General features: G+C 52.0%; 10 protein-coding genes across 25 annotated transcripts; 7 read left to right on the plus strand and 3 right to left on the minus strand.

Moving 5' to 3' along the window:
• The first annotated feature begins 5874 nt into the window (after positions 1-5874).
• LOC143409430 (fatty acid desaturase 6) lies at positions 5875-21561 on the plus strand. Its single transcript, XM_076869682.2, has 6 exons — positions 5875-6065; positions 6765-6931; positions 15943-16123; positions 16636-16823; positions 17746-17925; positions 18537-21561. Exons 1-6 carry the CDS (start codon positions 5903-5905, stop codon positions 18684-18686), a joined length of 1029 nt encoding a protein of 342 aa, XP_076725797.1. The 5' UTR covers positions 5875-5902; the 3' UTR covers positions 18687-21561.
• Positions 21562-23550: 1989 nt separating this feature from the next.
• On the plus strand, positions 23551-32063 carry Fdxr (ferredoxin reductase). Of its 2 annotated transcripts, none has more exons than XM_076869508.1 (12): positions 23551-23673; positions 24403-24503; positions 27718-27813; positions 28007-28129; positions 28311-28424; positions 28742-28843; positions 29827-29934; positions 30151-30235; positions 30351-30547; positions 30598-30706; positions 31342-31512; positions 31631-32063. In XM_076869508.1, exons 1-12 carry the CDS (start codon positions 23595-23597, stop codon positions 31759-31761), a joined length of 1416 nt encoding a protein of 471 aa, XP_076725623.1. In that variant the 5' UTR covers positions 23551-23594; the 3' UTR covers positions 31762-32063. The 2 variants fall into 2 exon arrangements, with proteins under 2 accessions (XP_076725623.1, XP_076725622.1); XM_076869507.2 differs by having other exon boundaries at positions 30627-30798.
• Positions 32064-39011: 6948 nt separating this feature from the next.
• On the plus strand, positions 39012-49575 carry Grin2c (glutamate ionotropic receptor NMDA type subunit 2C). Of its 3 annotated transcripts, XM_076870214.2 has the most exons (13): positions 39012-39410; positions 41333-41931; positions 42503-42617; positions 43456-43667; positions 43795-43960; positions 44202-44355; positions 45329-45454; positions 45578-45807; positions 46189-46349; positions 46856-47043; positions 47866-48098; positions 48445-49008; positions 49090-49575. In XM_076870214.2, the coding sequence occupies exons 1-13, from the start codon at positions 39012-39014 to the stop codon at positions 49573-49575; spliced, it is 3633 nt and encodes a 1210-aa protein (XP_076726329.2). The 3 variants fall into 3 exon arrangements, with proteins under 3 accessions (XP_076726329.2, XP_076726325.2, XP_076726328.2); XM_076870210.2 differs by having other exon boundaries at positions 46838-47043; positions 48445-49575; XM_076870213.2 differs by having other exon boundaries at positions 48445-49575.
• Positions 49576-52080: 2505 nt separating this feature from the next.
• On the minus strand, positions 52081-103453 carry Slc38a12 (solute carrier family 38 member 12). Of its 5 annotated transcripts, none has more exons than XM_076869834.2 (10): positions 103370-103453; positions 102567-102681; positions 96185-96306; positions 94803-94884; positions 94285-94381; positions 93406-93486; positions 89833-89932; positions 89350-89458; positions 69855-69948; positions 52081-55858 (listed from the first exon to the last, which is right to left on the minus strand). In XM_076869834.2, exons 2-10 carry the CDS (start codon positions 102609-102611, stop codon positions 55098-55100), a joined length of 1491 nt encoding a protein of 496 aa, XP_076725949.1. In that variant the 5' UTR covers positions 102612-102681; positions 103370-103453; the 3' UTR covers positions 52081-55097. The 5 variants fall into 5 exon arrangements, with proteins under 5 accessions (XP_076725949.1, XP_076725950.1, XP_076725948.1 ...); XM_076869835.2 differs by having other exon boundaries at positions 89350-89455; positions 103350-103438; XM_076869833.2 differs by having other exon boundaries at positions 103350-103438.
• Positions 103454-103608: 155 nt separating this feature from the next.
• On the plus strand, positions 103609-107441 carry Nat9 (N-acetyltransferase 9). Of its 6 annotated transcripts, none has more exons than XM_076870110.2 (7): positions 103609-103736; positions 104262-104347; positions 105169-105278; positions 105821-105964; positions 106479-106538; positions 106719-106813; positions 106905-107441. In XM_076870110.2, exons 2-7 carry the CDS (start codon positions 104271-104273, stop codon positions 107037-107039), a joined length of 621 nt encoding a protein of 206 aa, XP_076726225.1. In that variant the 5' UTR covers positions 103609-103736; positions 104262-104270; the 3' UTR covers positions 107040-107441. The 6 variants fall into 6 exon arrangements, with proteins under 6 accessions (XP_076726225.1, XP_076726227.1, XP_076726230.1 ...); XM_076870112.2 differs by having other exon boundaries at positions 103609-103709; XM_076870111.2 differs by having other exon boundaries at positions 103717-103800.
• A 2268-nt stretch (positions 107442-109709) lies between these two features.
• On the minus strand, positions 109710-126124 carry Nherf1 (NHERF family PDZ scaffold protein 1). The gene is made up of 6 exons (XM_076869711.2): positions 125470-126124; positions 115079-115240; positions 114288-114441; positions 111917-111957; positions 110810-110899; positions 109710-110580 (listed from the first exon to the last, which is right to left on the minus strand). The coding sequence occupies exons 1-6, from the start codon at positions 125908-125910 to the stop codon at positions 110392-110394; spliced, it is 1077 nt and encodes a 358-aa protein (XP_076725826.1). The 5' UTR covers positions 125911-126124; the 3' UTR covers positions 109710-110391.
• A 2404-nt stretch (positions 126125-128528) lies between these two features.
• Positions 128529-182034, minus strand: Rab37 (RAB37, member RAS oncogene family). Of its 4 annotated transcripts, XM_076869567.2 has the most exons (10): positions 181963-182034; positions 140727-140837; positions 132226-132336; positions 131242-131283; positions 130681-130747; positions 130536-130588; positions 129649-129714; positions 128993-129049; positions 128840-128916; positions 128529-128634 (listed from the first exon to the last, which is right to left on the minus strand). In XM_076869567.2, the coding sequence occupies exons 1-10, from the start codon at positions 182032-182034 to the stop codon at positions 128529-128531; spliced, it is 762 nt and encodes a 253-aa protein (XP_076725682.1). The 4 variants fall into 4 exon arrangements, with proteins under 4 accessions (XP_076725682.1, XP_076725685.1, XP_076725683.1 ...); XM_076869570.2 differs by lacking the exon at positions 132226-132336; XM_076869568.1 differs by lacking the exons at positions 140727-140837; positions 181963-182034 and adding an exon at positions 134778-134870.
• Cd300lf (CD300 molecule like family member f) lies at positions 157608-164152 on the plus strand. The gene is made up of 6 exons (XM_076870370.2): positions 157608-157968; positions 159153-159273; positions 161734-161846; positions 162984-163006; positions 163330-163479; positions 163928-164152. The coding sequence occupies exons 1-6, from the start codon at positions 157608-157610 to the stop codon at positions 164069-164071; spliced, it is 912 nt and encodes a 303-aa protein (XP_076726485.2). The 3' UTR covers positions 164072-164152.
• Positions 182035-216812: 34778 nt separating the features above from the next.
• On the plus strand, positions 216813-225583 carry LOC143409919 (CMRF35-like molecule 2). Its single transcript, XM_076870501.2, has 4 exons — positions 216813-216883; positions 223799-224146; positions 224586-224691; positions 225409-225583. Exons 1-4 carry the CDS (start codon positions 216844-216846, stop codon positions 225581-225583), a joined length of 669 nt encoding a protein of 222 aa, XP_076726616.2. The 5' UTR covers positions 216813-216843.
• A 9144-nt stretch (positions 225584-234727) lies between these two features.
• Positions 234728-254348, plus strand: LOC143409920 (CMRF35-like molecule 5). The gene is given in 5 exon segments (XM_077110558.1): positions 234728-234767; positions 240470-240925; positions 249664-250005; positions 250982-251066; positions 254207-254348. Coding segments are annotated over 5 exon segments (1065 nt in total).
• The last annotated feature ends 23896 nt before the right edge of the window (positions 254349-278244 follow it).

Below are 278244 nucleotides of genomic sequence, written 5' to 3' on the forward strand. Positions count from 1 at the left end.
AGGGCAGGCCCTGTCCATGGGTCCGAGGTGAGTGAGCAGTCACTGGTGCACTAGAGGAGTGGAGATGAAGCTAGAACTTGGAGGCTTTCCAAGGCCAAGCTGAATACTACAGTCTGAGGTCTAAAAAGTGTTTTCTTCTTCTTTTTTTTTAATATTTATTTTTTGGTTAGACACAATACCTTTATTTTGTTTATTTATTTATTTATTTATTTTTTTTTTTTTGTGTTTTTTTTTTAGTTTTTTTTTTGTTTATTTATTTTCACATGGTGTTGAGGATCAAACCTAGGGCCTCGCGCACGCTAGGCAAGCGCTCTACTGCTGAACCGCAACCCCAGCCCTAAAATGTGTTTTCTTTGCAGTGATAGGGGGTGGGCCCCAGGGCCTAACACATGCTAGGCAAGTGCTCTACCACTGAGCAGCACCCCAGCCTAAATGACCTTATGTTTGTCAAAAGTAGTAACCATCACAGCCTTTGGAGTGGGCTCCAATGGGGTGTGTGTGTGCACGTAGCAATCTATTGGTATATATGTGTAAATAATAAAATTCCTATTGACATTCCTCTTATGCCTTTAAGTGCTTGTTTTCTGGTGTATATGATACTACTGAGGCTCAGAGAGATTAAGTAACTCATCCAAGGTCCACAGCTAGTAAGGGTGCCTGACTCCAAAGCCCAGCCATGCTCTTCACATGCAGAGTCCTGTGCAGACAGGTAGGGGTTGGATGGGGACAGAGACAGGCCTAAGGAGGGGCCTTGGAGGAGTAGATGCCTGGCTGCTCTGGAAGGCTCTGTTGTAGCCCATTGTGAGCAGAGGTGGAGAAGCCCGCCCCAGCCTGCTCCCCTGCATCTCGGGGCCTGTCATGAGGAGCCAAACAGACAGAGTAGATCAGTCCTGGCCTGTGGCCAGCCACCCAAAGGCTCTTAGCTGGTCTTGGGCAATTCATCCTTACCTCTGTGAGCAGAAAGGGTAGGACAGGGGGCTGAGAGGTCAGAGTGGGGTGACAGAGTGGGAGGGGGACAAGGTGTCACCCAGACTCTGATGACAGGTGGCAGCTGGCAGGGGTAAACTGGCTTCTCTGCCATCTACACAACTCAGCTGCCAACCCCTGTGGCCTAGGGAACCCAGGTGTCTCACTTTCCCGTGCTTCTTTGCGCTGTGTTCACAATTTATGCCTGTGATTCATACTACTAAAAGAACTTTATTTTTCTAATTTTATTTTTCAGAAATAAAATTGTAGCCAGGTACTGAGGCGCATGTGTGACATCCCAGAGACTAAAGAAATTGAATTAGGAGGATCACAAGTTCAAGGCCAGTGTGGGCAACTTGGCCAGACCCTCTCTTAAACAAACTAAAAAAGGACTTGGGTGGGGGTGGCTCAGTGGCAGAAGGCTCCTGGGTTCAAGATTGTAGGCAGCGGGTGTAGCTTCATGGTAGAGAGTTGTCCGGCATGCGCAAGGCCCTATTATTGTGTTTCTATCCCAAACATAATAACAACAACAACAGCAGCAGCAAAAATTGTAATTAAAATATGCCTACAGAAAGATGCATCCCAGGGGCTGGGGATATGGCTCAAGTAGTAGCGCGCTCGCCTGGCTGGGTTCTATCCTCGGCACCACATAAAAATAAAATTAAGATATTGTGTCCACCTAAAGCTAAAAAATAAATATTAAAAAAAAAAGAAAAATGCAACCATAAGTAGAGTTTGGTGACTTTTTACAAACCAACACATCCAAGTGTAACTAGAACTCAGAACAAGGAACAAGATATTTGCCATCCCCCTCCTTTCCTTTTCTAGTCACTACCCTTAATCGGCAGCAGGCACCTGACTTCCAGGTCATTAGAATTAGTCATTAGTCACTAATTAGTTTTGCCTGGTTGTTGGTGAGGCGTGAAGCCAGGACCTTGCGCATGGTAGTCACGTGCTCTACCCTAAGGGGCACCCCAGTCCCTGCTGGGTCTGGTTTTGAACTTCATGTAAGTGGAACCATCCAGCCTGTGCTCTTCTGTGCCAGGTTCGCCTTGCTGCACGCTAGGTTTGGGCCGCGTAGTTTTCTGGGGCGTGCACACACTGTGTTTTATTTATCTGTTCTACTGACGGTGGACGTTTGAGTTGTTCCCAGTTTTTGCCTGTCCGGGGACAGCTGCTTTGAAACGGTTGTGTTTCTCTTTCTGTTTGAGTACATACCTCAGGTACACTTGCGTTCACCTCCAAAAAAGCTCTCTCTGTTTTAAAAGAAAACCTTCCTTGCTATTTGTTTTTGCTTAATCAGCTTTATTGAGGTGTAGTTAGATATAATGAAATGCACCCATTTTAACTGTACCCCTGGCAACCACTGATGTGGTTTCTATCCTTGTGCATTCGTTTGGCCTATTCCTGAGCTTCCTATGAAGGGACTGTAGGGTAAGTGGGCTCTCTGTCTGGCATCTCTCCTTGGCACCTACCATGCCATCTGCATCCTGGCCTGTAGTTATTGCTCCTTTTTATGGTTCACATTATGCGAATGCATCATGGCTCATTTATTCATTTCCCCGTGGACAGATGTTTAGAGTGTTTCCAGCTTGGCTGTAATAAACAATGCCGTGACGGTCACGCCATCATTCCTGTACCAGACCTGGTGTTGGGCATGTGTATTCACTGCTCCTGGGCAAATACCTGGGAGTGATTGCCGGGTCATAAGGTAGGTGTATAGTCAACTTTATAAGAAATGGTCAGACTGTTTTCCAAAACCTTGGGCCACTTCAACCTCTCATCAGCAATGGATGAGAGGCCAGCTGCTTCCCAGCCACGCCAGCACTTAATTTTGCCATTTATTTCAGTTTAGCCATCCCAGTGGGTCTGAAGGGCTAGCTAGCTTATGGAAGCTTGTGTGTGTGTATGTGGCATGAGCGCCAGGGATTGAACCCAGGGGCGCTTAACCACTGAAGCATATCCCCAGCCCTTTTTTGCATTTTATTTTTTTTTATATTTATATTTTAGGGGTAGATGGACACAACACAATGCCTTTATTTTTATGTGGTGCTGAGGATCGAACCCGGGTCTCGCCCATGCTAGGCGAGCGCTCTACCGCTGAGCCACAATCCCAGCCCCTTTTTTTGTATTTTATTTAGAGACAGGGTCTCACTGAGTTGCTTAGGGCCTCGCTGAGTTGCTGAGGCTGGCTCTGAACTCTCAATCCTCCTGCCTCAGCCTCCTGAGTCGCTGGGATTATAAGTGTGTGCCACTGTGTCCGGCCTTATTGGGGCTTTAATTTGCATTTGCATGTTTTCCTGTGCTTCTTGGCCATCTGAGCCTTTTCTCTGGGGAATGGTCTGTTCAAGCCTTCCTTATTTTATGTCCCCATCATACGTTTCATAGCCGCTGCCTCTTCCATCTACAACCTCAGCATCTTTTCATTTTTCATTTTTTGCCTTCCTCATTCCAGGGACTTCTCGGTTGTGCCAGACAAACCTTCCTAAACACCACAGTACACACATCACTCCCTTGCTCTAAGACCTGCTCAGCTCCCCAAGTCTTCAGGGCCAGCCCCACTTCCCCATCTGCCATTCAAAGCAACTCCAGCCCCTGGCCTCAGCCTGTCTCTGCCGCCTTCCTTCCGTTGCCTTTTCTACTGATCAATAGAATATCTTGTCCGCTTCTTTCTCCCCCAGGGTTAAGTCTGCTCTAAATCAAGTCTGCTTCTCTGCAGGGAGGCTGCCTGTGAGCCCCACCCCACGGGGCTTCCTGGTTCCTCTGAGCATCTCTCCTGCTCTGCTGCTGGTTGGCACTCACTCTTTCTCCTTCTTCTTTTTCTTCAGTATTGGGCAAGTGTTCTATCACTAAGCTACAGCTCTGGCTCTTATTTTATTTTGCCACAGGGTTTTGCTAAGTTGTCCAGGCTGGCATCGAATCTAAGATCCTCCTGCCTCGGCCTCCCTGGTAGCTGGGATTACAGACCTGTGCCACCGTGTCCTTTCTTTATTTATTAAAAAAAATAGTATTAGTTGGACAGCATGCCTTTATTTTATTTGTTTATTTTTATGGGGTGCTAAGGATTGAACCCTCACATGTGCGATGCAAGTGCTCTGCTACAGAGCTACAGCCCCAGCCCCTATTTGTTTACTTTTTTCTGGTGCAGGGATGGAAACTTTGCCCCCTCACAGTACAAGCTAGATGTCCAGGGAGCAGCGGGCCTGGAGAGGGGCCTGTTGGTACCAGGAAGTTCCTCATACACATGATAAAAGTGTGGGCTTCTCCTTATAAATGTGTGGCATCAATGTTGTATATGAACATGCTTATAAAATCATACACATCTCCTCAAAAATTCTAGCATGTTGTGGGGGGAGAAATTCAAAGGTGGGGTGGGATAGGGAAGGAGAAGGGGGGCTTTCCCCCTGTCTAAGAACCTTTGATGTGCACCAAAGATTATTGGATTTGAAGGAGATGTCTTGGATTTGAGCTCTAGGTCTATCCTTTTGTAACTGGGTGTCAGGAGATCAGTTCGTGGACTAGGGAGGATGAATTAAGTTAAAAAATAAATGGGGAGAGGTCATCCTTCCAGAACTGTGGGGAATAGGCAAGATCTTCCCATGTGAAAGTCAAGGGCAAACCCTAAGGAGCCCATGTTTGCATTCAGAATCGGTTTACTTAGGAGCCCTTGGAATACCCACCTGGTGAAGAAACCTTGCCTTGTAGGAGGAGCTGGAGGAAGAAGCCAGGGTAGGAAGCAAAATCACCTCCCCTGCTCCCTCTCCCTCCCTCACAGTCCCCTCTTCCCAATGGCCTCCTGCTGAACACGCTGCTGTCCTCTCCCGCCAGACTTTATTTTTAAAAAGGCTTCAATATTAAACTGGGGGAAAAGTGTAACAAAGAAGAAAAATGCAGAGGACTCGGAGACGTACAGAGGGAAGTCTGTAGAAGTCAGAGGCTTATCCGCTGAAGACCCAGGTCGGCTCCAGCTCTGCCAGGCGCTGGCTGGCCCTGGCCCGATGGGAAGGGCTAGGACAGGTGATTTCAAGTCTCAGGGGCATTGTGGAGGTCCTGGGTTCAGATCTGGGCACCTCCAGGTGAGTCTAAGTGCCCCAGAATCCCAGCGGGTCTGTCCACCCACCCGGGAACTGACCTTTGTTTTTTTTTTTTTTTTTTTTTATTGGAATTGACCTTTGAATAGGTTTTCTTTATAGCTATTCATCCCCTCTCCCAACACATGACCAGCCTGGACAGTCAACTTTCCATGGGTCACCTCTACCAAAGCCACATTCAGAGGGGACCCCACTCCCTATCCTGGGAGGAGGGAGTCCTTGTACTTTCTACTTCACAAATTCATAAATATTTATGCGCTAATCACTGTTCCAGCTTCTGGAGATGCCGCTGGAGCCAAAGCGCAGGCAAGGAAAGCCCTCTGGCATCAAGCGTCCCCTGTTGGCAGACGCAGGAAGGAAGACAAAGACCCCTGTCCTGTGGGGGTGGGGTGGGCTGTTAAGTGCGATTAAGAGAAATCTTCCAGTTCTGGGCACCAAACACCAAGAAAGGGAGCGAGTTGAGATCGGTGATCAGGAAAGGCATTCGGGAGTCTCCACTGAGGTCTCTGCCCTCCCCCAGCCCTGCCCCCTCTACCCCAGGCTGGTTCTCGCTGCAGGGTCGCCTCCCCAGCTGGAGCATCACCTGGGCTCCTCCCGAGGCAGTTCTGGTGCAGCGCGCGGGGAGGGCGCACCGGCCGGGCCAGGCCGGGTCTCCATTACGCGCGCCAGGAGGCGCTGGAGTACCCACACTCCGACCCTGGGGACTGTGGGTGTCCCCGGTTCCGCGGGTGACTCCGCCCCAGCCCGCCCCCGCCCGCGCTCCCGCCACGCCTGTGCTGCAGCGCACACGCCCAAGTCCTCCCGTCCTCCCCCAGCGTCCCCGACCTGGCGCGCCCAGGGAGCCCATGGAGCTGGCGCGCGGCGCGTCCAACGGGGATGGCGGGGCCGAAGCGCTGCTGGGTGAGCTGGAGGGGCTGGTGCAGGACGTGGTGAGGACCAGTTCCTGGTGGGAGCGCCATGGCGTGGACTGTGCCATCCTCGCACTCAGCCTCCTCGCCTTGCCAGCCGGTGAGGGACACGGAGTCAGGGACCGAGGGACCGGGACGGGCTGCGGGTGGGGGTAGGTTGCGGCGGAGGGTGGTTGTGCTTGCAGGCGGTGCTGCAGCTGGCCTGCAGTGGGGAGGGGAAGTCGGACCTGTGCCGGGGACCCTAGGCTGAAGGGTCACACCTTAAGCCACAAAGTTGGCTTAGAGCGTCCTGTCCTGTGACTCCAGAGGAACTGGACTCAGAGATGGGAGAAAGTCTGATAGCTTGAAGTTGGTGGAGGGGAAAGTGGAGAGGAGTCAGGGAGGGGTGGGGAGGGAAGAGGTGGCCATGCAAAAGGGAAGAATGTTCTACGGGGGACATCAGGGAATGGGTGAGAGGAGTGGGGAGAGGGCCTGGAGGTTTCCCTGGAGCTCTCATGGCCTGGAACTCTGTGACACCTGACCCCCATCTCCGCTCTGTCTGAGGGCTCAGCAGGGAAACCTCAGCAGATTAGGACCCCTGAAGTTTCCTTGGCAAGACCCTGGGGCTCTATTTCATTCCAAATCCTGTAGGGAGAGCCAGTCCATCCCCCTCAGGTCATGGAAGGTCCTGCCTCACTCCTGCCCATGGCAGCCCCAGGGCTGGGCCCCCTGTGGCCAGGGATTCTGGGGTGGAGTACTTAGGCCCAGCTCTTCAGGAACTGGAGAAAGACCCTGTTCCCTTGTCCCCTCCTCTGTGCAGGGTTCCTGTGCCTGTCCTCTGAGAATGTCCTGGTCTTTGCCATTGGCATCATCATCTTGGGTGTGTGCCACTCCACGCTCACTGTCAAGGGCAGCCACCTGGCCACTCATGGTGCCCTCACCAAGTCCAAACGCTGGAGCAAGATCTGGTTGCTCTTCTTTGTAGAGGTGAGCCTTGGACAGGGGAGGGCTGCTGTCACCAGGCAAGCAGTCTCACTTGGTGCGAGCATGCAGATGTGTACAGGCATGTATGGGTGTGTGTGTGTGTGCACAATCATGCACAGGTTTCCAAGCCCTCAAAAGGGAGTTTGCACCTGGTGGGTAGAGAACTGTGTGATGCACATCTGAGTGTCTAGCTATGACCGTGAACTTGGCCTGGGCACCTTTCTTTCTCCTGAGGATGTCCACTCACCTCTCTGCAGCACCAGGCCACGTATGACCAGAGCTTCTTCCTCCTATGAGGACACCTGTGGCTGGCAAGTCCTGTTTTGTGACTGTCTTGGCCCATGGCTGCAATCACTGGGTTTGAGCCTCTGGGTTTTGCAATCAGAGTTTAAAAATGTGACCCACACAGAAGGGGCAGGGGCAGGTCTGGTGTTAGAGTTCCAGTTTGTGGAACTAGATTGTGCCCTTCTGACTCCTGGCCAAGGCTGAGCCATCCTGAGAGGCTCCCTGCTCCTCCAAGTCTCCAATGGACCCTCCTCTTTCCTGACTCTTGCTCCCCTGTCTTCCATCTCCCCACTGTTCTGCCTTCTTACCTGGAGGCCAGCCCAGGAAGGCAAAGGTGGACAGACTGTTCTCTCACAACGGGGCTTCCAGCAGCCTCTCCAGAGCCTCTCCCAAGCTTGTTCTGTCTTTGCTTCCAGGGGGACCCTCCCCTAACCACTCAGGTCCTTTATGAATAAATCAGGAAGCTCGTAACAGAAGGAGTCCTTTTCTGGCAGGGACTGGTTGCCATGACCTTTAACTCAATCATTAACTTTTTATAAAGTCATGTAATATTATAAAACTTTATATGACACACACATAGATCTTCTAATTTCACCCACTGAGTGGAGGGGACATTTCTCACCTGGCTTTCTCCATCCCTTGTTTTTTCCCCTCCTCTTCCCACCAGCACATTTTCTGAAAGGCTGAGGTCAAGAGGAATCCACAGGTTCCCCATCCTCAAGGTCAATTTCAAAATGTTTCCCTTTCCATGGACCCCTGGATGTGGTCTCAGCCAGACTCAAGGCAAGACTGGACCCTGGGGTCTGGCTCAGAGCCTCACTGAGTTTGTAACCTGCCAAAGGAGGCAGGGGCAATGTTGGCTGTGTTGCGACATGGCAGTGTCACAGTGCTGGGACCCAAGGGGTAGGATTGGCTATTTTGAGTTTTCAAAGCTGCACTGAGTGCTAGGAACCTGGAGGCGGTTGAGGGTGAGCAGTTTTTGTGGTCTGTGGACTGGCGCAGACAGCAAGGGACTTATTGTACAGATTTGGCCTCAGGGTTCTCACACTTGGGTGAGTAGCTGAGTGACCGGGAGGTCCAGGCGAGTTGGAGAAGCCCCAGTGACCCTGATATGCACTAAAACATGAGAACTCCTGACCCTGACTTCCCAGGGCCTGGGCTGTCATATGAGTAAAGCCAGGAGCCAAGGACACTGTCCCACTGGAGAGCTGTGTAGGAGCCAGGCAGCCCCGGGGCTGGGTTCTGCTTGCTGTCCACCGTCTTGTCCCCAGGAGCTCCAGACCAGTCGCATCATCTTTGCCTTTTGTCTGTTCAGGCCTGACTGAGCTCTTGGCAGGACTTCCATCAATATTTGTGGACCATGACCATGCAATTCACTTGGGGGCATGGTCCCTGGAAAAGCTGATTAACAGAAGGTCATGCCCTGGAGGGTCACAGCCTGTGTCCCCTCAAGGCTGGAGAGGGAAGGCTTGGCTACCCACTCAGCGTGGGGCACTGGCTGATTTGCCGTGATGGACCACCAGGGAAGGCACAGTGACTTGCACTCAGGCTCTCAAGTCATGGGGATGAGGTGGAGTCAGTAATGGAGATTTTCGGACCCCAGGGTGTGGCTCTGGATACCCTCTGGGGAAGGTCCAGTCCCTGTGCAGGGGAGGGGATGGATCAGACCCTCTAGCTGACATGGTGAGGCCACAGCAGTCCTCAGAAAGGTTGCTGGTCTTATGGCCAGGCAGAGGGCCAGGGTTAGGGGCACATCCTTTGCAGCCTCGAGCCTTGGTTGGAATCCCAGCCCCGCTGGGCTGCCCTGAGCTTGGGTAAGTTAATTTGGTCCAGCAGCCAGTGTTAGTTCCTCCTGGAGTCAGCTGGAGGGAAGGCCTGGCCTCCTTCCTGAAGCAGGCAGGTGGCTGCAGAGAGCCCACCCAGGCCTCGACTAGGGCCGGGTCCTGACCTGTCTCTCCCCCTGGCAGGGAGAGGTGATCAGCTGCAAGGGAAGGGGAGGAGTTTGTTCCACTCCTTGTTTTGGTTTTGCTCACTGGCTGGTTGCAGGGCTCCCAGCCATGTTGGGGACTGGGTTGCATAGCATAGAGGACAAGCTCTGGAGGTCTGGGACCTCAGAGGATACCCGGGACCTTTCCTGGATCCCTGACTGTCACTTCTCCTGCATACCCATGTCTCTTCCCTGTCATCCTTTTACTGATGGGGCCTGTGTTCTTCCCGGACTTGGACCTTCCGGAGGCTCCATGACTGTAGGGAATCCAGTTCTTGGCCCAGGTTCCTTCCAGGGTCCTGCACATTCTGCCACCTCAGGCATCCGCCAAGCACCACTGGCTTTGCTGAGCACCAGCTTTTGCCTCAGGATTGACCACTCCTAACCCGGGTGGAACCAGGACCTCTATGACCCAGTGGATCGGGGGAGGGGGGAGCAGGCTGGAGGAATGGGGGCTTCTACTCCAATTCCCATGCCAGGTGAGTTCCCCCAGAAGACCCCTCTCTGGCTCACCTGGGAAAATTCCTCATCCCTCCTAGTAGCATAGCCCATTCTCCAGCCCTGGCCTCACCCAGCACAGCACCTGGCTCTCCCTGCCCTGGGTTATGCCACTGGGACTGCCAGAGAGGGTGCCACACTCAGTTGGTCGTCAGAGGGTGGGGGCAAGGTGGGGTGAGCAGGCTGCCAGGCTTCAGTCCAAAGGACTGGATTAACTCCTGAAACCAGAGGGTTTTAGGGACTCTCCTACAAGTTGTTCAATAATCCAGGATGCTCCCCTGAGTGGGAGGGAACAGGCCCTACCAGTTACTAGGATCTTTATTGTGCTTCAGCTTCAAAACCTCCTTGTAAAGTTGGCTTTGTGCTAGGGGCGGAGTCACAGCTGGTCCACAGGGAGCCCTGCACAGCAGACTGTGCCCTGCAGGGAGGAGTGTCACACAGGAGAATGCCTGTCACCGTCTGCAGGTCCCTTGTGATGGTGAGAACAGCTGAGAACTCCCAGCCTAGACATGGTCTCCATCCAAGCCCCAAGGACTCCTGTATGAGAAGGAGCAGCTGGGCTATTTTTTCCTGGTGCTGGAGATGGAACCTCCGTCTCACACATGCTGGGCACTCACTCTGCCACTGAGCCACACCCCAGCCTCCACTATGACTTCTTATTTTTTTATTTTTTAAAATTTACTTGGTGGGGGGCTGGGGCTATAGCTTAGTGGCAGAGCACTTGCCTAGCATGTGTGAGGCACTGGGTTCAATCCTCAGCACCACATAAAAATGAAAAAAATAAATAAATAAATAAAGGCATTCTGTCCATCTACAACAAAAAATTTTAAAAAATTAAAAATTAAAAAAAATTTAGAGGGCCAACACGGATCTTCAGTACAAAATACAATTTTTATATAAACTTTTTATTTTAAAAATTATTATAGAGTTGTTTCCCCCCAGGGTTATATTTACATAAGTGTCATTTGATGGTGAAACCGAGGAAGCTGTCATTGGTACAGTGTGTGTGGGTGTGTGTGTGTGTGTTAGTTCTAGGCCATTTTATCACATGTAGCTTCTCAAAATGCACTCTTAACGACCTTGGCGTGGCTTCCTTAAGAAGCCTGAGGCCCAGCACGGTGATGCACACCTATGATCCCAGTAACTCAGGAGGCAGAGGCTGGAGGATCAAAAGTTGGAGGCCAACCTCAGCACTTAGTGAGGCTCTGTCTCAAAATAAAAAGTAAAAATGTTTGGAACATATCTCAGTGGTAAAGAGCCCCTGGGTTCAATTCCCAGTTACAAACAAAACAAAAAAAAAAAAAAAAAAAAGAAGAAGAAGAAGAACAAGTCTGAGACAGGAGGCTGGGGGAGACAGACAGCAGGGCTCTGGAGCAGCTGCAGCAGCCTGCGATGGCACACTGGATCTGAGGAGTGTCCATCCCCGGCCATGCTCTGCTAGGTGCCAGGGACCAAGGTGAGAAAGACCTCCAGTTCCCTAAGTGCTAAACCCAGTGAGAACCCCGATGATACAGCTGACACTCGCTCGCTGCTTGCTGTGTTCTTGTCTGAATCATCTCATTTAACAGTCATGCCTTTCCAAGAAGTCAGAGCTTTTCGCACCCTTACTTTGGACGTTAGGGGACACTTACCTGGGATGGTAAGTCCCTTGCTCAGGGCTGCACAGCTGATGTGTGGTGCGGCTGACATTCAAGCAGGAGGAGCAGCAGATTGTGTTGAAGGTGCCAGGGGGTGCTGGGAGGACCCTCTGCTCTGGGGGGAGCGTGACAGGGATGCTGGGCAACATCTGGAGATGCTTCTGACAGTCATGACCGAGTGTGTGGACGTGTGTGAGCATAAGAGTGTGTGCCACTGAGATCCAGTGGGCCGAGGCCGGGGATGCTTGTAAACATCATACAAAGCAAGGACAGGCCCACAAGAAAACATGGCCCAGCCCCAAGTGTCAGAGGCGCAGAAGCTCGGAACCCTAGGGAATTTCCCCGAAGAGACACCGGCCGGCCTCAGAAGCCAGATGGAGATTTCAGACAAAGCCGATACAGGGACCAGGGGATGGGTATGAGAAATAGCACAGGCTTGAGGGACCCACAGAAATCTGGGGTCACTAGAATCTAATGGGGATCCTGGAGAAAGGAGGTCAAGGAGGCCCACGTGCCAGGCAGAGGATCTGGGACTTTGTCCTGTGACCAAAGCCAGTTGTCTCCATTAGTAGTTTAAAAACTGATTTAATTGATTTGTGAATAGCTAACATGATTCTAGAATTGTAAAGGTACAGAGATAAGTCTTCCTCTCACATTCCATGGCTGCCCCATTTTCCTCTTGGGAAATGATGGGAGATGGAAGTTGCCAGTCTTTTTGTGACCTCTAGTATTTCCCTCTTTATTTATTTATTTGTTTGTTTGTTTGTACTTGAGATTGAACCCACTGATGCTCTACCTCTGAGCTACATCCCAGCCCCCCGCCCTTCTGCAGTACTGAAGATTGAACCCAGGGGTACTCTACCATTGAGGCACATCCCAGCCCCTAAGTTGCTGAGGCTGGCCTTAAACTTGTGATCTTCTTTCCTCAGCCTCCCTAGTGACTGGGATTACAGATATGTGCCACAGTGACTGACCTCTAGGTTTTATTTGTTAAGCAAATAGTACCTTACAGAATTTAAAAACATAATTATAAAATTATGGCACAATGAAAGCTGGGTTGTGACTGTCACTGTACTGGGTTCGAGGCAGATGAGGCAGTGAGGGCTGGAGGGTGTTGGTACAGGCCAGCAGAGAGCTGAGGAGGAACGGCAAGGTGAGGCTGGGGTGCAGGAGCAGGTGCAGGAGGAGGTGCAGGAGGGGGTGCAGGAGGAGTTGCAGGAGGGGATGCAGGAGCAGGTGCAGGAGGAGGTGCAGGAGGGGGTGCAGGAGGAGGTGCAGGAGCAGGTGCAGGAGGGGGTGCAGGAGCCAGTTGCTTGGCTGGGATGGGGGAGGAGGAAGGTGGAGGAGGAGGAGGAAGAGTCAAGGGTGAGGCCAGGTTTCCAGCAGTGAGCCACTCCTGAGATGGACTCAGACATGAAGGGCAGATGGTGGGCACTGACTTGATGGTCAGCATGAGTCTTTCAGACATAGGCAGGATGAGAGAGGGGTGGTGGGACGTTGCAGGGGTAGCTTGCCTCAGACTGGAGGGGCTCTGGGCTGTGGTCTGTCCAGCTCCCATTCTTCCCTGCAGACCCTCTTGCTGATTCCCAGGGAAATAGCAGCTCCTTCTCAGGTGGCTTCAGAGGGGTAGGGGCCTCTGGGAGTCTGTGGGCCTCAGCAATGGGTTTATCAGGTCAAATACAGGATGCTAGGATAAATTTGAATTTGGGGTAAGTAACCAATATTTTTTGTACATGTGTATCCCAAATGTCACACACATGGGTGTTTATCCGAAGTTCAGATTCACATTTTCAATTGCTGCATGTGACAGCCCTATTTAGTGAAATACAGGTCCCCTAGCATGAGTCCTCAGGGTAGCTCCCCAGCAGGATTGACATGCATAGTCATGCCCCTCCTGGAAGGACAGGATCAGTGGTGAGGGCCACGGAGGAGAGCCCCTTGAGTACTTGTCCTGACGGCCCTGGGCTTGCTATGGCTGGAATGAGCCCATCAGGGTTCTCTCCCCTTCCAGGCCTTGACCCTGGTGATCCCAGGTCTAGCATGGTGCACAGCACTGGTCAGGGATGAGGATGCTTAAGGGAACAAACAACTGTACGAAAGGTAAATAAATGAGAGTTTTGGTGCCCCCTAAGTTTAGCTGAAGATTTCAAGAGGAATTAAACTGACATCAGCCCTCTGAACATTCTGGCCTTTCAGAGCCTGCATGCTTCAGAGGGGAGCTCTTAAATCTTCCTAGGGACAAAGAGGGTGGTGGTTGATATCAAGAAGCAGCACCAGTTGGGTGTGGTGACCACACCTGAAATTCTAGCAACTCAGAAGGCTGAGGCAGGAGGACCACAAATTTGAGGACAGCCTCAGCAACTTGGTGAGACCCTGTCTCAAAATAAAAAAATAAAGAGGGCTGGGGATGTGGCTCAGTGATACAGTGGACTTGGGTTCAATCCCCAAGACTTAAAAAGCAGGGTTGGGGTTGTGGCTCAGTGGTAGCGAGGTGCTGGGCTTGATCCTCAATACCACATAAAAATAAATAAATAAAATAAAGGTATTGTGTCCAACTACAACTAAAATTTTTTTAAAAATTATTTAAAAAAAAGTGGAAGCACCAAACTTGACGCTTCTGGAACTTTCTTGGGTCTGGATGTGGAATCCTCTTGGGCAAGACATTTAAATGACCTTTTCTAGCATGAAAACAGCTCATTTTCCAACTAACTCAGCAGGATGTAGTTGTTTGCCCATGCCCCCAGTGAATGGCAGACAGATTGAGGTGCATGGTGTCCATCTTCCCCAGCTACCCCAGCTCACCCTTTTCTCTCCCTCTCAGGAGGAAGCATCTGAATTGGAGCGAGAAGTCCACTGTTATAGAAATAGCCTCAAAGCTGTTTTTATTCACATCAAAAGGCAAAATCATTCACCAGCTCTGAAGTGTGTGCTGAGTCACAAATCACATGTCATGCACCTCGCTGTCACCTGTCTCCCCTGCATCTGCAGGCCTGGGCATGTGGCTGAGGGCCCTGAGGGTGGCATTCTCAAGATGCTCAGTCTGGATCAGGCTCCAGGCAATGCCACTCAAAGTGTGGTCAGCTACTGTTCTACTGGGAGAAGGGGAGCTGGTGCCAGGAAGAAGATCAACTGTCACCAGAAAGACAGCTGAGTGCAGCTGACCTTTCCTGACCAAGGAACTTAAACCAGCTGTGCGACCCCCATGGGTGAGGCCTAGGAGTAGCCAGGCCCCACTGAGACCAGCGGGACTGAAAGACACTGTTACTTGAGTGACTGCCTGCCCTCTGCAGCCTCCTGCAGAATCTGTCCTTGGTGAGGTTACAGAAGCAGAGAGGCAAACCTGCCCCTGGTGCATTGTGTCACCTGAGAGCAAGGTGCCCATCCTGTTGCTGTGGACTCCCTCACCCTTGGGGTCGTCTCCTTCACAGGGACCCAACAGGTATTGCTGGTTTGACCTTATCTGCCTGTGTCTTCTGTAAAACTGCATACGTGCCCCTCGGTGTCCTTTAGATAGGGCTTCTGACTACGTGTAGGCTTCTGTTTCGTTCCAGATGAAAGGCTGCTAATTTTCCTTATCTTTCTCCGGCTTCTGCCTCTGCTGCCTGGACCCAGAGCCAGGCTTTGGGTTGATTGCGGTGAGCACCTCATCTCCAGAGCAGCTTATCTTGGTTGAAACTGGACTTCAGGGTCCAAATCCCTTCTCTGCCACCTTAGCTGTATGACTTGGGGTTGTGTGGCCTCTTTCTACCTCAGTTTTCTTGTGTGTGTTGTGGGGAAGAGTGCAGCTGACCTAGGTTAGGAGTATGTGAAGTACAGAACACTGAGCAATGTGTTCAGTTGTCTGTCTTTGACCAGCCCACACAGTGGTATTGGGAAACCCTTCCCGTTCTCCTGGAAACAGGCAGGCAGTGTCTTCAATAAAATTAGCAAAATCTTCTGGTCGGGATAAAATATTGGAAGAGGCGTATATCTGCATACTCATTTGCATATATCTACATAAGAAACACCACCACTAGCACCTCTTTTGCATTTAGAAAGACTGTTGGAGCTGGAGTTGGAGCACTCTCCCCGTGGTTGAATCCCATCCAGAACCCACACCAGAGAAGTCACCTCTAGGGAGAAGCTAACTCAGCCTCCACTTGAGGCACCCCACCCCACATTGTGCTGCTCAGGAGGTGCCTCCTTTGACCCCACGCCACTCCTACACCTCTATCCTTGCTGCTGTGGGCTCAGAATGTAAAGTGGTGTCACAAAGGAGCAGGTGGCTGCGAGATAAACCCAGGCAAGAGAATTGCCATGGCTGCCCACTTTGCCCACCTCTGAGACTCTGGAGGTTGTCTGGGTGGTAGTCACAGCAGAGTGGCCATCTAGAAGCCTGACCTCTCTGTCCCCAGATTCTTTACAGAGCCACATCAAGAGGATGATGTCGTTTTGGGTCACCTGTACCTGAGAGTTGATGATCCAGGCTAATCAGCTCGGGGTGCAGAGAGGAAGGCCCTGGAATTACAGGGTTTGAGGAGGGTAGGGTGTTCTCGAGGCTCCCCCAGGTCTCACCCCACTCAGCCGCGCCTAACACACATTGGTGTGCTCTCTGGCTCCTCCCCTAGGTGTGCACGGCCTTCACTGCGGAGTTCGGGAAGTTCAGCCACGTCAACATGCACCACGGCTACACCAACGTGGTGGGTCTGGGGGACTCCAGCACGTGGAAGCTGCCTTGCCTCAACCGCTATGTCTACATGTTCCTCGCGCCCTTCCTCATCCCCATCATCACCCCGCTGGTGGCTCTTGGTGAGTACCTGATGGCCTGGGTCCAGGTGCCGAGCAGAGGCCTGTCCCACTTCCTTCCTTTCCCTCCTGGCTTGGTGGAAGCCAGAAGCCTTGGGTTCAGACCTTTTGGTCTCTGCTAGACTTTCTGAGCCAGACAACCGGAGAGCAGGTCACCAGTCCAACTCTAGCTCTGCCACCTACTGGCTGGTGAACTTGCGCAGATAACCTGACTTCTCTGAGCCTCGGGTTCCTCAAGGATGGTGTGAAAGCATAATGAGGCCACAGACAGAGCTTTGTAGATGCACACTGATCATCGTAATAGTTGGCATCACGGGAGCAACACCACGGGGTAGAAGGAGCGGGGGGATGGGTGGCCTTACATTGGTCATGTTGCTTAGTGGCTCCCTTCCTCATCCAAACAATGGGTGAACACTCAGGCCACCCTCCACCCTCACTCCCTTGGCCACCAGGAAGCCAGCTGGTGAGGACTCCAAACCTCGCCTGCCCTCATTCCCTGTCTTGCCCTCTGGCAGATCGGCTGCGGAAGGTGGAGCTGCGGATAGCTCTTCGGACACTGGGTCTGATTTCCCTGGGCCTTTACTCTCAGTACTGGCTGCTCCTGAATGTGTCCGGCTTCAGGAGCCCCAGCTCGGCCCTGGCCTGCATGCTGCTCACCAGGGCCCTGCTGGCCCACCCCTTCCTCCACGTCAACATCTTCCAGGTGAGGCCTCCCCCCGCCCCCGGCACTGGGGAGTTATGGGGAGCACTCTCCAGGAAGGTGACTCAGGCTGGGAGAGGGAGGGCACAGGAGGAAGCAGCCCCCTTCTGGGGTCCCCTCTCGGTGGCTTGAGTTTTAGGTGAAGAGTTTGCTTGCCCTCAGCCAGCTGCCCTGCCTCATCTGCAGGTGGATTTCCATGTGAGGTGAAGCGAGGGTCCCTGTCAATGCCACGAGGCAGGCAGAGGAAGGAACTGGAGATGGGGGTCTTGATGGGAGGCCGGGGGCTCCGCATTCAGTTCTGTTGCATTTCCACTGGGATGTCTCCCTGCATCCCCATCAGTGGAGACCCCAGGTTGGAGTTCCCTGTACACTCACCTGGCACTCAGTACAACTGCCATCAATTACTTAATCCCATAACTGTGTCCCGTCTGCTTGTCCTTCTCAAATGGAAGTTTCTGCTCCCCTCCAAGTTCCCTAGACCCAGGACCATGCCTGAAAAAGGAGGTACCTGCACATACTCAGTGAAGGAAAAAGCACAAGAGGATGCACAGACTTGAACTTGAACAATGAGTGGGGTTTTGACTGGTGAAGAGAACAGGGAAGGTCTCTCGAGGACGAGGTGAAGGCACGGTGCCATGTGGGCAGTCTCAGGCATTCAAGTACCAAGGGTGCAGAGGTCCCAAGCCAGGCCTCCCGTTGTCCAGATGGGAGGAGGCCCAGAGACGGGAGAGACTCAGCTCAGGGCCCAGACTGGGTTGGCATCAGAGCGGAGCCGGAGCCCCACCCCCTCCTGCCTCCACCAGGTCCTTCTGGGTTAGGACTTGAGGGGCAGAGCACACTGGGCCTCTGAGTGCTTGGTGAGGACACCTGAGGCAAGGGGGAGGTCCAGGCCCCACCCCAGGACATGACCATATGTCTCTCACAGCACATAGGGCTGCCCATGTTCTCCCGGGACAAGAAGCCCCAACGGATCCACATGATGACCCTGGGGGTTCTCAACCTGCCCCGGCTGCCGGTGTTGGACTGGGCGTTTGGCCACTCGCTCATCAGTTGCCATGTAGAACACCACCTGTTCCCCAAGCTCTCTGACAACATGTGTCTGAAGGTAGACAAGGGCTGGTCTGGAGGGGCTGGGAGGACATGCCTGGCTGGTGGTGGGCAGTGGTAACCTCTAGAGTTCAGCTGAACTCTGGGTTCCCCAACTGGCCTGGTCAGAAGTCACCCAGGAGGGGCAGCCCAACTGACAAGCAGCAACGTGGGTTGTAGGTCAGAGACACCTGGGTTTCTTACCAGCAATGGGACTCCGGACAAGTTAATTGAGCCTCAGCTTCCCCATCTGTAAAATGGGATGAAACTGCTTACTAAAGGATTTGGGGATGGACTGAAGAAACAGACCTGAAATACTTGACACCAAGCAGGTGCTTGGCAAAGGAAGCCATGCTTTTCATTTCCCTGTGCCAAGAGGGGCTGTTGCGTGGTTGGGACCTCGAGGGAAGATTTGGGGGAGAAATCCTCCTTCCCTTGCCTGCGAGTAGAGTTGAGGGAGGCAGGAGTTTTCCAACACCTCAGCCCTCAGCCAACGCCCCTGCCCTCCCTGCCCTGAGCACTCTGGACAAGGCAGATGGGAGCTGGGGCTAGGAAGAGGAGACAGCTCCTGAGATGGACAGGCTGTGGCAGTCCCTGCTCACAGCCCCTCCTCCTGCCATCTTCCAACAGGTGAAGCCTGTGGTGTCCCGGTTCCTCCACGAGAAGCAGCTGCCATATCAAGAAGACTCATACTTGGGTCGCTTCCGGCTGTTCCTCAACCGCTACGAGGAGCTCATGGTGCAGGCCCCGCTGATCACTGAGGTGGTGGGGCTGCAGTGAGGGCTGGGCTCCCCTCCCCGGCCCAGCCCTGGTGCTCCTGCTGCTGCTGGTTCTCCGTTGGTGTGCAGTGGTGGGTGGTGGGCGTGGAGCATGGAGGCTTGGGTGGGCAGTGAGACAGGGCAGCTGATGGGTGTCCTGTGTCCTGGGGGTTGCTTGCCCTGTTTGCTTTTTGGGGATTGGAGGGGTCTCTGGGTGAAAGGAATCTTGGTAACTAGGCATCCTGGGCCTGGCTCCATCTCAGGATCTTCCCCTGCTCCATTTGAGCCTGGCAGGGCAGCAATGCCAAGGGTGAGGTGGAATCCTGTGCCCAAGGCCAACCGGGAGAGGGAAGGGGCGGAGAGCAAAGGTCAACCCCTCAGCTGGGGCCTCCTTGACACTGAGAGAGTGGCACACTTGCTTGACTGCTGCTTCTTCCTCTGCTCTTCAAGGCTCTGGCCCAGGGCCCCCTCCCCAGGGAACATGGGGCAGGGTCACTTTTGGCAGACTCCCTAGTTTCTCAGCCAGAGAAGCCTGTTCAAGTCACAGTTCCCAAGGCCCACAGTGTCACTGAGATGAAAGTGAGTATATTTTGTAGGGAAAGCTCTCAGGATAAGAGAGGGGAGAAAGTCCCTCAGGGACACAGCTGGGGGAAGAGTATAAATAGATTTGATCATGACCTTGGCTAGCCCTGGAAATCTGCTTTGTTCCATGATGTTTAGAAGCACGGGCCTGGGAGAGAGAATTACTGGGAGGTAGCTGAGTCTGGAGGGGGTTATGGGAACCAGTTTGAAGGACAGGTGGCCTTAGAGGAGACAGAAGGAAGAGGGTGGGGTGAGACAGAGGAGCTTGAGGTCAAGGGCTGGGCTTGCAGTGAAAAGGTGGTCGGCAGCCTGGGGTGAGGTGGGAACATAAGGAAACTGCTGGTGCCAGACGTGGGAAGAGGCCAAATATGGGGACCCAATAAGATTCAGCCAGAAGTGGGCAGAATTGAGGGAGGCTGGGAGCTGCCCCAGTTGGGGGCTGGACTGAGAAGTTCTAAGAAAGTGCCCAAATGGAAGCTGAGGGAGAGCTAGAGGAGGCCAGATGTGCGACATGAGACCACAGCAGTTCATTTATGCAGAATTTCCCACTATTGACATTTTACCTGGATAATTCTTCTTGGCTGTCCTGTGAATTGTAGAACATTTAGTGGTGCCCTTGGCTTCTATCTACGAGATGCTGGGATTCCAATCATGACAATCAAAAATGTTTTCAAGCTGGGCACAGCGGCACATGCCTGTAATCCCAGTGACTTGGGAGACTGAGGCAGGACTGCAGGTTCAAAGCCAGCCTCAGCAACTTGGTGAGGCCCTGATCAACTTAGACGCTATCTCTAAAAATTAAAAAGGGCTGGGGATGTGACTCAGTGGTTAAGTGCCCTGGGTTCAATCCCTGGTACGTACACACATGTACACATTTCCAAATGTGGTCAAATGTCCCTGGCCTATTGGAGAGCACATCTCCAGTCTCTGGTGTGGACTCTGGCACCTCTGCCATGTAGCTGCTTGGTATCCCTCTAACTCTTGCAGGCCTTCTCCTCTAGCTGTGGCCCTTGGTGCCCCCATAGCTCCTCCTCTCCTCCAGCTATGGCTCTCATGAGTTCCCAAGCTACTCCTTCCTGGGACTCTTTGGGGGCCTGGCCCAGCAGTCTCAGCTGATGCTCACCCCAGGGTGCTTCTCTGGTCCCTTAACCTTGCTCACACCTCTTTATTTCTTCATTAAACTCTCTTCAATCACCCCTTTTGAACGGGCCATCTGTTCCCTGCTGGAAGGCTCACTGACAGAGCAGAGTTTTGGATCCAAACAGTCCTCCTGGATCGAGGCAGGCTTGGCAGCTGCCCCAACCTACTGCTTTGCTATATGATGTTGCTTCTCTTTTGAAATGCATTAGCCACACAGAAATGGTCTAGGACAGTGATTCATCAAACAGCCAATTCTCCATATGGAAGATGCACTGTCAGGAAAAAGGCCCCACTCTCATACTCCAGGGTAATGATTAAAACCGTCCAAATACATAACCAATGACTCGGTGTCATTGATCTGGGCCTGAATGGGATATGGGCAGCAAGCAGCTGGATGTATCATGGGCACCTTAGAAATAAGTCATTTGATTTCTTTGAAGCTTGATTTTCTGTTACTCTGAGGATGTGAGCTGGGAATGATTGTTACTTGAGAAGTGCAGAGAGGTGACAGGAGTGAAATGAAGTGCTTCTAGGGTTTTGCAAATACCTAGGTATGTGGGAAGTGACAATATTGATGATAATAACATTTATTTTACATGTAGCAGATGTTTTTAACTGATGTCATCTAATTTTAATCTTCAAAAGTTGGTACAATTTTTTCCTCATATTACAGATGGTGGGGAAAAAAAGACAGGGAGCATAAACTTCTTGATGTTATAAAGCTAATGAGTGGCAAAAGAAAGATGTGAACTCTGTGTTCATGCTCTCAACTGCTAGACATACTGCCTCTGACGGGCAGGGAACCTTATAGAGTTTTCTGGGTGACTGATTCTGCATTTCCACCTTGTTCTCCTGTGTGAATGGATAATCAATGGTTTTATCAGTAAGACAAATGCTTTATGAATGTGCATTGGGTGGTAGGCCCTGTTTGAAACTTCAGGGATAGGAGTAAATGAGATTAGGCTGCCCATCCTCATGGAACTTATAGTCTAGTGAAGAGATTATCAAATTCTTTCCATAAAGGGCTAGATAATAAATATTTGGGGGTTTGTGGACTATGTGATCCCTGTCACAGCTACTCAAATGTTCCATTAAAGCACAAAAACAGCTAGAGACAATATGTAAAAATATGAAAATGGCTTTATTCTAATAAACTTTATTTATAAACACTGAAACTTGAATTTGTGTAATTTTCCTATATCACAAAATATTTTAAAAGGTTTTTAAACCATTAAAAAGCAAAAACCCTACTTTGTGTACAACCAGAGGTATGAAAAATTGTGTTCTATATGTGTAATATGAATTGCAATGCATTCTGCTGTCATATATAACAAATTAAAATTTTGAAAAAATGAAAAAAAAGCTTCAATTGTCATAAACAACAACAAAAAAGCAAAAACCAATGTCATGGATCATACAAAACAACCCTCTGGGCAGCACTTGGCTTGCAAGCCACAATAAGCATACTCACCAACTAGTGGGATAGCCATAAAACACAATGACAGAGCAGAATAGTATTTACTTCTCAGGAGGGAGGGGGAGTGACAAGTTGGGAAGAGGGGACTCCTAGGATACCTGCCATGCTCTATTTCTCAATCTAGGGAGTGGTTACATGTTTACACCTCATGATTCAAGCTGTACATTCTAATTTGTGAACTTTTCTGTATGTTATACTTCAGTTAAAATGATTAAAAATGGCAAGCAGGGTAGTGTTAAAAATTACAGGAGGACATTGTTTTGGACTAAATATTAAAATATGTATTATTTATCCTGATTGCTGAATTTTTTGGTGCCCCCTTAAATTCTGCACCTGAGGCAGGTAGCTCACCCTGGTCCTTGGGCTAATGGACAAAAGCAGGAAGGAGGTAGAGTGACACAGCTGGGCCTTCAGGGAAACTGAGACAGCACAAAGGCCCCTCTTCAAACTGCCATAGAGTCAGAAAGATTTTAAATATGTCACTCAGAGTAAGAGGCATGAGTTTATCAGAGGGGATGGGAAAAGGTAAAAGGGGACACCCTCAAGGGAGAGAATGGGTCCTTTCCAAGAGGAAAGGAATTAAGCTTCTCCCGCCTTCCAATTTTATTGGGATCCCAGGGGAGTTTCCAGAAAGTTCTGCCCAGGTCCAACTCTTGCCTTTTGACTGACAGCAGGATGACATCAGGCTTTCAAGTCCCCACGCCTTAACAACTCTAGGTCCCTTTGGCCCATACTGACCAGTTTTAATTGGAACCTGTTCTTAAAAGATTTTATGGTTAGGGGAATTTTCCGTCTCTTCCCTTGTTCTGGGATCTAGTCTGTAAGAGTCACAAAAGTCCCTTCAGTGATACTTGTGCTCTTCTTATCAGCATTTCACGCCTGCGATCATCCTGTCAACTTAAGCCAGGCAGAGCTACAGGTGAATTGCTTTTTAGAAAACAAAGCTTACGGGGTCAGCAGATGGGCCCAGTTTACATTCTTTTGGGGAGTGGGGTGGAGCCCCTAACCTCCTGTTCTCCGCTCGCATCCCTGGGACAAACAACTCCCCCTGCCTCCCCCGACCCCCGTTTCCTCACCTATAATGGGGAAGGAAGAGGGGCGGGACAAGCTCTCAGGGTCTAATATTCTTCCTCGCCCGACCTGGACAGCACCCGGGGTTGAAGCGAAAGTAGCCGAAATTCAGGGCGGGAGCCTGCTTCCCGGCACTTCCCGACTCTGCGTCCCTCCAATGGGCGGGGAGGAGAGCTTAGAGCTGGAGTCCTGATTGGCTGAGGCTGACAAAACAGGAGGACGCGCTTCAGTAAGGCAGATGCGCGTTGCGTCATCAGTGAGCGACGAGGACCTTTAAGTGAAATAAACTCCTTTCTAATTGGCTCCCTCTTTCCAGAGAGACTGGAACAGCGGTGGGGGATTCGCTGTCCTCCAACTCTAGGCTTCCGGTATTTGGAGGGAGGGTGAAGATTGGGGAGAAACATCTGAAGTCTCTCGCGGGCCTGAAGTCCTGAGGGGCGGGACTTTGGCCGTAGTGGGTGGACCCTGGGGAAGGTCTCTCGTGGGAATTCTTTTGGGGAGTGGGTGGAGCCGCAACGCTGTGCTTTCCCAGAGTGTGAGGCGGGGCCAGTCGTGTGGGCGGGATCAGAAGTCGGACAGGGCGGGGTCAGGGGCGGAGTCAAGGGGGCGGGGCCAAGCCGACGCTGAGCGCGGGGCAGTCACAGGGAGCGGGTCCCAGCCATGGCTCCGCGCTGCTGGCGCTGGTGGCACTGGTTGGGGTGGCCACGAGTCCGATCACCTTCCGCTAGTAACTCCACGAGTAGGTGCAGGGCACTTTAGGCTGGATGGGAACCCGGGAGGCCTGGGAGCGCGAAGTGTAGGGGTCGCCGCTGAGCTGGGCTGAGCTGGAGAGGGGAGAGACTTAAGGAGTCCATTCATAGAGAAGTGAGGGGTGGTGTCGGGCAAATGGGGGCCTGCGTGGCGACATGTGAAGCCTCACGGATGTGACGGGGGTTAGCAAAGATTGAAAGGAGAGACCATGAGGTCCACGTGTGTGAGACGGGGTTGACACAGAGGTCTGTGTGGAGACAGGGAAATTTGAGGTGAAACAGGGTCTGTAGGAGCAATATCGAGTTCTAAGGAGAGAGGGGAGTTAAAAGAAGCAAGAGAGAGGGCTTGTGGGGAGCTCCCCACGGGTGGGCGGGGTTGGGATGTTATGGAGTCAGTGGGAAGATGTGGGATAATAGCTGATTGGGTAGGGAACTCTGTAAGAAAAATGAAAAAGTTCTGGGCAGGGAAGCTTCAGGGGCCATGAGGATTGTGGACAGGACATAGGTTCATGGGCAAGGTGTGGGTATCTGGATAAAGACACAGCCTTTGGGGATTCAGATGAAGTGAGGAACCCTGTAAATGCCAAAGCTTTGAAAAAAAGGAGAAGGAAGGTTCAGGGAAGGGTGAAGCTCTGCAAGATGCATCTCCTGACAGACTCAACTGAAGTTGGTTTGGGATTAGAGTGTTTGATTTGACCTTGCTCCCCTTCTCTGCCCAGACTCAGGCTTCTACCGGCATTTCTCTGCACAGAAGAATCCCCAGATCTGTGTGGTGGGCAGTGGTCCAGCTGGCTTCTACACGGCCCAACACCTGCTAAAGGTAAGCCACTTCTTCAGGCTTCATCCCTGTAATTCATTCACCTGTCGCTCCATCCCAAGGGCAAGCTCTACCCCTTTTTGGGTTTGCCTGATGAGGAAGAGGCTCCCAGCCCACCTAGGATGTATATTTTTACTTGTTTTCTTACCTAGAGCTGGGGAGTCCCACCTAGGTCCTCAACTATGAGAGAAGTGTGTTTTCCCTATGGTTGGTTGTCAGTGGCTGATGGGCAGCTGTGCTTCCTTGGCCGAGCACTCTAAGGAGCTTATGCAGCCCTCCAGATTGGCTGTCTTCTCCTCATCTTTTCTCTTCCTTGTCTCCAGTCTGTCTCTGACAGCCTGCATTTCCAGGCACCTTCTTCTCCCAGCTTTCTGTAATTTTGTCCAATTTGCTGTGCCCTCCTCACCCACAGCTCCAGTCCTCCTGCTGCCTGGCTCCTCCCCCCACTACAGGCCAAGGTCTCAAGGCTTTCAGTATCGGCCAAGGCTACCAGATACACTAGAGCAGGGGGAGACCTAGGTTAACTGAGATGAGTCAGTAGCCTAGGTTTGGAGGAACTTGGAGTGTCTGTGGAGAGACAGAAGGAAGGATGAATATATTATATACAATGCATATTAAGAAAGATAGGGTGGCTTTGGGATTAGATAGGGTGGCCCACTGTCCTGATTTGCCTGGGACAAGGGATTTTCACTGCTGAAACTAGGAAAGGTCTCATGGAGACCAGGATGAACTGGTCACTGTTGAAGTGGCCTACACATGCTTCCCAAGCAACATGGGTGACAGAGCAAGTTAAGTGATACAAGCAGAGTGAGCCAGGCCAGGTGGGTCAACAAGAAGCTCTTTCCTACCAGGTGTGGTGGCACATGCCCATAGTTCCAGCAACTTAGGCTGAGTCAGGAGGATCCAAGTTTGAGGCCAATGTGGACAACTTAGTGGGATCCTGTTTCAAAATAAAATTGAAGAAAAAAGTGAGGGGCAGGGGATATAGCTCAGTGATAGGTGTATGGTGCATTTGAGTTGCACTGAAGGCCACTGGCTATGGGAAGGGCCTCTGGTGTGTGAGGAGTCAGCCTGGAATGCAAGGCCATGGGTGCAGGAGGACAGCCTGGGCTCTGGGATGGAGGCCAGGGGGCTCATACCATCTGGGGGACCACAGAGCCCCTCCCATTTTTTGTGGTACTGGGTATCAAACCTGGGCCTCTGCAGGCTGGGCAAGCACTCCTACTAACTATACCCCCGGCCCAGAACATCATTTTAAATTTCAGTTGTACTTGCTGTTTGCAGGGTAGACATAGGTAGGACTGGGATAATGAAAAGGGATCAGAAAGAGATGAGCAAAGAGACCCAGGGGCTAGCTCTGGGTGGATGGGGTGAAAGGAAGCATAGGAGCAGAAGGGGAGACACTTGGGACAACAGTATGGTTTTATCTCAATGACTTCAGGATGTCTGCAGTGGGTAAGACAGCCTAGGGTCTCAGGTTTAGAGCTTGGAGAGAGGTCTGGGCAGAAGAGGGAGAGGGAGAAGGAAAGAGAGAGATCCATAATTTGAGATCAGGAAGGAGTCAGTAAAACTGCCCCAGAACTTGGGGAAAGGAGGGTCTCAGACCAGAAGCACCTCCAAAAGTGTCCTTGTTAGAGGGAGAATAGAGGAAAGGGGAACCAAGAAGAAGCAGCCAGAGGGATGGGGGGAACTATGAGGGTAAGGGAGGGGGTTTCCTGGAGGATGGGGTTGGCCAGGTGAGATAAGGGGTGTTATGAAGGTGACCTTGGAGAGAGCCTTCTTACCCAAACAAAGAAAAGCACAGAAGATAAAGACAGCTGGGTTGTGTCATGTCAGGACTTGACTGCCAGGCTGAGCAGTTTGAACTGTTCCATGGCAACAGGCAGCAAAGGAAGGTTTTGGAGCAAAAGACAGGTAACAACAGTGGTAGTGATAGTAATGATAGTTTACGTTGATTGAATGCCCTTGTCGGGCCAGCCTTGGCCAAGAGCTTCAGGACTTACTCATTTTACCTTGAGCCTGACACAGAAGGGATGTTCTATTGTACAGAGAAATTAGAAAACTTTCTCTGTGGCACAGAGCCAGTTAGTGGTGGCCATGGCTGTGGGCAGGCAGTGGAGTGGAGGAAAGAGGGGATTTCGCAAAGCTGAGGCACTGAGGGCAGGAGCTCCTAGGCCTTTCATTCCGTTGAATCAGGAGGTACTACAGGAAGTGTCTATGTGGGAGTGCAAGCCAGGGTGTCTTCCATAGGAGCCCCATTGCTGTACCCCAGATGATTTGTGGCCAAGATGTCTCACCATCTTGACCTCCTGATGCTTCTCAGTTTAGAGGAAGAACCTGAGACCTAGGAGGTCCTGGGACTTGCCAGGCTCATGCTGCCCAGTCCCAGCTTATCTGCCCAGTCCCAGCTCTGTGCCATCCCTATAGCCCCTCAGGATGCCACAGGAGGACAGGCAATGTGGAACTTCTGTTAGAATGAAACTGTTTTCTAAGACTGGAAATAAGTTCATTTCTACCTCCTTCTCCCCTGCCCATGCCCCTGCTATATCCCCATTTCCTATCTTGTTGGTCCCTGTTCCAATGGGATGACATTGGAGACTAGAGCTAAGGGTAGGTATGAACTTAAAAGGGTGGTTGGGTAGTGTGGCACATACCTCTAATCTCAGCTTCTTGGGAAGCTAAGGCAGAAGGATCACAGATTTGAGGACCTGTCTCAAAATATAAAAAGGGCTGAGGATGTAGCTCAGTGGTGAAGCTGCCCCTGGGTTCAACCCCTAAAACCATTTAAAAAAAAAAAATAAAGATTTTCAAAAGGTGATTCTGAAGTCATGAGACCTGCTGAGTATTTCTAGAAGTATCAGAGGGTCGGAGGGCAAGGCTGATCTGACTTGAGTAGGTGATGCTCCTCTGATACTAAACTCCATGGAGGGGAAGTTTCAGCTCTCCTTATTTTGCCACATTTCTCACAATATCATGGCTGGCTATCCTTCCTGAGGTCTGACCTCAGCCTGTCTTGCTGCTCGTTCTGCCCCATACCCTTTGTTGGGCTCTCTGGGCAGAAGAGGAGACAAGGGGCACTCTTTCTTCTCATAGATAGTCAAAGCCTCTTTGTGTTTTCTGCTCTCTGAGCTGAGCTCTCCTGCTCTGTCTGGGGAAGGGAGGGCCCAAGGGGTCCCTGCTTTTCCCTCCACCCTCCCAAATGTGCCTTCTCTCCCAGCACCACACCCAGGCCCATGTGGACATCTATGAGAAGCAGCTTGTGCCCTTCGGCCTAGTGCGGTTTGGTGTGGCACCTGACCATCCCGAGGTGAAGGTGGGTCTCTCTGAGTATTGAGGGTGGTGTTTGGAGACACTAGTCCAGACAAGGAGGTCAAGGAGGCTCCCTGGCTGGATAGAATGACCCTAGGCCCCCTGTGATGGTTCAACCCAGGCAGGCGTGAGGGTGACACTGGGTCCCTGGAGCTGCCTCAACCTCTAATCCCTCCCTCTTGGGGGCTTACTGGCAGAATGTCATCAACACCTTCACCCAGACTGCCCGATCGGATCGCTGTGCCTTCAGGGGAAATGTGGTGGTGGGCAAAGATGTGACAGTGCCTGAGCTGCAGGGTGCCTACCACGCGGTGGTGCTGGTGAGTGTGAGGGTCCTGGCGGGGAGACTGTGGCTGGAGGATGGTAGCTGAGGCACGATGGGGCAGGGCTGAGGCCAGGATGGAAGCTCCTGAAGGGATCCCTGGGGACCAGGTGGGGCTGCCTGGCCCTGTGGTGCTGGTGCTGAGGGCTCTGGGCCTTGGGCCTGTGATCTTTCCTCAGAGTTATGGGGCAGAGGACCACCAGAGACTGGAGATTCCCGGTGAGGAGCTGCCTGGTGTCTGCTCGGCCAGGGCCTTTGTGGGCTGGTACAATGGGCTTCCTGAGAACCGGGAGGTGAGTTTGGGGAGTACTCCTGCTGCCGCTTCCTCCCCAGCCCTTGCAGGGCCAGGGAAGCCCTCAGAGGCCAGAGCTGGGGGAAGAGGCAGTGAGGAGTGAGATGAGGAGGTGGGAGAGATGGACTGACAGGCATGGCAGGTCAGCCATGGAGGGACTCTGGGCAGATTTGGGGACAGCTGGGGGAGAAGGGGCCCCACCTGATGCTCAAGTAGGATGGACTTTCAGAGCTGGAACTGGGCATGAGGTGTCTGCAAATGAGATTAGCCTGACTAGAGCTAAGGCTAGGGGCACACTATAAGACCTTTTTCCTGCAGCTGGCACCAGATCTGAGCTGTGACACAGCCGTGATCCTGGGGCAGGGGAATGTGGCTCTGGATGTAGCCCGGATCCTGCTGACCCCACATGAGCACCTGGAGGTGAGTGGTAGGTCAGCTGCTGCAGGTGAAGGCACACTGAGGGGAGGGTACCCTGCTTGCAGGGATGAGGCCTCCTCCCTGAAGCCCAGCTCAGCACCTGTTTCCTCAGGTGCCCAGCCAGGCAGAGGCCTCTGGAAGGCAGCCCTGTGAGCTTCATCTTGTATCATTTCCCCTTCACCTTCAGCATCTCTGGTTCAAGGGCTTTTTTTCCTTTTTTTAAGCTTAAGTGTGCAATAGGACCTTTGCACACACTGTCCCTCTTGCTTGGAAGATTCTGGCTCATCTCCTGTCAATTGTGAAAGTTCATTGGCTTAGTTATTCCTGCCACCAGGAAGCCTTCCAGGATCTCCATGAATAGGTCCACTTCCTCTGTAATATCTTTTTCTCACAGATCAGTCTACTTTTTTTTTTTTTTTTTTTGGTACTGGGGATTGAATCCAGGGGCACTTAACCACTGAGCCCTTTTATTTTAAGACAGGGCCTTGCTAAGTGGCTTAGGGCCTTGCTAAGTTGCTGAGGCTGGCTTTGAACTCGTAATCCTCCTGCCTCATCCTCCTAAGCCACTGGGACTACAGGTGTGTGCCACTGTGCCTGGCAGATCAGTCTACTTCTGTTTCACGTATAGCATATTGTCAGCACTGCAGTTTCACACTCATTGATGAGATTTGATGAATATTTCTCTCTTCACCAAATAAGAAGCTCTGTGAAGGCCAGAACCATGTCTGTTTTGTTCACATAGACTGACCTTGCCTAGTGCTGGGCACATGGTAAACTCTCAGTACTTGGTCCTTGAGAGTCAGGGTTTGCTGCTAGTTGGAGCCATCTGCAGAGTTTGCAGTAGTGCTTCATCTGACCACCAGGGGGGAGCAGTGGTTCAGTTTTGGGCTGCCAGCTTTCTGCTCAGAGTTTAGGACATGACCAAATGGAGAGTCCCCTTCTCCAGGTTGGTGCCCAATGATTTCAAGGACCTCCTTTTGTGCTAGAAAACAGACATCACAGAAGCTGCCCTGGGAGTGCTGAGGCAGAGTCAGGTGAAGACTGTGTGGATAGTGGGCCGGCGTGGACCCCTGCAAGTGGCCTTTACCATTAAGGTACAGGGGTCAGATGAGGAGGGGCCAGGGTCCCAGATAGAGGATCTTCCCTTGGGGGATGGGGTGGCTCAGCCCCTGGGAGTGCTGCTGCCTGGGATAGAACAGGGCCCCCAGGGCCATGTGCTTTCCCCCCTCCTGGACTGGACTTGGGTGGGCTCAGGAGTGGACATGCTCAGGGCCTGACCTCCTCTCCACTCCCCACTCCCCACCTTCAAGGAGCTTCGAGAGATGATTCATTTGCCAGGAACCTGGCCCATTTTGGATCCTGCGGATTTCTTGGGCCTCCAGGACAGAATCAAGGGTGAGGGGCCCTGGCCTGGCCCCCGGCTCACAAGGGAGGGATGGCTTAGGTCAAAGAAGGCTTGCGGGAGGACTCAGGGGGTGGGACAATCCTAAATGTTCTGCATTGCTGACAGAGGTTCCCCGTCCGAGGAAGCGGCTGATGGAACTGCTGCTTCAAACTGCCACAGAGAAGCCCGGGGCGGGGGCTGCCCGCCAGGCATTGGCCACCCGTGCCTGGGGCCTCCGCTTTTTCCGAAGCCCCCAGCAGGTGCTGCCCTCTCCAGATGGGCGACGGGCAGCAGGCATCCGCCTAGCGGTAACCAGACTGGAGGTGAGTCTCACGCTACCAAGGACCCCTCCATTCTAGGCCTGCCCATCCAGCCTGCTGTTGCTTGCACTCTCCCCAACAGGGTGTCGGTGAGGCCACCCAGGCAGTGCCCACAGGAGACACGGAGGACCTCCCTTGCGGGCTGGTACTCAGCAGCGTTGGGTATAAGAGCCGCCCCATTGACCCCAGTGTGCCTTTTGACTCCAAACTTGGGATCATCCCCAATGTAGAGGGCCGGGTTGTGGGTGTGCCAGGTGAGAGGGTATGGGAAGACTGGGTACCTAATTATGGTGGGGAGCTGGAAGGCCAAAGTCCCCAGGGCCACTCATTCATCTAGTGACACACTATGAGAACCTGCTCTGAGGCAGACCCTGTCCCAGGATCCAGCCCACCCTGGCCCTAGAAGGAGTTCCCAAGCACTAGCACATGTTGTCATTATGTCCTTCAGTAAACCTTCACCAAGGCCTGTTCTGGGCTGGGCCTGTGCTCAGTGCTAGGGTTAGAGATGAGCGCCCCCATCCTCAGCTTCCAGTCTAAATACCCATGTGCATTCATCCAGTAACATTTACTAAAGGCCTCTGGACTGGGGGTGGACAGGCCCTAGGGATGAGGGGGTAGCATGGCAAAAACAGGTTGAAAAGAATTCAAGGTGGTAGACTAGTGGTCATAATGGGCCCAGCTGGTGGGTCTTCTGGGGGACTTGGTCGTATATCTGTGTGTGCACATGCATATAGGTTGGGACACAGGCTTGTCCAGCAGTGTCCAGCCATGTCCCCTTCCTTTGTTGCCCCATTCAGGCCTCTACTGCAGTGGCTGGGTGAAGAGGGGACCCACAGGTGTCATTACCACTACTATGACGGACAGCTTCCTCACTAGCCAGATGCTGCTGCAGGACCTGAAGGCCGGGCTGCTGCCCTCAGGCCCCAGGCCAGGCTTCGCAGCCATCCAAGCCCTGCTGAGCAGCCGAGGTCTGGGCCCCAATGCTGAGATTTGGGGAGTGGGAGGATGGCTTCTCTTTGGGCTTCTCTTTCTGGGAGGAGGGTCCTCTGGAGGGGATAATATTGACTTATCTTTCCTCTACTTCAGGTGTCCGACCAGTCTCTTTCTCAGATTGGGAAAAGCTGGATGCTGAGGAGGTTTCCCGGGGACAGGGTGCTGGGAAGCCTCGGGAGAAGTTGGTGGATCCTCATGAGATGCTGAGGCTTCTGGGGCACTGAGCCTGGATCCCAGTCCCTATCAGGAAAAGGAAGAGCACTGTGCAGGGAGGAGGGGCATGAGTCAGTCTGAGCCAGACTCTTCCCCAGCTATAGCACCACCTGCCCGGGCTTGGGGGCTTGGCTGGCCCTTTTCCAGGGGTCTCTGAGTACCGCCTCCTATGAAGTTGTCCTTGCCAGTGTGGGTTTAGGAGGTAACCTAGTGTTAGGTGGGGTGCAGGCCCATCCCACCTCCTCCCACCTCTCTGCTGCTGGATTTTGGGGGGCTACTTGATCAGGAACATGATGGAAATAAAGCAGTTACAACCAAGGGCCATGGTTGATGGGACTATTTCTTTAAGAGACTGGGGTACGGTTCTGGCTGCAGCCTGCTTGTGGTCACCAGGTGACACTGGGGAAGCAGCTCCCTGGTCAGGGACCTCTTAGGCTGGGTTTGGTGGTCAGGCCTGGCATGCCTGTGTGCTCCCCTCTGATCTTGGTTCCACTACTGTGGTCTTCCCTATTATTCCCACGTTTTGGTCATCCCTGGCCAGTGCCAGGTCTACCCTGCCCTGCTGGCCCTGCTCCCTGGTGCCTTCCCTGGTTAGCCCCAGGACAACTGAGATACTGAGATGAGGAAAAGGGTGGGAGTGGGAATTGGGCAGCGACTTGCTCCAGGTCCCTCCCACTGGCCCAGCAGGTCTGGCCTGGATCCCTAGTCTCTCGGCAGGCTCTCTGTGCCTTCCGGCCTCTGTCCGTTTCCAGCCAGATCCACGATTCTTTTTAAAAATAGTTCCTGGATTATTTCAATTTACAGTGTTTTATGGCAGCTCCAAGATGTTGGCCTCACTTTATAAACTGAGGGGCCCTCGAAATTAACTGGCCCAAGGTCACACAGCTAGCGAACTGAGGGCTAAACCCAGGGCTCAGGGCAAGCTGGTGTTTTCTCCATAGCCGCACTTGCCTCTGGATATCGGGTCTGGGGACATAGTCCCAAAGAGGGGAGAGAGGACCTGGGCACCCGGCGGGCCGGCAGGGAGGGGCCTGGAGGGGCCCGGAGGGGCGCGGGCGGCGGGCCGGGGCGGGGCGGAGGCGGCGGGTGGCGGCGAGCGCTCCGCCACAGTCGGCTGGCGAGCCCTGGGAGCCGGAGGCGCAGCCCAGTCCGGGACGGACCCCGGCGCCCAGAGGGTCTTGGGCTGGGCGCGGGGGCCGGCGGGACTCACCTGCCAGGCCGCGCTGCGGGCACTGGTCCCGCCGCACCGGGCTCAGGCGCCCGCCGAGCTAGCAGCGAGCGCGCCAACGCGCGGGGGCCGTGGCGCCAGGACAGGCACCGCGCGGGAGGCGGTCGGCGCGGGCTCTGGGCGCGGGCGCAGCGCCCCTTCCCCCGGTGAGTGGCTGCCAGGGGCGCGGCGAGCCGGGGGCGCCAACTTCGCCGCCAACTTGGGGCTGGACTCCGGCGCCGCGCGGGCAAGGACGGCGGAGACAGACGCGGGACACCCACGGAGAGTCCGACAGCGCAGGGAGCCAGGGAGGGGCCACCGGGGGACAGGGACCCTCGGGATCGGGGCCTGGGGTTTGGACCCTGGCGGGCGGGCGGCGAAAAGGCGAGGAAGACAGGCCGAGGAGACGGCGGACGCCAGGGAAGGACGCGGGCCAAGCTCCCAAGACGTTCGTCCCCGGGGTCTCCGAGCCCTCCTCCCCTTCTCCTAGCGTCGCGGTACCGGCGGGCAGTGAGTGGTGTGGGGATATGTCAGTCTGGGCTGCAGAGTCCTCCAACTGTTGCTGCTGGAAGCCTCTGGGGCGAGGAGTCGGGTGGGGGCCGGGACCTGGGGCTGAGACGGGGTTCGACTAGAGTGAGGGGGCTGGAGAGGGCGAAAGGGGCTGTGGCGGCTTCGGGAGCCCATTCCTCTGGTTTCCCCATGTCTATGGGGCATCTACCTTCCATTGTGGGACCCTTAACCCCCTGTGATCCCCCTAGGCCCTCCCCTCTCAGCTCTCCCTCTTCTCTGCCCTCAGAGAATCAGAGTGGGCTTCTGATGTGGTGGCACCTTCCAAAAACCAACCCTGATCCCTGGAGGACACAGGCTAGGAGGACTCAAAAAGAGCGGTGGCATAAGAGGGGTCTGGAGAGCCTGAGCCGGGCTGCCTGAGCCCTGGCCGCAGCACCAGCCCACGTTGTTCCCCGGGGGATTGCTCTCAACCAGGATCCCCGACGGCTGGGAGGGGAAGTCTGAGCTTCCTGATGCCAAAGGCGGTGGGTACCTAAGCCTAGGATGGCAAGGCCAGGACCTGTGAAGGCACCGGCAGGCACCTTGCAGTCTGAAAATTCCCAGAGGTGTGGGAATTTTGAAGGGTACTTCAAAGGTCCTGATGGGTGAGTGGGCCAGAGGACCCCTGGGCCTGATGCTCAATCCATTTGTCCATCGGGTACCCTGCCCTGCTAGCCCAAGGAGACTTAGCACTCAGTCCCCCAGCCCTTGGATGGAGGCCTCATCCTCCATCCTGACCCTGGCCATGGGAAAATCAAGGAAAGGAGCTTATTTGAAGAGGGTGCCATCGTACTGGCTCTATTTCTGAACCGGTCCAGTTCCTAAATGTACCAGTGGCTCTAAACCTGTTTCTAAATTCGGAAGAGTAGGAATGTGAAAGGGACAGGTAGGCAGTAAACCGGACTCCTGTGTTCGCTCCGGCCCCAGGGCGTCCTGGGCTGGGACCTGGCCCACAGCGCCGTCTCCAGGTCTGCTCGCCACCCCCATCGTGGGGCTTGAGGTGGAGACCCAGCCCGGGGCACTGGGCTGGGGACCCTAAGGGCCAGGGACACCCACAAGGGGTAGGGGAGAGGCAGGGGGCGCCGAGTGCGTGGTGCCCAGTTTGGCCGCCAGGAGGCGTGGCGCGGGTCCCCGCTCCGGGAGTCACCGCCGGCGCCGCCGCATCGCGAGTGTCCTTGAGCCGCGGGTGACAGTGGCTCTCGCCGCTTGCGCCCCCTCCTCCCGCAGGGGCAGCCTGATGCCACGTTTCCTATGAATTATTTATCGCCGGCCTAAAAATACCCCGAACTTCACAGCCCGAGTGTAAGATTCCTGCCGAGGGGAGGGGGCGGGGTGCCCCCGGGGGCAGAGCGGGATCAGCCGGGAGGGGGCAGTTAGTCTTGGAGCAGCCAGAACTAGGTGCCCCAACAGTGGGGGCAAGATGGAGGGCCAGGCTCTCTCCTGGCGTCTGGGTTCAGATTTGAGCCAGGCAGAAGCGAGCCAGGGAGGGAGGGAGGGAAACCCGACGGCAACGGAGGGGCTTCCCCGCAAGGGCATTGGGTCCAGTGGGCAGGGCCTCTGTACTGGGAGGAATGAGCACCGCGGATGGGTGGGGCCACCTCCTGGGGCCAGAGCTCCAGGCCTTTGAGAGGGGGAAGCCTTCAGTGTCCGCTGTGTGAGTGTGAGTACGTGAGGGTGTGTGGTGTGTGGGTGTGAGGGTGTGTGGGGGTGTGGGGGTGTGGGCGTGCGTGTGCACATCCTTTTCGGAGAGCCTGTACGAGGTATGGGGAGCCAGGAGAAGGGCAGGGATCTAGCATGTGGAAGCCTCAGGTAGGTCCCAGAGGACTACCTTTGCCACCCTCTGCCCAGGGTTTTTAGGATACAGTGTTCAGCAAACATTAGTGGCCCTTAAGGAAAGGGGTGAGACCCAGAGTGGGTGGGCAGAGAGTCCCTGGGACAAGCCTCTGTCCTCCAGGAGCCCTCAGTCTACCTGCCATTGCAGAGGCCAAGCTCAGAGATCCCAATCTGGAGAGGACCCAAAGGTTGTGTCTTCTCCCTCTAGGTCCAGCGCCTGATGGATCAAGGAAGGCAGGCACTGGCAGGAGCAAGATTTGAGTTGGGCTCTGAAAGACAGTGGAGTTTTGTCAGGAAGAAGACACTCCTGCCCAGGGAAGAGCAGGAACCAGGGCCTGGAGATGAGAACAGTGTGGGCTGTGGCCACTGGGCTGGCAGAGTTGAGGGGTCCATGAGGGGGAAGACAGTAGGTTGGGGTCAGGGTGTGGGGGACACTGTGCCTGAGACTAAGCTGTTTGGACTTCATTTGTGGGCACCGGGAGACAGTTGTCCTACTTGAGGAGGCACACAGGGGCCAGAGGAGAGTTTTGGCAGCCCAGTGGCACAGGCAGGTGGGTGGGAGGGAGGTGGAGAGGGGAGGTGGGAGGCTGGGGGAGGAGTGGCTGGGCTAGTGGTGGCATGCCACTGGGCATGGCGGCCACCTGGTGAGGAGACTGGAGCCCAAGCCTGCTTGAATCTGTCTGCCCGTTGCTTTGTGGGGCGCAGAGAGTTGCCTGACGCCAGCTGTCCCTCATTTGAGACCCTCTGGCTAGAGGCACAACCTCCTTCCACTTCTCCTCTTCTCTGTTCCCCCCAGGAGGACATCTTGGAGAGGGGTTCTGGGGGCAGTGCCCCTTTAGGGTTAGGAGAGGACCTGAACCCTTTCTATAGATCACACTGTCTGAGAGAAATAAATAGGAGCACCGGTGTCATTTTAAAGTTTCTTATAGCCATATTTTCAAAAGTAAAAAAAAAGACAGGTGAAATTAATTTTAATAGTGTATTTTGTTTAATTCAATATATCCAAATGTTATTTCAACATGTAATCAATGTAAGACCATCAATGAGGTGGCTTTCAATTTTATGCTCTCTCCATACGCAGTGTGTATTTCACACTGACAACGTGCTGGGTTTGGATGAGAAACATTTCAGTACTCTACAGTTGCCTGGGGCTGGGGATACCTTATTGGCCAGCACAAATTGAGGACTGAGAGCTCATTGTTGGGAGGTGGAAGTGGCAGGAGGGTTGAGGCTTCCTGAAAGCAGGCTACCTGTAGGGACTAGAGGTGTGGGCAGAGATGAGCACACTGGCCTTGTTAAGAAACAGAGAGCATGACAGCACGTGTGTGTGTGTGTGTGTGTGTGTGTGTGTGTGTGTGGTGCTGGGGATGGAACCCAGGACCTTACCCATGCTAGGCAAGTGCTCCACCACTGAGGGCTGACAGTGCCCTTTGCTGTCATGATTTTGCAATCCCAGATTGGTGTTAGCTTCAGCTACTACTAAGAATGTAAGATCCCATCCCAGACTCAAACAGGTCTCCAGACTGACATTTTCGTTAGTGCACCAGGAAACTGTACACATGGGAGATTTCAAGGGCACCAACATGAACCCAGTTTCCCTCCCGTGTCCCAAGTCATATCTTCCTAGCCTGAAATTCTACCACGAGGTGTTTTAGCTTAAAGCTCTGACTGTCGTTAAACTACATCTCCCTGGGGAATGATAATGCTTTGAGCTATTATCAGTCCCTTTTACCTTCATGTGCATGAGCTCGGGATCCGAAGCTAAGAGAAGGTCTTGCTGGGGAGGCAGAACTTGGGGAGAGAAGGGAGGGCAGGGTATGGTGGGAAGGAAGGAAGTTTAGAAAAAAAGAGGCTGGAGGGGCTAACAGCAGACCTGCTTGCTGGTTCTCCAGGTTGGACTCGGAGTTCCTGGAGGGCAGGGTCCACGTCTTACCCATATTGAAATTCTACCACTCAGTGTGGAGCACTGTGCCCGTGTCACATTTCTGAACTAAGAGTCCCTTTGTGGTCTCCATTGGAGTGATCTGGTTGGCAACCCTGAAGAAAAGGGGTTTCCAGAATGTTCCTCCGTGGTCCTTGCACTTCTCCTCCTCCTGTCTCCTTTAGAGAGAGCTGGAGGCCCAGGTCAGCCCTTGTGTCGATGCTGGGTGAGAAACTAGACTCTGGACAAAAGGAAGAGAGAAACTTGGTGGTGGGCAAGCAGCAGGTGGCCCTGGAGGACAGCTGGCGTCTGTGCCGCCGTGTCCTCAAGCCCCATTCTGAAGGAAATCTGACTTTCAAACGTGGTTTCTGGGGTTTTGTAGCAGCTTTTTTTTTTTTTTTAAGCTGCATTTTTGTTACAAAGATGTGCAAATTCTGTACGGGCACCTACCCTTCAGCACCCTCGGTTCAGAAGTTGTTAGTGCAGGAGAGGAGGAGTGGTCACAGCGGGGCCTGGTAGGCAGGGGAAGGGGGAGCTCTGTCACAGGCCCCCTGGGATTCACATGACTCTCCACAGCTTGGCTCTTGGTCCTGATCCCAATGACTATGGGCAGCTGGCGAGTGTGCCAGGCCCTTGGGCTAGGTGAAGAAGGCCCTGCATGCACACCCGTGATGCACTGGGAAGCAATTTGTGTGTAAGATGCCTTGGGGTCTCAGGTGCCCCTGCCCTGAACACTCAGTGCCACCACACTCATTCTGGGGACAGCTGCTCCCAACTGAACCCACGGTGGGAAGGGTAGTGATGATGTCTGATGTCCAGGAGGAGGGCTCCAGGTAGAGTCACACAGGGGAGGGCCCCGGGGCTGGCTCCAAGGAAGCAGAACTCTGAGCAGCTGCAGCGTCGTGGTAAGGGACAGATGGAAGATCCAGTTTGGGCTTCAGGGAGGACGGGAGTGGGACATGGGGGTGTCACAGGGCTGCCTGCCTTCACCCAGTTGAGGGGCTGTCATCTAAAGGATATGATTGCTAACGATAGCCCATAGTGTATTATCACATGTAAGCCCTCACTGCTGTGATTAGCTCAGGCAAGAAAACATGGCTCAGAGAGGCTAAGTGACTATATCAAGATCACACAGCTAGTAAATGGCAGAAGTGGGACTTGAACACTTCTGATTCAGATCCATGCTCTGAACATCAGACTAGCATTTTCAGTGCATCTTGCTAGGGCAGAGCCCCAATGGCTGGGCTTTAGAAGGCCTATAGGGGGCTGGAACGCCAGGCCCACCCTCATCGCCCCTGGGCTCTCCCTGATCAGAGGTTGTCAGGGAAGTGGTGGAGGTGAAGTTGCTGGCAGAGCCAAGCCCCGGGCAGCTGGAAGGGGGAGCTCCGTCAGAGGCCTCTTGGGACTCATATTACTCTCTGCAGCTTGGCTCTTGGTCCCACTCCAAAATGACCATGAGTAGCAGGGACTCCTTTCTTACCAGGGGTGTTGTTCAATGGTAGGATGGAGGGTGACAAGCCCCTGTCCTGGCTCTTGTCCCAGCCCTGTCCCTCTGGGGATGCTCAGCTAACTGCTGTCTCTTTCTCTGTGTCTGTCTTTGTCTGTCTGTCTGTACCTCTCTTTATGGAGGGAGGTGTGCCCCTCTTCTCTTTCCTTTTTGGATGCGTCCTCTGACCCTCACATCGTGTCTGTCTGTCCATCTGCCTCTCTCTGTGCATGTCCTGGTCTCTCCACAGGACCCTCTGGTGGACATGGGTGGGGCCCTGGGGCCAGCCCTGCTGCTCACCTCGCTCCTTGGTGCCTGGGCAGGGTCCGGCTTGGGGCAGGGCCAGCAGGCTATGACAGTGGCCGTGGTGTTTGGCAGCTCAGAGCCGCCGCAGGCCCAGGCCCGTATCCGCCTCACCCCCCAGAACTTCTTGGACCTGCCTCTGGAGATACAGCCGCTCACCGTGGGAGTCAACAGCACCAACCCCAGCAGCCTTCTCACCCAGATCTGTGGGCTCCTGGGTGCTGCCCGGGTCCACGGCATCGTCTTTGAGGACAATGTGGGTACCGAGGCAGTGGCCCAGCTCCTGGACTTCGTCTCCTCCCAGACTCACGCGCCCATCCTCAGCATCAGCGGGGGCTCCACTGTGGTCCTCACCCCCAAGGTGCTGTCTGATCTCTTGTGCCTTCCTCCCTTCCAGCATGGGACTGGGGACCAGGGCTGAATCTGGAGTGGGAAGGGGTAAAGTCCTGGAGGCCAGGACTGGATGGGGTTGGCAAGGAGGTGACTGAGGGAGTCGGGAGACTCTGGAAGGGTAGTCCACGTTCCAGAGGATCAACTTTCTGGGCTGCTGTCCCATTTGTGTCTGGATGAGGGTGGGCAGTGGCTGCCCTGTCTGGTCGGCTGCCTGCCTCTCAGCCCTCCCCTGTCTGGCTCCAGATGGGGGCGGCAGGGATCTGACGAAGTGCCCCACTGGGCAATTGAAGTTACCCTCGGGGATAGCATTCCAGGGACAAGTCACTGTCCAGGTCAATGTCCTCACAAATGCGCTGTCGCTGTCCTCGCAGTTTCCTGGGGAGAACATGTAAGCACACATGCATCTGCAGTCTCTACCAGGGACAGTGTCCTGGAGAAAAAACATGGGATATTGTGAGGGAAGGGATGCTCAGGAGGCCCCTGTTTGAACAGTCTTGGCCAGGGAAGGTCCCTTAAAAAGTGATGTCCACACTGAGACCTGGAGGCTGAGGGGAGTTGGTCGCAGGAGCAGAGGTGAAGCTCAGAGCTTTGGAGGAGCCGAGAGAAGCCTGGAGGAAGAGGGGTCCAGGTCACAGGGGCTGGCATTTGGCCCACTGTATTGGGCCGCCAAAGGTACTGAGGGAAGAGGCTGATCTGATTTGCCTTCGTTTTATATTATGGAGAATTTTGAGTATACACATGAGTCTAATGAATCCCCATTTACCTCTCACCCACCTTGGCCAGCCCACCCCAGACTCTCTCCCAACCACTCTCTCTCTTCTGGGTTAAAGTGAAGCAAAGCCCAGACATCTTATGATTCCATCTATAAGCATTTTGGTTTGTATCTCTAGCAGATAACGGCTCTAAAAAAATAAAACTGCCATACATTATCATGTCTAAAAATTAATAAAAGTTCCTTAACATCACCAAATATCCAGCCAGTGTTCACACCTCCCCATTGTCTCATAAATGTCATAAATGTTTATTTTTAAGTCAGTCTGCTTGAATCAGAAGCCAAATTGGGTTCACACATGGGGATTGGTGGATATGGCTTCTAAATCTCAACCTCTAGGCTCCTCCTTCATCTCTCCCTCTCCCTTTTAACTGCAAGTCTGGGGGGAAAAACTGGATTGCTTGGCCTGTAGTTCCCCGTTTGTTTTTTAAAAATATTGGCACTGTGGCAGTGTGCTGACATCTCCGAGGGCCTACAGTGCCCAGGAGAGAGACTACCTGTTAGGAGGGCGCCAGCCTCCAGGGCCTTGGGCTTTCCCCATGGCAGAGGCAGGGGGGAGTAGGAACCTTTTCGCCGCCGGCGCTCCCGGGAGGACGGTGCTGTCCCAGTTATCTCTGGTCCCGGGCAGCAGCTCTCCGGATGGTGGTTCTCAGCCCTCACAGTGCTTGCAAAAAACCACAGATGCCCAGCGTCTCACCTTTGAGATTCGGATTCAGTTGTTCTGGGGCAGCGCTTCTCACAAGAGCGGGCTCGAGAAAAACCCGAAGAGCGTGTTAAACATACAGATTCCAGGCGTCGTCCCCAGAGATTCTGATCCAGTCGGAGTGGGGTGCGGCCCGAGAATCTGCATTTCTAACAAGCTCCCAGGTGGTGCTGACGCTGCCGGTGTGTGGTCCAGCCTGGTCAGGTGGGGGCCTAGGCATGCGTGTTTCACAAAGCTCCCCAGTTGACCCAGGGGACAGAGGGGTTAGGAGCCACTTGGAGCTTGAGGGAGGGAGGGAGGGAGCCGCTGTGCGCAGGAGCCGCTGGAGGGGCCAGAGTGGGTGGGGAAAGGGGCGCGAGGCGGGGCTCAGCCCACCCCGCCCCGGCTCAGGCCCCGCCCCCGCCCCGCCCCCCAGGAGCCGGGCTCCGCCTTCCTGCAGCTGGGCGTGTCGCTGGAGCAGCAGCTCCAGGTGCTCTTCAAGGTGCTGGAGGAGTACGACTGGAGCGCGTTCGCTGTCATCACCAGCCTGCACCCCGGCCACGCGCTCTTCCTCGAGGGCGTGCGCGCCGTCGCCGACGCCAGCTACCTGAGCTGGCGGCTGCTCGAGGTGCTCACGCTGGAGCTGGGCCCCGGAGGGCCACGCGCGCGCACCCAGCGCCTGCTGCGCCAGCTCGACGCGCCGGTGCTGGTGGCATACTGTTCGCGCGAGGAGGCAGAGGTGCTCTTTGCCGAGGCGGCGCAGGCCGGCCTGGTGGGGCCCGGCCACGTGTGGCTGGTGCCCAACCTGGCACTGGGCAGCACCGACGCGCCCCCTGCTGCCTTCCCTGTGGGCCTCATCAGCGTGGTCACCGAGAGCTGGCGCCTCAGCCTGCGCCAGAAGGTCCGCGACGGCGTTGCCATCCTGGCCCTGGGTGCCCACAGCTACTTGCGCCATCACGGCGCCCTGCCCGCACCTGCTGGGGACTGTCGCAGCCACCCTGGACCTGTCAGCCCTGCCCGGGAAGCCTTCTACAGGTGGGCACCTGCCCAGGCATGGGGGTGAGGGGTGGGGCACTTCAGGGGAACCTGGGTGGCAGTGAGCTTGGGCTCACTGGTTCTATCTCCCATAACTGTGTGCCCTAGGGCCAAGTTACCAAGCTTCTCTGGGTCCTCAACTGAGAAAACAGCAGGACGAGGTGTTACAGGAAAATGGAACAGTGCAGAGCAAGCAGAGCAGTGTGGCACACGTCTGCCATTTCCTCTGCTGGGGAGGCCCCCATACAAGGCTCAGGGGAGGCTGGCAAGTTTGGGGTCAGCCTGGGCAACCTAGTGAGACCCTGTCTTCAAAATTAAAAAAAAAAATTAAAAAAGGACTGGGGATGCAGTTCAGTAGTAAAACACCCTTTGGTTTGTTCAACCCCAAATACTAAAGAAAACAACCCGCCCAAACAAACAAGCAACCCCCCCAAACCACACACAAAACAATCACACAACAAGTCTAAATGTCTTCTATTGGGTGGTGAAACAGGAATGGGACGGTGGATGGGTTGGGCAGAGCCATAGGCTTGGGGGATGGGGGCAGCCTGACGCCTCTCCCCTGTTACAGGCACTTACTGAATGTCACCTGGGAGGGCCGAGACTTCTCCTTCAGCCCTGGTGGGTACCTGGTCCAGCCCACCATGGTTGTGATTGCCCTGAACCGGCACCGCCTCTGGGAGATGGTGAGAAGGGGGTGAGCCCAGGGACCCTTGGTCTTTTCTCATCTTGAGAGCCCAGCCCCGGTCAAGCCCACAGCTGAGCAAAGTCTCTTCTGTCCTTCCATAGCCCCTCATCCTTCTGTCTCAGCTGGGGCCTCCTACCCTAGGAAACCTTCCAGGTTCCCCTGACCCTGCTCTGGGCTCCATGACATGCTACAAAGCGTATCAAGCACTTTTATCACACAGTCCTGCCCCAGGGGATTGACCCACGTGTGTGCCCGCCAGACAGATGTGGAAACAAATAGAATACAGAGTCGTCCGTGCTGAGTAGAGCCATGTGCAAACCAGGATGGCAGTGGACAGGAGGAGCAGGACTCTAGTTCTGCCTTCGAAGGAGGAAACTAGGGAATACAGGACCCAGAGGTGGGCCGCAGAGGGTTGGGCAGAAGCCCACCAGGAGGGGTCTAGCCTGGTACAGGCAGAAGGGCGTTTTAAAGTGATATGACTGAGGAAGTAGGATGGGGTGGTGGGATATGTGTGAAGGTCCTGGAGTGTCAGCTGAGGAGGAGAAGGGGACTGAGCATTGTGAGGCAGGGGCACAGGGCCTGAGGAGGGTGCCTGGGTGGCAGCAGCACAGGGACCAGGGTTGGGGGCTGGGGAGCCAGCCTCTGTCCCATGCTTGACCCCTGGCTCTGTGTCTCCTGTTCTCCAAATGCCTCTGCCCCAGCCCTGCCTCTGTCTGCCCCAAATGCCCCTAGAAAAGGGTCATTCTTGGCCCTGGGAGGCTGCACTCGGATGGGCACCTAGAGGGTGAGGGTAGTGGGGCTGAAGGTCCTGGACTGAGGCTGGTGGTCCTCCGCAGGTGGGGCGCTGGGATCATGGAGTCCTCTACATGAAGTACCCCGTATGGCCTCGCTATAGTGCCTCCCTGCAGCCTGTGGTGGACAGCCGGCACCTGACAGTGGCCACCCTGGAAGAGCGACCCTTTGTCATTGTGGAGAGCCCTGACCCTGGCACCGGGGGCTGCGTACCCAACACTGTGCCCTGCCGCAGGCAAAGCAACCACACCTTCAGGTCTGGTGTGAGCTGGGTGCCGACACCGGAGGGTCAGCGGTTGCGTGCCTTATGCCTGGGTGTGGGGAGGGTCTGCAGCCCAGGGGGGGTGCTGACTCCTGGTGGTTTCTTGCGGTGGCGGTTGCAGCAGCGGTGACACAGCCCCATACACCAAGCTCTGCTGCAAGGGCTTCTGCATCGATATCCTCAAGAAGCTAGCCAAGGTGGTCAAGTTCTCCTACGACCTGTACCTGGTGACCAATGGCAAGCACGGCAAGAGGGTGCGCGGCGTGTGGAACGGCATGATTGGGGAGGTAGGCTGGCCCCAGCCCCACCCTGGGCCCACCCACCTACATACAGCCAGGCTCCATGCAGCTCTCAGCCACCTCCGGTTGTCACAATAATGTGTGTGGCCATCACTGAAGGCTGAGCCCTGGGGACCCCAGGTGGGAACACAGGAGTCCACTGGTGGGGGCGCTAAGGGGTACCAGGCGGGGACTGGGGAGCCTGCTCCAGCTCTCGGAAGCCCCTTCTTCAGTCCCCTCGTGGCCCCAGGTGTACTACAAGCGAGCAGACATGGCCATCGGCTCCCTCACCATCAATGAGGAGCGCTCCGAGATCGTGGACTTCTCCGTGCCCTTCGTGGAGACGGGCATCAGCGTGATGGTGGCTCGCAGCAATGGCACCGTCTCCCCCTCGGCCTTCCTGGGTGAGGCTCGGGCGGGCAGGGGTGGCTCTGGGGCAGAAGGGCCCATGGGGTGGGTGTCATGGGTGAGACGAGGCATTTGGGGTAGGAGCACAGCTTCCTTGGGCAGCTGGAAGGGACGTCAATGCTGAGGTGGGGGGAGGGAGAAGGGGTAGACGATGTGCCACTGTGAGGGACAGGGAACCATGGCCTCGGGGCAGTGGGAAGAGATGCTAACTTCTCACTGGGAGGCACCCCTTTGTGCCAGGTCCCACTAGGTGCCCAGGATACAGCCCTGGTTCTGGCCTTCCCGAGTGTCCAGTTAGGAGTCAGGTGGGACTGGCAGCGCTAAGTGGCATAGAGAACTGTGAGGACAGGCAGGATGCTGAGGAGGGCTGAGAGCTGTCCCGAGGAGGAGGAGTGAGGTCCCAGCTCACTCCTAAGCAGGAGTGAAGTCCCAGCTCTGCCCTTCCTGCTGGGTGGACTTAGGGAAGTCACTGAACCTCTCTGAGTGGGTTCCTTAGCCATAGGGAGAAAAAAATCTGACTTCCTAGAGGTGTCTTCATGGCAAAAGAGCAGGTACTCTTGGTGGTAACGACTGCTTTTCAAGGAGGCGTAGACCTGGGTCCTTCTCTCCAGTGCCCTGAGCTTGGTTTCCATGTCAGTAGAATGAGGATTGGGAATTGGCCTTGGAGACTCTGATTCCAGGTAGAAAGACCAGGTCATTCCTGCCGGGCCAGGCAGGGGACGTGAGGCCAAAGGAAGGCTCCCGGGGGTGGTCGATGTGTGCTTGTAGGGACAGAGGGAAGGGAGAGACTGACCTCCCTTGGGGGTCTCTCCTGGGGCTCTGCTGCTCAGAGTCAGGGTTAGAGGTCACCTTGGCTCCATCCGCAGGGATGGTGGGCCCCTGCTTTGACCAGATGGACCCACCCATCTCCACCGGGTGGGGGCTGAGGGAGGCAGTTCTGAGGTCTGGGTCGCCTTCCTCTGTCTGCAGAGCCCTACAGCCCCGCAGTGTGGGTGATGATGTTCGTCATGTGTCTCACCGTGGTGGCCCTCACTGTCTTCCTGTTCGAGTACTTCAGCCCCGTCAGCTACAGCCAGAACCTCAGCAAGGGCAAGAGTAAGCTGTCTGTTGCCTGGGCCTGGGCAAAGGGGTGGGCAGTGATGGGGTCCAGGCTGGGGCTGAAACCGAAGCCCTTTGGTGGTGGGCAAGAAGAGTCTCAGCATCCACCCTCCTCCCCAGAGCCCGGGGGCCCATCCTTCACCATCGGCAAGTCTGTGTGGCTGCTGTGGGCCCTGGTGTTCAACAACTCGGTGCCCATCGAGAACCCCCGCGGCACCACCAGCAAGATCATGGTCCTGGTGTGGGCCTTCTTCGCCGTCATCTTCCTCGCCAGCTACACTGCAAACCTGGCCGCCTTCATGATCCAGGAGCAGTACATCGACACTGTGTCAGGCCTCAGTGACAAAAAGGTTCTGGGGCCACGGCCAGTGGAGGTGGTGGTGGGGACACCAAGGGTGGGGACAGGCCTTGGGAGGGTGGATATAGGATGATCAGAGTGTGGGGAATTTGAACTGGAGGCCAGAGAAGGACGATGTGGGGTAGTGAGGGGGTGGAAATGGGCAGTGACCACTCAAGTCCACTGGTTGAGTGGCTTTGGGTAAGTCTCACCCCATCTTGGATCTCAGATTCTCCATTTGTAAAATACACGCAGCCTGGACTGTGTCTCAGGTCCTTCTGCTCTGACTATGCAAGTCCAGCTATGCAGCTGAGCTCTGGGGCTGACATTTGGGGCTCTGGTGTCTGGGACGTTGGATGAAGTGGTAGAGATGGCTGCTGTCCTTCACCTGCAGTTTCAGAGGCCTCAGGATCAGTACCCGCCCTTCCGCTTTGGCACAGTGCCCAATGGCAGCACAGAGCGGAACATCCGCAGCAACTACCGGGACATGCACACCCACATGGTCAAGTTCAACCAGCGATCAGTGGAGGATGCGCTCACCAGCCTCAAGATGGGGTGGGTCCGCAGCCCTGCACTCACCCTCTGTTGCCAGCCACATGTCTCCCCAGTGACCAGTCTTAGTTCCATCCCTTCCTGAGAGACCCAAGGTGGGGACAGTGGGGCTGGGTTATCCCGCAGGGCTTCTGGGAAAGGGGGAAAGGGTATGGGGCAGAGCAGAGCTTGAATGGAAATGGAGGCCCACCATGTTCCAGACACACAGCTGTGTTGCTGAGCAGAGTTCAGCCTTGGCCTGACATGGTGGTGGTTGTCTTTCTCTGGGTCTTAGAGACATGTAGAGATTGGGCAGGGGAGGGGGCATGTCCTCTGGGGACACAGTTCCCGGGCTTCTCTGAGGAGGAGGGTGGGAGTGGTCCTTGCAAAGGCAACAGAGAAGGCTCTGCCCACCTGTCCTCACTGGTGGTACCCAACAATCTCAGGTGTTCAGACCCCCGCCAGGCCCCAGGTCAATGCCCCCTCCCACCTGTATGGTCCCTGGCCCTGAGGGCTCAGCTTATCCCCAGGAAGTTGGACGCCTTCATCTATGATGCCGCTGTCCTCAACTACATGGCGGGCAAGGATGAAGGCTGCAAACTGGTCACCATTGGATCTGGCAAAGTCTTTGCTACCACTGGCTATGGTATCGCCATGCAGAAGGACTCCCACTGGAAGCGGGCCATAGACCTGGCACTCCTGCAGTTCCTGGGGGATGGTGGGTGCTGCCATTGCTGGGGGCTGGGGTGGTCCCAGGGTATCTCTACTACCACTTTGTGTGCCCACAGCCTATGGGAAGGAAGAGGCTCTGGGGGTGAGGTTGGGGCAGTAGGGGAGCAGGTATTAGGAGTGCTGCATGAAGATCTGGAGAAGGGATGGGCTTGTAGGAAGGAGCAAGAAACAGAACTGGGGAGTCCCCCAAAGGGCAGGGATGATAAGGAAGGCGTTGGGCCACAAAGGGGGTTGCGGGTGGCTGAACTTTCTTTTTCTCCAGGACCCCTCCCATGATCTTTCCCAGATGAGCACCTCCTTTGCAGTTTGGTCTCCCCATTTCCATCTTGAGATTACCTGGGGTAGTCCAGAACCAGGGCTAGGCTAGCTCTGGGAACAGGGGTTCACATGTGTCCGCCCCAACCCCAAGGAGTATTGAGAGGAGCCCCATCCTGATTAAGTAATGCTCTCGTTATTATGTGGTGCTTGTGGTCTCCAAGGGGCCCAGCTCCATGCTTAGTATGCAGAGGGTAAAGTGTACAATGACGAGTGAACAACAAAAGAAGGGATGCTAAACTTGACTCAATCAACAAGCCTTTCCTGGGCACGTGGGTGGTCTTTGCTGGGGGTGAGCAGGTGGCCCACACCTTCTGCTTTGCTTTCCTTTGTTTTGGCTGACACTGCCCCCATCTCACTTGAGTGGTCCCACTTGAGAAATAAGGGGGTGGTACCCTGTCCCCAGACCCCTCCTCCATCCAGGAACGGGTTGAGTGTTGTTAGTGGGTCCATTATGAGTTGGCTCCTGAGCCAGGTGCATCCCCTTCCCTAGGAGAGACCCAGAAACTGGAGACAGTATGGCTCTCGGGGATCTGCCACAATGAGAAGAATGAAGTGATGAGCAGCAAGCTGGACATTGACAATATGGCTGGGGTCTTCTACATGCTGCTGGTGGCCATGGGGCTGGCCCTCCTGGTCTTCGCCTGGGAGCACCTGGTCTACTGGAAGCTGCGTCACTCAGTGCCCAACACATCCCAGCTGGACTTCCTGCTGGCTTTCAGCAGGGTAGGTGCCTGGGGTACTAACTAACCAGTTAAGTCAGAGCGGGCCATGGCCCCATTTACAGGTGTGCAAACCAAGGTCCTGGGAGGTGGCTGGCTTGCCAGCACCACTGGGGTTGGAACCCTCCAGCGCCATTTACTAGATAGTGTGATTGATTAGAATTGGCTTCTGGAGGTTCAGACATCAAATTCATCTGAAAAGCAGCACAGAGCCTGGCACATAGGGGACGCCTAACAAATGGTTGCTTCCGGGGACTTGAAGGCCATCATGCTTGGGACAGGGCAAGGACAGTGGAGGCTCTTCACGGAGGGGAGGGCGCCGTTCACAGCCTGCCTTTCCTCCTGTCCAGGGCATCTACAGCTGCTTCAGTGGGGTGCAGAGCCTGGCCAGCCCCGCACGGCCTCCCAGCCCAGACCTCACGGCCGGCTCGGCCCAGGCCAGCGTGCTCAAGATGCTGCAGGCGGCGCGCGACATGGTGACCACGGCGGGCGTGAGCAGCTCCCTGGACCGCGCCACGCGCACCGTCGAGAGCTGGGGCAGCAGCCGCCACGCGCCCCCGCCCGCCTGCCCCGGGCCCAGCCTGCGACCGCAGGCCCCCGGCCCGCCCCCCGAGCCCAACCCCAGGGGCTGGGGGCCGCCGGGTGGGGGCCGCGCCGCGCTGGTCCGCAGGGCCCCACAGCCCTCCGGCCGGCCGCCGACACCCCGGCTGCCTCTGCTCGACGTCTCCCGGGCCTCGGACCCGCCTGCCTGGGAAGCGCGGTGGCGGCTCTGCGCCCGGCCCCGCGGGCAGCACCTCTCGGCTTCCGAGCGGTGCGCGCTCTCAGAGCGCCCCCTGTCTCCTGCGCACTGTCACTACAGCTCCTTCCCCCGAGCCGACCGGTCCGGACGCCCCTTCCTCCCTCTCTTCCCTGAGCCCCCGGAGCCGGACGACCTGCCACTGCTGGGGCCGGAGCAGCTGGCCCAGCGGGAAGCCCTGCTGCGCGCGGCCTGGGCCCGGAACCCACGCCCGCGCCATGCTTCTCTGCCCAGCTCGGTGGCTGAGGCCTTCACTCGGCCTGGCTTGCTGCCTGCCAGGTACACCGGCCACACTTGCTCCTGTCCTAACAGTCGGCCGGCCTGCAGGCACTGGGCGCAGGCACAGTCGATGCGGCTGCCCTCCTACCCGGAGGCCTGCAGGCAGGGCGTGCCAGCAGGGGTCCTCGCCTGGCAGCCCAGACAGCACGTCTGCCTGCACACCCATGCCCACCTGCCATTTTGCTGGGGGGCTGTCTGCCCTCATTTTCCACCCTGCGCCAATCATGGCCCTTGGCTTCCTGGGTCCTGGGGGCCTCCAGTGCACAGGGGCAGGACCTTGGGACTGAGCACGGGCTACAGGGACAGTGGGGTGCTGGAAGAGGTCAGCAGGGGAGCCTGTGGGACCAAAGGCTCCCAAAGACCCTGCACCTGGAGGCGGATCTCAAGCCTGGAGTCGGAAGTGTGAGGGGCGGTGGTTCTGGTTCCTGTTGGGCTGGATTCTCTGCCTGGCACTGTCAGGGATAGGGACAGGCAGCCTTGGGCTTTCCTGGCTTCTGCAACCATACGCTGGCCAGGGGCCCCAGTGGCAGATGATTCTTCCATGGCCAGCTCAGTGACCTTGGCAGGGTTTGGCTGTGTCCTCATCAAGCAAAGCCCCATCCATCCAGCACGTGTCACGCAGGGCCATTGAGGGTGTCTCTGCCGTGGTGTTAGTCTGGCCCTGGTCGTGGCTGCTGTGGCCTTGACTTTGTGAGGGCATGGAGGCTAGACCTGGGGGTGGGGCAGGGCCATCCTGCTCCTTGCTCCACCTGACTGGAGTTTCTGAGTACGGAGACATTAAACCAATCTCTTACAACTCACTGCACCTGGCTGCTCATTCTGCATCCTGAAAGGGGCATCACAACCTGTCAGCAACAGGAGCATCATGGGAATATCCAATATTCAATCTTCAGACAGGGCATCTTCTGGGAGCAAGTGGGCGGCTCACCCAGGGGGAGTCTTAGGAGTGTCTGGGGAGGATGTGGGGAGAAGGTGAGGCTGAGGGATAGGCTCAGTATTCAGTGCCAACTCAATCTACCCTGGTGCCAGATGTGACAAATGTGATCAGCATGGTGGCGCTGGTGGTGATGAATGGAATTCAGTCTTCAGTCTCCTTGAAAAGGGAGGCCCAGACCAGGGACTGCAGGTGTCTCGCCGACACAGGGACCACCTGGGAGCCTGACAATGTCAGGGTGGGAAGACAGCGGAAGGTCTGTTGGGAGCCTTCCAGGCTTGCCTGGCCCTTGGTTGGCTGTATGGGCTCTGTGGGCTCTGAAGCCTGGCCTGGCTGGCATCCAGGGCCAGGTGAGGCTTAGTCTTCCAGGTGCCAGGACTTCTCAGGTGGGAGAATTTGCCCATTGTTCCATCCGCTCATCCTCCTGCTGGGGTTCTCAGCTGACCTCCTTTCTCTGTCACACCATTTGCCCTGGGCCATGTGAAAAGATGGCTCTTGTTATAGTCTTTGGTGTTTTCACATCTGCAACTACATTTATCCCCCTCAGTGACTGGAGTGAGCAAGGAATCCTCCTTCCATTTGTTCCACAAACATGGTGGGCACTATCAATTCTGTCAAACCCTTTCCTGATTGTCCTTAACAGGTTGGGTGGAGGCCAAGCAGATTTGTCCACATGACAAAGAGGCACAGACTTGCCTGGCTCCCTTTCTCTCTGCCCAGTGCCCTTCCTGGGGAGCCAGGTAGGGTGGGGGACAAAGTTCTCAAAAGGTTTGGCGTGATGTCCCAGCTGGTGCCAAGGAAGCAGGGTTCCCTCTTCAGTCTCCAAAGAGAGGCCTGGGAAGAGGCCATGAGAATTGACCTTTTGGTTTGGTTTTAGAGGTGGGAGCAGTTGAGATATAGTAGGGTGGGATACATCTCCATTTGTGGCTAGAGTCTGACCACCCCAAGAGTAGATGGCCCTCCTACATTACGGTCAAGTTCACCTTCTCTGCCCTATGGATGTTCTTGGGCTGGAGCCAGAATCAGACAGGTAGGGGGTGTGAGTCTAGGTGAGTGCTCTGGAAGGGAGCTTGACCTTGGCCACAGCCGCAGTAGTGAGAGGGTTAACAGTAGGCTACCAATCCCCGAGTGGGACCCTACATTCTCCCTGAGTCAGGATTTGGTGCAGCCCTGGGGGAGACTGTGGCAGTGGGGCCAGGGACAGGGCGAGGCCGGGCTGCTCTGCTCATTGCCCAAGATCATTAATAATCAAGGACTGGAAAGATAATTAAGAGCCAACTGTGGAGCTGAGCCTGCTGCTGGTTGGGAGGAGGGGCCGCTCCTGCTCGCCCGGCCAGGCACTGGCTGCCATCTAGGAACATGAGTGGGGGACACAGTCCCTGGGCAGGGGATGTGGTTCAGGGCTGGTGTCCTTCCTCTCCAAGTGGAGGCAGAAAGCCTGGGGTGGGAAAGGGAGGAAGCAAGGCCTTGGATGGGAAAGCATCCTAAACCAGGACCCCATGACCCACACGCCAATGCTGCCTTTCTGTTTGGTGGGACCCAGGAAGAGAGAGGCCCAGCCACAGTCACAGGGAATTCTGTCTGACCTGCTTTCCTCCTGCAGTTGTCCTGGCTGTATTTCCCTTGGTCTTTAGCCCAGCGTTCACATCTACCCCCAGGGTGGGGGACAAAGTTCACAAAAGGGTGGGCATGATATCCCAGACCAGGCCCCTCCAGCCTCGCCTGCCTGGCTCTTTGAAAGGAGAGGTGTGCAGGTCTCCCAGAGGACTGGGGAACCAGAACCAATCTTTTCCTCAAGTCCTCTAGACCCTGAAGAATCGTTTTCTGACTGTGTACTGCAGGCAACGGCCATCACATGCCACCATCTCTTTACAAGGCTATGAAACCAATTAGATACCCGAAGCCTTAAATTTGAGTCCCAGGTCTTGGGCTGTGAGTGCAGTTACGGCTGGTGAGTAACAAGGGAGGTAATGGGCATCAGTAAACAGCAGCTTTATTGAGCACTTCTGTGGCAGGTTCTGGGCTCAGTCCTTAATTTTCCATGACCCATCAGTCATATAGGTAGTTACCCCACTTGGCAAAGGAGGCTCGAAGAAGTACTTAGCATTGTGACAGACACATGGCAGGCCCTCTATACAGGTCACTTCTCCCTTTCTCCAGTATGAGGTTGACACTGCCAGCCCCAGCCCCCAGGGAAGAGGGGTGGCAGGGTTCTCCTGTAGTTCTGGATCTTGGTCTAAGGGCCAGATTTTCAGTGGCCCTTGGCATGAGTCAGCCTTGCTAGGGCCTCTGACCCCTAAGCGGGCTGAAATCTCAGCTTTCTACTCCCCGGGGCCTGGCACAGCTGCCACTTCCCCTCTGCTGGCTGCCTGGTTGCTCCTCACCACTCTGGTGTCAGCCTGTTGCCAGGGCTGCTCCTGGCCCCATGTGGTGAGCACAGATGTGTGGCCTGGGGCCTGGACTGGGGCCCACTGCTACCTTCCACAACTCAGCAGTGCCTCAGCCTGTCACCTGCCATCTGCCCCATCTACAAGCCCACAGCCGCCTCTCTGGCCTCAGGTGAGGAATAGCCAGAGGGCTGGCAGCAGGCGCCAGTGCTCAGGTGGACCTGGCGCCTTGGCAGGGAACAAGCAAAGATTGTCTTCTCCCACCTTGACCTGACTTGCCCTTGGGGCTGCTCTGGGTGGATGAGACAGGTAGAGGCTGCTGTGTTTAAAACTGCCACAACGATACTTGTATCTTGTGCCAGGCTGACATCCAGCTGGCATCCCTGTTCTCCTCACTATGACCCCTAGAGCCCCTCTGCAAATGGAAACTATGACCCAACTTGCTTCAAACACTGATATAAAAACTCACAGTTGTGCTTGATGCACGTGGTGAGCAGCATCACTTCGGGATGTCTAGCTGCTAGGGTCTTTCATCCCTTGTCCTGAATCCACCCAGCCATCAGTGGAGAGGAAGGTGACCTCATCTGACTTCTCCTAAGGCAGGTGGCAGGTGGCGACGAAGGTGCAGAGCAACCAGTCAGTGGGGAGGGGTCCCTGCGTGGCATCTGTGACTCCCGGTCACTTCAGGTCAATTCCCTCCAGGGCTGGGGCAGCTGGGGCTCAGAGGAGGAGGGGAATGCAGCCACCAGACTCCACTGCTGTGTGTGGCTCCAGATTGTCACATAAATCAACCTGGGCTTTATGATGCTAATAAATTTGCTTCCAAAATTTGGTTTGGAGCCCGGGGGCAGCAGGATGATTTAATCTGCTTTGTCCTTAAGCAAGAGGGAGTGTAACTGGAGAAGGTAAGTACAGATGTTTTAATTGAGTTCTCAGCAAACAGCAGGCAGCTTCAGGGAGGGCCTGGCACAGGGCATGGGCAGCTCTTCCTTATATGTGGCCTCACCACCCTGGCGCCAGCTGGCTTGGCCCGCCCCAGGGCAGGGTCTCCTGGGAAGATACCACCATAGCAGGTGGGGAGGAGCAGATGTCTTTCACACGGATGGAAGACGATGGCTTATGGGGGCAGGTGCAAGAACTGCCCACATGTGACAGTGGCGAGAAAGCAGAGTGAGGCCAACTTATGACTCAGGGGTTCTCAGGGGCAGGGGTGCCAGGGCCAGAAGCAGAGCGGTGCTGCCTGCAGACGCACGTTCCCTGGGCCCCAGAGTGTACTGTCAAACGTCAGAGAGCGACACACACACACAGAGGAGGAGGTGGCGAAGGTTCCCTCACAAGGGTTAAGCAAGGCACTGAAATCAAGAGGGCGGGGTAGGGGCCTGAGTTCCCCATTCCCCAGAGAGGCAGCTCCCTGGCAGGCTGCTCTGCGCTCTAGGACAATGGGACCAGGCCCAGGGCTGGGGACAAGCCAGGGTCAGGAAGGATCCCCAGGGCCTGAAGCAGAAGGCACATTGAAAATGCAGAGTTCAACAGAGTCATCTGTCTCCAAGGTGGCCTGCCCAGCAGGTGCAGGCATGATTAGGTGGAGGTGGCTGGGAGCCTGGCCTCCTTCCACAAGAACGGGCAGGTATCTCTTCCTACCCCACGGAACTCAGGGGCAGGAGGAGTGCCACGCTGAGCACCCGTGGCCAGACTCTGGAGGGAGCACCCTTGTGTGGACTGGAGCAAGGTAGCTGCTGCCTGCTGGCCTGGCCGTCCGCAGTGGGAACCACGAAGCCCTCTCTGCGCCTCATGCCCAGGGCGGTAAGCCCTTGGGGGTGGTGGTGGGCAGCCCCTTATACTACAGAAGGCCCAGAGGGCTCCAGGGGGTAGTCAGGGGCCAAAGAGCCCCTAACAGGAAGCACAAGCGAAGGACTTTAAACCCAGCTTCTAGGCTGCCGCGTGCCCTGGGAAGGGATGTGCCATTGGCGCAGTGCCCCAGAGATGGCGGCCACAGCAAGGGCCCTCACAGCTCTGGCTCAGGGACCCTGGTGCCAGTTAGCACTTCCCATTCTTGTCACTAGGAGCGGCACTTAGCGACTCTCAGGCCTGGCAGAGAGTTGGGTGCTGCCTGCCATAGGCAGGCCAGGTTAGAGGACCAGGGCCTGGGATTTGTCTCTGAAGGGACAGCAGCTGCTAGTAGACAGGCAAGGACGCAGGAAGGGGCTGGGGAGGGCGGAGGAGGGGACACGGGGTCTGGTATAAATAGCAGCAGTGCCAGCACTGCATGTGCCACCACATGGAGGGAGGAGCCTGCCTCCAACGGCTGAAGGGGCAGCAGTGTGACTGGGACCATCCTGAAACCCGAGAGCAGCTGCATGCTGCCCTAGGCAGGAGGGCACGGCAGGGAGCTGCTCCAGGGTACCAGGCCCTCCAGGGAACCAGGCCAGCACAGAGTAGATAGGGCCCTGGGTCAGGAAGAGACCCCCAGTTGGAGATGCAGAGGTCCCCTCTGAGCGCCCCTGTCCTCCCGCCCATGAAGCCCTGGGTGGCAACGAAAATCTTGCTCTGCAGCGGCGAGGCCGTGGTGGGGTCCTTGGCCGTCTTGTCACCAGGCACACCCTGCCATCAGAGCTTGGTCTCACTGAGAACAATGTTGGCTGTGACGAAGAAGAAGCAGGAGAAAGCCCAGAGCAGCACGAAGCCCACCCAGAAGGTGTGGTGGAACGGGGACCTGTGCTTGTTGACGGTCCCGTAGCCGAAAGTCACCTGGGTGTCCTTGCGGCAGTGGTATACCAGGAAGGCGGGGATGACGAACTGGATGCCAGTGCCTGCATAGGCCCCCGTGATGCCCACCAGGGACTCCAGGTCATGTGTGCAGAAGGCCACCAGCACGGGTGGCACCAGGGTGATGGTGGGGAAGACCACGCGGTCCACCACCCAGGGGTACGTGCCGCCCTCTCGGTGGAAGAGTGTCTTCCAGTTGTTGCGCAGAGTCACGGCGATGATGGGGAAGTTGGTGCTGATGGTGAAGACAGGGAAGAGGCCCAGGAAGAGGCGCACGGCCGCCAGACCCACGACGTCGCAGCGCGCAAAGTTGAGGGTGTACATGTCCATGAGGCTGTCGCCACGGAAGCAGAAGATGGCGGTGAAGGAGAGGAGGCCATAGAAGGCCAGGATCAGCACGTAGTCCAGGAACACCAGTCGTGTGAGGTAGCGCTTGGAGGAGACGGGGGTGACGAGGGAAGGCAGGGAGTGCTGGCACATGAAGGAGTAGACGCATACCCCCAACAGGTTCCGGAGCCCTGAGGGGTCGGCCAGGGGCGGGTGCCCCTCTCCTTGGCCCTTTCCGATGCGGACTAAGGCCAGCACAATCATGATGGCGAAAGCTGGAAGACAAGATGGGAGTGAGGCACGGCATGGGACAGTCCCCTACCTGGGATTCTGTACCCTGGGGACCTGTGGGGGGGTGGCTAGGAAAAACCCACAAGAAAGAACCTTTAAATTCAGATTCATGCGACCCAAAGCCACATTGTGGAGCAGGTCAACATGGCTACTAGAGCTTATGAATGCCCCACCTGCCCCTCTCTACACCCTGTCCCCTCTGCCCAGTGTGGGGGTGTCTGGTTATGATTCAGAGCAGTGCTATGCTAGGGTATCAGCAGGGTGGCCCTGTCCCCTTCCTGGCAGGGAGCAGGCTGGCAGCACACCTGTTCCTTCGCCCTCTCCTGGTTTAAAGGGTGCGCCTAGGGAGCCGACGGCAAATGCAGGGCAGAAGGGACAGAGCATTTGGAAGGAAGCATCCTCCCAGGCTTGGGCCAAAAAGGCAGGAATGCCGGGTGCAGATGTGGAGCCAGCACCTACGGCAGGCGGGAAGTGGCCAGCTGTCACACTAGGGAAGAAATGGCACCAGGGGGCAACTTTGGGACTACTGAGCCCTGAGCTGCTGGCACCGAGGCTGGCGGCAAATGACTTGTGGTTCTGTCCTCCTGGCCTGGTGGCCCAGCTAGTGGACAGAAGATTTGCTGCAAAAGTAGGAGGACCTGTGACCCTGCCTGACCAGAGCAATCAGGCCTCTATCACTGCCCAAGACCGGGCTGCCTCACACACAGGCACTGCAGACCAGCTCACCAGCCTGTCCTCTGCCACCTGAATGCCTTGGAGGTGGCGCAGCAGAGCACCTGCACACAGCAGAGTTCAGGAAGAACTGAGCCATCAACAGAGAGCGTTCCTGGCACTCTGAAAAGATGGGACTTCCAGATCTTTCTGCAACCCTCTGGCTTCTGTACCTGCTCTATGGATCATTTAGAACTGGCCCTGTTGGCTACTTAACAACACGGAGATAACCAGTGTCCCTGTTTCCAGTCTGAAGTTTATAACCCCTGCTGTCCCTGTTCAGAGCAGACCTGACAGCCCCTCTACCCTCGCCCAGGTCCCTCAGATAACCATGGGGACATGGGTGAATGTGAAGCAAGACTGAGAGAGAAGAGGCCAGTGTGGCGCTTGGCCACTCCTGACAGCCAGTCCCATCAGAGGCTCAGGCTCCTCCCAGGGAGAGGCTGTTCTGCCGGGACCCAGAGGAGGCCAGGCCAGTGTCTTCCCACACAATGTACTGGGGAGTGGGGTGGGGTCATCTATTACTCTAATCAGAACTGCCTGACACTGTTGGGGCCAGGAGGGGTGGCAGAGGGAAGGGGAGTGCAGGAATAGGCCTGAGAAGATTGCCAATAAAGAAGATGATTTGTTTCCGCCTCTCACAGCTCGATCCTTCCCACCACGCCTGCTGCTCCAGGGTGTCACAAATCTTCCCGGCCCTGGCCAGTCAAGGGGAAGCAGTGACCTAGTTCTTCCCTCAAGTCTTGGCCCAGGCAGTCTGGCTCATCCCAGAAACTCCCGGGGTGGGTGCAGGAGGGGTGTGAATGGCAGAGGTCTGCGAGGAAGACCTGCTCCCAGGTACGCTGGGGCAGGATGGGGGGCCTTCAGAAAGCCAGCGGAGCCAGGGAGGGGCAGCCCTGTGCCTCAGGAAGGTCACCAGCTGCAGAGCAGGGTGGGGTACAGCTGGGGCCAAGGCTGCGTGGTGGCAGGGCTGGTGGTTCAGGAGGCTGCAGCCGACAGCTGTGCCGCTGTGGGCAGGGTGCTGAGCAGAGCCAAGGGGCGGGGAGATCTCAGTCGTGCCTTGTCACTGCCATTCAGGGTGCCACCTGTGACCGGGACCTGCTCCAGGCCCTGGCCCCGACTGACATGAGTTTGGAAAGAAGTCAAGAGAAATCCCGTCTGTTCCTTGACCTGGGCCTTGGCCCCCAGGTCCTGGCAGTGGGCAGGAAGGCAGAGATGTAGCTGCCCAGTGTGAGCCCCATTAGTGCTCTCTGGCTGGGATGCCAGCTGGGGCTTCTCTGCGCACCTTCCTGCCCTGCAGCGGGTCTCCACGAAGCTGTAGGAAACGCAGGCGGAAAGTGGCTTGCTTACTGGGGATGCTGACTAGAGAGCCCAGCGGGGGGCTTTCCGTCTCTTGAACAAACCAAGCTATTAAGGGTTCCAAAAGGGCAGGACTGGCCTGAGTGAGCTCGCACCTGTGCACCCTGCCACCCCCGCTGAGGCGCGCCCGCCAACAGCGGTCCCCAGAGCAGACATCTGGGAAGGGGGGTTTGTACCTTTAGGTCAGTGATGATGGAGGACTTTTGATTTTTTAGTTGTAGATGGGCAAAACCTTTACTTTGTCTTCTTATTTTTATGTGGTGCTGAGCACCGAACTCAGGGCCACATGTGGGAGGCAAGCGCTCTACCGCTGAGCCACAGCCCCGGCCCATGATGTAGGACTTCTCTAGAACTTCTAGGACATCTACGAAGCTGTGGCTCTAGGTGGCAAGAAGACAGTCTCGCAGTCTTCTGATGAGGCGCCTGCCTAGACCAGCCACCCGCCCGTTCTCCTGATCTTCTTCATCCAAAGCCCAGATCTACCATTGAGGGCCTGATGCTGTCTGCTGTCCAGGAGGGAGGAGCCGCCTGAGGCCTCGTGAGGCGGCCAGGAGTGTTAGGAAGAGTCTGCTCATGGAGTGGCGGCTCCCTGACGAGCACCTGGGGGACAGTGGGCCATCCTCCTGTCCTCTTAGTCATGCCCAGCACAGCTCTTTCTGTCCAAAGTCCCCTTGCTCTGCCAGGCCGTGCGGAAGTGCTGCTGGTGCTGGGAGGGCAGACCCGGCGCCAGCTCCAGGAAGAGGTGGCTCCCTCCGCCCCGTGCTGGGCAGCACCTGGGCCCTGGAGCAGGGCAAGGAGGCCCACCTACCTGTCAGCCCAGCGAGCCACAGGAAGGGCACACGCTGCCACACCAGGACAAGGGCAGGTTTGGCCCTGCCTTCCTGAGGAAGTGGCCATCGAGGCCTGAGGGTGAGCCCCTGCCCACCTCAGGACAGGACAGGCAGGCCCCCGGCTCCCACCACCATGGGACACATGGCAGTGCTGGCTGTCTCCTGGGAGTGGGGAGAGAAGGGACACTTTCTGGCCTGGCTTCCAGACAGGCAAGTGTACAAGAAACCTGTGTGACCCCAACACACAGAAGAGGGAAGGGAAGGAAGTGGGGGGCCGGGGGCTCAGAGACCAGGGGCACAGGCCCAGCAGCTGCCCTTGCACCACACCCCTTTGTCCCCCATCCCCTGCTGCTGCTCCAGGAGCAGAGTTCAACAGCTCCCTCCCAGATAGATGGCCCGTCCCCGGAGACAGCCGCTCCCAAAACTCATTAGGTCTGCTCATAAATCAAAGGGAACGAGGGTGACAGCTGTGAGCGACAGGCCGTCAGGATACAGTGGGGAGCACGGCTCTGAGTGCCCAGCATCCAGGGCTTGGCCATCCAAGCCACACCAGCTTACACCCACCTCTGGGACTGTGTGGAGGCCATGGAAGGATGTGGAGGTGAGAGAGCAGTGAAGGACACCCAGACGTGCAGGACTTCCCCAGCAAACGAGCAGGGGATTTGCCCCAGTGGGCTTGCTGTGCCCCAGGGTCAGGGCTAGTCCCACTGGTTGTCTGCCCTCTCACAGGCCAGCTACAGAGCATTCCACAGCAGAAATCACACCCCCAGGGGTGAGGAGAAGCATCGAGGATCCAGGGAGGACTCTGAGGGAGAAGGCAGTGAGGACTGACACCATGTCGCTCGAGGACTGTCGGGCAGTGATGAGGGGTCAGGAGACCCTGGCATCTGAGGAGCAGCAGCCCATGAAGAAACAGTTGTGTGGGTTTTGTGCAGCCCCAGGCTCAGGCAGGACGGCGCCTCCCTCCCTCACCATCGAAGACGCACTCAGTGTCCACCGAGTGTCAGCACTATTCTGGTCACCTGAGCGTAGCACAGGACGCTGACAGGTGGACGATACAGAAGACACATTACAACAAAAGAGGGAACTGGCCCTGGCCACAGGGGCTGGGGCACGAGGATGACACCCTGTGTTGGGAAGTGTCCACCGTGGGAAGCCACCTGGTGGGCCTAACAGAGGAGAGCCAGGCCATCAGAAGGGACTGCAAGGACCTTCCAGGGCGTGACTGCCACAGCTCACTCTCGCTCTCGGTTAGGAGAGGAGGAGCTCCTTGCAGGCAGTGACAGGGACTCAGCTTCCCAGGCTCCCAGCCGACTCGCCCGGAGGGGTGTACACGCGGACTTCTCACGGCCCCTCTGCGTCCTACAAGCAGGCTCGCCTATTGATTCACCTTGAGGTGCAGCTGTCCCCCCAGCTCCCCGGGAGGAAGGCAGGGAGGGAGGGAGGAGGGAGGAAGACAGCGCAGCAGGCCAGGCATTATCTCGGGAACTGAGTCAAAAGCAGGCACAGATCCTGAGCCCGAGAGCCAGCGAGCAGCCAGCGTGGAGAGGGCATCTCCTTTCCCTTCCTGGGGAGGTGAGGGTGAAGGCCAAATTTACACAAGCCTGTCCTGCCCTGCCTGTAGGCCTGGCGGCCTCTGACCCCCCCGCAGAAGTGCATCCAGTTACGGGCATGGGGAGGAACCGAGGGGAGGCTGGCGGGTCACGTTAACATCAGCTTGCACCACGGCAAGCTGGCGACCTGCATGTGTGGTCAGTCTCCTATCAACATCCACTCTCACAGCGTTCAACACACTGTCAGTCAAAGCTGTCCAGAGAGAGGTGCTGCAGTTGTGCTGGTAATCCCAGTGGCTCGGGAGGCTGAGGCAGGAGGATTGCAAATCCCGTCTCAAAATAATAAAAAGGGCTGGGGGTGGAGCTCAGCGTAGAGCACCTCTGGGTTCAGTGTAACCCTCACGCCCAAAAGAAAGAAGTTTCTGTGGAAGATGCCTGGCCCGTGGCGGTGTCCTCAGAGCCTCTCTCCTTGGCAGAGAGGACAGGACAGCCAACATCCTTCTGAACAGCTGCCAAGGGGCAAAGGGGATGCTGACTTGTAAGAGGCTGAGAATAAACAAACACCATGTCTCTCTGGAACCCCTCCTTTCTGAACAGTCCCCGACCTCCTGGACTCACCCTGGGGCTGGGAAGGAGAACACAATCTTGCTGACCAGGTGAAGCACCAGTGAGTAGAGGCCTCATAGTGGACTTGCTGGGACCAAATGGGGGATGAGCAGGTGTCTGAAGTTGGGGGGCCCAGGGCATAGATGCTCACTTTTGGGGGATCCAACCAGCTCACTTGAGCTCAGGAGCTCCAGAACAGCCTAAGCAATAGTGAGACCCAGAAAACAAAACTCACAGTGATTGTTTTATATTGATTACATGCCGACAGAGTTTTGGTATAAGTAAATATATTATCAAAATTGATTCTATATATGTATATTTTAAATATTACTTTTTGACACAGGGTCTCACTCAGTTGCCTTGATCCTCCTGCTTCAGCCTCTTGAGTTCCTGGGATTACCGTGGCACCACGGAGCCTGGCTCTGATTATGTTTTTAAAGTGGTTACTGAAAAATTAAAAATTTCCCAAGCGGCCAATGATGCATTTCCGCTGGGCAGTGGGTCTTCTGTGCTGTGTGGCCGAGCAGCTGTGAAGCCTGCTCTTTTGGGAATTTGTGACATCTGCCTTCAGCCCCCTTTTCAGCCCCAGTTTCCCAGCTCTAACTCTGTACCCGCCTTGATTCGCATGGGGACACTGAAGACCTGGGGTGGGGTTATGACACTGCACTGATCCTTCTTGAAAAGCCAAAGGACAAGTAAGTTGAGTCCCTTCAGGTGACAGTGGGTGGCTTGCCCTGTGGAAGGGAGGTGCTGGCTGGGCCTGGATGTGAGCTGGAGCAGAACCTCTCGGGAACCTGGGGCTCTCCCTAACCACCCTGACCCCAGCCACCCGGCTCCCCTCCTCCAGCGGCCCGAAAGGGATAAGGACCACACCTGTGGTGGGCCCGAGGAACCTATGTCCACATGCTGTACCCTCTGTACCCTCTGCCTATCCCCAGGGTGCACAACTTTGCATAAATACTTGGAGTTATGACCCTAAGGGCCAGGGGTGAACCCAACCAACTTCCTCCCAGTGTCCGTGGCCATAAGCCCCCTAAAGCTGGTGACAGCTGGGCTTTTCCCGGGCAGGGGTATTTCCTGGACAGCAGCCCCCTCAACCCTCCGATCTCTGAGGCTGGGGTGGAGCGCCCCAGACACTGGGCTATTCTCCAAGTCCCATTCGGGCTCCCACTCCAACTCTGACCATGCAAGGAGGAGACCATCCATCAAGGTGCCTGTCAGAGGGATAGCCCTTTCTTCTCCAAGCAGAGAATCAACATGCCAGGGCTAATGATAACAAATGGCCAGTGTGTGCCCGTCACCAGCTCTGGCCCTGGTGCCCCAGGTAGAGGCTGAGTCTGGGGAGACTTGACACTAGTTTTGTCCTTCGTGGCCACAAAACCCTCGATGAGACCCACTCAGGAGCCCTAAAGCGAAGCAGGTGGCTGTGCATTTGCTCCCCAGATAATCATACTAACCCACTTCATAAAGAGAGCCACATTAGAGGGGACAGGAAGAGACAGGGGCTGGCAGGGGGAGGTGTGAGTGATGCCCCAGGAGGCTGCACATCTTGGAAGGGCCAGAGGGAAGGAGGCTGTTTTCTCCAAACAAATGCGTTTTCAGGTTATGCTGGGTTCAGCTCTTGCTTTTCCACTGACCACATCCTGAGGTGGCCTGTTTCCTTGCCTTTAAAAGCAGAGATGACGTGGGGGTGGGTGCAAGGAGAGGAGGGGAGCCAGCATGGGCAGAGTGAGGCCCACAGCAACCGCTGCAATGTGGGGTCCCTCCTACTACGGCAGAGCCTTACTTCCTGGCCTAGTCCCAGCAGGTAGGGACATCCCGTCAGTGCCGAGTCCTCGCCTACTTGTCCTTGTCCAAGGAGAGGACTGGGATTATACTGATGACCCCACCTGCCGGGCACCAGGGTCAGCTAATCCTTTGGGGTCTGGGGGTCAGGGATGGGGTGGTGGCAAGCAGGGCCCCAGACAGGCTGTGCAGACTCGCTGTATGAACCCCGGCGATCCCGGTTCCTTCTCGACCTACCCAGCACTCCTGAGGCCACACAAAGCCAAGTATCCCTCACTATCATCTGAACGGGTGCTCTCGCTAGTGCCCAAGTGGGTGCGTCCTTCGGGCCATTGCCATTCTCCCTAGGCACAGGCCATGGCGCTCCTGTATGAGCCCTGAGAGGTCAGGCCATTCTTGGTCCCCTTGGAAGTTCTCTCTGGCCCCACACGGATGTGAGTCTGGCCCCTATGTCAGATTGCTCCCTTGGGCCTGTGTGACATTCTCTGGGGGCCTTGCCTGTAACGACTCACCCCAAGCTCAGTTTGGTTTCTGCTCAAAGGATGGAATTGAAAGCTACCCAGACTCCTGCCTCTGCCAGGCCAGCTCCTGTGCTCTCTCCTCATTCCGGGGGCAGGAGAGAGAGCCCTGACATAGTCGGCTTACAGGACTAGGTGGATAGTGCTTGCTGTCCTCCCTGAGGGACTGGGAGCAGTCCTTCTCTCTCCTGTGGCAGGAGGGGTGGCAATAAGGCAGGTGGGCAGTGAGTCTCTGGAGCAACCAAGTAAGTCTGCAGCCGGAAACCAAGAATCCTGGCTTATCGTCCCCAGCCCTCCCCACCGTGGGGCACACAGGGAGTCCCCAGTGGCAGAGTCCCCACTTTCCATTCCTAAGCGGCCTGTGCAGCCCAGCGTGGAACCGCGAGGAAGGCAGAGCAGGGCTGGCTGGCTCACCTCCTTCCTGGACATGGCTAACAACGTCTCAGGCACCGTCATCCTCCCCTGGAGGCCACTGGGCCCTTCCCTCCTGAGCAGCCAGCAAGATGCAGAGAAAGCAGGAAGGGGAGAGAGGAGAGCAAGGAAGAGGAGGAGGCCACGTCGGGACAAGGACGCTGGGCTCCCCTAGCCTGACACAGACCCAGAGCACTGGGCTGCGGTGGCTCCCACTCGCTCTGCAGGTGCAGACGGCTGCCAGATTGCAGCAGGGCAGAGGACAGCTGTGGGTGAGGTGCCCCTGCCCCCACAGAGGCCACACCTGCACCACTGCCAGGTCAGCCACGGGAGTCCTCGTCCAGTGGCTGTACCCACAGATACCTGGGCCACATGCAGATCAAAGCTGCTGACAATGAGGGCTGCTCAGACCAGATGTAGCCGGAAGCAGAGGCCTTCACGGGCGCCTCCCGACTATGGCTGGAGGACATGGCTGGCTGCTCCCCAGCAAAGGCTAATGACATGTCCACTCTGCCCTGACAGCCAGAGGACAGAAACCGTGGGTGCCTCTCCTATAAAGGGACCTCTGGGTTTGCAGAGAATTTCTAGAAAACTAACAATAAAATTAAGACCAAATGAAACACATATAAAAAGTTTTTCTGGAATGAGGGAAAGCTGGACCTGACCAGCTCCAGAGAGCCCTAAAGAGGGGCCCAAAGTGGGTGGGCAGGCAGGGATGCAGACGACAGGGTAGGCGGGCACGGACACAGGAGGGCTGGCGGGAGGGAAGGAGACAGGGGACAAATGTGCCACCTTGATTTTGGAAGGCAGGGTCTTTCCCAGACCCTTGAGAAGGACCAGTTGAATGGCCGTAAAAGAACTCAAATGCCATTTGGCAGCTGTGGGCAGCAGATGGCCCCGGCTCACGAGACCCCTGGCTGCCGATGCTGACAGATAACAGCAGTCCCACGGGAAGATGCCTCCCACCCCTCAGAGTCTGGGTGTGAACAAGGGGACAGGTAAAAACCAGAAAACCCCTGTTGCAGGGTGGTGGTCTCCTCCTGGGGGTCTCCTGCCTTGCCTGCCACCACCACAGAGTCCCACCTCTCCCTCTGGCTTGGAAAACAAATCTGGGGCACTTGCTGGGGGTGGTGGGGGGCAGGCCGACTCCAGCTCCTCCGCGGCTGCCTGGCGAGGACGGCGTCTGACCCACTTTGAGGGGAACACAAAGCAGAAGACTGTGAGCATCTGCTCTGAATCCACAAGCAGAGGGGAGGGAGGCCCGGGTCCTCGACAGCCCAGGCCTGAGCAGGGCGGTGGCATTCCAGGGCAAGAGCCTTTATTAGAAAGAATCTGACTTTTAATAACGCCAAGTGGGACGCCCTGAGCTGAGCCAGCTGCTTGTGTCCCCCTGTGGGAGGCGTCTGCCTGGGGAAGTAGGCAGGGGACTGAAATAATCATGCCACAGTGGCCCCTTCCAGCCCCAGAACTCCCTGCTGGGCAGCACTGGGCATGCCGGGTGGGGCCACACAGGTGTGAGTTGAGCTGCTGGAGGCTCCGACCCTAAGGTCATGGTCCCTGGGCCTGTGGGGACAAAGCATGGTGCTGTGGCTCCCTCTCCAGGGTGCCTGTCCACCTGCTGCCGACGACGGTGAGCTGCATGCTGGAGAGAAACCCTCGCCCAGCAGGGGAAGGGCCTGCTTCTCCCTGCTCTCAGGCTGCACTTCCCTGAGGGTGCTGGCGAGGGCCTGGGGTGCAGTGAGGAGAAGCCTTACACTGTGGACACCCAGCTCGGTCACTAAGCACTACAGCTCTCTCTGGACCAGGCTGAGGTCTCGTCCCTGTACCCATGACTGGCCCCTGAGGGGATTAACTCTGAGGCTACTCACAGGTGTGAAAGCTGGCTGAGATGACAAGGCTTGCATCTGAGTGTTGACCAGGTGCCAGCCACGGGGCTAATGAGTACCTGCTACACAATCCCACTTGTCTTCACAGCTGCTGATGGAGAGAGTCCTCATCACCACGGCCCCGACGTGGAGCCTGGCGGAGGGTGCTTGGTCTGCTGTGCGTGGTGGGAGAGTCACTGTCTGACCCATGCCAAGGGAAGCAGGTGAGGCCTGCAGTGTGACAACTAGGTGCAGCACTCACAGCAAACCAGCCCCCCGAGCTGGGCCCCGCGCTCAGGAACCTCGGCCGACCTGAAGTGGCTGCCTGTGGGGCGCAGACTGCAGGACCAAGGGGGCTGGTCACCTAAGGCCTGAACAAGTCTCACTTCTGGGATAGCACAGAGAAACCCTCCTTGCACATGCGAACTGAGAGGTATTTACAGTCCAGGGATCCCACACTGACTAATCTGGTGTCCCCAGAACTTAATTGTGGCACATTAAGAATGAACCGACCTTGGCACTTGTCATCCATATTCTTTCACTTCCCCTAGACAAGCAGCTGTTTCAAAAGGCCATTTAACTCTTTAAGTCCTACTTTGGCAGAGCGAGAGGACTTCTGGGAAGGGCAGGGCAAAGGCCTCGGAGGAACTGGCCGGTGGCTCCTCGGCAGAGCTCTAGGGCCTGTGATCTCCCCTGGCCTCATTTCAACAGATGGCAGAACAAATTCCTAATTAAGCATGAGAAAGCTTCCGGCTCAGCACATTCACTCATGGCTTTCTGGTCCCTCTGGTACCCATTCTCCCCTTGGTCTCCTGGAAGCCAAGCCAGCTTTTTGCCACCCCAAGCTCCCCAGGGCTCTTGGAAAGGCCTGTCCCTAATCTAGGGAGAGGGGAAAGGCGGGGAGTGCACAGCGGGGGTGGGGGTGAGCATGGGGGGGGGGTCGTGTCCGGGGATGGGCCACGCAGCTGCTTTTCAGAGGCAAAACAGAAAGGGAGCTCCGCAGACAGCTTGGCAGAGACTTGAGAAGACAAGTGGGGCTTCAGAGACCACTGCCTGCAGGGTCTTCTAGAAAGACTGCCAGGGTGAGCTTAGCCCAGAGGACAGACACCATCCGCAGGGTCCAGCCCCTGTTCCTAGCAGACCTGTGAAGGTCCAGCAGGCAGACTGAGGGGCTTCCCCCTGACAGGGCTGCCCATGTGGTGCTCTTGGTGGCTGCAGGGGATTCTGTGGCCTCTGTTCCCTGGCTCCTCCCCTGCACACTGCGGCTGGGGTCAGGAGGAGGAAACCACCTGCTCCCAGGCCAAGAGGAGAAATGCCCAGGTGCACTGCCACCCCAGCGGGACAAAAGCCTGGCTCACCAGGGCTCAGTTTACTTCACTGGGCACCTGCCCCTTCCTGGACATGCTCTGTGTCAGTGACAGGTCTGCTTCCAAGCCCAGGGGTCTGAGTCCCTCATGGAGAAAACTGGCTGCCTGTGCTGTCCCCCACAGCAGCTTGCCCACGAGACTCCTGACACTTGATTATCTCTCAGATCAAAGGGAGAAAAGAGGCAATCGGCTGCAAAGACAACGTGTCAGGACAGCTGTGTCACCACCAGAAGACAAGTGCCCGTGACCTTCACAAGCTGGTCCCTGCTCAGACTCAGATGCTAGTCTCGGGGCTGCTGCCTGCCGCTGGCTCTGCAGCACGGCAGGGGCTGCCTCCAGGGCTTCAGGAGCCCCAGGGCTGGTGAGCGGGGCCTCTTCACAGAAGAGCCTTGGAGTGAGGGTCCAGGGTGACACTGCAGTCAGTGCCTGGTGCCTCGTGGGCACCATGAGAGGACAGGGCAGCCCGCCACTGGGGTAACAGCAGCCGGTTTTCTCAAGCCCCAGAGCTGATTCCACTCCTGAGCTAGATCCTGGGGGAGGGGAGAATGGGAAGGGAGCAGGGCGTTGACAGCAGTCTTCCAGGGCCCTGCGCCTGCGGGCAACAGGAGATTGGTGGCTCCTCTGACACAATCTGGTATGAGTTGGGCCTCTTATTTATTTACTTGGGTACTGGGGATAGAATCCCTTGGCGCTTTACCACTGAGCCACACACAAGTCATTTTTACTTTGAGACAGGGTCTCACTAAGTTGCGAGGCTGGCCTCGAACTTGCAATTCTCTGACCCCAGTCTCCCAGTGGCTGGGATTACAGGGGTGCACCACCATGCCCACCACAAGCTCCTCTCTTTAGATGAAGTATTGCTACCCAGAAGCAGAGAGGAATTTGTTGCACTCGGTAGGTGCAGGGGTGCTGCAGAAGCTGTTAGCTATCATCATCCGGGTGGCTGTCCCCTATGGGCTGACAGGGGGATCCATTACACCAGGGGAAGCATGTGCATCCCCTGTACCTCTGCCCCTTGCTCGTGCCCAGGACAGGGAAAGAAACAAAACAAAGCTCAGCTTTTGGGCCAGCACCCAGGCTGAGGACAGTCAAGCACACTGGGCAGGAGTCACTTCAGGGCTGCAGAACTGGCTGCAGGGAGTGAAAGAGCTGGGACACAGAATAGGCCGGGAGGCGAGGAGGGAGAGTCCTTCTCCAATCCTGCTCACTGGGGAGGCAGAGCAATAGAAGGAGGGTGGGTGCCCTGCGTTTCTGCTCCCTGCTGACCCTGACCTCTGGTTACAAGTCCTGCAGGGGCTGTGTCCCCATGTGGTCTATCCAGGAGCTCCCGTGACCCTTGTGGTTCAAGTTCTTGTCTCCTGTCGTGACTCAGGTGGTCATGTTAACCCTGGGGACAAAACTGGAGACAGCAGCCCCAGGGTGAGGATGAACCAGATCTCACAGGGGAAGACCAGGAATCCCTCCCCTCATTCCTTGCTGGATGATGAAAGGCGCCAGAGGCTGAAGGCTCACACCTGAACAGCGGGCTCTGCAGGGCTCAGAACTGATCCTGGCCTTGCTCTCACGTCCTCACAAGGACACACCAAGAGTGGGAAGAAGGTGCAGGCTGGAGCAGAGTCAAGGAAGAACTTCCAGCACTGCCATGGGTCCCTCCAAGCAGAGTGGGAGCCGTCTGCTGTCACACTCCTGGCCTGGGAGGCTGCCTGCTCCCAATGGGCTCCCTCCAGGGGCGGGCAGGGCTGCCTGACCAGAAGAGGGCATGAGGGCTCCTGTGCGCTTGCTGCTCACACTGAGTTGGGGGGACGAGGGAAGCACAGAGGCCAGAATTTCTGGAAGTCGTTTGGGTATATCCTTCCTCAGAGCACCACTGCCCATCTACCTGGGTCCTGGCATGGAACAAGGGACGTGTACCTGAGTCCTGATGTGGGGAAGGGCAGATGTGGAGGCAAAGGGGCTGGGAAAGACAGTGGGGAAGGGGGACAGGCAGAGGGTCCCTCTGGAACCCCCCATGCCAGGGGCAGGGCAGCCCTTGGGGACCAGGCAGACCACAGGCCCGAGACCTCTCTAACAGAACAGCAATGGCCTTCTTTGCTTTTGTTTTTCATTTTTTAATGCCTTTATCCTTTTTCTTTTTTCTTTCTTCTTCAAGATGGGGTTTTGCTGTCTAAGCTGGTTTCAAACCATCTTCCCTCAACCTCCCGAGTGCTGGGTTGTACGTAAGCCACCGTGCCTGGCTTATCTTTGCTTTTATATAAAGCAAAACAAGTGTCCAGCGGATGCCCAGAGCACAGGCTGGGGGTGGGCAGCCGGAGCCCCACAGCTGCTCTCAGCCCAGCTGCATTAGCATCGGCATCTGCTGAGGGGGTGGGAGGCCTGGCGGAAGTGAACAAGCTCCCGACTGCCCGCTGGTAAGGGGAAGAGACCCTGTGCTCCAGTTCTTACTCAAAGGCGTCAGCTGGTTAGAACCCATGGTGGACGGGGTGTCATTTCATGCTCTAAGACCCAGGACTCTGAGCCACACAGTGCTGCTGCCTTGGCCCCCTGGGTTTATGGCTGCCTCATGCGGTATCCACAAGAAGGCAGGGTGGTGTCGCTCTGACCCCTGCAATGGGCACAGCCTGAGCCAGGCCTTCGGCAGCCCACTGCCACCAGCCTGTGGGTCAGCAGGGACCCGACATGATTCTGGGAAGGAGGCTGGCCATGTGTCCGCAGTCCAGGTCCTAGCCCAGATCCAGCCACACAATGTGACCTCAAAAAAATCACTTTTCTTTTTGGTACCAAATTTCCCCCCAGTGAAAGGCGGGTCGGGCACCAGCCTCCTCCTCGCGCTCTGGAAAGGTCAGAGGGCCAGGCTGAGTTAATGGAGGCCACCTTCGCGTTCCAGTCATGGCTGGGAGCTTTCCCAGCCTCTCCGGAGAGGCAGAGGAAGGGACAAGGGGAGGAGGGCAGAGAGTGGAGAGGTTCCTCAGACTCACCGATCCATCTCATGAGCGAGGTCAGGATCTGCAGGTACTTGGTCTTCTGGACATCAAAGAAGGTGAAGGGTCCCAGGAGGAGAGTGAAGACGGCCTGGGTGGGGGAAGAGCGGTGAGGGACAGCGGAAGTGGAGGACGGGATGGCTCCCACCCACCCCAGGGCACCAGGCACTGGTGGAGGCTCCCAGGGTTCAAATGTGTCACTGCGGGCAAGTGCCAAGTGCCAGCGGTGGGACAGGAGGCCCAGAGCCCTGCCTCCCTGCCACCGCTCACTCTTAATGTTCAGACTCTACTGCACTTTCTGAGCAAGGCCCAGGTGACATTACAGCACTGCCCTGGCCACAAGCGCAGATCCGCTAGGAGATGGCAGCAAGATCAGGATCAAAAGGAACACCAGACATGCCCTGTTACTGGGAAGAAAGGACACAGGGAGGAAGGGACGCGGGCTCCAGCAGACAGCACGGTAGAGAGGACAGCCCTTCTGAAGGACTGGGAGAAGAGGATTAATCAGGACGCTGTCCATCAGCCACGTTTTCATGGCAAATGGAAGGGGAAGCTGGGGGACGAGAGCTGGCGGCCGCCTGGGCTTCTTGCTCAGGAGCATTTCCTGCATTAGGGAGGGAGTCTGGGGGAGGGGAGGGGCCTGGAGCACCAGTCCTCTCGGTCATCTTCTCTTTGGACATCAGGGTAAGTGTTTTTACTTAAAGTAAAATAAAATAAACCCTGTGTTAGAAAACCCTGTGGGAAATTTGGACCCTCTTTGCAAAAGCCACCGGGGTAGTGTGGCTGTGGCATGGCAGACTGGGAGGGCCGGGGCACGTTAGGCTTTCCTTGCCAAAGTGGATGCTCAGGGAGCAGAAGAATTAGAAGCTGCTCCTCGGAGTTAAGATGATGGTGCCATTTCCAATCTGCCATTCGGAAGCCGGCGAGGCATCAGACCTGATTAACATTTACACTGTGCCATTTGATCACGTTAGTGCTGATGACACTCACTGGAGATGCGGCAGATGACTCTGAAGCCAGCGAAGGTGGGAAGGGGGCCCTGTGGGGAGCTGGCTCGTGGTCTTGTGATTGGGGTGCATCGGTGGCAGCTGCCCAGCCTGGGGTCAGTCCCCGTGCCAGACAGGCAGGAGCCCCCAGAAGGGGGTGAGCCCACCCCGCCCCCACCGTGAGGAGAGCAGGATGTGGGAGAAGCTGTGACCTCTTATCCAAGTCCATTATCGCTGTGAGAACAACGGCTGAAGGACTCAAGTGCCGCTTAAAGGAAAAGGCTCTAATTAGTTGGGTGGGTGAAGGCACCCTGGCAGCCACCAGGGCTGGGACAACTGGAGAAGGCTTTCCGCTGGGAGCCTCAGAACCGTGCTGCTTCCGTGCAGGAGAGGGGAAGGAGACGTGTTTCCACGAGGCTGCGGTGACGGGGAAGGCAGAGAAGGGACTCCCCTGGCAAAGGCAAAGGCTCTCAGGCCCAGGGACAGGAGCTGGGACACGGAAACTAATGCCCACACAGCCACCACCTCTGGCCTGCGAGTCTGTATGCAGCACCATCAGCCAGTCATTTAGGAAAATTACCACTTCAGGGGAACTTTCCACTGATGAATTTCTCTCTTGAAGGATGAGAAGGGGATGTCAGGTGGAAGAATAAATACAGAGCCACTTGCCACAAATGTTTCCAAGTAACTGTGATCTGCAGGAAACTGGAGTCCTGGTGTGCCCAGGACTTGGTGGCTCACCTTTGACCTGCGATGCCTCTCACCGAAAACACAGTTCTCCAGATGTGGGGTCAGAATTCTAAGGGTGGTTGACAGGGGAGGTCAGATCTCATCTTAGAGCCTTAGGATTATTTTTCAGAAGGTTCCACCACATAAACACAGGGTAGAGGAAAACAGAACCATCCCCAAGGGTGGCCCCGTCCTACCCTTGGGGACCCTCACTCTGAGGCCTTGTCCAACTTCATCCTCCTCCTCAGTGCACCTCAGGACACAGCAGCCCCATTTTATAAAACCCTGCGACGCAATCCTAGCCGCTGAGCGCGTCCCCATGTAGAAACCAGGCACACGCCCCTCCAAAAGGTAGAAGAGGGCCTGTGTATGAGGAGCAGATCAAGTGGTGGGGAGTAAGAACCTAGTGGAGTGTGAATGACAGTCGACGCCCATCTATGTTCTCATGCCGGGTCCTGGGGACGCAGATCTGTCCTCAGAAGGGGAACTCGCAGTGAAAGGGTCTTTTGGAAAATGTGACCAACAGCTGTGGAATCCATGGACAGGGGCTGGGATGTGGCTGCTTTTCCTTTTAAAGCTCAGTAGCACAGATTGGCGGCACCACTGGGGAAGCTCAGGGCCCACTGAGTGGCAGCCGACACGCGCAGACCGCCCAACAGCAGCCCTGCCACGGGCCGCAAGCTCACACATCAGAGGGAGCCAGATGAAGATGCAGACCTCGAGCTGGGGCTAATTAAGAAACAGGTGTCCTCTGCAAATTAGCTAGAGCCACAAGGCAGCAACTGCGGGAGCAGGCATCCAGAGTGACAAAGGACAGAGACGGGAATGGCGGTGGAGCCAAGGTCTTTGGGAAGAAAGAGGTTTGGGCAGAAGGACCAGCCCCAGTCCCCTGATGGTCTAGTGGGGCAGAGTCCATCTCTGAATGCTCAGATGTGGCACTTGATGTTTTCTTTTTCCTTTTAAAAAAAGATGAAATAAAAAGCCAAGAGACAGCCTATCCTCTTGGGTCTTCCAGTCTAGCCCAGATGACATTATAAATTAGCTGGCTCCCGAGCAAATTTCCAACCCCCAAATGCCATTGATCAGTTCAAACTCAGCCTCTGTTCAAGGACTCTTGTCGCCCGAATCATTCCAGGAGGCAGGGACGCCAGTCACTGCAGGCAAATGTTTTTCTTAAGAAACAAATAAAAACCCAACTCTGATTTCTAATGAAATCCTCAAACTTATCTCTGGGACTGAAGTTCACGACAGACCCGGGAGGGTGCAAACAGGGCCACTCAAAAATCTCTCTTTCCGGGTCAGTGAGCTTAGCTGCACACCAGAGTCCCCATGGCAGCCTTGCCAGAATCTTGATGGACACAAGGCAGCTCATGTTCCCAAGACGCTGCAGGCAGAACTTGGCCTCGACTCTTTTAGCATGTTCTGAAGTCTCCAACTCGACAGGGCGACCTGCCCTTCTATGTCCCCTGTGCAGCTGAAATGCACTGCCTACTCCTGTTGCTCAGGCCCCAATGTCCAGCCATCTCTAACGCCTTCCCTACTTTTTGCATTAGGTTCCTGTGGCTGCTGTAACAAGTTATTACTACCATGGGTGGCTTCAAACCACACACATTTATTTTCTCCCAAGCCTGGCAGGGCAAGGCTCTCGATAGCACAGCATGGTGCCCCCTGCAGGACACAGCCTCGTCCTGCACATGCTCTAAGGACAGGGCTGGCCAGAGCCACCATGCTCTAGCCTCTGTCAGGTGAGACCCAAGGACAGAATAGGGAACAGACACTCCTGATACAGATCCCAGGCCTCTGTCTCCTGGAGCCAGGAGGGCTACCTGCTCTCCAGATCCAGGGACTGAAAGATGTGGGAAGACTGGGCTGGGCCTGGAGAATCCCTGAACAGTGTGTGATTTTGCTGAGACCAGGAGTACCACCTGCTCCAGAGGCTGGCAGCTGAGCTCTGAAGGCTCGGCCACCAACCGGAGCCCCACTTTAGATCCTCCTGAAGTGGCGTGGACCCAGCTGTCCTGCTCTGGCATGGGAGAGATACACTCTCTGCTACTTATCAAAGGGGAACCTCAAGTCAAAAGCTCTTGACTTGGACCTGCTGAGGCCAAGCTGTGTTACCACCTGCCCAAGTCTTCTCTGGTCTGACCCCATAGCACTCAGCACTCACAGAAGAAAGGCCCTAAGTCAACATAACCTACTTCACATACAAAACGAACCTAAGGTTGGCAGTGTACCATGTCCTTTGGTCAGCTGCCCCAAGTGGGAAGGCATGAGTATTCACATTACAAAACAAAAGCAGAGCAATTTGTCAGTGACACATGTCTGTAATCCCAGTGGCCTGGGAGGCTGAGGCAGGAGGACTGGGAATTCAAGGCCAGCCTCAGCAACTTACTGAAGCCCTGGCCCTATCCCAAAATAAAATATAAAAAGGACTGGGGATGTGGCTCAGTGACTGAGTATTTATGGGCTCAATTCCCAGCACACACACACACACACACACACACACACACACACACAAAAGAGTAAAGCAACTGGATACCTATCCCCCTCCCCATCCCTAAATTTCTCTGCATATTTAGATGGTCAGAAAGACAAAATGAAGAGTTGAATTTGGCTCTAACCCACAATTAAATCCCTTGTTTAAGAGGTTGCAAAATCTCTGGGTCCTGCCATTTGACTAATATCTGTCACAGCCACCCTCAACCCTGCTGTCCTCCTGGCTATCAACCCTCTCCCCAAGCCCCGGCCAGGTGCTCTGTGATGTGATGTCACTGCCCAGTGCCGCAGGCCCATTCCCATCTAAAAGGTGCTCACTTCTGCAGTTTTGTTCCATCCTTATGCCCATCTGCAAAGTCACTAGAGCAGGAGATGACACCCTCATGTCACTGAAGAGGAGGCAGAGGGACCAGAGAGCTTGGACCATGGTGCAAAGGGGCAGGGGGGGATGCACAGTACTGGACCCTGGGCCTTTTTTTCCCCCAATATTTTTTAGTTGTAGGTGGATACGGTATTTTTTTAAAAAATTTTATTTTATGTGGCGCTGAGGATGGAACCCAGTGCCTCTCATGGGCTGGGTGCACGCTCTACCACTGAGCCCCAGCCCAGTCCCCGGGGCCTCTCCACTGCAAGTGTGGCACACTGCATCCTCCTGGGCTCCACAGCCCCTCCTCCCACCTCCCCTCCTCCCACCTCCCGTCCTCACATCAGGTTAATTCTCCCCTATGCCCTTACGCTCTTGAATTCTCCTCCTGGCAAAGAAGTCCCCATTTTACCCTCTTTCGTGCCCATCTTCAAAGTCCTGTGTTAGTGCTAACCTACTCTGTGGCTACGCTGTTCCTCCCAGGGGACTCTGGATCAAATTCCCAAGCACACAGTCAGCACCGCATGCCTGACTCTTGCAGGCACACACAACTGCTCCTTTTGCATGGGTTGACCCTGTACCCCCAGCACAGTTCAGGCACTTTGAGGGGAAGGACTGTGTCCTCGTTTGTCCCAGCACCCAGGAAGGGCTCTGCACACACGAGATGCAGAACCAAAAGCCAGTGTGTGTAAAAAACACTGAATTTGGAGGGGCCAGTGCCAGGGAGCAGGGGCGGTGGGTGTCATCCTGAAGTGGGGAGGGGCCAAGCCCAGTCCTGCAGGCTCGCTGTGGAGCCCACCATCCCTCCTGACATGGGCACCCCTGCACTAGCAAAGCAAACAGCATGTGGACAGCGGCACACCATCTGCCCACCACAGTCCACTCTGTGGGGAAACCTCTTCCCACAGCAGCTGAGAGGCTGGCCTCGCACTCATGAGGCCCTGTGTCCCAGCTGCAGCATGCAACAGAGAGAAATCCACACGCTCTGGTTTCGGAAGAGCAGATAAATCAAACAGCACTGCTCTGCCTGCTACTGTCCTCAGGAAGTGTCATGTTCTCCTGGGAAGGACACACACATCCAAGAGGGCCCCAGGGCACTTGGCTTCTGCCATCAGCACTGCCCAGGACCCCATGAAGGAGGGGACCCATGGATTGTGACATGCTGTAATTCTGCCTGGTCCCCAGAAGAGGTGAGCACTAAGAAGAGCTGAAATGTCCTCGAAGGAAGACCCAAAGGAGAGCCACGGTGTGGAGACACAGCCATGGGCCAGCCCCGCTCTCCCCTCACAAGACCAAAGGAAAACCCCAAAGCCTGCTTGCCGACTTTCCTCTTGATGGGCAGAGGGCGTGGCTGCAGTTTCTGACTGTAACTTACACTGGTGAACTTCCCACCACTTCTCATAAAGGGGGAGGAAGCAGGGCTCCACTCCTGGAAGAAAGGGAGGACAGGCGAGAATGCAGGGCAAACCTGCCAAGACCCTTCTCCCTGTGTCCCAACCAACCCATGGGACAGAGTGACACGCCAACCACCCTCTGCTACAGGCCACCCTAGGAAACTTCCGGGTGGGAGGCGGACAGTGAGCTGCCTCCTGGCCTGGCGGCGGGGAGGGTCCTGCCTGGCCTCCACAGGGGTGAGTGCCCCAGGGTGGAGGGAGCGCAAAGGCCTCCTCATGTGGTGCTCCCTCCTCCCCCAGCTGAAAGCCGGTACACCTGGCCCTGCTGGCCACTCTGGGCACTCCCTGGGCAGTGGGCTGCTTCCTCACCAGGCGGGCGGTTCTCAAGTGCCCACTTACTGGTCTCCCTCTAACAGGGAGAGCCGGTGTGTGTGTGGCCGCAGAGCAGTGGGAAGGAGCTCCCAAGAGCCTGGAATCCAGGCACAGCAGCCTCCACTTCATGCCACCGCCAGTCAGCTCCTGGTGTCGCCACACCAGAGGCCAGCAGCCCACCGGAGCTTACCTGCTCCAGGGCCCAGGTGTGTATGTGCGGACTGGGTTTTTCTGTTCATGCAGCAGGGGTGAAGAAGGCACCTCTCATAAGGAGAGAGTTGGGGAAGATGGAGTGGCTACCTTAGACACACAGGGACCTTAGGGGGCAGATGACAAACCCTCAGGCTAGGAGTGGCCCAGGCGAGCGGGTTCAGGTGAAGCTGGCCCATGCCAACCACACGGCTGAGCTTGCTGGATTGATCCTGGAAGGCATTTCAGGTGATAAAGGGGCTGCGCTTGTTGGGAACGAGGGGCCGAGAGCTAACTGAGGCTAAGGGCGGCTCAGCGCCAGCCCCTTCCTAACTGGAAACTGAACTTGCAACACGCCCTTGATGTACAGAGGAGAAATCTTCAAGGACTCTATTTTTGCTTCTCGAGTGGCTGTGAGCGTTCTGGTTTGGGAGTTTTAATTTTTCTCACTTGAATTAAGGCTTCTGGGGATTCATCCACCAAAGGGAGGTAAGTGCTGAAGGCAGCGCGGGACGGTGAAGGCTGCAGGCTCTGAGCCACAGGGACAGGGTGGGGACTGCATCCTGATGTCCCTGCTAACCGAGCCCTGGGGAGCTACTGCCTTCTCAATGCACATTACGTGTACACAGGTCGCAGATATCCAACAGCTCAGGCACCTGACCCAACGGTACACATCAAACTATCATGTCCCAGCCCATTCACCCTCCAGACCTCCCAGGTGCAGGAATACGGCCAAGCAAGACCTCCACGCAAAGAATGGGAAGTCAATACTATTTTTTTTTTTTTTTTTTTGAGATGGAATCTCCCTATAGGAGATTCCAGCCCTACAGGCTGGCTGGCCTTGAACTCCTGGGCTCAAGTGATCTTCTTCCTCAGCCTCCTGCGTAGCTGGGACCACTGGAGCATGCATCTGGCTATGATACTATTCTTACCTGACATGTGTTACCTCCAAACAAGTTCAACAACAGTTCAAGTGCACTTTAGGAGTATTTGAGTTCTTCCCAGTCAAATACAAAGATGCAGTCACCCTGCAGATGACTGCAGAGAAACAGGCTCTGTGGGGGACCATTAGCAGTATATGTGCACCCAACCCAGGGAACCCCTGTCACAGCCTATCTGCCTAAACTGTAGGACGAGAGGCATTGTACAATGTAGAAGAGGGCTTCTGAGCTCTGCAGAAGATCACACTTCCACAGGAAACTACGGAAGGAACTTTCAAAAACAATCTCCCTGGGCCAGGCATAGTGGTGCATGCCTGTAATCCCAGCAGCTCAGGAGGCTATGAGGCAGGAGGATTGCAAGTTTGAGGACAGCAACTTAGCAAGACCCTGTCTCAAAATAAAATATATAAAAAGGGCTGGGATGCGGCTCAGTGGTTAAGTACCCCTTCTGTGTTCAATCATCCCTGGTACCAAAAAAAAAAAAAAAGGAGAGAGAATTGACCCTCCCTGAGGAGGCAGTGACCCTCGAGAAGACTAGCCCAGTGAGAGGCTGACCTAGAGAACAGAAGAGTCTTGTGGCAGGAGTGGGAACTTGTACCAGAACAGGCTGTTGGACCAGAGGCACCAACCCAACCCTGATGCAGGCGCTGCTAAGCTTTCTCCTGCCAGTCCTCACACTGGGTTTGCCTTGTGCAGGAGTAATGAGGACAGCCGGAGCTGGGCCGACTCTTTCATCTCACTGACCCATTCCACAGAAGCAGCTAGCGTCTGCCCAACACCTGCCAGAAGGCACAGCTCGGAGGTTTCCACATCTCAAGTGTCCCTGGCTCCGCCCCACCCTCCTACACCCCACAACCAGGAGGTACCTGGACATGCCTGCTAACAGGATTGAAAGACTTAAAGATTCAGGGGATGACTGGAGAGAAAAATGGACAGTTAGCCAGGCATGGTGGCACACATTTGTAATCCCAAAGACTCGGGAGGCAAGATTGCAAATTCAAAGCCAGCCTCAGCAACTTAGTGAGAGCTCGTCTCAAAATAAAAAATAAAGCAAAGGGCTGAGGACTTAGCTCAATGTTTAAGTAACCCTGGGTTCAAAACAAACTAAAAGACAGTCGATGTTTAAGTTACCCTAAAGTTGTGTGTGCTTCTTGAACATGAGAAGTCAAGTCTATACAGCTTGATCTCATCTCACCACATCTGCTGCTCAACCGCTCAGCTGCATACTGCAGGGTGGGTGGAGAGGCAAAACATCTGCAGCTCAAGTCAAAGGCTAGTCTGGACTCGCTGGAGGATTCTGGGGCCCACACAGAGGCAATAATGGGCCAGAAGGTAAAGATTTCAGCAGGGATTTTTTTTCGGAGAAGATATGCTGGGAATAGAACCCAGGTCCTTGCTCAGACTAGGCAAATACTCTGCCTCTGAGCTACATCCCTGGGCCCAGCAGGATGTTCTAAAGCAGCTGCTAAGCTGCCAGAGGAAAGAAACCAAAGCCACCCAGCTGGAGTCCAACAACCAGGCAGGGACCTGGCCTCTCCCTGGGTGACTGAGACATGGAGAAATGCTGTGCACCTGTTGGGTGCACTTGGTGCAAATGCAGGCTGGCCACGTGGGGATGCTGGAGCAACCTCTGCTAGGGCACTAGTGAAAACTGGCACTCATTTCCACTTTAGGATACCGTGGTTGAGAAGGGTTGAATACTTTGTCCAAAACCTCTCAACTAGCTACTTAGACTACCCACAGCAGGGGTTGAAGCTCAGGCATCTGTATCCAAAGCCCTCTCCCCTTGAGAGTGAGTAACCGCCTCCCTTGAAAGGGCTGCCACCTCTCCACAGCCCCTTGGGTTGGCTCCCCTGGGGGAGGAGGGCAGGGCTGGGTTGGTCCCATGGCCTTAGCCTGGCACGGTCACTGTTCCTCTTGCCCTGTCATTGAGGACATGCCTGTATGGTCTCTTTCTTAGCTGAAGAGCCAGATGGCACCCGGTGGTGGCAGAGTTCCAAGTATTTGATGCTAGAGCACAACCCCGGTGGTTTGGGGGAAAAGACAGATACTGAGGAAAACCCGCAGTCATTCACTTAATGATCGTAAGCCATCAGGGCTTACAAAGGATGGCCTGGCTCATGCAAGCATGGCGGAGAGATGGAACCCAGCACCAGCAGGTCCAGGTGGCAAGATGGGGAGGCTCGACCCTGAGCCAGGAGGGGGCCTTACCTGGGAGCTGCGGTGGGCCGGGGTGGGGGTGTGTGCTCAAGGTTGTGGAAGGCGGGGAGCCGGCACCTGCTCTAATTACTCCCTGTTCACACATCAGGTGCTAAGAGAAGTCGGTGGAGGGAGAGCTGGGTGGAGAGCTGTGGTGATTCACAGCGCATGGACAGCTCTGTTTCTGTTCACATCAGCCCCACAAAGATGGAGCTCCCCTAACCTTTGTTGAGGGGAGTGTCTGCTCTGAGGGTGAGGACCAGGGCAACGACCTGACCCCTGGGGAAAGGTGGGACCAGCAGGGCTTGGAACTGGCCCACAGGGCTGTCTGTGGGCCTAGGGGCTGAGGAGGGAGGCCAAGGCTCGCCAAGAGCCCAGAGCCGTGTAGGCGCCAGTGTCCTTGGGGGACACAGGCCAGGGCAGGTGGGCAATGGTGGGAGGGAAGGCTGTAGGAATCCAGGCTGCCTCACAGAGAAGCACTTCTGAGTAATTCAATTGGAGGTCCCTAAAACCAGGCTTGAAAGACTTGAGTAACAGAAACGATCTCCATGACCTTGGGGCAATGCTCATGCTGAAGGGGCAGCTTGGACCCAAGGAAGAGCTGGACTCCTCTCTGTTCTAATGAGATTTAAAAGGGACGTTGATCACATGGACGATGGGCATGGGAAGCAGGTGAGGGGAGAATGCAGGGATGCTCGATCCCATCCTGTGGGGACAGAGGAGTGAGAATGTCCATCCTGGTCCTCTCAAGGCCTCCTGGGAGGCAGAGTGAGGGACACCCCACCTGCAACTACCGCTCTCTTCCTGGCTCTCCTGGCCAAAGTAACAGGTGCAAAGACTGAAACTTCTTGGACTTGGGTTACTGACTGTCACTGTTTAGCTCTTGGTCTTGTTTATTCACACCAGATGTAAAGAAGTGGGGAGGACAGGCACTTTGATTTCATCCATGAGAGAAGTTGGCCATGTCTGCTTTGTCCCAAATCACCGTGGGCCAAGGAGCTACCGCAGGGCCAGGCGAGAGGTCTCCTTGATCCTGACAGGTCTTAAGTCTAAGAGGACTCCAGAGGAACTGGTGGGCTGTGTCCAGAGTGACAGAAGAACAGGGCCCTCTGGGCCACCAGTCCACCCAGCCCCTTGGCCACCTGGAACAAGGCATTCATTCCCTGGATGCCCAAATGCCAGGAAGGAACCTGCTCAGATATAGCAGGGGGGCGACGCAGGAGCCCTGGGGCCTGCAGGGCTCTGCCTAGCCCCTGACCAGCTGGAAACTGACTGCTCTTGGGACTTGTCTGCCCCTGGGAACAGAAGGAGGCAGGGCTATGCCCTGTGTTGCCCTCTATGAGAGGGGCCAGGTGATCACTTGACAGGCTCTCCACAGCCTCCCTTTCTCATTCCATGCTCTCTGAGCAGGAAGAGGATAGAGGTGGGAATGCTCCACACTGGAGCTGGAGGGAGGGAGGGAGGAGGGAGGAGGGAAGTCAGGTGCGCAGAGTGCGGAGCCCTGCAGAGAGGAGCACACGGGCCAAGCTGGCTCCTCCCCTTCCCTGCTGACGTCTGACCTCAAAATAGACAGGAACTGAGCAACCTTGGAGGCGGGGAAGGAGGGAAGACGGCACATCAACTGGCTGATTAATGAGCGCTGTGGAGCTGGGTGTAAGAAATTACACTAACAACCCCAGCTCCTTCCCGAGTTGTGGCCAGCCTGAGATGCCCTCCACGGGGTGCTGGCACACTGTGGGGTCTGGAGCCTCCCAAGCATCAGATGCACTGTGAGCTATGGGGGAAGCCGAAAGCACCTCCAACAGAAGCATGAGAAGCACCTGTTGGCCTCAGGGAACAGAGCAGCCACCAGCGAACAGATATGGTGGTACCCTTTTCCTCCTGAAGACATTCAGAGTCTGAAAACATCCTGTGCAGAGATGGGCACTGCTGCTTCCTGTCTGCCCAGGAGCATCTTAGGTGTTGATTCCAGGGTGTCTTAAACCAGGGCTAAGGAAGTTCTCACCATGCCAATTAAACAGGCCTCAGCGTCTCATGACCCTTCCTTCTAGAGTCACACTCTCATCTGGCATCGGCTCAGTGACACTCACAGCACCTCCCTTACGCTTGAAGGCTGATTAAGATGTACCTTGGTTGCTCTCTGCTAATCCACAAGACTTCCTGAGCTCGTGCTAATTAATCACATGGCACCATTAATATGCACCTTAACTGTTTGGCTCTGTGTCGCGCCCTTTGTTCCCGTGTATGCATACACATCTTTCTGCTGCCTGTGAGCCCTCTGGGGTCCTGTGGCTCCTTCTGCCTCCTCAGAGACAGGGTGCACTGCAGATGGTGCAAGGATAGCTCCTCCCTGCATACAGGTGTTGTGAGCCAACATGCAGGGCGAGTGCCAGGGCAGGGACTCTGGTTATGGGGATGGCAGTTATTATTCTGGAGTGCTTTATTTAATTAAAACATCAATACCAGGGCCCTGGAGCTCTGCAGAGCCATGGAACCTTCTGGTTGCAATATGCCTTCTGTAACAGAAGTAAGCCTCGTTCAGGGAGCAGCCCAGCCTCCCCAAATCCAGCAGGGCCACAAAGTGCCATGGACTGATCTGCAGGACAGAAGCAGACACAGAGCAGGAAACCAGCTTGTCACATAGTTTTCATTACAGACAAAACACCCAAGCACATTTCATGTTACTCCGGAATTATGGGGAAGTTGCTGGGTTCTGTAGACTACAGTTCTTTTCTGTATGTTTTTGGGTGAATGAGTGGGTTTAAAAGTTAAAAGGGCAGGAAGGGATCTGAAATCAACAACTTTAAAATCTTTAAAGAACATGAAATCATTTTTAACTCTCTGCCCAGCAATGGGCATCTTGGAAGGGGAGGAGGGTGCGCAGCATTGAGTGGGCTACTGTTTCAGGGTATGCCTACGGCCCAGCTTCTCAGGGGAGGACGGGAGGCACGTTCACATGCATGTGCATGTACACACCCCCACACACACAGGACAGGGGGTAGCTCAGCCCGGAGGCTTGGAAAGAAATCTGCTCCAGGTTTTCAATGCCGATTGCTCTGCTCACAAACAAGGAGGCTCAGTGTCAAGCTTGGGGCTGGCGGATCAATGTGAAGTGTGTATAAAAATGGGCCTGAAAAAGCACAGTGCAGAAGGTCCCCAGCAGGGATGAGCACTCCCCACGGAGACCTATTTGGAAACTTCCCAACCAACTGGCCTAGCATGAGTGTGGATGGAGGGTGTGCGCCACAGCCACAGTGCCGCAGCTTCCCCAGCTCAGGAATCCATGGGGTGGGGTGGGGTCTCCTGGGCTATTGTACTTCGGTGGCCTGCTTCCGGTGCCCATCCCAGCCCAGCATCTGTCTGTTTCTCCAGCTACACAGGCTGGGTTTCGTTCGGGCTTTTGTCCCTGTGCATATGAATGCATGTTATGTGTCCCTTCACACAAGAGATGGGCTCCTGAAGGTCTTTTTACAAACGGTTAATTTTCATAGAAAACCTCTTAAATGAAGCTAAGTACTTAAGGGAGACCTGCAGGGAGTCCTTCTGTGAAGTAGGGAATAACTTTGTAACAAATAATTACCCCCCGAGTTTATTCTACACATTTGGATTTTCACATAATGGAGGCTGAGAGTTGAGTGTGCCGGGTGTGCACAGGGCAAGGTCATGGCACACAAGTCCATTTTCCTGTCTCCGTCCACTGGAGGGACGGCAAGGACAAGGATGAGCAACTTGGGAAGGCCACGGCCATTCCCCGAGAGCCCAGAGCGCCCAGGCTTGCTCTTAATACTTTCCAGAGGAGGCGGCGGCACGGGCACTAAGCATTGTCCTTTGAGCTGGCGCATCAGGTGCTGGCCACGGCAGAGGCAGGACGTGGGGCGTGATGGACAGTGGGCTTGATGCCAGCTGACAGAACCCTGAGAGCTCCATTAAAAATAAAAACCACAGTCCTCTCACTAGCAGGAGGCGGGGGCTTGGGCCAAACACCCAAAGGCTGGGGTGGGGGAGGGGAGGCAGTCACAAGGTGGCCCAAGAAGGTGTCACCCAGGTGTCCTCAGAAAGGTGAGGTGCGGTCTTGGGCAAGGTGGGGCAGCAGCGGGCAGGTACAGGAGGGCTGGGGACTGCACCAAGACAACAGTGGCAGCAGTGGGGGATGTGGCTGGGTGAGGGCTCGAGGGGTCCCCAGGCAGGTGTTGGCTCGGGAGCCTGAATTTCATTTAGAGAGGGCTGGAGGTGGGAGCGGCTACTCCCAGTGAGACACAGCTCCCAGGAAAAAAGGAAGGAAGAAAAAACAGGCCTGTCCCTGTGTTATTGATTTCCTTGAAAAAGAAAGAGACAAGCTAATCCTTCCAAGTCCGTCATCTGAGCCAGCGAGCGCGGCTGCTGCTGGAGGCTGGGGCTCACTCGGTATCAGGCACCAGCTCTGTCCTGTGGCAGGTGCCTCCATTTCTGGGGAGTGGGGAAGAGATTTATTCTTCCTCAAGACCCTATCTCCAAGGGCTATCAGGCAGGGGCTCAGTCATGTGTGGGGGACCTGGAGACCCCTCTCCCCAGAGGCTCAGGGCCGCACTGAAGACACCTCAGCTCCTGCCCTGAGTCATATCTGGGTGTGCAGGGGCACCTTCCCCAGGTGGCAGAGCACACCCTCCTCTCCAGGGCCTCCAGAGCTGGCTGAGAAGCACTGACAAGAGGCACGCGGGGAGGGAGAGGCACGCAGAGAAGACAGGCACCCAGGCAGTCCCAGGCACCCAGGCAGTCCCGAGCACCCCGACGAGGTCACCATGCTTTCACAGAGGCACTTGGTGCCTAGACCTCAGCCCCTCCCAGGCACCGGGAATGCCCTCCTGAGTTGTTCTGATTTAGCACCAGACTGAGTTGTTCTGGTTTAGCACCAGGCAGGAGGGTGGGCACCGCACAGGGGAGGGAAGTGCCTGCTCCAGGCAAGGGCCCCCAGACCCACGCTTGGATTCAGCTCCACTGACGGAGTCAGAGGCCCTGGGGAGGGCCCTCGCTCCACTCTCACCAGGCCCATCCAGGTTCTCGTGCACAGATATGGGGTGGTGTTCACCTGTTTGCTCTGGGGGCAACAGGCCACTGAAAACGGGTCGAGTGTACCACACCATGATGGGTAACACTATAACCCCGGAGTGCCCATGTCCTGTGCCGTCACACTGCTCCTAAGACGTGTGGGTTCATATTGATTCCCTCCTCACTGGTCCTCCAGGCCACCTCCTGCCCCAGAACTGGTAAGAATAAATATTCAAGGGATGGCAGCGGTGACCCACTTATTAGCAGATGCCACAGCCCTGGGGCACAGTGGCTGATGTTGAAAGTACAGAGACCATGGCAGGGGAGGGAATGTCCTTGGGAAGAGGCGCTTACTTTCAATCCTACATGAATAACCAGTGAAGTCCACTTCTCTGTCTGGGAGCAAGGACATCAAGGAGAGGGCGCAGCACAGTCACAGGTGGGCACACAGACGCAGAGCACTCAGTAGAGGCCACATCAAGCAGCAGCGGCCCAACCCCTGGCATATGTCAGGCTCTGAGGCTGGCACATAGATGCTGCCACCCCCAACCTCTGTGTGCAGATAGCACCAGCCTGCATGTGCCGCGGGCACCAAGACTGCTTTACAGGGCAAGAGGACCCCGCAAGAGCCCCAAGGGCCAGGCTGAGGGCTTTAGCTCTGGGATCCAGAGGAAGCCACTGTCTCCCGAGCCTCAGTGTTCCCCACTGTGCAAGGAAATGATGCCACACCCTGGGTGGCTGGGAAGCCTGAATCAGAAATGCCACGTCGTGGTTACCACGAGCCCAGGTAGGAGGACTAGTCACCATGGGGGGCTCCTCCCGTCTCCACCCCTTTAGAAAGAGGATATTTTCTTGAGTAGTACTATTTTAGGAAGAAACCATGCGGTTCACAAGGGGGGCTGCATGCTGTTTGGAATTTTGTAGCCAAAGGCCAGTACTGCAGCTTGAGTCAGAGCCAAGGGGAAGCAGAAAACATGGTCTTTGGGCCCTTCACCAAGGGACATCTTCCATGCTGCCCTGTGCCTGAACCTCAGGGTGGCCTACACCTATATGAAGAAGCTGGTGGGCAGGACTCTCCCACGCCCTACCCCTCTTCTCTAAGGGGCTGCCAGAGGGAGCCTGGGAAAGATGCCCTCCATCTGCAGAGGTGGCAGGGTACCTGCTAGGCACTTACAGGCTGCATCCCCTTCTAAGTCACCTGTGTCCAGAGGTGGACCTCACAGTTCCTGAGTTCAAGGCAGGGGAGCAAACCAGGATGACCTTGTCCTGTCCCAAGGCAGCCAACAAGGTACCTCCTGCTCAATACGGCCAGTTTGTGGCCGGGTCTCCAGCCAGGATAAGCTCTGCTCTGCCATCTGCGCTCGCAGCTCTGCTGGGCTAGAGCCGGCTGGGCTGCCTGTGACCAGCAGCCCTGCCCACCTGTAAGTGGTGGATGCCACCAGCTTTCTCCAAAGGTGAGAAGCTGACAGCACACAGGGAGCCCCTAGGACCCCTGTGTGCTTCCTTCTGATACTCCAGGAGGAGGGATGGAATCTGGGCTAGGGGTGGAACGGTAGGCTGGGAGATCTGCAGGAATAAGGAAGCATAACAGGAGTGCTGGCAGCGCCCTGACCCCAGGGGATAGCAGCACTTCAGGCCTGAGTTCTGGGCAGACCCTGCACACACTCCTACCACCATACCATGGGTCCCTGGCTTCTGGGCACCATGGCTGAGGAAGGAACAAAATGCCAGTCCTGACTCTGTTCCCATCAGAGCTGGATGGCCCTGTAGAAAGAGCCCAAGGTGCTCCCAGCCTGGGGCGGGGTTGCCTGTGCAAGAGCTCAGGCTCTGAACCTCCCATTCCTTTCTTTCTTTTTTATTTTTCCTCTTTTTTTTTTTTTAAGAACTTAAAAAAATTTTTTTTGTAGTTGTAAATGAGCAGAATGCCTTTATTTTATTTGTTTATTATACGTGGTGCTGAGGATCAAACCCAGTGCCTCACGCAGGCTAGGCAAGTGCTCTACCACTGAGCCCCGGCCCTAGCCCTCCCATTACTTTCTTTGGAGGAGCAGGATGGGTGAGTGCCGGGGGCCTGAGAACCCGAGGGCAGCTGAAAGCAGGTCCTGAAACCCTTAGGTATAATAACAGGGCCCAGCTTGCTGCGGGACACCGAGAGTGCATGTAAAGCAGGTGACTCGGAACCCTCCACCCCACAGCATCCTGCTCCGTGGCTACTGCAGGGGAAGGAAAGGATGAACTGATTCCTACCAGCTGCACTGGGAATCTTGGGATGCAGAAGGGGGTCCATGGTGCAAATAGAGGAAGTAGAAATTTCCACTTGTTAAGGTCAAGAGCTCTGGGAGGCAACTAGTAGCTGCTGGTGGAGAAAACTCCCTTCCTGAAAAGCCTGGCCTCAGGGACACTTCCTATCCCAGGTAGTCTCGTCTGTGTGCTCCTGGAGACTGGAGAGATGGCTTCCAGGGGACTTTCTGAAAACTAAGCCACAATACAAGCCTGTATCTTCATCTCACAGAGCATACTGTCCCAGGATAGCAATGAAGAAGGGGTCATTTAAAATATGCAGACGTGGCAGAGGTATATTACCAGAGACAGAGATGACTGTGTGGGAGGAGGGTGTTTTAAGTCTACCCCCTTGCGGCCCTGTCCAGCATTTTTGGCTAGCGGAAAAATCAGAAACCGTTGGCGGAGAGAGGCATGGTGGAGTTCCAAAAGGGATGGCCGATCTGAGTGTGAGTGACCAAGGGCAAGGAAAGAAAGGATGGCTTTCCTCCTCCGAGGACCCAAAGAGGTCACTTGCTAGAATCCAGCTGCCCTGCCCTCATCACTACAGGAGGGCTCGGGTCTGAGGAAGGAAACCCACACCTCTGACACACCCCATTCCCAACTTTTCACCAAGGGAGAGAGGAGCTTCAGAGAGATGTAGGCACCAGCACTTGGGGTCAGAAGGCTCTGCTGTTCTGCAGGACCACGGACCCTGAAGTCACATGCAAAGCTGTAAAGCAACTTCCCAGACTACCCCAGGCCCTCTGCCTTGAGTTCCTTGGAGCCAGAGAGAGAGTGTGGGGCAACAGGGGCGACGGGGCAAAAGAGTCCTGGGAACAGGCTCCTGGGGGGTCACAAGTCTTTCCACTGGGACCTGCACCTTGGCCTCCCAGCTCTGGAGCATCTACAGGCACTAGGACAATTAGCTTTATGAGTTATAAGTGCAATATCTGGGAGACGACGGCAGTAATTAATGCTTGTCTGCTTTCCTGAGGGCTTCCTCCTATGCAGTCAGAGTTATTGAGACTCAGTGAGGGAGCTTCCATCATGTAGGAGGTTCATAGGAACGATTTAACAAGGCAATAATAATGCTTCTAAATAATTCACCAAGCAAAAGGCAGCAGCTCTCCCAGACACTCACAGAGCTCCGTGTCCATTTTGCCGTGGGGGAGTGCGCTGGGACGGGTCTGCAGACTCCAGCAGCTTCCCGGTAAAGACCCACCTCAGCTGCTGCCACTCCTCCTGGAGCCCCTGGAGCCCTTCCTCCACCCCTCCCCTGCCCACATGCAGAGGGAGGGGAGATCCAGAAGGACCTCACAGGCACTCATACCTTAGCTGATCTTGTTAATCACGAGGTGCTGTAATGCTAAGAGGTTAACAAGTCCTCGGTTGGGCCTCCAGTGACTTGGCCCTACACCCTCAGGGGCCAGACAATTTAACTTGCCACCAGATTCCCACCAGACCTGTCATGGGAGAATCAAAGACAATTCTACTGCAAGACAAATTCCAAGGCACAGCTGAATGTGCAAGAGGAGCAGCAGAGACCACTGACCCACTGCTCCAGAAACACAGAGGCAAGCAAACCTCTCCCATGGCCTAGGGGCAGGCCCCTTCAGCAGGTCTACAGGGCAGGGCAGGGAAGGCACTTGGGATGAACAAGATCAGACCCAAATAACACTGTTGCAAGGCCTGAGGACACCTTGCCAGGATGGGAGTATTTAAGTCAAAAGGCCACCGCTAGAATGCATTGCCCAGCTTGCTCCTGGCCTCTTCTTCCCCTCCAAACCAGCTAAGTGGCCACTTGTCAAACTGTGTCATCTAGTCCACGAAGTCTGCACCGGGGCTGAAGAGGACCAAGAGGAAGCAGAGAATATTAACAGACTCTGCAAAGGCTGAAGGGGAACATTTCTGAGCCCTGCCCACAAAGCAGGAAGAGATACCTGCTGCCCCTGGGTGCCTGTCCTATTATTCGAGGCCCCTCTGGCACATCACCCAGCTCTGCCCCCATACACCACGGCACAAAGCAATCAAGAACGAGCCTGGAGATTCATTTTCTTCCCTGTCCACAGGGATCCTTCCTGTCTGCAGAGGCTGTTTGTGGTCAGGGCCACCATCAGATGGATCAGTGTTATCTGCCTGTCAGGAGACCAGCATGTGCCTCTGTGCTCCTGAGCTGACCCCGAGGAAGGTCAAGCAGGGAGGCCTCTTAAAGAGGCGCTCTTCAAGAGCTTTACAAAGAGTGTCCCTGGAACCCTGTGTTCTGGCCACAGTGGTGCTTGGTCCTGGAGCTGACAAGGACCTGGATGCCAAGTCCAAACCACATCTGACTTTTAAGCCTGGTCATCAGGATGCTCTGGAGCTAGAGCCTTATGACATGATCCATTTTCTGCCAGGGCCAAGCCCCAGCATGCGGCCAGCGTGTGGAGATGGGCAGAGGCTCCCCTCTGGGGAAACACTTTTCCCAGCAAGAAAAGGTGGCCTACAGAGCTCGCCTCTCAGGGCGGCCTGCGACCCTGGGCTGGCCAGGACACTCACCAGGTAGATGTGGTAGGCGTCCACTCGGCGCAGGGGCCCCCAGCACAGGTCAGTGTCATTGTACTTGGCGTCTGTCTCCACACCACAGGAGTCATTGTCAGTGGTGCTGCTGATGAAGAGCAGTGGCAGGCTTGGGATCAGGGTGTCCCTGCTCGGCTGGCAAAGACAGAGCCACCCCTCCACAATATGACTCCCATAAACCATCTTTAGGACCTGCCCCTCTTGTTCCTTATGACTCAGGAGCGCTCAGTGGGAGTCCAAGCCATCTTTCCTGGGGTAGGGAAGGGGACAGCAATGCAGGACATGTCTCCTAAGCTCAGAGGGCACAGCTGGCCATGCTGTGTGTAGAAAAGGGCCCTGGACATCCACTTTCCTTGGGGACCAGGGACCTCCTTGGTGTGGGGCTTCTATGCTGGACACTTTGCCTGACTGGCTGAGGTGGCCCACTGGTTACAGCCAGCATGAGGGGCAGGGGATACTCACCAGGTCACCTGCATGAGAGAGAAGGGCACGGCCGAAGCATAGATGGCCAGGTCCCCATACAGGTAAATGATGATGCAGAAGTAGAACAAGTTGACGCCCACTAAAAGCAACAAAGCCATGGTCAGGGAGCTGGAGAGACACTGTACTCTTCTCTGACACAGAACCTCCACCTTCTCCATAGCAGTCAGTTCTCTAAGCCATTTATTTTCTACAAAAGGGGGGAAGAGGGCTCCATGGTCATTTCTCATGCTGGTGGGCTACACTGTGACACTGGCAGGTGACACACTGGCTTGGGACCTGCACGTGAGAGGGTTTCTGAAGCAAGACAGGTATAAAGTTGGTGTGTGGTATGGTCGCCCTGGGGACAGGCTGGGTGTGTGTGGGGTGGGGACGACACCTGATCAGGAGCCTGAATGCCCACGTGTGTTGGGCCAGGGCTCCCTCTGCAGCCAGCACAGGGCTCTATGACAAGAAACTGCAAGCAAGAACCGAAGCACAGAGAAGCTGACAGGAAAAAGTTCAGCCTTTAAGGCTGAAATCAGCAGTGCAAAAAGCCCTTCAATTCCAAAGACCCAGTGCCTCCTTCCAGATTTGATGACCTTGCATCTGCTGGCCCAGGGTGGCCTGGTGTGCTGGGGAGGGACAGTTCTCACAAGAGGCTCCTTTTCCTTACGAGCAGTGCCGGCAAGGGACAGTGCTAACTCCAGGAGTGTGTGCTACAGCTCCATCCACAGAGAACTAGGGGTGGGGATGTAGGGCTCACGTCCCAATTCCATCAGACTTACATTCCAACCCTGGCAAGTCCCTGGACATCTCCTACGGTGAGTGTCCCACCATGCTTGGCTATCTTCCACAGGGGATTCTAGCTAGGAAGCCTGGGGTGGGCAGAGGCTCTGAAAACAGCATCGGGGCTGTCCAGCCCAAGGCTATGGCCCCAGACAGCTGGCCTCAGATTCTTGCTCAGACTATTGCTCAAGTTTTTGATGTCACTGGTCTCAAGCTGCTGGCTTCTCTGAGGACAGAAAGAAAAATGAAGTGACAGTTCTCTTCCAATCCTTGTGGCTTACCAGAGCCTGCAGTGTCCCCAGGGGAAAGCCCAGGACATGCTACTCCTAGGAGGTCAGCTCTGCTCCTAGGACTCTGGGGGAGAAGACCAGGAAGGCATGATTTTCTAAAGGAACCACGAGCGCCCGGCGTCTGCTTTCTGAGCACACTAGCTGGCGTGTCCTTCACTGACATGTCAGAGGGAGCCTTGATGTCCAAGCTCAGTGGCCCCGGGGCTGCCTATAACTCACGCCCCAGGCTCCGGGGACAGCTGGCTCCAGCCTGCCTTTCTGCTCTCTGTGGGAAGGCATCGTCTCCTCCCCATTCCCTTCTTGCCACCTGCTGACGACTCCAGTGTTGGCTGTTTATAAACTGCCACTGGCCCTCCCTGATCAATACAATTTCATTACTAGACACAAAGTGGGAGGATCAATGAACTTCCCGAGAGGACATCAGAGACTATGCTTGGCATTTCTAATTACAAGAAACGAGTGGAGAGCCCAAGGGAGCCTTTTGTGGAAGGCCGCCCTGCCAAAGGTGAAGACGACACTCTGACGATCTGTGAGTTAAGAACAGGGCAGAGCAGAGGTGATTTTGCACCGCCCCACCTGGGGGGAACATTTGGCAATGTCTGAGGGCTGTTTTGATTGACACAATTAGGAGGTACTACTGACAACTGGAGTCCGGGGTGTTGCTCCACAACACTCAGGACAGGTCCAACGAGAGTTATGTGGCCCAACGTCCACAGTGAGGAGCTTGAGAAACCCTTCAGGGGACAACAAGGAGACTTCTCTAGGTATGGGGCTGTCTCCACACAAACATGCTGTTTTCTATTAGATTTGAATAAACCAGGAGTCTGGTCCATGGGGCAGGAGCAGAGATAAAACCAACCACTAGCTGGGCACTGTGAGCACACCTACAATCCTAAGTTACTTGGAAGGCTGAGGCAGGAGGATGGCAAGTAGGAGACCAGCCTCAGCAACTTAGTAAGACCTTGTCTCAAGATCAAATGAAAAAGGCTGGGATGTGGCTCAGTGGTAGAGCACTTGCTCAGCATGCACAGGGCCCTGGGGTCCATCCCCAGCACCACAAACAAACAAAACAAACCACTGGTTCCTAGAATTCTTACAGAAATCAAGGCAGATTACAGAATACGAAACCAAGAAATGAGGTTTAAAAGATGTTTCTTTCCCCGCCATGTGTGACTTATTTTACAGGTTTGCATTTTGAAGGGACAGGAAACGCCTCTGCTCACTCAGTGCGGTGGGACAGGGAGTGACAGAAGTGCAGCAAAGGAGAAACACAGAAGTGGGCTGAAAACAGGGTCTTTGTTATTGTTGTGTTTTTTTGGTACCAGGGATTGAACCCAGGGGCACTTAACCACTGAGCTACATCCCCAGCCCTTTCTATATTTTTATTTAGAGACAGGGTCTCACCAAGTTGCTTAGGGCTGTGCTAAGTTGCTGAGGCTGGATTTGATCCTCTTGCTTTAGCCTCCCAAGCTGCTGGGATTACAGGTGTAAGCCACCACGTCCGGCTGAGAAGCTGGTTTTGATGAATTCTGGAAATCCTCTGAGGCTTGTCCAGGAGGGAGAGTGGAACTAGACCTTGGGCAACCTGGGCCAACAATCACCTCGCCTGGACCAGCCACCAAATCGCACCACCAATGACAGACTGAGTGCTTAGTGTCCTGAGGGCAGGCAAGCAGACACTGGCTTCCACAGTCCCCCAGCTCTGAGTAAAGCAGGGCCACACAAGAACCGGTGGGCAACCACTCCATATATGGACTTTGACAGAGGGGTACAAGATCTTCCAGGACAGCTGTAAGCGGAAGGATTTATTGAGTCTATGCCTGACTGTCAAGGAAACTAACAGTTTCGGGCATTAAAAACGAAAGTCTTAATAGCTCATTTTCCCAAAGAACGAGATTAGCCATGGAAGTACATGCTGTTATCACTGGCAGGCCCCAGAGCCCAACACCAGAGCTGGGCGGATCTCTGGAGGTTGTTGCCAACTGCCAGCCAGGAGCAGGCAGGGCCAGAGGGAGAGCCTCGCCTCCTCTCGCGGGGGCTCCAGTGCCCAAACCAGCTCTAGCATGGGCTCCTGGCGCCCTCTGCTGGCCACTGGGAGGACATGCCCTGGCATGCCTGTGGCAAAGCCTACCACTGTCAGAGGGTGTTGTCTCAGCCAGAACAGGCCAGAGAGCCAAGTCAGAAGCAACTGCTGGGAGAGGTACAAACTGCCAGCCCCCTCCATGGCTTCCCCTGTTGGACAGCTGCCCAGGATCCCTGCCTCTACCAGGGTAGCCAGCTCTTTGTTCTTCACGCAGAGGGACAGGGGCATCCAAGGAAATTTGTGTCCACAGGGCAGGCACCCGGCAGCTGCTCTGACCGCAGGCTGACAACCTTCCCCTCCTCATGGCTTGCCTCATCCCCAGGTGACATGAAACCCTCATTATAAGGCTCAGGCCTGCAGTAAAGGACCATTGGCCCTTTCCCCACACCCCACCCCCAAATAAGCATTTATTACCTTTATTGAAGAACATGGAGGCCATCTGTCCCATTTCCACCCGGTCTGTGATTTCAAACAGGTTGGGAGATGTGCGTCTCTCTGAGGAGCCAAAAGCACAAGAAAGGTGGTGATTCTTCACCAGAAGCACTGTCACTGAGTGCCACAAAGTCCCAGAATAAGGAATCCCCAAGGATCCCGGGCTCTGGAGAAAAACTTTCCTAAGGTTTCCTTTTTTTCCAGTGCTGGGGCTCAAACCCAGGGCCTTGCATATGTTGGGCAAGCACTCTTCCACGGAGCCCCAGCCCCATGTCTACATTTTACAAGAAAATTCAAGGACGCTCTCTATAGGGGAGAGGGTGAGCAGGGACGAGACTGCGAGACGAGGGTGCATGTGTGTGTGTATAGGGGTGAGGTGGGAGGGTGGAGCCAGGACCACATTCACTGAAGCTCTCTCAGTGCGCACAGGGCACAGAACCAGGCATTCGGTCATTTCCATAATAATAGGGGAGTGCACACCTGTAATCCCAGCAACTTGCAAGGCTGAGGCAGGAGGATTGCAAATTTGAGGCCAGTCTGGGAAACTTAGCAGACCCTGCCTAAAAATAAAAATTTAAAGGGCTGGGGGTGTAGCTCAATGGTAAAGCACCCTGGTACCACACAACAAAAATGGCAGGAGAGATGGGAAGCTAGACAGAGACCAGTAACAGGCCAAACATGTTAGTTAGCAAGAGGTGAGCCAGCAGGGCCAGGCCTGTGCCTGGGACCCCAAAACTGCCACCCTCAGGCAGAAAACGCCAAAGAACGTCTGCAGGGAGACTCCCTGGGCTCTCCCCATGAAGAAAGAAAGGGAGCCCTATCAGCCAGGAGCTGAGGCCTGTCGGGAGGCCCAAGACTTACGCACTGACAGGATGGGCTGTTTCTCTGCCCGCTCGTAGCTGTCCGGGGTGAGAATGTCACTGTCGGAGGCCGTGGAGGAGTCGTCGTCCTCCTCCTCCTGGGAGGTGGTGGGTGGACGAGAAGAAGAGGAGAAACCAAGGAGAAGGAATGAGCACATGGCTGTACAGAAAACCTGGGCAGGGGTCATTCCCTTTGTTCTCTTTCTAGAAGGTGTCTAATTAGGAAACTCTCAACAGGTGGAGCACATAGCATAGTTCCTGGGGACAAGGGCTGAGCGGCTCAGCGTGTGGAGTGAGGGCCAGCGCTGTGAGGGCAGCCCTGCCTGTGTTTTCTGACTGTACGCGGCTGTCACGCTGCAGCTCTGGGACCTGGGACTAGGTTCCTGGAGCAGCACTGTGGACAGAGTCCTCACACATCAAGAGGAAAGCAACGGGTTGCTGAGACTGTTTCTAGGGAACACGACTGAACAGAGGCACCGCCGCGGGGGGGGGGGGGGGGGGGGACAGGGACACACACACCTTGTGGGTTTCCATCCTCTTCCAGCGGAGCTGTGCGTTGGCTGCGGCCATGGCCTCCATCACAAAGGTGGTTGTCACAAAGCTGAGGGGGAGGCATGTGTTAATTGCAGAGAGAGATTGCAGGAGTTTGAAGTGGCGTGACCAACAAGCCCAGCACTCTCTTCTGAGAACTGTTCCCTAGAGAAGTTCTGAGACGGGCCTTTCCTGGTAAGGAGTGTGTGCATGCTCGAGGCCACGCGTGCTTGCTTTTCTGTGGCTGCCTACGTTTAGGATCCACTTCTGACACACAGGATGGGGCTGTGACATAGGCTGATGGGAGGGAAACTGCTCAAGGGAGAGCACGAGCTGGGTGGAGGCAACACGGGTCAACATGACCCGCACCCAACAGGGGCCCTGAGCTGGGAGGGGGCCAATTCACAGGGGGCTTCTGGAAGGACGGCAGGCAGCCCTCACCTCTCCCCGCAGGACACAGGCAGTGGTCAGCTTCCAACTGCATACACCAGTGCCAAGGGCTGGAGAACGAAGGTGGCTCTGGAACCCGTCCCCCTTTCTCTTTGGCAGTACTTTGGCTTTCAGGATAATGTGCCTAATAGTAAAATAAGTTTCTACTACTGTGGCCCGAATCTCAAGGGAGACACTTGCCAAGAAGTCAGACTAGAGTGGAGAAACCATCTTTTCCTCTCTTCCAGGAGCTCAGAGGTTGGGTGGCCCCAGGATATGGGGCACTGCTGATAAAATGTGAGGCATGAGTTCATCCCTGCCCTAAACAGCTTGGGGCGAACACTGGTCTCCCTTTTCCTGAGGTCAGCGCGGCTCTGCACCTGTGTCCTCCGGTGCAGATGATGTCAACAGATGCCACAGCCTTGGTGGCCTCCCTCACTGAGGCAACAGCTGCTGGGTCCCACACAACCAGTGCCCTGAAGGTGGGGGCGGGGTGGACCACAGGGGACACAGGCAGGTGGCTCCATTGTGGCCCGTGTGTTGGTGTACTGTGCCTTCACTTTCTTGGTGGATTATATCAAGTAGATTCTAAACTCCAAACTCTCTTCCCAGATCACCCTCTTTTTCTGGGGAGGGTGGTGCTTTCTGAGCGCCCTAACGGGGGTCACGGTGGTGAAGTATGGGGCAGAGAGGTGAGTGGCGGGAAGAGGATCTGCACCACACGAAACTTCAGGACCTTCCGGGGCTTCATCGTGTCTCGACTCAACTCACAGGGTGCTCTGAGAGGCCTCTGTCCACTCCCCTCTCTGGGTCCTGCTCAGGACACGTGTGCCTAATGCATGCAGTCAGTCACCTTCCCACTCAGGCCCCGCTAATGAAGAGACATAGGGACTGCAGGGCAGACTCCCCCAGCTCCAGCCCCAGCCTTCCGCTGCCCTTACCTCATGAAGCCCAGGAACACCAGCAGGACGAGGCTGACCAGCCACCCGGCGGTGGCAAAGGCCTTGGGCATGGTGAGCGCCCCTGTGCCCACGATGAGGTTAAACATGTACACCAGCCCGACCTGGAACCCAAGGAGCGACACTCAAGCCCGGGAATGGTTAGCCTCGCCCCTCAACAGCTCCCGAGGGCTGCCCTGGGTGACAACACTGCCACAGAGACCTTCCCAGAGCTCCAAGGACAGGGAGGCAGAGGACATCTGGGTCCCAGGGAGCAGAGCTCTGCAACCAGGTGCTGGGGCCCTAACACGCAGACGACTAAGCGCCACAATCTGTGGGTTCTTTCCAGAATGTCTCTGGATTCCAGTCCCCTCTCTGCTGTCCTCAGGGCCACCCCCTCAGCATTGCAAACCATTCAGAGCTGTGTCACAGATGCCAGGCTCTGAGGACAGGTGGGGCGCTCGGCACAGCATGGACACGGAATGCTGACCTCCAAGAAACTTCTCTAAACTGCTGGCCCATGACTCTGTCCTGTGCCAGTCCTTGCCACTGTCCTTGGGGACATCGACATTCACGCTTCCCTTACTCTACCCCCACACCTCCGCACCGACTTCAGGGTTAAAAACAGTCAAAGCACGATTCACAGGCCACAAATCCCACCCTCTAAAGCACAGCACAGGGGCTTCAGAACTCAAGGTTGCTCTCGTCACACCTCCCCTCATCCTGTGCCCTCAGGGTGACCCCAGGTTTCAAACGTAACTCGAACTCAGCCCCTGACTCTAGTTCAGTTAGTCACACCATTTCTTCTCCCAAGATCTCAGCTGGAAAATTCCTTTCTGAGGAGAACCCCAGCTCTCCCAGGGCTTTCCACCCCCCGCTGCCTCTGCCCTCCAGTCCACCCCACCTGGGCATCACCCCCCGCCCCCGCCCTGCGCATGGTCAGCTGGTTCCACAGAGCACACGTTGCCCCAGCTTCTCGGGCCTTCCCCTCCAGGTCTGCCTGTCCACCCAGCTTGTGCCAAGGCCACACCTGCTCTTCTCCTCCCTGAGCCGAGCTGCCTGGAGATGTTTTCTTTGAATCATTGGATTGTCCCACAGCAAATGAACGGCCCCTTCACCTGGGGTCTGGCGACATCAGTTTCTTTCTCAATGGGTTTCTGGGTGTTCCCCATAGTAACTGCCCCCAAGCTCAACGTTTAAACTCCCAGACCCATGGCCCCATCACTCTCAGATGAGGGCTCCATTAGTTATTCCGTGGAGGTGACTGAAGTCGCCTGGTGATGCATGCTGCCAAAGCCTCTTTCCTAGTTCAAAAGATCAGGTCTATCCCCTTCCTATCTGTTCCCACCAACTGAGGGGCACTGTACCACCAACCTACATCTCCAGACTCCCCTATCCCTTTTTATTTTCAGGCAGGGTCTCACCAAGTTGCTGAGGCTGGCCTCAAATTTGTGACTCTCTTGCCTCGTCCCTCAGCCTCCCGTCTCTGGGATTATAGGTGTGTGCCACTGTGCTTGGCTCCTGCTGCCTTTAGGAACATATGCCATTACTCCTCGATGAGGCCAAGCTGGCACCTGAACCTCTGGGCTCATCCCAGCCTGGAACCCTCTCTTCCCACCAGCTCTTCCGTTCTGCCTACAAACTTACTTGACACCTTTAAAATGTGACTCTGACTTTGCTGATGCAAATTTGGGGGAAAGGCGGGCTCTCGCCTGTCCTTGGTGAAGGAGCTTCCTTCTCCAGGGCTCCAGAAACTTCTTTCTCTCTCTCTCTCTCTCTTTTTTAGTGTTACTGGGGGCCAAGCCCAGGGGCGCTTCACCATGAACTACATCTCCAGCCCTTTTTACTCTGAGACAGGGCATCACTGAGTTGCCCAGGTTGGCTCCAAACTTGCAATTCTCCTGCCTCAGCCTCTCAACTACCTGAGATTCCAGCATATGCCACCATGCCCGACCTTGAAACTGAACCTTGCCTATCATCAAGGACCCGCTGGCCTTCCTGCTGCCACACTGGCTGTTTCTTCTCCTCTCTGCACCTCTTCCTCAACAACTCAGTCCACCTGTCTGGCTTATCTCGTGGCTGGACAGAAGACTGTTCCTGTGGTCTCTGCCTTTCTTCAGAACTCCAGTTGGGCTGCTGCCAGGCACCTCCACCTGGACATCCCGGAGTGGCCTTGGCCTCCTTCCTTCTTCTCATGTCCTGGTGCTACTGATTTTGTTCCTGAAGAGTGTTTTGTGGCTCCCTCTAGCTCAGCCCTTCACGACAGGCCCCTTGTTGATCTTCCATGGCTTCACCACCTGTTTTGGTGCCTTTAAAAAGACAAACCCCTCCTCTCTGGGAAGCCCTGCCCGCCTCTCATTTTCACTTCCTATTCTTTGAAAGATGAATAAGATTAAAAAAAAAAGAAAAGAAAGCAGAAACAGACAGGGATTGTTAACTACTACCTTAGGATCCTTGGCTCAGGGGGAAGAGTTAGAGGAAGCCAGGCTTTACAGCAGGTGTCGAGTGGACACCTGAGTGCTGGACAGGTGGGCGGACGTCTTGCTGAGAGCACAGAGCTCTGCCCACAGTGCATTTATCCTTGGCACAGGGAGCCATGCTCTCTTGGGCCTCCTCCCACTGCCCTTCTGTTCAGCCCCTGGGGCCCATTCAAATGCTACTTACACCTCCAAGCCCTTCCCAGGCTCCTAAGCTCATCTTGCTTCCCACCTTTGCACCCCTGGAGCATAAGCCTTCTTACACCTGGTCCTGGCTTTCAGGTGCGGTGCATTTACCTCTTCCCTGCTACTAAACCCAAGGCCTGCGTGGCAGCAGGCTGTGCTCACTTCTTCACATTCTCAGGGTGTCTGAAAAGGCCTGGAGAGGAGAGCTCAGCTGGTTTTCACGGGACCCTGCTCAAGGTATCTTGCAGGTCTTTGCTGGCCTTCAGGATGGCAAGTTCCAGCTTCTCACAAGCAACTATGAATGTCTATAATGAGCTAACTTTATGACTAAACAAGGCACACATGGAGCTACGTCCTCAGGAGAGGAAGAAAACAAACTGTGGTCACTGCTTGAGAGAAGCTTAAAGAATCAAGGGGTTGTGACAAGGAATAATGGGAAAGCACTGGAAACAGTGCTCAAGGAAACCTCTGCGATGACATTTAAGGGGGGGGCAGGAAGGATGAGATGGCACCACCCAGACGGCCTCCAGGTACAACAGCCTTAAGTGGGAAAGAAGTGGGGATGTTCCAGAAGCTTCCAGGAGGCTGGTGGCTAAGGCACCGAGAGCCAGGCAGAGGAGGGTGGGATGCAGGAGTCAGACTGAGCAGCCCTTTGGAGGAGATGAGGGTTCCATGTTTTGGAGAGTTCAAGGCAGGACACCAATAGAACAGATCCCAGTGGCCACCAAGCACCTGAACCCTGCAGCTCTGCTTTCCGCTCAGTAGTTCTCTAAGCAGCAGCACTACTAAGGGACATCAGCCTCATTTCTTTGTGGGAAATGGTCCTGATGATGAAAATAAAGATAGGGCAAGGGGCTTAACAAAGGCACTTAGGCAAAAATCTTACGGGGAAATTAAATAGTACAAGAAGCAACTCTAAATTCCGGAATCTCTGAAGGTCTTGGCATAGAAAAGTTCAAAGGCCTATTATAGGTCAGGGTTTCTCAGCCTAGGCACCGTTGATATTTGGGTTCAAGATCATTCTTTGTGGTGGGGGCCTGTCCTGCACTGTAGGGTGTTTAGCAGCATCCCTGGCCTCTGTCCACCAGTTGCCAGTGAACTGCTCCCTCTGTCCCAAGCAACAGTGTCTTGAAAATCAAAGTGTCTCCAGATGTCGAATGTCCTCTGGGGGCAAGATCACCACCACCTGAAAACCACTCCTTTAAAACAGGCATGAAGACACAGGCGTGTGCCCAACAGAGACTTCAAATAAACCTCAATGAAGAGAAGCTTTAACAACTTTATAAGCAGTTGATTAGGGATAAACCATCTGTTGTTAGGCAGAAACGGGCAGTCATGTTTGTCTTGCTTTGTTGCTATTTTCTAGTTCTAAAGAAACCACTGTGTGCTTCACAGGGAACTTCTTCGATTGGAGGGCCAAAACAGTCCTGGTCAGCATTAACTCCGAGCTAAGCCACAGGCCAGGCCAAGAGGACTTGTGGGGAAGAAGGAAGAGGAAGGAGACCTTCTCTTTTGCTGGTCATGTGACAGTTCTGTGGGGCTACTTCCTGGGAAGAGTGGCAGGAAGCAGAGGAATAAGGTCCTACACAGTCCCCAAGGACGAGATTGTTCTGGATGAACTGGAGAAGGCGCAGCCCCTGGTCCCTGGAGTCTTCAGCAGGAACCAGCCACCAGAGGCATCCTCAGCAGCTACCCTTCTCTCAGGCATGATCCACCTCGTCCTGTGTTCTGATCTCATAACTACCACTTCCTCCTGAGCCACTCCTGTCCCCCCAAATAGGGAAACTGACACGTCTGTCCTGAGATCACTCATGGTGACATGTACAAGGCTGAATCATGTTCTTGGGTCCAGCACTGTCCGTGAGAAAGTGTGGCATCTGAGCCTCCTGGGAAGCTTGGCTCTGTCATAAACATTTTAAGCAGAATAAGTCAAGCTAAAGAAACCATCTACCTCTGAAGGGAAAAAGAACTCACAATGGAGTGAGGCAATACAGAGCTAAGGAGAGGCTGTGTCTTGGCAATGACTATGGGCTGTTTTGTACATTAATGAACCACGTGTCCAGTATCTTGGTCTCCTAAGGAAGTCAGAGCAGGGTTTTGCCCACACTGTGCTGAGCTGGGGATTGCAGGGCTTTAGAACAGCTTAGGTCGGAAAGTCAGTTCTATAGCTTATTTAGGTTCCACTGGTCTCACAGGGGATCAAGACTCATTCTCCAAGTGAGATGAAGGAAGAAAGCCTTCGGAAGGCATCTTCTCCCTCAAAACCCTGACCACTGCTGCCTGGTTACCACCACCTCACTCTGACCACTGGCCCAGCCTTTCCTGACCTCTCTCTTCACTTGGAGGATAAAATAATACAACATTTATTTGTGACAACTGCCCAGAGTTGGCCCTCAAAGACTGAGCAAAATAAAACCCATGGGAAATGAAAGAAAACAAAACAAAACAAAACAAAACAGAGCCTCCTGAAGTTTGCAGGCCTAACTCTCCCATCTCCTGCAGGGACATGATGACAAGTGAGATGAGCAGGAGAACAACTGGAGACACAAGAAATAGGGGCACATCACAGTGTCTTCCTCCCAGGACTCACAGAAATGACTCATTTCTTCATCCGTAAGTTCATAGACATTGTAGGAAAAAGCAGGGACTGTGGTGACCTTCAGGGATAGCATGGACATTTCATTGCTGATATAGGAAAATGGGAGCCTTTACATGATTCCACAAATGAGAGGGGCACTATTCATTCTATTCCAGGGACTTCCCCAGGTAAATTATGGAAGTGAGGAGGCTCTTTCATTGCTACCTGGGAATGGCACAGATGCATCAGGAAGACCCTGGAGGGAGGAAAGTTTCTTCTGCCTGTGGTCAGAGATGCTTCCTTACCCTATCACACCATGAGGCTAGTGTCTGTGACCTTTGCAGAAACAGAGGATGGATCCCCAGGCAAGAAACGTGGGTGCAAAGCAGCTGTGTAAGGCAGGTAAGCTGTAGAAGGAAGGCTCTGGCTGCTTAGGCAGTGCTGCTTTTCTCTGGGATACTTAATAGCAACATGAGTCAATTGTCTGATTATTCAAATGATTCTCTGGGAGCTCCAGGCAAGAGGGCTCTGTGATGTAATGACCATGACCAATTGGATAGTACATTAGAGAAGATAAACTGAGTGTGTGTGTGGGGGCAGGGGTAGTGGTGGTGGTGGAATGAGGGAGCAACACAGTCTCAGGACAGAGAGAAATCAATCATTCTAATTGTCCTAATTGCAGACTCCACCAGGCTACAAATGGAAGACTTTGCATTTGGCTGCCTCTTTCGCCATCTAAGACCATAAAAGTTGTGCAATTTAAAATTCATCTAAAGACCAAAGTAGTTTCAACCTGCTGAGATGAGTACACCCAAAGTCAACAACTGTCAATCATGGTCCACCTGAAGCATAGCACGGAATACAAGTGGTCGTAGCCCTGAGATAAATATTACAGAGAGTTAGCAAGTTGATTTTGTTCAGCTTGACAACTCTCTGAGAAGCATCTAAAAGGGAATGACCATGACTCATATTCTGAGACATGACAGCAGCAATGTGGCTCCTGCTACATCAAGTTCCCATTGTATTTTCACCAGGCTCTACTTAAACCAGGGCAATCAGGAGTACAGTTCACAGGAAGCAGTGGGCTTCTTTAGAGGCCAGGAGTACTGTGGTGAGCAAAACAGATTCTAAAGGTAAAACTCACGTAGGGAGAATAGAGCTCCCCGGTCTCTGTGATTTCACCGGCCATCTCCAAAAAACGTTAGGAAGGGTGGGCAGTAGAGGTTCCTTCAGCGCAGGGCAGCAGCTGTTGCAGCTCCCTAAGACAAAAGAGTACACTTCAGCTTTCTGATGGGCTGACACAGGGGTGGGGTAAAGTTTGCTACTGCTCCCTCCCCACCTCTTGTCCTTTTATTATTAACACTTATCTAAGACTTAAGTATCTGTCACAAGACTCATCCCGGAAGGAAGGGTTCCCTTGGTCAGAGAAAATCTAGGTAGTTGCTTCTAGTTTGCCCCTTGCTGCTCAGGGGACTACTCTATGCATGGATATTGCTTGGACTCCATTGATTTACGGGGCCTGCGAAGCCACTGAGTCTCACCCACCAACAGAGTTCTTTACACCCTCGGAGGTGCCCACTTAATTCCGGAACTGTGTGAGCTCACTACCACCCAGGGCAGCCCACAGAACTGTTTGCTACCTTCGCCTATGGCTGGGAGCTGGAGCTTTTCCAGATGGTCCGTCCAACATAACTCCCTGTCCCAATGTCTCTCTTGCTGTTCTCTCTCTCTCTCTCTCTCTTTTTTTTTTTTTTTTTTTTAAGCGGGGGCCGGCACTCCCCGTCCCCCCAACCAGCCATTCCTACCCTGCCTTAGGGTTCCCCATCCTCGAGCCGCCTTCCCTCCTCAAGTGCCCCTCTCTGAGCCTCTCCTTTGCCTTCCCTGCTGGAGGAGCCCCAAGTCTAATGCCCCCTCCATCCCATCACACCTTCACCCCCGGTCCGACACCTGCGGCACAGCTTGTTCGGGGCGGGCGCGGGAGCCGCCTCCGGCCCCTGTGCGGCTGCCAGCGCCAGCTGTCCCGCACCAGTGCCCACAACGCGCATGCGCCGGCGCTCGAACCCACCTTCCGGGCGCGCGCTTCGGGAGGGGCGCAGAGCGCTGATTGGGCGCCTCGCGGAGCCGTGGCCGGAATTGGCCCTGGCGGCTGCCGTCTGCGTGGCGGAAGTGAGAAGTGCGCTTCGCCACGCATGCGGGGTGACGGCTGCGGGCCGGGCGGGGAAGCGTGGCCAGTTGGGAGAGGCAGATTACCCGTGCTGCTGGGGACGCTTTCGTCGTCGGGGAATGGGTGTGAACTTGGCAGTTCCGGTCCCAGGTGACTGGAGAATCGAAGAGAGGAGCCTGTAGCGCCACACAAAGAGGAGGGGCCTGAAACTAAAGTGGGCTGGGAGGGCGGGCTGGGGGCGGGGAAGAGGGAGGGTTGCAGCCCCTTGGCTTGCACCCGAGGGAGGAGATGGGAGTTGGTTGAAGGAAAGGCTGGAATTTGATTCTGGGCTGGAGTCCCTGACTGAGGCAGGTAATGGGAGCATTGAGGATGAGTCTTGATTTGGTCCTTGCGTTTGATGGATCGACGTTCTGGGGGGTAGACGGAAGGGACCGGCAGGAATGGCAGACCATGCTTGGCCCCTGAGATGCGAGCCAAAGGTTGTTTAATTCTTAACCAAATCAGTTCTCTTTCTTGCAAGAGGTTTGAGAGTGGGTGTTCTTTGAAGTGTTTGGAAGGAAAGGACAGGAGGCCCTTTTGTCAGTTTAGCCCCACTCCAGTAGGAAAGATTTGGCTCACATCGTAAGTGGGAAAAAAACTCCGGGTTCTTAAGTGTTTGCTGTCCCCTACCTGCAGGCTGCTGCCATGAGGTTGAATCAGAACACCTTGTTGCTGGGGAAGAAGGTGGTCCTGGTACCCTACACTTCAGAACACGTGCCTAGGTAACCATGCACCTTACCTGGAGTGCAGTTTAGCCCCCAGGAGGGTTAAGTAAACAAACTTTCCTTGACACAGCAAGGAGACCTTCCTTAGCCCCAATCCCTCCAGCTGTAGCTCCTGGGAAGACATGTTGGTTGTGAAAAATAATTACATACAGGAAAAAAAGCTCAAGTGGAGGACAGTGATTACCTGAAAGAAGTTGCCCATTCTCTTTTTCTCATGTATGTAAGAAAGAAAAATTATTGTTTCATCCATTTGTAAATCATTGATATTTCATGGTGTCTGTGGATATGCTCAGTTCTTGGATACTTAACATATGCTTGTTCTAGAACACTCAGCTGATTATTTCCATTTCTTGAAAAGCCAGTGTGGACTCTTATGGGGAGCATTTGGCAAGTGTCTAGTTGATTGGGAAAGTGGTGGTATAGGGGGGTGTCCAATACTTGGAGTTTTCCTTTTGGGAATCCCTGGTGCCTTGTTTTTATAAGGGTCCATCCACCCTTTTTTGCTGAGGTCAGTTTGCCATATACTTCCCCTTCGAAATTTGAGGAATGTTTGGTTTCAAACTGCTCCTCTGCAAAGATCCCTCAGCCAGGATGTGAAGGTGGACAGATAGAACTTTTCCCACTTACTGTTCTTTTGTAAGACTGGACTACCTTGGGGCTTGTGTCCATTGCCTTCATAATTCTTGGGTCTTGTACGAGCCCTCTTTTAGCCCTGAGGGGCCCTGCTCCCTACCATCTACTTCTTTACCTTAAAAAATGTCAGACCCATGCCTCTGAATTAGCTCTGTGTGTCTAAGGACATCCCCTTTTCCCTGCAGGTACCATGAGTGGATGAAATCAGAGGAACTGCAGCGTTTGACAGCCTCAGAGCCACTGACCCTGGAGCAGGAGTATGCTATGCAGTGCAGCTGGCGGGAAGATGCAGACAGTAAGGAGGGCCTGGCCTTCCAAGTGGGGCAGCTGGCTCCAGAGGCAGTCTCCAGGTTCCCTCCCTTTCTCATCTCCAGCCAGTTCTGCTGGGGCCACAAAAACTTGTGAAAAGACCAAAAAATGCATGAAGCCCTTATACCCTCACACCTCCTGGGGTTGGTCCCTGTGGCTGACCCTTTTGCCTTCTTCCCCACTCACTGTACCGGGTTTGGAAGGATTTAGAGAAAGTAAAGCATTTTGGGCTTTACCTATAAATTTAGACCCTGCCCTCATGTCCCTCACAGCAGCCTCATGTGGTCACTGCCCCTTGGGTCCCTTGCTTTTTTAGAGTACAGTCACTATTTGGAGAAGGCTGCCTTTTCATAATGATTGAAGGCAGACTTGGACTTTGTAATGAGCTGAAGGGAACTCTGGGCCTCTTTTCTCCTCCTAGGCTCAGAGGTGCTGGTGTTCTGTATTTCTCTGGCTTGGGCATGAACACTGTCCTTACCTCTCTTCTCTGGGGAATAAAGGTGATAGCCCTGTTACCTTCCCCCTTAGAGTGCACCTTCATTGTGCTGGATGCAGAGAAGTGGCAGACTCAGCCAGTCCCCACCGAAGAGAGCTGCATGGCAGGAGATGTGAACCTGTTTCTCACTGATATAGAAGACCCCACCCTGGGGGAGATTGAAGTCATGATTGCAGGTTTGTTCCGCCTGGCCCTCAGATCTGCTAAACCAGAGGTCTGCTGAGCTGCTCAGGACACTCAGGAAGCTCAGTGGGGGGCTTCGTGGTGGTGAGCTAGCTTATGGCTAGGGTGGACTGACCCCATCCAAGCCTGGGCTTTTCCTTCTGTTTGTCACTTTATTCCTTATGCTTCAGGGTGAACCTTTGGTTTTAAGGCCCCTTCTGTAGGGTGGGTGAGGGATCCTTCAAAATAATCCATCTTCTCTGGAGCGTCCTGCCATGCTATAGGAGGGCCTCTCCTGTTTCTGGGACCTTGTTCCTCAGCTCCCCCTAGGGGCCTCTGACCGTCCTTCACCTTTATGACAGTGTAGGGGTCAGCTTTGGAGTCAGATTGCACCTCTTCCTGGTACAATCTGGTGCAGAACAGTAGTGGTAACCCCACCTCCAGTGAGAACTCAGTGAGCATGTATCTGTCAGGTGTGCACACTGTAGCCTGGCCTAGTGCCAGCTGCTGTGTCACTCTTTCTTGTAGAGCCCAGCTGCAGGGGCCAGGGTTTTGGCACTGAGGCTGCTCTTCTGATGATGTCTTACGGTAAGGAATTCTAAGCGGCTGTGTGGGGACAGGTGGTCAGGCCCCAGCTGAGCTTTCTTCACACTTGAGGGTGGGGGGCAGGTGACAAGAGCCTCCACTGCAGATCAGGCCAGGAGGGCAAGGGGGTGCTAGCGAGGGGGCTTCACTGTGCTCTTGCCCTTCTCTCTGATACCTCTGGAGGAGTGACTAAGCTGGGTCTGACCAAGTTTGAGGCTAAAATCGGTCAAGGAAATGAACCCAGCATCCGGATGTTCCAGAAACTTCATTTCAAGCAAGTAAGGATGTCAGTGGGCAGGTTTCAATCTGGGGTGGTTGTGCTGGAACTTGTGGCTTAACTTCGAATGTCCTGCTCTCTCTGGCTCACAGGTGGCTGTGAGCAGCATCTTTCAGGAGGTGACGTTCAGACTGACCATGAGTGAGGCCGAGCGGCAGTGGCTTCTGGAGCAGACCAGCCACGTGGAAGAGAAGCCCTATAGAGAAGGGTCCACAGAGCCCCACTGACAGCCAGGCCTTTTGGGCAGCCACTGGGGCCGCCCACTCCAGAGTCCAGAGCTCTGCACGGGAGACAAACGCACAGTGCCTTCCCTCCTGCTCCAAGCTGGAAATCACCTGTTGGGGCTCTTCAGACTCAGACCAGGCATGCTGTGACCTCCTGGATTGGCAGTGGCCAAAGACTCATCTCCCCTCCTGGCCATACTGACACATGACTCAGATTCCCCTGGAGTGGGTGGCAGGAATCCACTGGAAAGGTCAGGGTGGAGGTGGGAGCTGGAGGGGCCTAGAGAACCAACAGTCTTGGCCAGGCCCAACCCTTCAAGGCCCTGGCTGGGAGTAAAGCACTCGGTCTGGTTAGCTTCCCTTGTTTTCTCATTTGGCTTGCAGAAAAGATCTCCCAGGAGCCCAGTCTCAGTCCCTGTTTTATGTGGGAGGGGTGGCTCCGTCCTTGGCTGTCAAAAGCAGCAGGCCAGTGTGACCATGAAGTTTGACCTGGAAGGGCCCCTCAACCTACTGTCCTTGTGTTTGGTTTTAGTGGCCCAGCCCCTCAACCTGTGTCCTTACCTTTTTTGGAGCTAAACAGCTCTAGCTGTATCATTTTGGGGTATAGCTCCTTGTGGCTAGATAACAACCATTAAGAGAAGTTTGGAAGCCCTTGCTCAGCTGCTGGGCTGTGTGAATGGTCTCCTGGAGAGGGCATGGTAGGTCTGTCTGTCCTTCCTGCTCCTCACTTTCTGCCCAGAGGGCCACTGCACCTGGCTTGGCCATGAGGGGGCAGCAGAGGCACAGGTTCGGAATGGCCTCTCCTGGCAATAGCTGCTGAAATAGCTGCTTACAAGAAAGCCATGCTAGGTCCCCACTTGTGGGGGTGTAACCTCTTGAGTCCTGTCCCCCCACGGCCTGTCATCATCTGGGTTGCCCATCAAGAAAGACCAGGCATGTTTTATAACAACCATTGGTTGGGCCTGGTGGTGCACACCTGTCATCCCAGTGACCCAAAGAGGCTAAGGCAGGAGGGTCACAATTTCAAAGCCAGCCTCAGCAACTTAGCAAGGCTCTAGGCAATTTAGTGAGACCCTGTCTCAAAAAATAAAAAGGGCTGGGGATGTAGCCCAACAATAAGTGCCCGAGTTAAATCCCTAGTACCAAACAAAACAACAGAAAAACCCCAACAACTCAAAGTCATAGAAGGCCAAGTACAGGGCACTTTGAGGGAGGAAACACTTCTAGGTCTTTCAGCCACCTTCCTTCATCTCACATCAGACTACAGCTGAAAAACTCGTGACTCTAAAGCCAAAGATCTTGTAGAGCTTTGTACTCTGCCCCAGCCCCTAAGTGACAATTCCCTCTGAGCTACCTGTCCCTGTCTCAGAGTCAAAGTTCTCCCAGGGCTTCTCCGCCTAGCAGGTGAGGTAGGGAGGGGCCTTCTGGGGCTATCCTTACCTGCTCCACCTGTGTGTGTGTGGGGGTGTGCTCCATCTGGGGCCAAAAGGACAGAGGCAAGGGTGGGGTGGGAGAGGCCAGGCCCAGCTGAGCAAAGCACAGGACAGTGGGTGCTGTGATGAGGGAGATGAGATGGCCAGATAGTGGCTGGCCCTCCTCTCAATCCCCAGGGCACCATAGTTCCCCTCCCTGGTTTGCCTCTTACTAACTTGTTGCCCTTAATCCAGGAACCTGGTTCTTAGGGGCCTCCCTGAAGGGTAAGTGAAGAAAGTCCCCAGGGCCAACTTTACCTGCTCTTTGAGCATCTGCTCTGGGACCTCCTGGCCCTGCAGCTTCAGCTCTCACAGGCCACCCTGGGCAGACTTCCAGGATGTGGCCTCAGGTGGTGGAGGCAGCAGGGACCTGGGCCTCTTGCAGAGGAGCAGGGCATTTTGCCCTTGGAAAGTCCCTTAGATCCCACCTTGTTTCACAGCATGTCCTGGGGCTCAGTGGACCAGTTTGTTTTCCCCCAGTGCTGGACAGCTGCCCTCCAATCAGGTCATTGGCCAGATAAGATAGAGTATCTGGCGCCAGCTCAGCCTGCTCCCAGGAATCCTGCACCCCACTGGCTATGGGTAGAGTGGAAGCTTTTGCTCACTGAGCCGCCTCCATCCTAGGCTTCACACTTTTTTTTCCCCTCAGGGTCTAAGTTTCTTAGGGCCTAACTAAGTTGCTGGCCTTGAACTTGCACTCACCGGCCTCAACCTCCTCAAGTCACTTGGATTATAGGTGTGCGCTGCTACGCCCCCCCCCCCCCAGCCCTCTGGGCGGCACCCCTGGAACCAGTGGAGCCTCTGACTCTCAACTCCCACTTCACAACTGTCCTGATTGCATAGGGGCCACACAGGCAGGGCACAAGCCTGGAGCTGAGCACAGGGGTAGGGTGGGTCTTGTTCCCCCCAGGGATCCTGGGTCCTCAGGTGAAAGCCACCAGTCCTTCCTCAAACAGTACCTTACCCTCTCAGCCAAGACAACCTGGGAACACTTATTTATCTTTTTTTTAAATATCTCTCTCTATATATATATTTTAAAATTTATTTTTATGTGGTGCTGAGGATCTAACCCAGGGCCTCGCATGTCCTAGACGAGCACTCTACCACTGAGCCACAGCCCCAGCCCAACACTTATTTTTCTATTTCCCACTTTCCACCCAGAAGGAGGACAAGGCTCTAAAGGAAGACGCAGAGGCTGGCGTAGTTTGGAGAAATCAGCTGAATTTTGGAAGGAGTCTCCTTACAGTGGTGGTGCCTGGTTCAGGGAAGGGCAGCGGGCAGCCAAGCCCTCCCCAGGCTGCCCAGGTGTGTGTGGGGGGGGGCAGGGGAGGGGGGATGGCAAAAATTTCAGGTTGAGGCTACTGCCATGTCCCAGATGCAACAACCAGGAAAATCATGAGAATCAAAGAACAAAAATCCCTCTAAACTCTGCAATACTGTACTCTTAAAAAAAATCAAATGAACAAAAAATGCCCAAGCCGCATCTCCCAGGATGGGAGTCCTGTCCACGGTGAGCAGGGGCTGCTGCAGTCAGCTTCCTGCTCGGCCTCAGACCCAGCCATTACATGGGTCATGAAGGAGGATGGCCTCTGGCCTGGCTCTACAATCCTTGCTTGGCATGGGTCCCAGTGATGTCCCAGGCAGTGTGGCAAGGTAACAACTGGTAGGATTAAGCCCTCAGGAAGGGGTAGACAGAATCTGCTGTGTGATTGGAACGGACAACAGAAAGATGCCTTCCCTAAGGTAAGGGAAGGACAAAGTTTCTAGGGAAATTGGATTCATCAAAGGAGACGCTGGTGCTGATTTGAACGTCGATTGGTGGGCAGTTGGGGAGCAGGTGGGGGAGGAGGTCAGATAGGGACTAGCAGCTGGTGGACAGGTGCTCAGAGGTTGCTAAAGAGTTCATTTTTCTTGCTCCAGTCCATCTGCGGGGCCCGCTTGCTGCTGCGCTTCTGGTGGGCCCTCTCTTTGGCCATGGCCAAGGAGATGTTGAAGTCCAAGATGGGGTCAGAGGAGGAGGTAGACGAGGGCTCTGTGGAGTCCTGTTTCTTGGGGCTGTCTTGGGAATTTAGCTGCAGAGAGGAGCAGGGGAAGAAAGCAGGCAGTCAGTGCTGGTGAGGCTCCCTGGTCCTCAGCCTTAGTGAGGTGGCTCCCTTGAGGCCCTGCCCAGGGGAAGCCAGGTCACAAGAACAGAGTGCGCCTCAGCATGTGACCTCCAAGGCAGTCTGTTGTGCCAGGAGCCAGAGTGGCCTGGGAATCGGCTTCCGTTAACCCAGTTGCCAACCCCTGCTCCAGCCCTACCTCCTCACTGGTGTCGCTGGAGGTGGATCTCGCCAGGGCTGGCCTGGGGCTCTCTGAGGCTGTCTCCGGCAGGGTTTCCCGACTGTTGTCCTGTCATAGGAAGGAAGGTATGGGGGTTGTGGGGAATGGGGCAGGAAATGTCTGATCAGAGAAGCTGGGAATCTCAGTCTGAGAAGCACAGCCCAGGCCTTGGCCATCAGCCCAGACTCCAGCTTTACGTTTTTACATTCCTTAAAGGATCAGGGCAGCCCGGTTCCTCCATCACCTGGGTGGGTGGGATTACTGAATGGTTCTCTCCCTCCTCCTGCCCACCATGGCTTTGGGCATTGATTTGCCTTTGGGCCAGCAACCATGAGGGGTTTCTTGTAGCGGGGATACGAGAGCCCTCTCTATGTGACATGGGGGACATATGTCCTGCTTCCTGGGCCTTCCATGGCCCTCCAAACCTTAACCCCAAAGCAGTGATGCAGGGTCTTGAAGAAGCAGGACGGAGGGGTACTAACCCACAGACAGGGTAACAGAAGGCCCCAGGCAGGAGCCCCTGAGTAAGAAGCCTTGAACCATTTCTTCAGACTCCTCTCTGTGGCCTGCCTGAGTCGGCTGTCTCAGAGTGAAGGCTTTGGCTGGGGCGTCAGCTTGGCGTTCAGCCCCTTCCTGGGTCCCTCCACGGCTTCAGCTGGCACCCAGCCTGCCATTCCTTCCCCGGCCTCACCCGCTTCCCTCGGCCTGGGAGGAGGGGCTTTGTTCTTCCAACCCAGGCTGGAAGCAGCAGGGCTGGCAGCGTGTGGCCAGACACTGGAGCTCTGTTCTTGGGGGGAAGAATGGTCTCTTCTGTATGGTGGGGAATTGGAAGTGGGGGCCTGTCACCCAGGATGGCGGGCTGCTGAGGGGCCCAGCCAGAACGCTCCTGTGTGACAGTCTTGGCCCTCAGCAGGGGTGAGGGGTACACTGGCACTTTTATAGTGTGGAGTTCAGGAAGGAGCTGGAACTGGGCCCTGAGGCTTCAGCTTGAGCCAAAAGCTGTCCTCCCAACTGTGCCACTTTCTTACCCATCACCTGCACCTCTGGGGTTGGGAGCCAGAGAGGTAGGTAGGGGACTATGCTTACCTTCTGTATCTCCCCATTGGTGAAGGGCTCAGGCAAAGGACCTAGGTGGGGGAGAGAGTAAAGGTGAGTACAGAAGCTCTGGGTGAGTGGTAGAGGCCGGAGCTGTGTGCTGTAGCAGATCATCAGATCTTGTGCCCGAGGTCAGTGGTTAAAAATTTTTTGACTGCAACCCACTGCAAGTACATTTAACATTTTAATGACCCAGTATACACAAAGGTTGTGTATATGACAAAAGTGTCACAAAACAATACTTATCTTTACTGTAGTGCAGTGGTCTTTAATATTTTGTGTGTGTGTATGTAGTACCAGGAATTGAACTCAGGGGCACTCGGCCACTGAGCCACATGCCCAGCCCTATTTTCTATTTTATTTAGAGACTGGGTCTCACTAAAACGCTTAGTGCATCGCTTTTGCTGAGGCTGGCTTTGAACTTATGATCCTCCTGCCTCAGCCTTTCAAGCTGCTGGGATTACAGGTGTGCACCACTGCGCCTGGCTCTGGTCTTTGATATTGTCTATTAAATTTTACTAAAATAAATGTGCTGGTCTCCAGGGCTGGGATTGTGACTCAGTGTTAAGGCACTTGCCCAGCATGTGTGAGGCACTGGGTTCGATTCTCAGCACTGCATATAAATAAATGAATAAAATAAAGTCCATCAACTTCTAAAAATACATATTTTTAAAAATGCTAAAATTTTTTTTTGTTTTTTTTTTTAATGTGCTCATCTCTATCTGCTAAACTGATCCCAGGAGCCGCTGATGGACCATCAACTGTTTGAAAAACACTGTCTCAGATGGGGGTGAAGTTCTAGACGGATTGCCTAATTCTTACCTGGGGAGCCTGTTAAGAACAGATCCCCGGGCAGCCCTGGCCCTTCCCATCTTTCACATGCATCCCAGGTGGTGCTGATATGACAGCACACACCCCAGATTATGTTAGCACCTGCCTCTGCTGGGGAAAAGAGGTCCAGCTCCTACTTGCCATCTGGAAATGAAGGGACAGGAAGGCTCAAGGGCAGTGTACTCCCCATCAGCCAACAGGAAACCTGGTGGTGACAGGAGGGATCAGAGGGAAAAAAGTCGGGCCTGGGATTGCCCCTGATGTGGCTTCAAGGCGGGTGCTGTCCCCTTCCAGGGACTCATCAGCCTGGGTGGGGTTCTTCTGAACTCCTAGTTGATAATGATTCTCCTCCCTTGTCCCTGGACCAGGGCACAGCCAGGCACAGTCCTTCTTTTGATATCCCCAGCCTGCCCATGGCAGCAGGGCAGGGAAGTTCTAGGGCACTCGCTCTCCCCTTCCCTCCAGGCATCTCCCTCCCAGGTCTCCTGGCCAGGGAGACAAACAAAAGGGAGGACTGTCCCGGGATGGAGGAGGTGAAGGTGGCAGGGGATGGCATCTGGGGAGCTGAATATAATCCAGATTTAGCTGTGTCCCCACATCAGGTCCCCAAGAGCAAGGATGGGTTTCTCTGGGCCTCAGTCTCCTCCTAACTGAGAAATTACCAGAGTTGCCTGGTTTCTATAAGTTTGGGAGATTATCCCACATCCCATGCCCAGAGGCTGCCAGGGATAGAGCTAGAGGGGGACAGGGCTGCCCCCATGGGCCCCTCAGCTAGGCATCTGAGTCATGTGGATCCCACTCCTACAAATATAACCCTGACCCTCAGGGAAGCCCCACCCACTGCAAAGTCCAAAGAGGTTCCACCCTCAGCGTGGCCCAGCGGGCACCCCCTCCCTGAGCCATCTTCCCAGGGAGAAAGTCCAGAGCAGGGACAGGAGGCTGCTTAACCCCTCCCTGCCCTGGTACAGCAGCCCTGCACCCTTTGGCTTGGCTTGAGCAGGGGGAGGTGCCAGGCGCAGCAGGGTGAGGGTGGGGGAGGGGAAGGGCAGGGGCCCCAGAAACGAAGGGGGACCCACTGCTCTCCAGAGCCAGCAAGCCTGTTTCCAAGACAACCTGACAGAGGGGGGCAGAAGGGGGTGGGGAGGCACTGGGCTCCTGTCACTGGACTCTGATCTGCCCAGCAAAGGCTGGAGGCTGCCCCAGAGTTAACCCTTTCCTTGCCCTGCCCTGAGAACTTGCTGGGGGCAGGGGACAAGGGCTCAGGTCATTCTTTGGTGTGGTGGCTGCAGCTGGGAAGCCAGAAGCTGTGCCATTTCTCACCAGCTTCATTCAGGCCGGTTGACCTCTTCACAGGCCATCTTCAGAAATCCACTGCCCATCCTGTGTCCTTTCCCTTCACAGGGCCCCACTCTCTGCCAACCCACACTGCTGGGCCTCCCCTGAAGGGGGAGGTGAGGCGTCAAAGCCCACCCCTCGCCACTGGCCTCATCCTGGACTTGGAGGCACACCTTGGGCTGCACACTCCACTCACCATTCAGATGCTCCTTAGATGGGATCACTCTGCACTTTTTGAAGAACTCATCAGTTTCCTTGTCTACCACGAGCAGCTTGGTCTCGTCCCCTCCAGCCTTGATGGCAGCCACCACGTCCCCATGTTGTTTGCCCTCCATGCAGACCCCATTCACCTGCAAAGCGGGGTGTGTGGGGGTGGTGTCAGCACAGGTCTCACTTCTAGGGCAGGTGGGGAGAAGGTCCCACCTGCGGATACTGTGCCCACCGGGTCTGTGGAATCCTGAGCTAGGCCAGCGGTTCTAGGGCTGGACAGTCAGCTTGGAGGCAGGACACACGGGAAGAGCCAAAGAAAATACGCAGACAAGACTAAACAAACACAGCTGGGAGGCAGGACTAGGCTTGGAGGCCTGCGCAGGCTGTCCCCTGACTCCCCCCAGCCCCAGCCTTGGTTTTCTCACGTGTAAAATGAGAAGTCTTGGGAGAGCTGATCTCTGGCTCTAAGGTTCTCAGACTGTGATTCTGGGACGAGCCCAAGCGTTCAGTTCACGTTTCCTTTCTCATGAACACACACAAGAGCACGACATGGGTCTCAAAGCCTCACTCAGGAAAGGGGCTCATCCCCCAGGCCTGTGCCTGGCACCAGGGCAGCAGGGAAGCTGTGGCCGTAGCCCCTATGCAGTGCCCACTCCCCCAGCACCTGAGGGCTGGCGGTGCCCCACAGGCTAACAAGCAGTGGATGAGGGGGCGGCCTGAGGGCCAGAGATCAGGAGGAAGAGCCTGGAGGTGTGGGGAAGAGAGCGAGGGCATCACCTCCACAATGCGGTCCTGGGCCCGGAGCCCGGAGGCCTCGGCCGGGGAGTCTGGGTCCACTGCCCGGATGAACTGGCCTGGCTTAGACTTGTCACTGTGCAGGTTGAAACCGTAGCCGTTGGCACCCTTCTTCATGGTACAGAGTCGAGGCCGAAGCTCACGCTGTGGGAGAAATGGAAGGTCCATGGCCATTTCACAATGTGCCCTCTGCTTGACCCTCTCCCCATGAAGGCCAGCAAGCAACACATAGCCCCCATCCTGCACAACATGGCAAGGGACTCTGGGTGCCCAGAAGATCTGTGTGGACATGCAGCATTGCAGCAAACTGCCCGGGTGGCCCTGAGGGGGACATGGCCCAGGTCTTATCCCTCCTAATGGTCCATTTGGCCCTCCTGGAGGGAGAGGGGAATGAAGCACTCCTGTCATGTAGCTGGGTCCCTAGGCACATGAGTGGGACCCCAGTCCTTTGTACCTGTTCTTTTGCTAGGGAGGAGGGGCAGGTGTGAGTGACAGCGGCCAGCACGCTCCCTCTAGGGCCCTTCTCACTCCTTAGGCACCCTTCCTCCCCTGCCAAGACACACTGCACAGCCAAAAGGGAACAGGGAAGAGCCAGGGAACTAGGAACCTGATGGGTGGGACAGTGAGGGGCTCTGGACCGGACAGGACCATCCACAGGGCTCTAGGTCCAGCAGAGGATGAAGATGGCACTAGAACCCAGAGACCCTTGTCATTGATCCCAAGGAGCCTGAATGGGGAGGGTGCTGGGAAAAGCAGGGCTGGGACCAAGGAAGCCCAGTGTGGCTGTGCCTGGGAAGCTGAGCCACTAATACAGTCCATGCAGATTTCTTGGGAGCACAGTTGAAAACAGATTTCAACATCCTCTGCCCAACTTAAGGCAGCTCAGCTTTGAAGCCACAACCCGAGGACACGCAGCATGACAGACAGCTGGACAGAATATGGGTGGGAGTGGGCCAAAGCCTGAGCCCAAGTGCCACCCCACCCCCAGGCCTGTCCCCCTGCACATGACCTGGGGCCAGTCATTTATTTCTCCAAGCTTCAGGGTCCTCATTTCTAGTCCTTTCTTACTGTCCCTGCCTCCAGGTTGCTGGGAGGCCCTGGGAGATAAGGACATGTGTGGGCATGCTCGCAAGCACGTAAGTACCCTGGACTCCACACCGTCCCCACCATTCAACAGTCAAGGGAGCAAGGAGTCAGGAGTCAGCCGCAGGGGGAGGGCGGTGCCAGGCTGCTCAGAATCCTAGATCCCCAGCTGGGAGTGCAGAAGGGGGAGGCCAGAGAGGGGTGGGGAGAGTGTGAAGGGGAGGGCCGGAGGCCTCATGCCCCAACTTGCCAGCCACCATCTGGGGAGCTGTGCCCCCCTTCACCCTCTGGGGGCAGGGGTGGGGGCTGGAAAGTGACTTTGCCTTCCTTTAAATGCCTGGGCAGGTCTTCAGGATGTTGGTGCAGGTGTGGCGAGGCCAGGGGGGAAGGAGGATGAGGGCTGGGACCTGCCCTAGTGGCCTTGCTCAAATCTGGACTAGGGGCTCCTCATCTCCAACCATAGGACAACTAAGAGAGCACCCAAAAGGCACCCCTCCCCAGGGGCTGCTGGGGAGCCCCGAGCCCCAGTTTTTCCTTGATCACACGGTTACTCACAGGCTATTGCCTGGCCCTTCCCACAGACCCCAGCACCCCCTCCTCTGTTCCGGGAGTAAGTGAGGCTCTTCTCCCCTCCAGCTAATCCTGTCACAAAGCTGCCAGCGGCCCTCCCCCAGGTGGCCCAGGTGAGCAGGAACAGGTCTGACCAGTTGCCCCCCCACCAAGAGAGGCTCAGCTTTCTGCCTTAGCCACCCTGAGCTGTAGGATCCCTGTCCTTTACCCTGAGAAAGTGGGAGGGTGAACTTCTGGGATGGGCAGGGGGCAGCTCCAATGTTAGTTGCTTCCCCCCTCCCTGCACGGTCCCCTCATGCCAAAGAATCTTCCCATAGCCACCTGGCTGGGGCTTGAGAGCTGCTTATGAGATAGGTAAAGTGAGGCTCAGAGAAGTTAAGCCCCTGCCCGACACCAGTCAGAATTCCAAGCTGCTCTCCTTCCACCACCACCAAATGCCTACAGAGCCCCAGCTAGCCTGTCCTTGCCAAGTCCCTGGAGACTCCCACCATTAACAAGAGGCCAACGGGGGCTTCCTACAGGACCAGGGAGATCAGCTTCCAAGGGAAGCCACCCAGGTGTTCTCAGGAGGGGTCAATACAGCTGCTGAGTCAGCCCATCAGGTGACCCCTCCAGTCTGGGTGGAACCAGGAGTTCCCTGGTGGCAGCCTCCAGGGTCTGGGAGGCCTGGCCTGTCTGTGCTAGCTCCAGAGCAGGGGGTCAAGGGGACACTTCAGAGGAACATGGCCCCAGAGTCTGTGCAGAGCCTCCCAATAAGTTCTGAAAGGTTGGAAGTAAAAATCAGGATCTGCTCAGAGATGAGACTCATGGAGACCCAGAAGCAAGAATAGTGTGCAGCAATGGTGGCCCAGGGTGGCTCAGGCTCGGTGGACCCAAGATGCTCAACTTTAGACAATGTTGGAGGGCTCTACAGAAAAGACCAGCCAGGAGGGCAGCCACCAGACCCTCTGCTGGGGCTTTCTCCTACCCTCAGGCTCTCAAGCTCTCCCAGCATCCCTCTCCTCAGGCAGTTAGCCTAGCCCCACCCCAAGTGGCCGCCCCATCACCTCCACCCCTGCAGCTCAGGGTGCGGACAAGGAATTCAATAGGCACCAGCAGCAGCCACCTGGAAGGCTGGGGAAAGTGGATACCCTAATCCTGGTGACTGACGTCTCTGGGGAGCTGGCGGCTGGGGGCCAACGCCCTGCTGGGCCCAGCTCCTCCCTGGCTGATGCCATGGTGACGGACAGGCTGCTTCCACCACTTCCTGAAGGTCAGGCAGAGGTAGGTCCCAGAGGGATGGGCTAGGGGAGCAGGAAGACCACCAAGGTGGTTAAGGTACAACAGAGATGACCCCCAGCTCTACAGACTGCCCTTCCCCCAGCCAGCCCAGGGCTCTTGTCATGTAAATAAGACTGGTACTGGGCTGCCCTGTACAGAGAAAGCAGCCAACAAAAGACAAGGGGCAGGGGGCAGGGCAGGAGGAGCTGGGGTGGGGGGGCTGGGGGGGATGCTGGGAGGGAGCTCCATTAGTTCCATATACTCTGGGGACACAGGCTTGGGTCCTGGCTCTTCAAGGGAGAGCTGCCCCGTGACAGGTGGCACGGGATACTGCTCTGTGGGCAGGCTGGGAAGTGACCAGGGACTTGGAACACTGTGCCAATGTCCAGATCTGTCGGCTGAAGGTATCTTTTCCTCAACCCAAGCGAGGCCCAGTGGGCTTGGTTACTACTAGTCCCGAGCCCCAGGGCCCTGACGTCACCACTTGTTCCCTACAGGACCCCTCCCTCCCCTTGCATCTGTACAGGTCAAGGAATATCAGATATCTCTGCAAAATAAATTAATTAATTAATTAATTAAAGGATCCTATACTTCCTGCTTTCCAGTGGGAAAGATGTTCTGGGGGCCCAGGTGAAAGACATGAGCTAGGGTTGGGGCTGCTTCTCCAATCCCCCTGGTCAGGGACCCTGAGCCAGATTCTCCCTCTGGCTGGTCGTGTCTTCTCCCAGTTGCTGCCAAAGAGACCTACAGTGCAGTGGAGTTTGGCCCAGGTCTCTGGGCTGGGCAAGCCTGGGATGGAGCAGACTGGCACCTGGGCTGCTGCCTGGCTGGACACCATCCAGGGTGGCCGTCCCAGGCCTTCCACCCGCCGTGTAGGCGCTCCACTATCCCTCAGCCTTCTCCCAGAATTTGCCCTGGTTTAACTTCTATCTCCCAAAAGGCTAAAGGAGAACCGTCAGGAGCTTGTGAAATTGGGGCTCAACAATGAAATAACAAAGGGCAGCTGCCAGTTAGTTAGCCCACACTTGCTATGTGCCAGACACTGTGCCAGGGGCGCCTTCTCATTAAAACCCAATTATAGGGCTGGGGATGTAACTCAGTGGGAGAGAACTCACCTAGCATGAAGGAGCCCTAGGTTCAATCCTCACCACCACAAAAATAAACAAATAAAATAAAACCAATTTATAACCCTGCAAGGGAAGTATTATTGACTGTATTTCACAGATGAGAAGACCCAGGTTAAGACAGAGAATTGCTCAAACACACACAGGTGCAAGGAGGAGACTTGAACAGGGACCTAGAACAGCGCTATGCAGGGGAAAGAAGCCAACCTGTGGGCAACTTCAAAATTTCTAGTAGCCACATTAAAAAGTAAAAAAGAGAGGGGTCTCGGGGTTAAGAGCCTGCTTAGCACCTACCTGCGTGGCCCTGAGTTTGACCCCCGGCATCACACATACAAAAAAAAAGTAAAAAGAAACAAGATAAATTAAGTTTCATGTCACACAATGTATCCAGAATATTACCATTTCAACATGTAGTCACCTGTTTTTAAAACTAAGAAATTTTACTTCATTTGTTAAGGTCTCTAACTTAAAGATCTGACTGAAATCCAAAATGCTCCTAAATCTGAAACTTGTTGAGCGCAGACATGATACAACCAATGGAAAATTCCATGGTATTAAACTTTGTTTCCTGTACAAAATTATCCAAAAAACGTATAAAACCAGCTTCAGGCTGCACATGAAACACAAATGAATTTTTTGTTTGGACTTGGATCCCATCTCTAAGATGGATCCCATCTCTAAGATAGCTCTCTCTCTCTCTTTCTCTCTCTCTTGCTAGCAGGGATTGAACCCAGGGGCACTTTACCACCGAGCTATATATTTACATATATATGCAAATATTCCAAAATTAAAAAAAAATCTGAAATCTAAAAAACTTCCATTCCCAAGCATTTTGGATAAGAGAGATTCGACCTGCACCACTTCTTCAGAGTGGAGAATTCATTTCATACACACACAACATTTCTACCTGGGCTAGCACACTCCAAGAGCTTCACTTGGCCAGCGGCTACTGCGAAGGACAGCACGGATCTAGGGGTCTTTTAGCCACTATGCTGAAAGCCCCAAACTCGCTCTTCTAAACCCGTGGAGCTCTGCAGTGGGCTCCAGGGCCCTACATCTTCAGAAGCACAGGGAGAGGCCACGCCTTTGCCTCTGGCCTCCTTCACAGCAGAGGGATCTGAGCCGGACAAACATTCTCTGCGTGTTATTCGCCTGCCTCCAGGTGACCTGACCTCAGGGAATCTGCAGCACTTGTCCCTTTTTCAGGAAATAGGAACCTAAACTTGCCTAGGCGTCTGGGGATGTGGCAGGTTATCCTGTGCTGCGCCGAGGGCTCAGTCAACAGTCAAGGCCAGCCTGGGGGCGGGGAGTGCTCCTTGCCCTTCAGGGGAGCACGAGAGCCAGCAAGGAGAGGCTGGGGGGCCAGGTATGGAGAGACTTGGTCACTAAGCTCTGCATTCACCAGCTGGGGGTCCTAGAGCTGGCCACCTAACTGCCAAAACTGACCAGCCTCAGTCTCCACAGGCAGAGAATAGGGCTAATACTTGCCTTGGGGGGCAGTCACGTTCATGAACTGAGCAGGCACCCTGCAAATCTGAGTCCCCCCAGGGAGGGTCACTCTAGCTTAGAAGGGCAGAGCAAAGGCACAGCTGCTCATGGGGCCCAGAGCTCCGGTTTCTCCCATGCAGAGCCCGCAGCCCCGACAGGCCTTGGCAGACTGCCTTGTTCCTCTAATTCCTCCCTACCACCCGCTCCCCGCTTTCCCAGGGACCCCAGGGATGGGAAATCTGGGAGGGCCCCCCATCTAACGGAGTTTCCCTAAGATGGAAGCTCCTTTCTAGAGACCTCCAAGAGAACAATTTCCAGAATGACTCACACAACTTAACGGGAGCCTGGAGTGACAACCAGGGGCTCTGCTGTTGCATCAGTAGAGAAAACAATCACAAACCCGTGACTTAAGAGGAGGCAGCCACAGGCAAACTACTGCACAGCTTGTTTCAAGTGCAAGCATCAAGCAGCTCAAACCTGGTCGCCCTGGGAGAGAGGCTGACAGCCAGTCAGCTAGCTGTGCCCCCCACCCACCCACCTTGCTACCTAAGGCATGGGACTGTCTGCCTCTGGGATGAGCACCAGGATCAGGGTCCATCGAGGTTGAGGGGAACCCACTCAAGCCGGGCACTTCCACATTCACACCTGTCATCTCATCCAATCTTCCCAGCAACCCTGGGTGGGGGATGGGTGCTGATGCAAGCTGAGGCTTGCAGGGACCAGCAAACTCCTTGGGTTCCAGAGCCAGCAAGCAGCAGAGCTAGATTTCTGGATTCCTGGTCTTAAAATGGAAGCTGCTAGCAGGCAAGAAGAGTAAGTGGGTATATTCTATCTGGAATTCCAATCTCTGAGTGTGCTGGAGGCACAAATAAGCCCGGTGTGCTGCACTGAGACAGAGATCCCACACAGCCGCTCGGCATTCAGTCATTAATCCAAATTATTTATTGAGCACCTCCCTCCTATGGGCTTGGCACAGTGCTAGGGATAGCAAGGCACATAAGGTGCACTTGTTGCCCTGGGGCTTGCCATGAAATGGAGGAGAAGGTCACAGAGAGATGACTGAAATGGTGTGTGGTAAGAGTGATCGAAGATACAAGACAAAGAGGAGGAGGAACCCAAGGGCCAGCTCTGCCTCTCTGCCTTTGGGATCAAGGAAAGGCTCATGGGAGGTGAGAGGTCTTAAAAGAGTGTTCCCAGTGCAGAAGGGGACAGGATAATTTCCAGTCCAACAAATACTGAGAGGGTATGGCATGCTCAAGGAGAATTTGAACCCTTGGTGTGGCTTCCAGGATTATCGGGGCAGTAGGGAGAGTGGGCTGCCAGACTGTGGAGGCCCCTGGGAGAGCAGGTAGCTATTAAACAACAGTGACTATTGATTGAGCCCTTCTGAGGGCTGGGCTTGGCCACCACTGCACCTGCCCAACTAGTGAGACAGATTCAGTGCCGGCTATCCCATGGGTGGGGTGTAATAATTATAGTTAACTATTTATGAATTCAAATGCCAACAACCAAAGTTTATTGAGCACTTACTTAATACCAGGTATTGGGTGACTTAAGGTATGTAGTTGCATAATTTTGCAGATATTATGTCAAAATTTTTCCTTTGCTAAAAAGTGGGGACAACCATTATGTGAAGCCCTATTTTTGTTTTGGTTGGTTTTGGGGGTTGAACCCAGGGGTGCTCTACTACTGAGCTATATCCCCAGTTCTTTATATATTTTGAGACAGGTCTCACTAAGCCACTGAGAGTCTCACTAAATTGCTGAGGCTGACCTGGAACTTGCAATTGTCCTGTCTCAACCTCCTCTTGCTGGGATTAGCTGGGATTATAGGCATGTGCTACCATGCTTAGCTATGTGAAGCTTTAAAAAAAATTATTTAAAAATAATTTGTTACTAAACTATATTTGGTGCAAGATTAGGATGCATGGAATCCTCCTGAACACGTGTTAATGTGGTGGTGACAATTATGCAGTAGATTACGGTAATACAATTTTATGTAATCCCAACAACCTCATGAGGTCATTGCCCTCACCCCCAATTTACACAAGAGGAAATGGAGGCTTAGGGAGGTGAAGCAACTTGGCTCAGGCAGCCCCAGTAGATGCTGAGCTGGCTCAGGCCTGCCTTGTCACTTTGGGTCCTAGTTCAGGAGTTTAGGCCTCCTGCTGTGACTGGGGTTAATGGAGGGAGAAGGGCTTTATATGGGGAAGCCCCAGAACAGGGTTGCTGCTCCTCTGTTCCCATGAGTGAAGGTGGGTGAGGCCATCAAGAAATCAGGAGGCTCATGCCTATAATCCCATTGGCTTCGGAGGCTGAGGCAGGAGGATCATAAGTTCAAAGTCAACCTCAGCAATGTAGTGAGGCTCTAAGCAACTTAGGGAGACCCTGTCTCAAAATAAAAAGAAAATTAAAAAGGGCTGGGGATGTGGCTCAGTGGTTAAGATACCCTAGGTTCAATCCCTGGTACCAAAAAAAAAAAAAAAAGTCAGGAAGCCTACCTCCACCTAGACTGGGCTAGAATGCCCAGTGTGGATGACAGGGCTCCAGGCACCCCTTACCCTCTGCCCTGTGTGGTTCTCAACCTGGTGGGCTGGTCCTCCCAGCCGTGTGCCAGCAGCCGAGCGCACTCTGCGTAGCACCTTGTCACTTACAAGAACTAACAGAACAGTTCCCACACTGCAACAAATTCTTAGATGCTTTATGTGGAAAAGGGATGTCTTTTAGGATTAAAAAAAAAAAAAAAGGGCTGGGGATGTAGCTCAAGTGGTAGTGTGCTTGCCTGGCAAGCGTGCGGCCCAGGTTCGATCCTCAGCACCACATACAAAGATGTTGTGTCCGCCAAGAACTAAAAAATAAATATTAAAAAAAAAAAAAAAACCCACAACCTTACAACCTTCACTGATAGTTTCTGGAGTTTCTGGAGTAGCAGGGTGGGCCACCTTCTGGTATATGGGGATTTTATTCTGGATGGGCTTCACAGTGCTGACTGGGTATGAATAAAGCTGAGGAATTTGGCCGCAGAGCTGGGAATCAAGGATCTGGGCATAAATGTGCCAAACTCAGAATCTAGTGGGGATTAGAACTTCCCATTATTTCTAAAATTCCCTAGAATAGTACTCCTGTTTTATAGATGGGAAAAAATCAAATCTCTGAGAATGGCTGACTTGCCTGGCAATGGTGTCCATCTTCCACCTAAGGAACACACACAAATGTGGGGGTCACACCATGATCTGGGGGAACCTGATTCTGTGCTCACCCGGGGCAGCCCAGAGATCAGGAGGCCCATGGTGTGATGGAGAGCACATGCTGTGCTGACCCTTCAGACCTGCCTCCCCCCATCCCCCTCACCCCCACCCTCTGGGACCCAGAAGCAGAACCAAAAGGGCAAAGGGAGGAGCTGGACACAGTGCGACCGGATGGTGGGGGGTGTTATTTGTGCGGGTGCCAAAGTCCAAAGGAAAGAAAGGGGAATGAACAATTGACGGACTCCGCACAAAGTTCACCTGAGTTTCTGCCTGGGTAGAGATGTCACGGGTGCTTCAAATTCTCCTCTACCCTTTGCCAATGCCAGCTTGGCAGTGGCAGGAAGTGGGAGCCCAGTGGCCTGGCATTCCCAGTACCCAGCTCTGGCTGGACAGGGCTCCTGGTGACCTCACTTCCACCAAACCAGTTGGTCCTCTCAGGCTCCACCTCTACCTTAGTGCTGAACTGTGCCCTTTCTCTGTCAATGAGTATCCTCCGGTCTCCAGAGACACCCCTGCTGGGCTGCAGGTAGAGAGCTGGTGGACCTGAAGAGGCCCTGCTCTCACATTTGGCACCCTGGCGCCACCCCCTTGCTCTCCAGGGATAAAAGCTCAGCACAACAGCTCCAGTTTTGCCAGTGGCCCCTCCTGCAGCTGATCCAAACTGGGATCCTTAGGGGAAAGCCTAAACATAGGTAAAAGCGGCCAGCCTGCCAGCAGTCCCAGAACCGGAGTTAGCAGTGACAATTGGGGGAGACCACTGCTCAGGGTGAGCTCCCAGCTCCAGGGCTGGGCCTGGCAGAATGCCTGCTCCCTCCCCCAGCCATCTCTCCCCTCCCCCTCCAACGTCCTCCCTCCTGCTCCCTGAAGAGCTAGCGCTTACTCCTCACATTCCTAAGAATCATAAATCCTCCTGGGTGGCAAAGCCACCCCTCTCAAGACGCCTTGGCGCCTCCTCCCTATCCCCACCCCCATACATTGCGCCTCTAAGCGGTTGGGGCTTTCTCTTTCTTAGAAGTCACTCTGGACTTTGGGAAGACTAAGTCCAGCCTGCGAAGTTATAATAAACACAACAGGGGCTGAGTGGCAGCGCGCAGGTGTGGGAGAGCCTCCTGGGGCCCTTCCTACACCGGGGGCTCAGCACTGAAAGGGGATTGTTATTCCTCCAGCTTTTTGAGTGGGACGTACTCGCCTTCACCCTACCTTCAGTTACCACCCACAGGGGCCGTAGACAAAGTTGGCACCTCTGGGGCAGAGGGGCCTTCCTTCCGTCCCAGCTGCTGGCTGGGGCGGCCCAAGGGAGGGCCCCAGGAAGGAGCAGGTTTGGGTTCCGAGGGTCAGGAGCCTTGGAAAAAGGGACTGAGCTCCATTGCGCCGCCCTTCTAAATGGGCAAGGGGGCAAAGAAAGGTGCGGGCGGCAAAAGCGCTCAGACTTCCAGGCCAGTCTGGGCAGGGGGATGGAGTCACCAGAGCAGCCCCATGCCTTTCCCAGGACCTGAGAGGGCGCTGGGTCGGCGGGCGGAAGCAGTTTCCCTCTCGCCGCTAGAGCTTTAGGAGGGCTGGACGTCCGGGGTGCGTAGATCTCTTCCCCCGCCTGGACTTACCCGCTCCGGCTGGCTCTTCTCGGCCTCACGCGGTTCATTTTCGGCGCCAGTTCCCTGCCCCTCGGTGGCGGCCGGCGATTCGGCCTGTCCTGGCCCTTCCTGGGTGCGCAGCAGCTCCTCCCCGACCTGGACGCCTAGCTTTTTCAGCTGCTCGTCAGCCTCGGGGTCCACCACCAGCAGGCGCACCGCGTTGAGCGCGGCGCGGATCCGGCTCACCACCTGCTGGTGGGTTTCCTTCTCGACATTCTCGCCGTTCACCTCCACCAGCCGGTCCCCAGCCAACAGCCCCGCTTTCTCAGCGGGCGAGCCGGGCTCCACCAGCCGGATAAACTGGCCCACCTTGCCCTTCTCCCCGTGCAGGTGGAAGCCGTAGCCGTTCGGACCCTTCTCCAGGCAGCAGAGCCGGGGCAGGGGCGCCCCGGCTGCCGCGTCCGCGCTCATCTCGCTCTGCGACTGCTCAGCAGCGAGAAGTGGGGTCCCGTCGGGGGCGGGAGACGCGACCGCCCAGCCTTTCTCTGCGCCCTAAGAACCGGGAGGCGAGAGGGAGAGCAGCAGGGAATCCCTGCTCAGCCGGACGGGCGGAGAGCGCAGGTGTCCCAGGGACGGAGACCGCGAACTACGAGGAACCGACGGAGAAAGGCGGACCAATCCCCGCCCGCGCGGCGTCTGAGCGTTCCAGAACCCGTCCAGCCCCTTGTCCTGAGGGCGGGGTCGCGCCGAGGGTGTGGGTTCCAGTAGACCAATCAGGGGCCACGATCAGGGGCGCTCGGGCCGGGTGAACGTCGCCGGCCAATGGGAAGGAGCATGGGCGGGGTCTGTGCTCGGTGCGGCGCCCCGCGGCGGGCGAAGAAAGAGGGCTCAGGAAGTGGAAGTGTTTGTTACCAAGTGCTGGAGTTGGGCGGGAGGCGTGGGCGGGGCCCCTGTCCCCAGAGAGTTCCAGGTACCGAGAGGCCGAAGACTGCTTCTGGTTTCCCCCTTTGGCGTGAGTTGAGGAGAGCTAGCCCCCGCTTTAAGCGCCCTCGTGTTGTAATGGCCTTTAGCCAAGCCTGTCTGTCGTAGCGCTGGGTTGGAGGGGAGCGACAGTTGCCGGGGAAACCGCCCCCCAGCCTGCACTGGGGCAGCGAGGACCGGCCTTCGTAAGAACTGGACACAACAGAGTTGTTTAAATAACAGTGTCTCAAGACTTACGTCTAGGGGTGAGGCTCCAATACCCGCAAAAGCGACAAAACTCAGTAAAGAGTCTGAGGCTTCACGCAGCCTGAACAAGACAAACCACCCAGGGCAATGTCGCACATTGGGTCAGCTTTTGGCCAGGGAATGGGGTGAAGAGAGGCAGAATAGTCTAGGTAATCCGTCAAAGGGTACACTCCTCGGGGAAAGGAGCCCTGGCCTTTTTTCAACAGAGAAAGAAAAATGACTAGGACTGTAAAATAAGCCTTCCAGCTCCCTCTTGCCAGATGAGAGGCTGGTCACAGAGGCCAGGGTGAATTTGGTAAGGACATTTCCCCCAAAACGCGATAACAATCTCTTCAACGAGGTCCCTCCTCCCATGCGCACCTCAGACCAACAGTGGACAAGGTGTACTTTCCAAAATACTGCAGTTTAATTATGAAAAACACAAATGCAAGAGGCCCAGAGCTGTCTACATGATTGACTCTCCTGCTGCAACCTGCCAAGGGCCAGAGAAGAGACCTGGGAGGTCAGACTCCTCCCTGATTCGCCTGGGAGAGGCCACTGAGAGCTTCCTTATCAATTCAAGTTGGAGCCACTGAGTGCTCAGAGAGCAAGATTTCTGCCTTAAAAGCAAATGCAGCAGCCTCAGAAATGTCCAGCAAGTAGTACCTCTCCACCCCTCCTGCCCTGCCTGCAGAGCTAAAGGAAAGGTGCTGACCTGCATATTTCCTGGACACAAGAACTCCTTGCTGCCCCTCTCCCCACCCCAGGTTTACCCACATGACCTTGTTTTGCACACACTGCATTGGTGCAAAGAAAAGGGACCTTCCATTCGATACCCTGACTCAGTAGGAGGGGAGATAAAGCAGTTTTGACCCTGGTGACTGACTATGAAGTTCAAAAAAAGGGCACAGTGGTCAGGAAGGAGGGGGAGCTTGGGTTCAGGGAGCTAGACCTAAGGTTTCCTCAATTCTGCCTTCCACCTGCTCCAGTAGCCAGGGGCTTCTCTTTATCTGGTTCTTAACCCAATTGAGCTAAGTGTTCCTTGAAAAAATAGCTGCAGGGCTGAACACCTGCCAAAAGATTGAGATGAGAAGACAAACTTTTCCTAGCTCTGACCTCAGGTGTCTAGGGGCAGAGATGGAAACCAATGAGTCAGGGATTCAGGGGGAGTGGCTCCTCTGGGATCTGAGGTCCAGAAAACAGGAACCAATGTTTCCAAGTGCTGCAATGTGCTTGTATGCTGGAGGAAAAACAGCACACCTCCAGGAGTGGGTTTAGGAAAACCAGAGGTAGCCACAGAAAAACCCTAGTCTCTTCTACGCCTGTTTGCAGCTGGGCGGGCCCCTCCTAATCTCCACAACTCTTATCTTCCCTGAGTCTTCCTTCCAGCTCCCAGCACCAGGGTCCATCTTATTGGCTAAGACTATTTCCTGGGGAGCTGGAGAAAATGAAGGCTGGAGTGAGGGTGATGGGGACACTAACTCTTACCCTCACACCCCAGAAGTGCACTGGTATCCCCTGGTGCTGAGCTGGAACGGCACTACCATGTCATTGCTAGGAGGATGGCCTAGCCTCTTAGGTCCTAATCCTAAATCCAAAAAGGCAAAAGGGCCACCAGGTCCCTCTCTTGGTTTTCTGGAAACCCTGGTATCTTTTTTTTTCTTTTTTCGTATGAAATTTTGTATCATTAAGATAAAATATAAGCAGTTTACCCTCCCCCAGGATGCAGGGAAGCTATAGGAGTGCTGCGGCCTTATGGGAAGGGGCAGTGCACTGGGCCCCCCAGCTCCCTCCCCGTTGACTCAGCCGCCCAGAATACACCAGTCAAGGGGAGATGGCTGCAGCTCCAAGGACTTCTGGGGCCTCCTCTCAGCTTGTGGGATTCACACAAAGGAGCAGCAGCTGGAACGCTTCTTCTGAGACTCCACGTAGTCTCGGATCTGGAAGCTGGGCCCATCAGCCTGCTGCCCAGCACGGTACTTCAGCTCCCTAGAAGAGGAAGAGGAAGCGGCGAGGGGCTGGCTGAGCTGAGGGTGCAAAGTTGAGCTTTTCCCCACCCCGTTCGTTCTCCTGGCCAGGAACAAATGGAGCTCAGAATGGAAGTGGGCCCAGGGCCTGGGCCAGGGGCTAGGCACTGCTGGGTTCCCAGATGCCACCCTGCCCTACCCGGTTCCCTTCCCTGCTCAGCTCTCACTTGGCAATGGCCAGAAAGGCTAACTCCACGTTCATGCCTGTCTTGGCGCTGGTCTCCAAGAAGGGAACTCCGTACTCCTGCCAGGGAGAAAGTGTCCTCAGGGCAGCCTCTGGCTGCCCCCAGAGTTCCCCTGCCCCACTGGCAGTCACTTACCCTGGCCAGTGTCTCTCCGTCCTCTGAGCGTATCACTCTTTCACTGCTCACATCCGCCTGTCAAGCCCATGTGGGTCACTCTGAGGAAGGAAGCCTTGACCCCAGCTGGCCCTTATTTTGCCCCAGGAGCAGGCACTGCCCGCCCTCTGCTGGTGACCAGAGGGACTGTGGGCAGGTGTGATTGGCCTGGGGCCAGGGTTTCTGCCTTGTGAAAGAGTACACCCTTCTCCCAGCCCTGGGATCCCAGCCCTGGGATCTCACCCCTGGGTCAGGGAGGAGGGTAGTTCTCCTTGGCAAAGGGTGGGGTGGTGACGCAATCTCAGAGGGTTGACAGCAGTTGGGGACAAAGCTTTGTAGCCTTAGCTCTTGACCCCTGAACCTGTTCTCTGTGATCTAATGGGGGCTGGCAGCTGGGCAACCCTGAATCTCTTGGGCAGCAGCTTGGGCTTTCCTGGAGGGGACTATTTCCAAAGCTTGCAGGGGGAAGGTAGGCTAGGCAGAAGTGGCCATACACGTCTGACCTCTGAACAGGATACTGGAAAGTCCTTTGCTGGAGGGACTTTCCCTTTGGGTGGCTGTAAGGCTCAGTGGGGCTGAAGCTGAGGCAGGGGGAGAGGGGGAGCAGGGTGGGCTGACCCTGCCACCTAGCCACTTACCTTGTTGCCTAGCAGCATGATCACCACATCCCTCTGGGCATACTCATGAATCTCTGTGAGCCAGGCCTGTGGGAGAGGGTGAGCTGAGCCAGGCCAAGGCTGAGGCCCAGGCCATTGTCCTCCATGGGTGCTCTGTTAAGGATTCTAAGACCACATATGAGCTCAGTGTTCAAAGAACTATGATTGAGGGGCTGGGGATGTAGCTCAGTGGTAGAGTACTTGTCTAACGTGAAGCTCTGGATTTGATTTCTAGCATGCACATGCACACACGCATGCGCACACACACAGAGTACTGATTGATTAGTGATGTCTGCCATGAGCATAGGGTTGGAGGTGGTAACATGAGTGCCATAGATTTTCCAGCATTTTTTTTTTTTATCTTTACGTCTAATTACCCGTTTGTTCGTTAGCACACTGCCTTTGAGGTCAGGGAGTACAGAAACCTACACACTATTGTGCACAGAGCCAATATTTATTGAGCTACTGTCTCTTTCGTCTAATGTATGTTGTGAGGACATAGCCACTCTGTCTGTTGAGTTGCACCTTGGGCTGAACGTCTGCGTAGACATTTCTGGCTGGGCTTTTCCCTGGGTCTCTGTAGATAATTGTCCAGGGTGGAGCTGGAACTGTTCTGAACACTTTGACATGAGACACACTCATGAATCATGGTCAGGGCTATGCAGTGGCATGGGGCACAATACCCTGCTTGGTCTCTGTGCCCACGTGGCAATCAAATGCCCAGTCACAGTGAGGTATTTCTTGGAAGGCTGTGGGATTCCAAGACCTGCCCTGCTCTCACAGAGCAGGAAGCAGTTCTAGCCTGCATAGGCCCTGCCCTGGCTCCATAGGGGTGGGAGGGTGGGGCACCCTGGGAAGGGAGGACTTACCCTGATGTTGTCGAAGGAAGATTTGTTGGTGATGTCATACAGCAGGAGCAAAGCTGGAGGGGAACAGAGATGGCAGAGGAGACTCAGGGCAGTAGCATGGGAGCTACAGAGGGGCTGGGGAAGGAGTGGAGGGCAGTGGACTTACCCTGAGCATCTCGGTAGTAAGCATGTGTGACACTGCGGAACCGCTCCTGCCCTGCGGTGTCCCAGATCTAGGAAGGGGTGGAGAGGAGGTCAGGAGGAGGCAGGGCACTGGGACTGCTGGCTGGAAGGGTGCATTCTGTGGCATGAGAGCTGGCTGGGAAGAGGGGACTGTCTCCTTCTGTAGGTTCTCATAGGCTTCTGAGAACTGGACAGTGGGAGGTATTAGCTTCTCAAACCCATGGAGGGCTGGCTGTCTCCTGCCCAGCCCAGGGGTTGGGGTGTCCGACCTCCTGAGTAGCTGAAGCCCAGAAAGCTGGGGAGGAGATGGAAGAGGGAGCTAAGCCAGCTGAAGACATTTTGAGCAGCCTGTGATAGGAGAGAGGGTGCCTGGGAACCGCTTTTTCTGCAGACATCAAACAAACAAAAGCCATTTCCTCTCATGGGCCCCACAGGAAATTACCCCAGGCTGAGGGCAAGGCTTCAGGCCTCCTGCGGTTCAGGGTGAAGAGCAAGGGCAAGCTCTTCCCTCCTCCCTTCCTCACCCAGCCTCCCTCTCTCTCACCTGCAGCTTCACCCGCACACCATCCACGGTCACCACCTTGTTCTGAAAGAGAAAAGTGCAGAGGGTGGAGAGGGCAGGTGAAGCTCGGTCCTGGGCTCTGCCAACATTCTGTCATGGTCCTCTCTAGGCCTATAGGCAGTGTGATGGGCCTCAAAGATGTCTTCAGCCAGATCACCCATCAGAGCAGCAGACACCCCCACAGTAGAAATCTCTCTTCTCACAGCACAGCCAGGACAAGGAGCCTGAGAATCTGCCTGGCTCTCTCCAGGCCTCAGCAGGTAGCACAGGGTGGGGCACACTAGGCTCAGCCCCAGGACTATCAGGGAACCCTGAGAGATGAGGTGTCCGCTGGCATCTGGGGCCCTCCAAGGCTAGCCCTGCAGGGCCATCTTCCCTCTAACTACTGATACTTCTCTCAATGCAACTTCAGCACTGGGAGGAGGCACTGAGCCCCCACACGGCCCCACTTGCCGAGGCTAGACCCTTCCTCTCCTGAACTCTCTGGATGTGTGGTGCTCCTCAACCCTGATGCAGATTTGTGCAGAAGGAAGAGGGAGGGACCCTGGTGAACTGCTGCCTCCCCACATAACCAGCCCAGCTCCCAAGACTAGTGCAGGACAATGCTTCTTGAGTACTTGAGAAAGGGTGACTAACTTTAGGCCTTACCAAAGGGGCTCAGCTCAGAGGCAGTGAGCAAGGGGCCTGCAGGGCCAAGAAGCAGCTTACTTCATGGAATGGGTCTGCCCTGGCCTGGGACAGCCCCCAGGAACGGAAGAGAGGAAGACTAGTCTTGCTCTTCATGCCCTGTAGGTGGGAAGGCATCAACACCGCCCAGATCCTCTAACCTGGCCACTGCAATGGCCCTGGGGCAGCATCCCGGTGCCCTCCAGGCAGGGAGCCATAGGACTCCTGGGGAGCCAGGGTGGGCAAGGAGAGGACAGCCCCCAGCTCACTGCTTGGAGGAGGAGCCTTCAGCCACCTCACCCTGAAGTCTATGCCGACCGTGGCTATGAAGGTCCCGGACAGGAAGGCCCCATCTTTGAATTGGATCAGGAAACAGGTTTTGCCGACACCTGAGTCTCCCAGAAGCATCACCTAGGAGATGGGGCAGAGGCTGTTAATGGGCATTCAGAGGGAGCTCCCGGATTCCAGGGAGAGACACCCTGAAAAGGGGATGAGAGGAGGGGAGAGGGCCAGGGAAGGACGCGGGCTGCGTGGAGCAGCACCTGCTTTTGGAAGGTCTGCTGCCACCTCTGTTGCCCTGCTTCTCTTTTCCATGCTTGTGGGGTGACCTTCTGGGCTCTTCAGCTGGTGCACATGTGGGGGTGGGGCCACAGTGCCAAGAAGGAAAGTGTTAATATCTGGGACAGGATTCCTACCAGGGGAGCCTTTCAGGACCAGCCTTTCAGGGCACCATCACTGATTCACCATATACTAAAATTACAGTTGTTGGGTTTCTTTGTGGGTCATAGCATTTATTTGGAAGCTTCTAATGAGGGTTTCTCTTTATAAAAAGGCTTGCATGAATCAAGGAAGGCTGAAATTTACCCTGAGACGGGAGACAGTTGGTCTGAAGTTCTTTCAGCCAAAACCTCCCAAGTGGGACAAATGGCTGCAAATTGGCAGCCCTGGGTCACTGCAAGTAAGGAGGGAGGGAGTGTGGGGGTGGGGCATGCCCACTCTCTTTGTTTCTCATCAGTGTCTGCTCATCTTCTCTAGGGGACACGTAGGAGTGATGGAGGGGAACCTCAGTGCCCAGTCATTCCCTGATCTTGGAGAATAGGAGTCTAGACTCAATGCTGAAATATTCCCAGCAGCCTGGTTTGACTGCTTCGTGATGGGTTGAGCAGGGACTAGGTCTGCATGATTTTTAAGGCTCTGAACTTGATAGCGGGGCCACAAGCTTTCCTGCCGTAGGCGTGAGGTATTGGGACTATAGAACTCTGGTAGAGAGACAGGGCTGAGCAAAAGGTGATAAGGCTAGGGTTCTGGCTTGTGAAAGGTCTGTGTGTGTCTTCCGGAAGATTCTCCAACCTTTCTGTAGCATGATCTCCATGGTAGGTAGAAGGAGAAGGGATCATTTCTTTGAGGTCTTTCTGAGTGTGTCAATGGCTAGGGCAATAATATAATATTACTGTGAATACCTAAGTCTCAGGGAAGAGTGGCCCAGGGGTGGGTACTGCCTGCCTGTGGTCCCCATTCCTACTAATCTGGTCCAACGAACTCCTGCTAGCCTCCTCCCAGACTGTCCTGGACTCAGGCTTCTGCGACAAGCCTGGGAAGGTTGGGGCCCAACTCTTGCAGATGCCACCTGTCCAGGGGACAGACTGGAGGGCATGGGGACCCTACTCCTTGCTCCCCCAGCAGCCCCAGAGGGCAAAGGAGGGGGGTAGGGCCAGTGCCTGTGTACTTTACAGTTCACAGCTGCCTTGAGCTGATGATACAGCATCTACCCAGCCAGTCGAGTCCACCAAACATAAACATCTGCTCCTCCTTGCCACCTCCCAGGCAAACAGCCCAGCTGTCTTGTAGGGCAAAGAGGTCAGGAGGTCCACATCAGCCTGGGAGCTGGTCCTCAGCAGCTCCCCCTCCCTTGAGGGAGCAGGGGCCTGTTTCCTGCCACAGCCCACACAGGACGCCTATCTCAACGGCTCTGGGTGGGTGGCTGGCAGAGTGGCGTCCCTTGAAACCCTGGGGTGGAGGCTTAAGGCCCCCAGTGAGAGTGAGCCCTGCTGTTGGGGAGGAACCAAGACACAGAGGCAGGTTCCCTTGAAGAACTCACAGCATGATCCAGCACAGCCATCTCAACCTTGCAGAGGAAGAGAGTGAGCTTTGAGCCCGCTCAGCATCTCTTTCAAAATTCTTGATACATGCTCACTCCAAGGGCAACAGATGGAGGATAAGCAGACCAGTGCTCATGCTGACCCTACCTGCTTCCCAGGGCACTCCTGCAGAGGGAATGGACTGCAGAGAGCTGTCTTACAGCTGTCCCAGGCCGCGGGAGTTGTGTCCAATTGCTGAGCTTTTTCTCAGGTTCTAAAATTCCCCAGGTGGGCCTGCCTGCTGGGTAGCAACAGCCTCTGGAATGAGGGGCTTGGCCCACAGCTGCCTTGAAGGAGCAAAGCAATGCTCGGAGCCTGGGGATGAGAAGGGGCAGCACTTGGGGGCTGCAGGCTGGAGACCTAAAGAACTTCAAGTCTAAGGCCTTGAAACTGTTGTCAGGTCTCTGACAAGAGCTTAACTCGGAAAGTTGCCTAGCTGCTAGCCAGGGTCTGCAGAGGTCCCCGTTTCCTGGCACTTCCTAGAAATAAGGTGCATGTAGCCCTTACCAATGTGAGTGGAGGGCTCGAATTGGTCATAGTGTGGCAGAAGAAAATTGTGTTGGAGTCCGCAGGGCGGGGAGTCGTTGAGTTCTCTCTCCCTTGCCGGTACCCATCCACCCGCCCAGATGCCTAGAGGCTGAGATGGTCCCAGGGGCTAGGTCCTGATGCTCCCTCCCTCCTCTTGGGAGACCCAGCTGCCTGGGTTGGATTCACCTTGCCCGTGAGATCGTAGCTCGGACTGCAGGGCGGGGAGCGCTCGGCGGCCTCGTCATCCCTGGAGGCGGCGGCGCCAGGCGTGCCCGTCATGTCCCCTGACAGGAGGTGAGCTGGGGCAGGCTGGCCGGCCAGGGTGATCGCGGAGCCGCCCCGCCCCGTGCTCCACCCACTCCTTCCTCGCCTCCTCCGCGCAGCCTGGACCCTGCCAGGCTCCTCCCTCCGCCCCGCCAACCGCTCTATGGGGCCAGTTCGGCGCGGGCTGTCGGGCGAGGGCGAGCAGGATTACGGGGTCTGCACCGGGGGTGGGGGAGGCAGGCCCCCTGAGCAACATTAGCCTGGTTATGTGCTCTTAGCTCAGTGGCCAAGTCCAGCTGCTGGATCAGTCTCCCCAGATCGCCAGCCTCGGGGTTAAGTTCCTCTCGAGGAGCGGGCCCGGGAGACTCCGCCTGCCTTGGAAGATCAGGTCTGGCTCGCGGACACGCGCCGGGGTTCTCACGGTTGTGGGCAGTGCGGCCGGCAGGCGGCGCCAGAGCTCCTGCCACCTGGCGGGCCACAGGTGGCGGCGGCGTGGAGGCTGGGGATGCCCCTGGGCGGAGCGATGCTGCGTTGGACGTGGGGAGGCGTGCATTCCGCCAAGAGCGCCGAGGCAGTTTCGCTTTTGCTAATGCATGCCAACCTCAATACGGTTTCCCCCGCCCTGGCTAGAAGTTCGATCAGTTAGTATGATCACCTCTCATTTCCTCCTGCTTTGTTGGGCTGCACCCAGAGTGTCCCACCATGGTTTAGACCTTCGCGGCTTGGCAGCGCACCCTCCCAACTAGGGATCCTGAGGGCAGCGCTGGCCTTGTTCATGTGGAGGCGTGTACCCTGGCAACGAGTAACCAAATGAATTCGTGAGGATGTTGAGCAGTTTCTAGTGCAACTTAGGAACCTTGCGCTTTAGCTCCTGGTGATAGGGGAGCAGTGGGTCTGGGGTTGCCCAGAGCAAGTTCAGGGGCTTGTGGCCTGGGCCAACCTTTCTCTTTCCTCTATCCCAACATTCTCTATCAGGGAACAGGGTGTGTGCGCACTGCAATGGGAGGGAGGGGGCTCCTGCACTTTCAAACTTAGGGGATATCTGGGGTAAGGGGCAGGCCTGGCTTATGGGTGTCTGTAGGCCACATAGACACCTATTATGTCTACACCAGCCTTTAGGTTTTTGTTCGTTTTTTTGGTACTGGGGATTGAACTCAGGGGCGCTGGGCCAGTGAGGCACACCCCCAGCCTTATTTTGTGTTTTATTTAGAGACAGGGTCTCACTGAGTTGCTTAGCACCTTGCTCTTGCTGAGGTTGGCTTTGAACTCACGATTCTCCTGTCTTAGCCTCCTGAGCCGCTGGGATTACAGGCGTGTGCCACTGCACCAGGCCAGCCTGTGGTTTTTGACATCTGCTGGAGTTATTTTATGGCAGCTGAGAAGAGTCCTGAGTGGGGACAGAGGTGATCTTATATAGAGCAAGAAGCTTGGCCACTTCTTATGGAGGTGGCTGGGATGCAACTCCTCATTGCATAGGGTGGCACTCAAAAAACAGGGGACTGTCCATGAAGAGTAGAAGCTGCCCAGCCCCTTACAGTTGGGTGCTGCTGTTATTACTTGGGTGCCAGAGGTTCCAGTCTGTTCAATGCCATGGGCTCCAGGACCCCAGAGGCCACACACAGGAGTCCTGCAGGGCTCAGGGTGAAGGGGGAGTGAGAGAGGGGAAGTGGTTTATATTGAAGTCCTAAATACTAGTACCCCCAAATGCGACCATATTTGGAAACAGGGTCACTGCTGATGCTGTTAGTTAAGATGCAGACATGCTGGAGCAGGTTGGTCCCTAATGTAACGTGATAGGTGTCATCAGGAGAGACGAGACACGGGAGAAGACAGCCATGTGAAGACCGAGGCAGAGCCTGGACTCTCCCTGATGGCTCCCAGCAGTCCAGGCCAAGGAATGCCAAGGGTTGCTGGAGCCGCCAGGAGCTGAGGAGAGGCAAGAAGTTTTCCCTGGAGGCTTCGGAGGGCATGTGGCCCTGCTGACACCTTGATGTTGGACTTTAGCCTCCAGCTTTGTTTTGCATTGATGGCTCCACCAAGGCCCTCTTTATCCTGTGGTGAGTGGGAATGGAAAAGGTTGGACATTGGTGTGATATCCAGAAATAGCAGAGAGATAAAGTCACTGTGCTGCATCACTGTGCCAGTTCAGGTCCACTAATCACACCGAGCCAAGAACGGTCAGGAACACGGGTAAGGTACATGGGCTCTCCTTTGGGAGATGCCTGTCTGGCTCACTGGGTCTGCAGCATGGGGGCAGTATAATATGAGGAGTGGGCTGCACACTGTCCCTTGGGGTGCTGTAATGTCATGAGTGTATTCAAGGGCAGCCTTGAGTGAGTCAGAAGCGGTAGGGGGTCAGGGAGGTTCCGAGTGAGCTGCATAGAAGAGGGACTCACTACAGGGCGGGAGCTCTTTAGATGTGGTCTTCAGGAGAGGTTTGATCTAGAATACAACACCCAGGCCTCCTTGCACCCACCCTGATGCTGTGTATGCCCCTGGCAGCCAGTGTCTCCCCAACATACACCCCTCACAACACCCCACAAATACTACAAACTCGCATGCTTCCCACAAACACGCACCCTCCATATCATACCACACAGAGCACATATGTTTTGTATCCATCTGTAAACCCATGGTTTGTGCTATGACACACCCCTCATATGGTAGGACACACACACAGTGTCTTACACACATACACATGTCCCCCCTGCGTGCTTCACGTCTCCCCACACATGTATCTCTCTTCACCCCAGACATGCACACCCGTCTCCACGCTGCAGTCATAGTCACCATTCACACCCTGCCATCTCCCATCTCTGCACACATCCCATCTCCACACAGACACGCCCTTCAAACTGACCCCCACCTTACGTCGTCAGGACATGACATGCACGTATCACCTCCAAACAGAATACCCCACAAGTTGCCCCCAACTCTTGTCATCACCCCCAGATCTGAAATGCATATACATCATCCCTGCCCTCCTGCGCCATGGGTCACACCTGCCCCTGTCACATAGCCCTCCTGGGAGAGGAGGTGCTGGGGGGCATAGGAACCCCTCCTGCTCATTCATAGGTGGCCTCTGTGATCAGCCAAGGCCATCTGGAGAGACTTCGTGACATCCAGGTAGATGGAAGAAACACCAGCGCTGGGGAGCAGTATGGCCCAGCAGGGTTGAGATGTACAGGGGACACTAGACCCGAAACTGGAGGGACAAGGCCTGAACTCAGGTTCTGCAAATGGTGGCACAGGGACCACCTGACCAGAGCCCCCAGGTGCACATCAGGATGCTGACTCTGGGCCCCCATCTGGTCTTGCCAAATCAGATGTCTGTGGGTGGCTCTGCTTGGAGCCTGCCTTTAAGTACACTGAACAAGGGTTTGGAAACCACTGGCCTAGACTCTGTGACAGCTGCACCATCAGGTGAAGGGTGTGGCATTTTTTGGAAGGCAGCAGTGAACCACTGAAGTTTCAGGTGGGAGAGGAGCAGAGCAGGGCTTTGGAAAGATGCATTTTGCAGCAGGACTGGAGAGTCTGGAGAAACTGAGGTAAGTTATAAGGGAGAACTGACCTGGGGTGGGACAGGGACGTCTGCATGGCTCACGGGTGACATCAGCCCCCTGGGAGCAAACTCACCAGCAGGATTCCGCAGTGAGCTCGGTGGAGTTGGTGCTGCAGGACTCGGGGAGGACCCGGATTTGAGAGGTGCCTACACAGGACGTGCAGAGGCCCCGCCTCCGGAAGGCAGTGGGCCTGTTAGTTTCTGGGATGAGGGCATGTCCCAGTTGGCCACCCCACTCCCTTATTTGTCCCCTACCCCTCCCCTGTTGCCCGGGCTGCACTCAGTCCCCTTTGCCTGGCTACTAGGACCTAAGTGGCCCCTTCTGCCTCAGATGTCTTCACACTGGAGTTCTGGGTATAGCCAGGTCCAGGCCCTGGGCACTCAGATTTGCCAACTCTGTGTGGTATTTAGAATCTCTGTGTGAATGACCGATTGGTAAACAAGGGCCTTGTAGCCTGGCTCTCCAGGGACCCCAGGTGACTGATATTTTAAGGAGACCCCAAACTCTCCCAGCCTCTTCCCCAGGAGGATGGGTGAGACCAGCTCTGTGTCAATATCCAGCTGTTCTAAGCACAGGGATGGACTGGGAAGGAAAGGAGGACGCCAGGCGCTGGACAGAGGGGCGGGAAGAGACCCTGGGCGCACAGATGTTGTGGCACTCAGAGCTGGAGCTCTCTTCGTGTCAACTGGGGGCTGTGGCTAGGTCCCTTCAAGTGTCCTCTGTGTGGTTCCTGTCACAGGCTGTTGCCTTCCCTGCCGTCACCTTTGGGAGTTCCCCTGGGCTCAGGTCCCAGCTGTGTCCCCATTTGTGGCTCCAGGTCATGCCCTTGGTGCAGGTGTTCCTCAGTGTCAAGGGCACCCGTTGGGTTGCTCAACGGGCCCAGGTGGATGCCGAGGGTGTGGAAGGCACCCAGGAGAGCGGGGGAGCCCCCTGCCTGGCTCAGGCCATGTGGGTTCCTCAGTCTGACCACATGCAATTTCCTTCTGCCTCACTCTTCTCCTCAAGCTAATGGCAGAACTCAGAGGTCTCACCCCTGTGGTCTGAGTGCGAGTCAGGGTTTGCGGGCCACACCTGCGTCAACTCACACCCCGCCCTCCCAGACAGGCAGAAGGAAGGGCGAGGTGTGGGTGTGACCACGAGGGTGGACTGAGTGTGGCTGGGTGGACAGCACGGAGCATCAGGGCATCGGCCCTCTTCCTGGCAGCTGGCCACGGCCTCAGGGATTGCCAGGGCAGCCTTGGCCTCCTGGGACTCAGCCCTGCTCGACCCAGCCTGCCCTGGTCCCAGTCTCAGGGCCACTGGGTACTTGGTCTCAGGACAGAGTCCAGGCCAGCTCTCCCTTATCACCCGCTTCTGGATGGCCACCTGAAGTCATGTGCAGATTGGATCTATGAGACCAATGGACAAGCCCAATTTCTGGTTCCCCTTCTTTCTTCCACCAGCATGGCGGGCTGCGTCCCAGCCTGAGCGTGGCCTCACAGGGCCTGATTTGTCCAGGGGCTGGCGGACTTGCATGTTGTCCAGGGGCTGGCGGACTTGCATGTTGTCCAGGAGATGACAACTGCTCTTCCTGTGTCCGGAGTGCTAGGATTCTGGGAGCCAACAGTGTGAGGGGGAGCGGAGCCCTGGGCCCGGTCCTCCCAGGACCTTAAGGGAACTCGAGAACAGCTGTGGGTGTGTTAATGCCAGGAGAGGATGAAGGTGCCCGTGCAGGGGCTTGAGAGGACCTCCAGCCAGAGCTGCCCACCGTGCTGTGCCCAGGAGAGGCAGAGGGCTGAACCGGAGGCCCCTGGGCGTCTCCACTGTGCTCTGGTTTTGCCCTTCCTTTGCCTTTCCAGATCCATCATGGCTGGGGGCTGACCTGGGCAAGCTACACCAAGATAGCCTTTGCTTTCTGCTCCTGGTTCTGATGAGCCAAGGGGGAGCCCCAGAAGGAGGTGCAGGAGTGGAGGAGAACCAGGGAGCAGGGAGAGTTGTCTCCCTGGCTACATCCTGGGGGGGTCCCGCAGGCCCATGAGTCCCTCCAGTGAAGGTCACACAGCTCCTGCCAGGTGGCCTGCCCAGCAGTCCTCCTTGTTTCTGGTGCCCCGTAGGCTCATGGTGGAATGCACTCCCACCCCCACACCACCTGGGGACACTGCCTCTTGGTCACCACCACTTGCCTGCACCTTGAGAAACATCTTTTCATTCAGCCTCCTTGAACAGCCCCACATGAGTGGAGTGCCCACCTGTTTCCGTCTGGCACCCTGATTGACACATAGGGACCCACAGCCCACGCCCAGACCCCGCAGCGCCAACGAGTGCTTACTGTGAATCCGATGCCCACGGTGGCCGAGAAGGAGCCCGGGATGAACTTGCCCTGGTCAAACTGGACCAGCAGAGATGTCTTCCCCACACCGCTGTCGCCCACCAGGATGGTCTGAAAGAGAGCAACAGAGGGGGCTGAGGGCTGCCATGGGGGTATGGCCGGCAGGAGCTGGTTCCTTGTAGACAGACAGACAGACACACACACACACACACACACACACACACACTTAATTTTCCATTGAAGTCACTGAGAAATGCACAAAGACTAGAGGAAATCACATCCCAGCCCACATTCAGGAACGGCCTAGGTGACCATGAAACGTGCTCATGACGTCCAACATGGGGCCATATGTGACTCTGGGTCTCTGCTGCTATGCTGAGGTCCAACACTGCCATGTACCCTGAGGCCACACTTCCCACGGGCCTTTCCCAGGCCAGGAGCTGTGGCAGGCCTGTTCCTGGAGACAGGGACTCCTCTACAGGAGGCTTCCGCTCCGGGACCCCTCACATGGCATCCAGCCTGCATGGTGGCCTGAAGGCTCCCCGGGGCTCCAGGCTCCCTGGTTCCTTCCCCATTTCCCTCCCCTGATAAAAATCCTTGCATATTTCATTCCCTTTTGGCATCCGCTCCCGGGAAGACCAAAGCTAACACAATGCCCATGGATCTGCCGCCTGTGCTACCCCAGGAAAAGCAAAAACAAATCAGTCTGTGGAATAAAGCAAAATCGAGATGTGCCTTGGGAGGAGTTCTCACTGGGCCCTGCAACAAGGCCATGGAGAGGAGCACATTTAGAGGAAGCAGATTTAGAGAAGAGGAGAAAGGCTGCTCTCTTTTGGGAAGAAGTAGCGGTGAGAATTCACACAGAAACTCGGGTGAAATATTTGAAAGAAGGATCATAAGCAACAGAAAAGAAATACATGTCACCCAGAGGCTGCACCACCAGGCTCTCCGTGAAGGGTTGAGCCGTGGGGTAGGGAACCGCCTTGGTTTCAAGGTGGGCGGTGGAGGCTTTCCAAAGGCAGACACTGGAGTCATTGGAAAGGTGGGGCAGATGCAAACTTTAGCTGGACTTGCAAATACCTAGAGGCAAAAAGACTGTCAGCCTTGTGAGCAAGGTCCACGTCCCCAGCCACTGCAGGACTCTGACCGTGCAGGTAGGGAGTAGGCATCGAGGCTGGCTGAACACAATGGACTTTCGAAGTCCCCTCACTATGGTTCTTCTGCCCCCACCTTCCAAACCACATTCTGTCCAGCTTTCATTTCCTCCTGGGTTAAAGGACATTATTTGTTTGCTATGAACAGTGAACAGTGGCCTGATTAATTTACATCTCAAATCTAACTTCCTCCAGCTTTAAGAAGTGTTTCCTAGAGAGAATAGTCTAGAAGGTGAGGAATAAGCCCACATGTGCCCGCTGCATTGGCTTCCTGGAGGACATAGCAGATTCTCACTTTCCCCCTTTATCCTTTCCTTGGCAGGGTGAGAAGTTCCCATCCTTTCTTCTGTCATCCTAGAAGCAGACTCTTGGCTGGCCAGTGAGGCCCAGGGAGGCGCCCAGGGCTCCGCACTCCAGCTCAGCTGACTCTGGCTCGGGGCAGGGGCAGGGGCAGGGTGATGCTCTCATACGGGTCTGTTAAGCAGCATCAGGAAGGTGTGGCAGCAGCTCCCGGAGTTTTTAATCTGGGCCACCACGGACGGAAAGCGCAGAGCTGGTCAATCTACAAGCATCTCTGAATTATTTCTCCCTAAATCCAGGACCTCCCTTCCATCTGTCCCCTTTCCAGATTTTTCAACTGTGCTTTCCCCCCTCCAAGAGCACTTACAAAACATTAATTAATTAGAAGTCGGTTAGTCATGTTTCTGACCTGAGCCTCTGTGTCATCTTTGCCATGATCTGGACGAGTGTCGAGTTAGCTCTTCTTAAGTCATTTTGTCATGTCTGCATTTGTGTCTCCTCCACTTCCAAAGGGGACTAGAGGTCATTTAAGACAAAACCCACATGTATTAAGGGCAGGGAAAAAAGTGCACAAAGACAAAGGGGGTGTGTGGATGAGTGGCGGGGGGTGTCTGGGGGGCACATCTCCCACCCAGGGCCATGTGGCTGCTCATGACTGCATTTGAGAATTACATTCGATTCTAGGTTTCCTGGTGGTGAGGACAACATGGGAAACCACTTGGGGTCTGTGGTGCTTGTGTGACGAAGAATGCCTGAGTTCTTTTGACCCACGGCACGTGACACCCAGCGATAGGTAGACTCCCATGTAAGGGGCCCCGAGTAACAAGATGGGCACCTGCCACTCTGCAGCAGACGCGAAGCTGTGACCTTGGTTGAGTCAGAGGCCTCACAGATCGCATGTCAGCGGAGACCTAGCCGCAGGCTAAGGCCAAGGGCGCGGCCCCACTGCCCTCCATCCTTCAGGGAAGGGTCTAGAACCCCTTGGTGAACGGGTGTTTCCTCCTGCAGTTGGCTCTGAGTGACCTTAACCAGGCAGAACCTTCAGACACCACCCAGGAAAAAGATCAGAGAAATAAAAAAAATGTTCTGATGGCCAGACAGTAACAGAAATCAAAGTCAAAGACAAGTGAAGTGGGAAAGATACTTGCTGGACCCATGACAGACCAGACTGAACCATCCTCCCCGCAGGAAGAGCTCAGGAGAAAAGCTCAAGAAATGAATTAACACAGAATGTGAGCAGGTGTGTTTCCTGGGCATGTGTTCGTGGGCAGTCCTGTGGGCTCACTGGCTGGGCTGCCGTCCCCGTCAGTCCACCCAACACGACTCTAGGTGCTGTGAAGGCATTTCATCCATGTGGTGAGCATCTACAGACTCTTGACTTGAAGTCTTCAGTAATCTAGGTGGGCCTCGCCTGATCAATCGAAGGACTCCTGAAGTCTCTCAGGGGAAGAAGAAACGCTACCCTAAGTCTGCACCATCAGCTCCTTCCTGAGACTTTCCGGATTTCTGGTCATCTCTGTAGATTTTGGACTTGCCAGACTCTGTGATTTGTTCATTGGAACATCTCTCTCTCTCTCTCTGATATTGATCAGTATATGTATATATCAGTACGTCCTGCCAAAGCTGTTTCTCTGGAGAACCTTAATTGATACAATGTGATAATACAGCAGTTTGATGAATGGGCAGGATTGGCTTAGGTTTGAGGAGCGGGCCCTCACCCACACGCCAGCAAGCATAGGAACCTTTTGGGAGAGAAACTGATGATATCAAAGTTGCCAATGCAAATTCCTTTGGTTTTCCTTGCAAAAGAACTCACAAGGATGGGTGTGGCACCCATGCTCACTGTAGCACTCCTAAGAAAAATAATTCAGCAGGTGGGGAAGAGAGGAAGAAATTCTAGAATATATACCATGCGGTGCAGGAAAAATGGCAATAAGAATGGGGCACTTAGCCACCAAGCCACTTAGTGTACTATTTGGGAGAAACTGTCATTCAGGGAATGAAACCTGGCAGGAATATTCTGAAGTCTATGCAAACTTGTTTGAGGGAGACTTTAGTGCCCAACAGGGTTCACTTGGAAGCTCTGGGGGTGATAGGGTGGGAATGGAGAAAAGATTTTATTCTTCATTTTGTCTTATTTTCATTTTATTTTTTACAACCATTTTCTTGCATTATCTTTTTTTTTTTTTTAAAGTATTTACTGGGAAAGTGTTAAATAGAAAAGTATTTAAGAGTTGTATCTAAGTATTTTAGAGTTGACATTATCAATCGTGTTTTTTCCTTTAAAAAAAATAGACTATTCTGGGTGTAGCAGTGCATGCCTAGAGTCCCAGCTACCATGGAGGCTGAGGCAGGAGGATAGCAATTTTGAGCCCAGCCTCAGCAACTTAGACTCTGTTTCAAAATAAAATAAAAAATGGCTGGGAATGTAGCTCAGTGGTAGAGTGCCCCTGGGTTCAATTCCCACTACCAAAACAAACAAAACAACTTTAGCTTTTAGAGTAGTTTTAGACTGAACAGAAGGTACTGAGATTTCCCGCACGTGGGTAGCCTCCTAAAGTATTAATACCTCCCCTGCCACGTTTCCTTTCTATGTTTTTCCTGAAGCCCTAGGAAAAGTCATAATTCTCCTGGGGAGGTAGATTCACACATGGCTGACCCTTATTGAACCTGGACTAAACAGACGGCTTTTCCCCAGGAGAACGGGAGCCTGGTCAGGGGGACACACCCGCTGTTGACCGAAGCCGTCTCTCTGAGGTGGGGCCGGCAGCGGTCCCCAAGCACTTTGGGCTCATCTGGATTCTGTCATTGAACGTGTCACTTTTGTGACTGGAAAATAGTCTGTGGAGGTGCGTTGTGGGTGAGGGAGGGGGCAACGCCATCCGTAGCCTGACTCTCCTTGAACAAATGGTTGTTTTATTTCTCCAAATAAATTGAACCCATTAATTTGTGCTTTAAAAACGATCAGGGTTCAGTGGGGCTGGGGCTCAGTGGCCGAGCGCTTGCCTAGCGTGTGTGAGGCCCTGGGTTCGATTCTCAGCACCGCATATAAATAAATAAATAATACAGGTCCATGAACAACCAAAAAAAAAAAAAGATCAAACTCCCTGCCAGGCTCGGTGGCGCACACCTGTAATCCCAGCGGCTCCGGAGCCTGAGGTGGGAGATCTCCAGTTCGAAGCCAGCCTCAGCAACATAGTGAGGCGCTAAGCAACTCAGTGAGACCCTGTCTCTAAATGAAATGCAAAATAGGGCTGGGGATGTGGCTCAGTGGTCAAGTGCCCCGGGGTTCACTCCCTGGTGCCAAAAACAAAGCTGGGGAGCAGGTGATGAAGCTGGCAGGTGCTCTCTTCTGAAAATCAAGAGCCCTTTCAACTTCTAACCCTGCAGAGGATCAGCCCTCCATCTCATTCCTGCAGGCCGCAGTGACAGAATTCCACAGTCTGGGCAGTTTACAAACAGAAACTTACTTCTCAGAGTTCTGGAGACTTGGAAGGTCAGGCCTGAGCAGAGCCAGTGTGTGGCAAGGGCCACTTCCTCATACACAGTGCCTTCTGGCCATGTCCTCAATGGGGCAAGGCAGCTCTGGGGGCCCTCAGTCCCTAGGGTGGCCCCTCACAACCTAGTCACCTCCTAATACATGGCGCCAGGACCAGGTTTCAACAGACAGCTTCGTGGGGGACACAGACATCCAGCCAGCAGCACCTGCTCTTGGAGACTCATTTTTTCCTGGAAAAATCAGCTTGACCTCTGCCTGACTTCCCAGGGCTGAGACCAAGATGGCAGAAAGGGACATTAGATTTGGAAAGCGTTCGAGGTTGGTGCTGTGTCTTATTGGCTTTGTTCATTTGTGATAAAACATCCTTTCATTTTGGGGAACTTATTTCAAAAGCAACCTTGGTATGAGCACTCTGATGTTAACCAGGTCTAAGATTCTCTATCTTACTAACTCTTTGATATCAGGGTCCCTCTTCATTTTTAGCACCAAATAGGACCAAAGAGCTTCTCTCTCTCTGTGTCTCTCTCTTCTTCTCCAACCTTCCTCTCCTTTCCATACTTATATGGGCCAGACCTGGTTTGAATCTTCACTCTGTTACTTCATAGCTAGTTACTTGCTTGGATTAATTACCTGCTCGCTGAGCCTCAGTTTCTTTATCTGAAAAATGGGAATAACATCACCTGTCCTCTAGATTTGCAGAGAGGATTCAGTGTGATAATTATGTAAAATACAGAACAGAACACAAGTGGGTAGAGAAGATGAAGTACGGCAGGTCCAAGGGGAATCAAGAAGCTTCAGGAATGGGTGCTGGAGTAGTTACGGTTTATGGCTGGTTCTTAGGTGCTACAGAGTGTCTCAGTGGGCTCTCAGAGCCAGGGGGAGAATGGCAATGCCATACACAGAGTGCATCCATTCATTTACTCTCTGCCAGTGTTTATTGAGTACTTACTGTGTGCCAGGTGCAGATCTAGCCACTGGCAACACAGCCCTCACTCATGGACTTCTGGTCCAGAGTGAGAGAGACTCCACCAAACCAGTCCTGTTGGTACAGAAGCTGCCCCACCTGTGAAGTTGAGTCCGAAAAGATCAGGTGTATCTGCAAATTCATGAGACCGAGAAGAATGTGTCCCTGGATGCATCTCCACCAGACAGAACTGTGTGTTAAAGCCAGACATAGCTTTTCCCTTCTTTTTTTTTTTTTTTTTTTTTTTTATATTTATTGTTTAGTTTTCGGTGGACACAACATCTTTATTTTATTTGTATGTGGTCCTGAGGTTCGAACCCAGTGCCGTGCGCATGCCAGGCGAGCGCACTACCGCTTGAGCCACATCCCCAGCCCAAGAAAGGCCCTTCTTGATGATATTTATTTCACAGGGCATCTTTCCCCAGAGTAGACAGTGTCGTGTGTGATGGAAATCTGTTGATTATTGAGTGACATAAGTGTATACATCACATTGGTGCCCCCTTCTGATTTCTGGAATCACCCATGCATTTCTACAGGAAGAGATAAAAGATGAGCGAGGCTGGGCAAGGTGGCACACACCTGTCATCCCAGTGGCTCAGGAGGCTGAGACGGGAGGATTGCAAGTTCAAAGCCAGCCTCAGCAACTTAGTGAGGCCCTAAGCAACTTAGTGAGACTCTATCTCTAAATAAAATATAAAAAAGGGCTGGGGATGTGGCTCAGTGGGTTCAATCACTTGGTTAAATCTCATTCTTAATTCAAAGGGGAATCCTCCTTGGGGAGGCTGGGTCTCGGGGGAGCAGGATCAGAGGGTCTGGCCATAGGCCGTCCTGGCAGACAGTCCTCTTCACCCCTTGCTGAACATGCCCACGAAAGGAAAGGTTAGTCCATGACTCTCATGCATCTGTCCCCTTGTCTCCAGGGCCTTCCAGCCAGTGTGACTCCTGGTCATTCCCATGTACTGCCCCGGGTTTCTGACCTGACCTTATGGTCTGGAGATATGTAAAGCGAGAGGCCGACTCTGGCCACATCCTGAAAAACCAGGGCTTATCAGCTGCCGAGTTTCAGTGCAAATAACTCACCTACACTGCCTGTCTGCTGAGGGCAGGAGGGGGACGTCCCTGTCAGGATGTCACAGGGTGTGTATAACACATACCCAAAGTGGCTCCAGGTGCGAAATATGGGAAAGGCCTGGCCTTTTCATGAGCCCCCAGGGCTTGGGGGTGCTGATGGGGGAAGGTGGGAGCACATGGGATTGGAATGAAGGGAGCAAGACAGGCCAAGCCAGACGGACTGACTCACTCCTTCCTTCCTTCCTTCCTTCCTTCCTTCCTTCCTTTGACGGACAGTTACTGTAAGGTGGAGGTGGGAGTGGGGGGTGACAGGAGTAAGTAATGGCTGGTTTCTTGGGCCAGGAGCTCTGGTACCACTGGTGAGATTTTGGCGGATTCAGGTTGAGTCAAGATTCACAGATCTCAGCTGGTGGCTTCCATAAAGACACAGAGCGTCTTTTCCACCGGGCTAACATCCTCGCTCCCATCTCCCAACATTTCCTTGTAGTCTGGGTCTGGACCCCTCCTCAGCCTCCTCCCTCCTCATTCCCACTTCTAGTCTATGGCTCTCCTCTGGCTTTGGCCTAGCCCCACTCCTACCCCAAATGCTGTTGATCTCCGGGCCTTCGGGGTTCTCAAAAACCCAGCCACACCTGAAATCCTAGGTCTAGGGCCTTCTGTCCATCCGCCTTGACTCTCCAAGGCCCCTCTGTGGAGCTGGGTCCCCTGCCCCACCTTTTCTCCAGAGGAGGGAGGGGAGGAGTAGAGCAGGGCTGGCCAGACCCAGTGGCTCCCTGTCTGCAGATGTCTACCAGGTAGAGAAGGAGGCTGGGTTCTCTTTTTAGGGCCCTCCCTGCCCCCGTGACTCTTGGCCGTGGTGGTATTTCTCAAAAGCTTTTCACGATGACTAGAACTTCTTGCCTTGCTAACTGCTCTGAAATTTTACCCTGTTCACCTCCTTCCTCTTTTATTCTGTTCACCAGTGGGAAGTGGCTGAGGGAGGAAGTGCTGGGCGGGATGAGAGAAGGCAGAGGGCAGGAGATGGAGTCCAGCGTGTAGCAGGTCCTTGTGACAGGCTCCACCGAGGGGGAGCTGAGGGAAGAGAAAATGCACCTGCTGTGGCTCTTTCCCGTCCTCCTCTGGCTCCCAGGTGAGTGGACCAGGTCTGTGTGGTGTGGGGAAGGCTTAACTGGCCAGAGGAAGCAGCTGGCAGAGGGACCATGGAGCCCAGCAGGAAGGCGTGAGCCTCTGGGGTTTTATTTTCTCACGCCCCCAAAGTGTTGGCACCTACAGTTGCCAAGGCCCAACTGACGCCTTCATCATGAGCCTAGCCCAGGGGGGATCCCTGGCCACTCGGGGGCTGTTCCTGTTGAAAATGGACAGCAGGTGGCCAGAGCCTGCACAGCATGGGGAGAAGCATGGGAGCTGTGGTTCCCGGGGCAGGGGTGGGCTGGAGAACCGCTGCTGCAGGCCTGGACTGTCGCCTTCCTTCTGAATGTGCTCTGAGAGGGAATGGCTCGGCGAAGATGGGAGGTGGAGGGGGTTTGTAGGAAGGAAAGAGGGCATTTTGCTGGACAGAAGGGAGAGGAGATTCCAGGCATCTGGGTAAGAAGGAAATAATCGGGCTGGGGATGTGGCTCAAGCGGTAGCGCGCTCGCCTGGCATGCCTGCGGCCCGGGTTCGATCCTCAGCACCACATACAAACAGAGATGTTGTGTCCGCCGAAACCTAAAAAATAAATATTAAAAAATTCTCTCTCTCTCTCTCTTAAACAAAAAGAAGGAAATAATAGAAGTCGCTGAGGGCCTGAGGGTCAAGGGGAGGTGGGATGGAGAGGAAGGGAGGGCTGGGATTGGGCCAGGCAGAGGGTCGTGGGATCCCTAAGCTGTGATTAAAACACAGGGACCTTTCTTGCCTGTGAACCTCGGCCATCTCAGGACTCAGGTCCTACGGCTTCCTGCCTCTGCCACATCTCCATCCAGATGTGGAAATTTCAAACGTGACCTGACCCCATGCCCCCCCGCATCCCTTTCTGCCCCCTTCTTCCCTGTCTTCTTGTTTGGAAAGCCCATCTTTTTTGGTGTTGGGGCCAAACCTGGGGGCAGGAAGCATCTGTCCCTTTCTTCACACCCTCCGGTGACCTCCGGTCTGACTTGGAGTCCAGGCATTTCCAGAGGCCGGTCCCTGTGTCTCCCAGGTCTTCTCCTCTCCCTGGCTCCACCCCCTCTGGTCACAGTGGCCCCGTAGACGTTCTTTGAACCAGCTGGGATGCTTCTGCCTCAGGGTTTTGTCCTTTCTGTTCCCGCTGCCCAGAATGTTCCCAGACAGCTGCAGGCTCTGTCCTCCACACCCTCCCTGGGCGTTCTTCTCACTGGGCCTTTGTTGATGACTCTAAAACTGCAATTCCCTTCCATTATTTTTCTGCATCTCCTGCCCCCTCCTTCCATAGAATGAAATCTTCCAGAGAGCAGGGATTTTTTTTTTGTGTGCCTATAACAGTAGTGGGTTCCAATTAGACAAATAATATTATTTGAATGAGCAATTTAATTTTTTTGGTACTAGGGATTAAACCCAGGGGCACTTAACCATTGAGTTACATCCCTAGCCATTTTTTTTTTTTTTTTTTGCATTTTATTTAGGGACAGGTTCTTGCTGAGTTGCTTAGGGCCTCGCTAAATTTCTGAGTCTGAACTTTCCATCCTCCTGCCTCAGCCTCCTGAGCCTCTGGGATTATAGGCATGCACTACCATGCCCGCTTGAATAAGGGGATTTATCCAATAAGAAAGTATAACGATTGCTGCAAATAGCCCTCCCCGTCTTTCTTTTCCTATTTTCATAGAATTGAATGATTAAGACTCTTAAAATCAATTGGAAAGGATCTACATCATTTGTCGGAATATCCAGTGGATATTTGAGGAACAACTGTTCCTCAAAGTGTTAAACAGAATTACCACATGACCTGGGAATTCCACTCCTAGGTGTCGGCCCAGGAGAGCTGAAGATGCATGTTTGTGTGAAAAGTTGAACCAAGTCCATAAATGTTGGGCTGGGAGGTATCCCGGTGGTAGTGTTGGTATAGTGTGCTCAAGGCCTGGGGTTCAGTCCCCAGCACTGTAAAGAAAAAAACAACAACAAGTACTCATAACAATAGTAGTTGTAATCTGTGAAAAGTGGAAATCCAGATGTCCAACCCAAACAGGTGACTGGCTGAGTAGAATGTGGTCACCCACATGACGGGGCATTGTGCAGCCATTACCCAGTCTGAAGACCCACACCTGCTGCAGCGTGGATAGACCCTGAACAAGACCCTGAATGGAGCAGCCACACACACAGAAGGTCAGAGGGTCTGACTCCATTCCTATGAGATGTCTGGAAGAGGCCGATTCATAGGGATAGCAAGCAGATCCGTGGTGGCTGGGCTGGAAGGGGACCAGGGAAGTGGCTACCAGTGGGTAGGGTGTTTCTTTGGGGGGTGATAAAAGTGTTTCAAACTAGAGTGTAGGTGGTGGCCCAGTTTTGTGAATGTATTAAAAACACTGAGCTGTCCTCTCTAAAAAGGCGAATTTGATGGTATGTGAAGGATACCTCCGTGGAAAGCAACCGGAGAGCAAGAGAACAACGGGAGAGTCCTGGGGGAGTGTCCGGGTAGTGTTCGAGGTGAACCTTAATGCTCGGGACTCTCACAGGGTCTATTTGATCCTCCAGTCCACAGAAAGAAGAGAAAGAAAAAGATAGTTTTAAGAAGTAACAGGCACCCAGAGGAGAGCAGAGAGCAGCCCTGGATGGCAGGAAGGGGGAGACCCAGGCGGGCAGGGAGTCCCACCTGGGCCGGAACCTGGGGCAGGGGAAGGAGCAGGGGCTCCAGAGCTGGGCCAACTCTCCCGGGAGCATGAGGGCATGCGCTTGGCCGGGGTGTGTTTGGGGAACAGAAACGTCAGTGTGGCCTGGTCACATGCTTCAGAGAGGGCTGCTGGGGCAGCCTGGGAGAATTTCATCAGCTCTTGGGGCAAAAGGGCTGGGGAAGGAAGGTGACCCGTCCAGGACCACGAGGCTGGCAAACACCTGCAGCTTGGGGGAGGCGGAGGCAGGGGGTCTCTCAGCCCAGGTGGGCAACGCAGGGAGACTCCATCTTGAAACAACAGTGTGACCCCCCAAGACCTGGACGATTTGACATGTGACAATGACATTGCTTAAAATGCTATGTTTGTTGGGTTGTTAAGAATGAGCCCTGTGAATATTACCCTCCGCCTGACTTTTCTCTTTGGGACTTGCCTCTTTTCGTTCTTCATAATTTTCCAAATGGGGGTGCTCTTTACAAATAATGTGTCCTTGTACACATTATTTGTGAAGAGCCAGGATATTAATCACTTTCTGGGGAATTCATTCAAGTTTTCCTTTCAGTTCTTTTCTTTTTCCAGGTTTTTTTTTTTTTTTTTTTTATGGTGGTGTGTCCAAGTGTTATATAGAGTTGTGGTTATTGGATTTTTTCTGTGTGATATCTTCTATTAATTTTAAATTTAAGAAGTTCTTCCTCTCATCAGCCCCAGAGATTTTATAAAGATTCATTTCCTTTTTCTTTCTTTCCTTTTTTTTTTTTTTTTGGTACTGGGAATTGAACCAGGAGTGCTTTACCATTGAGCCGTGTCTATCCCTTTTTATTTATTTTTTGTTTGGAAACAGGGTCTCACTAAGTTGCTTAGAGCCTTGCTAAATTGCTGAGGCTGACCTTGAACTTGCCCAGCCTCTTGCTTCAGCCTCCCGAGTCTCTAGGATTTGGGGCATGCCCCACCACACCTGGCTATTTCACTTCCGCTTTCTTTCTTTAAACCCTAACCCTAATGTTTGCCTCTTTTCCTGCCCTGGATGGACCCGCACGGCTGGTGCTGCTGGTGGCTGCTGCTCTCTGCTTCCTTCTTCACCTATCTCTGAAGACTTTTGTGGGTTATGAAATTATTAGAGAGACCAGCTCTGTTTTTAGGCTATTTATTCTGTTTTAATGATAGGTTTAACTATTCTTGCTAGATTTCTGAGCTGATTTCTGTATTATAGCCTGATAGTGGGTTAGCATCTGGCAGGGAAAGCCTTCACACTCTTCCTTATTTTATTTTTCTATCAGGGTTTTTATTTTACTTTTAATTACATTTGGTGTTGGTGTCTAATAATCACACAGAATAGTGGGATTCATTGAGACGTCTGCACAAGAACATAAGGCACTTTCCCTCCCCTCTGCTCGCCCCTATACCCTTCCTCTACTCTACCGGCCTCCCTTTTACCATTACTGATTTAAAATATCCCCAAATTCTTACCTTCAGATCCTCTCTGGTGTACACACACACACACACACACACACACACACACGCTTGTGCTAGAGATGATCTGATTAAACATAAATGTATATATACATAAACTGGAATTATCTGAAAGAAGTTCTGGGGTTTTAAATGTATCATTATTGTCATTATTGTTTTGGTACTGGGGATGGGACCCAGGGGTGCTCTATCACTGAGCTACATCCCAACCCCTTTCACTTTATTTTATTTTGAGACAAGGTCTTGCTAAGTTGCCCAGGCTGGCCTGGGACTTGTGATCTTTTTGCCTCCGTCACTGTCTGTGATAGCCTTAAAAGTTTTTTTTTTTCTTTTTAAGCCTTCATTCCAATAGTTAATAATACAGTGCTTGTTTGTCAAAATAGAAACTGAAATCGAGTAGACCAAACAGTGGATTAGTAATTGTGTATTGAAGGCAAGAAAGGGTTTTCACGGCACCAAATAAACCCGTTCTGAGGTTTTTCCCCAAGATAAATTTAACGGCTCCAGATTCCTCAGTGTTTATCAAAATTTATGGAAGAAAAGAGCCAAGCTTGTCTTTCACGGCGCCTTTCATTCACTGGGCAGGCCGAGGGAGAGAACGTGGTTTCATGCGCGAAGATGGCTGCTCCGGTGGCGTGGTCTAGAATGACCCACCCTCCCAGCTCGCACTGGGGACACCAGACCCCACGGGTCCGAGAGGGCACAAGAGGGAGCAGGTGCTGGGGAAAGGCTGGGGCTCTGGCCGCTCATGATGGTCGTGGGTATAAAGCCTGGGAGCAGAGTGGGGCCGCTGTGGCCCGCCAGCCCGTCCTCTGGGTGACCTTGTAAGCACAAGCACAACATGCTGCTATGGAATGCAGGTGACCCAAAGACTAAACGTCACAGGGCCCATGGTGACCATGCAGAGCTGATGGAGCTTTGTATTGTCACCACTCTCAAGTTGCCAAGAGAAAACAGCAGATTTGATGGACAGGTGTCCAAACTGAGATGGAGAAGCCCACAGCTGGTTCTTCTGCATGTCCAGCTGCTCTCCTTAAGTATTTTAAACTATTTTTAAAAATGCATTGACACTGGGCACAGAGGCGCATGCTTGTAATTTTAGTTACTTGGGAGGCTGAGGCAGGAGGATTGCAAAATTGAGGCCAGCCAGCCTGGGCTACTTTGTTAGACAGGATCGAACCCAGTGCCTCACGCATGCCAGGCAAGTGCTCTACCACTGAGCTACAGCCCCAGCCCCATTAGACCCTGTTTTAACATAAAAAAATAAAAAAGACTGGGGTGCTCAGTGGTAGAGCACCCCTGGGTTTTGCCCCCAGTACCAGAAAAAAGGGAAAAAGAAAAAAAAAAAGAAGAAGAAAGTAAAGAAAAAGCTCTCTCTGAGTTCAAGTTAAAAACCAAACACCAAATCAATTTTTTTGTTCTGGACGTAGTGTTTTTGTGCATATATATATATATATATATATATATATATATATATATATATTTGTTTGTTTTTTAGGTTTAAGTGAACACAGTATTTTATTTTACATTTATGTGGTGCTGAGGATGGAACCCAGTGCCTCATGCATGCTAGGCAAGCGCTCTACCACTGAACCACAACCCCAGCCCCAGATATAAATATTTTTTATTTTTATTTTTTTAAAGAGAGAGAGAGAGAGAGAGAGAGAGAGAGAGAGAGAGAGAGAGAAAATTTCAATATTTATTTTTCAGTTTTCGGTGGACACAACATCTTTGTTGGTATATGGTGCTAAGGATTGAACCCGGGCCGCATGCATGCCAGGCGAGCGCACTACCGCTTGAGCCACATCCCCAGCTCCTATAAATATATTTTATATGAAAACTTTGGATTGCATCAGAATCTCTTGCAAAGCCAGATTTCAGAGATGGAGACAGAGCTGCCCCACTAGATGAGTGCCTGCTGGGGGCAGAGATGGGGCTGCACACCTGAGTCTGCTCTCTGCGAGTCCCGGAGGGGACTCACCAAGGAAAAGATACAGAACTTTTTGAGGAAAGGTGAATTTTTGAGCTTTCTTTATTAACCATGAAAAAACTTCTGTATTGCAAGAGAAAGAGAACAGTAAGCGAAATGGTCAAAGGAAACGATGCACCCGAAAATAATTCCCAGAAAATAGAAGTACCTCTGAAAATTGTTCCAGAAAACAAAATTTGAGATGCGGGGAGGAAGTCCTTTAAAAACATGATTTGAGGGGCTGGGGATGTGGCTCAAGCGGTAGCGCGCTCGCCTGGCATGCGTGCAGCCCGGGTTCAATCCTCAGCACCACATAGAAACAAAGATGTTGTGTCTGCCGAAAACTAAAAAAAAAATAAACATTAAAATTCTCTCTCTCTCTCTTTAAAAAAACAAACAAACAAAAAACTTGCTTTGAGGGCTGGGGTTGTGGCTCAGCGGTAGAGTGCTCGCCTAGCACATGCGAGGCCCTGGTTTTGATCCTCAGACCACCTAAAAATACAATAAATGTATTGTGTAATTACAACTAAAAAAAAAAAAATATATATATATATATATATATATATATATATATATATATATATATATACACACATATATATATTTATTTATTTATTTTTATGTGGTGCTGAGGATGGAACCCAGGGCCTCGCATGCGCTAGGCAAGCGCTCTACCACTGAGCCACAATCCAGCCCCCCAAAAATAATTTTTTTTAAAAAAATTTGATTTGATTGCAGAACATATGAAAATGTATGAAGACTCATTATATTTTATTTATAAGACAGAAACCATATATTGTGTGATTCCATTGGCCTAGAAATAGAAGTAGATTAGTAACTACTGGGGGCTGAGAGATAGGGGTAAGAGAAACAAGTGCTAATGAGACGAGATTTTTTAAAAAGTTATTTTAGTTATTGACAGACCTTTATTTTATTTGTTTATACACAATGCTGAGAATCGAACCCAGTACCTCACACATGCCAGGCAAGTACAATACTGCTGAGCCCTAGTCCCAGCCTCGAGTTGAGATTTCTTTGAGGGCTGAGAAAAATGCTCAGGAATCAGATTGTGGTGATGGTTGTGAGTGCTCTAAAAGCTGAGTTGTGGACCTTAAAATGCTACGTAACAAAAATGGCTGCAGTGGCTCATACGTGTAATCCCAGCGACTCCGGAGGCTGAAGCAGGAGGATCACATACTCAAGGCCAGCCTTAGCAACTTACTGAATCCTGTCTCAAAACAAAACAAAACAAAACAACAACAACAACAACAAAAACAGGACAGGATGTAGCTCAGTGGTAGAATATTCTGGGTTTATTCACTAGAACTGATGGGAGGCTCTTTTGCCAGATAGGCTCTAAAGAAACAAAAATTCATTTGCTCCATTTATATTCTCTTTCCAGAGCATAAAAGATGGAAATCTGTCAGATGCATCTTGAGAAAATAGTGTGTCTCTAATACCAAACCTTCACAAAGTTATTGAAAAGAATCTTGCATGTGAGTGCAGGGCCAAGAGCCCACAGTGACAGCTGAAGCACTTTGTGTGGCCTGTGCCTGATTGCCATTACTTCTGATGAAGCAGGGGTTTCAAAAGTGAGAATGTTTACACAAAATTTTTGGCTCCTCGAGAAAAAAGAAAAGGTGTGATATTGCAGCGCCCGTCTCCTCTGCAGGGACCACGGGCTGAAGTGGAATGGGGCTGTGCGGGCCTGGATCTTTGCCCTCCCCGTTTCCCTGGGGCTCCCCGTTTTCCTGGGCCTCCCCGTTTCCCTGGGCCTCCCCGTTTCCCTGGACCTCCCCACTTCTCTCGTCTCCTTGATGCTATGGCTTAGTGTCATTTGCCATTTTAAACAATCATTTTTGTAAAGAAACATCTAATCATATCCCAGATCTTTTGAAGAGGAGAAAATGGAAGAACAAATAAGAGAACGTGTATTTTAGTGGTAGCCTTACTGTGAGGCTGGGGTAATCAGACAGTGTGGGATTGGCATAAGGATGGACAATAGATCAGTGGATCACAAGGGGAAAACCCACACAAAACTCACAAATTTGCTATTTGACAGACACCAGACAACTCAGTGGGAAGATGGGAGCTGTGGGTGCCCGAGCACGTGGAGACCAGCGTCACAGCTCTGGTCGACTTCCAAGGCTTTCATCCAGGCAGGCTTATTGCAAAACTCTGGAGGCCCCAAGACCCCCAGAACAGCCCCTGCCCAGCTGCCTGGTGTGGCTGCTCGGCGAGATGTCCTGAGGGCCATGGTGCTAGGTGGAGGCAGCAGCAGGTGCCATGGGCCCGGATCCTGCTGCTTCCTCCCCTCCAGACCAGCACAGCACAGATGGCCACAAAGGGACACCCCTTGAAATGTACAGATTCACTGGCCATCAGAGGCAGAGAGGGGTGAAGGGCCGGAAGCCACCCTTGCTGTGTCCCCACTTTTGTTTCCTGGGAGAGCTGGGGTTGTGCTCACCAGTGACCTTCCTGGAGCCTATGCCCAGCAGTGTGTAAAGTATGCAGGTCTGTCTCCTGGGGAAGGTGGGTTCCTTCCTTGGCCATTATTCATGATGCACTTGGACTTGGGAACTCTTCCCAGTGCAGGATGCTGTGGCCGTGCCCTTGGGGTGGGAAGTGACAGCTACATGGGTTTGTGTTTTCCAGGCTGTTTCACTGCGCAGAATGAAGTCACTGGTCCAAAGACAAAGAGTGGCCCAGAGCGGGGCTCACTGACTGTGCAGTGTAATTATACCTCAGGCTGGAAGCCCTACAAGAAGTACTGGTGTCGAGGAGCTGTTTGGAAGGACTGCAAAACCCTTGTTAAAACCACTGGGTCAGAGCAGGAGGTGAAGAAGGACCGTGTGTCCATCAGGGATGATCAGGAAAAGCTCATGTTCATGGTGACCATGGAGGACCTCAGGAGAGATGATGCTGACATTTACTGGTGTATAATTGACAGGTTTGGATCTGACCATGGGTTTCCAGTTAATGTGACCATTGATCCAGGTAAGAGTGAGTTGATGTGTCCCTGAGGTCCCACTGAAGTGAATGGTCCGTTATTCAGAGTGACCTGTCACAGAGGGGCTTGAATCCTGAGGTCTCACAGAACCCTGAGTGAACACTTGGGGTTGGCCAGGGTGGGGCTTCTTTAAAAGCCCCGGATCCTGGAACCTCCTCCAGGAAGTCAGCCAGAGCAGACTCTCTTTTCCCTCTGCACAGCTGAGTCCTGAACCTATTGCCAATAAAGGTCAAGGTGATGGTCCCCAGTTTCAGCCCTTGGTCTGGGAGACCTGCTACTGCTTTCCTGGGACCTTAGTGTCCAGGGGTGCCCTGCTCTTTGGGGTGCTCTGGGCGGGCCCTGGACAGGTGCTGTTCTCACCCCACTCCGTATCCACCCTGGGGAGAAGAAGCCCTGTGGAGCCTGGTGTGTTGGTCTGACTCCTGAGCCCAGAGAGGCCTTCACAGACCGCTGCGTTCCTGCTGCTGGGAACCCGCTGGGAGCCGCTCATGCCTTTGGCTTACTGAGGGTCGACCTAAGTCCTCCAGAAAGCAGGCGCTGCTGGAGGCTCCAGGGTCCCGAGGCCTGGGTTTGAAGGCGTTTCCTGTTGACTCTGCTGCTCGGCCCCTGGACAGGCGGCACCAGCTGGCAGGGCTCTGGGGACACAAAGGAGCACCACAGTCACCTGAGCCCAGGCCTGGAACCTCTGGGGCGTGTTCTGTGGCACAGTGGGCAGCAGGCATTGTCTCTCAGAATCCTGACAATGCCCAGGAGGAAGGTGTCCCCATTATCGAATCTTCATAACTTGCCTGAAGTGAAGGCCTTCCAGAACATTCTGATTTGTTGGGGGCTGGTCTTGTTCTTAGAAGTCTTCAATCTAGGGTGTACCTCAGCCCCTGTACTAGTCCCTCAGGCTCCTTGCTGAATGGAGAAGGCCAAGGGAGCCACTGCCTGAGGCACCGTTATAAGCAGAGGGTTGTTTAAGGTTTAGCTGAGCTCCAGTTGTCCTTGTCCTGAAGCTCTTCCTGGGGACCCTCTGACCCTTCCTCTCCCAGAGATCGGGGGATATGAGTGGTCCAGGTTCTAGCCCCTCCACCCAGACCTGGGGGGCCATGCTATCTGCAGGCCCGGAGCCAGGGGCAAGGCTGGGGGCTGGCAGGAGGAGTAGTGTGCAATCTCTTTGTATGTCAAGCACCAACTACAGCGTCCCCAACTACAACAGTCCCCAACACCTCCACCTCCACCACCAACATGTCTACAGCACCGGTTGCCGAGGAAAAGACCACCTGCCTCTCCACCCACCCTGACATCAGGTAAGCAGGCTCTGTTACTGTGGTCCCCTGTGGCTAGTTGGCCCAGGCTGCTCCAGTGGGGAACGGTCCTAGGGCTTCAGGTTCCTTGGTGAGGGTGAGGACGCTGGGAGCCCTCCCGCTTGCTCTCAGCCTCTGGGAGCTGTCATCCTGGTGCAGGGCACCGTCTGTGGACTTACTGGTTCATCTGTTCTTGGGCCCCACGTTTACTGAATTCACTTCTACATGGCAGGCGTAGAGATGGAGCCCAGTGGGAAAGCAATGAGTAGCAGTCAGTGAGGACCGTGTGGCTGCCGTGTGTGGGCACAGGGTTTAGGACCACAGAGGCTCTTGGCCCAGTGTCCCACCTGGGAGGCTGCGGTAGGTTGGGGAACATCCTGTCTCTCCTTCAATTCCTCAAACTATAAATCAGTGGCACTGCTGGGCGCAGTGGTGTACACCGTCATCCCAGTGGCTCGGGAGGCTGAGGCAGGAGGAACATAAGTTTAAATCCAGCCTCAATAACTTAGTGAGGATCTCAGCAACTTAAAGAGACTCTGTCTCAAAAAAAAAAAAATAAAAATAAAATAAAACGGACCTGGGATGTGATTCAGTGGTAGAGCACCCCGGGTTCAATACCTGGTTATTCTCCCCAGAAGAAAAAAAAGAACAGTAGCATGGGTAGCTCCCATCCTAGGCTCCTGGCAGCTCACGACAGGATTTCCTGCCCATGATTATGTTCTCTTTGACCTTGCCTCTGACCGCCCCATGAGGAGGAATCTTACAGAAGAGACTGAGCCTTGGTCACTTCCTTGATGAGGGTCACTCTGGAGCTTGGATGGAGTCTGGCCTCCAAACCCAGAGCAAGGCTCATGCTTCTCAGTGCCCTGCCCAGCCATCTGCAGTCAAAGGGCTTTCGAGAAGCCGAGAGCCTCTTTGATTTCCTCCTTTGGCTTTTCTTGACCCTTTCGACCTTGTGGCTATTTTTTTAGATCTGCCAAGGTCTTCTATTGCTGGGCCCTGTCACCCAATCTCTATGGGACTCCCCAATCTCTCCATCACCAGGGACTCCCTTCTCTCCCCCCTCTCTCGTTTGCCCTCTGTTTTGAGAGTTTTTTTTTTCCTTACCAAACTGCATTTAATAGAATAGCCAAGGAGTCCCCATCTTATTAATCAAAGCCTGTGTGAGTGCCACTAGAGCCTTGGACTAGCGCGAGACGGATGATTCGTTCATTGAGTCAACAAACAGCCACAGAGCTTCCATTTACGCCTGTCGCTGTTTTGAGGAACAGGAGGGGGTACAGGAATGAACAGAGTCCAGGGATCCGCCCTCAAGTTCTTCCACCTCAAGATAACTCCTGGAACCAATTAAAGTAGATATAATTAATTGACACCTGTGTCTTGAACGGGGTGGGGGGGGTCCTTGTATGCACCCCTAGAGCCGCCCTAACAAGCACCACAGGCTGGGGACTTAAGGAACAGGAATTTATCTTCCTCACACTTCTGGGGCCAGGTGACCAAGACCAGGGTATCAGTCAGCAGGGCTGGTTTCGTCCAAGGTCTCGTCCTTCGCCTGTAGAAGGCCATCTTCCTCTGGGGTCTTCACGTGGCCTCCCTTTTGTGTAACTCTGTGTCCTGATTTCTTCTCACAAGGACACCAGTTACGCTGGATTAGGGCCCATACCAATGACATTAATGACCTCTTTCACTTTCATTACTTCCTTTTTTTTTGTTTGTTTTGTTTTGAGACAGGGTCTTGCTAAGTTGCAGAGGCTGGCCTTGATCTTGCAATCCTCCTGCCTCAGGCTCTGAGTCACTGGGATTATAGGCATGTGCCACTGTGCCTGGTGTGCCACTGTGCCTGGCTTTAATAACCTCCTTAAAGACCTCTTCTCCAACTGTAGTCACATTCTGAGCACCGAAGGGAGAGTCTGTCCCACGCTTTCTTCTAGCTTCAGGTGATTGCCTGCGATCTCTGGGGCTTCTTGGCTTGTAGCTGCATCAGTCCAACCTCTGCATCTGTGGTCACCTGGCTTCTCCCTGTGGGTGTCTGGGTTCCAATTTCCCTCATTGCCGTGACAGTCATTGGCCAGGACCCACCCTAAACAGTCCGACTTCGTCTTACCTTGATCACATTGGCAAAGACCCTACTTCCAAACAGGTCATGTTCACAGGCTCAAAGTGGACACGAGTTTGGGGGGACATTGTTCAGTCTAGCAGAGAGGGCAGGCATAGGAGCAGGGAGACCTGGTGGCAGCCCATTGCCCTGTGAGTTCTGCTGGGCCACTAGGCCTACCGACCCCTACCTTGTGCGGCCCTCCTCTCCTTTATTAAGAACATCTTTGAGGGCACCCAAGAGCTTCCCTGGCTGTGAAACCAAGTCCTGCAGGCTGTGAGGTCTTCGGCCCTCCCCACCACCAAGGCCCGGGAGAGGGCTGAGACGGAAGCCGAGCGGGGTGCACAGTCCCCCTCTGTCATCCCCAGGCACCCCATCACCGAGCTCAGGATCCTCCTCCCGCTCGTCTTTGCTGGGCTGATGCTTCTCCTGATGGCGGCCTCACTCCTGGCTTGGAGGATGATGAGGCGGCAGAAGAAAGGTGAGAGGCCCCCGGCCCCCGTGGGGTTGGGGCTGGAGGGGTGGGGAGTGGCCAACCTAGGAGCCTGTGCTCAGAGATCATGAAACCCTTTTCCTGCCTGGCCTTACTTCCACATTCTCACGAGTTGTGCCACTTCTCAGAATGCTTGGGCCCCAGCTCTTGCCAAACCTGCCCAACCTGGGAGTCCGTCTGTCTGGCGGGAGGGCTCACCACCTCTTCTCCTGAGTGCGTCAGCCAGGCCTAACTCTTAAGGACACCTCAGCATCTAGATATTTGAAACTAAAAACTGGGGGAAAACCCTTTCTTCTTTTTGTCTCTGGACCACAAGGGCTGGGGGTGCTGAAGGGGGAGGATCAAAGGCAGAAAGCGGGGCTGGGTTGTGGCTCAGTGGTAGAGCGCTTGCCTGGCATGCATGAGGCACTGGGTTCGATTCTCAGCACCTTGTATAAATAAATAAGGGTCCATCAACAGTGAATAAAATATTAAAAATAAAAAAAAAATCACAAAGAAACTCAGGAGTCAGCACTTCCCTGGAAGCCAGTCCGTGCTGTGCTGACCCCGCTGGGGGGCAGCTGGGAGCAATTCTGCCTCCAGATGCGAGGAAGGGACAGGCCCTGCTGCCTAGTGACCCAAAGCCCACCTGAAGACTAACTCGATTTCACTGGGACAAACAGAAGCAGGGGCCGGGAGAGGGGGAGTTGGCAGCCTGGTAGTTGTGGGAGGCAGGCACAGCTTTGAGCTGAGCCTGAAGGACACACGAGGCAGAGGAATGTGGGAGTTCAGCAGAACCTCAGGCAGAAGTGACAGCCTGGGCTCAGCATTTTGCAGAAAGAAATTGAACTCCAGGGGCGCCGATGGCTGGCCGGCAGGGCCACCTGAGCAGTCGATGGACTACTTCTCGGATGTGGGGACCCAGTGGGCTGGGGTCTTCCTCTTTTCTTCAGATGGAAAGATGGAAGCTCAGAGAGGGGATGTGACCAATGTCACCGAGTGTCATCTGAGGAGTCACAGTTAGATCTGGGTCTCCTGTCTCTGAACCTGGAGCCTCATCCACCCCCTTTCCCACCACGTTTCTCTTCTGGGCCTCTGTGGGCCTCAGGGATGGGCCTTCTGATTCTGGCTTGTTTTGTCTTTCAGATGCGGGGCTGTCCCCAGAGCAGGTAAGAGAGTCCCTGAGGTCACACCCGAGAGACCAGCCAGCTCCTTCTCCCTCTTCCTTGTTTCCCAACTTCCAAGAGCCCTGGTGTCAGACGAATCATGTACTGAAGCACCCATGCCCCCCGGCCCCTGCAGGCCCAGAAGGATGAGAGGCCTGGAAATATCCAGAGGGAGGAGGCCTCAGGGGCAAAGGGGGTGGGAAGGTGGGGGGCACACAGGGACCTGCCAGAGGGTCACTGGGAAGCGGATAGGCTCATGTCCCAGTGTGGAATAGGAGCCTGTGCCCACAAGCTGCTCAGTGACTCCACCTGTGTCCCCTCCCCAGGCGCTGCAGCCCCTGGAGGAGGACCTCTGCTATGCCAACCTGTCCGTGCTGCAGCCCAGATCCTCCCCCAGCTCCTCCCGGAAGAAGGCCTCTGCCCAAACCTTCTCCTCGGCCCAGGCTGACCAGGAGGAAGTGGAATATGTCACCATGGTGTGTCCTTTGTGGGGACTCCCATGGGCCTGGGCGGGGCAGATGTTTTGTCGGCTCCACTTTGAGGATGGGTTTTCTGGTACCTACGTGGGCCCAGCGGAGGAGGGTGGGCTGGGCAGGCCGCAGTCGTTGCAGGACTGGCCTGAGAAAGGCCCCCCAGGCTTTCAGAAGTGTTTTCACACGAGTTCTCAGCCCTGGGGAGGCCAGGGAGACCCACTGTGGTCCTCGCATGGCCAGGAGAGAGGCAGACAGGCCTCGTGGCTCAGGGTGCCCTAGGCCGCCCGGGCAGAGGTGGGATTCTGTTGTGTTGGGGAGCCTGGCAGAGCAGGGGGAAGCTGGAGGGCCTGGAGTGAACTGGAGAAGCTTGTGTCCTGCACGGGCCTCCTCTGAGGGCTCCTCTGTCCCAGCCCGCCAGCCCCTCAGATCTCCTTGACCATCCCTATTGCAGCCCCCCTTACCGCGGGAGGACATTTCCTACGCATCTCTGTCTTTGGACCTCTTGGACCAGGAGCCGACCTACAGCAATACAGGCCACATTCCCAGCAGGGACCATGAGGAGCCCACAGAGTACAGCGTCATCAGGAAGTCTTAGCCTGGTCCCTGGCTCCCCCTTGGACCCGCATGAGGCCTCGGCCTGTCCCTCCTCATCTGCTTTCTGCCCCAGCTCCCCCATCAGGACCAACCAGTGGCTGAGGCTCTACCTGATCAGCCACCATGGCCTGCAGCTCTAACCTGGGCTTGGGGCCCAGCCTCAGGGGGCTTTGGGGAACTAGTCGCCTCTCCACATCTCCTCCTCTCCCACACAGACTGGGAGAGGGGTGGGGATAGGCTCTGGGGTGGCCATGGGAATAGTCATGGTAATGATAATAATGGTAATCAACCTTTATTTATTGCTTACTGTGTTCAGGGGGACAGAAGGCCCCCAAAGATGTCCATATCCTAATTTCCAGAACCTGTGAATAAACCTTCTATGGCAAATGATGCTGCACGTGAGATTAAGTTAAGGAATTAGCGGTGGAGAGATTATTCTGGATTATCCAGTGGGCTCAAATATAATCACAAGGGCCCTCCTACGAGGGAGGAGGAAGTCAGAAGGGGAGAAGGCAAAGTGCCCCCGGAAGTGGAGGTTGGAGCAGCACAGCTAGGAGTCAAGAAGGCTGCAGCCTCTAGAACCTGGAGCCTCCAAAAGGAGCCAGCCCCCCGACACCTTGTGGAACTGACTTTGTACTTTTGGCCCCCCAAACTGTAGAGGAATAAATCTGTGTTGTTTAAAGTTAAGCCACTAAGTTTGTGGTGATTTGTGTACAATAGCAATAGGTTGCTCTGTGGCAGGTGCTCTCTCCTGAGTGGTTCACATGTGGTCGCTAATTCAGTCCCTACAAGGGTGCTTCTGTCATTGCCCCATTTTACCGATGAGGAACCCAAGGTGTAGATAGGCTCAGCCACTGGCACCAAGGATTGTGGCTGGTAGGCCCATGAATTCCAGTTTGGTTCTGGAGTCTGAACCACAACCCTGCCCTGTGTGTGTGTGTGTGTACATACCCACTCAGAGAGTCACTTGCACCAGGACAGTAAGTAGTTTTAGATGCTGGACTTATTACCCTTATTCTAGGGTCCTGCCTGCCCTCTCTCCCGAATATGTCCCAAATCCCGTGGTGTCTCGTCATCCCCATGGTTCCCGGCCTCGTCAGGCCTCCATCCCACCCACTGCCTGTTCTCCCTCGTTCATTCTCTGCCCCTGAGTCCTTCTCCTGAGAGCAGCCATAATGACCTTTTCAAAGCAGAGAGCTGGTCACCCTCTGCTTATGACCTTCCTCAGCCCTCAAGGGCAGGAGTCCACCCCGCCTGGCCCGGCTCTATCCACTCTCCCTCTCCCCTGCTCTGCACCACCCACACCTGCCTTTCTTCTGTCCTTCTAAGACGTCGGGTTTGGACCAGAAATGTCCCCCAGAGGCCATGAGTTGAAGGCTTGGTCCCCAGCTGATGGTGCTATTGGGAGCTGGTGCCATCTTCAGAAGGTGGGGCCTGGTGGGATGAAAGAGGTCACGAGGGTGTGTCCCTAAAGGGGATATTGGCCCCTCCTGTCCCTCCGTCTTCCTACCACCAGGAGGTAAGCAGCTTTGCTGTGCTCCATGCTCCATGCTGATGTTTTGCCTGGCCAAGGCTCAAAGGCAATGGAGCCAAGCATCATGGCCTGACACCATGAGTCAAAATAAGTCTTTCCTCCTTATAAGTTGATTATCTCAGGTGTTTTGTCACAGCCATGGAAAGCCCACACGAAGATAAGGCTTCCTCCCTTATCTGCACATTGGTACTTGTTGTTCTTTCTTTCTGGAATGTTCTTCCTGCAGATCTGTGAATAGTCGCTGTATTTCATCCTTACATTTTAGCCTAAATGTCCCCTCTCAAGTAGGCCTTCCTCAATTACCCTCAGGGTGACAGTCCCTGCAACCTACCCCCCAAGTCTTATTGTCTCCTTGCCCTGTTTTGTGTCCTTCATAGCATGAGCCTGGGGAACTTTCTTATGACTTACTTAGTGGTATGTGGGCGTGTTGTTCCCCACTAGTCTGCGTGCTTCTCCTTTGTCCCTGTATCCCCTTGCTTAGCTAGTGTCTGCCCTCTGCCTGGAGGACAGAGTCCTGTTACTTCACTTGGGTTGATTTTGGTGGGGGCTGGGGCTGAAGTGTCAGTTGTAATGACTTGAGAAAGAAGGCCAAGCTAAACCTGAGGACCACAGGAAAGTGGCGCAGCAGGCACAGGACCCATTGTTAGCATGTCCTGGGGTTTGCCTGACTCTTCACAGCTGCTACCCTGAGTGGACCTGGGGCAAGTGGCCTTGGTGGCTGAATCCTGCATTCATTGCTCCAAATATAATTCTCTGGAATCTTAAAGAGCTTTTCCTTCCTTGGAGGGAATTTGTAGAGCTAAGAAGCTTAACCGCTCTTGAGCTGGTCATTTAAACTGGTTGGGTCAGAATAAGACCTTTTTTTTTCTTTCTTCTTTGAGACAGGTCTGGCTAAGTTGCTGAGGCTGGCCTTGAAGTCACGATCCTCCTGCCTCAGCCTCCCGAGTCACTGATATTGCAGATGTGCATCATTGTGCCCATCTGTGAGACTGTTTTTGTGACCCAGGCTGTTTTAAGATTTTCAGAACAAGAAAAGCTTTAAATGGAAAAGCTCAAAGCAGAGCAAAATTAGAGTGAGTCAAAGTATAAGGGCCAGGGCATCACTGGGCCATTTTAACTATTGTGTACAAAGTGGCTTTATTTTTTAGTTTATTTCAATCATCCTGCACCAAACAGTGTTATGAGTACATGCTCAGGTTGTTTAGCAAGGAGTTCATTTTTCTGGTGACACATGATCACAGATCTAGTGAGCATTACTATCATGATGCAAATATAGAAATACAGAGAAAGACTAGAATTTAGCTCAGCTTGGCTTGGCTGGAATCTGGTGCTCTGCCTTTATCTGGACAAATGGATATGGGCTGGAGACGGTTCTGGCAGCCTGGCTGAGATGGCTGAGAAAGACTGACGCACATGGACCACTTTTAATTTCCTTCCACAGGCTTTGAGAGGGGTGTGTGAAAGACAGATATATTGCTGGAGATAATATTTTAATTCAAAATTTCAGCCCTCTGGGTTGGTGGCTTTCTGCAAAGGGATCTTTCTTAAGATCCTCAGAGTTTGAATTGACTAGCTCCTGAGATTCGTGAACTGGGCCAGTCAATCCCGAGGTGGACAGAGAAGATTCGGACTGTTTCTAATGGATCTGCCTGGGTTCCTTATAGGTTGGCTTATGGCAGGAGGGTCAGCCTCTAATCCAGCCTGGTTTGTTCAAGTTTGTACTGTGAGTTCGGAGACTGCTGGGGAAGTTGGGGTGGGGGAAGAGAGGTAAACCCAGGCAAGAAATTGGAAAGGAAACTATTTCATAATGTTTACAGATGCGTGTCTGGGTATTGTCTCAGCCATATCCTGCTGCTCCATCAGGATTTTGCTACAGCATTTTGTGTGCCTGGTCGGCACCTTTATTGCAAGGCGGAGAATTTGGATATGGTTCCTCTGGTCTGAGTGAGGGTGACATTTACTATCTTGTTGTACAGTTTCCAGGAAAGAACCTTCTGTTAAAGCAAGCTCCAGGATATTGAAGTGCTCCAGTCTGATTGAGTGCCAAATTATTTATAGCTCATCTACAGTTGCTGGGGGTTCCCTCTTTCGGTTTCTGAATTATTAATATTTAAAGATTCCACTTGAAAAAAAATTGGAAGGTTTAGATTGTCTCCCTTGAGGAACTGTGTGCACATCATTGGCTTCCAGAAGACCAAACTTTTAAAATTTTGAGTCAGTTGAAAGAGTCTAATATACATATATATCTAATATACATATATATCTATATCTATATATATAATTGATTTATGATCTTGAAAATACATGATAAATGTTGAATTGAAGTTGATTTAGGGCTACCTTTGCTTGACTCTTTGAAAACAGAGTTTATTGACACTTTAGCCTTGGAAGGGCTGACTGCTGGAATCAGTTGATTTCATATAACAATAATTTATTAGGTTGAGAAAGACAGGTGGAGTGATCAGCTTTTTATTTTACCTGGTTGGTGAGTTCTTACCCCTACATTGAAAAGGTTGGTTAAACCAGGGAATCACAAAGGGATATATCCTTTCTTCAAATGTTTTTCTTTTTTCCTTTTTTTTTTGGTACCAGGGATTGAACTCAGGGACACTTGACCACTGAGCCACACCCCCAGCCCCATTTTGTATTTTAGAGACAGGGTCTCACTGAGTTGCTTAGTGCCTTGCTAAGTTGTTGAGGCTGGCTTTGAACTTGCGATCCTCCTGTCTCAGCCTCCCCAGCCGCTGGGATTACAGGTGTGTGCCACTGCGCCTGCCAAATGTTATATTTTGATTCAAAATATCTGAATTGTAGTAATCGGCTGGCATTTTGATGTAGACCTAAGGCCTTTTTTTCTGAGTCTGATGAAAGACAGGCCCTTTGTTTTTCCTGAGTAACACATATTGTGTTGTCCTGGAATTTTGGTTTCCTTAATATGAAGCAAGAAACTCTAGCTATTTCTGATTGCAAAATCCTTCTTCATTTTTAGTTTCTCTCAATATTTTATGGTTCCCTCACCCATTCCTAATTTGATAGTATTTCTTAAAATTGCAGGATTGAACCCAAGGGCACGCTACCACTGAGCTACAGGCCCAGCCCTTTTTATTTTGAGACAGGGACTATGGTTTTGATATGAGATGTCCTCCAAAAGCGCATGTGTGAGACAAGGCAAGCAAGTTCAGGAGGTGAAATGACTGGGTTAGGAGAGCTTTAGCCCACTCAGTGCAGGAATCCACTGTTAGGGATTAACTTGGTGGTGGCTGTGGCAGGTAGGTGTGGCTGGAGGAGGTGGGTCCCTGGGGGCATGCCTTTGGGGTTTATGTTTTTCCTCTGATGAGCCAAGTCTCTCTCTGCTTCCTGGTGGCCAGGTCCTGAGCTGCTTTCCTTTTCTGCGCCTTTCTGCACCTTGGGCCCAGGGCAATGGGGCCAGCTGTCTGTAGACCAAGACTTCTGAAGCCTAAAAATTGTGTGTCCTCTAAAATTGTTCTTGTCAGGGCTTTTGGTCACAGTGGTGAAAAAGCAGACTAAAACCAACTTATCAGATTGCTGAGGCCGGCCTTGAACCTGTAGGATTATAGGAGTATGCCACTGCACCTGGCTCAGCTTAACTTTTGTATAAAGAACAATCCTCTGTTTGTTTACACTCTTATTCCACTGGTTAATATTTTTTGTTTATATTTTTATTAATTTATGGGTCAATTAATTCAATTACACAATTATGATTCTATACAATTAATATAAACACATTTGGGCCCAAACACAGCAGACTCTTGCTAACCGTGCACCTCAACAGGTGAGAGGAGGAATGACGGGCAGGAGTGAGAAGAACTTGCTGGGCCTGGATGTGCAGGGTGCCATATGCATGGGGCTGGCAGGTTCCATCAAGGAAGTGAGGGTGTCAATTGATCTAGTAAGTTGGATAATTGGGGGACTGGCTAAGAAAGTGCGACAAAAGTATTCATTGTCACTATGATCTCATGAAAGATGGGGCACTTGGGCGCCCCGGGTTCCATCACCCAGACAGTGTTCCCCAAGAAAGGACAGTTGGCAACTCCACGCCAACATCTTTTCCGATTGCGTGTCTGTCATTTCCTACACACAACTGAAGCTTTGTCAAGGGCAGGTCGGGACATGTGAACTAAGGACTGGCAGCCGCTGACCTGTTCACACCCTCTCCAGACATGGCTTCTCCCCAGTAAAACCATGAGCCCCTGACCACTTGTGCTTGCATGTTACTTAAGGACCTGGTGATTAATTTGTCACTCAAGCAGCAGCCACACTGCCTCTCCTTGGTGGCATTCCCAAGAAGAATATGACCTTCTACCAAGGTGCTGAGGATTTCTGAGACAAAGAAGCAATAGGTCACAGCCCCTGGTCTGAGCCTGTGGCCCAGAACTGGCCCTCGGGTGATGGCAAGGAGTTGCGGAGTTCAGAGGGTGACTCAGTTGAAAACTTCACACAACGTTTGCAAAATTAATAATGAAACCCCAAAGCAGAAGGACCAAGCCCCGGAAACCTTGTGTCTTTTCATGGAAACACAATGCTGAAATGGCAGGTGGTGAAGGAAAGCAGAAGCAGTGGCCAGGTGGGCGGAGCATTTCATCCCAAGGTACCGGAAAGACATCAGGGGGGCTGAGAGGGCAGAGGCCAAGTGACAGAGATCCCACCGGCAGGGGTCAGCGCTGCTGTCTGTTAATCTTGGCTGGCCTTCTGGGCTTATTATCCTGCAGCTGGGTTTTGAGGGAGGCGAATCCCCAGGGAGTCCTGTTGCCTGGCTCCTCAGCCCTGAGACCCAATTACCCCTGACTCATCATCGCCTCAGGCTCAAGTGTCTGGGAGGAGCTCTGGAGGCAGAGTTCTGAGTCTGCTTTGTGATGGAAGGTCCTCCATTGGCCGGCCTTCCTCCGGGGTGTCTGTCCCTGGCCAGGTTGGGGTTGTCGCCAGGGCTTTGTTAGAATTCCGGGAGGTCAGTAAGAGAAGGGCCTTGCAGGAACTTCAGTTCAAGACTTCCTTTCCCCCAGGACCCCGGGGGTCTAGGGAGGGACATGGCAAAGTGATGATGGGGAAGAATCAGGGCTGGGGTCAGAGCTTCGGTTGTGGCTGTCTTTTTTTACTTGCTCAGTAAAGTTGGATAATCCCCTAATGTCTCTGGGGGTCTGTTTCCTCCTGTGCAAAGCAGGGTTCAGTAGTTCCTCCTTATAAACACGAGACAAGACCACCCCACTCCTCCGTGGATGCCTGAAACCGCAGAGGGTACTGAACCTTACATGTTCTGTTTATTCCTTCTTTATATTTGTGATAAAGTTTACTTTAGGAATTAGGCACAATAAGGGGTCAACAACAATAATTAATAACAAAAATACATCAATTAGGACCATATGTGAATAGGAATTCTCTTTCTCAAAATATCTTATTTCCTCTTTGTACTGTAGTAATATTTTCAGACCACAGTTGACCACAGGTAAACCAAAACCAGTGATGGGGGCGGGGGAACTACTGTATAACCAAGGGATCCCCCAGGCTATGGTTTCAAAGCCACAAAGTAACCTGCTGGGCCACCATACCTCTCAAAGTGAACCTGATCCCACTGTCTTAGCAGGAGGGCAGGGGCTGGGGGCTTCCCCACACATAAGCCCAGCAGAAGTCTCCTTTGAGTTCTTTTGTTTTAAGGCAAAATGTTAGCATTTAGTAAATTTGGATGGTGGGCATATGGGTAATTTTGTTGTTATCCTTTTCTCTATAAATTTCAAAATTTCAGAATGACCAGTGGATTTTCATGCATTTGTAACATAGAATACGATGCAGCCATTGAAAGAATGAGGGTGAGAGTGCATGTGACAAGAACCGGGGATCTGTGTATCTACCCATGTGTCCATCTATCTCACGTGTGGGCGGACACCTAGGTGTATCTTTCAGAGTGCGGTTCCATTTTTATTTAAGATAACACAAATCACTGTGTTACGGGTAACTTTTCCTTTCTCTTTTACTTTCCAAATGTTGTAATTAAACATGCATAATTCACTCATAGACACCAATAAAAGCTTAGAGCTTGTCGTTTGTGGCTTAAATCACCACCACAAACCTGGTTTACTTCTTCAGTCCTGTGTCCCAAGGACCTGTTCAAGGCTGGGGCCCCACCTGTCTGCCTTTTCTGATCTGCCTCTCACACCATGCTTTCTGCTACCCGGGACCCTTGCAGATGCTGTTCTAGGTTCCAGCTATTCCTTGCCCATGAACACCACTGTTAACCCAGCCAGCCCTGGGGGAGAAGGGCTGCCCATATTTATGCCATTTGACCCAAAGCACAAGATGACCCCTCCCTGGTTACTCATGGCATATCCAAAACCAGGCACAGCATGGGGCCAACAGAAGGGAGAGGCACCACAGCAAATAGCCCAGAATGATGGCACAGAGCTGGACTCAGACCCTCGGGGCATTTTTATGACATCAGGAATGGCTATATCATTCACAGATCCAATTATAAAATAAAAATACAGGGATCCTTGTGCAAAATGACCAAGACTTTTAAGATGGTGACCTCAGAGCAGTAAGTCAAGCATGGGCCAGGTATAGGTCCCTTTGTGGCACAGGTGCACACCCATGAAGCTGGCCTCGTGGGGCAGGCTTTCTTGCCCCCTTCCCTTCTGCTCCATGTAGCCCTGGGCTGCTCATGTCCTAACTCCTGATCTGAAAAGTCTAGATATCTCTGGTGCCAGCTGATCCTGGTCCCAAAGAGTGGAGGTAGGACTCCCCCTCATTGCAGCCTGAGCTCCACTTCCCAAGTCCTCATCTTCTGCTCCAAACAGACAAGTGGATCATGTATTCCCTTCAGGGAAGCTTTTATTGCCAGCCACAACCTTTAAAAAGGTTGAGGTGGGCATAGTCCTGGTGGCGCATTCCTGTAATCCCAATGACTCCGCAGCTGAGGCAGGAGGATCACAAGTTTGAGGCCAGCCTCATAACTTAGTGAGACCTTGTCTCAAAATAAAAAATTAAAAGGGCTGGGGATGTGCCTTAGTGGTTAAGCACCCCTGGGTTCAACCTTCAGTTTCCCTCCCCCAAATGTTGAGACCCAGCTTCACCCAGGGTTGTCATGAGGCACCTGTTGTTTTTGCATGACTAGCCTTCAGCTACCACCGTGCCCATTTTTCTTGGAAACCATTCTCTTCTGCACTTAATCCATAGAACTGGGGTGGGACCAATTCCACATCCAGAGGTGTAGGAGACTCAAGTTTAACCCATTCATCTAGTTCTAGCCATTGGACATAGTGATTGGTTCAGGGATGGGCATGTGACCAGTTCAGTCTCCACAGTGATTGGTTCAGGGATAGACATGTGATCACTTCAGTCTTACAGTGATTGGTTCAGGGTGGACATGTGACCATTTCATTCTCCACAGTGATTGGTTTGGGGATAGACAGGATCATTTCCGCCTTCAATGAACATTAGGAAAGAGTCTAGGAATTCTGGTATCTCTAGTTTCTGTGAGGCTGTGATCTCAGAGCTGCTGGTGATCATGTGGCCTCGTGTGGAGACGTCACTAAGTCATTGGATACAACTGAGCTGGATGTGGGTAGCACATCCAGGCTTCTCAAGATTTGAGCAATAGATTTTTTTTTTTTTTTTTTTCTTAAAACAGTCTGAGTTGGGTTTTGGCAAGCAAAAGGCAAAAGGGCCTGACCTCATGAGTTCCACTTTTACAGTCAATAAAAATGTAGTTTATTCTTGGTGCTGTGGGAATCAAGTGAGACCATTTATGTGCAAATGTTCTGTAAATGACAAAGCGCTCTTTTAAAAAATTATTATTATTATTTCTATATTTTCATTCTAAGTATTGAACTCAGGGGACTTTACTACTGAGCTACATCTCCAGCCCTTTTTACTTTTTATTTTGAGACAGGGTCCCAGTAAGTTACTGTAGGTCTCACCAAGTTTTTGAAGCTGGCCTTGAATTTATGATCTTTCTGCCTTAGCCTCCCAAATTGCAGGGATTACAGGTATTTACCATTGAGCCTGGCAATAAAGGCTATTTGAATGGAACAAACAGGGACATACAGTTGCCTAATGATGGAGATAGGCCAGCTTTAATGACATTACAAAGGGAGTTCTTTTTCTTTGCTATCTCCCACTCTAAGAATATCAGTGAGCTGGTCAAGGAGTGGTCAAGGAAGGTGGTGAACTAGTCAGGAGGCAGTCAGGACAGGAAGTGGACAGGGCAGGGGATGGTGAGTTCAGCAAGTGTACAGGACAGTTGGTGGGCAGGACACGTGGTGGTTAGGTAGGTGGTGGCCAGGGAATCTGCTGTGGCCTTTTCTCTTTGTGATGTTGTACTGTGCTGTCTGGTGGAGGCCTGGTTCAGAGTATGGAAGAGTGAGGGTCCCAGGTGGGCCTGCAGACCTCCCCTGGCCCTTGCCTCTGTCTTTCCCAAGCCTCTTTTTGAGGACCAAGCTGTCTTCACAGGGGTCAGGACCCTGGTGTTTTGAGTTTGGTTGGATGTTTTTCAGCTCAGATATTTGGAGATTTCAGGGAGAGGTGCCAACTTTGCTTCTGTGGGCTGGACTCAGCCAAGCTGGGGTCATAGATCTTTGCTCTAGGCAATTCTTGGAAGCACACTGAGAACCCCCTTCTGTTTTTGATTGTGGGCTTGAATGGATCTTTGCCTGGGAACCCAGAGTCATTCTGACCTATTGGACCTGCGGGTCTATAGCCCCTGACTAGTTGCTTGGTCAGGACACAGAACTTGGCAGCCTTAGAGAGCTGCAGGCCTTGGTTCTGCTTCCCAAGGGCCAGCCGCCCACCATGTGCAGCTAGAGGCCCTTGACCTTTTAGGAGTCTTCACGGGCACCAAGGTCATGTGTCACGTGGGCTGAAGTCAGGTGTGGCTTGAGTCTTTTCTTTCTGAGCCAGCCCTCTGATCTGCCAGCTTGCTAGGCTCAGCTTCTTGGGGGGTGGGGAATGGGTCTCATTCCCACAAATGTTTGCTGATTTGATTCTCAGAATTCTCAGCCAAAAATGTCAGGTGTTGAGGGGGTCCTGTAGAGCGTGGGTAGTAGGGGCACATAAGGAGATGGGCTCAACCACTGCTTTTTCTCTTTCATCTTCTCTCTCCTGAAACCTGAATCCTGAAGGCCCTGACAGAGCCCCTGAGATGGAGGCAGAAATGTGAGGACAACTTTCAAGTATGAAAGATGGAGGGAACGTCCCCTCCTCCCCCTTCCTCCCCTCCTCCTCCCCCCTCCCTCTGCATAATCAGATCAAGTCCTGGACAATTCTCAAGCTCAAAGGCAAGTGGCTCCTTAAAGGATCATAGGAAATGTGAATGTGAAAAGAATGGAATGCTTTCCCAATGTAGGTCACGCTTAAGCACATTGAGGGAGGCAGAGGTGAGGGGCCCTAGGGACATTGCTGGGGGACCCTAGGGTCAAAAAACCCAAAGGGAGGGCTGTCGACTGAGGCTGTCCTATAGTGTGACCAGCTAGCAAGCCCTAAGAGCCTGATAGCATTGCATATTGGATCCTCCAAGTCTCCTTTTCCCTGGATTTCATGCTTGGCAAACAATCCCTTGATTGTAATGTGGCTCGGCATGTAGGTCAATACAGGAGTCTTGTGAGTCTAATTAACACGAGCCTGCCCTGAGAGATGGAGCCTCTCTTGGGTGAGTAAGTGAGCAAAACTGACCCTACAGAGCTGAAGGCCACACACTGAGCTACTGACCATGCCTGAAAATAATAAGAGTTTGTGACCCTATTGGCAAAGCCCCCATCCTCTCTAACTCTACCCCCTGCTTTCCCATCATGCTTGGATCTGACCTTAGGCAAGTTTATTAATGTCTCTGCTTCTGTTTGTTCATCCATAAAATAAGATCAAAATAGGGTTGCTGTAGGAATCAGTGAGTTAATGGCTGAAACTGCTTAGAAAAGTTCTTGGCACATCAGTGCAGTGTAAGGGTCTGCCATATGATTTGGATTTCCACAGTACCAAGTGTGGCTTGGGTGAGTAACTATTTTTTTTTCCATCTGCTCTCCATTTGCCCTCTTTAATACAGACTTAATAATAAGGTCAACTGGAAAGAAAGGTGTGGTAAGCAAAGTGTCATTGCATAGATAAAAGTCTTTTGTAAACTGTAAAGGGCTGCACAAACGAAGCCTTTGTTTATTTTTATCATTTCTTCTTAACAATTATTAATCTTATCAGGTCCCTCTAGACTATAGTGCAGAGGGTGATTTTAATACTCCTCAGTTTATAAGCTAACAAAACCAGAGAAAGAACCCAGAGAGGCAAGAAGATTCGGGGTACTTGGGCTAGGGGCTGTTGCCCACAGAGGGGAGGGATTCCTGAGGAGCTGAAGGGGGATTCCTCCTTGGGACTGAGTCTATACCAGCGGTTTCATTTCCTTGTGAAGGTCGCCTGGCTGCTCAATGCAGGCTTTATGAGGGGCTGGAAGAGGCAGGGGCTACCTGTTCCTGACTGTCCCCGGGTATTGCTCTGCTATTTAATAAACAGAGTTACCAGGGAGTGGTGTGCATGCAAAATTCAAACAGCGGAAGGAGGAAGAATGGGAAGAGGAATGTCTGTAGTTTATTTCACTTTTAAAAGGTTCACAACAAAAGATAAGGAGAGAGAGAACAGAATGCAGTATCCCTGGCCCGGCCATGACTTAGGAGAGGAGGTATGTGTATATATAGTGACCAGCGGTGGAGGATTAGAAAACAAGGGGAAATATGAGCTCAAACACGACCTGGCTCAAGATACCTAAAAGCATACCTGTGGCATTTGCAGAATCCCAAATTATTAAATAACATCCTCATGTGGATGGGTAGGAGCTCTTCACTAAGAATCAGCCATGTGAATAAGAAGGGCAGGAGCAGACTTTGGCATCAAGATCGGGGAAATAGGAACTTGGCAAGGAGAATTCTTGAGCCCTGATTATATGTGCAGTTCCATTGTCACGTAGGACCTCAGCACCTCCAGGAGCAGGCTGAGGCCTGGGCAGACTGATTGGTGCCTTGACCTAGGGCGTAAGATCTCTAGAGCTGTTGTTTGCTGCTGGCTCCCAGCTTGGCCCAGGAAACCTCTGGTTGGTGGATGGGAGGAGGGCCCGCCTTGTCTCAGCTGGAGAACTGCATCCCCCATCAGGCTGCAAGTTGGCAAAGGAGCTGTGACCTCCCTTTTCACCTGCATCCCTAGGGAGTTCCCCCTGCCTGAGAAAGGTGAGGAAGGAAGCTAGAAGCAAGTAGGGATCAGTTTAGAGCCACTTCAAGTGTCCACTCAACAATCCCCGGCCTGGCACTAGGTTTACGCCCAGTAGAGCTGGGTTTCCTGCCCTGAAAACAAAGGAAGTCACGGCCTTTCCCCAGAACAGAGATTCGCATGGGAGAAGCCCCAGGGACTGTAAGTTAAAGGGAAGACTTCTTAGGGGAGGGAAGCCTGGGGAGTCTGGAGAGTGACTGAGATGCTGGGCTGAGTCAACCTCATTTCCTGCTCAGGTTTTGCCAGAGAACCAGCCAGTGCCTCTCCCCAAGCCAGCTGCCTGCCTCAGGAACTGGGCAGGGCCCACCACTTAGCCCAAGAAGTCCCAGATGGCCCCAGATGGTCAGTGATGTCATAGGTACTTCATTTATTTATCTATAAGTCTTCAGAGTGAGCAGAGAGGAAGCCAAGCAAATGGAAACACTGTACAGGGCGCAGCTAGCTGTTCCTGGCCTTCAGGTTTGTTCCTGAGCCGAGATGAAAATCTGGCAGGAGCAAGAACTAGTGGCCCCGCTTTGAATGTAAACTCTCTGTACCCCCAGAGCTTGCATTTCCTGTGGATTTAGACTCTTTGACCACATTTTCATGTTCCATTAACGTAGTTTAATTGAAAACAAAAATGTCTCTGCATGATAAAGAATGATAGAGGAAAACGGGATAGTGGGATGCTCTTCTGCTAGTTTATTTGGTTTTGCTTCTTAACATTTTTTTTTTGGCAAGGGAGAACAATGTCGTTCTCTCCAGACCCTTCTCCAGGATCAGCGGGTGACAGTCCCTTGGGGGAGGAAGGTTGGCTGGTGTATGGAGCTCTCTTCTCTCTTAGATGTTAACTTCAATCAGAGGCCACAAGTGAGAAAGGAGGTCAGAAGTGACCCCTTCTTCCTGGGCCGTCACACGGCACCTTCCTGCGTCTTTCTCACCCACTTCAGAGACTGTGTACACAGTATTATAGAAATCTGCGCCTGTGCCTTGAAGGCCACCGGTTGCTGAAGCAGGGGGCCCAGCATAATTCCTCACACCCTGGAAATGCTCAGTCCGTGTTCGCTGCGTGAGCAGATGAGGCATGTGGGCTGCTGCGGGCTGTGATCACAGGTGAGCAGCAGAAGATGGGAGTGAAGAACAAGCATGAGCGAATGGAGGGCAGAGGCGCCCTGCCTGCCTTTGCCGTTGTTCATCTCAGGGAAGTGGTTCAGCAGACTCAGGATGGGGACCCCGGGGAAGACAGAGATCTCTGCTCCTATCTCTTTGCTAGTTCCTTTTTTAATCCAAAAATGACCATGGCCTGGATCAGTGGATGGACAGCCCATGTCATTCTGCCTCCTGGTCTTTCTGAGATGCTGCAAAGGAGACTGACTTTGGCTTAGTAATTGTTTGCCCCTCTTAGAACAAGATTGGTATGTGGGTGTTCATCGCAGTGCTTGGGAAGTAAGCAATAGAGCTGAAGTCCCTTTGTCCTGACTCACTGGCATATGAGGTCAAAGCTCATCCTGTCCAATATTTTTTTCCAGAGCTCAAGGTCAAGTCTGGCAATAGCAAGGACTAAACCCATGAGCTGTTCCTGAGCCCATAACTGGCATCATTAACCTGAATGGCTCTTGAGACTGTGTGGGTAGCAAGACAAGAGTTCTCCGAGGAAAAGAGCAGCAACATTGTTCTCATGCTTTAAATTATTTAGTTGCATCAACTATTCAGATTTGAAAGCATCACAATGACTCTACTTAAAAATTCCAAGCATGTGATGGATGGACTCAGTGCTTCCCAGTACTCCTAGCCTCCAATCCAGCCTCCAGGAGGCTCCTGAGAGTTATCTGTACTCCTTTGCATCAGGCTACGACTCTTAGGACTAACTAAAGCACAAAGGTAATCCTACCCATGATATTTGGCATACTTTTCTTGTAAGTGAATTTTATTTAATTTTTTTCTATTTTTATTGGTGCATTATAATTGTGGACTACAGTGGGATTCCTTGGTAAGTGAATTTTTGTTAGAGGTCCCACCAGGTCCCATAACTATTTCCCTGAGAAAGGAGGCAGTGAATGGAGGTGATTAGGACTGGATGTTTGTACAGGATGTTTGTTTCTGCCTAAGTGTGTTGCGAGCCTGTTCTCATGGGATTGTACTTGTGAACTGTGTGTGTGTTTCTGAGGTTTCTGTGTGCAAAGCTGCTGCTCTTCTCACAAAGTTTTGTCATTCTAAGTGAGACCAGGTGTGGCACCTGTGGAAGTTGCAATAGAGCAGAAGATGTGTGCTCTGATGGCAATCACCATTTATTTATCGAATATTTCCAGAGATTATATATGCATTTAATATTACATTATCTAACATCATCTTCGCTCAAGACACAATAAGCCAGGCATTATTATTTCTATTTTGTAGCTTAGTGAAGCAATGCTCATGGATATTGCTTAAAGCCAGTCAAGGACTGAGTGATTCTAAACCCAGGGTTTCTTTCCATCACACCAAAACGCCTCCTCTCTGGCAGATTTCTAGGTCATAAAATCTGGCTGCTCTGTCCAAACATTAGAGGATACTTTCTTCCTCTATGATGCTAACCTTGGGGGTTGAGAAGGGAAAGGGCTATGGCAGGGGATGGCGGGGCTTCTGGGAAGCTGGCGATGTCCCATTTCATCCCAGTAGTGGTTGCACAGGTGTGTGCACTTTGTGATAATCCATCAGGATGTTCACATGAGGTTCAGTTTAAATTAGTTTGTTGTATTTCAATAAATGCTTATCTAAAAATATATTCTTCCTCCTAGCAAATAATGTTGGAGTGGAGCCCTGCTTCTCCTGGCCAATGTGTCCTAAGTAGACTTAAAAATAATAATATTTTTAAGTAGATTTAAAAATAATACAAATGTGTCATACCCTTCTCCTTCACAGAAAGATTTTTAAGTGAATCGCAACAAGAAGTCATGCACAATCATAAAATAGTTCTAGGAGGAGGTTGTCAGCACAGTGTTCCTTACATACACGTGTCCCTCTGTTGGGGACCACACAAGGCTTCAGGTTAGCTCCAGACCTCACGACGCTCATGACCCAGCTGACAAGACAAGCGTGTTCTGTAGTAAACAGACATTTGTCTTCAGTGTATTAAGATGTGTTGGAGCAAGCTCTCTCTTTGTCTCTGGTGAGATCAATAAACCAAAGGAAGGGGAAGTTTTCATGAGTTTCATCCTGTATTTCATGTGCAGGTAATTGAAGTGGGAAAGACCACATTTGATCAATAATTTGGAAAAAAAAACAAAACCTGGTCTCCAAATCTTAAAGGTTTCAAAACGAATAATTATATCTTTATATGGTGGTTTAAACTAAGAGAGAATATATCTAGTCGTCAGGGTGGGTTTTGTAATTGATCTGCAGTTACATTCCTTTGCTTACTTGCAATTTCACTGTGCTAGATCCACTGCCTCAAAGAACATGGGTCTTATGCTAATTTAATTCTGGATCTTATTTTCATTTACTTCAAACTGTGATAGTTTTAAAACTCCCACACTGGGGTGCTTGTTTTCTCCTTCTCCTTATCTTAGAGCTTCCAAGACCTGGAGGGAAAAGATGCATGGACTCTTTAGACCTACAGATCTGCTTCCTGCAATTTGTCAGAAAGAGCCAGTATGGCACAGAATCGTGCATCTAAAACTTTAACATGCATATTTATCTCCTAGGGATCATGTTAAAATGTAGATTTAGATTCAGCAGGTCTAGGGTAGGGCCAGACATCTACTTTCTTTTTCTTTTTCTTTTTTTTTGTATATTTACTTTTTAGGTGTAGATGGACACAACACAATGCCTTTATTTTTATGTGGTGCTGAGGATCGAACCCGGGTCCCGCCTGTGCTAGGTGAGCGCTCTACCACTGAGCCACAATCCCAGCCCCAGACATCTACTTTCTAATGCACTCCCAGGTAATGCTAATGCTGGTGGTCCACAGAGCACATGTTGGTGAGAGGATTTAGAAAGGGTCTAGAGAAAAAGGGATAAGACTTAGACTCACAATTCCTGGCTTTTAGAGCTGGCTCAGCCACTTACTTACTTATATTCTTGGACAAGTTGCTTTGCCTCTCTGGGATTTAATTCCCTCAAATATTAATTGTGTAGTAGTGGAGAAGGGTAGATCAGATTATTTCAAAGCTTGCATTCAAAGACTTTTTAGAATGATATTTTGGTGTAAAAACTTCAAGTATGGGACCATGTTCAGCCTTGCAAGTTTCTAACAGATAAACTCTCATAAAATTAGCAAAGGAAGACTAGAAGGGCTGGAGCAGGAGGCCAAGTCAGAGATAGGGAGCAATAATAATTTCTTACCGGAAATATAAGGCTATATGGTTTCAAGGTGATAGATTTTGCATTAAAAAGTGTTGCCTAGGGCTGGGATTGTGGCTCAGTGGTAGAGTGCTTGCCTAGTATGAGTGAGGCACTGATTCAATTCTCAGCAAATAAACAAAATAAAGTCCATTGACAACTAAAAAATATTTTTAAAAGTGCAACCGTTTCTTTAGGAGGTGACCTGAATGACTGAAAATTAAATTGCATAAGAAATTTGAATGAGGGGAGCAACAGATGTGCTAGAGCTTTGAAATAAACAAATTCATTCAGGAGGCTAGAGGTGAGTCATGGCTGGAGGGCAGCTTTTGGAGCCAGGAGGGAGTCTGGTTTGAGTAAAACACTTTATCTCTGCTACATATTATTTCTATGTCCTTTCAGCCAAGTTGGCCAGGATTGCAGGTCTTTGGCCACTGCTACCAGACCTAATGGGGGCTGGAGCTTTGAGACAGGGTGGGGGAGTAGCCCAGTCTCCCCCAAGGGTTAGGGAGAGCCAAGGTGCTTGGAGTGCACAGGTATTCAAACAGGGACCACGGCAGGAGGGTGGGGGGGTGTAGGAAAGGGACCTAGGAGATTTAGTTCAACATGAAACTCCAGATAATCCGAGTCTCTGCAAGTCTCTGGCGGTGGCCCTTCCCCCAGAGCCCAGTATCTCTCTTCTGAGCAGCAAACAATTTCTTTTTAAGTCCTTAAAGCAAAGTGAGGGGAGCAGAGAGAGAGAGAGAGCGCGAGCTCCTGGGGACTGCGCTCTCTGCCAGCACTGGGAGGGGCACCGAGGGGATTTTTACCTTATGAAGGACGTGCTCGTTGAAGACAGGGCCAGCTCCCCCCTGGTAGGAGTCGGGTCTCTGCAGGTCCATGCCCGGCTTGCGGCCCGCTGCTCCCCGCTCTTCAAGCGCTCTGCGTCAGCGCGCCCAGAAGCGGGCTCCGGGTTCGGCGGGGTGCGGCAGGCCCGGGTCTGAGCCCCGCGGGCCGGGCCGCATCGGCGTTCAGCACCGGACAGCTCCCGCGGCGGCGCGGCGCGGTACCCGGAGGGCGGGCGGCCACCTCCTCCGCCCCCGCGGCGCTTCAGCACCGGAACAGCGACGCCGCCCCGGTGCGCCTGGGACCCGAGTTCTGGGATCCCGTCCTCGGCGAATCTCCTGTCTCGTGACTCCAGGATGCGGGGAGGGACGTGCGCGCCTTCCCCGGGACCGGAGTCTGCAGGCAGTGACCCGGCTGCCTCCCGGAGCTCCCGGGTCCCGATCCTCAGCGAACCCGCACCCCCGTCACCACGACGCGCAGCCCTGCTCCCCGCTGGGTTCGCGGAGGCCAAGTCCTGCGGTCCCCGCGCCGCCTCTCTTTTGGTCCCTGGGCAGTTCTCCCCGGGACGCAGGAGACGGCGGTTCTAAGCCTGAGATGGATGGTTGACGGGCCTTACAGGTCCCCGAGGTCCTTGGAATGTGCCGAATTCCGCTCCCCGGTACTTTCTGAGGGGGAGGGCCCGCAGCTTTGATCACGCTCTCCAGATGCACGTGACCCCAAGAAGTTAAGAAGGGTGGCTCGGGTGGCGGCGGCGGTGGGGGAGAAAGAATGGTTGAGAGCAGGCTCTGAAGAGAGTTGGGCCATCTGTGTCCGCCTCCAGCACAGTACCCACCTTGTGGGGATGTTCTGAGGATTCAACGAGTTGATGTACAGAAAAGCCCCTCCCTGAGTGTGAGCCATAGGCTCTCGTGGCAAGGGTATGGGGGTCTGGCTGCCTCCCCTAAGCCTCAGGGAGGTCCAGTCGGGAGTAGGAGGCTGGTCTTCATGGGATGGGGGCTGAGACTGCAGTCTCCGGGCTTCTCCTCATATGTGACTCAGTGTTCAGCAGGTGGCTACCTCACTACCGGCCTCTTCCCACTGGCCCTCGCAGTCAATATCAACATGGAGGAATGTTTAGATAGTCCCAGGCCTAAAAGGGTGCACAATACTCCTGGGCTTCAGTTCTTTTTTGGCTGGGTTGGCTTAGCCAAATCACTTTTGTTCTCTGGGTTGCTTCTATTTTCCCATCTGTAAAGCATGTACAAAAATCGATGCCTGACTTTTGTGTGTGAAGAGTAAATGAGACGACATACGTGAGAAAATCTCTAACACTTAATAATAATAACACCTTCTAAAGGAAACTTATTTTACAGTTTAAATGAAGGAACTGAGAAAAGTTGAGTCTGGCTGGAGCCCAGAGTCAGAAGAAAGAGAGGTGATGTGAGACAAGTTAGATTAATTCCCACGTATTTATTTTATTTTATAGGTGAGGGCCTGGTCATGTGGGCCACGTGAAGAGTTTTGAACTTTATTCTAAGAGCAATGCAAAGCCATTGTAGGAGAGTGGTACGGCCAGATTTGAGTTTTAAAGATGATTTTGGATATTATATGGAGAGTAGATTAATAAATGTGCTCATATTTTCTTATTGATCTATAAAATCTCTTTGTATATTATGGGCATTCATCCTTTATGCCATAAATATTACATTTTATTTTTAAATAATTTTGTTTATGATTTTATTTACTGTATTAAAATTTTTATCCTTTAAATTTGGTTCTGCGCATGAGAAGGCATTAGCCAGACAGAAGAGATCAGAGATATATGGTTGAACAACCAATAAAAGTAAAGAAAAACATGTAATCTTCCTTTCACTCATTCATTGATTTATCTTTAATTGGTGCTTTCTGCATATACATAGAGGTGGAATTCACTGTGGCATATTTACATATCACATAACATAATTTTGTCAAATTAACTCTGCATACCCTCCCTTTTCCCTTCCCTTCTTCCTCCCCCTCAATCTCCTTCCTCTTCTCCACTGATCTCTCCTCTGTCTTGCGATATCAGACCTCCTCCTCCTGCTCCTCTTACTTTGCTCTAGTTTCCATATATGAGAGAAAACACTGGATCCTTGAGTTTGAGTCTAGCTTATTTCACTTAGCATGATGATCCATTTACTGAAAAATGCCATAATTTCATTCTTCATTGTGGCTGAGTAGAACTCCATTGTGTGTATACACCACATTTTCTTTACTCATTTGTCTGTTGATGGGCACCTAGTTTGGCTATTGCGGATTGCACTGCTATAAGCATTGATGTGGTTGCATCCCTGTAGTATGCTGATTTTAGACTTTTTGGATAAATACCAAGGAGTGGAATAGCTGAATCATTCCATTCCTAGATTTTCGAGGAAACTCCACACTGCTTTTTAGAGGTGGTTGTATGAATTGAAGTCCAACCAACAATTTATGGGTGTACTCTTTCCCCCCATATCCTCTCCAGCATTTATTATTATTTGTATTCTTGGTAATCGCCATTCTGACTATAGTGAGATGAAATCTCAGTGTAGTTTTGCATGTCCCTGATTGCTAGCAATGTGGAAAATTTTTTCACATATTTATTGGCCATTCATATTTCTTATTTGAGAAGTGTCTCTTTAATTCTTTTGCCCACTTGTTAATTGGATTATTATTTTTTTGTATTTTATATATATATATATTCTTTATGTATTCTGGATATTAATCCCCTATCTGAGGAGAAGGTGGCAAAGATGACTTCTCATTCTTTAAGCTCTCTCTTCATGGTTTTAAATATTTCCTTTGCTGTGCAGAAGCTTTTAAATTTGATTCCATCCCACTTATTGATTCTTGGTTTTATTTATTGTGCCTTAGGAGTCTTATTGAGGAAATCAATGCCTGTGCCGATATGTTGGGGTTGAGCTTTAAGCTTTCTTCTAGCAGTTGTGAAGTTTCTGGTCTGATTCCTAGGTCTTAGATCCACTTGAGTGCAGGCTGAGAAACAGGGATCTAGTTTCATTTTTCTACAAATGGATATCCAATTTTCCGGGACCATTTGTTAAAAGTGCTATCTTTTCTCCAATATATATTTTTGGCACCTTTCCAAATATCAGGTGACTGAAACTATGTGGGTTTGTCTCCGTGTCTTTTATTCTAGTCATATTGGTCTTCATGACTATTTTGACGCCGATACCAAGCTGGTTTTGTTAGGATAGCTCTGAGTGGTGACTGTAGGCAGGTGGGGGGTGGCTGGAGGAGGTGGGTCACTGGTGTGTCTTTGGGGTCTATATTTTGTGAGCCAAGCTTCATATTCCTCCGCTTCTTGGCGCCATGTCCTCAAATGCTTCCCTCCACTACACTCTCCTACCATGAGGTTCGGCCTCACTTTGGGCCCTGTGGAGCCAACCATCTGTGGATTGAGACTCTGAAACTGTGGGCACCCAACTAAACTTTTCCTCCTCTAATTGTTCTGGTCAGGGCTTTTGGTCACAGCAGAAAAAATAAACCTGACTAAACAAGGTCTGCCACCTCCTCAGTTAGATTAATTCCCAAGTATTTTATGTTATGGAATATTTTGAAGTTATTGTGAATGGAATAGTTTTTCTGATTTCTTTCTCAATAGAGGCTCTGTTGGAGTACAAGAAAGCTGTTGATTTATAAATATGATCTTGCATTCTGCTTCTTTGCTGAATTGATTTATTAGCTCTAGAAGTCTTCTGGTGAAATTCTGGGGGTCCTCTAGATACAGGGTCATGTCATCAGCAGAGATAATTTGGCTATTTCTCTTCCTATTTGTATCCCTTTAATTTCCTTCTCTTGCCTCATTGGTCTGGTTAGAGTTTCAAGAACTATATTGAATAGGAGTAATGAGAGTGGACATCCTTGCCTTGTTCCTGATTTTAGATAAAATTATTTCAGTTTTTCTCCGTGCAGTATGATGTTGACTTTGGGCTTGTCATACAAAGGCTTTATAATGTTGAGGTAAGTTTCTTCTCTCCCTAGTTTCTCCAGCATTTTTTACATGAATGGGTGCTGGATTTTATCCAAGGCCTTTTCTGCATCTATAGACACAATCATCTGATTCTTGTCCTTAATTTTGTTTATGTGGTATAGTACATTTATTGATTTGCATGGGTTGAATTAATGTTTCATCCCTGGAATGAAACCCCCCTGATCATGGTGAACTCTCTTCTTGATATATTTTTTAAAATGTGGTTTGCTAATATTTTATTAGGATTTTTGCATCTATATTCATCAGATACTGTTCTTTGTCTGGTTTTGATATCAGGGCTATATTGTCCTCATAGAATGTATTTGAGAGTATTCCCTCCCTTTCAATTTAAAACTGGAGGAAAGCTGGTGTTAGTTCTTCTTTAAAGATCATTCAGAACCTAGTGAGAATTCATCCAGTCCTGGGCTTTTCTTTGTCAGAAGGCTTTTAATTGCTGTTTCAATATCATTGCTTGACCTTGGTCTGTGTAGGTTTTCTGTATTTCCCTGCTCAATTTGGAGAGGTCCCAACACAGTGATTTTTTGAAGACAAGTTATTCTCATAAGTCATTTGATTTTGAACTGACATCTTCCTGAGATTTGGGTCCCCCGAGTGTGGTGGATAAGGACATCTGCAGACCGACTCTTGAATGGGTGATTTGTTTTTGTGGAGCTTCTGGTCTAAACGTTTTAGAAGTGACATACTCTAATCCTGCCTCCACACACTGAGGAGGTGAGCTGGGTGGTCTCCGTAAACAGAGAGAGGTTTAAGCCCAACTTTCTTGTCTGCTGTGAATCACCTGCTCTTGTCTGTGCCTCTTGCTTCAGTTCCCTCTCCTGGGAAATGGTGCCATACTCTTCTGGGATGTGTGGAGCCATAGTCGGGGCTCAAAACGTCTTCTTTAGGTCCTTGACTTCAAGGTCAGTGAATATCCAGTTCTCTACGCTCAGTTCTACCTTTTCTTTACTAGCATGTTTCATTCGCACAACTCCTGTGACCCACAGCGTTGGGTCACATGGGTTCAGTTGACCACTTCCCCATTATATTTGTGTCTTAAAGTACACAGGTCTGTATTTATAGTAGTTATGTCTTCCCTGAGAAATCAGTCTTTTTTCTTTTCTGCACCAAGAATTGAATCCAGGGTACTTAACCACATCCTCATCCCTTTTTAATTTATTATTATTATTTTTTATTTTGTGTCAGGGTCTCACTAATTTGCTGAGGCTAGCCTGGAACTCACAGTCCTCCTGCCTCAGCCTCCTACATTGCTGGGATGACAGGTGTGCACCACCAAGGCTGGCAAAAAATTAGTTTTGATCAGAATGTCCCTCATGTACAGAGTTCTCAAGGGTGTTCCTTTTAATGTAGATGATCTCAGTCTTTTGTCTAGGTGGCTTCTGATTCCATATCTGTCATCCTGTGAACTAGATAGGCTAAAGAACTTTTTAAAAAAAGTTTCACCTTGAAAAACTTTAATTGAAGCAGCAACTGCATATAGTAAAAAATAAAGTGACGTGAAAGCCTTAGACATCTCTCTTCTCCGCACTTCCAATCTCTCTTCTCTAAGAAAAGCCCTTTTTAGCTCTTTCTGTTTTGGTTCCTACCCTGTTGATTTTTTGTTTACCCACTACAAGCATCTTCTGTTAATGGTACCCTTAAAGGTCCTCTGCTCTCTTCTCAGTAGGGCTATGTAACTCTTTCCTGTTCTTCCACCAGCCCACTCTGCAATTTCACAACAGACTTTAGACCCCTGTTTCTGGCATCATTAGCCATGGATTATGTTTATTGAGTCACCAGATGTAAGACGAGGCATTTCCACCCCCATTCCCATTCTTCCTTTCACTTCTCTTCCCATTTCCTTTCTCAACCTCTTTCAAATATACTTTTAAACATAAACTTTTAATCATAGAATTACTTTAATTTGCAAAAGAGTTGCAGAGATAGTATACAAAGTTCTTGTATAACCCTCCCCCCACTAACATCTTACATTGCTCTAGTGCAAATGTCACAACTATGAACCAGTATCCTTACATTGTTATTAAAGTCCATGCTCTAGCTGGGCAGAGTGGTGCACACCTGTCATCCAGGGGCTCAGAAGGCTGAGGCAGGAAGATCGCAAGTTCAAATCCAGCCTCAGCAATTTAGTGAGGCCCTAAGCAACTTGGTGAGAGCCTGTCTCAAAATAAAAAAATAAATAAATAAATAGGACTGGGGATGTGGCTTAGTGATTAAGTGCCCCAGGGTTTAATTACTGGTACAGAAAACAAACAAGCAAACAAACAAAACAACAGACAACACAAAAAACCACATAAACCAAAAAGCAAAACCAAATAAAACAAAACAAAAAACAAACCAAAACACCCCCAAACCCACAAAACAATGCTTTATTTGTATTTACTTAGTTTTTATCTAATGTCCTTATTCTGTTCCAGAATCCAATCCAAGATCTGCCTGCCTATCTATCTATCTATCTATCTATCATTTATGTTTTGCAGTGGTGGAGGTCAAACCCAGCCTTGTGCTCACTAGGCAAGCAGTCTCCCCCTGAGCTACATCCCCAGTTCAACCTTTACTCTTTTAAATAATATACCCATCACTTGTTTTTAGGTATTGTTGTTTTCTCCTAAGTTTGCGATTGCCTTTCTTTTGTTGTTGGGAAAGGAAATGCCTGTCTTCTTGGTGATCTCTCTCCTGCCCTCGGCTCTTCACTCTTCCTTTTCTTTTGTACAAGGTCCATTCTTCTCTTGAACCTCAGTGACTTTGTATTCTGACGTGGGCTGCTTTCTTTGTGTTTTCAAAATTCAAATTCAAATTCTTTCAGTGAATAGTTTTTGTGTTTGGATGATGACTTTCTCCCTCTGGAGTTTCTACCTGCTCTTAGAAGGTGAGTTCTGGGCCTCCTCATATGCTCCAGAGTCCGGTTCCAAGCTCTCATCCACACTCTCCCACAGACCCCTCTGCTGGGTCCTCTCTGACTGTTCCAAGAACCGTTGCTTTCGGGGCCTGCCCAGCTGTAACCCTGCATTTCCCTTAATTCTGTCACTGCACAGAGCCAGCATTTTCTGTGGCTCAGTTTTCCCTCTTATTTGGTTTATTCCATCAGGAGGTTGGTTTACTTTTCTTGGTTTACTCCTCACGAATAAGTATTTGAGGAAGCTGCTTGAGAATGTACCCAAATAGCCTCGTGCGCCAGCCGCCCGGGAGGTGGACTTTCTGAGATGTGTTTGCTTGGCTTTTCCTGGTTTTTGGAATCTAGGTTGAAGGTTGTGTCTCTCCAGTTTGAAGATGTGGCTGCACTGTCGTCTCGGATGTGTATGGAGTTAGTGTTGCTAATGGAAAGTCTTGCCAGAACGGCTCCCTCTGCCTTTGGGGATGACCTGTTCTGGTATTTATTTTTCTGAATGATTTTTAAATCTTGCCTTGATCCATGCTTATCTGAAATTTCACATTAATTTTTAAAATTTATATACCTTTTCACATCTATTGTGCTGGGCACTCAGTAGGTCCTTCCGATCTGAGGATGTGTATCTTCTTGCTGGGAAAATCTCTGAATTAAATTTTCTCCTCTTCTTAGTTATTATGATTATTTTCTGAAGTTCCCCAATAGCCAGATATTGTACTTCCTGGATTGTTTATTTTGCTAATTAAAACATTTTTTAAAATATTTTCCATTTCTTTGTCTTTTTGTTCTTTGAGCTAGGATATTTCCTGAATCTCATCTTCAAATTCTTACAGTGCAGAGTTTTGGCAACTTTCTTTTTGCTCTCCTTTATTTTTTGTGTTCTCATTAAAAAATTTTAACTGTAACAGAATAAACCTAACAAAACTTAACAATGTAGACATTTTAAGGGTACAGCTCAATTGTGGGAAGTAGGTCTACATTGTTGCATAACCCATATCTAGAGCTCTCTTTGTCTTGTGAAAATGAAACTCTGTATCCATCAAACAACCAGTGCTCATGCCCTCTGCATCCAGCCAGGCAACCACTGTTCTATTTTCAATCCATATGCATTTGACTATTCTAGGTACCTCATGATTGGAACGATACACTATTGGTCTTCTTGTGATTAGCTTATTTCACTTAGCATAATGTCCTCAAGTTCCTCCATGTTGTAGCATGTGTCAGAATATCTTTTCTTTCTAAGGCTGAACCATAATGCCATTGGATAAATAGGCCACATTTCATTTATTCATTCACCTACTGATGGACACTTGGGTTGCTTCTATAATCCATTGTGAATAATGCTGCTGTGAATATGGAAAATAAACAAATATCCCCTTGATACCCTGCTTTCAATTGTTGAGGGTACATGCCTACATCCCAAAGTGGAACTATTGAGTCAGATGGTAATTCTATGTTTAATTTTTTTAAAAACTGTCATACTAATTATTATTATTTTTTTTGATACCAGAGATTCAGGGACACTCAACCACTGAGCCACATCCCCAGCCCCATTTTGTATTTTATTTAGAGACAGGGTCTCACTGAGTTGCTCACAGGGTCTCAACTGCCTCACTGTTGCTGAGGCTGGTGTTGAACTCATAATCCTCCTGCCTCAGCCTCCAGAGATGCTGGGATTATAAGCATGTGCCACCACACCCGGCCTCAATTTCTCTTTATCCTTTTGCTTTATGGACCGGGAGTCTCAAGAACTCTAATGAAGTGTTTTCAAGTTCTCTCCTGTTCCTGACATCGTCGCTGCTTTATCTGTTACCTATATTGGTTTTCTCTTCCATGTTGTGGATTTCCCACTCTTGGATATCTGGGGATTCTTGGGTGCCTACTGACATTTCAGAATGAAGCGTTAGAAAGGCTGGCTGAGACCTCTGCATGTGGGCAGGATTTGTAGAGACCTTTGGGTCAGTGATCAGGGACTTGGCTGGTAATTCGAGGAAACCCTGAGGCTAAAGTGATCGGGGTTTATTCGGGGGGTACTAACACTGACACAGCTGCTTCAGGGGTCCTCAGACTGGACAATTTATTTTTTGGTCTCTCTTCTTCAGTGCTGAGGGTTGAACCCAGCGTCTTGTGAACACCAGGCAAGCACTCTACCACCAAGCTGCACTTAAAAAATTATTTTGAAACTGGATCTCATAAATTACTCAAGCTGGTTTCAGACCTGCCATCTTTCTGCCTCAACCTCCTAAGTAGCTGGGATTCTGGGTGTGCCCCTGGGATTCTGGGTGTGCCCCACCAGGCCTGGCTTCAGGCCTGACTTTCAAAACATTAACATTTATTGAGCACTTATTGCATGCCAGGTACTATGCTAAGTTTTTAATATACCATCTCATTTATTTTGGCCAACAATTCCACGGGTTATTATTGTCCCTGTTTTAATGGAACTGAAGCTTAGAGAGTTTAAAAAGTCTTACAGAGTTAGCTGGAATTTGAACCCAGGAGTAGGTGACCTCAGAGTTTCCACTATTAACCAAGAAGCTGTTTAGATTCTGAAATTTCAAGCTGTACCTCATGTGAACATTAAGTGCTTCCTTTGGAGTCACCAAGGAAATCATCTGCAAACCATCATCGTAAATGTGAAGCCAGCCTCCTGCTGAGTCCAGTGGTCAGGACTTGGAGGAAATGCCTGGGATTAACTCTATGAGGATTTAATGTTGCAAAAAGTTGTGAAATAGGGGAGTAGGTGGCCCTCCTAGAACAAAGATCCCGCAACACTTCTTCTCAGGAAGAGCTCCATAGGGTGCCCACGGTGGAGCTCTGGGCTCTTGGAATGGTAGGGAGGCACAGTCAGGCGGGGGCAGCTTTATCCTCAGTGACCTGCCCCTAGCCCCCGAGGCTTGAGTGGGGATGGAGGCGATGGGTCACACTGACCTAGGAGGGACAATGCGGCTGTCTCTTTCCTGGGGAGAGATCATTCCTCACCCATTTATTCATTCCTGGCCAGGCACAGTGCCAGTCACTCGGGGTAAATGGACAAAAGACCCACAGGTCCTGACTCTGAAGAGCTGGCAGTCTATGAGGTGTGACTGACGGGGACAGAAATACCCTGCTGCATGATGAGGGCCGTGGTGGCACAGCCGCGTGCAGGGGCCAGCGCTGGAGCACTGCACCCTCAGAGCTGGGTCTCCAACCTGGCCCTGCCTTTGTTACGTGTGCGACTTGGTCCATCATGACCCCTAGCTCATCCTCGTTGTGGAAATGAAGGGATGCGTGGGTGGCTGGTGCAGTGCCTGGTATGTCCCGGATGCTCAGGGTGGGGAGCTGTCACTGAGCGGCATGGACCGAGCATGCTGGAGTATACAGCAGGGGCCAGTACCTCGCTCTACCTGCAGTGAAGAGGAAGGTGTGAGCTGGGGAGAGCTTTACCCCAGAAGAGGCTGCTGAGCACCAGCTCTTCTTTCCAGCAGCCCAAGACTCACATTTTTGATAACTGAGAAACACCCTTCAAAAAGAGCAACTCTGTGGGCACCCGGCCACTCTCTAGCATGTCAGATCGCTGCTGTTCTCAGGTGCCCTCCTGCCCTCTTTATTGGTGCTTATCGGGGATACAGGATAAATAATGAATAAATGATCCTGTATTGTGACCTCACTATGCCAGGCTGTTTTGCATGTATATAATTTAATCTTCTCCAATATAATTCTTGGACAGGGGATACGATTCTTCTCCTTTTATGGCTGGTGAAAGTGACATAAGTGATCACCAGGATCGGGCAGATGGCTGACAGAACCATGTTCAGTGCCCTTCTCTAAGTCTCAGTTTCTGTAAAATGGGGACAGTAACAACCTGTCTTAAGGAATTGTTTGTCAGAATAAATGAGATGGTATATAAAACATTTAGCATAGATGTCGTGCTAAATGGCATACAGTAAGTGCTTAATAAATGTGGACCCAAGTTGATGTGATCTGCTTTCCCCTTCTTCACCACCTTGTTCAGTAGAACCACCACCCAGGAATCATGGTTCAGAAAGTGACTGTTGAGAGTTATTTGGAGCCTTTTGCTCTGTACTTGGAAAAGCTCCTGGGAATATTTTTGGCTCTAAGTTCCAGCTTTCCTGCTGCTCAGTGAGGCTCGGGAGAAGGAGCGAAGAGGAGCTGCCTCCCCAGAGGTGTACAGGAGGTGCCAATGACACCGTCTATCCACCCAGCGCCCTCAGTCCAGAGCTTACATGAGACACAGCAGTGTGCCAACCCTGGGCACAGGGAGCAGCCACTCTAGAAACCCCAGGGGCCAGGCCTCCCTCCATCAGCCTCCCATCGCCAGAGACCACGGCGCTCTTGACTTCCACACGACCTGGCGATCTGGCAGTGCAGCCCTGGAGGCTCCTCTGCTGCCTGCAAAGCTCTTCCAACTCAGTGCTTCCTCCTGGTGGACATTTGTCCCCAGCAGGGTCTCAGAACCTGGTCGTGGTGCTACTGGAGAACCGTTACCCTCCAGCCCCAGAGAGAGGGGCTTCTTTGCTCAATATCCTGGGGAGGTCAGACAGAAAAGTCAGCAAGTCCCCAGGCACCGTCCCTGCTGTGGCTTCCTGCTGTGGCTTCCCCTGTGTGTGGTGCACCCTGTTCTCCTAAGGAACACCCTGCTGGGAGGAGCCTGGGGAGCCGGTCAGAGTTTCGTCAGCGCTGAGTAGGTCTTCGCGACCCACTGCACGGCATACGGACTGCAGCCAACAATAATGTCCTGTGTGTTTCTCAATTTCCCAAAGAGCCCATTTTAAACGTTCTCACCACCAAGAATACGAGGGGATGGATTTGCTATGAGCTTGATTTAATCACCCCACAGTGTGTGGTTCAGATCATGACCTCACATTTGTCCCACAAAGATGAACAACTGTGATTTGTCAAGTGACAATCAAACAAGATAAAGAAACCCACTTTTAGTGAGAGCATTTGTCTGTGTCTGAGTCGTGCTCGGGCTTGGGGAAGGGCCTTGTTCTTTGGTTTCCTCTCCGACTGTCATCACAGGTGATTTCTTTCCCACAGTCGGCAGCAGGTGTGTTTGAGAGGGCAGTGTGTGCTTCTCCATGGGAGGCATCTTATTTCTGAGGACTTTTCTTTGCTGAAATCACACCTCCCTTGGCCAGCATCCGTTCTGCCAGTGCCCCCTGCACAGCCTGCCACCTGCTCTAGGGATCAGCGGATCTGATTTGAGGACCCCTGGGATCCTTTGGGACTTGTTTCCTCCAGGCACACAGTCGAGCATCCAAACTGGGAAGAGGAGGTCCCTCCTTCCAACACGCAGCCATTTCTCTGTTCTTGGGTTTTCTTTAAATCAGAACTCAGGGTGCGCAGAATTGGGCAGATCGTAATTGAATCGTGGCGTATTTACCATTCACCCACAAAGAGCATTCTCTCATCCCGCTGTAATAAGAGCCTGTGACCCCAAGCAAACGCCGCGACCTTTGCGATGGCCTACATTTAACCACATGCCCCTCCCAATATTTCGCCTTCTCCTGGAGTCACAATTGTCCTTATTCCCATGTTGGTCACTCCTTTATTTTCCTGTATCTATTTGCTTTCCTAAAAATAACTAGATGTGAGTTGCTTTTCCTGCCTGAAGATCCTGCTGAGCTCCTTCCCTATTTCGGCCGGTCGCTGCAGTTTGTGGCTCTGACTGCTGGGTCAGGTTCTGCTGCGTGATGGGACCACCTGTTCCTCAGACGTCCCCCACCGAAGCACATGGGGCTTCCTGGGTTTCCTCTGCTGTCCACACTCTCACGGACGTTTCCTGTTGCCCGTGGGCAGGGGCTGGGCCTTACGTCTCCGTCTTACTTCTCCGAAGCCCACTGCAGGTGGCTGGGGGAGGGGCTGCAGGGCGCTGGCCAACCCAGCTGGGCGTGTTGAAATGCACCTGAGTTTAGGTGCAGACAGATGCGAGTTGAGGGTTCCCTGGGCCACTTGTGAGAGATGGGACTGGTTCTTCTTTCTTGACTTCTTGGAGTTCCATTTCCCTCATTTTGGAAGTGGGGATCAATGATACTCATCTCACAGGATTGTGGGGAATAAATGGAACGAGATGCCCAACATGTCGCGATACTCTCTGCCTGTTCTTCCATTCTTCATTTATATGGACCCCACATGCTATTGTCATTAATACCTATAACCTGTGCTACACTAAAAGGTCATATTACTCCTAATGACAGAGAATTAGAACATTCAGTTCTCAATTCATAGGACTTTGAGGATTAAGAATAATACATAAGGAAACCCTGAGGTACAGCTGGGGAGGTGACCCCAGCCCAGGGCAGGTAGGTGTGTCCCTTTTCAGCACATCAGGGTCACATGCACTATCACCTACTTTTCTTACTAGCTCCTGTCCTGGGGAGCATAATTTTTGGGGTCTCCGCTTCCCTATGGGTGGTAATTTTACCAATGTTCAGGGCAGTTGTGTGGATTAAGTAAAATAACCCATAAATGCTGCCAGGAGTCTGGCTCATAGTAGGTGCTCTACCGATTGAGTGGCTGTTATGAGATCTGTGCATCCTGTGAGCTCCTTACATAGGCCGAGTGTCCCCTGGGTGGCGACCGTGTGGAGGAGATCTGCCTGGGAAGGTGTCTGTTGGTGTGTCCCTATGCAGGCTTTAGACGGGCTCCCTCTGAACTGGGGACGTCAGGTGCCCTTTAAAGTATGGATTCTTGGGACTTTCAGATACAGGATCTCTCTGCATGAAGCCTGGGGATTTGCATCAGGGTGACTCTGACTAGTTTAGGAACTCCTGGGTTAGTGCCTGTTCATGTCCTTTCAACCAATGTGGCCTGGAAACCATTCAGGAAGGGCTGTGCATTCCCAAGGGACAGGAGAGAGTATTCAGATGAGCAGGAGGAGAGCACGGGTGGAATTAGGAGGAGCACCGGGACGTCCTGGAGGGGGGTTGGGAGTGACCTAGGCGGTCACATTGCATGCTCATCCAGCAGTGGCTGAGTGACCCCCCCTGGTGTCCCCTAGGAGGGGTGGCCTCCTGGTGCACCACTCCTAGGTTGCCACACAGGAATAGCCGATATTGACCTCCTTTCTTTCTTGAGCCAGACCACCTGGCCTGGGGTGTGTCCTCCACTGGCCGGGTGCCTTGGGTCACTGGCTGGGTGCCTTGGGTCACTGTGCTCTGTGCCTCAGTGACTCGTGGTAAGGCACAGAGGATGATGGTGTGGATCTCACGGGGCTGTTGTAAGGATGAAGTGCATGGGTACCATATGGCTTAGGTGAAAGACTGCGGGGACGGTGACAGGTAGTTATCAACCATGACTTTTATTTTCATCGTTGTCATTGTCATCGTCATCATTGCTCTTCTGCCATAAATGACACTTACCATAGGGTTTCCTAAATGATCAGCTAATGCCTCCAGTGCTTTTAAGGAAAAATATAGGGGAAGCATAGCTATTGCTTCTCTGTCTCTCCTGTTTGAGGAAGAAGAGATGATACCCCTCAGTAAGATAGAAACATGGAAAGTGTTTCCAGTCACCCTCTTCATTTTACAGTAACAGATGTTTTGGCTGGGTATTGGGAGTAGCACAGCTTCTCTTTCAGCTAGGTGTGGTGGCATACTTTATGTTCTGCTTGATGAGATGAGTGAGCAGAAGTCAAGTTCTTAAAAAGAGAGGAGCAAGCCCTCCTATTGCCTCCCCACTAGCTCTGGCTGGAATGTGGAGGTGATGGTGGGAGCTGGAGCAGCCATCTTGCCTTGAGATGGAACTAAGGCTTCCATCTTCTGTAGTAGAGTCATGGCTAGAAGAATCCTGAGGCCCGTGGAGCTGCCATATCCATTCTGACTGCTCACTCTTGGATGTCAGAGGAAAGATTAAGGAACTTTTATCTCTTGTATGGTTGATTATCTTTACTAAAAATTTATTTCAGTCCTGGGGATCGAACCCAGGCATACTTTACCATTGAGCTATATCCCCAGCCCTTTTTCTATTTGTTATTTTGACACAAGTTGTCTCTAAGTTGCCTTAGCCTCTGGAGTGACTGGGATTACAGGTGTGTACCACTGTGCCCAGCCTAAATTATCTTCATACAATAGCTGAGTAGTCAGCTGTTCATCACTGTGACAAAATACCTGAGATAATTAATTTAAAAGGAAGAAAGGTTGATTTTGGCTCATGGTTTCAGAGGTGTTAGCCCATGGTCAGTTGGCCTCGCTGTCTTTGGGCCTGTGATGAGGCATTATAGCACAGTGGGAGCATGTGATAGAAGAAGATGTCATCTCATGGCAGCCAAGATGGAGAGAGAGAGAGAGAGAGAGAGAGAGAGAGAGAGAGAGAGAGAATGTGCAAGGTATGGGCAGGGTCCCCAAGTCCCCTTCAAGGGCATGCCCCTGGTGACCTGACCTCCTCCCACTAGGCCCCACCTCTTAATATACCACCTGTTAATGGCTCTGGCCTTTGGGGACAGTCCAGATCCGACCTCCAGCTGTAGCTGGTGTGCTGTAATAGCTCAGTGTTCCCGTGTAAACAGTCAGCATCCACCAGGTGGTCCGAAGGGCAGAGGGTGGGGAGGGGCAGGTAAAGAGAGGGCCACAGGGAAGGAAGGAACAGGGCCAGGTTAGGGGACAAGAGGGACGCCCAGGACGAGCCCTCCCGGGCTGCAGAGGCCTCGCCCATGATCTTGGCCGTGGCCACAGAGGGTTAGGAACTGAAGGAGGGGACATAGGGGTGGGGTTGGGTGGAGGGAGTGGAAGGAGAGAGGAAGGGGAAGAGTCGTCTTGGAGTTAATGGTTCCAAGTGGAAAGCTTTAAGTTCAGAGAGAATCTTTCTTTACCCCTGATATTTAGAGGTGGGAGCAGGCGGAAGGTCTTATTTCATCTACCTGCTCTAAACCTCAGGCAGGGAAAAAAATTACTGCCCTCCACAGGGAGAAGGTGACAAAGGACAGGGACTGTGCTAGTCAGGCGGCAGTCAGCCACCCAGACACCTCCCAGCCATGTTTAAGTGAGGTCACCAGGCGGCGGCTGGGACCTGTTTTTGAGACAGCTCCGTGGGGGGGACTTTGGAGCCACCTTTCCCATCTCCCCAAGGCCACATGGCAGGTGTCACGACCTCAGTGTGCTGTCCTGTCAGCCGGGGACCGTGGTCCTCCGGGTAATTAATGGCTTTGAGACACACTAAACAAAGCCAGCCAGGAACAGTCTCCGGAGTCTGGCGCTGTCTGTGCCCTGTCATTCTGTGACCTCATTGCCCGTCCTGCTGTTTTCCTGTGCAGGGACACAGAGAAGGGACGCTGGACCCAGAGGGGGCTCATGGGCACGGAGGTGGCAGACGGTGCATCGTGGCTGTCTGGAATTTCTGTTTGGTCTAGAACTCACGGTTGTGCCTGGAAACGTGACTCCCAGGGAGCAGAGGGCCTGGGGGAGTGGGTGGGTGGGTGGTGGACACAGGAGGGACCACTTTTCTGGGGGAAGACCCTACATCCCAGGCGGCTGCCCCCCGTGCTCCACCGTCTCCCTCTGGATGATCCCCTCTGTTTGGGTGGACCTCGGAGGGACAGTGGACAGAGTGGGTGAGAATGTGGGCTTGGGTCAGATGTGGGTCATTTGTGACCATAAGTATTAGATACTATTATTAGGAGTGGCCTCTGTGCTGTGCAGCATGAGCCTGGGAGTGCTGTTCGGGAGTCGCGGGGGGTGGTATGAGATCCATGTCCGGGATGTCTGGTCCACAAACCCCTGTGGGCAAGGCGGAGGGGCTCTGCTCCCCCCCCACCCCGTGGCCTCCTGCCTCTTTCCCACCATCCTGTGGCTGTGCTTTGTCTTCGGCTGCTCCTATCCCTGCCCCCCACTGACCTGATGCACTGGGTGGGATGACGGAGGACCCTAAGTGGTCAGTCCCAGGCTGCCCTCCGCATATCTCATTGGGCATCCGGGCATCCGTGCTGGGGCTTCTTTCTCCTCCTCTGAACCCCGCCTTCTTGGCTCCTGTGGCTCTGGGGGTTTGGTTCCCGACCTCCCTGTCCTCTTTGTCACCCTGATTTCCCCGTAGGGTTCCTTGGTTGCTTTTCATTCTTTAATTCCAATCTCTGCCGCGTTCTCTCCCCGCTTCCTTCTTTCCTTTCTGTGCATCCGTTTGGTGATTCCTGCCACTTTCACGGTTTCAGCCCCCAGTTAGGATCCGCTACTCCCCTGGCCTCGGGTATCCCCCAACTTCATGCCATCCTGGAAGGGAGTGGATGTGCCCCCTTTTACCTGGGGCATCTGAGAGTCAGGGCCATCTCGGTCCCTCTCAGGGTTTCTTTCTCTTTTTTTTTAAAAAAATAGATTCCGAAGGGTAAGGTTTTTCACCAGGAGGGAAACGCCTCAGAAGGAACGTTGGGGGATGTCAGTGGTTACACTTTTCTCTTTTTGGAGGAAGATGTCTCTGGGGAGCGAGAACAGAGCCATAGAGAGGGTCCCGGGGACTGTTCCGTTGCTTGGTTCCCATTGTCTCCAAGACTCAGGAGCATCCATGCCGGTCCCATGGATCGCCTTTGTTGAATTATGTGCAACACCCTAGGATTCTTCCCATGTACACCCCTTGGCCTAAGTGTGTTCTAGCAGGATTATGACCCGGCACCCACCGCAGTCCTCATCAGAATAGGTTCCAAGGGAGCACACCCAACTAGGCTCGGGTTCGTGTTTGACTCTGGACACATACTGGCCATGAGACTTGGAGCAGCCCAGTCCCTGAGGAGCCACAGAATCGACCTGCTTGGCTCACATGCTCCTGAGGGGCACTAACTAATAATATTCCCAAGCACCACCCAAATTATCAAGCAGGTGAAGTCAGAATGTGAAGTTAAAAATGTGTGATTTATTTGAAGCCTTTGAGAACCCATTTGGATTTGTGACTTGCATGTCCAAATGAGGAATGAGCTTCCTGGAAGTAGAGTGGACCCAGGGCCGGCAGGTGCAGACTGACAGCAGGATCCTCCGGTAGAGTGCTCAGGGTCGTTGGGCCAGTGGGCTCCGGTGTAGTGGGGTTTGCGGAGAAGGTTCAGAAGCCAGGGAGGCTGTGGGAGACCCGGAATCCCAAGGCTCATTCGTGGAAGCTTTTTAGGAACTTTCTTTGGGATTTTATTCTGGTCTCCAGGGGGAAGTGGTCAATCCAGAGGGTCATGAGCAAGGCCAGAGGGGGTTCTAGAGAGAAGGAATACCTGGGTCTGGGGTGGGGCAGGCAGGAGCTGGGGACCATCTATGGCTCTTAGCAAGCACACCCTAGTGTTTGACTCTGGATTTGGGGTCTGGAGACTAGAATTCTAGTCCTTACTTTTCTTATAAACTATGGGTAAGATGTGTTATTTCTCTTTTGGGTCTCAGGTTCCCTGCTGCTCAAATTGGAAATGGGACGTGGCGAGAGGGATGTTCACAACCATGCCATACAAACACCAAACACCATACGCCAGTTCACCATACAAACACTTTATGGTTCATGCTCATTACCATGTTCACACCTCATAACATGAAAGGAGACACAGACTATTGGCTAATAAAAGGTATCACCTGCACTGACGTCTTTGCCACTGAGGTCTTTCCAGGGGCAAAGCTCTGTGATTCTCCTAAATGTGAGTAGCAGAGGGTTCCTGAACACTCCTTCGCCCCCTACTGGCCCCTACTGGTAGTAAAGCTATGTGTTCTACCACTGTGCCCAGCAAGAGGGGCTAAAGGGGCTTTCACCGTGGTATATTGTCTGCATGTCTTACCTTCCCTCCAAGGTTGCTAACTCCTGGTCACGGTTTGAATCTGGAAATGTCCCCCCTCCCCCTGCCCGTCAAAAAGCTCAGCTTTTGAAAGCACTGTCCCCAACGCAGAAAGGTTCAGAGGTGCTGCTTTTAGGCAATGATGCAGATGTCACTTCATCAGTGGGTGAATGCTTTTGATGGATAACAGTTTGAGTGGGTTACTGGGAGGTAACTGTAGTCAGGTGGCATAGCTGGAGGAAGTAGGTCACTGAGGGTGTGGCCTTAGGGATTATACATTGTCCCTGGCTCCCTTGTGTTCTCTCTCTCTCTCTCTTTCTTGCCTTTTCTCTCTTCCTGGCTGCCCTGAGCTGAGCTGCTTTCCTTCATCTCACCCTTCCACCATGATGTTCTGTGAGTCCAAAATAAACTTTTCTTCCTGTCAGTTTTTCTTATCAGGTTAAAATTTTTTTTTTTTTTAAAATGGGACCCAGGGGTATTCTACCAGTGAGCTACATCCCCAGCTGTTTTCAATTTTTGTTTTGAGACAGGTCTCACTAAGTTGCTGAGTTTGACCTCAAACTTGCAATCCTCCTGCCTCAGCTTTCCAAGTTGCTGGGATGTGTACCAGGGCACCTGACTTCTAGCTGACTAACGTGCCCCTCAGCAACACCTATGCTTCTTCGTTTCTTCAAACACTTAGAACTGCATCTTATCCTCTGGATACACTTGATGAAGCACAGGCAATAAGCAGTCTTGGTGGGTGCTGGGAACCCTCCATCCGCCGGGACTTGGCTGGGCTGCAAAGATGGCTTCCAGGGCATTTTTGTTTATGAAATTACTTTCTTTCATTTTCCTCTTATCTCCAGAGATGCCACCTGCTTTCAGCCTCATGAGACACAATCATCAATCAACATTTACTCAACAGCTATCATCCTGCCAGACACAGAAGGATGCTTTTTGTCAACCTCTTAATTTAATCTGTTTTAGGTAGAAGCCAGACAGAAAGGATTTCCCTCCACCGATCAATCCCTGCTATTGCTTTTCCTTGGGAAACCAACTCTTGATTTAAAAGCTAAGATTACTTGAGGATCATTTTCCTGGAATCTTGGAGGTAGGAGGATATGAAGACATGAGCTGGTCCAAGGAAAACAGTCATGGAGAAAATGGGGGACAATCTGTATCATAGAATCTCAGGTGGAAAGGTCCGTAGGGACCAAACATGCATTCTGAACACTGCTTGGTGGAAACAGGAAGTCCCCAGGCATTTGTACCATTAGGTCATGTGAGGAGCCGATTGAGTTGTTTGTTTTTCACTTATCTTTGTGCTAGTTGTGGTGGTAGGCTGTCACGTCCTCTGGAGGGACTTGTGGTTACTCCCGGTTATTTTTTTCTGAACTCTTTCCTGGTGTTAGCTGCCCTTCTTCCATCTCAGCCCTGTGGCTCATGTGCAGTGCCCAGGGGTGAGATGCACAGGATTCTGGAATCTGGTGTCCGGCATTTGAGTCTAACCCTGCCATTCATTATGATGCATGCAAACCCCCAACCGCTCTTCCTTCTTCTGGAACTGGGGCTGAGGCTCCTCCCAGGGAAACCCTTGGTGTGCTTCTATCCAAGCCACCCAGGAGGGAAAGGAGAATAAGGATCTCCCCAGTACAGTCTGTGATGGCCACCGGTCAGAAATGGGAGAGTTAATGAGAAAAGAACTGTTGAAACGTGGGACCCAGAAATGATGGAAAAGTCCACATGGCTGGAGGAGTGACCTTCCGCTTCCTGGAAGGAGGGCCAAACTTTGATGTTCAGTTAAAAAGCAGCCAAATGAGATACTGATCAATTCAAAATTCATATAAAATAAACAATATGAGTGGATGTTTCTAAGAATGGAAGGGGTGGGATTGGGGCTGGAAGAGAAGATAAAAACAAAGGAAAGTAAAATAAAGGTGAAAGAGGACTTGTGCATGACACGACAAGTCACAGGTTAAAGTTTGTTTGCTTACTTATTTATTTTGCAGCACTGGGGATGGGATCCAAGGTCTTGCACATGTTAGGGAAGTGTGCTTCCATTGAGCTACATCCCCAGCCCTGAGCTGAAGCTCATGATGGGTTTGAGTCTTCGCATCCAAGGTCCAGTATAAGAAAGTAACATGAGGGCTGGGGATGTGGCTCAAGAGGTAGCACGCTCGCCTGGCATGTGTGTGGTCCTCACCACATACAAACAAAGATGTTGTGTCCACGGAAAACTAAAAAAATAAATATTAAAAAATTCTCTCTCTCTCTCTCTCTCTCTCTCTCTAAAAAAAAAAAAAAAGTAACATGAAATGGGGACAATGTCACAGGGCTGATGCGAGCATTTTTTTTTTTTTTTTTTTTTTTGGTGCCAGGATTAAACCCCCAGGGGTACTTCACTGAGACACATCCCCAGCTCTTTTGGCACAGGGTCTGTCTGAGTTGCTGAGGCTGGCTTTGAACTCGTGATCTTCCTGCCTCAACCTTCAGAGCTGCTGGGATCACAGGCATGTGCCCCTGGGCCCGGCTTGACGTGAGGACTGAATGAGATCACAGGTGGAATGCCCCGGCGCTCAGTCAACATCACAACTCACCTCCAGTTCACCTGGGTAGGGGTGTTTCAAGGAAGTTCCAGAGAGGAAGTGACACTTGAGTTGCTTTTACTCATCTCTGTGCGACTCGTGGTGATAGTCTGTCACGTCCTGCTGGTTACTCCCAATTATTTTTTTCTGAATTCTTTTCTGGGTGGAGCTTGGAGAAGAGTATGTTCCAGGAAGTGGAGTCTGCATGGGCAAAGGCACAGAGGGGTGCCATTTTGGAAATAGTAGGGTTTCGTGTGGTTGTAGCAAAAGGTATATTCTGATTTGTACATGGAGATGGTCAATGCAGGAGAGGCAAAGTACTGGCTTATGAACTTGGAACCTTGTTGTCTAGGTCAGAGGTTCCCAGAGTTTTGGGACATAAGTTTTATGCAGGGCTAGGATGACTGTGGAGTTTATCACATAGTGAAGTTAGTGACTCGGTAGCAGAGCACACACATGTTCTTTCTTGAGAGTAGAGGGTCATTTTTAGTAATGCCTCTGGGACAATGTCCCCACACTGGAACTGTTCTAATTAGCCGGTGTGTATGGTCACTCTGAAGTTCACCCTGAAATTCACTGTCACTTTCTGAAACTCTAATCCTACCAGACTGTGGTAGGATAGGAGCCTGATTTTTTAAAAAAGATGAGCATAAACATTTGTTGAGCATATACTGTGTGCTGGGTTCCAGGCTAAACGTGTTACCAAATTATCTCATTTGTCCCTTATAGCAAGCCTTTGCGGCAAATATAATTACTACACAATTTTCCAATTGAGGAAACTAAAGCTTAGAGTAACTTTCCCAATACCCCACTAGAGGTATAAAAGGATTTAAAATTGAGTTTTAATTTTTAAAACATGATTTTGATAGCAGATTACTTTAAGAAATTTTTTGGGGGTTTCTTTTAGTCACAGTGTTTTTGAGATTTGTGCTCTTAATTGTCTCAGCATGCCCTTTCTTGTTATTCTTGAGTTTTCCCATTGTATCACTGTGCCACACAATTTGTTAGTTCATTCTCCCATAGATGGGCATTTGTGCCACTGCTAGTTTTTGGCTATTATGAAAAAGGCTACCATGCATATTCTTGATCAAATGTTTTTATGGCCATATATTTTCACTTTTCTTGGACAGATTGCTGGGAGTGGGCTGGGTTATCAGGTAGGAGCATGTCAAAATTTCACAAGACCCTGACAAAAGTTCTCTAAGGGATCTTCCCATCTATATTCCCATTAACAAGGAAAGAGCATTCCAGTTGGACCACCTGCCTTCTCACCCTTGTTGTGGCCTGAATTTATTTTAGCCATTTTAATGGCTATCTTATTGTGTCCATTTTTTTGGGGGGAGGGGAGTTAGGCATTTAAAAAATTTTAAATGTGTGCTAATGTCTGATCTCAATACCTTAGTTAATACCTTATTTATGCAACAAATAGGTAGAATTATTAAAGTTAGTGATGGCAATTTTTTTTTAAGTAAAGAGATAGAAGAAGGTGGGTCTATAGCTGTATATGACTAAATCTTCCCCAAAGAGTGTGACCTTTCAAACTGAGGTAATTGCTTGTGTATCTATGTGTCTACTTCCTGTTTTTAAAAAATGTGGTAAAATTTATGTAGCTTATTTTGAGACAGGGTCTAGCTAAGTTGCTGAGGGTGGCCTTCAACTTGTGAGCCTCCTGCCTCAGTCTCCTGAGTCACTGAAATTCAGGTGGGCCCTTTTGCACCTGGTTCGTATTTTAACCATTTTTAGGCAAGTTCTCAAATCCCCCCACCCCATTTTTTCTCAGTACTAGGTATTGAACCCGAGGCTTCCTGCATAATAGGAAAGTACTCTGTCACTGAGCTACCTCCCCAGCAGCTTTGAGCCACTCCTAAGTGTGCAGTTCAGGGGTACCAAGCTCACCCCCACCATCTCTATCATTCTCACTGTGGTTTTAAATCGCACCTCTCTGATGACTCACGACGCCAACACCTTTTCATGTGCTGTTAGTATTCATTCATCTTTTCTGTGTGAAAGTTCTGACCCATTTTTATTTTTATTTTTTAAATTCTTTTTAGTTGTTGATAGACCTTTATTTATTTATATGTGGTGCTGAGAATTCAACCCAGTGACTCACACATGCCAGGCAAATGCGCTACCACTCAGCCCCAGCCCCAGCCCTGGCCCATTTTTGAATATCTGATTTGCTTGCCTTTTTTATTGGTGACTTGGAAGAGTTCCTCATATATTCTAGGCATCCAATACTTCTAGTCCATTGTAAGGAACATGTATTCCACAGATTTCCCCCAGGGTGTGGTTTGCCTAGCTCATTTGCTAAATGATGTCTCTTGGACAGAAGGTTTTACTTGTGATGCAATCTAATTTTCAATTCATGATGAGGCTTTTTGCGTCCTAAGAAAATATTTGCTTACTTTAAGGCTGAAGAGATACTTTCTTATGTTTCCCTCCACCCCCAAAAGCTTTGTGGCTCTGTCTTTTATATTTATGTCTGTGATCATTTTTTAAATCAACTGACCAATTGTTTAAAGCTCTTTTTTTTTGTGGATGAATAAGTTCGAGGGCAAAGTACGTGTTTTCCCTCCTGCTTTTCAGTTGTGTCAGCACTATTTGTTAAGGAAGCCTTTCGTCTTCAGTGAATGGCCTTGGTGTCTTGGTAGAAAATCAGCAGTTGACCATGCTTGTATGAATCTATTTCTGGACTCTACAATCCCATCAATCACCCATAGATTGAAGGGAGTGAATTGGTTTACAGGTAGCCTCCTAACTGCTGACCACAGAGGCCCAGAGCTGCTCTGTGGCCATGTCTCATTTACGGATCTCCATTTGGCAGGACGTCCCCTCCCCGGCCCCAAACACACATGAGCTCACACTGAAACTTCTGTGGGATTGAAACCGCAGGCTGCATTTAGAAGGCGTTGTGCAATGTTGGCCATTTCCTAAAGAATCGCTGCGCTGCGTTCGTTGAGATTCCTAAATTGGAGGTTTGTTTTCAGATGTTCTGTTGCTGACCGGGGGAGGCGTTGAGTGTGAACGTGGATGTGAATATGTGGGGTTCTTGGCCCTGGTCAGTGAGCACTTGTCCACACTTTTTCATGGGGCTCATCAGCTAGGAAGCTGGGATCTGCCAGTGGGTTTTGCACACGTCCCTGAGACACCTGGAACATCTGCAGCCCTCTGAGTCTTCCTTTAGAAAAGGAAGGAGGGTGCCCTGAGGACCTGTTGATAGAGTCTTGAATTCAGAGCAGTCAGAAAGACTGGGCCTCATTCAACCAGGGAATAGCAATGGGCATAAACCGGTGAGAGCACAGGGGTTGGGAGCACAAGGATCAGAGTGTGAACTCTCACTTTTTTACACGCTGGATTTTGATCTCAGATGAATCACTGTCTACTCTGAGCCTCACTTTTCTCATCTGCAAAATGGGGATAACCATTGTCCATTCTTCATAGGGTCACTGTGTGGATGGAATGAGGTGATACCAGAGGAGAATCTTCAGTGAATAGGTGGTTATTATGAACATTCAGTAAGCACGTTGCCTTAAGGTGTCCAGCAGTCTTAGGTGCCTGGTGTGATGGTCGAAAACCAATGAATTGGCCATGTTTATATGCACAGCATCCTGAAATACACTTTAGTGGTCAAGGCCCAAAGCTAGGCAGGCATTGGCTCAGATGTCCCTCTTTTGCTGTGGATCATTGTGAATGTGGACATGCTGTCCGACTTCCTGAGTCTTGGCTTCTCCATTTGTACAAAGGAGATACAGTGTCTCCCCAGAGTCGCTGCCAGGCCTCCCACAATCTAGGCTCTCGCCAGCGATGGTCCTTTCTCTTCTCAGGGTGTCTTCCCCCAGTTTCAGTGTGTGCATGTGCGTGTGGGGGGGGTTAGGGTGGGGCATTTCTGGACAGCAGGGAGGGCTGAGAAGTGACAGCAGGCACAGGGTGGAGTGTTGTCTGGGGTGTTGGGAAGCCGCGGGCGTCTCCTCTTCCTATGTCATCAGGACCAGAGGGGCTGGACAAGGTGCTGCAGATCTATGGCCAACGTGAGCGCCAGCACTGTGCCTCTGCTGTTCCCATGGAGAACCTGCAGGAAGACGGTGCTGGTGCCTACTGGGGAACAGCGCAAAACATGGCGGACCAAGGGACCAGAGGGGAGTTGTAGTGGCCCAAAGCAGGAAGCCTCCCTGGTGTGCGGGAATGTATGTGTCTAAGGGTTTGGGTCTGAGTCTGTGTCTGTTAGTCAGCTTTTAGTTGCTATGATCAAATTGCCCAACAAGACCCCCTTAAGGCTTATTTAGGGCTCACGGTTTCCGAGGTCTCAGTCCGAGGTGAGGCAGGGCATCATGGTGGAAGGACCTGGTGGAGGAAAGTTGGCAGCTCATGGCAACCACGGAAGGAGGGTGAGAGAGGAAGGGTCCATGGACAGACACATTCCACGTCATGCTCATTTTCCCCGTGATCTGCTTCCTGCAGCCATGCCCCACTGCCTGTGGTTACCGTCTAGTAGTATTTCACATTATTAACCCATCAAATGGATTCATTCACTGATGAGGTCACGGCTCCCATGCCTCATCATTTCACTTCTGAACATTCCTGCGCTGCCTAACACATGAGCTTTGTGGCCGACATCCCGACATCCAAACCATAATAGTGTCTCTCTCAGAGAGCATGCTGGGTCTATATGTGGGTTTTGTGAGTACCTGTATTTGTGTGCATTTGTGATACACGTGTGCTGTATCCACATGTGCTTTCTGTTTGTGTATGTATGGTATCCGTGTCTTTGTTTGCTTTGTGCATATCTCTTGTGTAGGCATATATTGTGTCCATATGTGTTTTGTGTCTATGTGTGTATTGTGTGTATATCCATATCTGTGTTTTATTGTGTACCATGCATATATGTGCATGTTGTGTCTGTAGGCATTTGGGGCCAGTGTTGTGAATGTGCGTGTGCTTGCTGGGTAAGGGTGTTGGACTTGTGTTCTGTGTGCATGAGTGTGTTGGGTCTGTGTGTGTCCACAGTATATGCATGTGTTGTGTGTACCATGTCTAATGTGCACACGTGTGTTGATCCTTGCTATTGTCACAGGGTCTGGGGTGAATCTCGGTGCAGTGCAAGGTGGACTTCAGAGGAGTGTACTCTGGGGTTGGTGGCAAGGGCCTTGGCTGGGTTGAGGGCTGGGCCTCTCAGCCTCTGCTCACCCAGAATCAGAGTGTCAGAATGTGCCACCCATCTTGGCTGTCTCTGCTAGTTTCTGCTGGGGACAAGTCAAGTGGTGGGGGTGGGAGGCAGAGGCAGGTGACCACATTCCAATTTATCCACTGATGGGTTGGTGGAAACAGGGGCTGACGAGGAACAGGTGGCAGAACTGTCTATAGAAGCCTCCTCAAGGTGGGGCTGGGCCGGGCTTGCAGCTTGGGTGTCAGGTTCCTGAGACCTGTCGCAGCACCACCCCCTCTGTGGAGCCTCCTGACCTCTCCAGTCACATGAGGTCATGCCCATCCTCTGGGCCTCCGTAACTCTTGTCACACTGAGCTGGTTGCGTATATCTCTGCCCTGCTGCCCTGCAAGGCCCCTGCTTTGTCCATCTCTGAAGTCCCCTGACCTTGGTACTGAGCCTACCTCTGAGTAGACACTCCGCAGCGGTGGCTGAATGTGGCGAGTGGGGCGCACATCACAGAGGTGCACATAGATGTTTCCATTTGCCGTAAAAATCAGAACCTAGCCTTTCAGTAGTTCATGGAAAAGCAAAAGGAGTATAAAGAGATGTGTTTTTAAAAAGTCAGCCCTGTTTTTGACAATTTTCACTTCTTTGGCTTTGAAATGGGTTATCCAGTGAATTCTGGCACCCAAAGAAAGCTTTCTTGGCCAAAATGAAGAACTTAGAAGAGACCTTAGTTGAGGGCAATTATTACAAATGACTCCAAAATAGGTTTCAGATGGAAAGAACAAATTTCAGCTTTATATTGCCAGGAAAAATACAAAGCTTGAAAGCGATGGCGTTTGGGAAGCCATTGTGTCCCAGGTCCTATTGTGCTGAACGAGATCCACGGGGCCACTGGGAGAAGACGAGATGAGGGGCGCAGAGGTGCTCTGGAAGGTGCACGGTGCTGTTCTACTGGGAGGCATTATCTGAGAAGTGGTTTGCATCTGCTGGGACCTGGTCTCACCCCAGATGCTCTATGGCCTCTGTTGGCAGAAATGTCTTTGAAGTAGAGATGTCCCTGGCATGAAGGTCCACTTTTCTTTTGGTACCAGAGATTGAATCCAGAGGCACTTAATGGCTGAGCCACATCCCAGCCCTTTTAATGTTTTATTTAGAGAGAGGGTCTCACCATGTTACTTAGGGCCTCGATAAGTTGCTGAGGCTGGCTTTGAACTCATGAACCTCCTGCTCAGCCTCCCAAGCTGGGATTTCAGGTATATACCACCACACCTGGCTGAAGGTCCACTTTTCGCCTCTTTCTTGCCTGGTGGACCTCCTCTGTGGCTCTATCTGGACCAGTCAGTAAGGTGGACATTACCTGGTTGCTTCACTAGAGGCGCTGAGAGAAACGAGGAGCAAATGAGCAAGAAAGTCACTGGCCTCCTGCAGGTCACCACCTGTCCTCCCTGCTCCTGGTCCTCCTGAGAGTGCCCAGCTCAAGCCGGCTCTGTTGTGATCTGGGTGAACCAGCCTCAGACAGGCTGCCGTGGGGAGATGGGCAGGACCTCTGTCTGCTAGTTATTTGGAGGAGCCAAATCCTTGACCCTCAGCACTGAGTCCTTCTCTGACAGGCTGGAGAGGGTCATCAGAGGCTCTGACTTGTCTCCGTCTGTGCACTGTGATGAGGGACGAGGACTCTGTTTGACCAAACTGGAAAAGGTTTCTGCTTACCTCCCCAGGGTTCGAGGTCTAGACCCTGACCTGAGCCGGTGGCTCTCTGGGGTCACAGTCCTCTCTGCCTGTCTGCCTTTGCCGTCACTTGTGTACTGATGATTCGTCCCCTTTGTTTTCCTGCTCCCGCTTCTGGGTCTCATGTAAGATTGCTCACAACTGTCTGTGGGATAAGCTCATGAGAGCAGGAACTAAGTCTGTCTGGGTCACTCCCAAGTCCCCAGAGACCAGCACCCAGAGCAAGGCAGGCCTTGAAGGAGTACTCAGTCCATGAGGGGACAAATGAGTCATGCTGCTGCTGGATCCCAAAGCTGAAGGCGTAGAGAGAAGTGGTCAGGGACGACGCCTGGCACTGGGTCTCCCGTTTCCTGCATCTGTGGAGGCTGCAGATCCGCACGCGAGCGGGGTTTTTGTGGCCCTCGGGCTCAGTCTGCAGAAGCAGCAGCGATGCTTGTTCGAGGAAGGCTGCAGGTTTTACTCATTTCTCTTGACCTTGCTTCTCCCCTGGCCTGCACCAGCCTCTGGGGACCGATGGCAGTGAGACCCCCACCCAGCTTCCATCCTTGGCACTGGACTCCCGTGCCCGTCAATGTCTCACTCAGTCCTCCCGGCATGCCCAGGGAGTGTCTCAGGGCGAGTGACCACGAGGCCTTGTCGTGTTCTGCTCCTGCTCAGGCCTGTTTTGCTGATGGCCACTGTCCTTGAAGCTGGCTGAGTGAACATAGTGGTGCGGCTGGTGGCAGGCTTTAAACGTCAATGTAGAGGTACCCAAGAGAGCCCAGCTCTGCTGGCCCTGGGCACAGAGGACTGTACTCTGTCCTTCCTCCCTTCTGGGACTCACCTCTGCCACTAGGCCCTGAAGCTGTGCTGCCTGTACCTCTGTAGGTCACAGAGACTGGGCAAGGACATTTTTGTCTCCTGATGCCTATGGCCATCTCTACTTTAGCTCAGTCCACGCCCAGGGTCAAGGAGGACTTTGATCTCTGGGTGCCTCTCTACCACCTCTTCTTGGTCTCTAGATCCTTTTCCCAAATGTAAGTGGACCCCTGGAGGAGGCTGGAGTCCTAATTAATTAGACAGGACTGAACTTGTCTGCGCCCCAGCTCTGGACAGTGGAGTGGGCACCTCAACCTTTTGAAGGAAGTGGTGGCCCCATGACTAATGTCAAGGTAACCAATTTCTTTTATATACATATAAAAGAAATATATATATATATTTAGTTGTTGTTAAACCTTTATTTTATTTATTTACATGCGGTGCTGAGAATTGAACCAGACAAGTGCACTACCGCTGAGACACAGCCCCAGGGTAACCTAGTTCTGTATTGTGATTTGTGTCACAACCTCATTCCAGGGCGTGCCTGGGGTCATCATGCTATGTCATGAGGTTTGGAAGGTCATTATCGGCTGACTGCTAAGCCCTGCCTCTGGTTGCTGGGTGCATGGACACTCGTTCATTCACCAACTCACACAGCACACTTTTCTGAGCACCTGTTAGGAGCCAGTCACTGTGTTCAGGGCTGGGTATAGGAAGAGGCATCAGACATGCTGCCTTCTCTGGGTGGGTTTTGTCTTATTGAACAGGGGACACAAACAACCTCACTCTGGCTTCCGCTAATGGGAAGCACCTGCAGGTGATGGTGAGCAGGAAGGAAGACAGGGGGCGGCTCCTGTTGCCCAGGTGCCCCTCTGCTGGTTGGCAGTTCTGTCCATCCACAGAGGGCTGTGGTCCCCGCTGGGTGGCCCTCTCCCTCAGCCGCTGCTGGGTTCTGACTACTGCCCCCTCCTTTTTCTGCCTGAGACTCAGAGGTGGTGAGGGCTCCCTGGTATTTCTAGTCCCGGGTTTTCTGTCCATTTTTGTTGTTTTCCCTTAACTCCCCCTTTGCCTTTGCAAATCTTCTCTTCATTGAGTTACCCCCAATTATGCCACCCAAGTGTGCCATCTACCCACTACTGGTGCTGTATCAGCCCAGGGTTCTTCTGCTCCCTTTGGATCAGAAGTCACCAAGAGGGGAACGGCACCAAAGGAACCAGGCTTTATTGGGGCTTGTGCTCTGGCACAAGAGAAATGGCACGCGGGACAGGGTTCCAGACCATCTTTTGGAGAGGCGTCAGGGAGATCTGTGGAGTTGGGCAGGTGTCTGTGCAGGTGCATTGGCGGCTGCTGCTCATGGTTCAGGATTTTTGTTCTCCGCAACAGGGTCTGTGCCCAGCGCACTGATCTGCTCATATGCATTGGGTCGCTTTGTGCTCAGCCGGCACAGTTGACAGTGGAGGGTTCGCTTTCACCACCCCAGGTACGATGCTTAGAGCCAGGAATTCTGCTCACTCAGAGGCGGCTGTGGGAAAGCCTCTTTGCAAGACTTAAAGGAAGCAGGTGGCACAAAAAGAGCTAAACCAGCTTCCCATTAAAGACAAAAAACATAGTTGGGAATCAGGCCTCTCTTATTCTGCCTCACTGGGTTCCTGTGGCTCTGCCATTTCTTGCTTATCTTTGCATTCACTGTGCCTGCAAGTCGACATTCATTAAATGACCAGCTAATTAATAAAAATGTGGTACAGCCCATAATGGCATTTTAGGGGGGCGGGGTGAATGTCCAGCCTCCCACTCTGCCTCCGGATACTCTGCGTGCCTGGCACACTTGAGAACACAGCGATAAATAAACATGTTGTTAGTCGGTTTTAGGAAGTTTGGGGCCTCTCCTTAGAAACTGAGTGCCCTCTCATGCTAATTATTATGAGAGTCAAAGCCACAGTTTCTGTGATTATTAGCAGTTTTCTTGTCTCCAGATTCTTCTTTTTCTGAGCCGCTGTGTTCCCCAAATTTTGATGTGATGGGGTAACAAAGTACAGTGTAGAGAGAAAGCCAAGGGAGGTAGGAACCGAGACTTATCTTAGTTCAGCCAACCGCAGCTCAGTTTACCTGATGGGGGGCGTCACTGTTGGCAGTGAGTGCTGTACTCCGGAGGACCATCATCTTAGGCCAGGGATGGGGTTGCCACCAGGCACAGGGGCAAGTCTGGTGGCTTGATCAACAAGACCTTTAAGATCATTCCAGGTTACTTTACATGAGGTCTGTGTTGTTGAGTTCTTTGCTTGCGGGGTTTTCCTCCAGAGTTAGTTCCTTCATCTTCTTGGTTGGTGGTTTTGGGGGTCCAGGGCTTAACTTTCTGGCAGGCACCTAGATGGGGTGAGGCTCCTGTTAACATATACAAACCCTTGACCCATGGTTAGGAGGGGCCCCGGACCATCCCATAGGTAGATGGGAGGGCCCCGAGATGGGGGGCCCAATGTTTATGGGCTGCTGTTTCCGTAGAAGATTTTGACAGTGAAAGAAAAATTAAATCAAATAATGTTTTGTTCAAGGCATCATGAGGGCACTTGGTATAGTTTCCCCCTCTGTTTTGTAGCATGGTCTTTAATTCCGTGTGTGTTCTTTCTATGATGCCTTGAGCCTGAGGGTTATAGGGGATTCCAGTTAAATGCTGTATATGCCAATCATTTGGAACCACTTTAAATGTCTGCTAGTATAGGCCGGCACTTTGTCAGTTTTCATAGACATGGGACACCCATAATTCCAAAAACACTGAAGTAGATGGGAGAGGACCTTTTGTGTGCAGGCTGTGGCCATTATAGACATCAATAGTTACATGAATATATGTTAAATTTCCAAAAATTGCATAGTGAGTGACATCCATTTGTCATGAAGCATTAGATCTTAACTCTTAGGGATTCACTCCAGCAGGTTGTAAAGGGCCAATGGGGAGAAAGGATGCCCATTTTTTGCCGTCTCTGAGTAGCCGTCTGCAAGCCTCCTTAGTCCTGCTTTTATGCAACTGCCATGGCTGAGTCAGCAGAGAGACTTGAGCTGCTTGTGTCCCTATTTCCTGGGTGGCCAAAATCCAATCATCCAGTGTGCCATTGCGTACTGGTGCCACTGCTGCTCTATGTTCCTTATTTAATCTTTCCCAGATCAATCCCTTGGCTAGTGCTGCCCTGGCTCCTTCATGAGACACCTTCCCTTCTACCGCCTTGTTTACTCTGACAATAAACTGTGGCAAGTCCTCAGGGGCTTTCTGCCTTAAGCCCTGTGCCTTCCCGAGCTGGCGACTTCCTCCAGGTGCTCAGAGCACAGAGTCACACATTTTTTTTTTTTAATAAATGCATTTATTTAATTTATTTTTTTTAAAGAGAGAGTGAGAGAGGGAGAGAGAGAGAGAGAGAATCTTAATATTTATTTATTTTTTTAGTTATCGGCGGACACAACATCTTTGTTTGTATGTGGTGCTGAGGATCGAACCCGGGCCGCACGCATGCCAGGCGAGTACGCCACCGCTTGAGCCACATCCCCAGCCCACAGAGTCACACTTGATGGGAATCATTTGTGGGCCTGTGGCTTTACTGCAGGGGAACTGTAGATCCCCTCTCCCTGCGAGCACTCAGCTGGGAGGTCAACATTCCTGGGTGGTTACGATCCCCTGCTGTTCACATCATCCTAGAAGAATGCCTTCCACTTCCAAAATGTTGAGGCTCAAGAGCGGCTGTGGCTAGGTCTTTCCAGTCTTGAGGACAATTAAGACTGAGGGCATCCAATACTGTGGATACCCAGGGGCAGGGTGCTGTGGTGTGGGGCCTGCTGACTGGGAAGGCTTGTACTCCCTCACCCCACTTCTCATCTCTTACCTCACACAGACCTTCTAAAGGATCTCTGCCTCCTGGAATGGGTTTCTGGGAGACCATGGCTTGGGCCTGTCCAGCGGCCTGGTCATCTCTAAGCTGTCACAGTCCCTTGCTGGCTTTGGCACTGCCTCATCAGGAGGCAGTTGTCATTGACTCAGGGAAGGGTACGACCTTTGCCTGTCAGTAGGAGGCGCACCTGCACCCCTTGTGGTCACCTCTTCCTGCGCCATGAGGCTGGCGGCCCCTGCCTTCTCCCTCCTGCACCTGCCGTGGATGCTAGCTTTGAGGTAGATTTTCGCCCCCACTTCTTTCCCCTTGTCTGTCTCCCACAGCCTCATCTCCCCTCAGGGCCATCATTATATGACAAGGGTCTGTTGCAGGGTCCCCTAAACTTTGGGGAATGGCTGTCACAATAAGCAAAAGTGTCTTGGAAAGTATACCCCTGCCTCACTTCAGCTTGCCACACATTTGCCATTATCTTGTCCCATGTCCTAGGATCAGAAACATCGGCAGTATTGATCCACAGATTAGTGTTCATTGTTACACCCAGAACCTGTGGGCTTCTCTTATTCAGGGTTAAACCTCTGGTATCTAAGGGAGTGTGCAGCACTTGCAGTTGCCCATCTTTGGTGGAACTTGGTAGGTTCCCCATTTCCCCTTCCTCACGTTCTGTGAGGGGCCACACCCTGCCTTATAGGCTTACCTCAGGTCCCTGCTTGGGGGCCAGCTGTGTGGGCTCTCTCTTGTCCAGTGAGGAGGTCCACAGAATAGGGTGGAGGAGAGTGTGGCTGCAGAGTCACTAATCAAGACCTCTGGAGACCAAGCAGGAAGCAGGTCTGATTTTATTGTGCAGTTACCATGTACATACACTCAGGCAGTAGCTCGGCAGATTACAGGCAGCCACCAGTACAACTTCTGGCTAACTGTCCTTGCAGCGACCACTCGAGGAGTGGCCATGGAGCAAGCGCAGGGACTGCACCACATGGCCTCACGCCCAGGGCTGTGCCTATGGGGTAAGCGGTTTGCTGCTCAGGTGCCTAGCACGAGGGTTGTGGCCTGCCACTCAGATGCCCTTAACGTATGCCATGTATGCAGTACTCCACACACTTGTCCCCACACAGAACCATCGGGACTTCTCTGAGACGGCGAGGAGCAGTAAATCTGCTGGTAAATCTGTCCTTGTTGATAGCAGTCTCCAAGATACTACTGTGGTGCTCTCAGACCTTGAAATCCAAGTACAAAGAGTTCAAGATCTAAATCATTAGAATGTAAAAAACCCAAGTGGAATTGCAAAAACTGAAAACAGAAATGCCCCAAACATAAACAGTTATATAAATAAAAAGAAAAATGCTAAAACCCTAAAAGAAAAATTGGTAAATCCCATGAACCCACAGACTCCTTCCTGCAGACAGAGGCACTTGGAGGGACAAGGTCCTCCAGTTTATGTCCTTGGGAGATGGGACCTTTTCCCTATTCTTGGCAGAAATCTCTATGAATTGGCAAATTTAAGAGTATCTTTTTTTTTTTTGAGAGAGAGAGAGAGAGAGAGAGAATTTTTTATATATATTTATTTTTTAGTTTTCGGCAGACACAACATCTTTATTTGTATGTGGTGCTGAGGATCAAACCCATTGCTGTGTGCATGCCAGGCGAACGCGCTACCGCTTGAGCCACATCCCCAGCCCAGCCACATCCCCAGCCCAGCCACATCCCCAGCCCTAAGAGTATCTTTTAAAATTTTTTTTTTAGTTGTAGATGGACATAATATCTTTAATTTATTTACCTATTTTTATGGGTGCTGAGGATCCAACCCGGCGCCTCACGCATGTGAGGCAAGCACTCTGACAGGGAGACAGGGTCTCCTGGGTCGGAGGTTCACAGATTGCAGTCGACTTTCCAGGAGGCTCCCTACGTGAAGGACAGCGCAGCAGATTCCCTCTCTGCCCTTGGTTCATTCTCTGAAGTGCCCCTTGGCCCTCTTCCCCTTTTATCAGATTAGCAAGAAGCTGGGAGATTAAAAAGGAAGTAGGCGAGAAAGAGAAGCACAGAGGGAATTGGAAGGAGCAGGGGTGGTGCCCTGGGCTGTTCACGTATCTGGATTCTAGAGAGGACCCAGATTTGCTGGGGACAACAGCCAGGGAGACAGGGCCATGTGGCTGTCCCCAGCTCTGCTCCTCCTCTGCCTCCCAGGTGAGTGGACTGTGTGTGTGTATGTGTGTGTGTGTGTGTGTGTGTGAGAGAGAGAGAGAGAGAGAGAGAGAGAGAGAGAGAGAGAGAGAGGCTTGTGAGCAGGGAAGTGGAAGAGAAGGAAGCCTCTTCCCAGGAGCAGAGGGCCCCTGCCAGCTCTTACGTATGTGACATTTTATGGAATTCAAGATTTTCCAAGCCAGAGGAGCCTGGAAGCTTCTCTTTGGTCTGGCTGCTCATCTGCTTCTGGAATCTTCTTGAGTGGAGAGAGTGGAGTCTCAGGACGCAATTGGCTCTGAAGGGGCTGGCTGTGAGCCTGGATGGGAGGACCCCAAGCCCTCCAGGCAGGCTCCTTTCAGAAGCTGCACATGCGATGGCTGTGACATATGATTTGCCCCTTGGTAGATTCCCACTGTGGGGAAGTGGGATGCTGAGCTCTGTCTGGGGCTGGAAGGAGGCATGCTGGGAATAAACTGCCTCTAGGAAGGCACTGGTGCCAGGTGGGGGTTCACTGGTCCTCCAGTCTTGGGGGGCAGGTGGCAGTGGAGTCCTTGGGGGACAACATGGGTGTGGAAGTGAGAATTTCCCCACAGCGCAGGGTCCAGGGCACACAAGGTTCTCACTCATATCAGGACCGCAGAGAGATGGTGGGAGCGTAGAAGGTGGGGGGCCAGGAGCCACTTTGCTTTGGCTCAGGGAGCAAAAAGGAAGGTGGTAACTGTGGACGCACAGCTTAACTCCTGTTTCTCTCTCTCTCTCTCTCTCTCTCTCTCTCTCTCTCTCTCTCTCACACACACACACACACACACACACACACACAGGCATACCATGTGTGCGCTCACACATACTCAAATTCAGACCAGGATCCTGCTGTTTCTGAGCTTGCTCAAGTGGTGGAGCTCGGCTGAGCCTCCCCTCCCGGGCTCACAGCCCTCCGCCCCGGCAGCCACTCCTCCTCTGTCATTCCTTCCACATCAGCATCTCACATTTTGCATCCCAGATTCAAATCCCTGCTTTCCTTCCAGGTCCCAAACCATCCCACTTGGTTATAGAGGGCAGCGTCCCTTGTTCCCCTGAATGCATGGTGACAGCTGACACCCAGGTGCCAAGGCTGTGAGGGTGGAGATGCCCATGCCCCATCTCAGTCTAAAGAAACCTACCAGGGCCTCCTCTGGACCCAGCCCTTCTTCCCACACGTTGGTGCTTCCTGGAGAGCAGTTAGGATTATAACCAGAGGTTTATTATTCCTTCCTCAAGGACTCATGAAGGGAAGAGGAAACCAGAAGTTACACTTTGATTATTTTTGAAGTAAAATTTTAAATTAAGATGATTTTGCTTTTTTTTATTTTATATTTGAAATTTCTGTATTTACATAATAAAACAGCCCTCTTATGACTAACCCCATGAGTCAAATAAGAAATGGTGGGAGATCAAACTAGAAATGAGTTCCTATTTTATCTGTATTACTATTATGTATGAGTGCAGTTGGATAACCATTTAATACTCACTGCTTAATAGACTAAGCCCAGCATGTTGATGGTTCTATGTACTTTTCCTAACATTTTTTATTGGTACATTATACCCACATGTGATGATGGGATTTGTTGTTGTATATTCATACATGCACAGAACACACAATGTAACAATGTGATTTGGCCAGTATTTACCCCGCACTTCCCCCTCCCTCCCTTCCTCCCACCCCACGGTGCCTTTTCTCTACTGGTCATTCCTTTGATTTCATGAGCTCCACCCCCACCTTTCTTTTCCTTTTTCCTCTCTGGCTTCTGCATATGAGAGAAAGCATATGATCTCTGACTTATTTCACTTAACATAATGGTCTCCAGTTCCATCCATTTACTGACAAATGCCATATTTTCATTTTTCTTTATGGCTGAATAAAACTCCATTGTGTGTATACACCACATTCTCTTTATCCATTCATCCACTGGTGGACACCTAGGCTGGTCCCACTATTGTGAATTATGTTGCTCTAAACATGGTATACATGTATCCCTGCAGTAAGATGACTTCAGTTCCTCAGGATAAATTCTGAGGAGGGATGTAGCTGTGTTTCTTTCTCTCTACATCCTCTCCAGGTTTATTACCATTTATATTCTTGGTGACTGTCGTTCTCCCTGGAGTGAGATGAAATCTCAGTGTAGTTTTGAATTGCATTTCCCTAATTGCTAATGATGTTTAATATTTATATATATTTCTTGACCATTTGCATTTCTTCTTTAGAGAAGTGTTGTTTAATGCCTTTGCCCATTTATTAAAAATTTGATTTTTTGGTGTAAAGTTTTTTGAGCTCTTTACATATTCTAGATATTAGTTATCTGTCAGAGAGTAGCTAGCAAGATTTTCTCCCACTCTATAGGTCCTCTCTTCACATTCCTAATTGCTTTTTTTTGCTGTGCAGAAACTTTTTAATTTGATCCTATCCCATTTATTAATTCTTGACATAATTTCCTGAGCTTTAGGGGTCCTAGTGAGAAAGTTGTTTCCTGTGCCTGAAAACTAGAGTGTTGGCCCTGTTTTCTTCTAGGAGTTGCATAGTTTCAGTCTTTGATTCATTTTGAGTTAATTTTTGTGCAGGGACATGTGGATAACCAGTTTCCCCAGCACCATCTGATCAAAGGGCTACCTCTTCTCCAGTGTGTTTTTGGCGTCTTTGCCAAGGATTGTATGACTGTAGAGGTGTGGGGTTGTCTCAGTGTCTTCTGTCCTTCACTCTTGGTCTATGGATCTGTTTTAGGCCAGGACTCTGCAGTTTTTTGTTACCACAGCTCAGTTACGTCAGCTCTTGTGATCCCTCCAGGATTGCCTTTTTGTCCTAGAATTGTTTTGGCTATTCTGGATCTTTTATTCTTCCAAATTAATTTTTAGGACTGTTTTTTTCTAGTTCTCTGAAGAATGTCATTGATGTCTGGTGGGGATTGCATTGAATCTGCCAACTGTTTTTGGTAGTATGACCATTTAAAGTGATATCAGCTCTGCCTATCCATCAACATGGGAGGCTTTCCCATATTCTGAGGTCTTCTGCAATTTTCTTCTTCAATATTTTATTGTTTTCATTGTAGAGGTCTTTCACCCCATTGGTTGGACTTATTCCTAAGTATTTTATTTTTTTGAGGCTGTTGTGAATCAAATTGTTATCCTGTTGGTGTATAGGAAAGCTAATGATTTTTTTTGTATATTGATTTTGTAACCTGCTCCTTTGCCAAATTTGTTTATTAGCTCTAACAGTCTTTTGGTGGAGTTTTTTGTTTTTTTTTTTTTTTTTTTTTTTTTGGCTCTTCTATGTATAGGATCGTATCATCTGCAAAGAATGATAATTTGACTTCTTCCTTTTCTATTTTTATCCCTTTTATTTCCTTCTGTTTCCTAATTGCTCTGTATTATTGCTCTAGCTCTATATTATATAGGAGTGGTGAGGGAGGACATCCTTGCCTTTTCTCAGATTTTAAAAGGAATGCTCTCAGTTTTTCTCCATTTACTATGAGGTCAGCTTTGGGTTTCTCATACAGAGCCTTTATAATAGTGAGGTAGGTTCCTTCTATCCCTAGTCTCTTCAGTGTTTTGATCATGAATGGGGGCTGATTTGTCAAAGGCTTGCTCTGCATCTATCGATGACTAAATGATTTTATCCTTAATTCTGTTTATGTGATGGATTACATTTATTGATTTGCATATATTAAACCATCCTTGCATCTCCGAAATAAAACCCACTTGGTCATGGTGTGCAATCTTCTTCATATGCTGTTGAATATAATTTGCTAATATTTTATTAAGTATTTTTGCATCTGAGTTTGCCGGGGAATATTGGTCCACAGTTTTCTTTCTGTGATGAGTCCTTATCTGGTTTTGGTATGAGTGTTATACTGGCTTCGTAGAATGAATTTGGAAGTGTTTCATTCTTTTCTATTTCATGGAATAATCCGAGGATTATTGGCATTAGTTCTTCTTCAAGATTTGGTAGAATTCAGCTGAAAATCCATCTGGTGCTGGGCTTTTCTTTGTTGAAGGCTTTTTATTACTGCTTTTATTTCAATGCTAGTTACCGGTCTGTTTAGGTTTTCTCTGTCCTCTTGATTTCAGTTTTGCAGATAGCATTTGCTTAGAAATGTGTCCATTTCTTCTAGGTTTTCCAGATTATATTGGAGAATAAATTTTCAAATTGGTTCATAAAGATCTGCAGGATTTCTGTGATGTCTGTAGTGATTTCTCTTTTTTCATCTCTGGTTTTATTAATTTGTATTTTTTTCTCTTTTTCTTTTGGTTAATTTGGCTAAAGGCTTATGAATCTTGCTTATTTTTTCAAAGAACCAACCAGCTCATTGTTTAATTGATCCTTTGTATGGTTTTTTATTCTCATTTTTATTGATTTCAGCTCTGATTTTAATCACCTCCATTCTTCTACTGGCTTCAGAATTGATTTGTTCTTCTTTTCCAAGGGCCTTGAGATTTCATCATTAAGGTGTTTATTTGGGTTCTTTCTGATTTTCTTATGTAGGCTCTCAGCTATAAACTTTCCTCTTAGAACTGCTTTCATAGTGTCCCAAGGGTTCCGATATGTTGTATCACTATTCCCATTTGAGTCTAAGAATTTTTAAATTTTGGGCTGGGGTTGTGGCTTGGCGGTAGAGTACTAACCTCGCACGTGTGAGGCCCTGGGTTGGATCTTCAGCACCACATAAAAATAAATAAGTGAAATAAAGGTATTGTATCCAACTACAACTAAAAAATAAATATTAAAAAAAATTTTAAAAAAGATTTAAAAAAAATTTCTCCCTTGATTTCTCCTATCATCATTCATCATTCAAAAGTGTATTGTTCAATCTCTGTGTTTACATAGTTTCTGTAGAGTTTTGCCATGTTGATTTATAATTTCATTCCATTATGATCTGATAAGATGCAAGGAATTATATTGATCTTTTTTTGTATTTGCTAAGAGTTGCTTTATGGCCTAAAATATGGTCTATTTTGGAGAAGGTTCCATAAGCCACTGAGAAGAAAGTGAATTCAGTTGTTTTTGGATGAAATATTCAATATATGTATGCTAAGTACATTGATTATAATATTTTTCAGGTACAAAGAGTTTTACTGAGTTTATATCTGGATGGCCTATCTAATGATCAGAGAAGTGTGTTGAAGTCACCCAGTAGTGTAGTATTGGGGTCTGAGACTTTAATTTGAGTAGCGTCTCCTTTATGTAATTAATTGTACCCACATTCAGGTCATAAATATTTACTCTTGTTACATCTTCTTGTTAGATTTTTTCCCTGCCAATAGGAAATGACCTTATCTCTTCTGATTAATTTTGGTTTGAAGTCTGCTTTGACATATATGAGAGTAGCTACTCCTCCTTGTTTTGGGGTTCCATTGACAGCATATATCAATTTCCATTTTCACTTTCATTTTCAACCTGTGGCTGTCTTTGCCTGAGAGGTGCATCTCTTATAAACAACACATAGTTGGGTCTTGATTTTTAGTCCATTCTGCCAGCGCTTGTCTTAAAATGGGAGAGTTGATCATTTATTTTCAGTGTTTTTGCAGAGATGGTTACTCATCCCTGCCATTTGGATTTATTTATAATGGTTAATTTGGTCCTGTTTCTCATTTGCTTAGCTGCTCTTTAAATGAGATTTCTTCATTTGTGAGCTCTAGGGTTTGTTTTTCTATCTGTAGTATTTCATTAAGTAAGCTCTGTTTACATATCATGAATTCTCTAAGTTACTGCTTGTCTTAGAAGGTTTTTAATTTCTCCCTAAATTTTGAAGTATAACTTTGATAGATAGAGCAGTCTTGGTTGACACTTATTTTCTCTCAGGACTTGAAACACATCATTCCAAGACCTCTCACCATGCACAAAGGACCTAGGAATTAAACCAGAGATCCTGTGTCTAATAGAAGAAAAAGTAGACCCTAATCTTCATCATGTGGGATTAGGCCCCAACTCCTTAATAAGACTCCTAAAGTGTAAGAATTAAAACCAAGAATCGATAAATGGGATGGAATCAAACTAAAAAGTTTTTTTCTCAGCAAAAGAAAAAAAAAATATGGCCTCTGTGAGGTGAAAAGAGAGCCTACATCCTGGGAGCAAATCTTTACCCTTCACACATCAGATAGGGCACTAATCTCAAGGGTATATAAAGAACTCAAAAAGCTAAGCACCAAAAACCAAATAACCCCATCAGAGAGCACTTTTCAAAGCTCCAGAGCACAGTGTAGCCTCTGGATCAGCTGAGATCACACTGTCTTTCTGACCTCAGGTTTTTCTGTACCAAATCTGTTTCTCTCTGGATTGTTTCTCCTCTCAGCTGAAACATCCCTGTCCCCTCCTCTGCTGCCACAACTGGCTCAGCTTCAATGTATCCTCTCTTCTTTGTTTAATGCACCCACATTTCTGAGTCTCTAAGACACTCTGATTCTCCAGTTGAATTTTAGTGAAATTCCACCTTGCTGAGGAACAGGACTCCGGCTGCTTGACTCCTGAGCCGTGGAATCACTAGGGATGCAGCCCCACTCTAATCCACCATCCTGAGTCACCCTCAGGGGCTATACTTTGAAAGAATAGGATTGAGTTGCAGAAGATTCTAGAATACAGAGACGGAAGACCAAATCTCATGCCTGATACAGTCTGCAGGACAAGGGATGGGGCCAGACGTTTGTTCTCTCTGTTCTCACCTTCAGCTTCAATCCCCATGAGCAGGGTCCACTTGGTCACTCAGGGTGCTGTTCTCACAGGGGACAGGCTTCCTGGCCTCAGTCTCTGGGCCCTTTGGCTGCCCAATGTCCCTCCAGGTCCTTCTTCCAGGAACCTTTCACATCTCTCCAGGAACTCTCGCCCCCAGCTTTGGGCAGACAGCTGACAGGACCACCTGGTGGAGACCTGAGACTCTGGCTTGTGTCTTCCAGGCTGTTTGTCTCTGTGGGGCCCTGACTCTGTGACCGGCACTGTGGGAAGCTCTCTGAGCCTGCAGTGTCACTATGAGCGGGCATACAAGGGATATAGCAAATACTGGTGCAGAGGACAACATGACACCGATTGTCACAGTATTGTGGAGACCAAAGGAGGAGAGAAAGTAGAGAGGAATGGCCGCGTGTCCATCAGAGACTCTGCTGATGACCTCACCATAACAGTGACCATAGAGAACTTCAGTGAAGACGATGCTGGATCATATTGGTGCAAAATCCAGACAATATGGATCCTGGATATATTTTCACGTGACCCCTCCTTCCAAGTCCAGGTGTATGTTAGCCCAGGTGAGCACTGGCTCCAGCAATGGAGCTGTGGGCACAAGGGCGGGTGCTACAGTGAAGAGTGTCTCTGAGTCCTGCCTTGTCCTGAGCCTCAGGGGTGTTGGGAGGAGCCTGGGTGTGGGCAGGGAGAGACGTGGAGCCGCCTTCCTCCACACTCCCTCTCGTCAAGCTGGGTGGACCGTGAGAGACCCCTGCCTCCTCCTGGCAGGTCAGACCAGGATGGGAAGACCTGGCACTCATTAGAGGTGACTCTCTGGCCAGGTCTGCTAAGGGGCTCCTTTGGTCCCCGAGGGGCTCCACCCAGGAGGGGGCCTGGCTTTGGCTTCAGGGAACCTCTTGATCTCCTCTGAGTGGCTGGTTCTGTGCAGTATCAGATCTAACCAGGGGCTTAGCGCAGGCTGGGGACAGAGCAGTGCCTGATGTGTGACTTTGTCTCCGGCAGCCACTCCCACCCCCTGGGTGACCACAGCGCCCATCACATCTGCTTTGCTGAGAGTGAGCAGTGGGCAGAACGACAGCATCGAGGACGTGCTGGCCCCCGACCCCTGGTAAGGGCCCAGCCCTGGAGACAGGGGAAGGGAGCCAGCAGCCCTGGGCTCGGGGGGACCAGACGGGAGTCATGCCCTGTCCAGCCAGCCTCACCGCCGCTGTCTTTCCTCCAACTCTGGTCTCAGGGCTCACATTCTCTGAGGCTGAGTGGGGGAGGCTGCAGACACAGGCCAGAGGCTGGCTTGGGTGGCCGGACAGCCCCTGGTCCCTCCCACACCCTCCTCCCCCTCAGGGTCCGGACCTGTGGCCCTTCCGAAGGTCTTTGCTCAGCTGGGCCTCTTGCCCCCAGGAGCTGCCTCTGGGGTCTGGGGAGACAGGCGGCTTCAGGCTGGAGTTTCAGTCTGTTTTCCCTCTTCTCCCAGAGATCCCCGGGAAGGGCTGCGCTGCTGCCATCAGACCCTGAAGGGAGGGACAAGGGACAAGGACTTTGAAGTGAGAGTGAGGATTGGTTTCAAGGAGTTGGCATGCAGAAGGGACAGAGAGGGTGGCCCTGGGGCTCCCGGGGCCTCTTCTCTGTCCTCTCCGTCATCTCTCCTCCGTGAGGCCCCCTTGAGGGAGAGGTGAAGGGGCCACAGAGGTGCTCCCTGGGTCCGTTCTCTGTTGAGTTCTGAATTATTTAGGCTCTAAAATCAGGCACAGGGAGAGGTGGGGAGGGAAAGGTCCTGGGGCTTCCCCTGCAGGAGGCAGCTCATGTCTTGTTCCCATGTCCCCCACAGGTCCCTGCTCAGCAGTGTCCACTTCCTGCTTCTCGTCTTCTTGAAGGTGCCCCTGCTCCTGAGCATGCTCAGTGCTGTCCTCTGGGTGAACAGGCCTCAGAGGGCCCCTGGGGGTGGACAGAGGCTGCTTGTTCAGAACCTCTACAGTGCGCCACCCCAGAAATGCCCTGCGTAAGGACGAAGCTCCTTTGGACGGTACGAGAAGGACTTCTGACTCTGGACTCCAGGGCGGGGAGGCAGCAGTCGCCAGCTTCTGTAGGGACTTCTGTAAGGAGGGCCTGGGTCTTGGAGGGTCTTCTTTGGAGTCCTCAGCATGGAAGAGGGAGTGAAACTCCCCTGGGCCCCTGTTTTGGGGGTCCTCTTTTCTCCTCCCGGCTCATGCCCACTTCCCGAGGCCAAGAATTCTCTGGGACTTTCCTGCTCGTGCACAGAAGCATCTGAGGTCAGTTTCCCCAGGGGAGAGTCGCCTCCTTCCTACAGATGGGAGGCTCCCTGAGGAGCCTCGTCGCTCAGCCTTTGCGCTCACGGGGCTCCAGCCCCTCTCCTGGGACGACCCAGGGCCCCGGGTCCTGCTCAGGCAGCTCCCCTCTTTCCTGCACACTCAGCATTCCTTCCCCTCTTCTGGGGCTTTTGGGTCTCCCTGGGCTTTAAGCCTCGCTCGGTCCCTATGTCCAGGGAGCCAGGGGTCGGGCTCAGCACATCTGCCTAGGCTGGTCACGGCTGCGTGGCTCCATGGGACGGGTTGGAGCAGCAGTGGGAGGAGGAGGCGGTGGCTTCCCCTAACGCCACTCCTGATCCTGGGGGTCTCCTCTGCTCCGTCCATCTGCCAAGAGTCCATCTGCCTGAGACCACCTGTCAGCAGTCAGTCCCTCCCCCGGGGTGGGCAGCTTTTCACAGGCAGGGTGCAGGCTGGGGGGTGAGGAGACACTCTGCCACCTGGGACCGAGCCCAGGAGGAGGCGCCGCTGGCTGAACGCCTCAGTTGCTCCCCGTGTGGCTGGCGAGGGGATTCCACTGTCTGCCCCAGCGTCACCATCTCCTCTCACTCCCTGCTCTGGGCCAGTCCTCTCCCTCCCCCAGGCCACTCCTGCCCTGAACTAGTGATGCCAGTTTCCAGAGAGGGGACGCATCCAGAGGACAGCGTGAGTGAAAGCCGGGTAGAGGCAGCCATCATGGGAACCGTGGCCCCTGGGAGACCTGTCCGCAGAAGGGTGCTGTCCCCTGTGGTTTTCTCGGTGAGCTGTGTCCAAGGTGAGCTGACCTGGAGCTAAGGTGGAGCCTGTCACGGGGCAGAGGCTCGACTCTGGCCTAGGTTTTTATTTTCATTTATTTATTTTTTGAGGTGCTGGGATTGAACCCAGGGCCTCGTGGACCACTGAGCGGCACCCTCCGCCCTTAAGCTTTTATTGAGAACAGTTGGGTGGGCTTGGCCAGAACCAGAGGAGATGGTGGGTGTCCTCTAGGAGAGCTTACTTAGCCAACGTGGGGCATCTGGAGGTGTGGCAGGCTCCAGGTGTGGGCTGGTCAGCAGCAGGCCTGGGGATGCAGAGCTCACGTTTCTGTGTGTGACCGGAGTCACCAGGCAGAGGGTCTTGCAGGAAGCTAGAGAGGAGAGCCGGTGGAGTGTGAGGGCCGGGGAGGAAGGCATGTGTCCAGAGCACTGGAGCCCAGAGAAGGGTGAACTGGGTGGGGTAAGGCTCAGGACCAAGGACAGAGCCCACGGCCACCACCAGGGGTAGGAGGAGACACTGACCAAGGCGAAGGAGAGAGGCCAAAGACCATGCATGTCTCAAGGAGGGCCCAGCTAGAGAGGCACAGGGAGCAGGGTGGGAAGGGGCCACGGAACTTACAGTTCAGAGTCATTGTGGACGCCCAGGACAGCGGGTCAGCAGGCAGAGATCAGAAGGAGTGGATAGGTGGACAGGACTTGGGGCAGCAGGGGGTGGGGGACAGGCATGGTGGCTTCCTAGGCTTTAACACTCCCTCCTCCTCCCCTCCATCCCAGCCTTCCTTCTAGGTTTCCTTTATTTATCCAGTCCTCATTGCCTTTATGTCTCCATCTCTGGTTGTCATTTTGAGTATGTCACATAAATGGAAGTAGACAGTAGGTAGGATCGACTTTTGTTTTAAAGTAAGCCCTTAAGATCCTTGGTTGTTGTAGTTATCATCGATTCCTTTTCATTGCTGAGTAGTATTCCACTGTTTGAATGTAGCCAGCTTTGTTTAATGACTTGCCTGTTGAAGAGTGTTTGGATTGTTTCCTGGATTTTACTATTATGAATAAAGCTGTTGTGAATGTTCACATATAAATTTGTGTGTGTGTGTGAATACACATTTTTATCTCCCTGGGATATATGTCATCATGTGGTAAGTGCAGGGTTAGCCTTATAAGAAACTTCCAAACTATTTCCAAAGTGGCTGTACCATTTTATGTTCCTACCTGCAATGTCTGAGGATCCAGTTTCTTTGAATCTTTGCTAGCATTTGGTTTTCTTAATTTTTTTTTGGCACCAAGGATTGAACGCAGGGGTACTTAACCACCGAGCAACATCCCCAGCCCTTTTCATTTTTTATTTTGTGACAGGGTCTCCTAAGTTGCTCAGGGCCTCATTGAGTTGGTTAAGTTGATGAGGTTGGCTTTGGACTCACAATCCTTCTGCCTCAGCCTCCCAAGTTGCTGGGATTACAGGCATGGGCCATCATGCCCAGCTGGCTTTTTAATTTTTAAAAATATTTCTGGCTATTCTAGTGGTGGGTGGTGATCGTCCAACATGGGTTTGATTTAATTTCCCTTATAACTAAAGGCACTGAACACCTTGTAGCAGGATGGTTTTTCACCTGTGCATCCGCTTTGGTGAAATGTCTGTTCATGTCTGTTATGTAATCGAGGTGTTTTTTTATTATTATTATTACTTTTACTGTTGAGTTTTGCGCGCTCTTCCTGTATCGTAGATACCAGTCGTGACTTTTCTTTTCATCCTCCTCACAGGCTCTGTCACGGTATTTAATTGTGATGATCATCTTTGCTTTCATCTAACCTCCTCGTGTGCCCAGTATTGATTCCTATTTGTTTTTTCTTAAAAGTTTCATAGTTTTTATGGTTTGCATTTTAATTCATGAACCGTGGTGCATTTTGGATCTCTTGTCCCTGACGGTGTGCAGTTGAAGATCTGTTTTGGTGGGGCTTGTGAGCTCTGTGGACCTCCATGGCTGCAGCAGGACTTGTGGAACAGAGTTTCCTTTGTTCATTGAATTGTCTCTGCTCCTTTGTCAAAAGTGGATGGAAGACATATGATGTGAACTGGAGCCCAGGGAGAGCGGAGTCCTCAGAGGACGCGATCAGAACCAAGGACAGAGCCTCTCCCACCCTCACGGTGACACCTGCTCAGGCTGGAAACGCCACTACAAGATACAGTGACCAGGGCTGGGCTGGGGCTCAGTGGCAGAGTGCTTGCCTGGCACGGGGGAGGCCCTGGGTTCCAGCCTCAGCACCACATAAAAATAAATAAGTAAAATAAAGATATTGTGTCTGCACACAACTAACAACAACAAAAATACAGGGACCGAAGCACAACAGACATGTCTTCATGTCTGGAAGCCACACAAGTCATGGGAGCTGCTCTGTGGCCTCCAAGAAAGGGAGGGATATTTCAGAGCCAGGTATTTATGCCTGGGGCATATGGTGTCCCCAGCAGGCATGGGGACTGACCTTCCAAGGTGCACAGATGGGCCTGGAGGGACAAAGTGGGGCCCAGAGCCTGCTCTGCTACCTGCCTGGTGACTGGGGACCAGGTGGTCACACTGTCAGGTCTCTGTAATCTTACATGTGATGTGAAGGGGCTAGGTTAAGAGTCTTCCGTGTGGCAGCTGAAAACTGTGGCTGGAATTTCCTCGACCCTCCTTCCATTAAGAGTTGGGTTTACATACCCTCCCCCTGGGTCTGGGTGGGCTGGGACGCATCCAACCAGCAGATGACAGACCTGTTCCTCAGCATGCTCTCTTTTGGTCCCTGGGATTGAACCCAGGGGTGCTTAACCACTGCGCCACGTTCAAAGCCCTTTTTTTAAATTTCGAACCAAGGTCTCACTAAGTTGCACAGGGCCTCGATAAGTTGCTAAGGCTGACCTTGAACTTGTGATCCTCCTGCCTCAGCCTCCCAGGCTGCTGGGAACGCAGGTGTGTGCCACTGCACCGGGCACAGATGTGGTTTTCCATTTTTTTCTATTAACATTCTCCTAAGGAGGCTGTGTAGGTGTGTTCCCCCTCAAACTTCTGCCTCATATTTTTTTATATTTATTTTTTAGTTTTAGGTGGACACAATATCTTTATTTTATTTTTATGTGGTGCTGAGGATGGAACCCAGTGCCTCATGCATGCTAGGTGAGCGTGCTACCAGTGAGCCACAACCCCAGCCCCTCCCATAACATTTTAATACCAAGGAGACACTTTACTTTTATTATGTGCATATACAGTTACCCCTCGAATTTCAACCAACTGCAGATTGAAAATACTAAAAAAATAATTGCAACCGTACTGAACATGTACAGACTTTTTCCTTCCTCTATAGTATGCCACAACAACAATTTATGTAGCATTTACATTGCGTTGGGGATTTTAGATAACCCAGAGATGATTCATAAGGAGGATGTGCAGGTTATGTACCGACAGTACGTCATTTTATCCAAGGGCTTGAGCATCTGAGCATTTTGGTATCCTGGGGTGGGGAGCGGTTCCCCTGGAGAAGCCCAGGGACAACTGTAGGTACATATGTTTTGTGTCTGAAAGGAGCACATATTTTCTCCTGCGGGGAGTGCAGGTATAGAATGTGGCCACGGGACTCTACCTGGCTCCCGAGGCTCCACCAGAGACCTGTTCTTTCCTGGGTCTCCTGCCCCGTTTGCTCTGTGGATCACGCTCGGGAGATGCCCCTCTTGGAACCAGCTGCCCCGGGGAGGCTTGGTGCAGGGTCTCCAGGCAGCCTTCCCAGCCGCGCTCAGTCCTGGGCCACACCAGCCGGCGCCCCAGCCTGGAGCCTGCAGAAGTCCCAGGGGATAACAGCACCATCCGTTGGCCACCCCCAGCCCCCCACTGCTTCCCAACCGAGGCCCAGACCTTGGATGAAGGAGCAGGCCCTCCCTGCCGCTCGCTGGTCCCCCACCTGGCCAGTCTGTGGTGTAACCACAAAGTGACACATGGACACAGGACAGCTGGGACACCCCAGCTCGACCAGCTACGGGGCAACCATGTTTAAGACAGCAGCAGTGCGCAGGGCCGTGGGCAGCGGTGGAGGCCGACGGGCCTGGTGGTTGACCCCAGCGTGGGATGGGAGGCGGGGCTTCTGATTCAGAGAGCACCGGCTCCTGAAGGGAGATCTGCCTTCGCTGGGGGTGAACTGTGGTCACCAGGAAGGAAGATGGGGCAGGAGGTGTCCCTGGCCCCAGACCATCCCTTGCTTTGGCAGCACTGACGCCTCACCCTCTGCTGCTCCTCATGCTCCTGTAACAATCCCCAGCCTCAAGGAGACTTGATCGTCAAAAGTGACCTGTTGACTCCAGAGGCTGGGGCAGGAGGATTGCAAGTTCGAGGCCAGCCTCAGTAACTGAGTGAGATCCTGTCTCAAAATAAAAAAATAAAAATAAAAATAAAAAGGGCTGGGGGTGTGGCTGAGTGGTAGAGTGCTTACCTAGCATATGTGAGGCTCTGGGTTTGCTCCCCAGCACCCCAACAAACAACAGCAATGCCTACTCCCCAAACAAAAGGTGGCCTGTGCATAGCTGGTAAGATCAGGCAGAGGAAAGGAACTCAGCAAGTGGCACGTTTACATTCCTGTTGAAGAATATCTACCACAAGAGGAGAAGCTCTAGGAAGCAGGAGAGTCAAACAGTTCTGCACGGTCTCAGAAAAGCCACAGATGTGCAGCTAAAGTTCTCTGAAGAAGCCACTTCTATATAAAAGTCCTGAAGACTGTTTGACCTTGACCAAGCAGAATGTCATGATTGTGGAGAAATGAAACGCTGTAGGCCAAGAGCCAGAATGACCTTGGGCTACCGCAGTCCCTTGAACAGCCCTTTACTTTCGTCTTCTGTATCTGGCCTGACATCCCTTAGGACCATGAAGTCGAACCCTCAGAATTTGCCAGGACACTTATCACTTAGCCTCCGCCAGCCCTAAAGCTAAGGAGCCTCTAACATCAGAAGCATGTAAAAGATTTCCCTGCTCTGATGTAGCCTGCCTGCCTAATGCCCCACTCACATGTTTGGCGAGTGTACTCGATTTATGGCCTTCTTTGTTCTATGGCTAACCTCTTTGTCCATGTAATCTTTTCCCTGGTGGGACTTCACAACCAGGGCAACTTGCAATCATGTTCCCAGACCATGGCCATTCATACTTGGCACAGAATAAACTCTTTTCTTATTCTTTTATAGCAGAGTCATGATTTTACAGTCACGGATAACCTGAACTCTCCAAAAACTGAGAAGAGATTGAATAGTTTTTAAAAATGGTTCAAAATAAAATATGGAGAAAAAATAAGCAGGCTGGGGTTGTGGCTCATATATATATATATATATATATATATATATATATATATATATATGTATTTTAATGAGCAGACAGAGCCCAAGAAGTACGAAAGTAGCAGCCTTCAGCCTTGTCATCCCTTCCTCTGTGAGCCACAAATGGTGGCCCCATGACCTTGTGGTCCCTAGACAAATCAATCAATCAATCCCCTCCAAGGGCCTTAGTAACGCTGCCCAACACCTACGCCTTCAGCGGCATCCCCACTGGCTTAGCGGGACAGCCCTCGCTGACTTTGGCCCACCTGAGGTTTGGTTGGCCTTCTTTCCCACAATCCCCAGCCTCTCCCAGGTGTTCTAGCTGAGCTTGGGGGTCTGCTCTGCTCCCTGCTTTCTGCCTCTGCTCTCTTCTACCTGTGCCTCCCTTTGTGAGTCCCACCTTCAAGCTCAGGTCTAATATTTCCTTTTGGAAGGGGGGAAGATAGCCTGCCCCCTTCAACTTGATTATTTACCGACTTAGTTCTCCTGGGAGGGGTGTCTTTCCCCGCTCTGACCCCTAGGTGGCAGCAGCTGTGAGCTCTGCCATCTCCCCTGTCCAGACACTTGACATTTCTTTGGTCTAGTAGAGTATTGAGCCATTCATTATTCATGTCCCCTGCATAGTCCCTGTCTCTGTGTAAGAACCTGACCCCTCCCTACACGTCATGCTGGGACATCTCCATCCCTAGGGGCCACCCTGGTTTTCTCCTTGAATTGGCCTTGATCTCAGTGCTTGGGAGCCCTGACGAGACACGGGGGTTTCAGAGAGCAGGCGAGCCACCTTGCGCGTCCTAAAAACATCCACGAAGCCACTGTGCTCTTCTCACCCTGCGGCCCACTCTGGCTCTCCTGCCACGCTTCGTCTGGCTCACCTGCTGAGCTCCGGTTCTGCACTCAGTGCATCAGGACAACCTTTCTCCAGGCAGCAGACAGCAGAGCAATGACTCCCCAGGACTTCCGGAGCCCAGAACCTGGGAACACATGATGTCGCACGGCAAGGAGTTGTTAAGGCCGCAGATGGATTTTTAAGACGGTTATCAGTGGACCCAGGGGAGGTTAGCCTGGGCAATCCGGATGGGCCCCGTGTGATCACAGGGGGGGGAGGAGGGTCGGCCTCAGGGTGATGAAATGGGACAAAGCACCAACGGCCTTTGACAGCTTTGCAGACAGAAGGATGTGGGTGTCCTTTAGAAGGTGGAGGGGCCGGGGAACAGATTCTCCCCTGGAGCTCCAGAGCCAACCAGCCTGCTGACACCTGGGCTTTTAGCCAGTGAGACCCACGCCAGACTCCTCATCTCCAGAACCACAAGACAATAAAACCCTATGCTTCAAGCCACCAACTTTGCAGGGACTCATTACAGCAGCCACAGGACACTCATGCAGAGGGCCCACTTGGGCTTAACCACGCCCCTGCCTCTTGGGGGCAGGGGCCTATGAGCGGGAGGAAGGAGCTTGTTGAGGTTCTACGTAGGGAGTGTCCTGAGGTCCCCGGAGCTGTAGGCAGGGGAGGCCCACGGTGGACTTCCTGCTTCTGCTCCGCCCCGGGCCACACACGGGTCCCCGGCAGAGAGCGCTGCAGGGGCAGCCATGGGGTAGCAGAAGACAAGCCTGTGAGGGCCAGCTCTGCTTCACCACGGAGGGCTTTGCTGAGGTGGGTTTGCTGTCTGGGTGGCCGCAGGCCCGGAGTCACCTCTCAAGACGTCACAGGCTTGGGTGGGTTTGCTGGACCTGCTGCTAGACACACAGCGCAGTGTGTGTGTGCTAGGTGGTCCAGGTGACTCCCCTGCCCAGGAATGGTGAAGCTCTGGGTCTCAGCAGCACAGGTCACCCCGCCTGTCTCCTCTCGCATCTTTTTGGTTTATCATCCAGACACAAAATTCCTTCAATGGCAAAAACAAAACCCATACAGACGGGAAATATAAAAGGGATGGGGGTAGAGAGAGCATGTGACAGAGAGAGAGGAGAGGGACCCTCTGAAGGAAGTGTGGAGACACGGGGCAGGTCACTCTGAAGGTCATAGGACAAGCAGAGTCAGAGCAGTGTGGTGGCCTATGGCCAACAGCCAGGGTGACATGTGCAGAGATGGGAGGAAGCTCCCGGGGAAATGAGGCCAAAGAGAAAAAGTGGCTTCCCTTTCCTGACACACCCCAGCAGGCCTGAGCTGCAGAGTGGCTGGGGACCCGAGGAAGCCATCCCGAGGCGGGGTCGGGCCTGGGAAGGACGACAGCCCCATGCAGGAGGGGTGCTTTGAGTGCCCTATGGCAGGGCCGCCCGGAAGGAGTGTGGGGCAGCTGCTGTTTCCGCAGTGAGACCAGCCTGAGCCCTGCACACTGTCTTCTTCCTCAAGGGCAGACTCAGCCCATTCAGTCACTGGAGCTCTCTCTGCCTCCCCAGTGCTTGTAGGGCAAGGCTTACAGAGAACTGAGGCTATTCCAGGAAAAGTTCAGAGGCGACAGAGCCTGCCACCCTGCGGCTCCTCAGTTGTCCCCTCGCCCTCCTCCGCCTCACCCTGGGTGCACTTCCTGTATGCAGACCCGTTGATCCGCTTTCTTTCCCACACGTAGGGAAGTTGTGCCTTGCGCCACCCAGTGTGGCTGGGTCTTCTCAAAGGACGACGCCCCTTTTCTCCTAACACATAAAACTGGGAAGTCGAGGAGAGAAGCCCAAGGGAGGCGGAGGCAGGTTCCTGTAGCTCACTCCAGAGCTGGCTTCAGTCCTCCAGGTCTGCGGGTGCCTGTCATCACCGACAGGAGCCGAGGCGGGACCATGTGGCTGTTCCCTGCTCTGCTCTTCCTCCTCCTTCCAGGTGAGTGGAGCTGGAGGTGGACCTGGAAAGTCAGAGGCTGGGCAGGAGACAGAGGGTCTGTCCTGGGGAAATGGCAGGGCCATCTGTAGCTCTCCAGATGCTAATTCAGTCAATAAAAAGCGAGTTTTTGTTATCTGGTGGGTTCTGGGGTAGGTGTTGTGGAAACCAACAAGAAACAAGACAACATTAAAATGCCTCTTTCCAGAAGCATGCTTCTCAACCCTGGTGGTTCTGCACAGCCGGAGGAATGAGTGGGTGGACTCAGGAACCCGTGCACCCTGTCAAAGGACGTTTTTATTTTTAGTTGATAATTGTGCATGTTTAGGGAATACCGTGTGACATTTCAACCTAAGTGTGCAGCGGGTAAGATCAGAGTGGAGCGATGGGCACATCCCTCACCTTGGACATCCCACAGTATTCAATACTGAGCTGATTGTTGCCAACCACAGTTATCCTGCGGTGCCAGACAACTCGAGAATTCCTTCCTCCTGGCTGCACCCTGTCATGTCCACAGCCCAGTCATGCCAGGCAGAAGGGTAGGTTGCAGGGAAGTCAAAGAAAATGCCCAGAGACAGCATGTGAGACTTGAGATTTGTTGGGCAAGGCTTCCTGTGGCTGTTCCAGGAAAAGTTCCGAGGTGACAGACAGACAGACAGACAGCACCTCTGTCCCCCACACTGCTTCACCCGTAGGGCCTCCTCTCCAAGGTGGTGGTTTCTGTGGAGGCCCTCAGGTCTGCCCTGTGGGCACTGAGGGGTTTTTGGTGAGGCTGCGGAAGCAGGGACAGCATCGTCACCAGCTTGCTCTGTGAGCTGGTCTGAGCAGCGTCCCAAGGAGCGAGTGCCCTGGTGCCCGCGAGAAGCGTCTTTCCACAGATAACCTGGCTCGCCTTGGTTCCCAGTGTGCATGAGGGAAGGCCAGCGTCCTTCAAGATGGTGTCTGGACATCCTGGCCCAGGCCTGCTCTCAGTGTCCCCTTAACTTGGGTTTTGGGAGATGGAGAGGGGGTGCTCAGGGATATGGTGTTTGATTGGCCCCCTTTGCTTTAAGGATGTCGCCACCCTCCCCACTCACCGCTCTCTCTCTCGACCCTCCCGTCCACATGCTGACCATGGTTCTGTTTTCTACTTCTTTGGGATCAACCTTTTAGTTATGGTGTGTGAGTGAAAATGTGCAGCATGTGTCTGCGGTCTGACTCAGGTCACTTAACATTCTGTCCTCCAGGTCCACCCATGTGCCTTGAACGACAATTTCATTCGTTTATGGCTGAGTGGTATTTCCCCGTGTATAGGTCCCATGTTTTATTTGTCCATTCATCCACCAGTGGACCCCCAGGGTGATTCCATTTCAGGGCTCTTGTGAACTGTGCTGCAGCGTGGGTGCAGGCGTCTCTTCAACACGCCGACTCCACTTATTGTGGCTGTGTACCCAGGGCGGGATGGCTGGGTCCCATAGTAGTGTATCTGTCGTTGCTTGAGGAAGCTCCACGCTGCTCCCCACCACAGCGTACGAGAGTTCCCCTTTCCCCACACCCTCACCAGCATGGGTGACTTTTTGACTTTTTGGTAATGGCCATTCTAGTTGGGATGAAATGATAGACCTTGTGGCTGGGGTCTGTATGTGCCTGATGATTAGTGATTGAACCTTTCTTCCTGTGGCCATTTGTGTGTCCTCTTGGAGAAATGTCTATTCAGGTCCTTTGCTCATTTTTCAGTTCCGTTCTCCTCCTCGTTGTTATCATCTTGCTGTTGGGTTCCCCATATGTCCTGGAAGTTAACCTCTTGCTGTAGAGTGGTTTGCGAGTCCTCCCATTCTGCCTCTTCACCCTGCTGACTGCGTCCTTCCCGTACGGAAGCTTACTTGGTGGGATTCCGTTTCTCAGTCTTTGCTTTTGTGGCTGGTGCTACAGGGGTCATAGCCAAGAATCTTCCTGAAGCCCGTGTCCTGAAGCATTTCCCTGTATTTTCTTCTAGTAGTTTCAGCTTTTGCATTTAAGCCTGTGATCCATTTTGAGCTGATTTTTTTTAACATGTTGAGAGATAAGGGTCAAATTTCCTTTTCCTGCATGTGGATATCCAGTTTCCCCAGCACCATTTATTGAAGAGGCTTTTCCTTCTCCTTTGCTGGTCTGTGTGTCTCTTCCTCTATTAGCACTGTACTACTGTTGATTCCTATTGCTTTGTTCTAGGTTTGCAGTCAAGTACCGTAACACTCCATCTTTGTTCTTTTTGCTCAGGATTCCTCTGGCTATTTGGGGTCTCCTGTGGTTCCATAGGAATTTTAGGAGAACTTTTTCTATTTCTGTGATGTGTGCTGTGGGTGTTTTGATAGGAATTGCACTGCATCTATGGATCTCTTTGTGTAGTATGGACGTTTTAACAGTGATTCTTCCAATCCACAAACATGAGATCTCTTTCCCTTTTGGGTGTCCTCTTCAATTTTCTTTTGTTGGGATTTTTCAATTTGCATTGTAAGAATCATTCACTTCCTTGATAAACTCTCTTCCTAAGAATTTGATTTTTTAAGCCTTGTGAATGGGATTACTTTCTTTATTTCTTTCGCAGTCATTTGACTATTGGCAATTTTTTTAAGATACTGATTTTTGCAAATTGATTTTGTGTCCTACAACCTTAGTAAGTTTATCAGTTCTTTATATCTGTATAGAATCATGTCACCTGCAAACAGGGATAACCTGGCCTCCTCCTTGTCTCTTTGGATGCCCCCCTCCCCTTCTTTCTTTCTCCTGTCTTTTTGCTCTGGCAAGAACTTCTAGTGCCATATTGAATGAGACCGATGGAAGGTGACCTCCTTCCCTGTTCCCGATGTTCAAGGAGGCAACTTCAGCCCTCCCCTGTTCAGTATGATCTAGGTTTTGTCATATACGGACCTTATTGTGTTGATGGGCATCCATTCTACACCTAATTTTGGGGGGCTTTAATCATGAAGGGATGCTGAATTTTATATGGATGCTTTCTCTGCTCCTGTTGAGATAGTCACCTGGTTTCTACCCTTCCTTCTGATGGTCTCTTATGTTTATTAATCTCTGTGTGTAGAGTCATCCTGGTGTTCCTGGGGTGAATCCTACTTGATCATGTAATGGGGGCAAAAAACTCCCCCCAAAGAAAAGCCCAGGACCAGATGAATTCGCCATTGCCTTTCCTTAAGTTTTAAAGGAGAATGATTGCCAGTTCTTCTCAAATTATTCCAAAGTATCGAAAGGTTGGAAACTCTTCCAAACTCACTTTGAGGCTAACACAACCTTGACCCCCAAACCAGACAAGAACACAAGAAGAAAACTGCACGCTCATGTCCCTGATGAACAGCTACAAGAAACTCATCAAAATACCAGCAAATCCAATCCAACAACACTTAAAAAAGATTATACACCACGTTCAAGTGGGATTTATGACAGGAATGCAAGGATGTTTCTTTTTTGTGAGCACTTGGGAAGCGGGAGGGGAGAAGGTGAGGGAGACAGAGTGCTCTAGTGTCCCTTATAAGAACACTCATCCCATAGGAGGGTTCCATCCTTGAAAGAACCATCAAGGCTTGCCATCAGAGAAAATGCCCATTTATTGAGGAACAGCTCTTATATTTATAGAGCCGGGGGTGGTTTGACAGTTGGCATGGGGTGCATTTTTAGTGGTGGGTAAGGATCATGTGAGCCAGCAGGGCTCACCATTGGACGGCTCTTCTTGGGGGATGGGGAAGTTAGTTTTTGGAGCCTGGTGACTCCCAACAATCCTCCTGGTCAAGCCCTGATCATCTCCTAAGGCCCATCTCTATCACCACGTGGAGAGCTAGGGCTTCAACACGTGAATTTTAGGGTAACAGATTCAGTCCATAGCATGCATAAATATGGACGCTAAGTTCATGAGGGCAACGCATCCCCTTGGGGTAGTGCCATATGTTCAATGAGGAGGGCGTATTTTGAATATTTAGAAGCTATTGCAATACACTCATTTTGATTGATTTATTTTTTTGTGTGTGTGCTTTGTTTTTATGGATTACATATGCTGCAGGATTTTCTACTTTATTTTATGTCTTACTCCCTTCTTTTTCCTACATCAGAACTGGACCGTTTTGGGATTTAGTTGGACAATGTTACTGCCTTTATTCTCTAATTACTAATTTCTCATATGTACAACTTCTTCCTCTAATTGCCTTGGGATGGCTAATGCTGTCTTCTTGAAGTTAATGACTCTACTAATTTCTTTTCTCCCTAAAATGAATTCAGGAGAGTTTAAGGTGTAGAATTTACTTTTGAAACTTGAGATTTAAAGGGGGGATGTAAATCAGTGGTAGAGAGCTTGCCTAGCAGGTGCAGGAGAACTTTTTCTATTTCTGTGATGAGTGCTGTGAGTGTTTTGATAGGAACAGTGCTTCAGAATCCACAAACCACAACATTCACTCTTTTAATGTGTAAAGTTCAGTGGCTTTTAGTATATTTGCAAAGTTGCAGGATCATCACTCCGTCCACTCCTGGAACATTTTCATCACCTCAGGAGGAAGTTGTTAGCCCGCTAGCAGTTGCTCCCCTCCCCACACCCGCTGCCTTTGAGGCCAGCCATCTGCTGTCCAATCTCCGTGGATTTATCTGATGAGGAAGTTTCCTATAAATGGAACCATTCTAGTGTCTGACTTCTGGCACTTTGTGTAATGTTTTCAAAGCTCATCAGTTTGATAGCATGTATTAGAACGTCACTCTTTTTGCTGACTAATAGTCCACTGTAGATATACCACATTTAGTCTACCCACTTATCAGTTGATGGATCTTTGGGTTGTTCTCACTCTTTGGTAGTTGTTAATAATACTGCTGTGAACTGTCATGTAGGTGTTTTGTGTTGGGAGATGTTTCAATTCTCTTGGGGAAGGACTTACCTAGGAGTATATTTGCTGAGTCAGATGTTAACTCTTATGTTTGACTCTTTGAGGAATTGCTGAAGTTTTTTTCCAATAACTTATTTTTGAAGTAAGTTACTACAATTGTGACCATGTAATTTAAGTTTTAATATGTAATGTTCTCATTTTTGTTAAAATAGAGTGCATCTTTATAGTTTTTCATATTGTTTATAATCAGATTAACTTCTGTAAGGAAATTTTCCCTCTAATATCAAATTTTGTTTTCTGGAAACAATTTGCAGATATATTTTTACTTATAGTAAGTAAATTTCAGATATATTTTGAAAAATATTTACCTTAATGTTGTCTTTCCTTTTTGATGCAGAGTGTTCTTTTTTTTTTTTTCATAATTAACACATGGAACCTCAAAACCTCATCTTTCCTTAAAAGGATGCGTGTAATTGTCTCAGTTCCCTGCAGATGTCACAGAAGCACATTGGAGTGTGTAGACCACCTTCTGTCCCTGGTGGATATTTATAATGGAGCTGTGTCTGTGATGAAATTGTCTCCAGCTCCCATCACTTTGAATTCTGGCAGAGAGCGGTGAAGGACAGGAAGCCACCCTTGCTGTGCCGCCATGTTTGTTTCTTGAGAGAGCTGGGGTTGTGCTCACCAGTGACCTTCCTGGAGCCTATGCCCAGCAGTGTGTAAAGTATGCAGGTCCGTCTCCTGGGGAAGGTGGGTTCCTTCCTTGACCATTATTCATGATGCACTTGGACTTGGGAACTCTTCCCAGTGCAGGATGCTGTGGCCATGCCCTTGGGGTGGGAAGTGACAGCTACATGGATCTGTGTTTTCCAGGCTGTTTCACTGTGCAGAATGAAGTCACTGGTCCAAAGACAAAAAGTGGCCTAGAGCAGGGCTCACTGACCGTGCAGTGTAATTATACCTCAGGCTGGAAGACCCACAGGAAGTACTGGTGTCGAGGAGCTGTTTGGAGGGACTGCAAAACCCTTGTTAGAACCAACAGGACAGAGCAGGAGGTGAAGAAGGACCGTGTGTCCATCAGGGATGATCAGGAAAACCTCACATTCATGGTGACCATGGAGGACCTCAGGAGAGATGACGCTGACGTTTACTGGTGAGCAAATGAGAGGGCTGGATCTGACCATGGGTTTCCAGTTAATGTGACCATTGATCCAGGTAAGAATTCTCCCCTCATTTATCATGTGAGCACGGTGCTGAGAATGGAGGTTTCAGAGATCCCGCTCTCTCTCCCCCGAGCAACAAAAATGAATCTCCTTGTCCCCACCTGGGGTCCTGTGTATGTGTGAGACCCTTTGAGGTAGAGACAGAAACTGGGATTCCAGAGACATCAGGAGAAGGATACTGCCGTAGCTTCTCTGCCCGTCATTAGTGCTTATTGCAGTCAGTCAAACAGGACAAGCCTGGCTTGGGTACAGGGGTTGGAAAAGGCAGTGGCCCCAACCTGGTTATTAGTGGCACCAGCTCTGCCCTCCCTGGAACCTACAAACCCGATATTCTCATGAAATAGAGCCTCCAGTTTGGTTTCTTGAGCCTGTGTGATTCATTTTTGCACACTTTAAGTAAAATTAACTCTTATCTCTTAAGTCATAAAGTATAGAGCTCCGGAGGCTTAGAATCCTAGGAAACCAAAATCTAGCTAGTCCAGCTTCCTTTCTAACATGAAAGTGGCTAAAATTCCAGGGGCTCCTGGCTAGGGGTGTGGGATGAGGACTCTGAACCCACTACTATAAAAGTCTTACTAAGAAAAGAGAGGGACACATTCCACTCCACCTCAGGTGCCTCCCCCCTCCTCCTCTGAGGGCCTCTGAGACTTACTGGGGTCTCTAGGCCAAGCCTTGCCTGCCTGAAAAGCTTCAGCTTATCCCTGGAAAAAGTGATTTATGCTGAGACTGGGCAACCGTCTGTGCCCTGTAGGTCCCCCCTTGGAGCCCCAAGTCCTGTCTCCACTAGGGTGGAAGGTGAGGCAGGGAAGAATTCCTTCACCCCGCTCTGCACACACACACACACACACACACACGAGCACACACACGTGCACACACGCACACACACACGCGCACACACATGCACACACACGTGCACACATGCACAACTCACACACACACTCACACACAGGCACACACTCACACACATGCACACACACACTCACACACATGCACACACGCACACACATGCACACACACGTGCACACACACTCACCCACACACATGCACACACTCACCCACACACACGCACACACTCACACACACATGCACACACTCACACAGTCAATCATATGGGAATCTTCCATATTCTCATTTATATAGAGATGAAAGTCTTATTTACATAAAATAAACTATGAAACATCTGCTGATGGACAAAGTAGAATAAAAGAATCAGATTTTCCTCCTGCCTTAAACAACAGTAAACAAAATAGACAAGATACAGGAAACAAATATTTTCAACAATTTGGATATCAGGCAACAAAAGCCCTGATCCATGAGAGGAAGTAAATTTCAAAAGGTGAGCCAGACAACTGCCAGCCACAGCCTTGAGAGAGTTTGAGGGTTGGGCATAACTCAAGCAGACCCTAGAAGACCTCTGGAATTGAAGGGACCATAAGGAAAAATTATAAGGGAGACACAGAGACAAGATGCAGAGGAGGAAAGATGGCAGAATGGCTGTTTGGGAACAAAATGTCTCCCCAAAGCAGACGACCAATTGTGAGTATTAACTCTGTATTGCATGTTGAGTGCATTAACTGTGAATTAAACAATATTGAGTCGAAGTTCACAGGACACAGAAGCAGAGAGGAAAGACTTGAAAAGGGTGAGAATCCCAATGGTCTGAAAAGGGGCTTCTGTGAGTATTCAAGAGAGTAAAGATCACCTCGTGTATGAGAAAGCTATTTGAGGTTGGGCGAAGAACCACCCAAAATGATTAGAGGGAATGGTGGCCAGTGTCCCCAGGGCCAGATACTGTGACCGTTCTCATGAGCCAGATTGGAAAGACATATCTGTGGGGTATTGGACTGAGTATTTATCAATGTCTCGCCTCCGTAGTGATGAATAATTAGCTCTAGACTAAAAGCTACTTTGATATGTATGGCCTTATAGATCTTTAGAGCAAGTCTTGAAAAATTCAGACTCTTCCAAGTAATTTAAATTAAAAAATACCCAGGAATAACAGGGTGAAAATCACAACATGTGCAAGACAGGCAAAGGTTGTAAGATATGATGATGATGATGATGTGAAAAAGCAGGAAAACACCAACTGATTCTGAGAATAGTCACAACTGAAAACAACCTAGAACTGACACAGATGTTGAAATTAGCAAAAATGAAATTAAATCAGTATGATAACTATACTTTATATGTCCAGGAGACAAGGAAAATATAAAAAGACCCATTTCAAATTTTTAAAGCTGAAAACTAGTGTCTGAGATGGAAAAACACACCAGAAGAGATTAGTGGTATATTTAAAATTACAGAATAAGATATTAGTGAATTTGAAGAGATATCAGCAGGAATCGTCTGAAGTGAAATGTATGTAGGGGAATAATTTATAAGAACAATAGAGCATTAGTGATATGTGAGACTTCACTCATTCTCATAGACATAAAATTGTCATCTTTGAAAGGAGGAACGTCAGAGAAATTGATGGATTTTTATCAAATTAAAATAAAAGCCGGAATTTTTACCAATTTGATAAAAACTATCATCCCATTGTTCCAATGAGCTTAATGAACTTTGTATACAAGAATCCTGAAGAAAACTAGGCCAACACACATTATAATCAAATTTCACAAAACTAGTGACCAAGAGAAAATCTCAAGAGCATCCGGAGACATGACCCATCACATACAGTGGGACAAAGATAAGGAGGGCCGCAGATTTCTTGCTAGGAATGAAGAAAATGAGAAGACAGTAAAACAAAATCTTACGAACAAAAAGAAAAAAATATATAAATCTTGGTTTCTCTACCCAGTAAAAAAGCTTTAAAAAACCAAAGTAAAATAAAATATAAAAGGCGAAAAATTAATTAACAACAGATCTACCCTACAAGAACCGTTAAAAAGGTCATTCAGGCCAAAGGAAAATAACACCAGAGGGAAATGTAGGTCTTTATAAATGAATAAAGAACACTAGAAATGACATTTACTCAAGCAAATATGGAATAATATTTAATATTTTAAAAATTTCTTTAAAAGATAATTATCTTTTAATTGCTACAGTGTATTGTGTAATTTACGACATATAAACAAGTAAAAGCCATGACATTGATAGAATAAAACCTGAGAGGGAGAAAACGGAATTATACTATTGTGAATTTATTATACAAGAAGTGCTATGCGATGGAGGTTGATTATTATTGAAAAATGTACATGATAAGTCCTTCAGCAGCCAGTAAAATGACAAAACAAAGACTCATAGCTGATATACCAACAAAGATATAAGAGAATCATGAAAAATACTCAATAAATTCCAGAAAGCAGAAAAATAAAAAAGGAACAAAGAACAAATGGGATAAATTAAAAATAAATAGTAATAAGATAGAAACCTAACCAGATCCATCATTACATTAAATATAAGGGTCTAAACATGCCACAGATTGGAAGATTGTCAATCTCTAAAGTCAATCTCTACTATCATCAAGAAATGTACTTTTAAGTACAAATATTTGTTTAGACTAAAAGTAAAAGAATGGGAAAAAAACTATGTAAAAAATAGTTTTTTAAAAGCTAGAATGTATATACTAATTCCAAAGTGGATTTCAGAGAAAAGACTTTTGATAGTGATGAAAAGATTATTTCATAAAGATATAGAGGTAGATGCATCAAGAAAACATAGCAACCTTATTTTATTTATGTAGTAAAAGAGTTTATAGCAGAGCTTCAAAATGTATTAAAACCTGATAGAACTACAAGGGAAAAGGGACAAATAGCCCTTTTTATACCCCTTTCTCAATTGTTGATGGAACAAATAGAAAATCAGTAAGGGTGTAGTGGACTTGAACAGCGCTGCCAGACAACTTACCCTTAGTGTTATTTAATAGTCTGTCCAACAACAGCAGAATACATGTGCTTTTCAGATGAACGTGTTCCAAGTTATATAAATTCTGGACTATAAACCTGTCTCAATAAATTTAAAAGGATTTCAGTCATTCTCAATAAAGTTAAAAGGATTTAGGTCATTCTCTGGTCATGATGAAATTAAGTTGGAAATTAATAAAAGACAGTTCTTTGGAAAGTTCCTAAATATTTCAAAAACCAAATAGCTCACTTCTAAAACCACACATAAACAAAAGGAAACTGTGAGGTTTTTTAATTGAATAAAAATGAAAACATAATGTCTTAGAAAACACAATGTCTCCTGGTGGGAGATGGCCAGAATATTGTGTCTCCCTAATATTTATTTCAATATTGGGACTTGAACCAGGGGTACTTTCTCACTGAGCTACATCCCCATTGGATGCTGGATCCTTATCATAAGAGGATGGTGGTATACAGTGGAGCCTTTGAGGGGTGATTAAGCCATGGAGGTTTTGCCCTCCTGAATGGGATCAGTGCCTTTACAACAGAAGCTTACAAAGATATCTATTTTTTTTTCTTATTGATATTTAAAATCTACTTGTACATTCAGGAATTTAAAACCTGTTATAAAATATTTTCCCATTTTTCATTTACTTTGTTTATGATGTTTTTGAGATTTTTAGGTAGACAGATTAGTAATATTCAATTTCCAATTAAAATCCAACATTAGGGGTCAGGTATAGTGGTGCATGCCTGTAATCCCAGTGAGTCAGGAGGCTGAGGCAGGAGAATCTCAAGTTCAAGGCCAGCCTCAGCAACTTAACAAGACTCTGTTGCAAGATTTAAATTTTAAAAAGATTGGGGATGTAGCTCAGTGATAAAGTTCCCCTGGGTTCAAGTCCCAATAGTAAAATAAATAAATAAATAAATCTTACTAAACTGGGAGCGTGGCACATGCCTGTGATCCCAGTGACTATGAACCTCTGAACACATACTTATCAGACAACAAATCTGCTGGTGCCTTTAGTTTAGACTTCCCAGCCTCCATGACTGCAAGAAATAAATTTATGTTGTTTGTAAGCCACCAAATTCATGGTAATTTGTTATAGAAACCTGAATGTGCTAAAATGGTGAGATGCTACTAATTCAGTATTTAGGGGAAATTTTATAGGACTAAAAAAGACTATTGGAAAGGAAGAAAGAAACTACAGAAGGAAAATAAAATTAAGCCCAAAGTAGCATCAGAAAAGAGATAAGAAAGATCAAATGAAATAGAAAACAACAAAAAAAAATCAATAGAAAAAAAAATCAGTGAAATGAAATGCCATTTCAGTGACGAGATAAAAACACATTGATAAACTTCTAGTCATAGTGACCAGGAAAAAATCGAGAAGAAATAAAATTGCTAATATAAAAAAACTAAAGAAAAGTGGAATCACAACAGATTTTACAGATGTAAAAAGAACAATAAGGAAATGTTACAAGCAACTTATATGCCAATATATTTACCAGCTTAGATGAAAAGGAAAAAAATCTTTTGAAAGGCACGAACTATCAAAGACACTCAGGAAGAAACAGATGACTGAAATAACTCTACATCTATTAATGACAGAATTTGTGGTTTAAAACCTTCCCACAAAACAAAACAGAGCAAACTAAAACTCAACACCCTGGGCTTAGATGGTCTGCCAGAGAGTTCGACAAAAAGGCTGAGAAAATAGCAATTCTATAAAACTCCTCTAGAAACTGGAGATCAACGAGGCAACCATTAACCTGGTACAGACCGAGACCAAGTCATTACAGCAAGTATTTATGTAAATGTTTGCATAAATGAAACTGCAAAAAGTTCTAAGGAAAATTTTAGCAAATTGAATTCAGTAGTATATAGAGAAATAAAAGCATCATAATGAAGCAGGGTTTATCCCAGGAGTGAGAATGTGATTGACCTTCAAAAATTAATCAGTGTGAATCAAGCACACTACAAAATAAAATGCATATGATTATCTCAGTAGGCACAGATAAGGCATGTGATAAACTCCAACTCTGTTCCTGATTTCAACAAAACAAAATATTCAAACCCAATCACAACAACAACAACAACAACAACAAACAAGAAAACCTCTTGTCAAACAAGGAAACATTTTCAACCTGAGAAGGGGCAATTACAAAAGGTAATATACATAATTGTGATGGACCAATGCTTTCTTCCTTAACATCAGGAACGCTTTCTTTTCACTTCTATTCTATATTGTAGTGGGGTTTCTAGGCAGAAGTAAGATTTTTTAAAAATTTATATGTATATAGCATCCAGATTGAATAAACAAATAAAAATCTCTTGAGCAGGAGAAAATACGATTATGTATTCAGAAAACCCTTGAAATATCCCCCTCTCTAAATATAACTACTAGAACTAGTGAGTGAGTCTCTCGCAAGGTTGCAAGCATCAGCTGATATCTATGAACTTGTAATAAGTGATCAGAAGTTGAAATTTCAAAATACCATTTATAATAACATAATATGAACTCTTTAAGGATAAATCTACAAAAGATGTGCAAGACCTAAATGGCAAAACTATACAATAATGCTGAGAGAAACTAAAGAAAAGCTAAATAAATGAAGAAATATATCTTGAGTATGGGTTGTAAGATTCAACATTGTTAAAAAGACAATTAACTTATAGATTCAACACAATGCCTAAAAATCTTAGTGAGATTTTTTTTTGGAAAGAGATTGACAGGTTGATTCTAAAGTTGGTGTGGGAATGTAAGGACCTGGAATAGTTAAAACAACTTTGAAAAAGAAGGACATAGTTGGAAGACATTCACTTCTGATTTCCACACTTAAAATAAAGCTGTAGTCATAATGTCAGTGTTGGGGTTAGATAGAAACATCAATCAAGGTGAATCAGAACAGAGGATCCAGATGTAGATACACCCCCACCACATATATATAGGCAAAGCTTTAAAGCAATTAAATGAAAAAATGATAATCCTATCAACAAATTGCGCTGGTGTCCCTGTGCAAAAAAAATGGATTTTAACCCATATTTTAGATTATTTACAACAATTATTTCAAAACAGATCATAGATCTAGATGTAAAACCCCAACCACAAAACTTCCACAATAAAACAGGGAAGAAATCTCAGCAGCTAGAGAGGCTGAGGCAGGAGGATCACAAGTTTAAAGCCAGCCTCAGCAACTTAGTGAAACATTAAGCAACTTAGTGAGAACCTGTCTCTAAATAAAATATAAAAAGGGCTGGGGATGTTGCTCAGTGGTTAAGCACCCCTGGGTTCAATCTCTGGTACCAAAAAACCAAACAAAACATGGAAGAAACTCTTTTAAGATCTTGGGTTTGGTACATTTTTTCCTAGGTCTAACACCAAAAGTATAATCTATAAGATTGATAAATTGGACTTTGTTAAAATTCAAACCTCCACTCTTTGGTAAATAGCATGAAGAGAATACAATGAGACTGGGAGAAATCATTCAGAAAGTACATACAGAAGCTGTGTGACAGGGAGCCTCTAAGAGAGATCCCAGGGGTCTCCACCTCTGGGTACCCACAGCCTGGTGTAATCCTTCCCCTGAGTGTGGACTGGACCTAGTAACCTAGTAATTGGTGGACAGAGTATGGAACGTTTCGTGGGCTATCAATTCCGAGATTAGGTTATAAAAAGGCTGTGGCTTCCATCTCCTTGCCCACTCACTGTCTTCTCCTGAACCCTGCTCTCTGGCAGGAGCAAGCTGCCATGTTGTCAGTAGCCCTGTGGGAAGGCTGAGTGTCTAGGAACTGTCACCTGGCTAACAGCCAGAGGAAACTGAGACCTGCTAAAACCCACAGGAATGAGCTTACAAGCAGATTCTCCCTATTGAGGTATCCGAAGCCCCAGCTGGCTGATACCTCGGTCACAACCTTGTGAGCCAGGGGACCCATCCAAGCCATGTCTAGCTTCATGATCTGAAGAAAGTGTGAGATAATAAATGTTTGATATTTCAAGCCACCAAGTTTCTTGGTAACCTGTTACAGAGCAACACATAACTGATACAATCTGATACATAATTTGTTTCCAGAACATAAAGAAGTCTTAAGCCTCCAAAATAAGAAAACAAATAATTCAATAAAAATGTGTTAAAGATTTGAATAGACACTTTACTAATGACCATATTTGGGGCTGGGGTTGTGGCTAGTGGCTGACTGCTTGCCTTGCACATGTAAGGCACTGGTTCAATCCTCAGCACCAGATAAAAATAAGTAAACAAAGATATTGTGTCTATCTATAACTAAAAATATATTTTAAAAGGACTATATGTGGATGGCAAATAATGAAAAGACACTAAAATAGCTGGGTGTGGTGGAGCACACCTGTAATCCCAGCAACTTGGGAGGCTGAGGCAGGAAGATCCTGAGTTAATTGCCCCTGGATTCAATCCCTGGTACCAAAAAAAAAAAAGAAAGAAAAAGAAAAAAAAAAAGAAAGGAAGAAAGAAAGATACTCAACACTATTATTCAGTGAAAATGTGAACAAAAACCACATACTCAAAATTTAACAGCATTATGTCTACCCACAGGTTTGTATGAGAACATTCATAGTCGTTTTATTTGTAGTAGTCCCAAACTGGGAACAACCCAAACGTCCACCCGTTGGTGGATGGATTAAAGACTTGTGGACCATCCATACAATGGACAGTGCTTGCAATAAAAAATAATGATTCACTGGCTGTTGGAGGGCAGAGAGGGATGAAGGACAGGAAGCCACCCTTGTTGTACCGCCATGTTTGTTTCTTGAGAGAGCTGGGGTTGTGCTCACCAGTGACCTTCCTGGAGCCTATGCCCAGCAGTGTGTTAAGTATTTAGGTCCGTCTCCCGGGGAAGGTGGGTTCCTTCCTTGGCCATTATTCATGATGCACTTGGACTTGGGAACTCTTCCCAGTGCAGGATGCTGTGGCCGTGCCCTTGGGGTGGGAAGTGACAGCTTCATGGATTTGTGTTTTCCAGGCTATTCCACTGCAAAGAATGAAGTCACTGGTCCAAAGACAAAGAGTGGCCCAGAGCGGGGCTCACTGATCGTGCAGTGTAATTATACCTCAGGCTGGAAGACCCACCGGAAGTACTGGTGTCGAGGAGCTGTTTGGAGGGACTGCAAAACCCTTGTTAGCACCACTGGGTCAGAGCAGGAGGTGAAGAAGGACCGTGTGTCCATCAGGGATGATCAGGAAAAGCTCACATTCATGGTGACCATGGAGGACCTCAGGAGAGATGACGCTGACATTTACTGGTGTGCAATTGAGAGGGTTGGATCTGACTATGGGTTTCCAGTTGATGTGACCATTGATCCTGGTAAGAATGAGTTGATGTGTCCCTGAGGTCCCACTGAAGTGAATGGTCCGTTATTCAGAGTGACCTGTCACAGAGGGGCTTGAATCCCGAGGTCTCACAGAGTCCTGAGTGAACACTTGGGGTTGGCCAGGGGTGGGGCTTCTTTAAAAGCCCCGGATCCTGGAGCCTCCTCCAGGAAGTCAGCCAGAGCAGACTCTCTTTTCCCTCTGCACAGCTGAGTCCTGAACCTATTGTCAATAAAGGTCAAGGTGATGGTCCCCAGTTTCAGCCCTTGGTCTGGGAGACCTGCTACTGCTTTCCTGGGACCTCAGTGTCCAGGGGTGCCCTGCTCTTTGGGGTGCTCTGGGCGGGCCCTGGACAGGTGCTGTTCTCACCCCACTCCGTATCCACCCTGGGGAGAAGAAGCCCTGTGGAGCCTGGTGTGTTGGTCTGACTCCTGAGCCCAGAGAGGCCTTCACAGACCGCTGCGTTCCTGCTGCTGGGAACCCGCTGGGAGCCGCTCATGCCTTTGGCTTACTGAGGGTCGACCTAAGTCCTCCAGAAAGCAGGCGCTGCTGGAGGCTCCAGGGTCCCGAGGCCTGGGTTTGAAGGCGTTTCCTGTTGACTCTGCTGCTCGGCCCCTGGACAGGCGGCACCAGCTGGCAGCGCTCTGGGGACACAAAGGAGCACCACAGTCACCTGAGCCCAGGCCTGAAACCTCTGGGGCATGTTCTGGTGGCACAGTGGGCAGCAGGCATTGTCTCTCAAATCCTGACAATGCCCAGGAGGAAGGTGTCCCCATTATCAAATCTTCATAATGCCTGAAGTGGAGGCCTTCCAGAACATTCTGATTCATGGCATGCACATGGAATTCTAGCAGTGCAGACTCTGGATAAGCTCAGAGGGCACCCGGTGGTTGCCTGGTGTGGTCGTCTGCTCAGCTGCCATGCCACAGTCCGGGTGGTGTAGACACAGGACACCCCTCACAGTTCTACAGGTTGCAAGTCCAAGATGAAGGTGCGGGCTGGGTGGGGTCTGGCTGAGGACGCTCATACAGAGAGCCACCCTCTGGCTGTCCTCTCGTATGGTCATCCTTCTGTGCTTGCACATCCCTGGGTCTGTCCATGTGTTCTCATCTCTTCTTCTAAGGTTAGTTTAGGTCTTGCCTCTTCAAAGGCCCTGTCTCCAAACACCGTCCCATTCTGAGGTACTAGGAATTTGTGGGGGTGGATTCAATGTTTGAATTTGGGGGGACACTTTTCAGTCCACAGCACCTGGTGACAGAATAGGGGAGGGGGTATTACTGAGGAAATATTTTGGCTATGTTCACTATCTTGATCGAGTGGTGGTGTGACCAGGTAATCCATCCTCAATTAACAAATTATATACTTCAAATATTTACAGTTTATTATATGTCAGTCATACCTTGATCTAATATGGGAAATGATATCATCAGAAAAAGAGCCAAATGTGATGTGATCTTTTATGTTTAGATTGTTCTAGAAGCTTAGCACGTGAGAACAGTGTGGTGCAGCAAGAATTGGCACTGCATTGGAGGTGGATTATGGAGGTTATCACAAGCACCATACTCCACCAGGGAAGGGATGGCGACCTGGTGGAGCTGTTGGGAGATAGGAAAGGGTGGCAAAGGAGAGAGAGGAGAGGATGGCACTTGGTCCATCCTGGCACCAGCCATCAGTGCCAGGCAGCCTGGGTTTCCCAGAGGAGGCTCAGGGAAAGGGGGCCAGCTCAGTGGGTTGCATCCCTGCAGGACAGACAAGAGAGCTAGCTTCAGCCCAGGCACAGACTCAGAAAGAGCTAGTGTGGCCTAGGCACCACAGAACTCCATTGTGTGTGCTCAGCTTGACAGACAGACCAGGACTGATTATTATAACTTGCTTCCTGACCTTGGTCCTCAGAATCTCTTGCATGGTCACCAAGTTGTTTTCTGTATTAAAGAACTCCTTTATTGTTTTAAATGACAGCTAAAGGGTTCTGGAGGCCAAGGAGAAACTCTTTAGTTCTCAGGGGGAGAATACTCTAGGCTGCACCCAGAGCTGGGTTGTTCATGGAAGAAGTAACTCTGTTGGCTTTGTTTAGCCCCAGGAAACCCAGTGTCAGCAAGGACAACCACAGCGACTTCAATCACTGGGAAGACCGCCAGCAACCCATCAGTGACTCGCACCACCAGCCCCCTGGAGTGGTAAGCAGAGTTGGGTCCTAGAGTCCTTTCTTGGGGGCCTGGCCCCATGGCGCTTCCTCTGGGAAGGTTTCCAGATTGAATTCAGGATGCCCAGGAATCCTGGAATTCAGACAAACAATAAATAATGCTTTAGCCAAGGATAACCCAAGTGTTTAATGGGACAGTCTAACACTAAAAAGTATCTGTGTTTATCTGGATATGAAGTTTTCCTGGGCACCCTGCACTTTCACATGCTAAACCTGGTCACTGCATCCTGTGGGTGAACTCAGCTTGGCACCCCCACCTGTCCCCCCTGATATATCCTCATGTCAGAAGAGTCACTGAAAAATCTGGGATGGGCTTCCCCAACCTCAGTTTACCTTTGAGCACATCCGTGAAGGCAAAGACTTTGGCTGGGTAGCAGGAGAGGAGAATGGGCCTGGGCCTCTGGCCTCTCTCCAACATGGCCCCCTGGGGACAAGACTGCCAGAGTTTGGCCTGTGTGGGTTGTGAGAGACTCCTCTCCCATCTGCTCCCGGCAAGGCTCCTTGTCCAGCCCACCTCTAGTGAGGTGTGGGAGGTGCAGAGGGGAGGGGTGGGGAGCTGGAAGTTTGGCTACGTTCCCATGGCAGAGGCTGTGGAGTGCCAGTCGGAGGCTGACCTCCCTGAAGATATCCAAAGAATTCAGCCTCTGATAGCTCTCCAGCTTGACTCCATCTCAGGTCGCTGCGGTCAGGCCCCAGGTCAAGGTCACAGCTGAACCACAAACCCTGTGCTCCTTCCAGAGCCAATGCGAAGTCCCTTTCTCCCACTCTTTCTTCCAGAACTGCACCCCGTCTTTTCTGGTTCCTTTTCTAGTCGATGCTGTTCCTTCCACTCTCTTACTCTTGAGTTAGCTAAAGACTTATGAAGAACTCCACCTTGGGGGCTGCTTTAGGCTCCTTGCTTGGAATTTTTTTTTTTTTTTTTTTGGTACCAGGCATTCACCCTAGGAGCCCTTAACCACTGAGTCACTTCCTTGCCTTTATTATTATTATTATATTTATTATTTTTAATTTTGAGACAGGGTCTCACTAAGTTGCTTCATGCTAAATTGCTGGGTCTTGGCCGAGCCCTGGTATTAGCAGCGTTCCCCACCACGCCCAGGTCTTTGTCTGGTGGTGTTTGTTGTTTGGTTGGTTTCCTCCTCTGTTTTGGAAGTGCCTCTGTGTAAATGTAGGGAATTTTAGCTGCTGAGAGACAGAGGGCAGGAGACCAGGGAGGTGTGGTGGAGAGCCCCAGGGAGTGCAGAGCAATGGAGAGAGCACAGGGCCTCAAGGGCATTTAAGGGCATTTGACATGTGCCCTGCCTGGTGGCCTCCCCTTCATCTTCAGGAACACATTCAGTCCACTCAGCGACCCATCCGCATTCTCACGTTGGATGTACTTCAGAGTTTTCAAATCTACCCCTGAGCTGCAGGAAGCCTTCTGTTGGACTGAAACAAAGATGGCCCCGGAAGGTGGAGACCTGTGAAGGCTGTGGAGGATGGTGGGGAGGAGGGGGATCGAGGGTCCATAACATCCGGGGGCCTTCAGACTCAGGGAGTAACAAAGAACTGCAGGGGCCAGTGTCAGTCCATGGCACAGTGGGTGGGCGCAGAGGGAAACAATTCCCAGGTGTGGTGTCCCACAAGCCTTCAAAGATGTGACGTCAGATCTGACACAGGCAGCTGTGAGGGTGGGGAGGGCCATCTGGGTGGAGACGCTGAGACATAGAGAGCACAGCCAACCCTCAGCCTGAAGGGAATGAGACTGGGTGAGGGGGATTGTGGGAGACCAGCCCCCCACAGCAGACTGGGGGTGGACAGGAAAAGGAGGTGGCTTAAGGCCAGGCTTACTGTAGTGGGGGACACCCAGGCCTTCCAAGGGAGCTGTCCTGCTGGCCCCAGGTCTCCCTCACTTGGCTACTGGAACCCCGGATCTGGGCACAGGGACGGCTGGAAGACCCCAGACCTCTGCCCCAGGTGGCAGTTTTCTATTTCCTGTTTCTTGTTCCCACAGGTCCTTGTTCAGCAGCACCTACTTCCTGATCCTGGTCTTCCTGGAGGTGCCCCTGCTCCTGGGCATGCTCAGTGCTGTCCTCTGGGTAAACAGGCCTCAGAGATGCCCTGGGAGGAGGCAGAGTCCGCCAGATGAGAACTAGTAGTAAAAAGACCCTCCAGTAGAAGAAAAAGAACATTTCTGTGAGGAAGTGTTGTGGTCAGCATGACTGTGCCTCTGAGGCCACTCAGCAGCTTCGGGGAGCAGCCCCTGGTCCCTGCTTCTGCAGCTCTGACACCTGGGGGTCATGGAGACATAGGAAGTGCCAGCAGAGAAGATGCTTCCCCTAGGGGCCCCAGTTCCTTGGAGGTCACATGTCATCTCAAGTGTGGTCACCTGCACATTAATGGACCTTTGTTTGCATTCCTTGGGGTGCAGGGCTCCAACTAATCGAGTGTTTCCACATTGTAAACCTCACGACAGAGAAGGAAAGGGGCTGCCAGCCCCACCCCACCCAGCTCCGTCCCTCAGTGACTGAAGTCAACGCCCGGCCCTCTCTGAGGACACGCCTGTGAGTCCCTTGTGGTCTCCACCGTCTTTGAGCAGTTAGGCTGCTCTTCTTGTCTGGGGGTGGATGGAAGATGGGCCGCACATTTTGGTACCCACAGCGATGGCCCACTTGATAATGCGCTCTTGTTTTGGTCCTGGGGACTGAACGCAGGGTGCTTAACCTCTGAGTCACACCCCAACCCTTTTATTTTTTATTTTGAGACAGGGTTTTGCTAACTTGCTGAGGCTGGCTTTGAATTTACAATCCTCCTGCCTCGCCTCAGAATTGCTGGGACTCCAGGCATGTGCCACCACGCCCAGCTTGAGCGGCACAATTGGGGACTGTGGAGGAACCACAGTGGGATGCTGGAGCTGGAGCAGATCCGACACTGTGGGCTTGGGGTGGCAGGAGGGGCAAGGCCACCACACAGATGTGTATCCTTTCAAACGCACCCAGACTAAGGTTCCACCCAATGGCTGAAGCTTCCGGGTTGGCTGTCCAGAAAGTGCCGCTGGTGGGTGGCCTTATCAGGAGAAAAGGAGAAAAGGAGAGCCGTTTCCTTCCTGTCCAGTTCCAGCTCCTGGGCTTGTACTTCTGGGAAGGAGGCCACTATGGAGAAGGCACAGCCGGTCAGGGGCAGGAGAAGCCAAGGGCCCTGGGCAGGAAGGACAGTGCAGGACACAGCGGGAGGGAGGCTGGGACATTGCACCTCCCTTCCCTGAAGCTGAGTGTGGGAGTCGGGGTTCTCCAGGGAAGCCCAGCAGTGAGTGGGGGGCATTCCAAGGAGGCTCAGTGATGTGGAGGGCGGGGCAGGCTGCAGAGCCGGGAGCTGCTGCTGCAGGTGGAGCTGGAGGACAGGCTGGGGCAGAATTTCCTCTTCATGGGACACTCGGCTGTTTTCTCTTAAGGACTTTAACCGATTGGACGATTGGACAAGGCCCACCGCATTATGGGGGTAATCTGCTTGGTTCAAAGCCTACTGACTTGATGTTAATTTCCCCTAAAACATACCTCACAGCCACCAGGTGGGTGTTGGGCCAAATAGCTGCGTATAGTGGCCTAAGCAAGTGACACAGATCCACCTCACACTGGCTGTCCTGGCACATGGGGCACAGTTGGTACTTCACAGGGCCTCTGTCTCTGAAGCTCTCCTCCCTCTCCCCGGTCACGCCCAGCCTGGTCTTCCTTGCCTGTGGCTACCACTCGCTGCTGTCCTCTGGCTTGAGGGGTGAATGGTGCACACAGCCTGTGACTGAGCCCATGCCCACTATGGCCGGAGCATGGATTGGGTCCTGTGGGACAGAGGCTGCTGCTCCTTCAGGAAACATTAGTCCAGGTCGCCCCGTGCCCCTGCTCTGGCCAGTCTCTGCACCCAGCCCAGGTCCCCGTTTACTCACACCATTGTTCATTCAACAAACACTGTGTCTACTGAGTACCAGGCACTATTCAAGTATAAGCCCCAAAATAGACAAAAAAAAAAAAAAAAAAAAAAAAAGACCCAGTTAAGTGCCGTGGAAGAAATCTACAGGTCCACAGACAAGGTCTCACTCAGCTAGAGAGTGGCAGAGCTATATCCAGACCCCACCCCCACCCTTCCTGGGCTCCGCTGCCCTCTCTGACCTGACCCTCCAGGGAAAGTCTTTTTTCCGCTGCCAGGTCTGGCGCCCATGCTCCACAATCACGCCCTTGTGCAGACACCCTGTTCTGGGTCCCCCGATATCATCTTGAAGTACGCGTCAGTTCTGTAGACCGTGCTGTAGAAGAGGACCTTCCCTTCGTAACCTCCACCCTGCCCCTCCCCTTTCCAGGCCTGGTTTTGTTAGTATAGTATTTTTTGTATGTGTGATGTTTATATTCTCTTCTGTGAATATTTCCCACAGTTCAGTCTTCTTTTGTTCCTCTTGCTTTTAAATGTATTCATTGCTTAGCCAGGCGTGGTGCCTGTGATCCCAGCGACTTGGGAGGCTGTTATGTTTTGGATGTGAGGTGTCCCCCAGAAGCTCACATGTGAGACAATGCAAGAGGGTTCAGAGGGGAAAGGATTGGGTTGTGATAGTCTTAACCCAATCAATGAATTAATCACCTGATAGGATTAATTGGTGATTGAAGGCAGGTAGGTGTGGCTGGAGGAGGTGGGGGATTGGGGTGTGACTTTGGGCTAAAATTTGTATCTGGCAATTGGAGTGTCTCTCTCTCTCTCTCTCTCCCCCTCTCTCTCCCTCTCTCTCCCTCCCTCCCTCCTTCCCTCCCTCCTTCTCTCTCTCTCTCTCTCTCTCTCTCTCTCTCTCCTTCTTGATCATCATGTGAGCTGCTTCCCTCCACCACACTCTTCTGCCATGATGTTCTGCCTCACCTCCAGCCCCAAGGAATGGAGCCTGCTATGTGTGGAGTGAGAACTCTGAAACTGTGAGCCTCCAAATAAACCGTTCCTCCTCTACAATTGGGTCCTTTCATCACAGGGGCAAAAAAACTGACCAAAACAGAGGCTGAGACAGGAAGACCTCAAGTTCAAAGATGGTCTCCAGCTGAGTGCAGGGGTGCACACCTATAATCCCAGCAGCTCAGGAGGTTGAGGCAGGAGGATCACGAGTTTAGAGCCAGCCTCAGCAACTTAGCCAGGTCCTAAGCCACTTAGTGAGATCCTGTCTCTCAATAAAGGTAAAAATGGGGCTGGGGAAATGGCTCAGTGGTTAAGCACCTCTGGGTTCAATCCCTAGTATCCAAAAAATAAAGGATGGCCTCCACAATTTAGAACCTCAGCAACTTCGAAAGACCCTATCTGAAAAATAAATAAATAAATAAGGGACTAGGGTGTAGCTTGGTGGTAAAGCACTGCTGGGGGCTCAATCCCCAGGAATGCCCCCTACCCCCCACCCACCATGGATGCATTCATTGGTCACCGCTCTCTCTGTTTTCATCCCTAATGTATCGTTTTCTTGGCAAACGTTTATCATGATGTAGTCTTTCTACTTTTGACGGGCCATGGGAGCTGTATTCTATTAGTTCTCTCATCTGTAGATTGTTGCTGGGATACTTCAAAAGCAGCCGCCCTGGGTAGAGTCCATGCCAGGGTGTCTTTTGCCTTTGGCACCTGCAGATCTCCCTGCACTGTCTCCTGGTGTGGCGTCAGGAGAGGCCACCTATTTTGCTTGTACGCGGTTGCTCATTCTGACTGGCGGCCAGGATGACTCCATCTTTATCCTCTGAGTTCTGTGACTTCAGAATATTCTAGCTGTGGATCATCATCATCCCTGGACGCTGTGTGGCCTTTCAGTCATGAATGGAAGTTTCTCTTTACGTCAGGATTTTTTTTTTTAAATTAAACTTAATTATTTTTACATTTGGCTTCTTCATTCTCTTAGGGAACAGCGGCACACAGGTGTGGATCTCCTCTCTTCATCCCCTGCACCTGCAGCAATCCCCTCTACCTAGGGGCCCAGGCCTTGGATGATCAAAATGTCTTACCTGCCAGTCAGACTTGTGAAGATGAAAAATTGACAATTTGTGGGGGGGTGGGGGTTGAGATGTGGTGGTTAGCTATTTATTTATTTATTTTTTAGTTTTATTTTATTTTTATGTGGTACTGAGGATCGAACCCTCGTGCATACTAGGTGAGTGCTCTACCTCTGAGCCACAACCCCAGCCCTGGGTAGCTATTTTTTATATTTCTGGTGAGAGCAAAGATTTTTCCAATCTCTTTGGTAATATGCATTAAAATTCTAAAAATGCAGAGACCTCCATCCCAGCTATTTTATTTATAGGACTGCGTCCTGCAGGTATATCCAAAAGTATATATCAAATCACACATACAAGGAAATTCATTGTACAAAGTTGCAAAAGAACTGAGGGAAAGAATTAAACAACTCAAAGGACACCTGGCTGGGTGTGTCTGGGAGGGGGAAAAGGAGCAAGGCAGGGCAGGAGTCTCAGATGCCATTGGTGCCCTGCCCACGACAACTCGGCACTTGTTGTCCCCTCAGAAGAGCATGTGCATCCTATAGCCTTCGGGTGGATCCAGAGAGGGCAGACAAGGGGCCTCAGGGGAGGCTTGTTTGCACGGCTGTTTACCTCCCTAGTGTGGAGTTCCTTCACAGATGCAAACCTCCCCATGAGCGATCGGCTTCTCAGAGCTACTTCTGTCTGTGGCCCCTCTGAAAAGTCACCTCAAAATTATGGGAAAGAAGTCTAGTTTGGGGCGGCATGTCTTAATCTCCCATAAGAGGAAAACATGGGTCTGATGGCAGAGCTAGGTCTTATCTACCCTAATAAACCCTCTAGTGGATTTGCCTTTAGTTATTTGCTTTCATCCCCATTTTCAGTGGCCGCCTCACCAAGCAATGGGCTCCCATCAACGTTGCTGTAGCCAATACCTCTGACGTTTGGCTCAAGATGGCCGCAGTTGCCTGAGCTCTTTCAGAAACTCAGAGGGAGCTCAAACTGGTTGGAATCACTCACCTTTCCCTTAGGTCTGTGTAGGTGTCTGGTGGGTGAACTTTCCCCCCCTATTTTGTTTAAAAAAATTTTTTTAACTTTGTTTTATTTATTTTTATGTGGTGCTGAGGATGGAACCCAGTGCCTCACACATGCTAGGTGAGCGCTCTGCCACTGAGCTACAGCCCCAGCCCTAGGTGGGTGACCTGTTGAGCCTGCTGATCTACCATTTCCTCACATTCTGTGAAGAGCCATGGAGTTTGATTACTGAGGCCCAGACCACCAACTGTTTCTCTTCTCCTTACTTCCAGCCTCTCTCCCCACACTTCAGACGTCCTGTTTCTTTACTGTTTGAATCCCTCGACCCCATCCCAGGGGAGGCTGGCTCTCCATCTCCACATGATTGACATCTCGTGCATCAACTCTCCTTTTTAAAGCTTGTCATTTGAGTGATTGGCGTTTTGTTTATAGCCGGCTATCCAGCAGGCACCTCAACGTGAGAAACCCAGGCCTCTGCCCATCCTGAATCTTGTTTGATGCTTTACTACAAGGTGCAAAAATATGGTCTGCAAAGAAATGAACTTTGAAATCTTGGTGCTAATCTGGTTCCTCATGATAAATGAGAAAAAATATTTTGCAAGGTCCTGGATGTTACAGGTTGAGCACCCTTAATCTCTAGCACCTCAGAAAGGGTCCTTATTGGGAAATAGAGTTTCACAGAAGAAAATCGTATGAAGTCAAACTGGCATAGAGGGGACCCTAATCCAGTATGACCAGTGTCCTTACCTAGAATGTCATGGAAGAGACAGGGGTGTGTACAGGGAGGGAGCCGCATGAAGACACAGGCAGGTGGGGAAATGCATCCAGAGGTTCAACACACGCTCAGCAGCCGCAAGAAGCCTCAGAGCCTCCCTTAGTCTTGGTAGGAAGCCCTCTGCCCATGCCCCAGTCTTGGCTCTCTGACCTCCAGAAGTCCCAGACGGCAGCTTTCTCAGGTTTCAGCCACCTGCCTGGATGCTGGGTTCTGGCAGCCCTAGGCAGTGGCCTAGTCTTTACTTTCATGGAGGAACTGGAAGAGGTTCTGAACTATAGTCCATCAACAGTTCTGAGAGGCTTTGATCATATAGCACAAGATGATGGCCCTGTTTTGTATATATTTAGAGGGAATTTAAAGATTCGCATGTCACTGTTCCAAGAGAATTTTCACTCCTGTCAACTTATTTATGTAACTAAGAATTCCCAGACACAACCATGAAAAGAATAGGAAGACATCTGACACCAAATCTATGCTCACTGAAGAAGATAATACCTATCCCTGGACCCGTGAACTAATTGGATAAAAGAGCCTCATCTGTTTCAATAGGAGATGAAGTTCAATTGAAAGGTTGGTTTTATATTTTCTTTCTTTCTTTTCTTTTTGTTTTTGGTACCAGGGATTGAACTCAGGGGCACCTGAGCCACCTCCCCAGCCCTGTATTCTATTTTATTCAGAGACAGGGTCCCGCTGAGTTGCTTAGCACCCTGCCATTGCCAAGACTGGCTTTGAACTTGTTGTCCTGCTGTCTCAGCCTCCCGAGTCACTGGGATTACAGGCACGCGCCACCGTGCCTGGCTGGTTTTGTATTTTTAATAGGCATGCATTGGTTTCTTGACTGAAGTTACATAGTTTTGCTTGATTATGTATTAACCATTCGATGTAAAGGGCTGGCAGGTGTTGGTGCTCTTTGACCTCATGGAAGCCTAGCATATGGCTCTTGGTTAAATACTCACTGCCACAATCGACTTGGGGACTTCGTAGGAGTACGACACTCCCCACCTCTCTATATGCTGCTTCAGTTTCACTTTCCATCCCCAGCCCGCCTTCCTTCCTCTTTTTCTTTTTCTTTTTTGATGCTGGGGAATCAATCCCTCCTGCATGCTAAACACATGCTCTACCGCTGCTCTACCCAGCCCTTTTGATCAAGTAGATTTTTTTTTTTTTTTCTGAAATGGGACCTTGCTGTGTTGCCCAGGCTGGCCTCAAACTCCTGGGCTCAAGTGGTCTTCCTGCCTCGGCCTCCCAAGTATCTGGGACTGCAGGAGTGGCACTACATGTGGCTCCAGTTTAGACTTGGAATCTTTCTCACCTCCTCCTACTCCTGCCCCATCCTTTCTCCTCTGCTCTTCCAAATGAAAGCTGCTTCTAGCTCCCATGTGGATTGGGTATCCTCAGCCCTGGCTGCCCATCAGATGCACCTGAGGCATGGTTTTAACATACAACCCTGAGGAGGATGCCTTGGGAGGACAAAATCTACAGCTTGACCCTCAGGTCCTCACTTTCATTCTTGCATTAGAGCAACCTCAGCAAAAATGAGGCAGTTCTGCCAGCAACCAGCAGATGGCGAGAGCGGGCAGTGAATTTTGTGCTCCCCTAAGTCCCTCAACTGCTCCTCAGCAGCTGATTGGGTACTAGGGCCAGCCACCTCAGGGTTTAGGATCTGGACCAGGTTCTTCCCTGCACACAGAGAGGCGGCCTGCCTGCTCCAGCTGCCCAGGTCTGCTGTCTCCCCCCCAGACACCCCTCTCTCTGGGGCCCACAGGACTGGGCCGTTGGAATGCATCTCAACGTGGTCTCCATATTCTTCAAAGACCTGAGAGCTGTGCTTGCTGGATGGGAAATGTGTTTCTCAAGTTCCCTGCCCTCTGCCGCAGTCCCCTCCTGGACGCTGCCCTCTACGTGCTCCTGGCATCGTGGAGAGCAACAACCAGGACTGGGTCAACCCCGATTCTAGTTGTACTGACAGGTTACTCCGAGTTCCAGTGTCCTTTTGTGAAGTGACACCTCCTGCGCTGGGCGTGGAAGGGTGGAGAGCTCTGTGTAGGGCCACTAGGGCCTGGGAGTAGCAGCAAACCAGCCTTCCAAGACGTCCACAGTCCTTTATAGTATCTTACCTTCTGAGCCCCAGGTCGGCCCCTTCAGGGGGTTGGAATGTTTGGGGAGAAGGTTGTCATTCCTGTTTTGTTGATTGACAAATTAAGGCTGAGGATGGTTGGGTGATTTGCGTAACCAGAAAGTGGCAGAGCTGTAGTGGGTGACCAGGTGTGGGGACACCAGGGCCGTGGCTTTCCTGCTGAGCCTCGTTGCCTACACTGTCACCCAGCTGGGAGAGGGTGCCTGCTCCTCACACCTGTCTCCATCTCCCAGGGCTGCATCCTGCTCCTGCAGATGGCTGCAGAAGACCCAGAAGAGATGCAGAGGGTGCCACAGGCCAGGAGCTGCCCTCCTAGGCACCTGCCACATGTGCCTGAGCTGTGGGGTCGGGGTGACTGTCCCTTGATATGGCTATAAACTGACCCTTCCAGTACCTGAAGGCCACAGCTGTCCCCCACCCTTCTTAGTTCCTTTTCTTGCTTCTCCCTGTAGGACAGAATTTGTCAAGAGAGCAAAGGAACCCCATTCCACAGTCTTTGCAGCACCCCTCATCTCATTGTGGCTAACTGTATTTATTTTGGTTGGGGGATGGGAGTGAATGTAAATGGACCCCAGCAGGGACATGCTCTGGCCACTACCTTCCCACCTTCCCTGGGCTGGAATGCATGTGTGGCCATTACCAGATTACCACCTTGGACATGCAAATGAAGTCAATGCTTTTTTTTTTTTTTTTTTTTGGTACTGGGGATTGAACTTGGGGGCACTGGACCACTGAGCCAATCCCCACCCTGTTTTGTGTTTTATTTAGAGACGGGTCTCACTGAGTTGCTTAGTGCCTCACCATTGCTGAGACTGGCTTTGACTCTCCATCCTCCTGTCTTAGCCTCCCTAGCTGCTGGGATGATAGGTGTGAGCCACCGCGCCCAGCTGAAGTCAATTCTTTAGAGCTGGCAGAGCAAGAAGACCGAAGGAGCCAGGGACCCTGAAGTTATGGAGTCTGTACCTCCCCAGACTTGAGCTATGCAGTCCTGTGGCATGCGGCCACGTGTATTTTTTAACTAATGTAGGTCCTGTGAGCAAGGTGCTGGGGACAGAGCAGCAGTGCCATCTCTGCCTTGGAGTGGATCACAGTTTGTAGACACAGGTATTCTGCTGCCCTGGGCTTGTTCTGTGCTTGTTCAGGAGCAGGTGACTGCATCAGGCTGCAGGATCCCTCCCAGCCTCCCTCCAGAGCGCAGGAGGGTAGGATCTGCTTTGTCCCCACAGTGGGATCCAGATTCCCGCTGCCTCCTTCCAAGCAGCGAGGTCTGGGCGGCAAGGCTAGACGGCCTGGGCTTCCTGACTTCAGCTAGAGCACCCAGTCAGCAGGGCCAGCAACCGGGTGACCGTGGTTCTTCCGTCCTGTTCTCCCCTTCATGGCTCCAGTCTTTGTCCTCCGATTCCTCCCAGACCTGTGCGTCCCAGCAGGTCCTGGCTGGCCCCAGGTTCCCTACACGATGGGCCCCGGGAAGGTGAGGCGGCTGCTCAGTCGTGGTCTGGGAACTTGGATCAATGACCCTGGACGCAGAACAGTCAGCATTTCTTTTCAGGGCCTGTGCCGGGAGCTTGCTGGGGGGTGCAAGAGGCTGGGGGAGTGCATGTGCTCAGGGTCCAGCTGAGAATCAGACAGGAACGAGGCTCCACAGTGGGACCCAGCGTGTCCTCCACGATATCTTCCCCTCTAGGCCTGAGAAGGTAGCACCAGACTCCAAGAGAGGGAGAAGGACCTAAGAGCAGGCACTATGCACCCTGCCCTGGGCCTCCACCCGCCCTGTCAGGAGTGGAGAGAGCAGGGCTCTCAGAGCCTGAGCCCAGGAAAGCTGATCAGAGATGGGGCCAGAATCCCTATCCTGGGAGGTCCAGCTGGGGCAGATGGCCCCCTCGGGCAAGGTGCCTCAATCCCAGTGCTGTTGACTCGGGGGCTACCTGTGGCCTTCACGGACTTGGGGGTGTTGTTCTGTGCACTGCACCGGAACATTCAGCCACATTTCTGCCCTCTATCCACTATATGCCAGAAGCCCCCCTCCCAGATTGTGACCACCAAAAATGTCTTCAGTCATTATTAAATGTCCCTTGGGAGCAGAACAACCCAAGTGTCATCACAGACCATCTGGGAATCTCACCTTCACTGTGACCTTGGAGAACCTGGTGTAGAGGATGCAGGATAATACTGGGGTGGGATCCCAACAGTGATGAAGGAGGCTGAACTCATTACTTTAGAGGATACATCCGCCGGCCACTTGTGCTCCTTTTCTGGGAAATAAAGTGAGACAAAGTGAGATATTTAAATGAAGAAGCAAAACATGAGGGTTTTCTTTAAATTTAGATTTCAAAATCACACAGTCTTACCACTGATGATGACGAAATATCCTAACAGACAGATGAATGGACAGACGGATGGTACAAGCAGATAGATTATATCCCTAATTTTTTTTTGCATACTTCTTTTTCAAGAGTGGTTTCTCCCTTTGCTCTGTGTCAAGCCCCTTCCTGTCAAGAGCAGACCAAATGGGGCTGGTGTGGTGGCTCGTGACAGAGCGCTTGCCTAGCGTGTGTGAGGCTCTGGGTTCCATTCTCAGATTCTCATCACCACATATAAATAAACAAAATAAAGGTCCATTGACAATGAAAAAATACTTTAAAAAAAAGAGTATATCAGATGTTGGTGGTTGACAAATCCCCTGGGTGGTGAGCGCCAGATCACATGCCCAAGCAGGAAGCAGAGAGCTTATGGGGCTGGGTCCCAATAACTTAGAACTGGGGCTTCCAGAGTAGGTGGAGGGACCTAAGAGGGCCTGGAGGAGGGAGGGCAATGTCAAAATCTTGGGAGGACAGAGGACCTGCAGAAGAGGCCCACAGCATGGCGAGGTGGCTGTGTGTGCTAAGGAGGAGGGAGGGGGAACCTGGGGTGGTCTTCCCATGGAGTGGGGAGCACTGAGATGTTGGGATGACGAGAGTCCTGCAGGATGCTGTCCCAGGAGGGCGCTCGAGATGTGCATGTCCTTGAGCAATAGCTAGAGAGAGTCTATCCCTAAAAGGTCTCTCTCCCCACGACCGACCCTTCTCCTTTCTGACCTCAACCTGTGAGCAGGGGGTGCATCCGTGCGGGCTGGGTGATAAGCCAGAGACCTGCAGTTGGAAGGGCAGCACAGCCAGAAGCTGAAGGCCTCCTTCCTGCCCTGAGAATGGGCTTCCTCTTGTTTTTCTGAGCTCCTGTCCCTAGTTCCTCTTTCCCATTCCATCCATCTGTAATCCACCCGTTGTTCCATCCAAACATTTATTCAGGGTGCACCGAGGGGCTTCATTCAGTTCTTAGTGGTTGATGGGGGCAGGTGTCTCCTCTCAGGACTGACACTTCTGGGGGACCCAGAACCTATGGAGGCCATCAAAGGAGGCTCATCAACCCCGAATATTGCTGAGCACCACTGCAGGGCCCAGCCTCCCGACTCCCAGGGTCCTACACCTGGCATTTCCTTCCCTCAGACCCTGAACAGAGGCCCTAGCTCCTGGCTCCTGCCTCTAGTCCCCTCCAGCCTCAGGGAGACCACCGGGCTTCCAGACCACCTGATGCCGAAGGTGTCTCTGGTTCAGGCTCTTCAGGGTGAAGAGAAAGCTGACTGTGTTTCTAGGCTGCCTGACCTGGAGGCCGAGTGGCCCCCACACTGTGGAGGCACCGTGGGAAGTCTCTGAGTGTGCAGTGTCAGTGCGAGGAGACGGTCAAGACCTTTACCAAATCCTGGTGCAGACCTCCATGCTTGCCACTTTGGAATCAGGCTGTGAAGGCCAGAGGATCAGCAGCCGAGTGTCCATCACGGACCACTCTGGGAATCTCTCCTTCACTGTGACCTTGGAGAACTGACAGTAGAGGGTGCAGGACGACTTTGGTGTGGGATTGCAAGAATGAAGAAGGAGGGTGAGCTCCTGGCTTCCTGCTGACCTCAGCTTCCTGTGGGATCCTGACTCTCTGGTCCTGTTTTCCAGGTTCAAGTGCTGGCTGGCCTCTCCTGGCACCAGAGAGGTTGAAGTCGGAGCTGGACTCTGCAGAGCTACCCAGGAAGTGTCAGCTCAGGAAACAAGAACTGGGTCTGGAATTTGTGTGTCAGAGATGCAGGGCTGAGTGTGTGTAATGTGGGGGTGGGGTGTGTGTGCATGTGCAAGAGGGTGAGAGGAAAGCATGCGGGAAAACACGAGTGTGTATGTGTGCATGGGAGTGAGTGTGTGAGTGTGAATGTGAAGTGTGTGAGATGACTTGTGTTGAGTTTACGCGTGAGAGATGTGTGACTGTCAGTGTGCTGAGTTGGTAGAGCTTGCATCTGTGTGAGTGTGTTAGAGTGGGTGTATATGTGTGTGTGTGTGTGCGTGTGTGTGTCTGCACACCAGGGGGGTAGTGGTGGTGTGTGGATGGCTGGTTGGGGTTAGGGTCTCCTGACCTTCAACACTTCTGTTTCCAGGAGAAGGGCCACGAAGTTGCCTGATGGGAGGAGTCAGGGTTCTCTGGTCTTGGTTGATAAGTCTCCCCCTGGTCCCAGAGCTGAGCCTCTCCTGGGGTGGGCCCGTCCAGCTGCTTCCCTGAGTGCCCTCTGGTTTATGGAGTGGGACCATCAGGGCTGAGCTCCCAGCTGGAGAGTCAGCACAGGCCCTGGGCCTCCACTCTTCTCCTCAGCCCCCCAGCCTTCAGGATGGACAGCTCTGCAAGGACACCCCACCCCCCACCCTGGCAGTGGGCCCCAGAGCAGCCAACACCAAAGGTAAGGTGACTCCACCCGTGTCCCCTGCCTCCTGCAGAGCTTCTTTCCTAGGCCGGGGCGTCCCAGACAGGTGCCTTTGGTTGTTCATTCACTTGATAAGTGTTTAACTGCTCTATTCCAGAAACCAATGCAGATTTTAGGGGCGGAACAGTTAAAAAAAAAGAAAGAAGGTCTTGATCTTGAGGAAGTTTCATTAAATAGGTGTATTTAGGCAGTGACCAGATGGGATAAAAACAGAGACAGCAGGCTAGATGACAGAGATGGATGGATGGATGGAGAGAGAGAGATAACAGATGGTAGACGACAGAGACAGGCAGAGATGTGTCATAGAGATAGATATGATAGAGGGTGATTGTGGGAAGCCATTCTTGCATGTGATTGGACACCTCCCTGACTGGGTGTGAGGCTTCTGGCTAAACTGTGTGGACTAATCCCCACCCTCTCTAGGTGTGCGAGCCCATCTGTGTGGGGGTGTGACTGACCATTGACCCTGAGACCAATCACTGACCTTGACCTTGGAATGCTGTCCGTCTCGACCTTCATTGGATGGAATTTTCCCCTGAATTTCTTGTTCCCTATTAAAAGGCCATCCGCTGGCGTGCTCTCTCTCTCTCTCTCCTGCTAGTCCTGAGTAAGCCTTGCTGCCCCACCGGGTGGTTCGAGGCAGGAGCCAGAGGGAGGGCCATCTCAGACCTGGTCAAAGAAAAAGGTAATTGAGTTTTGTGTGTTTATTTTGATCTCACGAGTTAACTTCTATGCTACGAACCTCTTGTATGAAGCCAGTATGCTGGTTGCGTGGCGGAGGTGATACAGATGGATGGACAAATGGATGGATGGACAGTGACAATAATGAGACAGACACATATCATATGGGTGGATAGATGTAATGTGCTATGATAGATGACAGAGATGGAGGGATAGTGAGGATAAAGGGTAAAACTAGACACACATCTATGGACAGATCGGTGGATAGAGGGAGCATGTCACCTAGTGAAGTTACCGTGGAGACACAGAAAGCTGGCAGGTGTCAGGGGGTGGAAGGAGGAAGACGGGAAGATGCTGGGGCATGCCGAGGGCCTTCAAGGAAACACAAGAGGATCAAAACCCAAGGGCCGTCTTAGGGTGCATTGCCTCGAGTCGTCCTGAGACGAGGGCTCAGGGGAGTTAGCTGACTGGAGGTCATCCCAGGGAGCAGGACTGTTGGTGCAGGACAGGCTGGTCTGCAGGTCATGCTAAACAAAGATAGCTGCAGGATGACCCGGCTTCTCAAACCCTCTGTCTGATTCTTTATCACCTGTTTGCTTTAAGCCCAAACGCCCAAGCCCCCACTGATGGCTGAACACTTAACCCCCCTTGGGCCAACAAGGCAGCTTGCAGACCCAGAGACCCCATTAGATTTGGGCTATAAAAACTCCCTGTGCCTGTTCCTTCCCTTCATCATAAAGTTCATTCAGACTCAGGTGGGTAAAAAATTTCTAATTAAGCTTTTAATCAGCTTCTCCCCAGGAATTACCAACTCCTGGCTACTGATGATACCTCCAGTCGAGACCTATGCTGAATGGACTGACATCATCATGGATCTGTGGTGGCAAGGAACCTTCGTTGATCTGGTTCCTGAAGTTACACCGGTCTTCTCTGCCCTCCTGTGGGGGCTCCTTACTTTCCTCCTCTCTTTCTTCCTCACTGCCCCATCTCAGCAGGAAGCAGCCAGAATGAGTCGACGCCCACTCTCTTTTAATAACAAAGAGGGGGAATGTTGGGAGTCTCCCTGGCTCCAAAGACTAACTTCCCCATCCCCCAAGAAGAGCCATCCAATTGTGAGCCCTGCTGGCTCACATGATCCTGCCATCCAATGGTGAGCCCTGCTGGCTCACATGATCCTTACCCACCAATCAGACTAGCCCTGCTGGCTCACATGATCCTTCCCCACCAATCAGAAAGCACCCCATGCCAACTGTCAAACCTTTCAACCAATAAACTGTCATAACTGTCAAACCACCCCCGGCTCTATAAACATGCAGAGGTATTCCTCAATACACGGGCATTTTCTCCGACGGCAAGCCTTGATTGTACTTTCAAGGATGAGGACGGAAAAGCCCACGAGACTGTGGAGGAGTCCCCAGCCCTGCAGGGCCTGTGGGCAGAGGCCCTCGGGGGCATGAACTCCACAGCCTCCTGCCTGCCCTGCTTGCCAAGTCATGCCCACAGATAGATGTGGGAGCTTGAGGGGGAGATGGCAACAGCTGCAGGGAGCTCCAGTGGGCAAAGGGGACACGGGACAGGGCACCAACTGGGTGTGCCCCAGGGGCTATTGGTGAGGATGAGGGACGGCATTGGTCAAGCCCTATCGTTGGGGGCTACAGAGGTGGAGAGTGCACAAGTGCCCAGCTTGGGAAGTGGCCACTGCCCTCGGGCAGCTGGAATGGGCACAGTGTTCCAGGACCCAGAGGTGAGGGCACTGGCCATGAGCTGAGGTTGGAGAGGTCACCCCCTTGGGTTGAAGTTCTTGGATGGTTTAAGAAGAAGAGCTGCTTTCGTGGCTGGATTTAAAGAGGAGTTGAGACTCTGAGTGAGGACAGATGCCAAGGGAACATTTTGTCCTTGAAGTTGTTCCCCAGCAAGAGCTGAGCTCCTTTGAGTGTCCCCAAGTAGGGAACCAAAACACGAACTTAGAAAGCTAGAGACAGGATCCCTGCCAGGAATCCCACGTCTCCTCTCCATTCCTCAAACCACACCCTCCTGCATCTTCTAGATCCTGATGCTCAAGGTCGATTCCTGAGTTGAAGGACAGGAGCTTGTGCCCCTTGGCTTGGGCTGCCTGACCCTGGCACCACCCGGTTTGATGCTGAGGCTGAGATTTAAGGGCACGAGATCAGAGCTTAGAGAGATGGGGGAGAGGCAGTGCTAGGGACTCCCCTGAGGAGGCAGCGCACGTCTGGTCACCTGTTCCTCTACATGTCCTGTTCAGTGACATTGACTTCTTACTCCTCTGTCATTGTATTCAGAATACCCTGCTGTCTCTGTGTGGGTAAGGACACAGCTTAAAGGGTTTCTGCCATTATGGCTTTTACCCTATAGGTCATTGGAATGATGTGAGATTTTGTCAGCTTTTAAGACTATGTATCCTGCCAGGTGTGATGGCGCACGCCTGTGATCTCAGCTACCTGGGAGGCTGAGGCAGGAGGATTCCAAATTCAGGGCCAGCAAGTCTGGACAACTTAGCAAGAGGCTGTCTCAAAGGTAAATACTTTAAAAAGGAGCTGGGGAATGTAGTTCAGTGGCAACGCTCCCCTGTGTTCAATTCTCAGTATTAAAAGAAAAAAAAAAATCTATCCCAATTATGCCATCATGAACCTGGGATATGGCCATCGAGTGAGACCCAGTGAGACAAGCTTGGCCAGGACACCACTGATCCCTGTTTGCCAGGCACCTCCTGCCAGAGCAGAGCAGATCTCTTCTCAGGGAGATGGTGCTGTTTTGGGTTCTCACTCTGACTTGGTGTCCAGCGTTCTGAGGACCTTGGCAGCCCTAACATGGTGTGTGCATTTCCTTCTCTTCATGAGCAATTGCTCTTGTCGAGGCCCATGTGACCCTTTCGGGAAGGGCAGGGGGTCATCATTGTACATACCTGCTGTGGCCTTTTGGAGAGCTTCCCCGGGGAGACCAAGGCGCACCCAATAACTGGGTCTGAGAATGTCCGGGTCTGAACACCGAACAAAGGATTATGATTTTTCTATTAAAATAGCTCTCTGCTGGCCTCCTCTGCATACCCTTTGGTGACATCTCTCTTGCCCCTGGGAATGCCGTGGCCTGTCAGCCACTGTCAAGGGCCTCTGGGCTCTGCTGTTTCTCTGATCCAGCTGCCCTGTTGCGATCACGTCTGTGTTGCCTCTGGTGATGAAGCAATGCACCTGGCTCCTGCTGTCCTGGGCACCACCACCCTCAATGGCAGTAGCCTGCTCCTCACCAGCATCTCCCTGTTCTCATCCTGGCCCATGAAGGTGGCCAGTGCTGAGCTGCCCCGAAGCCCAGGAGACCTTATTGTCTACTCTTACCTTGGTGACACGAGCATTCCCCGCCTCTTCCAGGGACACAGTCTCATTTATGCATCTCTGAGACCTGCATCAAATGACAGTGGGGATGGTGTCCTCCTGAACATAGTGACAAACAGGTGCCACCAGATTTGCCTCCAGGTATTCTTGGTGTTTTAAGCAGGGAGTAGAGTTTATGCTCACAGAAGCGTTGTGCAGGCTGAGAACGAGGTTCTAGTCGAGAACTCTTGGAATGGCTTCCAGAACAATCAGGGGGCTCTGTTCTGTCCACCAGAAGCCAGAGAGTGGGCCCCCCGTGCACGATCCCGTCCTGAAGTCAGCCCGAGACGCAGCCACGTCCATGGCCTCCCACACCCAGGAGCTGGACAGAAACACTGACCTCTGCTTCAGGGAGGACCACGTTTCTAAAATGTGTCATCAGAAGCAGCTGCTGGAGAGCACAGGAAGCCACCTGTTGGTCACCGATCACCAGTCACCAGCAGACCTTGAATAAACTACCAAACTCACAGCTTAATCTGCATCCAGCTGCCACCCGCTGCCACCCGCTGCCACCCGTTGCCACCAACTACAAGGAGTCGGGTGTATAATGTTCAGTGTTCCAGGCTCCCCAGGTAGAAACAGGGTGAAATGAACATACACCACAATATCAGCCTAGACACGGCCACCTGGGGCTGCGGTCAGGCTAACTGTCCTTCTGTGTGTGAACCAGGCTCAGGGAAGGTTCCCTTGGGAACATGAGAGCAGCTGAGCCATTGTTTCCACACCTCCACAGTCCCCAGAAGCAGCAGAGAAAACAGCATGAGGAAGAGAGGAGAGAGAGAGAGAGAGAGAGAGAGAGAGAGAGAGAGAGGAGGGAGGGAGAGAGACAGGGAGGGAGGGAGGGAGGAGGAGAGAGAGAGGGAGAGAGAGAGAGACAGGGAGGGAGGGAGGGAGGGAGAGAGAGAGAGGAGGAGAGGGGTGGGAGGCAAGGAGGGAGGGAGGGAGAGAGAAGAGGAGGAGGAGAGAGAGACACACACACACAGGAGGGGGAGGGAGACAGGGAGCTGGGAGGGAGGGAGAGGGAAGGGGGAGAGAGAGGGGGAGAGAGAGAGACACACACACGGGGTGAGGGGGAGGGAGACAGGGAGGGGGGAGGGAGAGAGAGGAGGAGAGAGGGGGAGAGACAAGGAGGGAGGGAGGAAGAGAGAAGAGGAGGAGGAGAGAGAGACACAGGAGGGGAGGGGAGGGAGAGGGAGGGAGGGAGAGGGAGGAGGGAGAGAGGGTGAGAGAGAGAGGGAGGGAGAGAGAGAGAGGGAAGGAGGGAGGGAGGGTGGTGGTGGTGGTGGTGGTGAGAAGGTGATCAGAATCCTTGTGTTAAAAATATAAGCAAGCTGATGTGGTAAACCACCAACAATATCAGATGTGTATAGTGTGCATGTGCGTGTGCATGTGTGTGTGTGTGTGTGTGTGTGTGTGTGTATGTGTAACACTTTGCCTGCACCAGGGCTACCCAAGCTAGTGCAGTTACCCCTTCCTGAGGGAAGATGCGGGATGGAGAAGTTGAGCCCCGATGACAGGTGGGTGACTTGGATCCAGTAGTGTGTGTGCATGTGTGTGAGTGTGTAGTGTGTATGTGTGCATGCAAAACACACTAGCAGGGGTAGCTCTGTATGAAAGGCCCCTCTCTGTGCCCCACCCGGAAAATCTCAGGGCTAAACATCTCCAGGGAATGGGGGGACACTGAGTCTCAGACTCTTGGCTGCCTCCTGATCCCTAAGGGGGTTGTGTGCTCCCTGCAGAGGAGCCCACGGCTCCCAGGCCTGTCTCCTCCTCCCACTGGGGAACAAGACCCTCAGGACCTTGCTCCCTGCTCCCAAAGGCTGCCTTGGGCCTGGGGTCCCCATGGACATCAGCCTGCCACGGATGGTCCTGGGGTCCCAGCCTAGTCCCTGTGGTCCTGGGGGCTTCTGAATGGCCCCAGAGAGACAAAGAGGAGCCAGCCCAGCCCCTCGTGCAGGGCTTCCTGTCTCCTGGGGGTCCCTGCCAGTCCCTCCAGGTGACCTGTCTCAACTTTTTTCTGCCACCTTTTGCCACAGAATCAGAAACCCAGAGAATCCCCTGAAAGTGCGTCCCCTTGGGCAGAGGCCCAGTGGGATAGAAATGGGCTCTCGACTGCTGTGGACCCAGGGCTGCTCCACCTCTGCAGATGAGGCTCTCTTAGCTCCACCCTCCCTCAGGTGGTAAGAGCCAGATCCAGCGCCTCCACCTCAGGGCAGGGCTGGTGCCGGGGACTGCAACTCTAAGTCCCTCTAGGTTCTCTGAGCTCCTGCTCAATGACAGTCCTCTCCTGTGCCCGCCGTGGACTCCCCTGGAGAGTGGGGAGCTGACCTCCCACTGACGTCTCTGGGTGTGGGAAGGGAGGGCCTGCTGACCAGCTGGCTTCACGTTAGGCCAGTCTCCTCGGGGTCAACCTGGTGTCCATCTCTCTAGATCTTTTTTCCTGGTCATTCCCTCACCCACACAGGGCAGTCCAGTGTTGGGGCCATAGACGTGGCTGAGTGGACACAGAGTTCTGCCGTTCAGTGGGCACTCCACCCACCACCCGTGTTCCCAATAGGACCCTCCACAAGCACCCAGGGCCCAGCACAACCAGAGAGGACGCCACGGATCCCAGCCCAAACCATTGGTAAGGGCCTGCCTCTGGGACCACACCTGGGTGACGGTGATGTGGAGGGAGAGGGACAGCGTCTTCCTCCTCTGGACATGGCCAGGCTGGGTTGGGGGTGGAGGGACCCGACACTCTCTTCACCATGGGAAGAGAAGCCTTGGTCACAAGTGTCAGCCTCTATGTAAACTCAGTCCCCTGAGGCTGGTGGCACCTGAGCTGGGTGTCACCAGCATCAGCAGCCAGGAATTCTAAGGCTAAAGTTTTGGAAACACTGGGCAGGGCCAGTCCCTCCCTCTCAGAAACAAAGTGTCCCTGCCCTCGCGGCAGAGACAGTGCTGACATCAGCAGATGGCCATGTTCTGGAGCCCTGTGCCCGGACCCTAATGGTGAAGAGTGAGGTAGCACTTCCTCCCCTGGACACCAGTCCCTGCTGGAACCCTGGGCTCCCTGTCATTCTCCTGGTGGCCGAGCCCTTTCTAGTCCACTGTCTCAGGTCCAGGTCAACTCTGAATCTGAGAGTCATGGCACTGGTCCTTGGAATGGGGCTGACCTGTCCTGGTTTGGTCTTTATGTCGATGGTTGTGTCCACAGAATCTGGACATAAGGAACTGGAGAAAGCAGAGCAGTCCAGGGTCCCCTCTGGGGAGGTGACTCACTGTGTGTCACTGTGTCACCCACAGGCCTCTGTTCAGCAGCACCCACTTCCTACTCCTGGTATTTCTGGGGTCCATGCTTCTGAGCATGCCCAGTGCTGTCCTCTGGGTGAACAGACCTCAGGGATGCTCTGGGATGAGTCAGAGCCAGCAGGACTATGAGAACTAGTAACATCCCCCGTCCAGGGACATAGGCCCTCTGGTGGGTTGGATGACCTTATTGCCAATAAACTTTGCGTCACTCTCCACGTATCTGTGAGAATACTCGGTCTATAAGATTCTTTAGCACCTTTTCTTGTGCATGGTCTTTATCCTCCTAAAGTGCCCCTAATCAGTAGGTGCTCCCTGAAGGATGACTACACCTCACACCCTGTACGCACCTGCCAGCTTAGCCTTGGACCAAAGTCAACATTCTGAGTCCCCTGGAGCCTTCAATCCCACCAGCAACATGGCCTTGCACCTGGTCCACTGTTTGCACAGGTAGAGGTGGTTCTGTGACCCACCCTTGACCTTCACTCCCATAACGACCCACACTCCTCAACTCTGGGGACAGTGTGCACATTCTCCCAGTTGCTGAGTACGTCTATTCAGTTACCAGGTCTGGTGTTCATGAGCTCACACAGAGGTCAGGGGCCCACTGGGTCACTACAAGACTGACCTGGGTCATATCCATGCTCACTGGTCTCCACGAGCTCACTCACACCAGTGGACCAAAGCACCATGTTGACCTGCTGGTCACCCAAGTCTGTTCAGAACAGTATCCAGGACTCCCCCTAAAGTCTCATGAACCTTCTCCATGCAGACAAATTGGAACTGGTGTCAGCATCCTTGAGAGCAGGACAGTCAAGATCCATCCTGAAAGATGTGGGCAGCACAGCCAGATCCTCCTTCTTTCCTCAAGTGTGTGCCGGGACACGCCCCCTTCCAGCTCCATTTTGGACATTAACTGATGTCCATGACATGGCGTTGGGTAATGTCCTAGTTCACTTTTCTGCTTCCTCCTTCAGAAAAAGGGAAACCAGAGGCTGCCCCTCAGTTTCAGTCCAAGGAGCAGTGACGCCCTTGCCAACACCCAGGTCTGAGAGCCACCTATTCTGATGGTCCCTCAGGTCTGCCTGCCCTGCTCCTGGGTCCCCTCACTCAGTTCTGTGACAGCACACACTTACTGGAAGCTGGCCCTCTGTCAAGCCCTGATTGTGGCATTTGAATCCAGGGGGAATAAATATGGCAAGACCCTGCTTCCATAACCTCAGACTCTTTTCTGAAGACAGAAATAATTGACAAATATGAAATCCACACAGACAGGGGCTGGGGCTGGGTTCAGTGGTAGAGTGTGTGCTAGCAGGCGAGAGGCCCTGGGTTCCATCCTCTGCATGAGGAGGAGGGGGAGGGGGAGACGGAGGAGGAGGAGGAAGAGGACAGAGAGGGGGAGGGGGAGGGGTGCTCACCACCCTCCCTCTGACACCAGCCCTGGAGCAGGAAGACGCAAGTCCCTCTCCCTCTCCCTCCACATCAGCGCCACCTTCACTCCCATAACTACCCACATTCCTCAACTCTGGGGGGAAGTGTCCACTCAACGTCCACCCACCATGAGTGCTGGCCCCTCCATGTCTAGATCTGGGGCAGGAGGACCAGAAGACACAGCTTCCACCTGAGGGATGAGGACTCAGCACAAGAGGGGACACCGGGGACCCTGTCCGGGTCACAGTGTGAACGAGCCCAGTTGTGTGAAACCAGAAGAGCTGGGGACCCATCAGGTCAGAGCACCCTGGATGAAGAACTCCACTGAGCTCACTACTGGAGCTAGAGAAGACGGACAGCTCTGGTGCCACTCCCAGGACAGTCCATCAGACAACAGGCTGAGGGGCCCTGGTCCCCGCCTTTTTACCAGGTCACACCAAGGGCTGGAGTGAAGTGGTCATGGTGGCTGCATCGCACTTTTCTGTCCAGTAGGGCATCCTCAGGTCAAGCTTGGGCTAAGCCATGGACTAGGGTCCCCAGCAGCTGGGAAGGAACCCCAAGCTTCAGTAATGCGCTTCGGGTGCGCCCAGCTGCCTCCACTCACAGTCAGAACAGAACCAGGCAGACGCAGGGCCACGGCCTGTATGTGCCAGAGGCACTGGGACTCGGGTCCAGCAGGATCCATCCCATGCCAACAGGCAGTGGCCCGCAGGTTCCTCCACTCCTGAGCTCAGAGGAGGCGCCCTCCCTGGACGGTCCCTCCGCATGAAGGCACAGGCAGAGACGACCGCACTTAGCTCACGCTCTGAAGGCTTTCCAGAGTCCCTGTGTGCACGCGGGTCAGGGGACCTGTGCTGGGGACGAGGGCTTCCTTCATGGGGGCTTTGCTGTCACCTGGGAGAGGCCTTGTCTCAGATTGGAGTGTGGGGCTGGGGGACAGCCTGGACTTGGATGAGGGTGTCCCTCTGTGGTCATCATGGGGAAAGCCACTGGTGCCTGGTGCATCCCCTGGGCCCCGGGAGTGAGGACCCTGGTGTCCTCGTTTGCTGTGTCCATCTAACAGAGGGCCCAGGCTGAGGGCTCGGCAGCAGGAACTGCTCGTTTTAGTGCTGGAGGCTGACGTCCCGACCCAGGTGTGTGCTACCCCCGGCCCCTCCTTGCCTTGCAGGTGGCCGTCCCTGGGTGTCTTCACATCACCTTTCCACTGGGCGTCTGGGTACACGGCTCTCTTTTCCATGGGGACACAGTCACATTGGGCTAGGGCCCACCCTAAAGACCTCTTCATAACTTGCTTATCTCTGTAAAGACCCTGTCTCCACATAGGTCACCTCTGAGGTTCTGGGGGCAAGGACTCTGTTATGTGAGTTTGTGGGGGTCACATTCAGCCCTGACACTAGGGCTGGGGTCCTGGGTGAGGCTGAGGGAGCGGACTCTATGGACCAAGATGGGATCTTGGGGCGGCTCAAGGGCCCTGGGGAGAGGCCCCTGGTGCGGCCCTCGGGTGAGGAATCTGCCCCTGGGCCGCTGGGTTCCACTATCCCCTGTGCCTTGGGCCTCTCTGGCGATGGGGACACCCTACATGGGGCCGAGACTCTGGCATGTTGAGAGTGTCCTTCCTCTAGGAAGCGGTGGGTTAATAAAGGGAGACAGTTACCTGTGGTCCCCAAGCCAAGGACAGGGAGCGTGGGAGCCCCTTCCAGGTTCAGTCTGCAGCTCTGGGTCCAGGAGGCTCTGGGCGAGACGCCCTGCAGCTCCGAGTCTCTTTCCTACCTGCCTCCGGGACTTTCCTGTCTCCATAACAGACCAGGAGGAAACTGGCCCTCAGCACCCTAATAGGTAGAGTCCTGATGGGATGCCACGGGGGGCTCAGTGTTCCCCACTGCAAAAGCCACCAAGGCACGGCCATCTCCCCACCTGTAAGTGCCACCCCACCCAGGAGTGAGCAGCATCAGCCTGAGGCCAAGATGCCTGGGCAGTGGAGAAGAATCCCACCTCCCACCAGGCAGGAGCTGGCAGTGTCCCCTTGTGCAATGAGAAAACTGAGCGAGGACACACCTGCCACTCAGGTTCCGACCTTCCCAGCTGTGGAGGCCCATTGTCACAGGCAGGGGACCTCCCTGCTGTCAGGCGCCTCTCACCCACCTCCTGCCCCTGGTCACCTGTGGAGGGGTCCCTGGCAAGTGCCTGTGACTCAGAGGGGACACTAGGACAGTGGGGAAGAGGCCTCTCAGGTTCTGCCATCTCACAGAAGTCTCAGGCTCTGCTCAAGGTCACTTGGTGGCCAGTGGACAAGCCACACGAGCATCTAGCCTCCTGCTTCTTTGTGTATTCTGGACCCTTGAGCCTGCAGCAATGTCATTGGGATCATGGGACCAGATGTGGAGGCTCATGCCTGTAATCTCAGCAATGTAGGGGGCTGAGACAGGAGAGCTACAGGTTCAAGGCCAGCCTCAGCAACTTAGTGAGACTCTGTCTCAAAAAAAAAAAAAAAAAAAAAAGGATAAGGATGGGTTCAATCCTCAGTGTGTGTGTGTGTGTGTGTGTGTGTGTGTGTGTGTGTGTGTGGT

The sequence above is a fragment of the Callospermophilus lateralis genome, chromosome 11 (genome assembly GCF_048772815.1).
Source record: "Callospermophilus lateralis isolate mCalLat2 chromosome 11, mCalLat2.hap1, whole genome shotgun sequence".
NCBI classification, from domain to species: Eukaryota; Metazoa; Chordata; class Mammalia; order Rodentia; family Sciuridae; genus Callospermophilus; species Callospermophilus lateralis.

Coding starts and splice junctions, on each gene's coding strand:
- LOC143409430 (XM_076869682.2), top strand. CDS start 5,903: ATGGAGCTGGCGCGCGGCGCGTCCAACGGGGATGGCGGGGCCGAAGCG. Junction 6,066..6,764: donor CCTCCTCGCCTTGCCAGCCG/GTGAGGGACACG, acceptor TCCTCTGTGCAG/GGTTCCTGTGCCTGTCCTCT. Junction 16,124..16,635: donor CACCCCGCTGGTGGCTCTTG/GTGAGTACCTGA, acceptor GCCCTCTGGCAG/ATCGGCTGCGGAAGGTGGAG.
- Fdxr (XM_076869507.2), top strand. CDS start 23,595: ATGGCTCCGCGCTGCTGGCGCTGGTGGCACTGGTTGGGGTGGCCACGA. Junction 28,425..28,741: donor GGCTTCCTGAGAACCGGGAG/GTGAGTTTGGGG, acceptor TTTTTCCTGCAG/CTGGCACCAGATCTGAGCTG. Junction 30,236..30,350: donor CCTCCAGGACAGAATCAAGG/GTGAGGGGCCCT, acceptor CATTGCTGACAG/AGGTTCCCCGTCCGAGGAAG.
- Grin2c (XM_076870210.2), top strand. CDS start 39,012: ATGGGTGGGGCCCTGGGGCCAGCCCTGCTGCTCACCTCGCTCCTTGGT. Junction 44,356..45,328: donor CTCCCCCTCGGCCTTCCTGG/GTGAGGCTCGGG, acceptor CTCTGTCTGCAG/AGCCCTACAGCCCCGCAGTG. Junction 45,455..45,577: donor GAACCTCAGCAAGGGCAAGA/GTAAGCTGTCTG, acceptor CCTCCTCCCCAG/AGCCCGGGGGCCCATCCTTC.
- Slc38a12 (XM_076869834.2), bottom strand. CDS start 102,611: ATGGCCGGTGAAATCACAGAGACCGGGGAGCTCTATTCTCCCTAC. Junction 96,307..102,566: donor GGGAGCTCTATTCTCCCTAC/GTGAGTTTTACC, acceptor CTTGGGTTCCAG/GTCGGGCTGGTGTACATGTT. Junction 94,885..96,184: donor GTGTTCCTGGGCTTCATGAG/GTAAGGGCAGCG, acceptor CCTCCCCCTCAG/CTTTGTGACAACCACCTTTG.
- Nat9 (XM_076870110.2), top strand. CDS start 104,271: ATGAGGTTGAATCAGAACACCTTGTTGCTGGGGAAGAAGGTGGTCCTG. Junction 104,348..105,168: donor ACTTCAGAACACGTGCCTAG/GTAACCATGCAC, acceptor TTTTCCCTGCAG/GTACCATGAGTGGATGAAAT. Junction 106,814..106,904: donor AGAAACTTCATTTCAAGCAA/GTAAGGATGTCA, acceptor TCTGGCTCACAG/GTGGCTGTGAGCAGCATCTT.
- Nherf1 (XM_076869711.2), bottom strand. CDS start 125,910: ATGAGCGCGGACGCGGCAGCCGGGGCGCCCCTGCCCCGGCTCTGCTGC. Junction 115,241..125,469: donor AGAAGAGCCAGCCGGAGCGG/GTAAGTCCAGGC, acceptor TTTCTCCCACAG/CGTGAGCTTCGGCCTCGACT. Junction 110,581..110,809: donor CCAGCGACACCAGTGAGGAG/GTAGGGCTGGAG, acceptor TCCTCTCTGCAG/CTAAATTCCCAAGACAGCCC.
- Cd300lf (XM_076870370.2), top strand. CDS start 157,608: ATGGGTTTGTGTTTTCCAGGCTGTTTCACTGCGCAGAATGAAGTCACT. Junction 161,847..162,983: donor GATGAGGCGGCAGAAGAAAG/GTGAGAGGCCCC, acceptor TTTGTCTTTCAG/ATGCGGGGCTGTCCCCAGAG. Junction 163,007..163,329: donor CGGGGCTGTCCCCAGAGCAG/GTAAGAGAGTCC, acceptor TCCCCTCCCCAG/GCGCTGCAGCCCCTGGAGGA.
- Rab37 (XM_076869567.2), bottom strand. CDS start 182,034: ATGGACCTGCAGAGACCCGACTCCTACCAGGGGGGAGCTGGCCCTGTC. Junction 130,589..130,680: donor TTACTACCGAGATGCTCAGG/GTAAGTCCACTG, acceptor GTTCCCCTCCAG/CTTTGCTCCTGCTGTATGAC. Junction 129,050..129,648: donor TCATGCTGCTAGGCAACAAG/GTAAGTGGCTAG, acceptor TGGGCTTGACAG/GCGGATGTGAGCAGTGAAAG.
- LOC143409919 (XM_076870501.2), top strand. CDS start 216,844: ATGTGGCTGTCCCCAGCTCTGCTCCTCCTCTGCCTCCCAG. Junction 216,884..223,798: donor GCTCCTCCTCTGCCTCCCAG/GTGAGTGGACTG, acceptor TGTGTCTTCCAG/GCTGTTTGTCTCTGTGGGGC. Junction 224,147..224,585: donor CCAGGTGTATGTTAGCCCAG/GTGAGCACTGGC, acceptor TGTCTCCGGCAG/CCACTCCCACCCCCTGGGTG.